The sequence below is a fragment of the Lepidothrix coronata genome, unplaced genomic scaffold, assembly GCF_001604755.1.
Source record: "Lepidothrix coronata isolate B3197 unplaced genomic scaffold, Lepidothrix_coronata-1.0 Scaffold231, whole genome shotgun sequence".
Taxonomy (NCBI): domain Eukaryota; kingdom Metazoa; phylum Chordata; class Aves; order Passeriformes; family Pipridae; genus Lepidothrix; species Lepidothrix coronata.
The window spans coordinates 912632-1158313 of NW_016690411.1; the positions used below are offsets into that span (position 1 = coordinate 912632).

A 245682-nucleotide genomic window follows, 5' to 3' on the forward strand; every position below is an offset into this window, starting at 1 on the left:
GAAGCTTGACTTGTAGATAAATAAGTTAAATCTATACTATAGCTAGTTTAATTACTTGTATGATTCTATAAGTAAATGGAGTGTTGTAATTTTATATATTAGTAAACCCATTAGGGAAAAAAAAACCAACACAAAAGACCTGTTGTGTTTTCTAGGGCCCACAATATATCATTTGATAAATTACAGTTTGGAGTCTACTTTGTACCACACATGGGTAGAAGACACAGAAGCTATTATCCCCAGAACTATTCATTTAGGTACCTCACTCTTACTGATCTAATCTAAAACTTCTGAGGATCTAGGCAGAGCTCTCATCACCTGGCGTCTCTGCACACACAGAGGTCAGATGCAATTTTAGACTTTGCCTCCCAGATAAAAAGCACTGTGATAACAGCTGTTATCTTCTTGCATTCGGGGTTTGTGCTGCATAGTGGTAGCGGTCAGCAGGGTCTGGTTGGTACAGGAAGGTTTGTTGCCCTCAGAAAGAGAGGTACAATAGATGCAACTGTGCCTTGTGCTACTTCTCAGGCAGGTACTTCCAGAACCGTGGATGCTGCAGGCGCTGTGTGTGCGGGAAAGTGCTGGGGGCCTCCCTGCCAGGCACCCACAATGGTTTTCTCACCAGCATGCATACATAGATCAAAGCATAGGGAATGAATTAAGAACAGAACAGTCTGGTCCTGAAACCCTTTTAGAATTCCTGGAACACGAGAAAATACACAGCTATATTTGATTTTTCTGTTTTCTAGAAATTAAACTATTTCCTTTAAAAATGAACATAAGAACATAATTAAAAGCTTCAAGCCTGGCAAGAAATTTAACCAGCAACTACAGTTGTTTTGGACCAGTCTTAAACTGAACATAGTGCTTTGTGATAAAAGGAATCTGTATCAAAAGGTAGAAACATTTACACACAGAACCACCACCGGAGCTTTTAAAAAATGGATGAAGCCAAAATATTAAGCAGGAGCATTCACTTGATTTTCTATGTTTACTGCTTACAGTCTTGCATCTTTTGTATTTATTGGCCATGACATTTCTGGTGACTAAATTCTGTTGCATATATACAGGAGCATTTTAAAGTAACACCTTTTAATTTCACTCACAGAAGAATTGATTCCAAAACCAGCTGCATATTTATCCAATCAGGCAAAGAAAAAGTGACTCTTTCGCCAATATCAGTTTACCAGCATAGCTCAGATTTTTGTTAGTCATGATCACCTCACAGGGGAAAGGTGAGGGAAGGTTCAATGATTAATATTACTCACTATCTCCCTTCATGGAGTCAAAGACTAAATAAAGACACTGAACCCACAGCACTACAAAGGCCTAGAGCGAGTAGAAGAGTTACCAATGGTAGCGTGCACCTGATTGTGAACCTCAGTTTTAAATCATCTTCCTTCAATGGTGCAAATTTTAAACAATTACCGAATGAGTTTTCAGCCACATGCCTTACATCAAGCTCTGAACAATTTATCTTTTTACCCTTTTTCATTGATTTTAAATAGAAGCAGGCAAAGGATTACACTCTTATCTTCAATGCTAAAACTGCACTCAGTGCTTGTATCTGTCTTCCAGACTAAACTGGTGTTAGTCTGCAGCCTGTTAGATAATTCATGTTCTGTCACAGTGTGCCTTCAACTTATTACATGATTATTTAAATATGAGCTTTTTTGGGGTGGATTTTATCATGTGTTACAAATGTTATAAGCTGAGGCATTTGATCAAAATCATCATGCAGATTGAATTGCCAAAGAAAATCAAACTTGAAATTGTAAACCCAGAACTTAAATTAACCTTTGCTTTTGGAAGATTGTGTTTACCAATCAGCAAGAAAAGAAGAAAAGATATATACCACCTATTTGTTAAAAAAACAACATTTAAAAAAAAATACATCATGCACTTCTTTCTAAACAGGTTAAATATATAAATGCAATTGTCTCCTCATTGAAGGTTAGTGATTTTTATACATGTTTGTACTCAGATGAATCTGATGAGTCCTCCGATACCTACACATTGAAGTTGTGCCTGGGAAAAAATACAAAAAAAAAAGAAATAGAAATTCAGAACCAGGATGCCCTGCTTTCCAGTTCACCATTGCAACCACCTGTGTGGGGAGCCATCGATATATTTTTATATCTTTTTACATCTTTTTTACCAGTAGCAGTTTTAATGCTTTTAGCTGGTCAGGATACGGGGGGATTTCCCCCTTGCACAGGTGCTGTGTACACTTTCAGTTCTGGTGTGTTTTGGTGCCAGGACTGGTACCAGTAAGCATACTGCTGTGCTTGGAGCTGGAGGGAAGTAAAACAGAGAAAGAATTCATTGAAAAGGATAAAGTTCTGTTGGGGCTGAACATTGCTGTCCCCAAGGAACAACCTGCCCATGGTCCTTATACATGAAATACTGATTTCACAATACCTATCTTACATGACTGTTATACAGACTAAACAAACTGTTCGTATGTACAGGGGTTTGGATGCAAGAGTAACAGACTCTCTTTCAAATGGCTCCAAATTCAAATCCAGAATAATTCTCCTTAAATCAATCCAGAATCCCACTGCTGCAACTCAAGGCAAAATATGGTTTACAGATATAAGACAAGCAAGGCAAGACTACAAACAAAATTACAGCATTATCAGTCGTGATCCTCAGATGATGCAGAGCAGTGATTCCACTTGCCTCAGGGGAAGCATGCTGATGACTTACAGGTGTAATGCCATCCTCATATCCTGGGTCTTTTAAACCTGAGAAAAGACAATGTGAATGTGTTTATTAATGCATTCTTTCTAAAATACACAACCCACAGAATAACCATACAGATACTGGGATACACAGAAAATTGTGCACCAAAGTATGATTATCATGGAATGGTATTATTTTTTAATGAGATACTGGATTTGAAGGAGAAAAAGAAGGTTGATATCTCCCTTGGGAGAGGATATTTTTTATTCAGGGTAAACATGTCAGAACACAAACACTGTATATTAACAGAAATGATTAAGTGAGGCACCTTTCCTCTATGAAGAGCACAGAGGAGAAGATGAAAACATAGGATGCTCTCTCTAGATAGTTATCATACAGATCTACATAATTACTGTAGCATGTATCAGTTGGGGATCATGTCTCAATCTGCTTTTAGCACCGCTGCCTACAACGTGTGTGAGATATTGTGGAAGTGGAAGAAACTGCAGAAGCAATAGATTAGAGGGGCATTGGTGAGAGCTCAAGGACGTTATCTCAGCGTGTCTGTGCTGGGAGGCCTCTCTGAACAGGATGGGGACTGTGAATTAGGTAATACCTGTGTGCAGAGAAGCCAAAGGAAATAACAGGTCATAAGCAGAGTGAGGCTCAGAAAAGGGGGCTAGTTAGCATAGTTACTGTGTTATTGAGAGGCACCAGGCTCTTAACAGACTGCAGCTCTTCAGGAGATTTACTCTGATAACCTGGTGATCAGACTTGCTTTCTCCAAAGTGAAAAGAAATGGTTCAGTAGCAACATTTATACACCTGACCTTTAATAGAACAATTTTTCCCCTGCAAGGTGAGGGATTGGATTGGAGCAAAGAGGGTGTTCGCCTCTTGATCTTGCCCAGGTGTCAGCTTCAAAGCTGCTATTTCATGGCTGTCTAAATTGCTCTAATTGCAAGTGCTGCAATCCCTCTTCTCCCAGTTCCCTACTATTTAGTCCCACACCCCCAGCAATCTCTCAGGCACTTGTTTGACCTTTCATTGAACGATTTCAGATCTAACTCAGCAGGACACTAACCAAAAAAAGAATAGTTTTCTGCTGTGTTTGTTCTGTGATATGAATCAGCAATGGGTTGAACAAGCAGAGGCACCCTGGGAGAGCATAACCTGCTCAGCTGGGAAGCAACGCAGCCCTGGCAATCAGGCTGGGCTGCCCTGCAGCTGTAGCACATCTGGGGGATAAGTATTCTCCTCTTTCCACCATTACTTCATTGACATTATAGCCTAGGAAGTTGCTGGTATTTTTACCTGACAAAGCCACATAATTTCAGGTGGATGAGCAGGTGGATAATTAAGGAAACTTCCTAAGAATGTTTTCCTTAAAAGTGTTCTGTACTAACCTATAGAAAAACCAACAACTCTCTAAGATTCTCTTGTACTGAAGCAGAATCATAACTTTTTACAGACAACAAAACTAGGATTCTGCACGCAGAGCCAAAACGGACAGCAGTGATGGATGTGAGCAGAGTACATTTCAAAACAACCCAATTTTAAAAGAATGAATACAATTCTAGGGTCTTTGGTATTTTTGGTGCTATATCATGGGAGAGTTCTGAACAACTAAATATTAGGAAATTCATGAAAACTTAAGCAAGTAACATTATTTGTTTTCTTTAGTCAGATGATTTAAAAATGGTTAATATTTGATAGCACAATGATAAATATTTTAATAGAGTATATTGCAGTCAGTTAGGAATAGATCAAAAAGATACAAAGTAAGCTCCACTAGATAAACTTTTATTAGGTACATGAAATAGAACATAAAGCTTGATAGCAATTACCATTTAATCTATTCACATTTGGAAACGTATTGAAGGGGAAACTTATAACTCAGTTGTTATGAATTATTAAATGTTCATTTGAACAGTGATGAGCAGGACTGCTTTTCCTCTGAAAAATCTGTCATGCTTTTCTTTTAAGCCTGCTCAGTGGCCATAACTTCTATGTAATTTGCCTGCTCACTGTGTTTTTATGAGGACAGAATAAAGAGATTCAGTAGCACCACAGACACACCTAGATGAGATGTTTTTATGAAGGGGCCTTAAAAGGACCATTAAGGAGTAAGTAGAGTACTCTCCATCCTACTTAACTGCAGATAAAAACTACTGACCTGAGGCAAATAAAGATAGCCCATGCTTCCTATCTCGGCACTGATGCAACCGATGGCATTGCTGACACCAGCACATGCTGATTATTAGGGCTTCAGTATTTATTGTTTTCAGTTCCTTTACACATATGCAAATACAACTCTCCCAAGAGATCTTGCAATTCACAATGACAGGAATATTTACCCTTTGTAAATGTATTTTCTTATAAAGTTCTTTTACTCTGCTGTTAACAATGTAATTTTTATAATAATCCTTTTTTTTTATAATAATCCTTTTAAATAGTTGTCCTTTTTTTGATACTCATTTTGCTCACCAAATCATCTGCAAGCATTCTACCCTTTAGCTCCTTTAATTTCTTTCTAATAAGTGTCTACATGATCATCTTCTCTTCCCCTAGATCCATACCCCTGAGACATGGACTAACCCTTCCAGTAACTACAAATATATCTTCAAGTTAAGCATACAAGTACAGATTTTGACAAGGAACATGGTATGACAAAATCAGGAACAAAAGCTTGATCTTAAAAATGTCAGTCCAGCTTTTTTGTCAGATCTTTGACTACTACCCTTTACGGCACAAATTTTAGTCAAGCTATTCATATGAATAACAGCTATGAAAGCAAATACTTTCATACTCTGTGATTCTATAATATTTCAGTCAGTATAAATTTAGAGGGAACTGATAGCCCATACAAAAGTACCATGATGTTCTGTAAAATATTAACAGCATTGTTCTTTCAATTTCTTTCAACCCTGCACGATTTTGAGATATAGTTTCGTTGATTAGAAACTGTTGTTCTCTCATGTTGAACTACAGTCAATGGCAAAATCATTAAAAGAGACTTTTGATGAAAGCCAAGTCAAGCCCATTATAATTAACTTCTATTATAATTATTCTTCTAAACCCATTATAATTATTCTTCTAAAGAGAATAATTAAATTGTTAATAAAACTTTTACCTATAGTCATTAGGTGAGAACGGTGTGACAATGTTTCAAGCTTAAAGATTTCTAAAGAGAAGGGGAAAGACTTTGATCGTAATTCAGTTGTTGATAATTAATTTCTATAGAAGACTACCTATAACTGAAATCAACTTGAAATAATTATAGTAAAGGGAATGTGTTCATTAATATCACTGATTTCAATACAGGCCTGGAGTCCACAATGATTAAAGCGTTATACCCAAAACTACTTTTTATTTTTAAAACTAGATCTTGGACAGATACTTCCTTATTTGCCAATTTTTTTCTTTCCAATGACTATCTATCTTTTTGCTGAGATGAACATGGAAAACTATGTAATAACAATTGTACTGATGCCTCTGGATGAATCTAGAGACAATATTTTGATTTGTACTTGTCTGTAGATAAATTTACCCCTTCATTCCCTTTCTAGAGACTGAGTGGAGTAGCTTTCCAAGTCTTTCACACTTTTCAGACTTTTATGAAACCCTGCGTATTTTCCAGATGTACAAAATATCTCTGTGGATAAAGCAAAATATTGCTCCAGCTCATGGAACCAGTGGCCAAACATCTCTGAACAGCTGAACACACATTTATCTTTCCATTACACCTGTACCCTACCCTCTGTTCTCACTCTACTTTCTGCTTAAATTTGAAGTCTTTTCCAGTGGACCCAAGAATCTATTCTTGCCCTTCAAAACTTCTACATTTCAAGAAGCTCAGACATAATTTCTTTGGAGGAGGAATTCTTCCTGGAATAGATATTTAACTAAGCCTTAAGAAATAGCACCAAGCAGCTATAGATCAGGGGTACACAGGGGCTAAAATAAAGAGCTACCAGGTTTGTTACCCATGCACAGTAACCTGTCCCCATCTATGCTGACAAGTGCAGGAGGAACAAACAACTCCAGTGTCCTCAGTATAGAAATAGCAATCCATAGGAGACAGTTCAACAGGGTGTTCTGCTAATGAGATGCTGCATCACTGAGCTCTGAATGTTACACATACTTTAAATGGGAATTGAAGTTCCTTTTTAAGCCAAAAGATCCTTGAAACAGGACTCTTACTTTGAAGAGTTTAGAATTACATTTCCAAGGAGAGTAAAGAGAGTTTCACCACATGTAGCTGTTTCTTTAAAGAGCTAAAGCTGCATTTTGATCATGAGGCAATAAGCACTTAGTAGCATCCAAGGAGAAGAAGATTCTCCTTGATTCTCACAAGATTCAAAAATCTGGCTTGCTTCCTACTGATTTCAAGAACAGGAGAATCCCACAATGAGATATAAACTGAGGTCATTAGGGCAAGGAAATTAATATTGAGGGCAAACATAGCATCCTTAAATCAGCTCTGTTATGTTGACATTATGCAGCAAAGCACAGCTCTTTGCAAGGAGGCTTCAGTTCTCAGAAAGAGCGTCCTATTCCACATATATTTATAGACAGGTTATAATAGTGTATTGCAACACAAACATCTCAAAAATTGAGCCAGATATTTTGAAATGCCTCAAATTACGTATGCACGTGTGCCATTCAGTACACGGCTGGGGAGAAACATGAGTCTGCACGTACATTGCATAACTTCTGCAAAGGTTTGAAAATTTGGGTCAAGATTTACACCACCCATCAAAGTAAAGCCATATACTGCAACAATTTTTCTGCAATGACCTGAGAGTTTTGCTAGTTCATGCAAAACTGTTACTGATTTAAAACACAACTGAAAAGATGCTTAGAGAAGTGTACTCCAGTTATATCTTCTCCTTTATTCAGTGGCAACATGACAACTTAGCAATGATGCTGCAGCCCACACTGCACTGCACCATCAGAAGACCTTGACTGTTTTGCAAATACAAAACTTGGAGCCAGCTAAGATGTGTTGAGCACCTCCTTCACCTCCTCCCACCCATCCTGGCTTTAGCCCAAATTCCTCTGTTCCAGTTCCAAGCACTTCCCTTTAGCACTCCTCCTTCTGTTTTAGCTAAACAGCTACTCATTCCATAGCTTTCTTGCAGTCCTCAGAAAACCAGCATCCCACTCAGATCTGCCATGTTACCACTCCAGAAATGCCATCTCACAAAGGCAGCATAAAATTTTTGCCTTTCACCCTCCTCTCACTCTCACCTCACTGGACGTGTGTTTCAAACCTGAGCAGGAACCATGCTGGAGTCGCTCCTGCCCAAAACAGCAAATCTATCAGAGTTTGGCCTTATGTGCTGGCTGGCATTTACAGCCAGAATTCCAGCCTTTTCTGGAACATGTCCTCCATTATCACATGCAGCCATCAGCTGGCACTACACAGGCAAACACCTCCTCCCGCCATAGGAGGCAATGGAGAGGAATACAAACAGTTCTCAAGGCGCTGGGATCCGCTAAGTCAGACTTCCATTGCCATCACTGCCAAGGCTGCTGAAAGAGAAGGACAAGCATGTGAGGCAGGGGGTTGCCCGGGGCAGAGGACAGCACTGGGCTCCATGAGATAAACTTGTCAGGAAATACAGCTTAATCCTCCCAATTCTATTTAGCAGAAATTTGTTTCCTTTTTCTCTGAGAGTTCTACAAAGAAATATAGTCAGACGTTATGTTTTAAAGGAATATACAACATTCTAAAAGTACCTTTTCATAAAAATTGAGTATTTCCTGTGTGACCCTCCCCTCTCTAAACCAGAGGTGAGCATATGAGTTTGTAATGTTGCTATATGCACAGCTGCTCAGGAACATGAGAAAATGGCCAAGGGCTTGGCTTCTCAGTCTTAAGTGCAGGTAGAAGACTTTTTGAGTAATACAATTAGTTCTATCCATCATTAAATTTAAGGATATTGATATAATATATCTTTAGATATATAGCATTATAAAGTATGATTATATATGTAAATATATATATAAATATATATATATATAAATAATAATAAATATCTAGCATGATTAGAGTAATTTATGTTAGAGTAATTTATTTGGTCTAGATTAATGGAGATATATTTGATATTTTTCAACTCTGGCATGACTCGACAAACTAAAAATTGGAAAAAATAATTTTAACTAATATAAAGAAAGTACTTTGAAGTGAAATCACATTTGTCAGTTATCTATTCATCAAGGATCCCAGGTTTTTTCAGTCTTCATTAATAATTAAATTTTAACAACTTTGTGCATTACAATTGATAAACAGAAATTTAAGTACGTTAATCAGCATGTCAAAAGTAATGCAAGAACCATATAAAGCTCAGAGGGAAACAGCTCTTACTCACCAGAGTCTTTCAACTCTGGACTTTTTAATATCCTGAATTATCTTAACACTTTGTCATAGCAAGCACTATCAACATCCGTGGTTAGAAACATTAGCTCACTGCATGTAAGAAAGAACTTTTCAGACATTAACCGTAACAAACACATGCCGTGCGCTCTTTTTCTAAGTCTAAGCCAGGTCTATTGTTATTCAGATGTTTTTCTACATTGTGGCAAAACTTTAAGGTTGATTAAATTACACTAGTGCAATTCTGTTACTATTCCAATAACTTAGTAGTAGTAGCCTGCAAATTAATATTGTGAAAAATATGTAGGTTGCCTGTATGCATTCTTCATTTGTTTTGGTCAGTGTGTAATAACGAATTATGAATTCTACCTGCGTACTTACCAAAGTGTCACTTTTGAAAAGACAAATAAATAATCAGAGCCTTTTAAATCTTGTTACGTTGCAATATAATTAGACAAAGAGTTATTTTGTGTTTTGGTGTGAGCATCTTTTGGGCATTTTTGTTGAATTGTGTGATATTATAAATCATTTTTTAAAGTGTTTTCAGGTAAAACACAGGCTAAGACTGTCACATTGGTTACACTTGGGTGGCACATTGCAGGAAAACTGGTGTGCCTGAAGAAGATTGTGTTGGAAAGTGAGCATCTATTATCTGGGTTTTCCCATCTAATGGCTGCTCTGTCATGAAGATAAATGCACAGTGATACCTGAAGCAAGTCTGCCTGTAGCAATAAATATTGTTGATGAAAACTAGCATGAAGCAGTTAATAGCTTTAATTATTTGATACATTAATTTATTAGTTCTTAATTTTGCTGAGTGCTACATGTCAGCTGTTTTCTGATGATAACAGTGGACAAGTAAAGCATTGCGCCAATTAAAATCCCACTCACAGAAAAGCATCCATTATATCTCAGACAGGAATTGTGATATAAGAATCTGCCTGTTAGTGTCATTTTTTTTTACTTTAATAAAAAAATAGATAATAACAGGTAATATTTTTAAAGGGCAGATAAAGCAGACGGGATAAAAAACATTTGCAAATCTCTATCATGTTCCTTTTGTATGAATATAAAGCTGCTGAAGTTCTGATTGGTAAGATTAGAAGGAGGTACAATACATGCATTGCTGTTTCTAATTGTCAGAATATTCCACAGAATATTCCACATCTTGTGGAATCACATATGACACTTAAGACAATATTGCATAGTCCTTTTTTAAACTTTGCAGTTTATAAACCTTTTTATAGCTAATGTCAGCAAACTCCCTTGGAAACAGTAATAACTCTGCTATTGCATTTATCTAATCAACAGTGCAAACTAGTAAATAGAGCAGGAATTCACAGGACTTGCATCATTCCCTCCTTTTGTTAGCAAAGGCAACTCTTGACTTTCCTTGGCATCAGTTTCTCTATTGTTCACTGGCAATAACAACTCTTACTTTGAAAAGCATTGAGAGACCTACAGGGCAGAGTTTTTATCCCTGTTCTAGAGCTAACTCAACAAAAGCACTCTGAATCATTTCACCCACATTCAAAATAATAAATCAGTGTAGATTCGGAAAGAAGATCTCCTGATTTGCAGCATTGTTACTTTAACAAAAAAAGCCCCATCCCTCATTTCATACATTTTGTAAGAACTATGTAAGTGTTTTACCTTTGCCTTTACATTGTAACTAACGTTCACATAAATTCTGCACGTTCATCTCCTCAGAGATTTTACACCATTAACTTTGCTCATTGGTGTTTTGGTTTTCTATAGAACATTATCCTGATATCTTAAACTTTTCTTTTGAAAAATGCATGCAGAGGGAATACATAATGACATGTCAATATAAACTTGGCTTTATGTTTCTTTGTGGTCACTGTAACATAGCTGGTTAAGTCACACTTCCATATGTGTGGCTCCCTTTTTTTAGTTACATATCTGTCCCATTTTAATATCTTTGATATTTATCACAGTGCAATTAAAGAGTGCTAACGTTTCCACTACAAATGCTGTTTTATATAGTTTAGAAGTTGACCATAACATACATTTCCAGTAGATTTTTTTTACTAATTGTTCAATATGTCCCATGCAATTGGTCTTAGGGCAAAGTAGTGAGAAGAAAGTTTGAAACATTCATATTCTTTTAGATCACAAATAACTTTAAAATAGCACTGATTATTAATAGAAGCCATCAACACATTCTGTCACTCTCTTTTTCCGCTTGCCTAAAAATTTTAGGAAAATAATTATTAGAATAATTCTAATGCCCTAAATCATTAGGAAATATTTTCAGTTGTGATTATCTTGCCTGGTTTTGCTGACAAATAAAGTAGTAAGTGTGTGGGACTAGTTCACGGATTCTGAAAGTCTTCAATGTAATGTTCATTGGAAGAATAGCATGAAGAGAAACTTTTTTCTCTGTAAACAAAGAGAAGCTATTTGCATTCTTTTGTGTCCATTACATTATTACAAGTCAAACACCCTAGCAGTCAAGGATTCTTTCAACATTTTATTTCATTCATAATCATGTATTTGAATTGCTGACCTTTGCATGATCCTGCTTTGGTTTGTTTTCCAGGCTTTCTCCCATCTTTTTGTGCTCTGTAAAAGCAATACTTGTTGCAGGTCTGTTTAATAGTTCTTGGGAAGTTTGAAGTAATCACTTGTCATACATGAAGCAGAAAGTGCTGCTGTTCAGGCCAGGCCATCCTGGTAGCTTTTTGGATAGAACTGGACTGCCTGGCCATAGGTGTCTAGTGCCACTGCTAAGGAGCAATGGCAGATGGAGGTTCCACAAAGTGTCATGAAGCCAGGAGCAAGAGAGGAGTGTGGGGGGAAGAGGAGTAGGGGACAGCAGGACAGGGAGTTTCCCCAGTACACAGTCCCTCCTGCAGCACCCAAACCAGGGGAGCGGAGCAGCTCTGGTGGCAGTCACAGGGTCACTCAGAGCCTGCAGGCCGACAAACGAGCCTCCAGTGTTGAGGCAGCTCTGGGCTCACACCAGGAGGTCTAATGTTGCAGGGCCAGGATGGGCAGACCCCACCAGGTCACAGGGGGAAGGACACAGGCAAGGGCCTGAGTCCAAATGCACTCCTAGAGTGGTGGGCAAAGGGTCCTTGGTGGAACCTCAGATGAGGCTTTTCACGGGTCGTGCTCACGGCTTAGGGGCTTCCACATGGCCATGTCCAGCAGTGCACAGCTGCTCTGGCAGGGAAGCTGTGCCTCAGCTGGAGGGTTTGCAACAGCCAGAGCCTGCCAGCACACCAGGGCCCAACAGCTGCCTGACATAGGGGCCATCCTCTGCCAGGCCTCCCACCACCTCCCCCAGAGCTTAAATCTCCCACAGGTCTGAAATGCCCTCTAGCACTGCTAATGGCAGAAGCTGGTCCGATTTAGAGAACTAAATCCCTTCCCCCAACTGTTCATAGGGCATTTTGATGACTTCATCTTCTGTATCTGAGGAGTGTTTGTGCCTAGCCTGTTTTTATTGATAGTGGTTACATTCAAACCCTGACCTTGCTGTTGGCAACAGACAAAAAAAACTCTGTAGTTGCAATTGCTTCTCTTCCTAGTTAAGGAAAGAGAAGACAGATCATGTAAGGATGTTCATTTTTCTCCAGGAAGATAGAAATAATGGCACTGCAGCTTACAGCTTTGTAAGTGGAATATGAATGATAGAGGTATGTAGTCCCTTTTGAGCAAGTAAAGCTGTGTTGTAGCTTATTGCTCTCCTGAGATTAGCTTAAAATATGATAAGGGACATACCAATTCAGTGGTGCTCCTCCAGAAGTAAAGCAATAAAAAGAATAGGAAAATTTTTCCCCCCCACTTTGGGAGTCATCTCTTTTGTAGAAGTATAAAATTGGAACCATCGAAATCAGGAAACTTGAAAGGTTAATCAGTCATTTCCTGAAACCAAGGAAGATTGAAAGGTATTAGCTCAACTATAAATTCTTAGATAACTAAATCTGGATTTGTTTTCATCCATTATAATATGCAATCTTGTGTAGTTTCTACCGAAGCTACTACGGCTTCTCCATCATGCAAGAGTATCGATTCCAAAACCCAGTTCTCCCACTTGTCCTTTTGACAGATTTGATGTATGTCTTCTCATTACTTTTATTAATTTAATCCACGGATTTTAGAGATGAAAAATGAGAAAGCACAGACACAACCTGTGAAAAACAGTGACTTTCTACCTCTGCTACCCTTATACTATAGTTTAAAAAAAAATTATTCTGTAGAGGATTTTGCACTTTCAGTAGTGAAACATAATCAATTAAGCTTACCCATGTGGATGCCAGGATAAATTGGTACCCATTTACAGGAGAGAGGAATTACCATTCATTCTCTGGCTGTGTGCTGGCCAGAACTGAATCATAGCTGCATCTTCATGTAGAAACTCTGAAGACTTCACCTGCGATGTGATTAGAACTGGCTTAGCTTTGAAGTGAGGGTTTTGCAGAAAGAACAGAAATTACACATAGGCAAACAATCTAAATAATCTACTGGAAATTTTCAGTGGACACAGTATCTCCATTACCCCCTATTGATTTACTCTCTGATAACTTAATAAAATAGGTTTGATAAAAAAATTGTCATTTCAATTGTGCCTCTACCAGGCATTTCTAAGACAAGTCAAGATGGAGATGTCTGCCTTTAGAAACTACTCTCACTTGGTCAATGTTTGTTTCCTTGTATTGCTGGCAATATAATTAATCACAACATTGTTTCAACTTTGCACTAGAGATCTTTGTATTAATGGTTGTCATTTTATGACCATAATTTTGACACACTAAGAAACGCTTTAGGCTTGTACTTGTCTACAGTGATTTATTTTTTTCTTGAGTATGTGCTTTGGTAGATAAGTGCAAACTAGTTTTCTTTTCATGCTATCAAAGCATCTACCTTGTCTTGATTTGACAGTATCTGAAGATAGTTTTACTCCTACAGCAAATGTTGAATTAGTGTCACTTCCATACAAAGAAATTATTAGGAATATCTCATTTAAAAGAGCAATAGCTGTTTTTCATATCAGGTGTGTATGCGGATTAAAACCACCGAAGAAGTCTGGTCAACACTGACGTGTGTGCATGGTAGCAAAACATTGTAAAGCCATTTGGCAATAATATAAATAGTAACAATAAATTAAATACTAATAATAATCTAACAGTACTTCTAATTGGAAGACAGGCAGGGGAAGAAATGTCAGTGACAAAACCTTCAACTCATTTATTACCCACTGGATATTCAAATGAATACAATACTTAAGTTATAAAAACTTGAGGTTTTGCCATATGCTGTGCAACACTAACTGTAACAGCCAGAGCTGTAACCTTTCAGAAGAAAGGTTAAACTACTTAAAAATTTTCCCCATCCCCTTATATCCTCTTCCCTAATATCTGCTTTATATGGGTGAAATCTCATGAGTCAGTGAAGCTCCACATAGAGATCTTCAGCACATAACAAGTATGGTATTTTTAGGATTGTTTCCAAATAATGGAGATACTTTATTGTTGCTAACTCTGGCAATTTAAAAATATTTTGATTGTAGTCATTTATGTTCAACTGGAATATGCAACTGGATACAAGTGGAAACAATTTTACACCTTTGCATTTGAATGAGACTAAGCGTTTTGCATTTCCCAATTCCATTACTGTCTATTTGACAAATTGTAGGGAAAATATTACTTATACTTTCCCAGTGGCAGAGGTTTTCTTGTGCACGTTTGCTAAATGCATGTGTAGATGTTCATAGTCTTATTAGGCATACACAAGCTTCTTCATTCAGTGCAATTTCTTTTATATTCTGTGATTGTTTTTACCATTTATTGATTAAATAATCACTTTTTTAGAGAATAATGCATGCTAGTTACAGACTCTTCATAGTATTCATAGGAACTAATTCTGTATTTGACAAGAAATCGCTTGTGCTTGGCCTGAATTTACTGAACTTATTTATGTAGTGAGATGAAACCTCCTAATCTTTTCATGACATTTCAATGTGCTGTTCACAGCTCTCTATATATAGACAACCACTGCGTGTATTGAAGCTACCTATGAACATCATTACTGAAAACATGGGTTTCACTGTGCTTGGGTTTTTACTCACTTATGCAGACAGAATATTCTGTTAGCGTGCATGCTGAAAATTTCCTCACACGGGAATTCAAGTAACATTCCTTACTCAGGAAGTACCAAGGAAACAAATGCATTAGAGAAAGAAACAGCCAAAAATAATTTCTTCAGCCACAAGACCTGCACACTCTCAAAGTTATGAATAATGGGTGGAATCCAAGGTCAAAAAATTCTTGTGACTTCAGTGGTGCCAGTCACACAAACCACTGACAAACAGTGTGGAAAATTCACTGCAGCACAAGTAGGGTCAAAGCCTGCCATCGAGTGCTTTAGAAAAGACAAAAATGCTGTATAATATATTCAGAGCTGTCAACCCACCAACTTGTCCAGGGATGATAATACTCATGATCTGGGAAACAAAAAGGAGAAAAGTAAAGGAATGATTTTAAAAAAAGAAAGGAAGAGAGAAGGCTGTAACAAATGATGCCACAAAAAGAGCACACGGAAGAAAAATAGTGATGGAAGATAACATAGAAAACATTGCTTGAAATTAAAGTCTTCAGAATTCAAGAAAGGAAGCAAGGACCTCTAATAAAAAGTTATCTTTCTGTGATTTTTTCATTAATAATCTTTATAGTGTGCCCACAAACAATAAAATATCATCATAAATGCAAATTTTGATGCAGAAAATAACCACCACCTATCCCAGCTCAAAAAAGTTGTGCTTTTGAATATGTGCTTTTTTTTTTTAAGTCAGAAGCCTGTCCCACAGATGCTACTGTAGGCAAGCTGTACAAAAATAAAGGTAGCACAAAGAAACGTACAAAATGTATTTTCTCTGTGCTTGGATGGCTTTTGGGAAAGACAGGAGTCTAAGCAAAACTGTATTTAAGTTCAGTAGCACATTGTTTTTCTGTCTGAGCAGTAGCAGACCAAAATCCTTGTGCATGTGCTCTGAAGCTGCCCAGACACAGTGCTCAGAAAGACCATTAAGCCAACAGCACAATCCTGTGCCTGAGGTGCCCCTCCGGACCAAAGAGAACAATGCTTTGCAGTTGTGCTTCCCTCTCTGTATTGCTGCTTCAGAACTAAAAATCAGCCACAGTTGTCTAAACTCCTTGCTTTCAAGAAGCTGCAAAGGTATTAAAGCTGAGTTTTGGAGAGACTCAGAAATTTTCATGTATTATTCAGATTTGAACGTTTAAGAGGAAAGTAGACATTTGTCAAAGAGTCTTACTCTCAATATTTCATTAAATACCAATATAAATTCTATGAAATACTAGCACATCATTTACTCCTTGAACCACTTGAGGAGGCTCAAAGACTGGTATTTTCCTCTTGTCTTCCCTTTTTATTCCATTTCCAAAAGTATCAACTAATTTCAGGGGTTTCTTGAGTGGGAAGGGGGAGGGGGAGGTAGTCCCAAGGACAGAAAAGCTTCAAGTAGCCATCCAAATGGCCATCCATTTCCACGTGCTTTTTTTCTGTCTCTTTTATGTAGTGTTTTAAGGATCCCATAATCAGACAATAGTTAGATTGTAAATTGATGAATTGTGAAAATAACTTAAAACCTATTTCCTTTATTTTGCTTTAAATATTTCACTTCCCACAGTAGCACACAGCTGGAGACTGTGCTCAGAAATATCCCCCAAAAAGGCCTGCAAATCTCTCCAAATAGATATCTCTGTTCTGGTTTGTAAGTGATCAGTTTGATGTTCTATCTTCTAATTAACAAAGGCCTGTCAGCAATCTCACAGCTAGTTCAGGCACACAGGTCTTAATAGTGATGTGTGATGACTTCAGAATTAGGTCTTTTATTTGCATGACTTTTCTGTGTTTCATTCTTTGATCAGAACTTGATACCTGATGCTGTTCAGATGAGTTCAAACTCATTTTCATTACTTGTGATGGTGAAGATAAGACAGAGCTCGTTCAACACTTCTCTGCAGTGGAGGCAACATTTCACTGCTTAGAGCGTAAGAAGGGGCAGGGTGATGGCAGGCAGGAGAAGTAGAAGGGGTACAACAGGCAGAAAAGCCCTGGATTGCCAGGCTGGCTGCTGCTGCTGCTGCTGCTGCTTGGGGAAACAAAAAAGCCAATGGCCAGGCACATGCTGGCACATGCCACCAGCCCTACCTGTGCCCACCAGCCCTACCTGTGCCCACCAGCCCTACCTGTGCCCACCATCACCAGCTGCAGCCACTCCCCTTGGCCTTCAGCACAGAGCAAGGGGCAGCAAGATCCTGACCCTTCCTGCCCTGCTCAGCAGCTCCTGGGTCACTGCCTTCTCTGGGTAAAGCCTAGAGCTTCTTGTGAAATTAAATGTTTTATAACATGTATTTTAGAAAAATACTGTGTTAAGATTAGAAACATTGTTAATTTTCATAACAACAACTAATATACTTGCCTTGCTTTGGACTTGGCAGGATGCCGACTACTTTTAAAGCATAAATTTTGTTTCAACTTCCAGTGAAAGTACTTCCCTTTGTGCTGCTGATGTTCTACACTCATTATCTGTAGCTAATCCAATTCCTAAACTGAATAAACATAATTAGTTAATATTAAAGTTTTAAAAGTAATCCTGACCATGCTTTCAGGAAGGTAAAAATGGTATTAGAGTTGGTTAAAATAAAATTAAAACAAAATTGGCAAAAAATAAATAATGGGATTTCATAACTTTTTCAGAATTGTTTCATTTAACTTCCAAATCACAATTGGCCATCTACTTGATACATATATGTGCATACATATGTGTGTGCAAGAGAGATACAAGCACAAAATTAAGAAAAAGAAAGCCTTGACAATACAAGATTAACAGTTCCAGAATTTTCAGCTACACAGTAGTTTGCTGAGAACAATAAAATCTACCTGTTTTACCTTAATGTGTTTCTGTGGGCAAACACTTAATACTTGGGAAAATTTGGATAAATTATTCCAGGCAAAAAATGTGAAACATCTCATTTGCTGTTTAAGTGGGATTTAATGAACTATTGAATCCCACTCAGTGAAGGCAAACAATGGTCTACATTGATGGGACAGATATTTCACCATTTTCATTGCCTGAACTGTAGGAAGCATCCCAGCAATAAGTAGTCTAGAACATGTAGATTCAGTAGCTGTACCATCAGATAAAGTACTTTGATTTTGCATATTGAGACAGCTAAATATATACAATATGAATAATAAAGTCAACATCAAAGATACAGTCTCAGTTATAAGAGTTGCAATATAAATATTGACTTTTCAAAGACATTTCATTTTTTCTGCCTGTTAGTGTTAAATTTTCTGGGTTGTTAATCTCATCACATTTATTAGGTGATGACCTACTGTTTCTTATACATAAGAGAAACACTACTTTTTGTAATGCATACATAGAACATTAAGATTAAAATTCAGATATAGGGTCATCATCAACGTGTTGTTTGTTGTACCTTAATATTCCAAGTTTTCCATTACAATTCACAAACTGGACAATAATGTAAAATCCATAGCTCTTAGTAAAAATCTTTGATTGCTAGAGGAATCACTAAAAGAAATAATGATTTAACTGTTCTCTCTCAATTGCATCTACAGGTTTCTAACACACTGCATTATTATTTGTCCCACTTGGATGCAGAACATGAGAAAGCATTTGTCAGAGAGTCCTTCTAGAGTGAGAAAATTATTTTTCTGAAAGCAAGCCAGGACAGATAAGATTACCAGTGAGGTTACTGGTGCACTAAAATGGTACAGATTTATGTAGAATTGCATCACTTAAGAACTTGGACTATTTCAATTGTAATTCTTGTGATATTTGGGTTGCTTTTGAAAATAAGTGAATTAATATTTGTAAAATTGTACTTTTTTGTAGCAATAAACAGTAACGTTTAAAGTAAAATTAACAATATTTTCCCTATTCTGAATTATTTAGGGTGTTTCCAGGCTAAGGTACACATAAACAGCATATAATGTTGAGTCTCATTCTAAACCAAATAATCTTTTCCCTAAATCTCTGAGTTAAAATTTTTACTGTTACATTCTACCTAGATAGATTCAAGGTGTTTTCTAAAACTGCCTCTCCTATGGAAGGCAGAGCTTAATCCAGCACATATTCCAGTGATAACATCTGGGAAAAAACACAGATTGATACATTTAATTAGTATGTTTCTCATACCTCTGCATTTTTACCCATGAAATACTTCAATTAAGTAATACAAAGTAAAGTTGTCAATTTGTCAAATAGTATAACATTATGCAGGCTGTATTATTTTCTCTTAACTCTTTTTTCAAATCTCATCTCTGAAGGTATCAGGCTACAATATCTAAGATAGCTTTAAGATGCCATGAACCAAAGTAGCAAATCTAATTAAGATGAAATATTTGATCTATAATGGAAATAACATTATCTTTTTTCCCAGATGTGTACTCCTTATAACCCCCATCCAATAGCATGCTGAATTTCCTGCCTGTGCTTGCCTTATCTTTTTTGCATAATTTTTTCAGATCATTAATACATGCAGTTCTTGGTTATAAAACCTTGCCTTCTCATGCAGATCGTTTTACTTTAGCAAAGCCATATTGCATTTGTAACCACTGGTCATGGTTTCCAAAAGCTCTAGATACATTTCCCCTTTCAAATAATAACACACCCACCTACAGTTTCAGTTCAGTAATAACTATAAAGATGCAGATATTGGTACAAGGAATGTATTAGTATTCATATTATTTTGTTATTAATCATTCGTATAAAATAATTAATATCATAGTCAGTGGTCTTAAGTGGCCGAGATAGTTCTCCAAGACTACAGCCTTAAAAAATAAAGGATGAAAAAATATCAAATAAAATAAAAATTGAAGTGTTTGAAAAAATGTTTATATGTCACAGGACGAGGAGGGAGGTAGAGCTTTAATTCTGGTTTTAGTGCAGTTTCACCTGTAGATGAACTTACATTTATTCTGCTTTTCTTTCCCTCCCTCCCCTGCTATCTTGCAGCAAACGTATGTGACAATGAACTACTGCATTGCCAGAACGGCGGGACGTGCATCAACAACGTGCGGTGCCAGTGTCCTCCGGCTTACACTGGCATTTTGTGCGAGAAGTTGAAGTGTGAGAGGGATCCAGGAGGCTGCGGCCAGAACTCGGGCCAGGGGGCAGTGGCACACAGGCCTCTCGTACTGCTGACTGCTCTTCTGGCAGCAGCAGGACTCTGCACGTGGTAGGCTCCATGTGCTGGATGGTATCACACTCAGACTGCTTCAAATGAACGTGCCACACGAAAACAGGACAACACTCAAGCGTTTGCTACTGAAATCTAAAAAGGAAAAAGGAGAGAAAAAATAACCACATACACACTAAGAAGGCCTAACTGAACTAAGCCATATCAATCAGTTATGGACAGGGCTCTGAGTCAAGACTGTTCACCTCTGACTCGAGACACGTTGGCAGCTGCCTGTTCTGTCAAATCAATCAGTGCTGGCTGCAAAGCTTACACAGGACTGAAACGGCTTTGACGGCCCCCAGAATGGGAAGAGAATTCAAACAACATTTGCTACTCCTATATGGTGCGCTACTGTACCTCTGCCCGGTGTGTGGACCGACCAAATAAAGGCATTCTTTGCTGTCAGTGCATTGTGGGTATAAGGAAATCTGTAAAAGCTGCCATATTGGCCTGCTTCAGTCCCCAAATCCTTCCCAACCTGTGCTTTAGTGAACGTTGCTCTGTAACCCTTGTTGGTTGAAAGATTTCTTTGTCTGATGTTAGTGATGCACATGTGTAACAACCCCCTCAATAAAACTCAAGCCAGTCATATCCTTGTATACCTTAGAAGCACTGCATCAGTAAGATGCTGTGTTCACCTACTGTACAAGAGTGGCTATAGGACAAAAAGTGTATTTATCCTTTTGTATTCAAATGAAGTTATTTTTCTTGAAATAATGTACAATGTAGATTTTTTGTATTATTGCCTATTTGTGTTACCAGACAATTTATTAATGTATTTAATTCTAATCAGATAAGAGAAAACTATTACTTTTTATTTAGTCCTTTTCTTTTTCCTTTCATTTAATTGTGCAGAGATTTCTCTGTATGGGCAACGTGCTGGCATCAAAGAATATCAGTTTACATATATAACAAGTGTAATAAGATTCCACCAAAGGACATTATAAATGTTTTCTTGTTGCTTTAACACTGGAAGATTTCAAAGAATAAAAATTCCTGCATAAACAGTTCCAGGATGACGCATTGCTATTTCTTAAGGCCTTTTTAGAAAACAAAAAACAAACAAAATATTTATGATTTTACCACCTAGTGTGGAAGAAACCCAGATTCAAAAGTGGAAATTACATCATAACAATCTAACCTGGCTTTATTGTTACTACTGTCATACTCTTGCAAGCAACCTTAAATGTAAAGGACATAATTTACTTGAGGAAGCTTTCATCAAATCCTAAGACTGAAAAAGGTATGAAAACTTGAATAGCTCTCATCTTTGTTCTCTCAATTAATCACAGACATTATTCCAACACCAAATTACAAGGTATCATAGAAGCTAGTCTTTAATTCACACTATTTTTGCGGATTATGGCAATAATGAAGTGGATATAACCACAGCTTATATTGTTTCTCCAAAAGCTTCATTAAAATGATATGTTTATATATGTAGTAGTCTGCTTAAGAAACTGCAAAAGCAGCAGCAATCACAAAAAAGCCAAGATTTAACTTTTAATAAAGTAAAATTCAATATTTAGAAGGAATGTCAAAATATACAGCAGTGAATAGGTAAAAAGTGCTGCTCCAGCAAATAAAGTTTTTTTCAAGTATTGCCCAGGGTGTAATAAATTCTCGTTTCTGCCTTTTATTAGGCCAATTACTGAGTGTGACAGAAAAGGATAGCAAGAACAGAGAGGCAAGCCAAAACCACAGCAGTGTTTCAAAGACCTGGGAAAAAAAAATAAAATCAAAAGGTAGCAAGACTGTGTGAATTCATTTCCTGCCAATTTTCATCATAATGTTTATAAATATTTTACCAACATAATAGCCTAGTGAAGAAAACAATTAATGGGCAAAAGAAAAAGTCTGGAAAGAAATACATTCTACCTGACTGCCTCTTCCAAATGGTGAACAGCCCAGAATTGAGAACACTCCCTTCTCAGATAACCTTTCTGTGAGGAAGCAAGTTTTGCAGGACAGTATCCAGCCTCCAGAAGTGGGTAGGGAAACCAGGTCTTCCTTTCTAGGAAGAAATAGAATTCTAAAAGAATCCTATGAAGAGGCTGATGACAACAAGCCGGTGCTTCTTCAGGCTGTTGACTTGATCATGTAGAATGTTTGCTGTTCACTCTGCCACTCTCTTTTATGGACTACATAAGATAAGGCACAGATAAATTAAGTGCTTGGCTGGATGCCAGTCATGGCCTACATGAGATTACAGGTATATTTTAGAAGTATGTTCTCGACAATAAACAGAAAATTATATTGAGCAGACTCAATGAGGAATATAAATGCTAATACAGGTGGCATACAGAGTCAGAGATTACCTATAATTAAGTGGATTTTTGATATTAAAATGTGGAATTTAAGTTTTTTTAAAGCTTTTTAGCACAGACCAATTCAGGTTGTGTAATTATTGGAAAAGATGTGCTTTAATTGTCATTATAAACTCAAGGCTTTGTGAAAGTGCTAAGCAAGCATGTTATGCATATTTGGTTAGAAGGGATTCTGCCAGCAGTGCTGAAGTATAATGAATGTAAGGTCACAATCAATTCAGCTGCATTCCAATTTCATATACTTATGATCTTCTAAACCAGGGCAGAGTATATGGCTTTCCACGTATTTAGCTGCCATTTCATGCATTTTATCCTCCCTCACCTATTAATAAATTACAGTTTTATACAGGAGTATATTCAGTGGCAAGTCTTCTTATCAATCACCCTTTTCTTCAGCTTCATTATTTTTTCCTCTGAACTCCACAGAACTTCACTAATTGAGAATTTTGAGTAACAGTTTCTGCTACTGTATTCCAGGTATATTTCTAAAATTATGTGTGCATCTCTGAAAGAGGAGATTTACATCACTCAGCATGGCTTTATCTGCTTTTTTAAATTTAATTCAGTATAAAATGAAGGTAGAACTTGTTCCCCATTTCAGAAGCTGTGAAGAAAAACAGATTTATTTTCCTGAATATACAGTAGGATCTCTTCATGATAACATGTAGTCTCAGTGTCTGTTTTTTCACCTGAAAATATAGACCCCTTCCAACATATTTAGGTTTCTTAGAGTGGGTATCCTCTCCTGTAAAATAACAATACATTCATGATATTGAAAAAGGGCAAAACAATCACTAACCTAGGATTTTGGTTCTGTATCAAAATGCAGCAAGATTCCTAATGTGGAATTATCATTTTCTGACTGATATTTCTTTCCTAGAAGGTTTAGCATCCAAGAACTGATCAGGCTTCACACTGCTTAGTTGTCCAGATTATAGCTCAGAGTACAGCGACCTTAAAATTAGCATTCATCATTAGATTGATCCAGTCATATCAGTTCCAGTTGCTTTGCTAAATCAGTCAGTCCTTGTCAGCTTGCAATTCCTGTGTTTCTAACTAGAGAATTGGTTCTGATCCAGGATCCACACACGTTTAACATCTGAAAATGGGGCATCTTACGCTAAGGTGCTGCTCCCTGACAAGGTAGCTAGCCATCTTTCTCACTTAATTCACGCTAGCCATCTTTCTCACAGGGAAGTTAAGAGAGAGGCATCTGTCTTAGTGCTACCTAGTTGTTTCAAAAACAAACTACCCAAATGGAAAAAAAAATCTAGTCAGATGCAAATTGACCCCAGATATTGCCATCAAACAATAATTGATCATGACTGAGCCACTGAGAAGTTATTTCCTGTAGTGAACAGAAAAAAAAAATAATGCGCAAAAGACTTCTCAAATTCAGAAAGAGTTCTTCTGCTTACATATAATTTTGTACATCTTGCTCGTAACTCCAAGATGCCAGAGGGATTTGTTATAACCTCATTGGGATTCTAGGTTTATTAAACCATTGAATTAACTAGATTCATCCATGCATGCGGTTTATTCACCTGTGAGAAATGTGAGTAATATTTTTCATGGAATATGCAAGACCAGATTTTCAGGCAACCTTCAGCCTAGCCTTCATGTTTGTCCTTGCAAATGCAAAGTTACAGATGCAAATATTAAGACATAATCAGTTCATTCCCAAGAAAAACTGTAAGTTTAATTATTTATGGATGCAAATATTTATCCAATAAAATGCAGATCAAGTATTATAAATCAGAAATTTTATATTAACCATCTTAATACTTTTCCCACCCTCATACAGTATCAGAAAGAAGAGGATGTAAGTATATGCAAAACAAGCAAGTGGAACAGCAGCATTTTGCACCATATGGTGCATTTCATTTAATGAAATCAAAGTTCATCACCAGTGCAGTATGTTCACCGAGGCACCATTTTTGCCACCATATGCAATAAATAAAATTCCAGTACAAAGCATATGTTTCCCTTTATTGTTTTTCTGGCCATCATTATCTATACAGACACAAACATATAGACAATGAAATCCTGCTTGAGACATTTTACAGTCTCAAAGAGTACAGAGAAGACTAATGTTATGCAATCTAGACCTAACCAGATTTAAAGGCTTCAGGCTTGAATTCCTGCACACATTGCTAGCTAATACTCATCTCTGAGTAGGACCGGGATAAAGATCACACCGTGGAAGTTCACTGAATCAGAGTTCCACAGCGCTCACAGAACCAGCGACAGCCTGCTTACAGAAAGCACCACAGGATGGCGTTTGCCCTGCATCTGTCAGCAGGGGCAACCACGTCTCACCCGGGGACACACCCAGGCATCGCCCCTCCGTCAAAACCTTTGCATCTGTGTTTACAGATGCGCACATTCCACTTACGGTTGGTAAGACACCTGCTATTTACACGATGCTGCCCGATGGAGTTGCTGTACACATGGTCAAGCCTACTATTGTCACTGGAAGTGCACTTTTTGTACTAGAAACAAGCCACTGTTGAGAAACTGGAGTAACAACAGTGTATTCTGGGAAAAGAAGGTCAGAGGTAGGTTTTGGGGCTATGCTTGTTTGTTTTGAGAAAATGAGACTGGTTTTGGATGAGTATTTTCTGTTTATCACATAATGTAATTTTCACTTGATTACTCTGTGCAGGTATTTGTGACATCCGAGAACAAATAACTAGTAAGTTAATTCTAACATTTACACATCTTAACATGACCTCTCACAAATTATATCAGTTCAATCCTATATACTGGCAGCCTTTACAGTTCAAGGCTCATGGCAGAGCACTCTTCAAAAAAAAAGTAGTATTGAGGGCATTGAAATGCATGAAATGGACTTGAGAATTCCTATATCTAAGTGTAAAAACTAGAATATATATATATATATATATACACACCCCAGCGCTGAAGCCAAAATCTCCCTAAACTGGAAGCCTCAGAATTCTAAATAGAAACTGCCCGATTCTTAAAAGTATTGTAAAGATCAGTAAAAATCTAAAAAAGAAGGAAAAATTCACTGAATTCTGATTCAGCTCCATTGCAAGAATGGATTTTTTTTTTAAATCATTTTTTCTGGTTGGGATATCACTTGTTTTGAGTTTAATGCATTCTCTGCATTCAGAAGTGCAACACCACTCCACATAATTAGCAAAAACACATCACAAGATGCAGATCATTCAGGCCCTTACTCTTGACATCTTGTGCAACACATATTCTAAGTTCCCTGATTTTAAGGTGGCCTTGATCTAGCTGATGCTTTCACAACTCTCAGTGGCTGTATTCAGTGTTAGCTAAACATGTAAATGAAAACATTTCAAGCCTTGTACATCTACAGGGAATGTGGTTAGCTTTGCACCTGCAAATAATTGTAGATGCAAAATTACTGACTGCTGCCTTTATTAGTTGTTTGCAATTGACAGTACCAAGAAATCTCCTTCAAAGGCTTGGGTCTCTGAGACTGAATTCTGTAAACACACTGAATGAAAAAATGTATTTGCTTACTCTAAGTAAAATACACGGCAAAGTCATTCTTACAAGATTCTTGTGACCTTCAAAGTCAAACCACTTCCATTTATCACGACTGAGATACTTCAAAAACCCTCAAAGACGAGACAATAGGGCTAGACTGTTATTCTCTACAGCCTATAAGTATTCAGATACTTCAGATATCTTTTAATAGAGATGAAGAAACTGTGACCCAGAGAGGTAAATGGAGTTGCCTGAACAACCCAAAAAACCAAAGGCAAGGAACAAGTTCAACATGCTCAAGCTCCACAGCACGTTGAATATGAATAAAGTGTTACACTACAAGAATATCAAAAAACTTTTTAGTAGTTATGGTTATAATTGCCATTATGTATAGCATTACTATACATATAATATAATATTATTACGCATAACCTATATTACTAATTAGAGAATACTACTTCACATCTCCTCATTTTATAATGAATTTGTCCTCACAAGTGACAGGCAGGACAAACAGATGTATCCTAAATAGTGTACCCCTTGCCTGAACAGGTCACTATTCTTACTTAACTTCATTCTTTCTTCACTTTATTAAGGGTTATGAGCACCAAGGTCATAAAGAAGATAGTATTTGTATACTGGCATTTTAATGAGAATTAATAGCATATAGTGGATGATAAATTAAAGATGGCAATCATGTTTTTAACTATTATGATATCTCATAAATTATTTCCTACAGCTTAATATTAGTCATTTTAATGGTTGAAGAATTTAATGTGTTTACAAAAATGGACCAATAAATTTAGACCTCAAGTACTAAAATAACTTAGTTTATTGTTTACTTTTTGCTACTTTTACTGACCTTATGCATAATAACTCTATTACATTCTTCCTGCAAAACAGGCCTGCTAAATACATGCCCACCTCAAAGCTGGCATATATGCCAAAAACCAATAAGCTAAAACAGTACCAATCACATTTGTAAGTTGAGATTTGCTCATCCAATAGAGCTTAAAATCATTCACAGAAAATTAAATTCAAATATTAAAACGAAGTCTTCAGCTGCACAGTGTAGAAACTAAAGGTTCCTAAAGACACAGACCAGCAAGATCAAGATGAAGTAGAACTAAAAATTTTGTTCTCACTATCAATCAGACACAAATTTTACCTCAGTCCTAAACAGAAGTGTATGTGACACATATTGGAATCCAAAGGGAAATAAAGCAAAACGGGAAAAAAATCCACTTTTATCAAGACTTACAATATTTGGGGAAAACCCAACATTGAGAGAGTGAAAAGAAAGAGAAAATAAGCTGTCCCCAGGCTAAAAATACACTAGGATCTCGGGGGAAAAGCCAGTCTAGATATTACATACATTCTCATAAATCTGTAGGCACAGAATTTGGCATTGTAATCTCTGATTTGGAAATTGCAGGACTTGAGCCCTGCACAGATAAGACAATCTTCACTTGAGGATTTCACCTCCTGCTCACTACCTGCTGGAAGAGCCTGGGCCTGTCAGCAGCAGCTCTGCTTTGACCTTGGCTCCAGCTGTGTACTCCACAGCACTAGCCTGGCCATCCAGGTGTGCATGAAGCAGATGCTTCTCAACACATCACAGACTTTCCTCAGGCCAAAGTAGAGCAAGTGCAGTGCAGGAAAAACTTGTTTGCCAAGACCTGCATAATGTCAGCAGTTACATCTGCTCTTCACCACACACCTCCAAAATCATTACATGTAATTCTTATGAGGACACAGAAATGTGTTCAGAAAACAATATTTTCCCTCCAGGCCTTCTATTGGCATCTGCAGTCACCATGTTCCACAAGGGACTGAACTATGCCCTGGATGGCTACACTGACTCTTCAATGCATGTCTTGTTAACAGCTCTTACCCCTAATTAGTTTTGCTTGTTAGGATGGGAGAACTGGCATGTAGAACACTCTGGTAGTTCCATTTATTATACTGCTTTCTTTTGCTATACTACAGCTTGCTTTCTTCCCTCGTGTCAGAGTTTTTTCTATGCCCTCATAAATTATATTTATTACTTGCTCTAGAGATCTCCCACAGGCAAAAAGTAGGTGGATTGGTACCTATGAATTAGTCTTGGCAGTGCTCTTTTGCCTCCCCAGATCTGGTATAGAGTCACAACTACTTTTACAATTCTGTTGTTGAGTAGGATGTAAGGAACGATGACTAAACTATGTAGATTTAGCAGTGAACAATTTTCTGACAGCCTTCTCTTTTACTGACAATACGCAGTGTCAGAGTATGTCCCAGACTGTACTGAGGTTGGCCTCACGACACTTCTGCAAAGCAGGCAAGCATGCTATTTCTATTTTATTCATGGGGACTGAAGCTTGAAGATGTTGAGAGACTTACCAAGTCAATTACAGAAAGTGCGATTAATTCTGACACCTCATCCACAGCAATAAGTACTGAGACCTACAGTTCTCTACTCCAAATTACATAAATCTGAAGTTAAATAGTCTTCCATCTGCATGTATTTGCCACTCACTTACTTCAGATTATCTCATCCAAGTCTACTGTACATTACATCTCCCAAAACATTGGAGTTTCAATGTTGTGATACTTAAATCACACATGTAATTCTGCTGGTTTGGGTTTTTCTCTCTGGCACCTCAGTTCAAGGCTAGAAGGAAACCACAACTACTGTTTTTGAAGGGATGTTATACATGAGACAAAATAACTGGAAGCATTTTAATGCTCTGACAAATTAAAAGACATGCACACAGAAAAAAAAATAGAGCATTAAAATTCTCTTCCAAAATAAAGAGATTGTTATGGAGTTTTTTCCCCCCCTCCTTGTCTGATTTTCTCTTAACTGAATAATTAAAGTTCACATAATAATAATATTATGACTTTATAAATTAATATATAACATTTTATGGCTTGAAATACCTATAGCTTAGGCATTTAATTTCTTCTATAAATGCCTAGATAGTGATACAATTAGGTTTTGATACATAGATATTTCTGCTTACTGGAAATCTGGTAGCAAAAAGACTCTACATTTTGAATGGGCTCATAAATATATATTGAATTTAATTTTTTAATATACAAAATCCATTTTGCTATTGTTTAGTTGGTTTGCTGGCTGCTTGAGAGAAACATTTCCTTTAAATATTTTTGGTTTGTACAACTAATTAGTCCATAAATCAGTACATTGTAATATGGCAGAGATTACCCTCAAGCCAACAGAGAACGACTGAATGTACTTACTTTCTTCATAATTCAGCTATCTCCAATGTCTCTGTATTTTCTTCTAATGCTTTCAAACATTGTCTTGCCACTTTTTTCTCTCTTCTGTTTTTCAAATATTTAAACCAGTTTAACCAATAAGCATACTTTTTATTAAACACCAGATTTTTCCTGTGTTTTAAACCAAGTGCAGTGGGCTGACAAAGCACATAAATAAACAATAACCAGATAAGCATAGAGTAATCAGTTTGACTCTGTAGTAGGAATTCTTACATGCTTTTCATTTTCACATTATTAGGGCCATTTACTGATATTAAAAATGTGCCAACTCTCAAGCAAAAAATGTCTCTAAGGGGGTAGACAAAAAACAGCAAATGTATAATTCCTGTAACAGATGTCAAAGACTAAATTAGAAGTCGGTTCAGAATGGCAACCATATTTTAAAAGAAGTGTAAGCAACTGCTGAACTTAGAGTATGTACTTTAATAACACCAAAGTCCCCGTTAGTGTATTTTTGTCTTCCTAATCTATATGCCAATTTTATTTTCCTTCAATGGCTTAAAATGGCTAAGAAAAGGTAGGATTGCTCTGAGGCAGCCTCACTTGGGAGCTGTATGCTCTTGGTCATCCAGCCCTCTGCAACTTTAAAAAACAAAACACAAAAAACAAAGAAACAAACAAATGAAAACAGGCATGGCTTTGTCATTATTTCTGCAGACTTAAGTTTCTGAGTGGTAACTCCTGTGTGGCAATTAGTCAGCAGTCTTAGATCAGCTGCTAATGGAGATCTGCACACTGAAAACTAAAAGCTATCAGTGTTTTTTTTCTTCCCAGCTGTCAATCTTAGAAAAGGAAGCCAAGGGGAAGTGGAATGAATATGAGCTAGCCTTGCACATCTCAAAACCAGGCCTCAGAGAAGGAGCAAATAGACTTAAAAAACAGTATGAGAAAACACAGAACTTCAATGTAAATGGTGCTTCTATCCTGTTGATAATCAGGATTCATTCTCCAAGGACTGACCAGTTTTGCATTTGTTAACAACCTGCTCCAGAATCCACTAAATGCAAAGGAAAGCCTCACCTTGATTTCCACAAAACAGACTCAGGTTTTAAATTAGATTGAAAAATAATTTCAGGAAAGAAAAAAGTAATCCCTTAGGCATTATCTCTCTGATCCTACTATAATCTGCAGCATTTGTACAGTTGCATGTACTATTTATTGTGCATTATTCTATTGCAGCACTTAAATTATTCTCATTTGAATGTTTCCACAGACCCAGCAGTTCTGGTGACAAATGTCTTAATTTTAGAAGCTGGTCTGTATGGTAGGCACCACTTCTATCCAACAGAGAAAGGAACTCCCTAGCTGAAGCTGTTTTCACCAACAATTTGTTTGCCAGCAGCATGTTTTCCAGTTTAATCTGTGTTAACATTTTGTTCAGAGTTATCCTAACTGGCACGTATTCTATCTGATAAACATCTCCTCTTTTCCCTCATGGAAGCATTATTTATTTATGACATTATTGTTACAGACAACTAAACAGCCAAGAGGGAAACACATTTGCTTTTCTACAAATACCTGCACATGCTGTTAAACCTGCATCATTTTTCTTATAGAAACATTTAAAACTTGGTAAAAGGCTTCCTAGCATGTCTTTGGTGTCCACTGAGAACAAGGAACAGAGACAGACACATGCAGCAGTACAAAATCAGCAAGGGTTCAGGAGAACACAAGGAAAATAATGATATTTCAGGTTGTCAGGTTGATATACGAAACCTTCTCCTTTCTGGCCCAATTTGCCATGACTCCATGACTAAGTGAACTAAATGGACCTGAGATAAAATTACTCAAATCAAGAGCTGCTTTTGTTCATGTTCTCTGTATCTTGCTTGCTACTGTATTATTAGGAAACCAGTACCCAGACATACACACTGTGAGCCAACACCAAATGATCTGTGTTGGAGGTCACAGTGTCCCCCAAGCTGCTTCACTACTGACACTAAATGAAGACTGAGGAAATAGTATAAATCAAAATTACGAAAGTGCTTGAGAAGCAAGAGTCTCAAATTCCCCTCTCACTTCACCAGTTGGTACCACATGTAAATCCTCAGTAACAAAAACACATATTCATTTACGAAAGAACTCAAAGACCTACATCCATTTCATAAATTACACTGAAAGTTGTAATGAGTCATCAATTTGAGTCACTACTCTGTATCAGATTGGGACTGACCCTCTCCCACATCTTTAAAATTCCTATTCCATCCAGAGTGTGTACTTTTACCAGCATAGGAAGATTTGAGTGTGTCTCCCTTTAGTTTTTTCACCGTTCTTCCTGTATGATCTGTGTCTCGAAGCTTCTTTGCCACATAGATGTCTTCAAACTATGTGACACAGTTCAAGATATAGCACATATCCTCAATTACTTTTAACTGACATATCCTTGAATCTTGTCACACTGGGCTAGGAAAGCTAGTCTCTGCGAAAATGCTCAAGTTAAAGGAGCAAAATGACAAAACCTGGAAGAAATGGCATGCATAGACTTTTGACAAGCAGGACAAAGGCAATCTTTCAAGAGGAACTTAACTGTAGGTGCATTATGTAAATATACACACTTACATGCACTGGAATTATGTAGCTGGATATACATACGTGCTCATGTGCTTATAGTATTTGCTAAACAAAGATCTTAAAGGGCTTTCCAAATATTTCTGTTCTGCTACACAGGAAAGTATTTGCACACTATGTGAACATAACACAGGTAATAACTGTGTTTAGGTAACTACCCGCCTCCTCATTTGCAAATTACTTTCCCAGTTAAATCAACCTTATCCTCAGTACTTTTTTACAGCTTAAGGATGTTTTTCTGCCCATTATCTGCTTCTTAGTATAGAAGATTTAGAGACCGTCGAGTCTCTAATCAATAAAACAGAATCTGTTTTATTGATACGGTCCTTTGCAGCAGAAAAAAGCAATGTACCTTGGAAATATTAAATATAAGAGTCATCAAATACTCTTTTCCACCAAAAATGACAGCTGCAGCACATAAAGGCATGATGGCACAAGTGCAAGATGAAATTTTGTGCAAAATCTGAGTGTATACCCACAGTCTGTGACATTTTTATGAACCAATGTCTCTGTCAGTCTGTACCTGTGCCTTGACCAGTTACCCGTATTAATTAAAACACAGAAAGAAAGGGGTGCTCATCTGTGCAACCAAATCTGCCCCTCTCAGAGGCTGAGCCTGTACAGTACAGAGAAGCCACTGCATCCATCCCCTGTCAACCAGGGACCTCAGAGATCACACCAGCAGCCCAGGGCAAGGGGAAGGGAGGTAGAGAGAGCAAACACACGGATAGAGGGCTAGTGGAAAAGTCAGTAATGTGGACAGAAGAAATTATGGTTATTAGCAAGTCAAAGGGGGAAACAGATACACTTTTTAAAAACATCACAAGTAACATTCACAAAAGTAGACAATTTTTAGTTTAGCCCCTAATTAAAATTTTTTGCTGCAAACCATTGCTCCCAAGAGCAGGTCAGGTCCTGATTAGTGAGTCCTGCCTGCTTAATGTTTCTCTGCTAAATTAAAAGAGCAATGGACCCGGTCTTACAAAAACTCAAAAACAACAACGCCAAAACAAACAATCAGCCACCTGCCCTCTGCCCCTGCACAATCTAGAAAAACAGATCTTGTCTTTAACACACCTTAGAACGTTCTAAACTTCTTAGAACAGTGCTGAGCAAGTGGGGGGTAGAACCATATGATGGTTGCATTTTCAGACTCATTATTCATATACCTCCACTCCCAGCTGATGTCACTGGGGCCATTGACTTAAAACAACAGGGCAAACTCCAAATCCTTGCATTCAGCGACAGAACTCGGCACTGTGCAGACTTTCTTCCTAATCACGTCTCAGCACAAAACAAGAAGGGCTGAGAGTTTTAAATAATTCTAAGTAAAGTGGGTACCAAGGTCTTTGGGCTTTAGAAAGAACCGATTTTCTGGCTTCTTTCTTTAGCTGCCTTTAAAAATCCAAGGTTTAATCACTACCATCATCATCATTTTTACTCCTATATATACAGACACGCAGATTCACGCACGGTACTCTAAGCCCCAGCACTGCTCCTCAGCCTGACATCTTGTGGCTACGAGGAACATAACACTCTGCTGAACCAAACACCCGAATACCACCCAGACATGCATAAGCATAGTAATGTCTGTATAATTTAGGCAAATACAAAATGGCTCTTGAGCAGTGCAACACAAATTTCATTTAATTAAATGTGATGTGGTGTCAGCATCATGTTCTCACAAGACAAACTGGCAAAGAATTGTAAAGTCAAACCACAGCTAATGCAGAGCTTTGGTTGGCTTTTGTAGTTCACTACAGCAGATGATATATTGCTCAAAACTATAAAACTATCTAATCTGAAATAAGAATTTCCAGGGTATTTCTATATTGTTAAATATTACTTTGATTTTTTGCCACAGGAACAAACCACTCCTGCTGCAAGAGCAGAACATGAGTGCAGCAGACAACATGAGGAAATAAGTGTCTAACAGAGTGGTTTTGCCTATATACACAGGCACAGCATGGGTACATGGCTGGCAGAGGGGAAAAGGGAAACACTCATTCTATGGAGAGTAACTGCTTTTTCTTTTCCTAAAAATGTTGGTCTATTGATTCATTTTCAAGAAAAATATCTTGAAACTCAAGGGAAGAAAAAGATTCTTCCTTTTAGGAGGATTTGCTGCACTGCCTGAAGAGGTTTGAAACTCACCTCCTGTTCTCCTTTACTGGCATAGAGAACAACAATCAACAACAAATAATTTGTGCATTTGATTGGTTTCCACACCAGATGTTCACACATATATTCACATCTCCCCAACTCTTTCTCCAGCCAAGAGTGTGTGCAGCTGGTACTTCTGTAGTCAACACCAAAGCTATTTAACAGAGTTATTAGCAGGGGGGTTTACATTATGGATCCCACCACTCTTCTCTAGGGGTCTGCTTCTGTTTCCATTGCAGTTAAGGTATCACTGCACTCATTATCTTCAGAGAGAGCCAGAAAACATTGCTGGAAATTTTTTTTCTACTCTGTTACAAACCTGCACTTTCACCTCTTCCAGCCTACAATTTCCACTTCATCTCCTTGCTGGTACTGTAAGGCTGTGCAGGTGCTCACTGACCAGCTCTGAGTTTTCACTCTTTGTGAAACAGATTCCAGTGACAAACAATTTTAAGAAGAACCACAACAAATAAGAACTTCTGCTTGTTTGTTAATTAAGCTTTAATGATCATAGATTTCAAGACATGGCAACTACAAAGTTGCATCTCATTAATGTACCACTGACTGAATAAACCTAAAAGGGGGACATGAGTGTTCCCAAATGAAAACAACAGTCACAGGTTCAGGAAAACTCCCCGAGGGCAAGGACTGGTTGGAAAGCCAGCCCCCCAGCTTTCAAATGGCCTCATTACAATAAATTACAGCTTCTGTTCATTAAAAAAAATAAAAGGTTCTTACTTAATACTGACAAAAAAGCTGCCACAGCCTTTGAGTTCTGGGGTTTGTTTTAACTGCTCTGGTTGCAAGTGAGAGGCTTCTTGTAAGATGCAGAAACAAAAGATTTACTACCCATTCATATCTTATTAAGAAGGAAATTATATGTACTTGCACTTCTAGGAACTCGGTATCTGTGCGAATTTTGCAGCCAGTTTGTCTTCACAACTTGTGTGTCTTGTTGCAGAAGACACATGTGGTATTCCTTCATGAAGGATATGCTTTCTTGATGCAAATTAAAGGTGATCTGAGGTGGAAACATGCTGGTGGAAACATTGCAGTAACAGCTCGGAAGAAATCATCCTGTATACACACAGTGCTGTCCATGGGGATTTTTTGCCACTAGGTTCTCAGTGTGTACATCTGAGGACCAGTCTTTTCCATATGGATGATTACTTGGAAAATAGCGTTAAAGATGAACAAAGGACTCTGGTTATTAGCTGAAAGCTGCTACCCTCCAAAAGGGACATTTTAAATATTTAGATGCCAAGTTAGTTAGATTGCCTTAGATAGCTAAAAGCATAAATAAGGAACACTGCTTTTAGAAGGCAAGTGATTGCAGGAACTGGTCAGTATCATGTGATTTGAGAAGGAGAAATGGTCTGTACATACCCTGAACTCCCTGTAAAGAGACAAGTTATGGTGCTGCACTACACCCGCACAGTAAGCCTGGGTGAGTGCTGACAACAGACTGCCAAAGGACAGCATGGCCTGGACAGGTACTACTAGGAATTAGGAAGGTACATCGGTAAGTACCCAGAGGGGTGTGGGACATGCTTCCTGCAAGCAGCACAGGGAGATGCACAAAAAACTAGCAAATCCAACCCTCTCACTCGGAAAGGCACAAGCTGATAAGCAGAGGATCTCTTCAGAACAGAGAGAGCAGTGGGCATATAAGTCCCCTGAAGCCTTAAAGGGAAGTTATGGTACAACTTGCTCAGGTAATTTTCACATTGTTCATTGCTGGCTTGGACTTAAAGTGTCACAATGTTTAACATTCTCCTGTGGTGACTGGTATTCCAATATAGAAATCTTGTGTAAGACCAGGCAGAAAACAAAAAGGACCCACAAAGTAAAATTATCCATTGTTTGCCTTCTCCTTGTTCAGAGGTAAAGGCGGCAAAAAAGCACATAATTAGAGGCAATTTACAGGGGTAACAATGCCTGTATATTAATCATTGAAAGCAGAATTACAAAACACAGGCATCTGTATTTAGCATGTTTTTTTGAACTTTCCTGAGTTCTGTCACTGACTTCAATGTAGCCACAATTTTATCCAGAAAATGTATTAGGTCAAACTCCATTAGAGAATGGAGGCCTGCCAGATGTTAAGACAGGAGGAACACTGCATACTTCAGTATTAAATAAATAAATAAATACTATTATTTGCCATAATAATTTTTCACTTCATAGGAAAATAAAATACATCTGCATCATACCATTACAGTAGCTTATTCCCCTCCCCCTGCACAGCTGACTGTAACTCCCATTCTTCTTGTTATAACAGAGAAAACACCAGAGCCTCTTTCAGCTGCATTAGTGGAACTGGATTTTCAAAGCTCCAAACACGCAGAAATGATGTGGAATTCCCAAATGCATCCAAAATCTGGCCTCCGGGTCCAGCGACAATAAAACAAAACAAAGGATGTTTTATCATGTTCTAAATCATTCTTGAGAGGTAACAAGTGAAAGCAAGCATAACATAAGCAGGAAGGACAGCAGGGTTGAAAAAAGCAAAGGATATCTTGCACAAGCTGAAATGGTGCAAGAAAACATCATTTGGTCCCTGCCTCCCAGTAATCAGAAAGCTCTGTCATCACAAACGTTTAAGGATACTATATGGCAACAAAATGTTCTCCCTTCCACCCCTCTTCAGCAAGCTTATTTCAGTCAGTTATAATAAACCAACAAAAAAGTCTTCAATAAAACCAGGAGAGAGCAGATGTTAGTTATAGCAAAATCATATCAAAGCCAAACTGAAATTTGATTTGGTTTTGCATGATTAGTTCAGCAGCATTCCCATATAGTGCAAACTACAGGACATGCAAACTCTTACCACTTGACGAAGATATATGTAGACTTGCCCATCCTATGTAACCAAATGTCACCTCTGTAGTTATTAGCAATTGCCCTTAAGCTAATGCATCATATGTCTTTTTGACAAGAGTAATGGCTGGGTTCTGACAAGGAATAATTGCCATTTCAATGGAAAATGTTAAAATATAACTGAAATCAAAGCTGAAATTATTAGTGAAAAATGTAGGAGAGATGACAGGAGTGTGTAACTTCACTGGAATTATCAGTAGTTTGACTGCCATTGCTTTAGTTCTAACAAGCATTCAGTACAGTACAAGCCACAAAAGCAAATGGTAGTTACAGTGCTTTGAGACTTGGAGTGCCGTCAGTGCCCAAGAGCTTCAGTGCTAACCAGAGAACAGCCATGCTCCTAGAGTGTTTCCATTCCCACCAAATCTAATGCTTAATGGCCTAATGCCTCTGTTTTAAACTAATTTTAAACTGTCAAACTATTGCAAACATAAGCTATATACACTGTACCAAAATGAGGAATAAGGCTATGTCCCTCAGGGTCACCTGCTGTGCTCCTCCAGCACATCCTCTTTGGGAAGTAAAGAAGAGGTTTGAACAGTAAGTACTCCAAGTCTCTCCTTCCAAACCTCAGACATTTGCAGTATGCCAGTCTCACTTCCAGTAATTGAAATTAAACTCTCTAAATATTCCAATCAATTACTTTTTGATTTACTGCCTTCTGTGGCATTTTCCTCCTTCATTTATTGGTGCACTTGACTTGTATTTCTTACAGGGACATTGTGTGCTAGAATTATATGTCATTCTTTTAAAATGTCTCTTTCTTTCCAGTATAAGTTTAGGCTGTACCCTGCAGCTTGCCCCTGAACTGATCTTTCCTTTCCTCAGCCCTAGCAGCAATCTCTGCCTCTCCAGCTAGCAATTTTTCCACCACAGCTATGATTAGAATATTGATCAAAAGGTTCTCCTGAATCCTGTCTCTATAGGACTGCACTAAGCATAACAAGTTAACAGACAAACATCTTGCAGCACACATTTATAAGAGAGTAGTGTCTAATTTCCTACACTCAAATGCACTGGTTGTAGTTTTTGTCTCCCCTTGAGGAAAAATGGATCCAAATCCTGAGTGGACTTTGCTCACCTATCTGCAGTACTGGGCAATCCAGACTTTGGGATTGTTCTTTCTACACAAGCGACTAACCATTGTTAAACAAGTCAGAAGACCCTTGTGCCAGCTGTAGGGTAAATGGGTGATGGAAATACGATTAGAGCAGCTCTTCAAAACCCACTGACTTACGCATCACCTTACACATCAACTGTTACCTGTTTTGCCATAGTTGGAAACTTAGGTGTTTTCCTAAAGGTGAATTTAAAATATCTCTTTGTATTCTACCCAATCTTTAAAATACTCTGTCATTCAGACCCATAGCTTTGTCACTGGTACTCACAGACATAATTTTTCTTGCACACACAGAGCCCTCACTCCAACCCACACAAATACTATGCTTTTCTTCAGCAATAAGTTCTCCAAATATCTAAATCAATCCATTTCCAACACTATTATGCAGAGGTAGACTTTAAAAGAGAAAAAGCCTTTGGGACAGTGATGTCTTGATTACAAGGATCTATTTTTCTCATGTATAAACATTGCAAAATATATCATTAAGTATTAGCACGATGTTACCTGTTCTTAAAGTACCAGAAACTAATAAGGAAACCATGCCTACACTGTATCAATGACTCATGAGACCAAAGGAAGTGACAGGGTGGGAATTTTCTGAAATTTTAATTAAACCTAGGAGAATCAATAAAACCATTTGTTTTGTTCTAGCACCTGTTTTTAGGCAATAATATCTTCATGCTGCTGCTTGTTTAGTTATATTAGAAATTACATGATTCGCTCAGCTGCAAAAAGACTATTGATTTGTATGTAATACCAGGGAAAAGTACTGACTATTTACAAGGAATTCATAGTTACTGTGAATACTGTAAGTAAACAGTCACGACTGCAGTATAGCATATCTGCATTCCCCAGAGGAAGCGAGTTAAACACATCAGAAGTTCATACAGCACATAGGAACCACTAAGCCATGTTCTTTGTGAGGTAAGAAAATTTGCAAATCTTACAATACAAAAAACACAAACGACAACAAGCTTTCCAACAGCTCCTAAGAGGAAGATTAGGGAAAGGGAAATAAGAGGAAAATAAAAGAAATTTGATAAACATGATCATTTACCATTCAGACAGCTTTCTGCTGTGTTATCCTTTCGTATACCTACTAGAAATTCTCAGGTACATGCAGAATTCTAAAAACATGAAAACACTTATCTAACTACTAACCAACAAGCTCTCACTGGTCCAAGACACTCCATGGAGCATCACTCACTAGTCAAAAGTTTTCTGCCATTGAAAGAATAATAGTCTGCCATTGAAAGAATAACAGTCTGCCCTTGAGCATTTCTATCCATACTTAGAGGAAGGAACCAGTCAGTGCAAGTGGATCTTCATCACAACCACTATCCTGGAGAGTTTATAACTTTTTCTATATGGGATTTAGACAGAACATCTTAGAATTCTTGTTGACTTAAAATCCTTGTCTGCAATACCCATAAATTGCAACTTCCCAGAAATATTTAGTGTCTTTAAAAGCAAACATTGCCTTGTCTGAGACTACTGTAACAGCAGTATCAGTCCTCCTGGTGCCATTCAAGTCACTAAAATTGCCCAAGCATCCATAGACTTCAACTGTCCAGTTTCTAACCTCTGTTCACCTGGTTAGTGCATTACATTTCTACAGTAGATCTACAGCTCTAAGGTACTGTTAACTGCATGTTTATGGTTTTAGTATGTCTGGACTGAGGTGTAAGCTTAGTTTAAACCTTCTGACTTTGTTACACACAGGACAGTTGTTGACCATCTTTTATTACTATGAAAGTAGGTAGGTGGAGGGTTGCATTTTTAAATTAATGATACTAACATGCTTAATAAAACTGATGTTCACTTCTCAGTTTCAAGAATTCAAGAACAGAGAAACAGAGCAGTACATTTTCAGCTAATAGGGCTTTGCTGCTCTTTGAATAAGTTGTAACTGAATTGAAGAAATGTGAAAATACTTGGGTTTCTTCTGCATTTACTGTTGGAGTCAGAAACTCCAAGCAAGTAATAGTAAACAATGAGGAGGCAGTCACAATTAATGCTTTTCAAACTTTTTTTTTTCAGCAGATTCTTCATCCCAGAGAGTTTTGTAAAAAAAAAAAAAAAATCAGGTATCCAACTTCCAAAAAGTTGTTCTCAAAGCATTTCCATTAATGGACAACAGAGCTGGGTAAAAGCAATAGATCTTGACCTTTTACTTCTGACACTAAGATTACTGTAGCTTTTAGGCTCAGGGTTAGGAATGCTTACCTCCCACTGCAGTAATTGAGGTTGAGGTCTCTGTGCAACTTTGGGGTTATGCCTTTCATGTACATCATACAGAGATGCTGACATGGTCCTCCCTATGCACTGAAGATCAGTTTGGTTGAGATAGCTGGAATATAATTTTCTGGACAGTTATTTTATGTGATTGCCAGAAAACTATGACTTAACTCTAAGACATGGCCTCAGGCACCATCACTGCTAAAACTCATTCAGCTGAATAATTCTCAAGAGCAGATATCCTGACTGAATCACATGGCTTCAGTTTGTACCAGTCAATGTCTTTTTGAGAATGAAAGATCCACAGTTACAACTGAACTTATCTGTTCTGGTCAAGCTTGACCTTCTTCTGAGGTTGTTGGCTATATTCTACATCCTCCATTGTCTGTGCTTCAGACAATTTTTTCATCTCAGAAGCTTAAAAGAAAATATGATTCCAGTGTTATGCTATGAAGTGTAATAGTGAATTCCCATCTTGAAAGTAATCAGATACATTTAAAGGATATTTCAGTTTAAAATTTTCTCCCTCTTATAACAACCTATTTTTTTGTATGATCACAATGCATCATTTAATTAGAACTATACAAAATATTCTGAAATAATATAACACCTCTGGAAAGTTCCATTAATCAACAGAATGTTGTTAAAATGAGTTTTCACTTTCCTCTTACTTCCTCCAAGCCTCGCAAGAAGCCAAACCCAGAGCGTCCTATAAACTCCTACATTAAAAAAGTCACCATTGAGTAAGTGATATGGTAATTCTACTTTGAATTCTGTTCTTATCAAAACATGCAATATAGAACATGAAAACTTTTGAGAAGAAGTAAAAGAAAAATACATTATATACTAGAAATGCTCGCTTTCAAAAAACCCAGAGAAAATGTTGATTAGACTTGACTGTGTGTTTTGCCACTGAATTTGCTACTACCTGTATTCCATAAAGTTTCTTATATTTATATATATGCACCACATTTGTTACTGGAAAGCATTCCGAGAGCTGCTTTATTATCTACACTTCAACAAGTTAAAGTTAGTGCTCTATTAAGCATTTTTCACACTGATTATGTGGAAAAAAAAAAAGTTACATGCTTCTTGCACTCATAAGCATAATAAGAAACCACTGCCCAAGGCAAGGTACACTCCATGTGAAAACTTAACATAGGCTGGCAAAAAGCCTCTTGGTACTGCTTCCTAAAACAAGTATGAGAACACTGAAGTGTTCTTTTGTTCATGTCATTAGAGGAGAGAGGGAGAAACAGAGGATACAAAAAAAAGTATAAGAAACCAGGGAAGTCCTATACAGGCAGAGAAAAAAGTCACAAATGAGATTAAAAGGGTGGGGCTTTCAAACAAAGGATTTGCCAGAAGTGTCTGTCTCTGGAAAGAAAACTGATTTTTGGTCTGGAAAATGGAAAAATCTGTATGCTCTTTGTAAGTATAGTGGCTGCACCAATGAAATAATTGTTTTTCCACCCATATTTCTTCTCCTAGAAGCAGCAAGATTCTCAATACTGGCTAACCACATAGAAGACAAAGAATATTCCGTATGCACAGATGAACACACTAGGTCACATAATCTTATCACACAGATATAGCTATAACTTCAGTGTCTAGATAGCACAGGATTTACAACTTATTACAAAATTAATCTAACAGTGGAGCAAATCCTGACATTTTGCCAACTCTTTGCAGGCAGGGTGGAGCCACACAAGGACCCATCCATATCAGCTCCAAAATAAGCAGCCACATCAAACTCAGGCTGAAGTGCAGCAGAACATGTATATGCTCCAAACACCACTCACATTAACAGGTTCTGGATTTTGAACCCACGGTTATTTTGTGAGTGGAGACTGTCCAAACTCCAATGACACCAGGAAGAACAAACAGTGTCACATTGTATGCCAGTTGTTCTCTGGGCACATCCCGCTGTATCACAGGTTAATCATTGTCACTTCATGCAGCCACATATCACATGGTCTATTAATTATTACTTAATGTCACTACACTACTAGATTGTTTGATGAATTCTATTAGTAATTAGAACTGCTCATGCAGTGACATTCAAATAAAACTCTCCTCTTCACAGTGCATTCCTAATGAAGAGCCAGAAAATCCCTATGTTTATTAGTTCTTAGTGACCAAACGCATTTTATTTGGACTACAAATAAAATTTCTGTTTTCTGTGCCTGTTGATTAATTTCACTTTTAAGTAAAAAATACTAGTCACAATCCAAAAATTGAGTCTAAATTCAGCTGCATGTAAAACAAACCACTGTATCTCTTTATGCACATTTAGAACAGAGAGAAAGAATGTCATGCCAAGAGCTAACACTGTTATTTATCTCGAAAAGGTCAAAAGAGAAAAAGATACCTTCAGAAACCAGATAGAATTAGTCTTAGCACTAGTATCCAATCATTTGACTTTATAAAAGAGTAGAGTCAAACTGATTGTTTGTTTCCCATGTTCTCTCTTTTATGGACAGATTTCAAGATTATAGTACCTTTGCAAAATCTGTCCAAGAACTAAACAAGCACAGTTTCTTCTATAAAAATGAAGTCTATGATGATTTGAGGGAAGGATGATTGAAGCAAAATCATATCTTCCTCACATCTTCCATTTTACATTGGTTCAGAGCTGAGTAGAACAACATGGTACCTGAGCTGCCTTCCTTGTTAACCTTCCCTGAAATTAATGCATATTTAAGAAAAGTTTTGATTTTGACAACCCTACTATGTTGTGCGAACAGCGTGTTCTATCAAAAATAAACTTGTAAACTTGCAAACTTGCAATAATGCTCTTTAGCTCATGCCTCTCCCTGTGAACCAAGTCTTAAAGACTAGGGGTCTACAGCATTTTTACATTATGAGCTAAATTGCTTCTCCTGAACAAACTGTTTCAATTCATAAACTTTCAAACTCTGTGCATATTTAACAGCCTGCTAGCTCTATGTTGGACATTCACCTTATTACCTTTCATATATCTTTTCCTTTACATATTGGGATAACATTTCTATGACATTTTGGTAAACACCAGCAGCTGACTGAAGCATTGCACAGCTGAAAGGCAATTACAGACAGGTACTTCTCCCAAAAGAACATGTGGTATGGATCTTGGACATCTTTAACTATATATAACTATTCCTGACAAACATTTAGCTAACCACATCTGAAAAACCTACAGTTACTTAAATACTTACAAGATTGGACAGGTTGACTTGTACCACACCTCAGCTATATTTTATAACAGACAAGGGAGAAAAGTTGAGAGATCTTTGTATATCACATGATAACTTAGTAAAGTGGGGATCTCCTGGCACATTCCACATTACTAAAAGCTACAAGCTACAGGGACATTGATTGTAAAACTACCAGAAAAATGTTTCTTCAATTACACATATGTTCATTAGCCTTATGCATGAGTAAGAATTATAATCCTAATAGTACTGCAACTCCTTGAGGAAACCTTTTAATTGCTTTGGGAAAAAAAGACAGCTAATTGAAGACAGATTTGGAGAGTTATCTGGTAAGATTGGAACCAAGTGCAAGGATCCTTAATTAGGACCACATTAGCAAATGTTTTCCCATACAGAAACATCAGAGAATTTCTACTTCCAATTCAATGCTATCAATAGACATTTAATATTTTGGGATATCATTTAGAAAATTTATCAACACCAGTTTGTTTCTACTACATATAGTGTGGTATCAGCTTTTAACTTGTTTTCTGATCTTCTCTATTTCGATTCTTCCTAAAGCCATATGTTACGCTATTAATATAAAAAAACCAGTTCTGAAAGAAGTAAACTAGCCTCGTGCCCCTTGGCAAACAGTCACTTCTGAACCTGCCATTTATTGTAACTATGAGTTTACTTAAGGTCAAACTGCAACATTTTAAAATGAACTCACATATTTTCCAAAAAGCACGTTATCAGGAAGAAAATCATAACCCAGGGAAAAAATCACCAATAATTCAAACATTTCAGTAGGGTTATTAAACGAAATCTAACTTCACAGTCATGTAAGCAGCAGAGATCCTTACAATGAATGGGCAGAATACACTACAGCAGATCAAGAATTATAAAATTAAATTAGAAACCCAAATCTCATTTGCTATAAAAACAAACGACTCTTTGTTCTTCAAAAGGAAGTTGCTATGATAATGCAATGAATCACCCTTCCACACTCAATTTCTGATGCTTAATCCTTTCTATATTTCTATTAGCTAATTATACATGCAGCATACATTTCAGTATTTTGTGAAAAAGTGGGTATCATTAACATCTCATCTCACAGCTTTATCAAGTTAAATGACTCAAAACTACCCTTCCTCCACTTAGTGGACATGGAGGAAAGAGTCAAAATTCCACAGCACATCTCAAGAAGCAGCTTGCTACACATACACGCAGCATCTCCACCTGTCGCTTTCCCTTTACGTCTCCTCTACTGGCTCTGCCCAAGATGGTGCTGAGTTTCATCATTCCAGCTCTTACAGTCTTGGGTTTCCACATCTGTGACAAAACCAGCACTGACAACTTGCTGAGGGTTTAGCTGTTGCTGAACAGCGTTGCAGAGAATCCAGGCTTTCTCTGTTTCTTACTCTGTGCCATGCCCTCCGTGAACAGAAGTTGTGAGGGGACACAAAACAGATGACCCAAACTAACCAAAGAAATACTCCATGTCATATAATGCCATGCTCGGCAACAAAATGGAGAGGGAGGGAGTGCTTCCTCTGTCACTCAAATGAAATAAGCAGTGCTCTGGACAGAACAACCTGAATTTCAGACAAAACCGTAATGTAAGGCTCTCAGCAGCCCAATTTCTAGCTAAGAGACCAGATTTAACAGAAACAAATATTTTTGCACTGAACATCTAAGGCAGTGGAGCAAAGCCTGCATCTGAGGCTGGCTGGGCATTTGGTATAAACAAGCACTACTTTAGACAGCACCTCTATCTTCACCTTTATAAACTGCTAAAACCTTGAGAATTGTCCTTCTCTTCTCCTTCACAGAGCATCTCAAATTTGCCTGTGAGGCAAAGGGGAAAGGAATCCTGTTTGGCATCATTTTTCATTGTTCGAGATGGATTTTTTTTCAAGCTGAGATTTTCAAATAAGCTTCTAAGCCTTACAACTGGAAAAATTATTCAGAACACAGCCACAAGTGGTTCTTATGCCCTAATTACAGTGCTTTTTCAACTTCTCACCCATCAGAGGACACACATCTCTTCTTGCTTATAAGGGAAAGGAGAACGTCTGTGACCGAGAGTGATATTGTTAACAAGAGAATTTAATTGAGACACATTTTTGCATCCTGCATTAGGTGTGACTCTAAGTTATGTGATATGTTCATGGGTGACAGGAAAATTATGCCTTCCATCTGCAGAGACGTGTAAATGCCTCATTAAGTTTAATAATTATCTGTTAGAAGGGCAGTTCCACAAGAAAAATCTCTGTTACTGAAAAATAGAAGGGACACAAAAAAACAACATTGCAATTGAATCATCACTGACCTTGCTGAATTAATTCACCTGTCCAGAAATTATTTTATAAACCTATTAATAATGAATGTTACATTGTAAAAAATGCATGAATGGGTTACATCATGAAAAGGTTATCAAGTAGCCCATGAAATTAGACAGACTACATTTTCAAACAAGCTCAATTCAGCCTGAATTTGTATGTTAATCTACATATGACAGAGGAAGGAAAAAGGTGAAAGAAAAAAGACATTGCTCTGAAAAATTATACATAAAACGTCTTATGAACCACTTCTTTTCAGTCAAAAAAACCTACAAGTATCTTTGACAAAAATCCATAGTATATGATTGATTCCACAGTGTACTCTATAGCTAAAAAAAAATAAATAATATAATTTTTAAAACCTACAAAACAAAACAAACAAACAAAAATAAAACAAAACACCACCTTCCTGGATGTGGCACAGCACCACAAGGCAAATTATCCTGACAATAAAAAGCTCTCAAGGAAAGCTATACCATCCTGTTTACATTGACAGCTCAGTTTTACAGCTAAATAAGGATTATATAAATCTGGGAAACAAAACCAGAACATTATCAACTTCTCACAATGAGAAGGCAGTGAGATAAACGAAGCATAACCTTCATATTAGCCAACTACACATTTTGACACCATTAAACAAAAAAAATTAATCTGTTTATTATATTTAACATATTTACAAAATAGTACAAATTAAAGTACTGTAACTCCATTAATGCATGACAACAAAACCTCCATACAGGCAAAAGCAGCACATGAAAGAGACACTCCAGAATATTTAGGAAGTCTTTGGTACTCAAAATATAGTTTAAGATGCAGCATTAACTCAATCAATACAGGACATTAAACACAGACTATGATATGTAGATTAATACCACAAAAGTAAAGTTCACCTATGGCTTTTATTCTTCTCAAAGGGTGACTACTGGACTCAGGAATTGCTTAAAAGCTTTACAGCAATTTTAGGAGGGAGAGACTATTCAAAATTATTCTAAACCCAAGCTGCTGAATATTTTTCAACTCATACTGAATCTAACTGCCTCTTCTCAAAACTATATGACAGCAAAGCACTCTACCCCTTAAGCAGGCAAAACTGCGAAAGAATCAGCTTGTCTGCTTAAGGCATATAGGATCAAGCTCACAACAGACAATCAAACTGCATGGCAAAACATGATCAAAGACTGTATACTCTAGTCTATACTGCTGTACACAAAATTTACAAAATTTTTATGCATATTCTACATATTTACAAATGCTCTCAATTGTTCCATCAAGTAATGTACTCAACATAATCACAGTTTACATAATTTTGAGGTAAATCCTTGAAAAGTTAGAGCATCGGCAGAATTTCATCTGCAAGGCTGAATCTCACAAGTAGAGGATTTCTAACTAGAAGATCCTCTGTTTCACCTTGTCACACAGCAGTGTGTGCTGGGTGTAGCAGATGGGTAAGATGGTTGAAGAGATGAAGCGGATTATTGTGAATCCTGTGTGTTGTGCTTGATTCTTCTTGATGGTTAGGAGGCCAGAAAGAAGCAAAGAATACTGGGGAAAGCCAAAAAGACACTGAAATATGTAGTAGCAGATTCTGCTCTGTGGACAAATAGTGGATATTATGTTGCTTGTAGATTAGGAAAGAACTGCAGCATTAAGTTGTGCAGTGTCTGTGCACACTAATTGCAAGATACCTATGTGAAAAGAGGACAGGGAAAAGCAAAAGAGAGGATGTGGGACAGGATAAATTAACTCTTTTGATTGGTCAACATTATCCTAGAAATCAAATGCATTTAAGAGCTTGATTTTCTTTCAGGTTTTCAATCCATACTTGACATTATTTAACATTCAAACCTGCACATCTGAAGACATGACCCAAGTTTATTTTAGCTTATAACTAAAACACTTCTGCCCCTCCATTAAAAGACTACCTCACCAAGAGGTGGACACCACTTTACAAGGACTGATCTTTCAAGCTAGCTAACCTAGACACATTTTAACTTGGCGATGTTCAGACCACTGCAACAAGACCACTCACTCACTGAACTGCCATTAACACCCCAGGGAACCTGGAAGGAAATGGCAGAAAGAAGTCTGCAAGCTCCATTTGCATTCATGAAAGGAGATAGAAACTCTCTGCCTAACTAGGAAAAGACAGTTTTAAGTTGGAAGTATACAAAGGTCATCTGAATCAATCAAGAAGATAAACAGTTTTGTTCTTGAGAAGTGACATCATCTTGCATGAGTCCATTCTCCTTTAGAATAGGCCTACAATATTTATTAAATGTTAATGCTAAAAATCTTAAAACTCATCTTGTCGTGACTACCCTCACTTGCACTTTTATGGTCAGCTGCCTAAAGTAAAAAACCTCACAAAAAGGTTTAAGATAACAAAGAAAGCATCCCACAATTCCACTTTGAGGATGTTTTTTAAAGCAATACTGCATCATTACACCTTTATAAAATGTCTTTAAACAGACTGTCAGAAGACTTAGGCAGGACCTCAAAGTAGTAGTTAGTTAATTACATATGCGTAAATGCTACTCATGTTTACTACATGCTTCCTTCAGTATGCTTTTGTGAGTGTAAAATGGTTTGTAAGCTGATAAGCAAAGCAGTTTGATGTCTCAAGACAAGTCTACTGACTGTACTTTATGCCCCCACCAGAATGACTGAAATCTGCTTTCTGCATGCAATGATAAGGAACAATAAGCCTTCATCTCCTTGTACCATCACAGATGTTAATAGAAGAGAGGCATTAAATATTCAGCCATTGCTAGTATTCATGGTATAGTATGAGGTGAAATGAAAAGGAACAAAGAAACTTGGTTTTCCAGAGATCTTTTGGGAAGGTGAGGGTTGGACTTGGTACTGATGCCCAGTGACAGCAAACTGGCAGGTTGTTTCTTGCACAGCTCTGGGTAAGGTAATAATCTGTCACCCCAAACTTCTGTATAAATCCCAACATTAAGACTGGTAGGTTCAGACAGACAAAGATGCTGCTGTTTAAATACTTATCAAGACCAATAACACATTGATGATATTAAATTTTTAAAATCCCTGAAACAGCTGGTCAGCAGAGGAAAGTTTTCAATTCATTCGTCCTCTTCAACATAAGTTGATGGAAACCAGCCCACCTAAAAAGGGGAAAAGCAGAACAAAATCCATGAGATGCACAGAGTTTTTTTTAAAACGGCTGAACTAGGCAAAACAAGGATGGATCTGTTCAGTCAATATATTAACACGGTTACAAAGATAAACTTGACTGACCTGACACAGATAGGGTAAGTACCCTTAATGAAAAAATAACTTGCAGATACAACAATTCAGAGACCAATAACCTCTACCCCACTTTTTCACAGAAAAAAACCTAAAAAACTTTTGCATTCAGAAAAATGGCAAGAGCAGAAGTACTTTTACTACAGTCAAGATGCTGCTATTTTTTCAATGCAGAGTTAAACATCTAACGGGCTTCAGTCAGGTCCAGGGAATCCTCTTACAGAGGAAAAAGTGACTGATTTGATTGCTTTACATGGAGTTAAATTCTATTGCTATCAAAACAAGTTTTACATATGACAGAACTGGACAGCAGAGTCCAGTGTGTTACACTTCATAAGTTACAATGCTACCTCCATTCTGAAATTAATGATGTGTCAAATAAGGATTATATAAGACATACAGTGAAGCAATGTCATGTATTTCTTATTATTTTATCTATTTGCTTTAGTTTTTTTCACTTAGACTTCTTTATATTTAGAGTCAATTTAACACTCATGAAAGCACAGAAAACCAAACCTAGAGCATGACTAGAAAGAATAACGGCATAAATTTTCTTCTAGACTACCTCGCCAAAATATCTCTAGAGGTGCGTTTATGATCTCAAGTCCAGGCTATGAAAGCTATCAGAAAGAACACTAGCATGTAACAGGGCATCCTTTACAACGTGGGCAGCTGCACTAGAATGAGTTGTTCACCTTCCTCCACATGTAAAATGCATATAGGATTATCACTATTTATTCTGCTTCCTTATTTCTTCTTGTCTAATTGTCTACTTCATTTTAAGATCATAGCCAAGCTCATGTACCTCAAAAAAAAAAAAAAGTTCTCCAAATTGTATAAAGTAGTAAATGTGGACATTCAGTTCAACTGGACTTGCAACTATCATTTCCAGCTTCTGAACAATCAGCTTTCTTCCACCTCGCATTCGTTGACCCTGCATCTCAGCTCTTTACACATGGAAACAGCAGCCTCAAATACTTCTGACTAATCTGCATTAAAAAGCAATAAACTAAGATTGAAACAATAAACCCTCTATAGGTCAAAACTGAAACTTCACTTCCATGCAGATCTCAGTGCAGCGTAAAATGACATCGTAAAAATCTCTGCTAAATATGCCACTTCATGTAAGCCACATCTTTAGAGATCAAAGCAGCAGACTGCTATAAAAAGGGTCGTCGAGTCCACTGCACTGTGGTCTGGTAGAAAGCTGTGGGAAATTGTTCTGTGTTAAAGTGCTGAAGAGAGTTCCACAGCACCAGGAACCCGAGCTTTTGACCCCAAATACGTGTGCAAAACAGTTCAAGAAAGGTCAACTGCAGCGGTACTATTAATCCTGGTTATTTTCCAACCCTATAATCTTGCCCAAATGTTCAGCCTGGTAGGTCACATTAAATAACCAATTAATTTAGATGCTGGGAAAGCTACCTGGCAAGAGTTCTGTCTGGCTCCTATGAAACAAAGATGAGAACACGTTGCATCTTATGAATTCAAATACATAAAGAAGGTTTATCGTGTAGGAACATGTCTTATTTGTTTTACAAAATCACTGTCGGGGAAGGCAGAAATGAGACACAGGAAAGAAAAAAAAATAGTCTTACCCTTCCATTTACTTCACCTCTCCACCAGCCATTCGCACTCATCTTTGTATAAATTTTTACAACATCCCCTTTCAATAAGGACAGTTCTCTCATGTCTCGTGCACAGAAGTCATACCTGGCTATGGCAATGCCTATCACCTTCGGGCTTAGAACTGAAAGGAAGCAGACAGTGACATTATTACAGTTTGTTACTTGAAGGCTACCATACTAATGTAAATAAAAATAACGTAAAATATAAAACAATGATTTCACAACAACATACACTGGCATTCATTTTATGCAAACATTCGCACTACAAGAACCAAGAAGATTTAAACACAGATGGATGCTGTAGAAGTTGAAGGGATTTGGGGATTTTTTTCTTGAATAGTCCTCTTTATTCTTAGAAAAAAATCAAACTAGATAAATAAACTAAATAAAATATCCCCCAGCCTGAAACTGCTAAATACATTTGCACTTATTGTATTCTTGTGCTTCATAATAAAACCTGCTGCCAGTTACATACATCAACATATTTTACAGGCCACTAGTTTCTTTCCAAAAGAATTATTAGCATTTACAGTTGATTTAACTTTAGACCTCTAATGAAGCAAAACAAACAGAATAAGGTGCTGTTCTTTCAAAAACAACTCCCAAGTTAAATATTAATGCACTTCAAATTGGAAGCTAACATTAGCATGAGTAAAAAAGTACAGACTTTCCACAGGAAATTTCCACGGATCATTTGTCACAACGTGCATGAATATTGACTGATGCAAATCTACTCTTTTCAGTAGTTTATTCTGTGAATCACCAATGAATTTGTTCTATAAAATTGGGATTCAGTGAAATGAATACTTTAAAATTTTAAGACACATCAATAGACAGAAGAATTTTGCCAATGTAAAGCCCTGACATTTTAAGCAATAAAGGGCTGTTAAATATTTTTAAAAAGCAAAGGTTCAAAAAGTCTCATTTCAAAAACCAATCCCTTCTTCCAAATAGTTTTACCAGAAATTATGTTTTCAATCCTGATGTAGAATGGCCAAACTTGCAAAAGAAATCCTCAACATTTCCAGGGTGAGGGCAATGAGAGGACAGTGGGCACACCTCCTAACAGATAAAGGCCTTTGACTTGAGCAGTTTAGAAGGAACATCTACTTCTCTGCTGCATTTTGTATTTGGATCATTTGGACAAAACATTTTTTACATTTTTTTTTTCATTAATGCCACTGTTTTCCTTTAAGTCACTGTAGACAGGAGTTCATCAGTACAAGTAAGCTTCCTACTGAAAAGATTTCAGAAGAATTCACATGATCATCGTGGATGACTTGATATAATGTACATAAAATCATCTGTTTTCTCAGCGCCCTTTCCGATTTCTTAGAAATGCCCAATCTTCATTAGGAAATACCATTAAGATTCTAGTTTTAGCAATGCCCCCAACTATGTAATTCTAAAAATTCATAGTTAGTTGTCTTTAATTTAAATCAGGAACACAAAACATGGCAAATGTTGAAACTTGATCGTTTCAGCTCTGCTTGTGTTTAAGATTTCTTGTGACCCCACAGGGTCATAAATACATAGACTTTTACATAATAGTATTAAATACCTGAAAATCATTATATGTTCAAATATTGTTAGCTTATGGAGACAATACAAGCAACTTATTTTAAAACAACAACAAATAGTATATGTAAAATATTACTAGATATATCATAAAAAACTGCCTAAAAAACTGTTTTGACAACAGATTATCCCCTTTTTTATATCATGTCACTAAAGTTTAGTCCAACATTCCTGATTGCTTATGTAGAGTATGCTTATCTGATACTTGATAAATTATGTAAAGGGTGCCATATAAAACAGAATCAGCCTCTGAATTTATTGCCTGTATTGATGTTGTAAAAATCTAGGTGATACATTAAGTACATTAAAGTTCAGACATACTTTCTTCCCCTCTAAGTAAGTCAGATGTAAACACTACTTGTTCAGATCCTGATGTAAATGTAATGTCCTATACCTTATCAGCACTGCAGTAATCAATTTTACAGGGAAAGAGCACATCATGGGCAGCAATTGTTTTGGAGAAATAAAAAAAATGGAGCAGTTATTGATCGTAAGGTAAGTAACCATTCACAGGTGTGCAGCAATACCACTGGCAGATTTAGAGAACCACTGCAGGATGAAAGAAGTAATTCTAGGGAGCAGGGTATAATTTCAAATTCTAGAAAGGAGATAAAGGGGCAAGGAAGAAGATTACAGGAAGCAAAGATGAACAAATTTGGGAAAACAGAGAAGAAAAGAATTAAGGAGGGAAGCAATGCATAGAAGAATAATAAAGATGGAAAATACCGAGGACAATTAGGATAGAGAAAGAAGGAGGGGCACATCTGGGGGAAAGGAGGACTTTTAACTCTTTTTCAAGTTGTAAAGCCAGAGAGGAAAAGGAGAAAGAAGCAAGAGAAATCAAAACCATATATCTTCAAAAGTCTTGAGGCAGAAAGTAGCAGAATTTAGATTAATTTAGAATCCAACATTCATATTTTCAAATAAAAGTGATGCTCATGATAGGAAACATATAAAAGGAAGCCAGATGAGTGATGGAATACAGGAAAATGACAGTGCTAATTTTGGAAAAAGCATTAACCATATTTCTCTGGTGACACAGTCACAAAAACAACTTGAGTAGAGACTATCAGCCCTGAATTCCCAATTAGCGCTGTCCCAGGATAAATAAAACTTGGGGAAAGACAGCACATGGAAAGGACAATTGTATAGTTGGGGGAGAGAAGAAACACTGAGTGAAGGACAGAAAAAGGATATCTACAGGGAGAATGAGGAGAGAGAGAATGGGATTAACAGCAGAAATGGATGGAAACAAAGGGCCCAACAGGAGAATGAATGTGAATGAGAAACTAAAGAAGGGGAAAAAGAGAAAGTGATAAATTAGAAAAGAAACTATTGAGAAAGCAATAATAAACAAACTTTGTGTATTGGGAGGGAGATACTCAGAGAATTAACTGGAAATAAAATGAGAAATCTGAATGAAGTTCATAAAAAGCACGTGTAAATAAGAGAAATTCACTTTTACTTAATCTAGCCTCTCCTCCTGCAAACAGAAGATGATGACAGGGAACTACAGTCAGCTTTGATTTACAAAGTAGGTTGGACATTAACAGTGAGATAGATAGGCTGCAAATGAATTTTAATACTAGTTTGAGCCGCTGATGAAGGATTTAGGGTGCAAACAAAAGAGGCTCCACGTGATCACAGCAGGCTGGTCTAGCTCACATGCTTAAATACCACAAAGGTCAAGGTTCTATTATTAAAGCTGTGAGTAGTTGTTTCTCTATCCTTGTGGTATGGCCTCCTCATAAATCTGCAGGCATGTGCCCTAAGGGTTGCTCTTGTGTATTAGTTTCCATGCTCCTTGAAGCAGGACATTTACTTGCACCAAACCTCAGTTCTATTATACAGGCACAGGCAGCACCTCCAATAGTGCTCAGCAGTCAGCTTAACACTCCCTCTCTGCTACCAACTTCCACATCAGCTGAACTGAAGCAGTCCTGAAGGTATTTTGGAAAAAAAAAAAATACTTGTAATATCATTAAATAAGTATTTGTTCTTTTTAATGTAAGCACATTCTTTGGCTATTTTTAAAAAGACTGTTTAACTAAGAACATATGAAGCAATGTAGCTTATCAATCAGAATATGAAATCCTACTCAAACAGGCAGACAAGCTTGATTAAGAATTACAGATCAATATTTTCCTTTAATATTTTGTGCTTATATAATGAAATACTTTACCTAGTATATTGCAAAAGGTAAGACATTGAATCTTTACTTATAGTTACTGCAGAATTTTCCAAAAAAGTAGTTTTTCATATGAATAAAATGAATGTAATTTTAATTTGTGGAAACCACATAGGGGAATATATGTGAATGTATGATAGGCTTAAAGTAACCCTGAGCCTTGACTGCTGTTCTATCACTGTAGGCCATTTCGTCATTTTGTTTTCATGGACCAGATACCAGTTTCAGTAAGTACTGGGCAGTTGAATGCAAGATGTCATCTTCTATCCTCACCCAAAAGGACAGAAACTCAGTATTTACCTTTAACGAAGGGCTAAAACTTAACTCCTTTGTGTTCTCTGTTTCAAATCAGATGACTGCTTCAGACAGTCCCGCTGAGTGTCATGAGTACAGGGTAAACAGCTACACCAAAATGGCTTTCTACTAACCTTTTCTACAGATGTCTCCCTTTATAAAAATAATTGTCAACTGGAAGAATGCCTTATAGCTTGGATTCTCAGTCAGTGTTGTGATTACTGAAAGGAAGTAAAAGTATCTGCCCCAGAAAAATCTATATGTAAAGAGACAGAAATGGAAGAAACTGACTCCAAAAAAGGGAACAACTAAGGGGAAAAGCATCAAAGAGCAGTATAAGACATGGAGACTGAAATCCCTGGTGTGAATCAAGAGTCAGTCACCACAGACACTCTCAGAACAAGTAAGCACACTAGCCATTCTACTACTGAGCTGCCATCTCCATCCTTTTTCCCTCAAGAAACTATGGAAAGCCCTAAGAAACCATCTCAAAACGCTAAGCAATTTGGATGACCTCTGTGGGGCAGGTTTAAAAGATACTGCCTACTCAGATCTTGATGGCTAATCTGCATTTCTGCATTCTGGACACCTCCCTTTTTCTAGCACAAAAACCAGCCCCAATCCCAACTTGTACACCCTAAGCAATGTCTCTACCCCCTGTACACAAAGGTAGGCCAGTGTAACGTGAGCAAATGCTGCATTGTCCACATTAGTAGCTCCTTCCTTATGCTCCTCGAAGGCATTCACCTTCCTACTAGTGAAATTCTTGATATTGTCCAGTCATGCAGTTCACCGCTTGAAGGCTAATCTTAGAGATCACAGCAAGTCATAGCAGCACTGATGCACTAATTGAGGCTACCACTGCTACAACTTTTAGCATTTTTATTCAGTCTCTTAGTTTAAAATGACTGCATCAATTAAAGCCAGAGATGGTTAAATGAGAATAAAGAAAACAATATTTAGGAAACAGATGGGCAAAATTAATTAACAATGTTAATGCAGAATTTAAAGAAAGCATTCTCTACAAAAAAACCTACTGTATTCTAAGATGCTACTGCAGTATGGTTTGCTGCAGGGATGGGACGAATACATTATTTACCTAGTGAAATTTTCATGTTTGTGCATTTGAACAAATACATTAAAAATACATAGCTCATAGATGTCAACTACATAGCAAATTAACGATCAAGTGGTCATTGATAGAACCTCTTGCAACTACTGAGCTTTGAAACACCTATTCAAACTGCTTATTGTAATAAGCAATAATAATTCAAAAATTTAAGAGTTTTATTTTTGTTACGCTCCAAGAATAACATGTAATAACTCAGTTTTTGGAGTTGGAGAAGAAATGAAGTATTAGATTCGTCCCTTCCCTCATTTGCTCCACACAGAAACAACAGAACCAAATTCAGAAGAAATATAAAAGCAATAAAGCAGTACCTGACCAGAAAGGAGTGGAGGAAGGGGGAACAAAGCTGTAGTCTGGAGGAGTTACAAAAGAAAACCCACAGAACAAAGAAGGGGCTTAGAGGGAAAAAAAGAGAAAAAGAGAAAAGCAAAAGAACATTGAAATATTGGCATAAGATTTAAATAATAGTTTTTTAACTATATAATTCATTGATAATAAGGAAACTAAGGTTTCCTACTAAGGATGTCTGCAAGGAAATTGACTGTAATAACCAGAAAATTTGGATCTATGATTTAATTTTTAACATTTACATTTTTCAAAGAATTAAGCAGAAAGAAGACACCCATTTAGGGTTTCAGAGAAGCAAATTGTAACTGCAGACTCTTACAAATATCTTCAGCTTTAACAAAAATTTTTTTAATTCTTTGTGCGCTCCACTTCTTAACATTAAAAAAGCAAGAACTTATGCATACATAAGAATTCCTCTTGAGCCCAGGAAAACTCGTTACATGCCCTTAATTAAATATTTAAGTACCAGTTGAACTAGAGTTCCATATTATGGCATAGGGAAAAGTACATGTTTTGTCCTGATAGTCATTAGCATCAATAGGAATTCCACAGCTAAACTACATCCTCCAAGGCCCAGTATTGCTCATATTTTCAGTTTTCCCTAACTTGAGAAAAACCCCTTGAGCAAGCAAAATAAGTTTAAGTTTGGCCTAGAAAGAACCAGCACATCATCCTAGCCCTGACAGCAGCTTCCTTGGGTGAAAGCTTACAGGTGCATTTGCTCTATTGTCAACAGAATTAAGGTCAATGTATTTTTAAATGCAAAATTAGAGGAAGTGATCCAGAATTGCTTCAAGTGAGATTACAGTTTATTGACGTGTTCTCACATTTTGTGCCTCTTTTGAAGATATATAGTATGGATGTCTAATAAAGTTGTGATCTTTGCTCCCAGCCATGATTTGGAAAGGGACATCCATCTCAACTAGACAAATGATAATGTAGCCCCTAAATTATAACTAATAATATCTATAATTACTGAACAAGAATTTTCCTTAAAAATGTAGCAGGGTTACATTCATCACATACAGTTGCTGCTTTGAATTTGTTCTTGTAACTACACGGGAAACAAAATAATTTTCCTTCAAAATGGCTATTTGCAGGAATGACGACTGGAGCTGTTTTATGCAAGAATCCATGGTGGAGGTAATGATACAGTTTTGTGCATCTTACCTGGATTGCAATAAATATGTTTGTGACAATGAAACTACAAGCATACATGAAATAAACAGGACTGATACCATATTTTAACATTCATTGACTATGGGTCATGTGTTTAAAAAAAAAAATCCTACACCACAAACCAACAGCAGCTTAGGTTAGTAACTCGTAGTACAAGAGAGACATGCTCCATGGCCTCTTGAGCTCTGGAAACTCCCTTCTGATCCTCCATAGCGATGATCCTTTCTCCACCTCTAATACTAAATGCATTATTCTGGGAATGCTTGAGGTTACCTGAGGAACTTCTTTATACTGGAGCTAGTAACTCCAGGTGACAGTTCTGTGTGGAAATACATCACACAAACCAAAAGGACCAACTGATCCAAGTAGTGCCCATTCTTAGAGGCAAAATAACTGCCTTTATTTCTGCAGAAGCACAATGATAGTGTGCACCAACAGCATACAGGAATAAAGACAGGTTAGATGGCATTTAGGGGGTGCCTGGTCCCTATCAGACCACACCTCATCCTATTTTTTCTCTATGATATAGCTGGAGGTTTGGTTTTATGTGTGAAATTCTGGACAAGTAAACCTATGTGGGCAAGGAAATCCTACTAGATTTCTACAGATAACTGATCTGTTTTTCAGCTTCGCTGATAAGGGAGTTGGTGTTGGCTTTTAAGCAGAAAGGCTGATTTATTTTGATCCCTTCAGGGTTGGGATGACATTTGTTTTATTTTATTTTATTAACAGATAGTTTTACACAGTTAATAGTTTAAGCAGTAGAATGACTTAACTAGTTAATACGCCTATTCCTAGTCAACAGACAATGAAAAACAGTCACTCAAATAGCACTTAGTTTCATGATTTAGTTTACTTTAAAATCTAAATTTCATAAAGATTCAGATTTTTCAATATGATTGTGCTCTGCATCAGCAGATGAGAATAAAGTGCCAAGAAGTACTCCATAGAATAATGTCCACCTTTCTTCCATTTTTGCCTTTATTTCATTAAATGGTCGATCATCTCTCTAATCTAATGTAAGAATTAGTATTCTTCTGTGTAGCAAAATAAAATTTGATCATACTGTGTCTAGAAAAACCTAGGACTGAAAAATTAAGAAGAAAGAATGGACCGTTTCCCAAAAATCTTCCCAATTAACTTGAAATTTTATATTGAGAAAAGTAAATGTCTGACAACTTTTACAACCACATTAGAAGTGCACAATGAATACCAGAACAGTATGGGTGATTTCTGCAAAACCATGAGACCGAAAAGTAAAGTTCTAATTCAAGTGGGAAGCCAAAAAAATGGGAAGCCAAATTAACTATCTCCCTAAAATACAAATTTTTATTCTAAAGATCTAGTAGATGCTGAAGGGAGAATCAAATTTCCCAAAAAATTAAGAAGTTACAAGATAGCTTATGATTCATATTATAAATTACTAGTAAAATGAAATGCCAATTGTTTTTCTTTCCCCCAACGGGTAAATGAAAACATGACAAATGAAAAAAAAAAAAAACCATACTCCATTCTCACATTTAACTGGGAAGTAAAGTCAATTATGTATTGCCATTCAATTTCACAGCAGCTCAAAGACTTTGGCAGCAGAAAATGATACAACTCTGTCAAAGTCTACAGCGGTTCAACTCATGTTTTTTAGAAATACTTTTCCCACTTATTCCGTCAGCTACATACCCTAAAGATCAGTTGTTTTGAATAAGAAGCTGATGTCTTTTCCACAGATGGAAAAAATCCAGATACAGTCATGTGAATAGTATAGTGCAAAATGCTAAGTTCAAACCTAAATCCCTCTTAAAATCAGCTGCAAAATGCCAAAGCCCATTACATTCACTAGCTTCAGCCTCATGCTGAGTAACTGCAGAATTGGGAAAAAAAAAAAAAAAGGACAGTGCCTTCTCTCTCTTCAGCTACTTTGTCCGGCTTCCTTTCAACAACTGTTCTTCTTGCACTCAGATTATGTGGGAAGAGGCCAAAAAAATCAGCTGTGTGGCTATCCTCACTGAGGGTTGTGAAGTCAACTCCATGTCCAGTGCTGCCCCACGACTTCTTTGCTTCCTCTACTAAACCAAACTCCAGCCTCAAGTTTCCCAATTTCTTTCCAATTCAGCATAGCAGGGTTCACACAGCCTAGATACAGGTTTTTCTAACATCAACTCAGTAAAACCAAACAGGACAACTTTAAAACTGAGCAGCGTGATGCACAGATGGACATTTTGGTTAAACAAACAAAACAAAAACAGTAAATAAACCACCACAATCACGGAACATGCTAATACTTTAAAGGAAACCTGTGAAAGCCATTGAATAGAAGTGTCATTCAGAGTCAATCTAGGTAGGTTAGTTAGCTAGAATTATGGAAATCTACTAGATTTTACATGAGGAGTTTCAGAATCCAGAGGGGGTTTATATCAGTTTGGCCTAAAACAAAAACTGCCAGTTTCCAGCAGCATAGTTTGTAGCACTAAAGGGCTGATAGTTACTGTAGCAGAGGTGCACTTCCTCCTCCCTTTGACTAAAACGAGAGCCCATGACACTCATTTCTCTCACTTTTTCCAATACTGCCTAAGAGATCTTGTAAAAGAAGATGCTTCCTGTTTTATGATTGAGGTTACTGAGGATGTACCATAAATCTTGTATCCTGGAAAGCATGAAGTGATGAAACTAATGCTCTCACACTTAAATTGGTGGACAGTACAGGTACATTCTAACTGGCCTAAGAAAGAAAAGGAAACAACCTGACTCTGCTCACAGTCATTAATAACTCAAACAAATGCAAAGTAAATTAAGCAGGACATGTCCTCTCAACAATTAAAGCCTCAATGCTTGTGGAGGAGGCAAGGGATGGGGAAAGCACAAGAGATAACAAAAGGAAGAGAGAAACACAAGGAGATCACAAGCTAAAGGGAGAAGAAAGGACAGGACAGAAAAATTCACCAAGAATGGAGATGTTCAGCATAGAAAGAAGACAACTGACACGAGTCCTGGGAAGCAGTGAATAAGAACAGAAATGGAAGTAAGATTAATTGGAAGACAGAGAGAGAGAGTAAATTAAATGCAAAGAGACACACTGGTTTCTTACAATCATCTGTCCTAAATGATCTTCAATCTTTATCTAATAGTTATTTAGGAGAGGAAGAAAGTCTCCAAAGTTATAGAATCTTTATGGAACAGAAGCAAGCAAGTAAACAAAAGCTCACAAACACAGTAAATGAAAGTACCAAAGCCATCACCATCCTCACAAAGACTAGACTGGACTTTATGGGCTTTCACAGTAGTCTTCATATTGTTAAAATCCCCATTAATTTTTACTTTCCTCTTATTATCTGTTGCAGTACAAAGATGCAGCCATTGTCTGCAGAACAGCAAATCTAATATTTGCTCTTTGACAGAAACATTATACACTTTCCAAAGGCCAGCCATGTGGTACCTTTTATCATTGACATTGAACCTGTACATGTCCTAAAAATCATGCTAACTTCCACTTAAATTGTAATAAGTTAAATAAAGGACACCACATGCATTGTAAACCTTCTCAGTTTATTTCTAAAACTGTAAACTTTTTAACTGCTATTTACATCACACAGTATTTCATTAACTTTCAGAAGCTTAGTAATAAATATTTAATGTTAAAAACCAGGCATAAAATAATTATGATATAATAAATATTATTTTATCTTTTTTAGACAATTATTTGGTATTACTAAGATGCTCTCTCATAGGGCTATGCTACAAGATGGATTTATTTAAATCCCTTTTTAAGGATTAGAAATTGTCACAGATATTAACACTTGTGGCTGCATGTATGCAAATGTCTGAAGAAATTAGGCAAGATGCAGTTTAATCTCTCACTAGCATGCCTAATAGATTTTTGAATATCAGGAAGATTTTAAGTTTGGCAGCAAGACAAACTTGCTAGACATGTTTATAAATCTCCTGGCAGATCCAAATCTGCTTCGCTTCAAAAAATCCTAGCTAAAAGAATTACCATAGTAATTGGTTATATGTCAAAAATGGAAGATGAAGATGTTCAAAGTACCTTGTCTTTCTAATGCATATACATACATACATACATATATATAGATATATATATATATAAGAAAGTAATATACAAAAATCTATAATCCTCACCATTGCCACCTGTTCTGTTACTCCTTTGTCCCACTGAGTTTTCAGACTCTTTGTATGGAAATTGAAGAGTAGTATCCAAACTTCGAAAGCCTTCTTTGAGAGAGTGGTGCTTATAGTATTCTATGAGTTCCTTTCAGAAAGGAAAAACACTATGTCATTGTAAATTGAAATCACATACTTTTCAACATTCTCGTGTACAGTCAATGACAGTTTTATTACACAAGTAACCTTATTTCATAATACAACATCCAACAGTACATGTTTGCTTTTTTTTAAATAAAGTACCCTAAAAATTGACAGCTTTTACATCACCACTTATAACAAATCCCAAAACCAAACCAAACCAAAAAAAAAAAAAAAAAAAGCCTCACCAAAATCAGTTAAGTAAAACCTTTTTGTCAGAGTCAACATTTACTGCTCCTTTAAGTCAGGCTGAGAATGTATTTGCTTTTTTGAAGTCAGGCAGAAGGCAAGGTCAGCTGCTTTCTAAGGATGTGTTAAATGCCTTTGTTTCCTCAAATTGCTTTTGTATTGATGAGACCTTTACCTAAAAACGTATTTCTAAGTACACAGACCTGAAATAAAGCATGTGGCTTGTGCATAAGTGTATAAATCAACAGCAACTTAATGTGCAGATCCACAGATCATGTAAAACTTTCAGGGTCGGGCAGAGTGGGTGGGTGTCAGACAGTGCACACTGTCTGAAAAATCCAGCATTTCACATTCTCCTTGTACCCAATCCAAAAATTTGATCTGTGTTTATATATGTGCATATATATAAACATTCATAGTTACACACAGAAATATTTTACATATATATATATGCACAAATTTCTGTATGTAAATATATAACACTAGTTCAAATAGCTTATGTAGCCAAGAAGACAAGTTACTTGAGTTTCTACTCTAAAAAAGGCAACACCCATCAAAATACTGACAGCTCATGGCTCGTGTTATTCCTTTGCAATCTTCAACCCCTGACATTATCTCTTCCATTTGAATTTGCTCTAGTAATGTCAATATCACACAGTTTGTACACAGAGCCTAGAATAAGATCAAAAGAGACCAGACAATTCAAAGCAGATGTACTTCAATTGATTAATAATACTTCAAATGTGGAATTTCACTCTTCAGAAATGCAAGCACAAGTAAACCCTTCACTCCCTTCCACTTACTTATATTTAGATTTCCAAATTCAAAGTTGACCAAGTCAGTCTTAGGTCAAAATAAGGAAATCGTACTGTGCTTAATCATTTCCTTCAACTACATGAAAAAAAAAAAAACACCAACAAACAGAACCAAACAAAAAACAGACAAGCAAATAAAAAACCACCACAAAACCCTACCACAATTCTTAGCCTACATCAGTGATACTTTAATTCCAGCCAAACAAAATGACTCAAATTATTTAGCCTCAGACCTAATGCATAACCCCTAAATTCTTGATAATGGTCTGAAGACTATTTTCTGAACTCTGGAGCACTTCACTCTTCAACACTGTGAGCTGTTGCACATTCTGAAACTACTCCCAAGGCAGAGTCCAAAGCTAAGCAAAATCTATGCCTGCTTTTAACAGTTCATAATCACACACCTGCCAGGCACTGCAAGGAAGTAGAAAGGCCAAAAAAAACAAAGCAGAAAGGTTTTGCTGTTTCATATCAGCACATCATACAAGTTACAATGTCAGCAATGAAATTTTATGTCACATATCATCACTAATTATCCTGGCATTCAAAGTACAAAGTGAGGGTGATTTGTAAGCAAGCAGGATTCAAAGTAGGACTTCGGTAAAAATGGAAAGCTAACTAGTACAAAACTTTTGTTATCTTTTTGCATAGCATAAGTCTGTAAGAATTACGTTGTTTGGTAAGACAGTAAGGATTCCAATTGGACAGATTTTATTTGTTGGCAAAATAACTGAAATGCTTCCAAAACTGAGAAAAAAAATTACTTTGGGTCACAAAGATTTAGTCACCTTTAAAAGTTTAGTTTTTAACACCATTGTTGCATGAAAACACTTGACAAACAACCGCCCTCTACAACATTCATAGCAAAACCACAGTAGCAAGCTTACAAACAGATAAAGGTAAGCAGTCCCTGTGAGCATGGATGGGGCTCCTCGGGAGTCTGCCATATTACCACAATTCACAGTAGCAGCAGAACTGACCTTTCATCGCACCTTGGCCTGCTTGACACACTCACCCCATTTTAATTACTCTTGTGAAAGTTTTTTAAACGTACTATGAAAAGTACAGACAAGAGCTCTTCTACTGTTTTACCTCCAAGGCAGTACAGAACACTGTGTCAGTGCAGATCACTACTTAAGGTTTCCATGGATGCTGGCTTTGTCTCTCTTCAGCTCCCACTTCTACTCAGACTCCTTTTGTTCCTCTCTTCTTTCAGACACTTACTTTTTCTCTTGCATCTACCCAGGACAAAGCAGTTGTTCCACAGCATGTACAAACAGTAGTTACACTACAACGCTACCACTTGTCTATTTAACTCTCAAGGGCACACTTCATAACACCCTAAAACTGTGTTATAAAATACTTTTTTTCTAATTGAATCTTAGCAAGGCTAAATTGGTAGTGATGAGGCATTTACACTAGAAATGTCTTTTGTCCTCTCAACTCTGTGCTGCACTGCATATTCTTTTTCTCATTTTTACTCCAACTTTGTTCTTTACTTCTGTCTCTGATCATTGAGCTCTACTTTGAAACCTGCACCGGTGCATTAAACTGCATCACTGCCATAAGAAAATACCTGGCAGCATGTGACTCCAGCTGACATGCTTTGTCAAGATCCTGAGAGTGATCATATGTTCTCACCAGTTTCCAATGAGTCATTTGCAGTGTTTGCAGACTAAGTAGACACATCCTTCATGCATCTGAGCAACACCATGATTTCTATTGCTATCAATGATAAGATCTCAGAGTCCCCAGCCCTAACATTAAACACTTCACTGGTTTTTAAGTATGAAATAAAGACAGAGTGCAGAAACAGCTTGGTGCGTTCTTCATCAGGAAATGTATGTTCTTCCCGTTCTAATGAGCACTTATTTCAAATAAGGTCAGGTAAAGCATAGATTATCATTCAATCTTTCACCACTTGTAGGATGATCTAGTGTTACAGAGTATCAGTGGTTAAATAATTTTTAAGGCTTCCTGGTTTTAAAGCTTCTCTCCCTACTCTTGCTTTGCACTATCCTTCATTTTTATTTAGCATTTTAGAATACTTCAGTATGCATGCAGGAAGGCTGCAGCATAAGTTTTAATCCAATTGATTGCACTAAATATAACATACTGAATGAGCTTCCTTTAACAATGCATCAGAAAATGCTTAAGCAGTAAAATTTTACCAATGTGCTAAGGTAATTTATTCAGATACCATGTTTATCAGCCTTGTCTGAGCAAAATGAGCTAACTAGAAATTCTTTCAAATTAAAGTTCAAATAAAGGAATTTCTTTCCAGTACAAGATGACTGACAAAACATTCAAAACTCACTGACCAGTAATAACACCAAACTCCTATTTATGGAAAAGAGCTATTTCCCATATATATTTCTAAGCTATTAGAAGTTTAGATAGCCCCATCCACTACCTGTTCTGCCTTGTCTGGTGCACCAGAACCAGAAATACCAGCCCTTCCTGAGTTTTTCTGGGCTCTCTGACACAGTTGCACCAGCATCATTATGTTCAGCAGTACATTTGTACATGTGCTGGGCTGCAAAGGAACCTTCAACCAGCTATTTTTAGGGATCATTACTCCATCATAATCATCATCATGGCTAGGCTTCGCGAACAAAGATTTGGGAAGGCTCTATCCACATTTGCTACAGGCACGCTGGTGGCTTATGAGGCCAATACGTGACAGACATATCCGATTGCAAAAGGTACAACAGAAAGACTCCTTAGATGGTGTATTCTGCAATACACGGTTCTTTCTGCGTTGCCTTTTTTCCTCGAGAGTGATCCTGCGTGTGTTCTCGAAGGAGACAGCTGCGTTATAGATGGTGTGTCTCCAGGCCTCCCGATTTGAGGCCAGAGTAGACCAGTTATGGTGATCAATATGGCCAAGGCTGAGATGTTGTTTCAGGGAGTCCTTGTATCTTTTCTTCGGGGCTCCTCTCATGCGGCAAGTTCACCATAGAGCAGGATCTTAGGGAGGCGGTGGTCCTTCATCCTTGAGACGTGCCCTGCCCATCGCAGCTGCGTTCTCAGTAACATGGCCTCAGTACTTGTGACAGCTGCTTGTTCTAGAACAGATGTATTGGTCACATAATCTGACCAGTGGATGTTTAAGATTGAACGGAGGCAGCGTTGATGGAAGCTTAAAGAAGACAGAGGTCCTCCATCAACCTGCACCTCAGGAAGTCCCCCATCATCCCCACATCACCATTGGCCAATCAGAGCTCAAATCAGTCCAACAGTTTAATTACCTTGGTAGCCTCATCTCCTCAGATGGTAAGATCGACAGAGAGATAGACAACAGGTTAGCAAAGGCATACAGTGCTTTTGGAAAACTCCACAAAAGAGTATGGCGTAATAAACACTTGAAGAAAAGCACCAAGATCAGTGTTTACAAAGCCATAGTGTTGTCTACTCTCTTATATGGTTCCGAAACACGGGTCATCTACTGCCACCACCTACGTCTCCTAGGGATCATTACTATATATTTTCAAAGACATTAAACTCCCCTTTCAAGATTCAATGTAACTCCATAGTGGGCTAATGTATGGGATTCAATTCCTCCTCTCTTTCACATGACTGCAGGGCATACTCCAGTTAGGACAGTCCAGTCCTAACTATAAATACACAGTTCTAAGTACATAACACTATCACTTAGAGCTAAAATCATAAATATAAAAATGTATCTTATTAGCAGGTATGGACACAATTCAAATATCTCACTCTCACAGCTTTCTGTAATTTCACAAACCAAAGCAGCTCTCATTAACAGCAACACGTTAAAAATCTCACACTGCTAAAAATCTAATCAATGCTTACCATTAAATTTTTAAATTTTCTGTTTTCTGCAATGTGGAAAAAGCCATCTCTTGTTAAAATCTTAATGTGCTTCACTTCATTATTATACCTGTGGGCAATGAATAACTTATGAATATAAATGCGTTTTTAATCAGACACAATCAATAATTACCTGAGGACAAGCCCCAGTAACACCATACAAATAAATTCTTAAGACAAAATGTATATCTGTGCCAAAACAAAGTTGACATCTAATCAACCAAATATATTTATTAAAGTACAGCTAAAGAAGTAATCTGTAATCAGAAAAAAGTCACAACTAACTGCTCGTTCTAAGGGGGAATTCCCATGTATTTCTTGCTTCTATACTCATGTTGATAAACAATATGAAAGCAAATAAGACCCTCATAATAATTTGCATCCACAGAATTTAGTAACCACTTTACTGAAACGTCTGAGATGCAAAGGGCTTTGACAAGTTCTGAGTCAATCAAACATTCTCATTCACTTCATAGTAGCATATCACATTACATTCCAAACACTGCTTACTCTTATCCAATATCTTAGACCATCACTTTTGTAGACCCACTTGCTATACCAGCATTATAAAACCATTGCTACCTTCCTATTGTCAATCCTGGATATTCTTGTCAGGAACTTCAATTTTCCTATACTGACTCTCTTAAAGGCTGTATATAATTCCATAATGGAAGTATAGGTTTATTTTTCTTATTTATTTCAAATATTATCTAGAGGTAAATGAAAACAGGAAAGCTTTCTTGAGGAGATCTTATTCCATTCCCACTTACTTGATACTAATTGCATATTCTCCTGATTCTTTGGTCCTGTGCCGCACCAGGTAAGTGCTATTTACTCTGTTAATAAGTTCACTCTCTGCTTGCAATCTTTCCATTGCTCCTGCAAACCTGTAACAGAGAACAATAAAAACTGTTTGTGATTTTTTTCAGAACTCCAGAGGTCTATCAAACATGCAATACAGAGTCCCAGCATTCTACATATGATGGGAACCTAAAAATACATCAGTTGCAACTGAATACCACTTACAGATCCTCTGAATGAAGAATAAAACATGAAACAATTCCACTGTTGGGATGGGGGGGTGGGGAATTTTTAATTAGAAAGGTAGTTCTGCACATGTTGCATACAATGTCTGCTAAGGAAAGTGTTCGAGCCTGAGCATAAGCTAAATGACTACTGGCTTGAAAAGTTCATAAAATCAAATGTTTTTTCTGAATCATTTGTGCAAGTGAAACAACACAACAGTGGTCCAGAACCTTAGAACTTCCCTGAGTTCCAGTGGGATTTATCTTAAAAGGCCAGAGAATCAGCCACCAACAGTGTATTAGTGCAAAAAAGACCTACACAAAAATTTGGAACTTCCACAAACACACTATTTTATTTGGTTTCATAATTATGCGTAACCTCTAAAGACTGAAGTACAATGGGCAGACTCAACATCCACAGGGGAAAAAAAAAATCAGCCTAATACATCAAAATCTGAAAAAGCTGATGCTCAGTGTTAAAAGCTAAGACAAACAAGTCACTGATTCTGCAGCCTGACTGCATAAGCAGATTCGTGTCCTTGCTCTGCCTTGCTGGTTTGGGTGGGATGTCATGAAAGGCTGTCAGCAGACATTTACTTGCAAAGCTAGAGGTTAAACTGTTAATTGGAGAAAGTGATCTAGCTTCCAGGGAAATTATGCCTATCCTACCATTTTACAAAGTAGTATAAAGGCAGTTGCCATCACAGTCATCATCACAGACCACTACCATGTAAAATTTCATCCTAATAAATCACTATCAATTAGAACGGAGCTTTAAGTAAAAAAACCAGTTATTTATTACAAATCCTGAGAAGATAAAGACTGATGCCAATGACATGTTTTCTTCTAACAAAATTATAAGTAAAGTAAACATTAGAAATTAATTCAAAATACCAATTTTAAATATTAAACATTCTATTTGCCTTGTTATGGAAAACCAGTATTTGTTCAGATGCAATCCTGATCTCACTTTTGGCAAGCTAGAGGAAATCAGAATTCACGTCTAAATGACAAAGGATAAAATCAGGGAAAGAACACAAGTGATGCTTATTCTGTTCTCTTAGAATCACCACGTCTTTTCAAGAAGCAAACTGAATTCCAGTAAAGAGTTCACACACTAATTAAGCCCCAGACCAGCAGTGGCTGATATACCAGGCTTTTCACAGAATCATTGAGGTTGGAAGAGACCTTCAAGATCATCTAGTCCAACCATCAACCCAGTATTGCCACAACCACCTCTAAACCATACCCCAAAGTACCACTTGTATTTCTGCAGTTTTAATGTTGGTGGGGTCTTTTAAAAGGAAATGCAGAATTACTCATGATACCAGATGTATTTAACATTATTCCTTCTTTTATTCACTTAACATCTAAGATATACTTCCATGCTTCATACTATACTCATCTCCTATTATTCTATTTCAGACTTCTTGGACTGAAGCTGTACAGCTACAGACTGGTAAACAAAATGTAAAAATCATTAAGCACTTCATTACATCACAAATGCTTTTAGACAATGCATGGGGTTGTTTTCCCCAACCATTACACAATGCCACCTTCTGAAGCCCAGAAAGGTTAAACCAATATAATTTCAATTATAGTAAACACTATAGTTGATTTCTATGACTGCTTCTTTCAGAGATTCTTTTAAGACAAGACAGAAACTCACCACAGCTGTGAAGAGTAGTCTACTGGTTTAGGAACCTAGGATATCAGAAGATACAAGAGAATGAGGATCAAGCTTTTTTTTTTCTAAAAAACACAAATTAGACAGCAATGACTTAGCTGTCAATATCCAGATGAAACAAGTTAAAAGAAACAGATGATCTAATCAGTCTGCAAGACTTTTCCTTTAAAAGAAATTACAATAAAGGACAAATACCCCGTATCATTCTGAAAGTAGTACAGAATAGTTTAGGTGACAGTTTGGTTTGTTTTTTTTTACTTTATAGAACTGTTGGAAACTTTTCTGACAGTGCCTACATTCAGATTTCATACACAAAATAGCCCAATGTTACGTATTGTTGAAAAGTATAATTAAAATGTGTAACCAATTTACAGTAGCATATAAAATTAATTTCATGTATTCAGGATTGTATGGCCTTAGAAAGACTGTCTAGTGGGAAATACAGTCTACTCTTCTGAGAAACCTGAGGATAACCCATATCTTGTGTGACGTCACTCATTCATTTGTATTTGACTTGGTTTACTCTTGTCCTGTATTTTAAGAAGCATGTAATTTGATTCTCAAATTAAATTTAAAAAATTAAGCAAACTGCAATCAGCTTGCAAAATGGATGTTATATGTATGCATAAACATGTGCATAGATAATGTTTATTCATGCACAAGATGCCCAGTATAGCAATTCCCATGAAAATCAGCATTTCATCTTGACCATCTCCCATTGGTATACGATAACTTGGTATTACCCTGCTCTTCTAAAACATCTGAAAATTGATTTTAGTGAAAGCTTGTCATACATCTCATAAACTTATTACTTAAGGCCATATATTCTTAGATAAGCAAATGATTTTTTTTTCTTCCAGTAAAACCAGAGAATGTTTTATTATTTTCTGGACTCTAACAGGAAAGAAATTACAGTAACATTCTTCTCACAATTTTTTATTCATGATATATGGAATGTTTTCAACAGAGACTTCCAAGCACAGATCGACTCAGGAAGATATTATTATAAAGGCCTAAAACTTAAATTGATTGAAATTGTAATCAATTACAAGTCCCACTAACTTGACCTTAGGTATCAACCAAGATCTCATCAAATCTCTAGAACTGAACTTGAAATAAACTGCAATAATGGGACAATCCCACTCCTCAAAACCCCACCCTAAAAAAAAACCCCAAACAAAAAACCCAAACCAGATTATATATTTAAAAAAAAAAAATACCTAAAGAGAAAAACAAACAAACAAACCTCCCTGCATATTTAATCACAATATTTCAGAGTTCAAGTTGCAAGAGTCAAGTAATGGAAAATTTTTGAGTTAAGCTCTCCAAAAAGCTGTAGTATATTCTAGAAGTACTGCTGAGGTAGTAATAGGCAGCTTTTGGATGGAAAAAAAAAGTGCAATAGGAAACTATGAAGCAGTTAGTGCATCAGGATACTGTAAACTAGATGTCAGCAGACAGTCTGAGCTGTGGAAACATAAAGAGCAATAAGATATTTACAACCACTTGTGTTGTTAGCATATCTTGCAACCTCCTCAAAAAAAGCACAGTTACTGGAACGCAAAATTATTGTAACAAGAATTGTTACAATTTCACCATTTTCAAACTGTTATCTTCATGCTAAGAAGCTCCAACAGTAGTTATACAATGCACTTAGTACAAATGCTTCACTAGAAACACTAAGTACATTCTTAGTGAACCTCAGAACACTTTTGAAATGAGAAAGTTATCAAAAAACTTACTTAGAAATTAAATTAGTAGCTCCCCCGACTTCTCTTTCTCCACAGGGATTAACAAAACTACTCAGGTTCTTGTGATAGGACAGGATTTTGGCTAACCTGAAATTTATTTCAGACCTAACTTCCATCCCTGCCCTGTTAAGACTCATTTCCATGAACCAAATTTGCAGAGTTCACTGCTTACTGCCCTTGACATATTGGTGTCTCAAATTAAATATACAATCCCTTACTTAAATTCCTCTCGATCCAATGCTTTTATAAGAAAAATTCTGAATTTTAAAGGACAGGGCCAAAACTCATTTTTTTTCCAAACAATAAAGCAGACACTAGTGTGGAACACATTAAAGTTCTCTGTGATGATGCCAAGGTCACATGTTCAGCTCGCATAACAGTGAATCTATCCAGGTATTACAACAGTCATTTAGCCTAGTTCTTGAGAGAGAAAAAAGAAATACGCATTACTCCCAAGCAGTGTGGACAAAGGGCTCTCAAACAGCAGCATTTGTAGTGCTGGTAGCATGTGAACACTTTGGAAGTGCGCAGGGGACCTCACACAGTCAGGGACTACCACCGGCAGCAGCAGTGGCTCTTTCCTATCCCTACAGCTATTGATGGTGCTACCCAGTCATCTCTGCTTCTAATGGGGAGACCTGGCAAAAAGTTAACAGGTTATGGATATGCTGACAAATAATTCCTGTGAGAAATATTTTAGTGGAGCAACCAAACGACACATTTCAAGGCCTTCTAGGCACTTACAAAGCTTTGACATGCTGTAAGATATTCCTAAATATTCTGAATTTGTCAAGTAGTCCTAATAAGTTGGAAAGCATATAAAAATTCAAAAATAGTTTAAGTCTAACTCCAGAGCAGTTAAATGATAGATGAGTAATCCTTTTCATAAATTTTGTATGGGCAAATATATATATACATAACAAGAGTTGTTCATTGTCACAAAACAGAGTAAAATCAAATATTATTCCAGAAGCTCTTGGCTCCTACTGTGCTATATATCCAATGCCTTTACAGAAATTAGAAAAATGGATGAAAGATAGGAAGAACAAGAAATTAATCATATGGTGCAGAAAATGTCTGCTGATATACACTACTTACTGTAAAAAGAAAACATTGTTTATAGGTACAGCTGTGAAAAGTCTAGAATATAGATATTCTGGAGCTCAGCAGTTTTTCATTCAATATTCATTCCTGAGGTCTTCTGATATATGGATTTTATGCTGTTTCTGGGCATTTTTATATCAGAGGGTTGTAAAGACTGTTAGACTTCATAATAACAATAAAAGTTATAGCATGTTTAAAACCCAACTGATGTTTCAGTATCTTTAACTGCATCATTTATCATAATAAGATGTTTATATTTCATCCTTCCAAGTTAACAGTGGTAAAGCATCAATTTACCTTTTTGTTCTGATCCTGACACCGGTTGGTAACATTTCATGAATAGTATTTATTCATTCCGTAAAACTGTGTTATTTTCAATACTCCTCTAAACAGTATATTTTAAATTTAGCAGAAAGTTTTCCCACTAGAAAGCAATCTTCAGAGCACCCCAGTAGTGTTTTGCCTACCTTTGGATATGCCACTGCCTCTGCTTTAAAGTATAGGGGTAATTCCTGAAACGTTGCTACAGTTGCTCATGCCAAGATGTAACAGGCACTGCCTGTGACCAGGACAGTGACACCATGAACGGGAAATTCACCACTTGAACAAGCCAGGGGTGGGAAATCCACAAATTTAACAATAAGCAAAGAGTGGAAGGATGAAAGCTAAGTTCACATAACATTTTCATCTTTATTTCAGATTTGTTCTCTCACCCAATATAACACAACTCGTACCCACAAATATTCTGTGCATCCCTCTTCAAACAAAATTCCAGAAATATGTGGTACTAAAGATATCCTATGATATACTAATGTATTTATACCCTTTAGGATCACATGGATATTTGTTCTGGAATCTAAGGCACAACATAAGCCCTAAAGGCGCATCAAAATGCAGCTACTAGCAGCTGATTCCATCTACTTATAAGCCACTTAAGTGGCATATCTTGATTGCTGTAACAAAAGCAATTCTATTAATAAGTTAAACTGTTGTGAATCAAACTAAAATAAGTGAAAACTGTTTTAAAGTAAGAAATATGATTCATTAGTGGGTTTATGGGTTTTCATCAATTAATCTCAACAAAGGAACCTACAGTACTCTCATGCATAGTGTTAGAGAGGGCAGAGAAGGAGCAAATGTTTAGTATATCAATGCATCTTCACATCTGTACACAAAACTGTTCAGTAGATATTACAAAATTATTTTTCTTATTGCTTTCCCAAACTTTTCTAGATTGACAACATTCTTGTGTGAAATAAAGGCAGGTAAGAATCTAAAGAGAGAAGAAAATTTACCAAGCAGTCAAAATTCAAAGTTTTATATTAGTTTTACAATTTTTAAACTCACTACTTAGGATGTAATCCCTCTCTCTAACCCAAAGTGACTGGGGAATAGATTAGAACCACAGCATTCTCACCTTACTGCTGGGGAAGGGAGAAAGTGCACTTTCACATAAAATGTATTTGATCTACATTCTGGAAACTCTTTAGACAGTTTAATTTATTCATATTCCCAAAAGTTAAACCTGCTTATCAAACCATGTTTTCTTGACTTGTCCTATTTACATTCAATAACCAAAAGAATGCTCTGTTTTAAGCAATATTGAACATACCATGAAAACACAAAAGAACTAGAATAAATACAATTTTCTGAAGGTAAGATTAATCTTTATTAATGGTATGAACTAGGCAGTTTTTCTGTAAGGTGACAAACAATTGTACTTACACATGGGCTAGGTTTTACTGCATCACTTGGGAAGAATCCAAGCTCTCCTGTTGTTAGATTTCTGCCCTAGAAAAAAGAAAAAGACAAATTTTTCCATTTTTGAGACATAATGGAGACTAATAGTAAATGATAATACATGCACAGGGATTTAGAACAATAAGTATATCCAAGAGTCTTTAAAATAAAGTGCTGTTCTAATAAAGTGTTGCCAAACAGTTGTATGGGTTTCGTTGTTATTTTGTTGGGATTTTTAATATAATTGAGTAATAATTATAGCTGATAGACCTGAGAGCTCTGAGAGATGAGAGGCAAGAAGGGAGCTCAGAAACTGGGATGTGATTCCCAGTTCTGTCAATGTCTGCCACTGTCTGAGATCTTCATTAAGATTAATTATGTCCTTTCAAGTTACTTTCTCCTCATTTGGCAATCTAGAGAAAGCTGCCCCATTGCAACATTACAGATCCCCAGAATGATTTGTGGCACTCACAGCACCCAACAGATCAAGACAACTGCAGTGGGAATTTAAGGGTAGTAATCCAACAGGCAACTCAGACACTAAAAGGTAAGGGTTTCCATAAGTGATGCAAATCACTGGAAATCAGGTGGGCATGAGAACACCAACAGAACTAGAGATCAACTCTGTCTATGATATTGTCACCACATGCTATAGATCCATCCACACAATGGGAGACCAGCTACAGAAATGGCCTAAATTGAGCCATTTATGCAACACGACTGCTGGCCCCCCAAAGTTTCAGGACCACCAATTTGCACCCGAAGTGACCTGATCATCACAGATCCATCCCTCAGCAATTCAAAATTCAACCTCAACTAGAGAACACCTCCTCAGCCAGACAGAACAACAAAATACAAGCACCTTTCTAGTCCTAGTAAATATTCGGCTGTGACCAACCAGATCACGTTGCATGGTAGAACAGAGCACATAGTTAAAATTTCTAAACACAGATACATAAATTGAGGGCAGCAAAACAAGTATTTTGGCAAACAGAATTTTTCATTTAGCAGATCTTTAAAGACACAAAAATGCCTAACCTCCATTGAATTTAATATACTGACTGTGAACATCATATATTCTCAGCATTTGGCAATGAAAGTAAACATGAGTACTTTACAAACATTAAAATCTTAAAAATTACATTTATTTTTTATTTTTGGTGGCATAGCTACAACACGAAAAACATTAAAAAGGGAAAAATCTTCATAAACAGACATGGAATTTCTTCAGGATTTTAGTCCATTTTGTTTCTGTAACACTAACTACGTTATTGTACCCTAATACACAAAACAGAATTCAGCAAATTCAAATAGGGTGGCGCTGAACCTAAAAAAATTAACAAAGGTTTACAAATAATGAAAACATTCTTTGATTGGTGCTACGCTAAATACAATAAATGAGTGCATCATTTTCCCAGGGAGATCACTAAGCAATTTATCACACACAGTAACTGCCATCTTTACCAAATATACACAGAAGTGCAAGGGAGGCAGAGGAGAGAGGAAAGCAGGCAGGTAGCACTTAAGCTAAATATGCTTTATAGCAATGATATTTTAAAAAGAATTATGTGCAAACAAGTGACAGTCTTACAGATCTGAATCTCTGTTTAGCCCCTTCACTTCCTTGCTGCTTTTGACCCTACTTGAATACAGGTTACCCTTTGCACCCCATACTCTATTTACTCCTGAAACACAAATCCCTCTGAAGTATAGACTTGACTTTTAAGCAGAGCTCTGTGAAACAGTCTGCCATCTAAGTGATACTTATTTTCAATACTAATCATACCTGAATAGCAAGTGGCATCACACTCAATAAGATCAGCCACTGAATAAAACATACTAACATCTATCAAAACATGTCTGACCCCACTTCAGCTATAGTTTAAGCATCGCTTAGTAATCTGTGCTGTTTATTTGATGAGCTGTAAAGAGTGAAAAAATTATACCTAAACCACACATACATATCTATTACAATCACTTCAATTTCTAAACTGAGCAACAGTCAAGTTAAAAACCCATTGTAATATTAGACTTACAGGTCAGCTGTAAATTACTCTAAAAGGCCTCTTGAATTATTTCAGATTTTAATACAAATTGCACTTCACAGGGTTTTTTTCTTAATATGCATTTTAAAATGTAGATGTCATTAAAAGACTTAGAAAAATCTGCATTAAGCAGTCTGTGACAAGACAGGGAAAAAAATATTCCCAAATGATGCTAATGGAAATGACAATTTCCATTAAGATTCAAATCTATTACTAAAGCTTCTGGGGGAAAAGCCTCACACACTCTCTGTTTTCTGCTAGTTAAACACAGGGAAATTCTAGCTAGATTCTTCAGCATGATAATCACAAATAACAATTAAGACAATTTCCAGTAGATTGATTTGACAGATATGTATGAACATGGCACTAGAATCAGTCCCACAAGGTGCCAATAATTCAGGCTTGTACTAATTGTATTAGTCAGATGATTACCTTCTAGCCAGTCCCAAGTCAAGAGCAGGCTTAAATGCTTCTCCAGATCAGAATATCAGGACTTGCAAAACCAAGTCCTGCACACAAAACTGTATAGGTCAAACTCTGTCAATCAGCATTTGAAAAAAATTATTTCTAGTGATGAGAAATATCCATGATGTGCTAAATAACAGGTTTGGGGGGGTTTGGAGCAGAGTTGATTTTTTTGTTGGGTTTGGAGGGGTTTCTGGGAGGGGGTGAGGCAGTTGGATTACACCTATTTTCATATTTTTCAATAGATAAAGCAATTCTATTGTTTATTACTTCCCCTGATTAAATGTTGTTCAGAATGATACAGTGACATAGGAGGAGCTCACTGATCCAGACCTGAAGAGTTTGAAGATTTAATCCTAACTGTAGCCCAAAAAACAAAAACCAAAACAAACACGAAAAAGTATAACCCAGTTCAGAGCAAGCAGTTTTTATATTATATTCATTAACTTATTGTAGCCTCAAAGAAAAAAGAAAATCATGAAGACAAACACAGGAACAACAATTCAAGATGACAGATGCTTCCCAACTGTTGTTCTTCTATTAATACCCTGAAAGTTCTTCTATTTAGCTCTATTTCCATTTATCCAATAATATAAACAATTAAGAAAGCAATCAAGAAAAATGAGACACACTTTAATGCATTTATAGTTAAAGTGAATGTAAGTTCAGCATTTTCAATGTTTACAGTTCTCAATTAAGCAGAAATTTCAGTAACAGGAGTAGTGATGTGAATCATGCAACAGCAAATTTTGCCATCAATAGAATATACTTTTCTCATGTACATTAAAATCCTATCCCTTAACTGACTTGAGAGGGCTTCAAGAAGTTTAGGAGTAGTTCTGTTTTGCAGAGTTGTTTCTCTCCCCTATAAACCTAATATTCCTTAACTGGGGTTTTTCAACATAGCTTTTAGTTCTGCCATGTTAGAGAAGCAGTGGCTGAAAAGTCACAGGAATTTGCTGTTTATGCCAAACATTCTCCTTAACTCTTACAATTTCACTAGAAGGATTGCCACCAACGTCATGTTCTTGCAGATTTATTCACTGGGGCTTTTACTCTAAGGTTGCAAGAATGAAGCTTTACACCACATAGGAACTACTGGCAATTTAAAAGTAAAAATAGTCGTAATTAGACATTGATTCAGATAAAAAAAGAGAGATTTTTTTGTTGTTGTTCATAAAGAAAAAATTACAATTATTAGTTCAATAAGAAATTAATATCTGGACTAAAAGAATATAGCCATTTGCTAAATTATACAGTACCTGCCAAAATAAGCTATGTGCATCTCCTTTAAGTAGTTCAATAGTGTCCCCAATCTGGATATGCAATGGTGGACCATCCTGTGCTGCTGGCTGTGGTATTCCATTGTAGTTTCGAATTACTTGCATTTTTGGTAAACCTGAACAAACAAAAACACACACAAAAAGAAAAAAAACAGACAAAACATAAGCCCAAATTTATTTTTACTTAATGACAATTGACAAAATCTGAAGACCACAAAAGCAATCGAGCAAAGAAACACTAGGTTTTTAACAGGTACATGACTAAGGCACTAGCACTTAGTACTGCACCATGCACAACCTAAAAGAAAATAATTACTTCGGAAAAACATCTTTATCCTCCTTTCCTCTTGGGGTAAAGTTGATTTCATCCCTATAGGGACTATTTTTAACTGAACATGGGATGTTCAAATCACTACCATTGAGTGAGCATATAGATTCAAAATCTTAACCAGAAAGTTTTTGGTTAAGTAAGGTTTTTGTAAGAATGTATTTTAATAAATACAGGCAAGAGTAAAAGCATGAAAAGTCAAGGTTGCTGGGCTGCCATATTTAACATGTTTCTTGTGGAGAGTCATGATTAACTTAATTCTAAAACAAAGGATCAGTGGGCCCACAGAAGACCTACTTCTGTTGCAAGATCACTACTGTAATTTAGGAGGCAATAAACACGAATAACCATGATCTCCTCTAAATTCTACAAAACATGAAAGAGATCATCTTCAATAATTACTACCCTCTGTATTAATGAATAAATACTAATCCCAAGTGCTAATGAAACATTAGGTAAAGTAATACCAGCTCTTATGTTACTCAACCGAAATTACACCCTAAGTTTTACTATTTCTGCAAGTTATCTGGCATACTTAAAATGAGCACCTAATTATTAGTAAGCCATTATTCCATTTATGCAAATACTAGGCCTTGCTTTGTTTCTCAGTTGAAGGCTGTCATGCTTTCAAATACTGATTCAGCATCAAGAAATGCTTTATGCACTGCATGGCAAATAGAAGCAATGCTGCATACAAGTGTCCTCTCAGAGCTGATGACTGTGTCCTAATGCAAGGAAACTCCCTCATCACAATACCCATGATAGTTCTGCATATGTGATGAACAAACTGTAAGCATGTATTCATCTTAGAGATATACTTGGAAGTCAGAACAAATGCACAAAAAATTATTCACATTATAAAATCTTATAATGGCTGATTCAGTCTAAGACATTTTTGGTATGCAGATATAATATATTTAAAACCCCACACTCATATTGATCTTATCAGAAGATGCTCAAGAAATACTCATGTACTTCTGAATGCAAATCCTGGTGGTCTTTTTAAGGTACCACACTGCTGAAATTATTAATCATAAACACGAATAAAAGCACTTTTTATTTCTATTTCACTGGTAATTATGACTATTGGCATCTCCAAAAACCAGGCCAAGAGAACAGGGGAACAAATTGTGCTGTGTCAACCAGCAGAATTATTCTAGAGATAACACAGAATTAATCTTGTTAAAACATATCATGCCTAGAATAGTTGTGTATAATTTGGTATGCTTAATTCTGTAAAATCTGACAGCAATTTTGACAATAAAATTACCGAGGCAGATACAACATTGGAAGCTTTGATTTAACACCTCCTGACATCACTAGAAATAATCCTATTCATTTAAATAGGCTTTTGGGTTACAGCCTTAGCCCTAACGGAGTTTATTGACTTGCTTCAGATCCCTTCTTAAAACTTGTTTATTGTAATGCCTACAGAAACTGTGACAACTATAGTGTTTATTTGCCACAGCTGGTCTCTACTATAGTGACCACCAAATCTTATTTTTCTACTGTAATTTTACTACCTAATTTTATCCAAGGCTTTCCTTTGGCCTACTCAGGAGTTCTTTGTGCTCAATGTTGTTGCTGCAAATACACATTCCCCAGCACAATGTATATGCACTATCACCAGACTTACACAAACCAACATCTGTAATAAGAGGGATACATGGCTAGGATTCTGATACATTGCAACAATACAGTAGCCAATGATATTGCAATGTTGTTCTGTATTACTTTCATGCTACTGCATGCTATTTTTAAGGCCACTGATAAAAAATACATGTAGAAAAAAGTGCAATTATTTTTTTGTTTTTATTATTTTAGCACACATTAGATTTTACTCAGATTCTGAAAAGCACTTTCTACCTCAAAGTAAAACAACTGAAGATAAATTCACTCTCTAACAACAAGAGTGCTTGAGTCAGTAATAAAAATATTCATTTCAGTATCAGCAATACCAGACATGCATAGACAGCCTGTATTGATCAAAGACACAAAAGTGGAGAGGGCGCAACTAATGCATTTTACTTGTTGTATGAAAATATCAAAAGGACCTGTCCCTGTTATATGACTTAAACTTTTTTTTAAATCAGTTTTTCTGAAACAAAAGACTAAATGAAATCTTTGAATCAATCAAAGAGCTCCAAACAGAATACCTACCTTCCTTTTCACCATTAATTACAAATTTGATTACAGTAGCTCAGAAAGAGTTTAGCAGATTAACAATGAGCTGGTGTACATTTAACTGGATGGAAACTGGTCAGCCTTCATGTCCTAACATATTCAAAGAACAGTAGGGTGAGAGGGATCGAGTCCTATCCATTGTTAACACAGGGACCGCCTCAATCAATCTGTCAGTTGTTTAGCAAGCTTATCCTTAAAGTCATTTGTTTGCTCCTGCTGTTCATTTTACAACTATATTCTCCGAGCATTTAGAATTGTGCTGGCCTTGGTTGGGATAGAGTTAATTTTCTTCACAGTAGGTAGTAGGAGGCTACCTATGGTTTGAATTTGTGCTGAAAAAAGGGTTTGCTTGCACAGTGTCAAGGCCTTTTCTTTTTGTACCACCCTGCCAGTAGGCTGGGAGTGCACAAGAGTCTGGGAGGGGACACAGCTGGGACAGCTGGCCCCAACTGACCCAAGGGATAAGCCATACCATATGACACCATGCTTAGTATATAAAATGGGCTGAAGAAGGAGGAAGGAGGGACTTTGGAGTGATGGCATTTGTCTTTCCAAGTCACTGTTACACATGATGGAGTCCTGCTTTCCTTAAGATGGTTGAACACCTGCCCGACCAGGGAAGGCAGTGAATGAATTCCATCTTTTGCTTTACTTGTGGGCGCAGCTTTTGCTTTACTTGTTAAAGTGTCTATCTCAACTCACAAGTTTTCTCACTTTGGTGCTTAGTTCCTGGCTGGGGTTAAACCACAACAAGAATCTTCTACTTTTCAGTGTAAATTAGTTCATGGCCAACTTATATCCATCCAGACAGAGGCAGCAGCTTGCATAGTTCTTTTCCTCGCCTGCATTTATTTTTGTACTATAGCTAAAGAGAGCAATCATACCCCTATTAACCTTCATTTTGCTAGGCTAAACGAGCCAAGTTCTTTCAGCTTCCTCTCATAACAGATCAATTCCTCTGAGGCAGTATACCAACTGCTTTACAGAAGTTCAGACAGACAAGATATAGAATATTTTCCTTGTCTATCTTGACATTTCATTTTTAATTGGCACACAGATTCACAACAAATATAATCATTAAGAATCCTGAGTGCTCACTGTAATATAATAATGCATACAAGAAAAAGTGATATGCTACAGAAACCTGAAGTGTTTTAGAGTATGATTATGGATCATTTGTGACAGAAACAGTATAGAACTACTATGCATTAATGACTAAAACGTGAAATACAATAAGCATTAAAGACACTGTCATTGCAAGGTACATTGTTGCAGTACTGAGTATCTGACAACTGCAGAAAACTTGTGGAAACACATCTGGCACAAAAATGTTACTCGTTCACATGTTCAAAAGCAGGTAAAATTCCAACACAAAGGACAAGGTCAGGATTTCATCCATGCATTATTATCATTAATGTTACTAATTCCATAGGCTTCCATGAAGTCAGATTCCATATGACAAAGTTTTTAATCAGGAAACTTTCTAATTTAAAGATACAGAAGAGCCTGGCAGTTTCCAGCTTTGCGATAAAAAAGCAAACGTATCCATTTATTACACCAATAAATAACTGAAATTTACTTCAGTTGAAAACCAGGAAAAATTCCCAGATTCCAGGAACAGTCTTCATAGTCTAGCTCTGGGTCACAGAACTAACAAAAATTGATGATCTAAATTGTAGCTCATGAGAAAAACAGAAAGCAAGGTAGAGTCAAGATTTACAAAGTACTAAATCGTCTATATTATAGAAAAATAAAACCTTTTATAAACCATACCATGCATTTGAGTATTTCATCTCATAATTATGAGTCACATTTTAGAATTAACATAGTACATAATAAGTTAGAATACCCAGTACATACATGAAACAAAAAAAAACATATAAAGTACTTGTATTCCTTACAGCAGCTCTGCGTTTATGAGCCACATTGAATGACACTCAGAGCTTCATGCAGAGATTCAAAAATGTTATTTTTTGCTAACAACATGCATAATGCATGCCCTATGATGACCTCTATCTGTCAAAATTGATTCCAGCATCTGTCATTTCCAAGCAATGCAGAATGTGGTTTAGGCTTCAGGCAGGGATCATTTTAACATACAAAATAATGACACAGCATACAGGAGAGCCGGGTTCAAAGGTGAATTTGTGGATATACTATATACTATTAGCACAAAGACATAAAATAGCTTTCTCTGCATTAAATATCCCTTCCTAGTTAATATGAAGGAAGACTTTCTTCTTCTCTAGGGAAAATATGGCCTAATCACAAAGTATTTATAACCCGGTCCAAAAACCCACAAATGAAATGGAATAAAGCCTCCTGACTTAATGAGGCTTTGAATCTGAAACAGAATTTTAGACTATCTGACAAGGCCACATCTTGATGTTTCCAGAATCAAGACAGTGCCACTTGCCTTTCATATAGGAAACAACAAGAAGGTTCCCTAATTCTGTCTTTTCTTTCACCCATCTTTTGGGTGTCCGTTTGGAATCTCTGAACTCGCTTTAACCCTTTTTCATTTATATCTTTGTAGCTACAAAAATAGGGAATGCAGTTCTGCTGAGAAACAAGCTGACATTTAGTGATTGTTAAGCCTTCCACAGTAAAGACCAGGAGAAATATTCCATCTCAAATCTCAAAGCAGGTACGTCCCCAGGCATCTTTACCCCCCAACCAAAAAGTAAGGGCTAAGTAATTCATGGCAGTGTCTCGTTGGACTAGATGTCTGAACAGTGACCCACTGTAGGGATAGTTGTGCTTTCAAAAGAATTTGTAACAGGAAGCTAGAACTCGTTTTTCACTTAGGAAGCTTTTTTTCCCTTTCCCTTCCAAATTTCAGAGAAAGTTGCAGGGAGACCCGAAAGTAAGCTCTCTCTCTGGTATGCAAGAGAGAGAATGCTCGCAGACATATACAGGGCCCCCTCAGGTCTGAGAGGGCAGGGGAGGACAGAGAGCAGACAAAAAGCCTTGGAAGAGCATGGGAATTTGCCTTTTCTCTGAGACCCTGTGCTGCCTGGCAGTGCCATGAGGTTTGTAAGTTTTAATGTCTTTGCCACCAAAATAAACCCCATTTGAACCCTTTCCACTGCCTTGGCATTCTTGCGGAAGATACCTGCGTATATTTTACTTTACACCCACAGTATCGCAGATAATTTTAACAGCAGAAACTAAAGAGACACAAGCGAAGGGGAACTTGGATTGAAATAAAAGCAAACAAAGAAAAGAATTAGTATTTACAACATGGTAAGTAAAGTTAGACTGAGAAGGTGTCAGATCAAGAAGCGTAACTGCAGATAATAAAGTAACAAGGAGTTATGATAAAAAGAGAAAGAGGAAAACAGACCTGTTGATAAGGACAGCAGTGTAAGAGCAGATGGACCATAATACCCACAACCTAAGCATTCATGAGACAAAAAACACAACTTTTTAACATGTTTGTTGGCAACATCTAGGTCCAACACTAATACTAAAAGCTACTTAAAGGAAAGCTCTAATCTGAGCATGGGCTATATGAAAACAAAGTCCATTGGCATTCCGTGTATATCCTTCAAATCAGCTCTGCTACCTTCAGTGTTTAAAACTCCTGTTTCTAATAATTTTATTGCAGAATTAATAGTAAACTTGATTGTCCTCTCTTGCATTTATCAATTCCTCATCAGTGTCATCTACTTCCACAGCCAGTGGAAGTCAATGGCTTTGTACAGTTACTGCCAACAGCAAAGCTTGTCTAGAAGGAGTTAGCTGGTGAGGAGACACAAGAAAAGCAACACTACATAATCACTTTTAAAAACCCACTTACATTCATTTTCTGACCATGTCTATTAATGGCTCAAAAGAAACTAGGTTGGGGTGAGGGGTTTTTAACTTTTAGGCTGAGTACTCATGACACAAATTAAAGATCTCACATACATGGAAGATGCCAGCACAGTCTTTTAAGTGCAGTTCTTCAGAGTGGCAATGATTTAAATAATTAGTATTGGACAAAATTAACACAATAAGTACATAGACATACCTCAAAGAAGATACTTTAATTGAACTTTTAATCCTCCCAGTCTTAAGTTATTATTTTTGTATGTCATCATAATTAGAAGTTCTAATTTTAGATATTGCTTATAAGCCTTACATTCATAAAATAATAGAATGGGCTGAGTTGGAAGGAACTTTAAAGATCATCTAGTTCCAACCCTCCTGCCACGGACAGAGACTCCTTCCACTTGACCAGGTTGCTCAAAGCGCCATCCAACCTGGCCTTGAACGCTTTCAGGGATGGAATCCCATTCCAGGGATGGGGCATCTACAACTTCTCTGGGCAACCTGTGCAAGTGCCTCACCTCCCTCACAGTAAAGAACTTCTTCCTAACATCCAATCTACACCTTCCCTCTCTCAGTTTAAAGGCAAGATGGCTGAAATGCTGACAGTGCCTAAGACTCAGCTTGGAGCATTTCACTTGTCCTCTCTTTTACTGCTTTGCGTTTGATTACTGTTCAATTAAGTCTTACTATTTGTCCTGTGATTAACCACAACTCTGGAGTTTGCCACTTGACTCAATTTTAAGTGAAAAAACTACAGAAGGCTGATTATTAAAACATTTAACAGCTACCATAAGCCTTAACTCAACTGTGTAGATTACTGCTTACATAGATACATAACTAAAGCAACCCTTTCAGGGGCAGGGCAGGGCTTTCTTCCATAAACAGAGAACTCACACCCACTGGGGAAAAGTGGGGGGAAGGATGTGGAGGGAAAATAATCTTCACTATCTCATAATTTAGATGACAAATCTGTAACGCACTCCAAACCACAACTGATAAACGTTCACATTTCTCTTCCACAGAAATCGAAGGTTTAAGGACTGTTATGCTACAGAACACATAGAACTACTGGGGAAAAAAAAATTCACAGTCCTAGCCCTGCTTTCTATGACTGTTCTCCCTTAACTACTCCAAAAACTGTGTCCTTCTTAAAAACCTTACTGAAGCAGCATTTGGGGTTCCTTCCAGTCCTTTGCTACCTGTCAAATCTATAGTTTTTCAAATATTCAATTTTCCACCATTTCTCTTTAATCCTGCATATATAAACTGTATTCTTGGCAGAGACCTCTGCAAAAATGGTCAATCATCAACCAAAATGAAGATGTGTGGGAGGAAAAAAATCTGTCTGCTAACAGTCTGATCAACAACTTGTTATGAGAAACAGAAAAACACAACTCAGGAAGTCCTTTTGCTTCTTCGGGTTTTGTAGACCTGATCATTAGCAAAAAGCCCACTGATAAGTAGCTGTATCTCCATTTTCCAGTAAAGATCCACACAAAACTTGGAACTACATTGCAGATCATAGCAGGAGTTCATTACGAGGAAAATAAACAAGTCTAGCAATGTTGTTCAATTTACAAGGTTGCATTTTTGAGATTGTTATTTCTGAAATATTTCTACACATTTTTCTTATATTAGTCGTTTGTTCTGCTTTAAAAACAATGCACAGACAAACGGACATCTCCCCCTGCTCTGAACATCAGTATTTGACTTCACTCCACTTAAATGTTTTTGTCAGCAAAGGTTTTTGAGGATAACTGCTTAGTGACAATATGATCAGCATTAATAAAATTAATGGCACAGGAATATGGACATTCACTGAGGCTCTCAGTAGCAGCTTTAAGTTTTCAGGTCTTCCAAGTCAAGGTCAGCTTCGTGCTCCTATAAATACAGCTAGGACTTATTTTTCTCAGAAATAAGTAATTTCACAGTTTATTGCTGAATATTCTGAGTTGGAAGGGATACATAAGGATCACTGAGTCCAACTTTTAAGTGAATAGCCCACACAGGGAAAAACCCCACAACCCTAGTGTTATTAGCACCATTTAGCCAAGAAAATTCAGAATCCAAACTGAAGTTTCAGCACCATTTTTTTTTAATTTAGAAAAGGAACTCCAACAGAAGGCATTTTCTTACTTCACTCTTAAGCAGGGACATTTGGCACATCATGTCACTCATTTTAAGGAATCTGGAAGCTTGCCCTGTGCAAGAAAAAACAGGCACTAAAAAAATGTTTTTAAACTTCAGAAAAGAAACCCATAAGGGCTGCCTTTTGGGAAAGGAATAAATCTATTATTACTTAGATAACTGATGACCATTTGTCTCTCCTGCCCTTAAACGTGGTTCTGCTCACAACTCTCAAGGATTCAGTCCTGAGGTTTAAATTTACTTTTGTGTCTCAAAACTGAAGGAAAAGAAACTGAAGATTTTGGGAAGTCAGGGGACAAAATATTACAACAACAGAAATATGAAAATTAGTCAAGTACGCTGCAGAAAGAATCTACTGACATACAAATGCCAACACATTCCTGTTTGCACAGCAAGCACATTCACAGAATCACAGCATATTCTAAGTTGGAAGGGACTCACAAGGATCCTCAAGGCCAACTCTTAGGTGAATGGCCCATACAGGGATTGAACCCACAACCTTGATACTATCAGCACCAAGCTGCAACTAACTGAGCTAATCTCACACAAACTGTCCTGGGCAGCTTTCAAACACTCCGTCTTCCCTTATAATATATATATTTGTTTTTTGGAGATCCATATGTAACTGCAGTAATAAGGGATGCCATTTTCAGAAAGATCAAGTACCAAGTACTAGAAAGATCAAGTACTACCAGCTCCAACTTCAGTGGTCAGGTTTTTTCATTATTTTTTACTTTCCAAATTTGACACAAACTTTGGCACATCAATTTAGAAAACTTGGACATGCCCTAGATTGATAACTGTGGATTGCCAGTCCAAGAAAGTATGTTTAAAATAACAGTAATTTTGTGTGCAATTCCAACATCATGTGTTAGTATTCATACTCAAGTCCAAGCACTTTCACAAAGGAGAGGACTCTCTCCAGGACTGCACTGAAAGAAAGTGGAAGAGAGCTAACAAAGTCACTGACTTCATAATGGTCATAGCTACATACTTTTTGTGATTAATTAAGAGTGAAACTATTTTTATTTCACTGACAGACCTCAGTTTCCCTTTCACAGCATGTTTTCCTCCAAAAAAGTGTTAAGGACAAGTTCTTGTGTTTTGTACTATTTTAACTTCAAATGTTTATTCAGGCAACTGGTCCTTACCTGCAGTGACATAGGCAGCTGTTCTTGTGAGTGTAAGGGGTTTTGGAATTGCCTAGATTGAAAAGAGGCTCAGCACTTTGAACAAACACTAGAAATGGCTGAGCACTAAATGCTTTATGTGAATAAACAATAAGGAATAACCAGGTTCAAAAACACAGTTTTCATTTGTTTTGACAAAGTAATGAAATCTCATCATTTCAATGTAGTCTAGTAGGTGAATTAGGGATATAAATTTTAAAAATCATCCTGTCTCAAAACTAAGAAGCTTCATTTATTTTCTTTAAAATTAAGTAAAATGGAGTTTTGGCATATGAATTAAAAAGTGCGGTACATGTGGTGCTGCTTTTTATAAAAGCACACAGCATGAAAATTAACCACTGTTAATTATCACATCTTTTAATGTAATGCCATAGACAGGCATGGCATTCTAACACATGTATTTGTTCAAACATGTACCTGCCCTGAGGAGCTAACAACTTGCACTGGGCAGATACTATAGATGAGCTAGGAAGGTGTGCCCAGACAACAGATTACGTGCAGCAAAAGGCTCTTAAAAACAGGGACAAATGTGGGAAGGTAGAAATCCATTATTCCACAAAAGTAATTATTTTGAGCTGTATTTTTAATATTAATTTCTGCCTGCCATGGGATGATTTTGCAGCAAGCAGTAAGAGAAAAAAGACTTGAGAATAGGAACCCAACTTTGGAAACTGAATTTAATACTGTCATGAATCTTGCACAGGACATAGGCATTTTTTCTGTTGTTGAGAATTCACAGACTGAATAATTTTAAAAACAAATAACCCATGAAAACACCTATACCACCTAGAATCTTTCACAGGTATCAAATTTAAAAACACGTATTGCTGCAAACGTGCTGACATTTTATTCATCGAGCATTGCAAAAATGAAAATTAAATTACCCTTCATGCAATTTCTTTTGTGCTCAGTATTGAGTAATAGCATCTGCCTCTAAGATGAAAGACCTTAGTCTCCATTTCTGTTACTTACAAGAATTAAATTCTCTAGCAAGAGCGGCATTTTAAATTATTACATAACACGAAGGGGAAGTGGGTGATGACTGGCAATGCAGGCAGGTTCCAGCACATGACAAGTAATTTTCCCTGCATGCACCCTCTTCATAATGCTACATAATCCTTCAGCTTTTCAAGTTAAACACTCTTGTGATCTTACTCTTCAAGCAATTTTTCTTTTCTGTGGCCTCTACCCTGATTATAGCAGACACCTCTTTTACTTTTTAACTGATAGTTCTTAACATACATGAAAAAAAATTTCAGGCCTTACAGACCTTCTTTGCATGCAAGCATCAGTAGACAAATGTTGCCAAGACTTATGGCATTATACTAAGCAATGAAGAGACACTGTTGCTTTGGCTAAAACAAACTTGCTTTTAAAAAATATGCCTACTTATTTCTGGTCTCTATAGGCTACAGCAAATCACTTATTCTCTTTGGGAAAAGAGAATAATAAAACTTGCCTTTATTACAAAGTATTTGTGTTATAAAATTAAACATGCATGAGTACATATTCCACTGTTACCACCACAATGTAGTTAAAATTGTTTATCTCTAAACAGTATATACCTGGTATTTTGTTATTATGCTGCATACTTTGCACATTTAAAGCACTGGCAATCTGTGAAATTCAAAATGCATTGTATTTTGTGATACCTCCAGCTTTTCCATGAATGTGTAGTATCCCTGGCCTCAATCAGCCCACGTACCTAGACAAAGGCATTCAGACTACAATTTAAATATCCACTCAGTATAAAACTGTATATATCTTACGTATTGTTTTCACTGTCTTCATTTACAAATTACTCTTTCTCTTCTAGCATGACTAGTATATAAAAAATTACATTCTATTCTGATGCACTAATGTTTCTGCGAACTTCCTTTTTATCAAAGAACAATATTTTCCGGTTTTAGTATAAATTTTAGAAAGTAAAAAAATTGAAATAGCTTAATTTTCTATGCCAACATATAAATAAGACCTGAACTTGAAGATGGCTCACAGAAAAATAAATAATAAGCAGTAAAAGAGTGTTGTTTCAAAGACAAAAATGAAAACATACAATAAAATCATCCATGATCCCTTGATCTTTGTTGCAAAATCAAGATGTTATTGGTAAATTATCATAGGCAATAAAGATGGGAGTCAAGTTTAGTTCCCCATCAAGATGTCAGTGCTGCCATAACCACGCTTTCTCTGAAATATTTTTGTTTCTTTCCCTTCCTGTCAGGGAAACACTCATATATTCATCCTTGCAATAGTGAAGGTTCTCCTCCTATGTCCTGTTCCAATCTAAATGTGGATTATATACTCCAGAAAAGTGTGAAATTTGTAAAGACATAAACCATACCTGAAAGCAATAAAGTATATGGGTCCCATCTAACCCATCACACCCCACTAACTGTGCAGTCTCAGGACTGAGCTGGTCCAGCAACCCAGTCAGAAGGAAAATCACTTGTTTCCCCATTGCCACTGCCACTGCTGCCTCCCATGACCAGTTTGCTGTTATCTCCTTGAAGTTACATAGCCTGTGACCGGATGATCATTCGGTTCAAAACAATGGCAGTGAGGGAACACCTGGGTGGGAGGAAGCACCACACCCTGTGGCAACAGCCTGTAGTTACATCAAAGAATCATCAGAGATCAAACTCACACCAGCGGAACACCCAGACTTGGTTCTTTCGCCCAAAAATACTGCCCTGGCAAAGAAAACACACTTAAATCCCAACATAAGCTCTTGGAGCTTAGTTGATCATTCCGTGTTTCTCAGATACCAGAGCCATGTGCAAAGCGACGTACAATTACAGGATTTAAACCAATACCACCAGAAATGGACAAATAACAAAACCAGCACACAATGGATAAGAGCAATCAAGCAAAAAAATGGGAGGGGAAAAACTATAGGGGCCTCACAGAAATTAAAAAAAAACATTGTAGAGGATGTGCTAGCATTAAGCGAATTCCACTGTACTAAAATGATTCCTGCCAGTTGCAGAAAGACTGCTACTGCCAGGAGTATGATGTTATTCTGGAAGGAAAGCTGTGATCCAAACATGCAGCTTTTGTTGTATCGTATTTCATGCTATTTGTTACTGTCAAACCCAATTAAGGAAAAAATCCAAGAACAGTAAACATGCTGCTTTCTTGTCTGAACTAAAAGACGGTGCCTCATGGTCTCCGCTCTCCCATGTGTCCTATTCCAAACAGGCTGGTTAAAGAATAACATCTAAGGCTAATGGACTGAGGCACGTTTGCAAGATATTAGATAATGAAGTTACTTTTTAATTCCCTGTTATACACTGAAGCTTAAGAAATGCAGGTTATGAGAAGCAAGACTGAACACATCTTCTATTTATCTGCAGGTCAGCAAGAGCAGCAATGAGGGCTGAACTCCAAATGTTTTCTCCAAATCCCTTATAAAGGTACTTTACCTTCCTTTCTTGAATAAACCACATCTAAGGGTTAAAAAGACTAGAGCTGAATGAATTGATTCTACTGAAAACTTCATCAGATTAATTTTTATACTGTCACAACTTGAAAATACTAAGTACTAAATAAATTTAAGAATACCAGTGCTGAACTGTTAATTATGATCTACAAGTTATTTCTTAAAACAGTCTCAGTACCAAGGTGTGAAGGCAATGTTTTCAACCAACTCAGTTATAATCAGTAGATATTCCCACACAAATACCTGACATTTGTACAAGGCAGACTGTTAAAGCCTACTACAGAAACAGAATTTGCAAGTATGTATATAAATAGAACGTAAAGACTGCAAATACTTTTTAAAGGAAAGTCAGGGGCATTGTTTAGAGTCTTTGAAGCAGGCAGTGAGGCTGATGAACATGATTATATATTAATGCAGAGTAACAAAATAATTTTAACCAGATTCACTATGAGGCTCTCTTCCAGTTCATATGATATAAGAGGCAAAGCTCCCCCCAGATAAATAAACAGCAAAAATAAACAGCAGAAACAATATTTTTTCAAACAGAAGGTGGTGTACAAAAGGGTCACCCAAAGGAATCTCTGCTTGGACCTTCCTTGTTGAAAAAATTAGTTAGCATTATTGAACAACAGGATTCAAAATCAGAGAATAACTGTTTGGAAGAACCTTTGGAAGTCATTTGGTCATACCTTCATGAAAGATTTAACTTAAAGTAACATATGGATTGAATATACATGATTATGGAGTGTAAAACAGCTACCATCATATAGACAAAAGATCTCAGAGTAATTGCTAAGTATCCTTCATAGTCGGTTCTTTTATATCATCATCTAATTTTGCTGTGTACCAATGCTAAGAAATTTCTTGGAGCAGACACAGAACTAAGAAGACTGACGACTCTTGGACCTAGAAGCATGCAAACAAGTAAACAGGATGGTCAGACATACAGAAAAGCTTCTGTATCAGAAGAATTAAGCAGACAATGGCTCTTCAGGCTAGAGGAGACGTGACTGGAGGGGTATGACAGAGACAACTCATGAGTGGCACAATAGTGATCAGAGAAAAAGTACTCATTATTTCTTCATTTATTTTTAATTTTTTTCAATTCAAAAAAGTACAGGTGTCAAAGCAATAGACAGCAGGTTTAGAGCAAACAAAAAGACATGTTTTATTCACACAGCTAATTATGAAAGTGACAGTTAAAGGATGGTGTGAATGCCAAGATTTTAGACTGGTTCAAAAAGTGGTAATAAAAATACGTGGAAGAAAAGTTAAGAGCTAAGAAACGAAACTACAAGGTACAGCAGGAAGCACCACACCATCTTACCCCATATGCTATCCCTTAGCATCCATTGAATTGGCTACTGTTGAAGGGATCCTGAGCAAGCTTGGCCTGCAGCCCAACTCAGCCCCATTGTTCTCTTCTCTGGGAAATCTCCAAGTAGTGAGCATATTAAAATCTCTCCTGAAAAGCAGCATCAGTTTCTTGCCTCTGGCCCCTTCTACCAAGCTTTAAAACCTTCCTCAGGCAGAAGGCAGAGGCAGTTCTGGGAGCTTCCCTTGTGTGAATTTTCAGCAGTCTTTTTTCTCCCATGGGATAGCTTCTTTCAGTTTTACAATGTTTCCCAAATTCTTTGTGTGAGAATTACTTTGAAGTAGTGATCAAATACTGATTTAGTTAAATGAGTGAGCCACAAAAAAAGAAACCATATGCTTTAGAGTACTGTTAAAATTCAGTAACTTTTGACTATTTTTAATCATTCATTGCCTTATTATCTTTGTTTTGCCTTCTGAGAATGACAGCACCCTGAGGATTAAAATCAGATAGGAAAATAGAAGGGTAAATGCAATATTCCTCTTGAAGATGAATAAGAGATTTTTAAGTCCCAATGAACTTTAGCAAAATACTATGCAATTCCCTTCTACTTGCCATGGAAAGTAAAGGCAACTTCGGGCCATATAACTTCTGCACATGCCTTTTTCTTTTTTTTTTTTAAATACTACTGTACTATTTTTGTGCATGTTTAAAATACAAAACAGTGTGGTTTTTTGTTTTATTGATTATACTTGTATGCCCATTTTTTCCACTTCTATTTAATTTTTTCTTTTTTTTTTCTGCCTGCCAACTCCCTTGCAATTATCTGTAAACAGTGATGTTTTGCTTAGAACAGTTAATCTTGACAATGTTTTTATACAGAAAAAGACAAAGATACACAAGTATTTTTAACCCACCTCAGTTTAAAAAAATATGCTAATACATGGCTGAGCATGTATTAAACACCATTATTTCTTTAAGAGCAAAATAAAATGTTAATTGCTCAAGATACAGAGACAGTCCCAAAAACACATCCACTAAAACAAAAGGCTTTAAACTACTAAACTACAAACTGATCTTGAAATCCAACCAGAAAGGATGAAAGAGTTCAACAGAATAAATACATTTCACCCTTTGGCATCTGGGTCTTCTGATGTTTAATTAAAAGAAAAGGCTAAAGGCTATGTTCTCTGAATGTTAGCTCACTGCTGAGGTGCCAAGGGGACAGGCACCTTTCAAAATACCTCTTCCCAACAGGAATGTAAAAATAATTTTAATTTAAAATAAAACAACCCAAATAAAAATCATTAAACTGCATTTGAAATGCTTCATTGGAAGACAAAACTCTGCTCTGCCTTCCAGAAATGCATTAGTGGAAAATTTCTTGGTGCAAAACATTAGACATGTTCTTTCTTGTATCACAACAAAGATGAATTCATTATTTTGTGAAGCACATGGTATCAGCACAGTAGTACAAAAAAAAAAAAAAAAGGGGGCAAAGATCTTGAATGTAATATATATTTTTAATAAGTATGTGAGAGAAATTAATTTGATCTCACAAGTTAGGTCACACAATTCAGCATCTCTCTGAATTCCCTGTTGCTGAGGTCCACCTGGGGGAAGCTGTCCCATTAACTGCTCATAAGGATGCTGTGACCACAAGGACATCCACTGACTCTGGTCTCAAACACCAACACCATCCCAGCCACATGAAGTAAAACATGTTAAAACATGTCTATCAATACTAAGAGATGGTCAGGTTAGAGCTGCAAAGTCCTTAGAAGGACTCCAGAATCTTCAGAATCACACAGCATGTCAGTAAGAGCATCGCCTCTGTCCTGCTGAGGAGTGCTCCTTTTGCAGCACATGTGCTCCCAGCTGCCCTGTTAAACTAGTTCTTACCTGCAATTCACCTGGGCCACAAAGATTCCTAGAGACATGCACTGTGTTCTTTATAGGTACCTCAAACAAAGTATTAAGATGGTGTAGAGAGAAGGAAAGAAATATCCAAAGTGGAATAAAACCCACACAAAAGTTAAACATGTGTCACATACGTACAATCAAAGCTCATTTTCAGTTCTGTAGCTTAAAATATTACTGTGTAGAGAAGTCTTCAGCTACTTAGCAAATCTAATGCTCCACAAACATTACAAAATTATTTCTAAGGAAAATATGCAAAACCATATACACTTTGTTATAGTTGTTAATTATTAGAAACACTTTAGTTCCAAGAGAAGTATATGTTCTGAGTTCCTTCAAGTCTCTAAAATAGTAATTTCTCTCTGTCTCATTTTTTAAGCCATGGGTTGCATTTTTATCTGTAATAAGAAATTGCAAAAACTAAAACAAAGGGACATAAAGCCATTGTTGAAATGGAGAAATAAATTCCTGAGTACCTGTTTTCAGCACTGGGCTTCATGTTGCAGAAGGTTATCTTTTCCCACCCATGAAACTGAGTATTCCCTATACTGGGCTGAAAGACAACAGTCTATCAGGACTACTAAAGACTTGCCTGGATAGCTCAATAAAACAAGAAAATGAGAGACATGCTTCAAATCCTCAGCTAAAGACAGTAGTTTTATCTCTAACAACTGCATGCTTGGCAAAGAATTATCTGCAGGTTGGGATATCCCAGCATTTGAGTTTGAGCCAGATTCTGCTTTTGGCTGAGTATACGGTTGGAGTGGCACTGAAAATGGAAATGAGAGTTAGACTTGCATATCACAGAGCACACTGTGTCAGAATTTGTTGAAATATCTCACAGTCTAATATACTTCATTCTTACCTGAAAAGGAAATTTAAACTGGCAATATGACACTATCCTCTATTTTTTACTGTGAAAACAAGATGCAAACATTACCACACTACAAAAACACTTGACTATTTTTTCACTGCTTAGTAATCACATGCATATAACAATGACACAACCTAGTTAAAAGTCTCAAAAATCCAATTTCAACAAAATATGAAGCACATGGTAGCTTATATCCACTATATCTAATGAAATAAACATATCTCCAATATTGTACTTCTGCATGCAGAGATTTTTGTTTGTTGTCTGTTTAGTGTATATACTTCAGATCATAAACCCAGTTATTCTCTTCAGATCCTTTTTTTTATGATCTGTGTAAAACCAGCATTAGAGGGTTGCTTCACAAAGCAAGTATGGACCAGACACCAACCAGAAATACAAATACTACTTCTTAAAATTAGTATTTGGACTTTGAATTCCTGGGCTGAAAAATACATCTGCCCAAGCAATTGCATCGCATACATTACTTGCTAGTACTATGTGTACCTCCATCCCAAAAAAGGCAGACAATATTTTACTTTCTGTGAAGAGAAAAAACATGTTGGTTCTGTCCCTCAGTTCAGAACTAAGCTTTTCTAATCTTTAATCCATGCTTATAAAGAAATCAGCTATTTAAGAAGTCAGAACATGCTCAGCAACGGTCTTTCACAGATCAGATTTGAGTTTAATCTGCAATGAATCTTGACTATAAGGCTTCTAGTGTTCTATTTTTACCAAGTTTATCCTTCTGATACGAAATGTACTTTTACACTTTTTCACACTTCTAGAGATTAAAGTTCCAATGTTTATATTAGCAGAAGTGCTTAGGGTAAAACCAGTTTTAAAAACACCAGGCTGTGAATCTACCATATTTAGACTCTTTACACCAAAAAAAAAAAAAAAAAAAAAAAAAAAGACAGCAAACATACACTGTACTATTTCGACAGCTGAGACAGACAGTAATTTTTACTCCTATTAAAATACATACAAAATTATTTCTATTAAAAACAGTGGTCAGACTGCATCATTCTTCTCAAGAATTCACATAATAAGAATTTATGCTTATGAATATACACAGGAATGGCTCATTTGTAATTTAAGTCAATAGTGCAAATCACATGCTTAGTAATCACAATGCTTAAAATTAAACACATGCAGAAAAGTCTTCATGACATTCCCTACACAAGAATAAAATGTCACATAACTATCACTCCACATGCCCATTCTACACAAAAACTGACACCAGTCTGATCACTTCTCCAATGCATTTAAGCAGAATCATGTTGTTCTATAGTCAAATGCAAGCTGTACACCAAATTTTTCCTTGCTCTACAGCTGCAGATGTATTAACCAGTTCATTCTGTCAATGGCATTTATTATCTTTATTTCTTAATCCAAAGAAAGGTTATTTAAAATCTGTCCCACTAAAACTTAATGGATGAAGCAATTCAGGAGGCTCTCTGCAACTGGACCACAGGCTGACGGGATAGCCTTTATCACAGCATAAAGACAAGGTCATATTTTCTTATGATTTCCAATTTGTTCTCCACTTGTACAGTTTCTGCACGCATCTCTTTTTGAACAGTATCTGCACATGTTTTTCTTATGACTGTTTTCATTTCCCAGGAATTTCTCTGCCTCATCATCCATTAATCATTTTTCCTTCTACCTTTCTTTCTTATTCAGCACAAGGAAAATCTCAAGGAAGAAACTGTCACTGTCGAAACTTTTAACCCAACTTCAAAGAAAAACAAATGAAAAATCCATAAGTAAACTTATTGTTTTTAAGAGTACTTCAGCTAGATAGGTTTCTTCCTCAATGAGCCTTACCAGCAGAAGACAAGAGATATTTTAATCCAGTATCGTCACATTTTGTTTAGACCATCTTCCCACTTGCACCACTTCTCATCAAATTTAAATGACTTTTGATTCTGGGCTAAGCTGTGTCAGCAAAAGTTGAATTTGACTCTTATAGGCATAAAAAGAGAAGCACAACACATCAACTTGACTACACAATGCCTCCTGCATTCATTATTCTTCACTAGAACAGCCAAAGACAGATATGACAGAATATGATGTTGACAAGTTGCAACCCAAAATAATTGTCTTTACTGGTGATATCAAACTCCTCTCAATATTTAGACACTGCAGGTGCTGGTCATTGATTCACAGCAAACATCTGCTTCCTAAATTAGTACCCATGCTTCAGCACCATAATATGCAACACTGGTAGCAGCAGCATACTAAACCTCCTAAAAACAAAGCAAATTTATGTGCCAGTGTTCTTGAAAAGCTCTTAGGATCAATGAAGTAACACATGCCTGAAACAACTGATCTCTTACAAGTGCTGCCCTCTGGATAGCATCTTCTGTCTCTCAGGGTAATGTGCAATCTGATGAGTAGTAGTACTTAGATTATGCAAAATAGATGCCAAGTGGTTAGCAAAGACATTCATGTCTTTAAAAGCTATCTCCAAGTTACAGCAAGACACAGAATGCCTATACTGGCAAAATGCAAATGAAAAAGCTCACTTCATTTTAAAACTGACAGTATAATCCATTTCTCATTACTATTTATTTTAAACATTTGTAATGTCACAAGCAATTCTGTAAGAAGTCCTCTTCAACAACGTCTCTAATAAAGGGACCTGAACATCTTGCAGATGTTCTGCAATTCTATTGGCTTTCAAAAATATTATGGGCACCAAGAACTTTATTCAGTAAGACTACTCCAACAATTCACAGAACTGTTCTGTGTAAGTGGACTGGGGAAGGAGAGAGGAGGAGAAGCAGAACCATATTTTAGGCATTGGTTACATACAGCTTTTAAACACCTATTAATTCAATTTTTTGGTAATTTCGATGGTACTTAGTTTTCAATAAGAACTGATTTTAAAGTATCCTTGTATATAAAGGTCATGCAAATACTTCTCTCAGACTTCAACAGTCAGTAAACCCTCCAGTATCCCCAAAAGCTTCTCAGAGCTGAATTCTACATGAGACAGCTGTGTTTAAAGATACGGACCTATATGGACTATTCTGCAAGCACATATTACACTTCACTGCAACATACACCACTGAATGGGAAGAACTCAGTCTTGTTAGCAAACACTTGAAAGAAGTATTCTCATCCTCTTCTGTGTGATTTAATTCCTGTGCTTGATATTTTCCCCTCTGACTGTATTAAATTTCAGAGTTACAGGGTGTCCATTTTTTTCTTTTATGTGTGTCACAACACACAGAACAATTTATAGAATCATGAAGCAGGTTTATTTTGCTAGAGGGAACAAAGTGACGATACGTGTTCGCAAACATGTCAAAGGTACGTGAGTAAGAAAGGTGTGGCCTGCTTCATAGTTACAACATTGAGATTTTCAGAGCCAAGGCAGCTGCAATGCTAGTGGCACAACCAGCATTCCTACTTTTTGAAAAAGTACAGCTCTGCCAGGCTGTAATGTGGTGTACAGAGTTGCCATCCTATGTAATGTTTAACTCTAACTATTCTCAGGCGTCCACATCTAGAAATATTTAATAATCCACAGCTTAGTTTTATTCCAAATAATCTGCATAACAAATCTCTAGTAATTAAGCTATACAAGAAACATAAAGGACAGAAATGTAGTTACTGTAAAAAATGACACTAAAAATATCACACAGTTACGCTGAAAACCATTGAGTATTTTATACAGAAACATAATGGGTCTCCAGAGGAAATGTTCACCCACTTGAGTATATAGTCTATAAGCAAGCATTTAATTTTCTTAAGGGCTGCTGCTGCCACGATTCCACAAAAGTATCTACTATAAACTAACAGGAAAAACAAAATCACCTTGAAATTCAACATAAAACTACAATTGGTTTATGCATTTCAGAAGAACAACTCATACAGTTAAGCACTGCACACCATAACAATTAAGAGCTGAGAATACCCACAAATTGGAGAAACAGAACCTAAGCTGCAAAAGCAACAGTCTGCTTTTCATCACTTAGTTATTTCTTTTAAAGCTGCAGAGCACATTAGGGTAGGTCACATTAACTGAGAGCCCAGAGGCATTTTGTTGCTCAAATAGAACCAAAGCTCTGCTCAAAAAAAAAAAAAAAAAGAAAAAGAAAAAAAAAATTAAAGTTCAACCAGCTGACCTTATCTTTGAAATCACAAACAGAGCACTCACTTTAGACCTTCATGACTTCAGCAATAAAGTTCTCAACACTGTGTGCATTACAACAGCATTCATAATGCAACTTGAACAAGTCAGTTACAGGTTTCTCACTTTTTATTTAATGTTTAAATACTAAAAAGTCATGACACAAACCTGGGTCCACGTGTCTAGAGCTTCTTCTAATTCCATTTGTTCTTTTCTGCAAAGGAAAAATACAAATCAAGGATATGAATAAACATGTTTTCATGTAGGCACATCACACTCCTTTCATTCCCACAATCTACTAGGCAAAGCTGGTTTTCTGAAGTTATTTCCCCCAACCACGAACACAATTATCTTTATCTTGTAGAAAGATCACACTTTGAAAAATATTCTTAGTAATGTACACAGTTTTTTCATATACCCCATTTTTTCTGACACTAGGCTCAAAAGATTCTCAGTTTATAGGAGGTTTGTTCATACATCAACATTTTTGATAACACGTACAAATGTATTTTTTAATAATTTACAAATAGGATAAGGGAAAACCACGCAGTCTGGCATTATCTGCCCCAGATCACGTCCACCAACACAAAAGTCAAAGCCTCTTATGTTGTTTAGTAAGGTAGAAACTTTGACTATTTCTACTTTATACTGAAGCTATCTAGAATTCCCTATGGAATACTTAATTTTCTTATTTTCTGGGAAAGTACTTAACTACATTTAGTAACTTCTCTCTCTCTTTTTAATTGGAAGAACCAGAGTTGTGTGAAATCAGAAACTCTCTGACGAGATTCAGATTATTTTAATTTTTTTTCTACATTTTATATTCTAAGATACTTAATATGGATCCCTGGAAATTTCAATGTGAAATAACACATCTTGAACTACTGATCTGCTTTTGCAGGCTTGTTTTAACTGGTAACTTGCATGATGGCTCATGCATTTATTTATTTTTTAATCAAACCAAGCAGAGAAAAGCATGTTGCATAACAAAGGGAACAATTAGGTTGCTCTGATTTACTTGCAGTTGATATAAGCTGATGCAGGACACACACCAAGGCAAGCCAGAAAGCAGTAACCTGAGGCATAACCAAATTACCAAGCCCTGTAGCAAGCAAGCAAAACAAAAAGCTTGGTTTGAAAACAGCTTTCAAACTCTCGAGTCCTTGGACATATTCTCTCTGCACCCCACATCTCTAATTAAAGAAAGGATGCAAGTTTTGTTTCATCTGTAGTGGAAAGAAGAAAAATTTAAAACTTCTGCCACAATGAAGGTAATAGTACTCAAAACAAAAAGCTCAATTATATCCTACCATGTTTTTTATAGGTGGAAGCTGTATTGGTGATACAGATTGATGCAGAGTGGTGAGTAACCACAGAAGAGAGGGAAAGGGGCAGGACTGGGTAAAGGAAGTCCAAAGGGAGATGAAGAAATGCTTAACTGAAATGCAAGCAATACAGTGACTCTGTGACAACCTAAGTCATATACATGACAGGATCAGAAGGAAAAGTTTTAAGGAAATTGTTCTTGAGCCGTACGAAAACATGCTCAATACCCTTAAACATACTGCAGTACCAGCAGATTCTTTACATTACTGGTACAAAATATAAATCCATGTTTTCTAAAATGACAGTTCTTCATGCATGCTCAAGTTTCCTTCTGCACAGAGATAATTAAAGCAGGTACTTAATAGTCTTGGTAAAAATGAAAGTAACCCTGATGTTTTAGATCAATTCAAGAGGCAACAGCAAATCAATAGCTCCAAAAAGGAAGGGGTTTTTATCTCTCACAAGAAAAAACACTATACATGTTTTTTCATCCAGTTAGATGGTGAACATACTGTTCACCACAATATGTTCCCCACAGTAGTTTTACAGAGCCTGGCAGCCTTGCCCATGAGGCCCAGTACTTGACCTGTTCACAGCTCCCCAGTCATGCCTGCTGGCTGCAGGACTGGGAAAGCATCAGGCAAATGGACCATGCTGTGACTCCCATATTTTAGAGTACCCTTACTTAGTGGATCCTTCCAGGCAGAGACTTAGAAGGCTGGGCAGCTCTTGGCTGGAGCACGGCTGAGGTTGCAGTGAGAGCAGGCAGGCAGCAGTGCCTGGGCAGAGCCAGGGCCGTGCCAGCATACCCCAGTCCCCAGCCAGAGCTCCCCTGAACTCACCATTCCCCTGCAGGCCTCCAGAAGCCAGAGCCCACCTGAGGCCCAGAGCCCAGGAGCTCACCACAGCGTGCAGAGCTGCCCTGACCTGTCCCACCACCACCACCACCTGGGGTCACAGTGACACCCAAACAGCTCAAACATCAGAGAGCACTGCTGTGCTCAGCCCTGCACATGACTACCCCCATACCAGCCATGTCAGCAATAACATCCTTACATTACCCAGCATGTCATTTAAACAGTTAAATTACTATAAACTTCTGATCTAAAATAGATGCTAGAAACTATTATGCTCTAGGTTTGAAGTGCTGCATCTCTTTGTCAGAATTGGCAGTCAAAACTCAGCTGCTGTGCTCTCCCACATGTTAGTGGAGAGGCACCAGGAGCTGGCCAGAAAATTACCTAGGGTGGGCTTGCAGCCTTGATGGGCTGATTGGCAAGGTACCTATGTGCATCACAGCAGCTCCTCTGTCCAGGTCCCATTTTAACATTCTCTCCAGATTACATAAACTCTATAATCACTGGATACCTCTGCATCTACAATCTTTTCTCATGAAAAGGTGAACACTTCCCTGCTGATCTTTCATCACCCTCTCTGCCTGGTGTGGCAGAGAAAAAAAAAAGAATACTTTTAACTTTACTGCCAGATTTTGTCTAGGAACAGTAAGGATCTAACCGTCAGTTGTGAAGCAATGTATGCTTTCTTACCTGTAGCTTAAAAAAAAAACTCCACCCCTTTCAGTGCTTGCAGCACTAACTCATATCTCTGCAAGTTTAACTCACATTTTGAACAGAAGACATTCATATTTAATCACAAATACCTTGTTGCTTAGACAACTTCTACAGCACTCTAAATAAATCTGTTGCTAAACCCAGAAGAAAAGCATATCTTTTCCCACAACACGTGCACAAAATAATAAGGAACTCTTATATCATGAACAAAACAAACATCACATGCAAAGGAAAAATATCCTTACCTCATGTTTCACGTTTCCGTGTTCTGAAACATAAGTAAAAATTGGCATTATTGGTGACTGCAAACTGTACACCTTTGCTATAGCAATCTCAGTCTGTGCTGCGTGGCATTAAAGAAAACACTGCTGCCTTCCCTTTGCTACCTGATACCTGCAGCCGCCCAGTGCCCGGGGCCGCGCCAGGTCGTTGTGCAAACCCCACCCGGCCCTGGGCAGGCTCTGGCTGCAGGGCACGCTCCGGCAGCGGCACAGCAGGATCAGACAATACACCTTGGAAACTTTCAGAGCGTTTCAAAAACACTTGGTAAACACTGACTCGTTGGGAATTCAAAGCTACAGTTCTTCGTTGCAAGTCGAGTTTACACCTTTTCTTGTCTCTGTCTTTTCAAGAATATGTCAACATGTATCGAGATACATATATATACGCCTTTAGCTTCGAAGTGTTCTATATTTCATGTCTTCAAGTGCAATTCAGCATTGCATTAGCATATCATAGACTGAAGCCATTGGTGGTTTATTTGCCTTTTTTACTATAAGTTTTATGGTACTATTTAAAAAATTATGAAACAAATAAAACCCTGTAGGGGATCAGAAAGACTGCGTAAAGACTAACAATTCAGCATACACACGCCACCACACATACAAAAGACACAAAAGGGGATATCTTTCTTACATGTCTTTGAGTGTGTGATCTGATAACAGGTATTTGGGTGTACTCTAGATTTTGGTTTGGTGTGTTAGCAAAGCGCACACAGCTGTATTTACCTGTGTGCACTCTCTAGCACTACACACACTGCTAGCAGCACGTGCCTGGTCTTCATGTAACTTCATCACATTTGAAAACTTTTACTGTAATGTCTTCTAAACAGGAAGGCACGTTCACAGTAAAAGAAATAATAAAAGTTTAACTGCAAGTACATTTTGTTCTGCTAAAAAAAGGTTACATTAAACAGTAAAGTGTGGGAAAACAAAATCTCTGCCTTTCTAGCACTTTATGCAAAGATAAGGCATGCCCAGACCAAACACCCCAGCTGCGGACGCTGGGCCGGGCCAGGCAAGCACAGCCTTTACCACTGGCAGAGCTCTTCTCACGTACACCTTCAGTCACTGCTTCCCCTCTCACAGTACACCAAAGACACCTCATCTGGTCATCCACAGAAAACGCTTTTATGATTATAACCTTTCCAAAAGTATTAATTTGCATTTTTATAGTGAGCAAAGAGAAGGAAAATAAGCCTGCCCAAAGGAGGAGATGCAGATAGTCTATTCAGATTTTCTAAGAAGCCTGAGGGAATTAGTTGCCAAAGTACTGCTGAAATTCAATACAATTTTGGTATTTCACAATTTGACATGCCTTTTAAAAATTTTTTGCCAAAATACGAATAAAACCACCTTTTTTGAATGTTTGATCTCAGTATTATGAATGACTTCAAATGAAGAGAAGTCAAAGAGGTAAGGACTTGCAAAGGAGGCCAAAACTTCAAATCCAGACTCAGGGAGGTTTTTTTCTTTTTGTTTTTTTTTCCTTTAAAAAAAAAAAAGTCTATGTTTATTTTAGCAGATCTATTATCAAAATACTAAAATGGAAATGTCATTTATCCTCCAGTGGGAGTGAATGAATCTGATTTTTAAAGGTTGCTGTTGAATATTATTTGTATCTCTAGGAAATACCCCAAACCCAGCTAGATCAATGAGTTCCATCTGATCAGAGCATCCCATCAGAACATCCCAGCAGTTTTCATAATAAATAATTAAGAAACTCTGTGGTAACTGTTAAATAACTGAATATCTGGATTCAAGAAATAACTACACAGGAAGGTAATAAATATTCCTGATAAGTCACGCAAAATAAATTTCATTAAAAGGGAGGTGGGAGACTCGGATTAAAAAGAAGACCAACACTGATGGACCAAAACACCATTTGTGGCTTCACTATCAACACTTCAGTAATTGAAAAAATATCCAGTATTTGTATTTCCACATAAAAGCCTATTCAAAAGTAAGACATTCTTGTCTTGTTATTTCAACACAGTTCAAATACTCTCATATTTCAGAATTCGTATTGAATTCTGTGAATTGTTTCCTGACAAAATACCTTTTTTCTCAAACGCTGCACAAGTACAAAAGCAAGAAAACCCTCATTTCTATTTTTAGAAAAAAAGAATGTAATGTCTGCAGATACCCATCAGCAGATATTTTACACGTGACAACTTTAATTCAAGTTCCTGCTCATTACCAATTTGCCAATGAAATTATCGAGTGGGTCCTCAGTTCTGACAGCCAGCTACTTCAATGTCATAGCACAGTTTTGGGGGTTTTTTTGTTTATTCACTGAGGCAATGTTGCCACTGGGTCACATTTTGATAATTATATTTTACTACAGAAGCAATAAGAGCAGCAGCTGGCCTCAGTAAGTGAGGGAGGGAGATCAGAAAATGGGAATAAACTGCTCCTCAGGGATGCAACAGTGCAACTGGATTTAGATGCTAACTACATGGAGAGTAAACAAAAAGGTTACGTAATAAACTACTCACCTTTCTATTTTAAAAGAAAGCTCAAAATATTTAAAGCGTGGGAACTGCAAAGTAAGTCACTTGGAAGGAGCTGTGGGACTACCTATTCCTTTCCAGTCACTTAGCCAGTCATTGCATAATCAGAACAAAATTAGAAATGTGACCTAGATGTATCTTAGTGTAGGACCCTGAAAAATATCAAGCCCCCTAAGCAGCTTTTGTTCAGGTTGAGCAAGAATCGATAGTTAAACAGTACAGCTCAACCTTTGCTGCAGTTTTTAAAAAAGTGGCATAACTCCAATGAACTTTCTGTGATTTGAGCACTTACTTGTCAATTCAGTTGACGTGGAAGGCTTGGAGGAAAGCCAGCAACTTTGCAACTATTGATCAAGTCAGCAAAAACGTAAACAGTGAAAGCTGCTGGTTTCTTTTTAGCTGTCAAGACCCCACGGTTTTCATGAATAATCTCTAATGTGCTGTAGCAAGCAATTATTACATAAACAGCATGGACTACATTATTGGGCATATACATTACCACATGAAAGCAACTCTAAACTTAACCCATTCATATGGCAACATTTTTTCTTTCAAGTTCATCATACAGTGGAAGAAACTTCTTTTCCACCTAAGGAAATACAGTACTTTTTCAAATGGAATTATCTGAACAAGATAGAAATCATGCATAAGTTAACTAAAATTTACTACAAAAGTGACCTGTTCGTGTTTTTTGAATCCATTTATGACCTGATGAGACATGTCTCTAACACTCCCTGGGAAAAGCAATATAAAGAAGAAAATGTTGTGGGTGTGGCACTATATTTAAAATATTCAAAATATTTTCAGATTCTAGAACTGTTATAGGAGGTTTCTCTAATTGAGATATTCAATAGTGTGTAGAACCAGCAAACATTTGCCTGAGAATACTTAATTCAATATAATTGGATGGACTTGGAAAAATTCCAGTCTGAAAATAAAAATGAATTGTTAATTTTGCTGGTTTAGACTAGGAAACAGACTACAGTTCTGCAGTATGTTCTGTGCAGAGTGATTCTGTTTTATCAGTCCTGAAGCCTCTGAAGGAACTGCAAGGGGCACAGAACAACCTATACAATAGAAGTGGGAATAAGGGATACAGCTTCTCCTTTTGTCTACTAAAGCTGTGTCACTCTTAACCATTCCCAATTGTTAACCCTTCCAACTAGTGGAAAAGCATCACCAGATAAGTCAAATTGTCTTGTGCCATGAAAGAAGAGAGAGGAATGCAGCTGAGAAGCCAGAAGAGGCAGCATGGGAAAGGAGACCTCCTCATCAGCCGCCAGAGAAAATAACAACACATATGTCCTGGCCTGTCAGAGAAATATGTGCATCCATTTTAAAATCCTTGTGTTTAAGGATTTCATAAAGTCTTGTGTTTAAGACTGTGCAATCAGACTCGAAGGAGTCCATCAGAACATTAGGGAAAAAAAAGAGGGGGCATAGAGGATTTCAACTCACAGAAAGACTAAGTGATAAGGAAAACAGTAAAATACATGCAAATGTAGAGGACTACTTGAGCATGCACAGGACAAAATTTAAGGGGGGGGGATGTTAAATCAATAACGACAGAAACAAACATAGAAGACTTCAACCAGCACTGCTGATTTACAGCAACAAGGGCAGGAACAGCAACCAAGAAAATCCAAGGGCTAAATGCAGACATTTTGTTCTTTTTATTAATTCAACTAATTAACTCTGCATCTTTTATCACTACAATTTCTACAGTCTGCTGAACTGGCCTTCTTTGAAGCAAAACATCTGAAGAACTGGCATACATTTGTGTATAGCATGAGAACACAGCAATTTATCTTCAGATTTTGTCAATGTTTCTCTCATAAGTGTATCATCTAAATCTGACACTTAATAATTTTGTCATTCAAAAGGTTTCATCTGTCTTTGGATGTCTCTCTTTAGAATTTTCACAAACTGCAACTCGGAATGAAATATAAAGAGATTTAATCCACTCAGGGAGGTTCTAAGTATCATTTCAGAAAGGCTAGCAAAAAGCATCTGCTCAGTGGTCTATAAAGAAAACAATCTCAAACTGTACAAAACCAGAAGATGCTGAGGAAAACTCAAATGCCTTTGACAAACCTAATGGTATATTCCCATTGCAGTGTTTTGAACTCTGATCACCTCTTTTCAAATAGACGTCTAGAAATACAAGAGGTCTACAGAATGGGAATGAAAATTATTTGAAGCATACAAGAAATTCCACTTATGAAAAGTTAACAAAAAAAGAAGCTACTGAGTTCAGAGAGTATACTATTAAGAGGTCACGAGAAGTTATAAAATAATTTATCATAGAGAAGCAGTCAGTCAAGACTTCTATTGACTCTTCTCACAAAAACCCTAGGTGAGAAGTGCTGCATAGAGAACTCACTGTTCTAACATTTGTTGAGTTAAATACTTCTAAACAGGAAAGATCTATGCCAAAGTATTAACAAGACCTAAAAACTCTTCAAACACCAAAAAAGATAGAAAGAAAATGTAACAGGATCAAGCAAGGAACATCATTCCCAGGCATTGTCTACCACACGAAGGATTTGCACTTTGCTGTGAAGCATCTGGAATGGCACTGGCAGAATGACAGAACACCAGATTAAACAGAAAACACATATATCTACACACACACACACATATTCCAAGTCTGTGGCCATAACTAATACCACAGGACTGCGGAATAATAATCTCCAGTTTCCCAAAGGGATAATTGTGTTTCATGTCCATTAAACCCTGTGAAAGAGGCTGAAATAGTCCCTTAGAAACAAATAAACAAAAAGAAAAAAAATCCAAATACAGCAATACAATAAGTGTTCCTGGCATTTTGCTACAAGCCTTCCAGCTATGCTCCACAATTTCTTATCTAATAGCACTCTCAGGCCACCTCTGTTGATTTCTCAGAGAAGCAACAAATGACACCGTTAAAAAAAATACATTTATAATAAATTAATTTCTCTAAATATTTAAAAAAAATACTCAAAATTAAAACCAGGTTAAAATTTTGTGCATGTAGAGCCTACTTTTTGCACAAAATGCAGTGAAAATACTGAATTTTACATGATGTCTTTATGTCTGCATTCCTTTAGTAATATTTCATAACTTAGCAGGCACAGCAAGTAACTTATGGGAGACCTCATTTCTCAGCACAGCTGGAAAACAATTCCTACTCAAGTTGCAGTAACCAATATTTCAGAGTCTGAATTGTCCCTTTCCTTTCTTGGCCACATAGGCAAGCAGAAAATGGTAAAGCTCCTCCTAAAACCTTTCCTTACTCTGTGCACATTATGAATGGGCAGCACTGCTGAATCAACACTTCTTTCTTTCAAAAGGTAAATAAAGAGTTAAAGTAGAAAACAGTAGGGAAAAATCTGAGGATTTTCCTTCCTACTCTCTGGTCAGAGTCCCTCTATCAGGTGGAGGGATGACACATTTTCAGGCAAGTAAGCAAAGCCCTTTGTCCTTTCCATCCTCATTAATTGATAAAGCAAGAGAGAATTATGGCAGCAGCTGTAATTTAGAGTTCATTTTAGCAGCTATGATCTCAGAGCAGGCTGTAAGGAAAGGCTGCTGTCCTTCTGCCTCATGAGCACATAGAAGACCACAACTCTCCTGTCTTAGACTAGAGCTACAGGAATCTGGGAGCCTTTGAATAGAAGAAAAAATAGACTGAGAAGAGAAAGCGAAGTTTGAAGAGAGCACCAAGAGCAGAACACCTGGATATAAGCAAAACATGTAACACAAAACAGTATCTTAACAAACCAGTTGCTTCCAATTTTCAGAGCACTATCATTTTACAAATATCAGGAAGATGATTTAAAGTAAAATCAAAAATAACATTCCGCTCCTTTAAATTTTTAAAATTATAATTTATTCCACTTACAAAGAAGGAGAAATGTGATTTTGTTGTTGTTATTTTGTTCTCTCTATGAAGTGCACAGCATTGCTTAAGTATACAGGAAAATTGCGAGAAATCAGACCTTTTATTACCTAGACCTGATACATGTTGCACCATATGTGTCCACAGATATTTACAGAGGAATAGAAAGACAAACTCCTGCTCCCCCGGGGTGCCAGCTATCCAATTAAAATAAAAACTACAGAAGTGATATTAAAAGGAAAGGAAAAACGCAGAAGTAGGGGTGGTTTATACCACAGAAGATAGTTCTCCAGTGAAGAACAATGTGTTTATTTTTCCACTCTATAATTTAAATGCAATTGCTTTAAAACATTCAATTTTTAAATAATTTTACATATTTATTGTCTTTATAATATCTGTAGAAGGTTCAGTGAAAAAACTATGTTCCAAAAAGGATCTCAATCACAAATACTGTAATTGCTGTAATGATTTTTAGATCTACAAAAGATTATTTTTAAAGAGTCCAAACTTGGAGGACAGCATGGAAGATCTCCAGTACAGAAAAGCAGCTGAGAAAAAAGAAGTTCACTGACAGCAGCAAAAGTCAATACCTGCCATCCTGTTGATTTCATGAAAGAATGATGCAGGTAAACAGCACTGCGAGCCAAAAGCCAAGTAAAAGTCAGGAAGTGATGCAAACAGGGACAAAGACAGAAACAAGCTTATATTGAAAAGAACAGCAAGCCACAGTTGAAATCTTGAAGCAGCAGCTTAGTAAAGAACAGTGGATGAAGTCATCATGTAATTCAAGCAGTGGAAGAAAGATTATCTCTGCAACAGCATTTTGCAAAGATTGTAGATACTAATGTCAAAAAGAAAATAACCCAATGGAAGGGATTGCTGTAGCTTATGTGAGGTGAGACATGAGAAACTACACAGTTATTTCATAATAGTTTGTGAAAAGGAATGTGCATGTTTTAGAGAAGTGAGAAGGACTAGAAACTCCCCCAGCATATACAAAATTGAATTCTCTTTCAAACACAATCAAAAAAAAGGCATAGAGGGAAGAGTCACAAATAGCAGTACAATTACATGACTAACTAGCTATAGTGTAACAAACTCACTGCCACCAAATGCATAGGTACAGGGAAGGGAAGGAGTGGCCAAAGATGAGGGCTAACATTTAGCATTAGCAGGGGGAGATCCAGAAGATGTCAGAAAAATTTACAGGTACAATACTGAGCAGAAAGGGAAGATGTCAAATTTTTTGAGTCATTTGAAGGAGGCCAAATGATAATTGAAGTCAAAAGAGCCCTGAAGGTCCCAAAGAGCAGAATAACAGGGGAAGTGCAAAGTGACAATGGTCAGGGAAGAAACTCACAGAGTACAGGAATCGATTATAAGAAGAAAAAAAACAGTCCTTAGATGTGGGAAGTAGAGAGCCATCAATCACATTTTTGTGAATATTGTGAGTGGACAGAAACCATAGAAACCAAAGAGATGAAAGAGGAAGCTGAGGCAACGCATACAGCTTTAGGAACTGAGAGGAAAATATGAAAATTGACAGATATAAAGGGAGAACCACAAGGATGATAGATGATGTCCTGTACAGTAGGTGTTACGTATGAGCAGACTACAATTGAAACGAGAGCAATTCCTTCTTGTATACAACATTGACAAAGAAATTGGGTTTGACCTGTAACAGTTCTCTCTTGCTTCTTAACATTTCAATTTAGTAGCAATAAAAATCCCTATGAATCGTAAATGCAATTCTAATTGTGCTTATAAATGGAAGTTTCACAAGTATGCATGTTACAATAAACACAACTTAGAAGTAAATTAAACCTTAATTATATCTAACAAGTTTCATGTCCTAATTAAAAATGGTATTCTAACAATAAAAATGACTTACCACCTAAATTAGCCCTGCCACAGTTGTCTAGTCTTCCTAAACATTCTTTGTGTGCTCCAGCTCCACACTTAGAACATAAATAGCCTTGATAAAATGTTCCCCTGTAAAATAAAATTAAGTAGTGATACATTAGAGGTGACAAATTCCACACATAAAGGACATAAGAGACATGGCAGAAGGTATTAGAAGTCATTTGCTGTTCTGCATAATGATAGTCCTTAAAGGCTTGAGAAAAAGTGACAACTGACAAACAAGCAGCTCATCTGCTTTTTGCCACTACTAACAAGTTACAACCAGATAGTTCTTTTGGACTACTAGTAGAATAACAATCTCCATTTCAATTTAATCCAAAGCAACTTTGGAACAGTACACTTGAAATTGTACCATTATCCATCTATCCTTCTATAGATCTACACTTAGTTTCATCTCAATGGGGATTTGCCTAGGCACCACGACAAATAAGATCCATTTCAAGAGAGTTGTAAGTTTGAATATATATTTAAGCATTAAGGAGTTTATAGGCTATATTGCAAACATTCCTGACTTTAAATTTGTTCATTTTTTAAAAAATAGATACCTTGGTACACTTCAGTTAATATTCAGAGCTGCCAATAACTGTAAATGTCTATATACCACAAGGTAGCACTTGGGGATACCCAAGCTATCTTCGAGCAACGTGTATGGAGAATAACACAGCACCATGTGGGTTGTGTCCTGAATGCAAGAGAGCTGTTTCTCAGCAACAGCAGGTAGTGCAGTAACAGACACAATAACTCAGCTATACTGCTTCAAATTCAGAAATTAGCCCTCCTGTCTTCAAGTTTAGAATGCCTGCACCATTCTTCATAGCCACTTAGATCTTATTGTTTTGAGGAAAAAAAAAAATCTTTGAAAATCCAGGTCAGTCTAACTGTTCAGGAAAAAGGCTGCTAAAGGAAAAAATCTATGACAGGGAGGGACATACCTGAAGTTATTTTATTCCATGTCTGTGCTTAACAATAGCACTACCCATACTCAAATGCCCTTGCTAAAATACTGTGGTTATATTTTTTGAAATATCAATAATATGCAACATAGAATCACAGAAAGGTTGGGGTTCAAAGGGACTTTAAAGATTATCTAGTTCCAACTCCTCCTGCCTTGGGCAAGGACATCTTCCACTAGACTGGGATGCTCAAAGCCCCATCCAACCTGACCGTGAACACTTCCAGGGATGGAGTATCCACAACTTGTCTGGGCAACCAGTTATGAGCACCTGAACTGGCCAAAATTTAGAAAGCTTTTGCATCTGCAACTTAACACTATGAAATTTGGGGTCAACACATTCCTTTATACCACTGGACATGTCATCTTTACAAAAAAAACCATGGTACGTCCTAAAAGCTCAAAAATGAATGAGAAACTACAAATATAAAAGCATGTGTGCTTTTATATTTGCACATAAAGGGAAGAGGCAGAATACATGGAGTTTCTTAGCTTGTTGGCCTCACAAATCCTTGTTTATGAACGCATCAGTTATCTGCTAGCATTCCTTACCCAGCCTTGCAACATCTGTCTTCAATTTGTCTACATATCTGGTTCAGAAATGCCTGTTAATGCCTCACAGTTATTTTCCATCTCTCCATAGCAAACATTTATAAGGATCATCATCATTTGATTTTCTGAAACAATGTTCTATCTGTCTTTGCAACTGCTGGTCTACAGCAAGGGACTCTGTGGAAGAGCCATCATGGTGAAAACTGTACAAAATGGTTGCCATTTACTCTTACATAAGAACCATGCTAAAGCCATCTTCTGACAAATGAGAAGCATCTGGATGTTTTCAGCTTTTAACAGCACTCCTGCTAATATTTGGAAATTTGATTACAAAAACTTGCTAATACAACAAGAAACACTAGGTATGACTTCATGAAAACCTTTACAATCTTACCTTAGAAGCATCTGGCAGACTTTGCAAGATGTCACACGACTGAAGGTGTGCATTTTGAACTCATGAAAGCTTGTATCCGCATAGTCTGGCCGTATATTTGACCTAAAAAAAGTTTGAAAATCTGCATTAAACTAATGAAATCTAGAGCACAATGCAACATTCAAAGGAGGAAATCTGAACCCACAAACAGTTAGTTTTATTTATACTTTAATGGTTTTCACTGAAAAGAACCAGAAGTATGGAGTTTACCATACCCCTTGAAATGAAACCTGAATTATAACATTATGCAGACCTAGTTCTTAAATATACCCTGTAACTACCTTAGCTGTCACAATAAATACAAAACTAAACACCAAAACAAACTTCCTGTTTGATAAACTAGGATCATTTTATGAACCTAAAGAATGCTCACCTTTTCCTTCTCAAAAATATTTTGTTATGTGAATGGACAAGGAAAAGCAGCTCACACCCTGAGAACCACCATATTTGAAACATTAGCAGCAAATTTAGGACAGTTAGGTCATAACTATGCAGCAATATACTGGATAACACGAGTGTTTTCAAAAGCAATTAGAAAATATTCACGGGGGTTTGGCTAGTCTTTTTTAATTCTGTTGCTCAATGCGTACAGCTGTTGCTACACACAGGAAATTTAACAAATAAAATAAAAGATCACTATTCACACTACTACGATACCAAGACTCTATTAGCAGGCTCATTTCCAAAGATCAGACTTATGTACAAAGCGCTGGTCCATTACTATACATGTGTTTTGTTTATCCTCCCTTTTAAAAGCAGGTGTATAATTTAAAAATGACCCATTGATCATTTTGTTGCACCAGTTTCCTGGTTTATTTAAATTTTATTAAGTATTCTATTTAATTTTTTTCTGTCATCCCTCCCATTTCCAAGACTGTGTAGGACAACAGGCGTTTTCAATGGATTTCTCTTCTTTTTTTTTTTATTCAATAACATCCCCAAACTAGCTAAACACTGTCAAAATCAGTAATGCTGAAATGCCAGGTTTATAATTTAATATTAACCTAGACTGTATCAGAGAAGACTATATATATAGCAAGGGTTAATGTATTTTTAAATATTATTTATATTGGAATGCTTAAGATGCTAGAAAAACACCAGATATTTATGGGAAGAACATAAGAATGCATGATGCATAGGAATTAAATAAAGGAAAAAAAATCCTGAGGGTAAGAATGCAAGAATCTACAGCACTCAAAGGAAAACCCAGAAACTTTTCTGACACACAAAATTACATATTCACCCGTTAAAGTTGGAGATACTTATAAGTTTCATTTTTACATATTATAAACAACTTCTAGACTAAAACACAGACCAGCCACAAACTTCAATGAAACACAGATAACCATGCAAGCTTCAATCTCTCTGGGACTGAATGAAAAGGCTTACAAAAAAAAAAACAAACAACACATTCAAAGAATCTGTTTAAGTACCCAGTGTCAGAAAGGTCAGTCTTCTAATCTGCCTGCTGAAAACAAACGTGCTGAAAATGAAACTGCACTCAAAAACCAAATGAGATTTTGCTTTTATGCCTGAGAATAACCTGACAATCAGTACTGTTTTAACTACCTCACTTGTGTCTCCCTTTCTGCTATGATATGCAAAATGTCAGTACTACAACTGCTGCTAACTGAGACTGGCATGGCATATGACCCATTCACAGCAGGAAGGGACAGGCATCGGGATAAAATTAACCTCAAAAAGGAAAAGAACTTCTTAAACCAGGAGAAAAAGTATTATTTTGAGGCTCAACTTGGCAGAGCCTGTATTTCACAATGTGTTTGCCAAGGGGCTGCCAAAACTTCTTAGGCTACACTTTAAACAATCCTCAGAACTCCCTAGAACAAGTTACAGAATTCACACTCCCAACAAAAGCTCTTTTTGAGTGACCATTTGGTTCTGAGCAGGGTATCTTGCAGAACCACATTCAAAGTATCAGCAAAATGTGCAGAGACTGAAAGCATATCAAATTAATCCTAACAACCTGATCATTTTTCAAGAACAAACCAAAGAAAAAATTCCATTCATTTCATTAGAACAGGATCAATCTTCAAAAATAATAAGCATAGTGGATCAAAAGAAAAAAATGACAGCCTCATACAGACAGTTGTTTAACACATGCATATGACTACACAACTTCCTTCCATATGTAAAAATTCTCTTTCATTCTTCTCTCAGGCTATCTTCCACAAAGATTGAAATGCATGAACTACTGAAAATGTAACTCCTATTAACAGAACAAAGATGATACACCATATTCATTCTTCTTTATATTAAAAGCAACATTTGAGTTTCTTTATATTTTACAAAGCCATTCAGTTTCATTTTACAGTTCTTAACAGAAAAAATTATTCTTCAGAGGAAAAAAGCATAGTGCTAAAATGGCAAAGAATGAAGTTATGCCCCACAGAAGAGCTGTCACAAGTCCCTTCACCTTTTTCCATTCTAAGTTGTTTTATTGCACCTATGGCCTAAATTGGACAATATAATCTCCCCAAAAAAGAGGAAAGTTTTATCCAGATCAACAGATTTTCAACTTGATCTACTGTGTGCTAAAATTGGGATATATTTGTCCTACTTGCATAAGTAGAGGAATACAAAACTGAAAACATAACACAACACAAACTTGTGAACAGAATGCAAACTTCATTTTATCTTGTCCACTATTACAGAAGAACTAGTTTGGTTCCAAGTACTAGTCAGTTCTTAAGGAGCACAAAAACGTCTCAAAGAGCAAATTCATCAGTTTCTTTAAACCCCACCAGGTTTTAATTTGGTAATTTGAAGATACTAGCAATTACTTCAAAGAATTCCCTATCTAAAAAAAACTTTTCTTTCTTCACCACCTACATATCTTTCATATTCACTATCAATTCACCAAGATCTAACTTCATGTATTTCCTTTTTGGATAAGGCCAAGCTGCCACAAAGATCCTGTAAAATGGCTTTTTTTTTTTTTCTTTAAAGACATGAGCCTGAGTATCTCTTTTAGGAGCACCCAGAAACTATTCATAAACCAAAAGGACCTTTTCAATTTTGCTAGCCCTTTCTTCTGCCACTGAAAAGATATAATTTATCCCCTTTTTTCCCCCCAAAGACACATCACCCAAAATGAAAAGCCCAAAAATCCCTAACAACAAAAGTTTAGTGAATCAAAGGAGAATGCCACTGAAGTACATCACCCACAGATTAAACGGATCTGGAAGGGACTAGAGCCTCAGCGAATAATGGAGGATCCTGTGCAGGAAGAGGGAATCAACAAGAGAAGAAACTTAATCTACTGCTGAGCCTTTCTTTTTGTGTAGACTTAGAAGATGTCTCAAAATGAACAATGTCTCTGCATCCACTCAGAACAGTTTTCTTTTGTCTCTTCCTTTCTGATTCTGATAGTTAATCCTAATTGTCTCAGATTGAGGTCAAACAGGAATGGGAAAATGTCACGTGCTTGATTTCAGTTTACATGTCAGGAAACTATATTCTCAAATTTCAGAGTCCATCACATCTCAAAAAGATCAGTATTGTATCCATTATCTCATTATTCTCTTTCTGAAGAAATAATATACTAAAAATATTAACATTTAGATGCACTGTTATCAGTTGATTCCTGTTAGACAAGGCATTTAATCACTGCTCCAAAAAAAGCACTCAGAGTTATGAGGATGCAGTTTCCAGTTATTAATACCCTGATAAAGGCACTAGAAAAGAACAGTGCAAAATAAGAAATTGTATGCTTCCTCTGAAGAAAGAGTGCTGTAAAGTGAGGCACAAGAAAGAAAGATAAATAATGATACAACAAAATCCATAAAAATAAAAAGAATGTGTACTGTCTACTATAAATGTAGAGGTGGAATAAGGAAAGCTTTGTAGAAAAGCACAGATTGCAGTGCTAACCATGGACAGGAAAACTCTTGCACATTCTAGCACCTGATCACTAACGCTGCACTGTGGCACATCCAGTTCTGCAGTCACAATACCCATCGTATCAGCCAAGTCTGAGACAAGACACTGCACAGTATATATCAAACTGCAACTCTTTCAATGTAAAGCCCGAAACTTGATGAATCTAGGGGGTTGATATTTTAGTTTTCAATATGTTTTCTTTTCAGCAAATAAAAAGTAATGGAAAAATAACAAACTTGCACACATGCAAGTTTCTAACTAGAGATCGAGCTCAACTCATCTGCAACTGCGTAAGTCCAAACACCACAAGGACCATAGGAAATTTTTTTCCACAAAAGCTTCCACACTGAGTATCACATCCTATGTTTTGAGTTTTTAAATACAGTAAATAAAACTGATTATGTCAATGAAAAAAATGTCATGACATAGCATACAACTTTCCATAGCCATGTCCAACCCTAGAGAAGCTCGTTTAGTTACAGCATGCAAGCCTTACACTGACACACAGAACACAGACCAGAGCTCTCACAACACAGTAAACAGAACATTTCATCTTTCTCAAATCTTTTCCCTTCTACTTCCCAACCTGTGGGTACACTGGAAGACATAGAAAAAAAAAAAAAAGCTGAATATTATGTTAACATTAATTTTGAGCATAATACTACGAATATTTTCCTCTTTAAAAGAAGAATTTCTTGTTGGGGAACTAAAAAATAAAAGGAACCCACATACGATTCTTATCAAATTTCAAATATATTGAAGCAATTAAGAAAATCTAATTTGGGTTTAAACCAGGTTCCTTCCCCATCACAGTGGAATAGTCAAGCCCTCTTGCAGACTCCCCAGTCACTCCAACCACAACTTCTATCATAGGATGCCCCCAGCAGCAAATGAAATGTTTCCTCTATTTCTGCTGTCAAACGATCTTGACAAGTGTCCAGAGCAGGAAGACACCCATACACCAGAAATACTTAATCTCAGGTAAATAATGACAGAGAACACATTCCTCATTTTATGGTAAAACTGTCTGTTATTTTTACAAGCAACAGCAATGTAGGGAGTCAAAAGTAGTTTCCCTTTCTCTCTTTTACTTTTTCACCAGGCTGTTTTAACACTCTAGCAGAGACAAAATGTCATCATGAATCTGTTATTAGGACAATTTTTCCAATCCTCTTCTCCATTCAGCACTAGAGTTTTTGTAAGGGACAACCACGAGTGCCCTCTCCTGCACAGTGCTGGATCCCCATAACCACATTTACTCCAGTCACTACAGTGATGTCCTTGGGCTGCCCCTGAGCCTTTTGAACAAAGCTTTCTCTTTCCAAGTTACCTGCAGAATATTAGTCCCACTGGGACCAATTCACTGCTACACCACCAACCCAGAGACCTGGAGGTGCTTATCTTGCCAGTCTCCGTCACTCGGACACACAATTCTTGTCTCTGCATCAGCCATCGGAGCGACTGTGCAAGGAGCAGAATGACCACCTCCTTCAGTCAATCCCATATCTCTGAACAAACCCTTTGTCTGTAAAGTTTGCAGAGTTCAGTAAAGAAAAAAATTATCCAGGTATCTTTTTCAGTTGCCCTTGATACCACAGACTTTGGAGCACTCCTCGTGCATGTGAAATATTCCTCTTTTAAAAATATTCCCTCCACATTTGCAGTGCCACTTTTTTCTACTGACTCTTACTTCTCAGAAGAGTAAATTGATCAAAGGCCAATCTCATCAGCCACCCACATAATGCAACACCTTTATAAATGGTGTCAGAAAGTGTCGGGGTATCAACAGTCCCCCACAAGCTTTTGCAGTCAGAATTCATTCTAGCAATCATCTTTGCCTAGATTAATGGCACAGCTGACCACGGAGTAATGATATAGGATGGCCCAAAATTGTGTTGTCAGAATTGCTTATTTCTATGCCTATAGAATAAGGAATAAATTCTCTCAACTATCCAACCTCAAAACATTAAAATAATTGTGCATTTGAGTAAAATGAAACAGTTTAAACTACAGTTTTCTAATACTTGAGGCTGGAATAGCACATCAAAGGCTTCAAGTCATTCTTAACCCTCAAGACACAAACATGTCACAATAAAAAGATTTGACTGAAGTCAAAATAAAGCAGTGAACCTTGGCAATCTTGACATATTCACCAGTGTAAATTCTATACCCCATTTTTCAAAACTGAACTTTGATTACCTTCAGTCTGACATGTTGCCAAGGTGCATGCTGCAATGAACGTCACTAATATCAAGTAGCTTAGATAAGATTTGCTACTGTCACTTCTTTACTTAATCAAAATCATATTCTGATGAGAAAACATTATGATCAGAATGTGTCTGAAGAGCAATAGCATCCAACAGGCATTTGGCTCCCTCAGAGCAACAATTTAGGTTTTTATCAGCGTTCTTACATGCTTGTTTCCTACCAGAAAAACTAAACAGAGTGCCTTTCACAACAGGTTGGACTAAATAAATTAATTGTATTGCAATATCTTCAGTGGGGTGGGCACAAACATGTTTTCTTTTACTGTCAGTTAAACTTCCTCTACACAATTAAGGCTTACAAAATAAAATGCAACAGGCAAACTACTAAACTTTCAGCCACAAAACTCAATCTTATGTACTATATATGTAATTACTACAGATGTATCCCAAAAGAATAAATAAAGGGCTAAGAGCTCCTTCCCCCTATTTTCCCAGGTGGAGAATAAACATATTAAAATTTCAGTCTTCATTTCCAGAAAGGACATATTTCTAAATATACAAACAATGAAAAAAATCTTATTTCATAAATTCTGACATACTGAGTACATCTTCCCTTGGATGTTTTGCCATTCAGATATTTCAAGAGACTAAGAACTATTGTCTCTAGTTTTTCTTGTGTGGACATATTACTGAAAGCTTACTGGTTGTCAACGAATCTAACAAAAATATAATTTACAAAATGAAGTATTACGTTGGTCAGATTAATTAAATCCTTACAGCAAGTTTAAATATTAAATAGGAAATTAATAAAACGCAAACCACACAGCCTTTACTGGGATAATAAAACACAAACCACACAGCCTTTACTGGGAAAAAAGTGTACAAAAGAGAAAAAATGGCCTTATGAAAATGCAAAGAGTAGAAGAAAATAGAATATGGACCCTTTAGCTCCTGGATACGGATGTCAATCTCATAGCACTGGACAGGCAAAAAGAAGGCATCCAGCAGCACAGAGCACTGGAAATCTACCATCTTGTGGCTTCACTTCCTTCAAGGAGTTAAACAAAAGAGACTTCAGAACACAGCACAAAGAAGAATTCTCCTCTTTCTTCTATTACAAATCTACTTACTATTGCATTTAATGCTACCAGTTATAAACTATAGTCTAAAAAACCTGCAAGGTCCAACGCTGTCTTCCACCTGTTCTTCTCTCCTTCTTGATGTATTTTGAGGACCATTTCTTTTAATTGCTTCTCTGGCAGCTTTTCAACATTAGTTTGACTTCAGCCATTAGGACCTCTAAGATTTCCCCTCCCTCCCTGGGTCTAGGCCACTGAAAATGTGTTGTTTATACCCATTAAAAACATTTCAATTACTGTAGAAGAATTGCTGCTCTGGAGTACTTAATTAAAAACTCAACTTCTCCTTTGCAAACTTCAAGTACTTTTAAACTAAATTTATTGTTTTCTTAAACTGGAAGGGGATAGGTATTACAGGAGGGGGAAAAAAACCCTGAAAAACATTTGATATTCCTTGGATATATGCACACCATTTTTCCACCACAAAAAGCACATACCCACTTAATTGCAGGAATCACAAAAGATACAGGAAAAGAAAGAATACTTCACACAAAATAAAAATGCAAAAGTAACCCTTTGCAAACAGATCAAGAAAACTCCTTTCAAAAGAAAATTGGCTGCAAAACAAGACACAGAATCAGCAAAAGCAGGTGCTGACCAAGACTGTTGAGTAGATCACTTCTGTTAGATACAAAGAAAGCAAAGGCATTGTAAGCACTGAAGAGACATAAATTCTGCTCAGAGGATTGATGACAAACCTCTCAGGTATCATTTAGACCCAGGGATGTTCCTCCAGATTGCCATAGCTCAGTGGGACTGTCAGCCTGGACAGAAGAGGAACCTTCTCTTCCCACACTAGCAATCCCACAATAGTTTTCTGAGTGACATAAAACAGCAGCAAGTGCCCAGATACAGATGCTCTTGGGTTGGGAACAGGCTGTCTAATGGTCATAGGTTCTGCATAACAGTATGGTGAGACAGCTGCCTTTTCTTTGGGGTTGACAGTTCTCCCCAAAAGGGAAAAAACACCCAAGGAAGTTCTAATGATACTTCTTTTTGGTTTTGACTCCCTTTTGCAGAAATGCTATTTAGGTCAGGTTTTGAAGATCATTTTCCCATATCAGTCTCTTCAAGAAATGCAATCCTGGCACAAGAAATTACACAGAGTTCAGTTGTAAGCACATGCTTGCAAAGTCAGTCATTTTTAAAATCTATTATATTTGAAACTGAGTAGCCATTTCCCCTGATTAAAACTTGGCCTTAGAGAATAGTTAATATATGTATGCCCACCTGTGAGCCCAGAGGCATAACAAATAAGCAGATGCACTAAATATCAGATAAAGAGTCTGCAATGAATTGCAATTGTTTTAAGTATTAAAAGAAGAAATACTACAGGGAGCTCAAATAAAACTCAATACCTTGAACTCTCCTCAACTCTCAACCTCAAGTTAGACCTTTGCATTTCAGAGCTGATATTATTCTGCACTCCATATTATGCTTCTGATAATTTAAAATGCTTCATACAGAACTGTTCAGAATTATGGACACCCTGAGCACGAACTGCTGAAGATCATTTTCAAGTGTATGTGACATGAAATCTGATGCTGTATTCATGCAGTATAGCTTATAAAGAAAATGGCACAGGTTAATACCTCAGGACACTGAAAATCTGCATTCCAGATTTTTTTATTGTACTAATAATCGACATCACTGCAGAAAATGCATCAATAAACCTAGATCTAACATAAGTATTTCTAAGTTATTAGTTGCTTACAGAAATTACTTATGAAGACATCCTAAGTTAAATTTCTCAGTTTGTGCCAAAGTGACCTCGTTTTAAAATTTTAACCACCCTAAAATTTAGCCATGACAACTGGTACTAAGTATCTCAGAAATTTTTTGAAAATTTTACTAGCAATACTACATAGCAATTGTCACATATGTTTTGAGTAATAACCCAGACAGTAGAAGAAACAGAAAACCATGTATGTTACTATCAAACAAAACTAAAAGCTCTCAGCCAAACCTCATATGAAGACTTGCACGCAAAGTTGGTCCCCAGATATGTTCAACTTCACTCCCTGCTCTGGTACGCAGCAGATCTGCCCTTAGAATCCCACTCCCCACAAGCAGCAGAACCAGCCTCACATTTGCACTATGTTCACTCTCCACTTGAAACATTTTGGCTCAGTGCAACTACGACCATTTCAACTGATCACTTGATACAACACGCTGTCATCTATCGGAAAGGCATTTGCATAATAACAAAATAAGAGGGCAGACAGAAAACCACTAATAAATATTCCTTTTTGAATCTGTACAAGGATTTTATTATTTACCAAAAAAGGTGAAGAAAAAAAATGGCATTCCTAAGGTATACTCTCACTAGAGGTGAGTAATGCCGTTTCACGAGGAATGATTTTCAGCTTCTTATTTACCTTCTCTTCTCAGAAGCAATGCTGATTACTTACAGCTAATTCATTTTCTCTGTTCCAGCAAGGCTGTTATATTTCAGAATCATCTTTGAAGATGCTATTTACTGAAATAATCAATCAATCAATTCTCCATATGCTAATACTCAAACATTCTGGTTTGTCACATCAAAGTGTCTTCATCAAGAAGACATGTTATATAATTAAATTAACCATATCACAAGTAAATTGTGCTTTTGATCAAGAAAGCACGACTTCTAAGAATTTGCTAGGAAATTTGCTTATTTGATCATATGATGAGTGGCTTTTTTGAGATCAAGGAAATTATCTTGTTAACTTTTTGGAAACGTACTGCATTGTTTCAAACAAGATAATAGCTTTCCTTTTCTTCCTTATCAGTCAACTTCCCTGAAAAGCGTGGGAGATGGACTGCTTTGAGCTAATCTATTCCTGTATAACATTTTTGAACACTACCTGATCGGAACAAAGCTCTGTCATACATCAGTATTTGTAAATCAAAAGCATCGATACTTTACATACTTTAATATTCACTGGTTGAGCCTTATTTGTGAAAGTTCTAAGTCTTACAAATCCAAATTTACCCGTTGCTCGTATTGATAAGCTTTAAATATTTTGTTACATATTTACGCTTAGCTTAAGACAAATGTATATGTTTTGGACGGAAAAAACATGAAAATACAGAATTTATAAAGCCATAAACTTTAAAATTACTGGACAAACACCTGTATCTGCTAAGAAAAAAGGCTGCATTGGTTTGCAGGGAGAAGCTATTCATATAGCCAAAGTATCAAGGCAAACATGTAATGCAGCATTCTATATTTTAACACTGAAAAAAGTCTCCTTGCACAAAACCCCTCAATATTTAGATGGTGATACTTCATTTTTATGATGTAGTGTCACTACAAATTTATTTCATGGAATTTAAAGAAACACTTATTAATTTTCATAGTAATATACCTCACATGTTGTAAGGTAAGTTGTAAAAAACATTAGGACTGGGATAGCTTTGACTTTTGTGAACCAGAAGACATAATATCACAGTATATTTATCATCTCCAAGTGTTTACCCACTGTTTTCATAAATTCTGGTTTGCTTTCACATTTTATGCTGTCCTTACACTGTGCTCTTAATCATATACAGCATCTTCACACAGTTCTTGCTGTATCTGGAATAATCTAAAGAAATTTTATAACTATAAATATGTTGTGAATGATTGCTTATAACCCTGAAAAACACTTGATCAAAACCAACTGAAGTCACAGCAAAGAACAGCAACCATTCCTCTTTGGCAGACATGAACTTGGCATTCATTTTTGCAGTATTGCAATATTTATACTGATGAAAAAGCCCAGGCAGACATGTTTGTTTATTGCTTTGGTAACCTATGTGAGGTTGGTACAAGTGAAACACCTTTGCAGGTTATTTGAAAAATGCAGCAGACATCTAAGGCTTTTAAAATTGTCTGATAAGAAAGCTTTAATTTAATATGTCAGTGTTCAGTATGTCAGAGCTCAAATATTCTCTCAGAAGAAATCTTAATGCACATGCATTATTAATGCACTGAGGGAACAGATCTATTTGAGCTGAATCTGACCAATGTCATTAGTCAGAGTGCAAAGCAAATTTGGAAATACGTATGATAATAGGTAAGAACACTTTTCAGCTACCTTGTGTCTTGTATTAGTTTTCTTTAAAATTAAGAAAACCAGTGAGTTCTATCTACAATTTACGTAGTCTCTCTAATCTAAACTGTTGTCTGCACACCTACCAGGTTTGATAATCAATGAATCTGGGGATTATTTCCTCAATATCGGATTATAGGTCCTGTGTCCCTTGAGTTATGAGGTGTGAATTTATGTTGAACTGAAGCAGGAATTTTTCAAAAACATGTTAGACTACACTTGAGCTGCTACACTAACTCTCTAGTTACCGAAAACAAAGTACAGTGTGATTAAAACTAAAACTACCGCTTTTTGAGAACCATACATGTCTGAAATAGCTTTTATTTCAGTATTAAAACAAAACAAACAAACAAAAAAACAGATTCATAAACTCCATACAATTAATGCATACCCTAATCACTATAATATTCATGAGTTTCCCACTGATTTTTCAGGCTTTATTAATTAGACATGATATTAACACTGCTATTTCAGTTACTGAAGGTGAAATTTTAACTGAGTACATTAAGAAAAAAGGCCTGTTTCTCTGCCTGCAAGATGTTTTCATACATTTCTCAGTTTGTGAAAGGGAGATATTGAGTAAAGCCTAATTAAAAAGCACGCTAGAACACTGTTGCAAGAGACTTTGCAATATTGGTTCCATGCATCTTGAAAATCAGCAGGACCAAACTCAAGATGACACAGCCCTGAGCAAGCTAAGCCCTGCAGAAGACTGAGGCCAACAATTTCCACACACCCCTCCAGCCTAAATTCTTCTTTAAATTGCGTATATGTGTAAGATGGTTCTATACAGGAGTCAAGTTTGCTGATGGTCATTTTTAGAGCAGATTAAAACCATAATTGAGAAACTAGAGAAAGGCTTAATTAAATTAGCAAACTGGGCATCATGATGACAAAACAGATCCAGCACAAACCACCATAAGATATTGTATGTCATATTACACTAATGGATTCAAATCCTGTCAGTAGGAAAACAATCTGTGGCCTTTCATGGAAAAAGATCTCTGCCACTGTGAGGAAGAGAACACACACCTGCTCCATGCTCTACTGTGACCAAGAAATAAACTACACACAAAGAAATATTTAGTGGGTGGAAGCAAACGTTAAGTGCCGGCATGAGACAGCTGTAGTAATAATCAACAGGTTTTCTTTCAGTATTTATTCCATCCTCTCAAGAGGAAATAAAAGAATTAAATTTATCACAAAAAGAGTCACTACATAATAAGAAATTAAGCCCGATAATTAGTCAGCTAAGTAGTTCCAAAGTTATATAACTGAGGTACATACATAAAATATGTATACAATAGAGGAGGACAACCTCACCTTTCAAAGAATTTTTCTTTTAATAAAGTATGGTTAGCATAAATTCATTGACACACATATCAGTCAACTATTTTTAAAAATAAGCATTTTTAAAACCAAAAAAAGCATTTGTAGAAGAGCTTTCTAGAAAAAAAAAAAAGCAGTCAACACTCCTACCTTTTACCATAAGTTGAATAACATGACAGGATCTAACATTTTATGTAATTTGAAGGTATATTGAGACATTACATATTTGTTCTGATACTTCTGGTTGTTTTTAATACAGGAGGAAAGGGATTAGACAAGCTATGCTACTAGAAAACACAAAAAAATTGAGTCACACAATCACTTTTGAAGTTTTAAATTACTTAGTTACAGCAAATAAACCATGCACTTCATCACACTGCTGACAAACTTTCACTTAATACATGATGTCTCTCATTTGGATGAGTATTTAACTACAGTAATTTGGCTGTACACTTCTATTAATATTATCTTGGATATGGAATGACTCTGCATTTAAACCACTACTATTTGACATGCTTGACCAAATTTAAGCGTTCCACTAGTACAGTCAAGTCTTTGTAACACTATCTTAAAAGATTTTTATTTACCCACAGAGCTACAGGCTCATCCACTGCTATGAACAAAGGTCCAAGAACAAAATAGAACTGCTCAAATTGGCCACTGTCACAGTTAAGCATCACATCTCATCCCAGGGAATAAGCAGGTTACACTGCCCCTGTGCATGTGAACTTCCATTCATATCAGTGAGAGAAGAGGCACACCAAGGCAGAACTCAGGCACTTGTGATATAATGGCCCCTGTTAAAACATTGTCTGCTGGTCTCTGCCTGTCAGCTTTACAAAAACTTTCACAATTCATCAGATTTCTGAGTCCAACCACAGTTTCAACTTCAACAGCCTGACAGCAATATTAATTGTGCTGCCCCAGTGTCCTGCTTCATTTTACTCTGATCTAGAAAATCTAGTTCTCCCAAACAACCAGCAATTTTGAAGGTTGCAGACAATAAACCTTTTTTCTTTGGGGGGCAGGGGGAGGAGGGTGGGGGAGAAGGTGAGTGATCAGCCTCAGCTGTGGAACTTAACAGTGTATAGGTCAACAAGAATCTCAGTGCAGCCACACCATAGCTAAATAAAGCAATAGTCTCAGTAAAACAGCAAATACATACTGTAGCAACAGAGCTTCCATATGAACAAAAACAATTTACTCAGCTTCCTATGACCAATAACCCACCATTTCCAAGCTCCCTCAAAACAAAACAACTCACCACACACTACAGAGTTGGCTAAGAGGCAGAATAGGTTCACAGCTTTGTGAAACCGGCTTTCTCAAAGAAACTTACTTGTCTGAAAAGAAACGCTCTGGAAATTGCACTGGGGTTTCATCCATCCCTCCTTTAGAGATTTTCCATATCAAGTATGCCTAATGTATTCCTGCCCTCCAAACCTAAATCCAGCCAGCAAAGCAGTGTTCTCCTCTGTTTCATACTTCTCAACAACAGCATCTCAACAGTAGGTGCTTTTTCAGTCAATATAACTATCATCACTGTTCTTCATACACTGGTATAAACATCTAAGATCGAAAAAAAAATGTACAGCCTAGCTAACAATTATGCCTGTAAGACTGTTGTAGTGGCAACAGGGTTAATTCTTAATTTAAAAATAATAAGAGAGATCCTAATTTGTTCTCTTATTACATTCTTAGATAAACACACAAAACTGACTTCATACAGACTGCTATTCCAAAGGCAACAAAACTGCATTGAAATTTCTGGCTGGACCTCAGTAAACAATATCATTTCTGGTAATCAAAACCCAATGTCATTCACCCCTTCAGCAGTGCTGGTTTTGCAGTCTTGTCAAATTTTTAAGTAATGAAACGTATTTTGCCTATAGAAGCAGCAGTTATAACTGAGTAGGATGAATAAGAGCCTAATTTCAGTCGTGGCTACTTTTCAGAGCAGAAGAGTTAATCTACACAGTAGACTATAAGACCCCTGAAAACAACAAATCAAAGCAACCAAGCAACTGTTCAAAACACTTGGCTTAGTTTATTCCCAAATACAAACTCTCATGTCTCAACATGCATTAGAACATAATTATTGCTACATGCACCAAGGTATGTTTTGGGAGAGGTGCTGAGGGAAATGTGCTATGAAATCAAGCCCATGTAATGGAGTTGGGGGTAAGTAATAAAAACTTCAGAAAGGATATAGCAATAATGCCACTATATCATGTTGCACCTCAGCCCTGATCTTGCTGCTCCAGTTCCTGTGCCTCTGCATTACAGCTTTAAGCCACACAGAAAGAGCTTAAAATAGAGGTATGGGTTTACAAAAAGGACAACCAACCAAGCAAAACAAGGCTGACACCACACCCCATTTTCAAAGGCCAAACCCATCTGCCCAAGAGGAAAGAAGTGGCACATGATCTTGTCAACCATTCAGGTCCTGTCCACTCCGCTCACACAGGGCAAGCGGCAGCAATAACCCCCTGGTCACAGAGACATGCTCCAGTGCTGGCTAGCACCTTATACTGCATAAGGGTAAGATCAGCACTCACTCATCACACATGAAGAGGGGCAGGGGGAACAGTCCTGCACAGAACTATAGAAATGTTGGGAAAGAAACAGGAAAAAAACCATAGCACTCTCCACCTCTCCTTAGCTCCTTGCCTGAGTTTTGGTTTGGTTGGTTGGGTTTTCTTGTGCACTGAGCCACGACAGCCGAAGAGTGATAAATAGTTGCAATGCAGAAATTGATAAATCTGAGATCCCCACTTTTCATATATGTTTTAAGTAAGTATAATTATGACATTACACAAAGTATAGCAGGGAGATCACAAGGACAAAAAGAGGCACACATGCAAATAAACATCTGTTTTCATTACAAAACGTGCTATTTTTATCTTCAACAAAAATCAGCAAGATGGGAATCCTCATAACCAGGCTTTATTTTATCTGTCCAGCCCAGACTCTCCTCCTTTATGTTTCCATTTAAATCATTAGCACTCATTATACTAAGGTTTGTAAAAAATGTATACAGCCTATAAACAAGTTTCACTCAAATCAGCTCAGAACAGTCTTTCTCCTGAATCCACATACCTTTACAACCACATCTCAAACCCCCATTATTAATGTTGTCTGTTTGCACTGGGATTATCTCATTCCCCCTCACATTTTTCCTTTCCATAAACCAAGCATCACCCTGTCATCCAATTCCCTTGTTCGCATGTTTTAAATTTAATCAGAATACCTGAGGTGTCAATAATCATGTTTGCCTTTCTGACAAGAAGAAATCAGCCTTTTGAAACTAAATTTAATATGCCATGCAACCTGATCCAAATACTAACTAATAAATTAGTTAAAAGCCACTAGGAAAGGTGCCAGGATCCGCTCTCAAACCATCAGCATCACCTTCAGAAACACACTTCAATTAGTCAAAAATTAAAACGGGAGAGGAAAAAATGTCACTATTATAATAGATATTTATTGTTAATGTAATTAATATTTCCCCGTGGTTGCTTAAGACAGCACTACTAAAACAGTTTTAGCAGCAAAGCTGGAAAGTACTACATAGCCTAGAGTGCCCTCTTTCTTTTCCAAGAGGAAATTCAGGGAAATACTCTATTCATGAAGATGTCAATCAGCTGTTTCTCAGAATGTCAAATAAAATAGATAATTACACTGCATTAACATATGAAAGAAGTTCAGCATAATTTAAATTATATTCTTACATGACTAATGAATGTGATTCTATCTTAATAAAAATACTTACAGAGCCATCTGAAATTGTTCAAGCCATTTTTTCTTCAAGTCTTTAGTTTTGCAATAAACTTCTAAACCATTTTCACCTTGGATATGAATGAGGTAGAAGCCATAAGACCACTGCACAAAAAGATTTGCAATACAAAGGTCATCAGTATTGAAGAAAGGAAAGTGGAAAAAAAAAAGGAAAAAATAATAAAGCATTTGTATGTCCTTTAATTCACTCATTTTGGGAACAGCAACATCACATTTTTATGTTCCTTGAGAACGACTTACTCAAATTATTTAATTACATCAAAATAAGCAAAAGCTGAAATTCCTAAATATTCACTTCAGCTTACATATAAAGCAAAGTTTCTTAAAGAAATTGTATTTACATTCTCAACTCCTGCAAAAAGCTTCAAACTGTTAGTAAAAGTATACATTTTAATTGAATTAGCAACAAATATTTACCTTTTTATTTTCTTTATCAGTAGTGGGGTTGTTTGTAATTTTGTATTTCTGAAGATCTATTATTTCCTTCATTTCATAATTATCACCTCTTCGTTTGCAAACAATTACAGCTAGATCAAACAAGAAGATGTGCCTACAAAAATACAGCATAAAGATGGTTAAAAATACTCCAGAAAGCTAACACCAAAAGTCTTATTTTACACACTTTTGCCAGTGGCACTTAAAATTTTGAAGATGAAGAACTAAACTACTGACTAATAAAACAACAAACACTGAAAGTCCTTTTGTTCAAGACTTACTACTTGCCAGGGACTTAGTGATCTTAGATAATAATGTAATAGCTAATTTTCTATTAATCACTTTGCAAATTCACTTGGCAAACAGAAGATCAGCTCTGTCAATGTACAGTGAATGGGAAGTACTCAAGAATCACTGAGGTGACCTCAACTCTACCAAAATTTACTTTACAGGGTTTTAGCAGCAGATACCACAAGTTGTGCCATCACCTGTCTTGCCTCGCACGTTTGTCTAATGTCGTTATCCTAATTTCCCCATCACCTTGAGGTCTTCCATATTGTAAGAGGGAATGATTCTGAAACAGAAGTAATATGTATGATTCAATACAGCAAAATTGTGACCACTCACTCCTTTTACCCCAAAAAAAGGACTATGCAGACCAGAAAACATCATCTTTTCCTCGCTAACATCTAAACTGCTATAAAGAATCAGTCCATTCTATTTTTGTCTTCAAATGGGAAAGGTTTTCCCATTACAAAAACATCCAAGTCACTATACAAATATATATCTTGAACTAAGCAAAAATATTTAACTACAGGCACCCAAACTAGCAGAGATTTCTGTACTTTAAATATTCATGTCATTCTAAACCAAACAAAGTACATTTACATTAAATATTAACAAGAGTACTTATAATCTCATATGAAATTAGGAAAAAATGCATCTATCAATATTTTTAATCAACAGTTATTCAAAAATGGCATATAAATTTTAAAAAAATCACATACCAGATTCTCTATTGATAGTTGAAACTGTCTAATTTCACGAAGAGTTTCATTATCTCTCTTTACTTCATTTACATATTGAGCCAAGTCCTAGAGTACCAACAGCAAAAAGGAGGGAAAAATAATTTTCTATAACAGGCTAATTTAATACATTATTTTGACAAATTTATTTCTAATTTTATCTTTGACTTATCAGCATATTTAGTAATTTCTTCTGAAATTACTGAATTAATGTTCAAGAATTACCATTATGCATGCCTAAATAAATATTTACAACTCTCTTCATTATATCTATTGAAACACACATTTAGTATCAAGAAAGAGGGAAACTAGTAATAAAGAGTAAAAAAGGTCTGATTTTTTTCTGAATTTCATTAAGGTCTTATTTACAAGATTAAAGATGGAAATGTAATTTCTGCAGCACACTGCTGAAAAAGCAGTCAGCAACACTGAATATCTGAGGTAAATAGAAGCATAAATAGAAGGTAAATAGAGCATAGAGCAGAATGTAAGACATCTCAAAACCAGAACGTAAGGTGTAAACGTATCATAAACCTGGGTGCTCATTAGAAGAGAAGCAGCTGCAGCTCCAGTAGTAGGATTTTGCTCTTACTGTTGCACAGCAGAGAGAAGTCATTACACAGCAGATTTTAAAAGGGGCTTTAGAGGGGATATACTACCTGAAGTCACAGGTTGAGATCATTATTGTGCCCTTCACCAGAACATGTACTGTACACATTTCACTAAAGCCTTTAAAATGCTCTGAACATGCTTGAGCAATAGTGACAATTTGCTGGGGTTTCTCTGTTTATGGCTAGAGATGAGGAGTGAGCAGGAGATGTAATTGGTAAGGTCAGAGATGCTGAGAACAGCAGCTGGAAAAGGCATTCAGATCTTCCTAGGTTGCTTTTAAAGTATCCCTTCAATATGGTCACAAATTTGGAGGGTGGGAGGACGACACATCTTCTTCCTAAGCTGTTTTTAATCAGAATCTATGAATAGCTACAATCATTATGCTAGCTTCCCAAATGGATCTGTGCAGGATACATTCACGTCAGTCTTTAAAGTTAGTTTAGAAATTAAATAACCTCCTTTCTTGCTGCTAGAAGAAATCCAACAGCATAATCCTTCCTAAAAATTTCTTTCCTTAGGGGCAGTACCACTTTGCAAGCAGTTTTTCCAAAGACATTTTCTTTTCAAGCGGAGACACTAGGGTTGTTAGAAGCAAAACACCAATGCTGCACTGTTACTTCAACTACAATGGCAAGGACTACAGTAAATCAGGATGGGAACAATGCTGCAACCTTAAGGAGAGATGTTCATACCTTGGAGGTTTTGGGTGTTTGGAAGGGGAGGGATTGGGGGTGGGGTTTTTTTTGGTTTTTAATTGTCTGGTTATGTCCTGCCGGCCAGCACAAATCTGCCACAGCCAGAGGCTGGCGAGAGATTTCTTTGATTTTCAGTCCAACAGACACCAACAATGAAGCAAGGCAGCAAATGGGAATGAAAAAGCAGGGATAAATAAAAACCGGAATTATTTTCCTAGCCAATTAGCAGCAGCCAGGATGTACAGCTTGCCACTAGATGGAAGCAACACAGTGCCATCTATTTTCAGGCATCTCTCCGAAGGAAATTATCATGGTGTCCCTCTCTCTGCATTCACTGCACAAAAATGGATAACAAATAGGGGAAACAAAATCTCATTTGTAAGCTGGTCAGTATTCCAGGCTTTCAAGACAGTCACAAAATATGAGACAGCTGTGTGACCCAAAACTAACTTAGTCTGATTTCAGCATCTTCTGTGGACCATACAGATTACAACAGAAGCAAACATAACTTATGTCATGTTGGCTTCTTTCCCCCTTTCCCCACAAAAGACTGAAAAAATTTCCCAATTCCAGCACATGAATGTCACCATTCATGCCATGAAGCTAACTAAAGCAGAACTGTGCTTCCTTCCTGAAGCTGTGCAGAAGAACACATAATAAACATAAGGCAGCACAGCTATTCAGTAAAGCATTTGTTTGTACCACTTGCAGGTGAAGGTACGGTGACAGATATTCTACCTCCAGGGAGACACTACTGCTTTCAAAGGTAAAGACAGAGAGATCATATTAAGATGAAAAAAACAAGTCTTGTAAACAAAGATAACTCTCCATCTCACTGGGAAACTACTGACCTTGATTTGAATTGATTTACAGTGGTAGAAATATTCCTAAATTTCAGAAGTGAGACCAACAGGATTGAAGCAGCTGTTTTTCATTTTATTATATGATAGCAAAATCATCCAAAAGTGAACTGAAATGGGGAAGTTCCACTTCGTAAACCCTCTACTTCAGAAAACTACTGAACTTGTTTCCTAGACTGGAGCAAAGCCCTTGACTATATACTTGCCATGACACACAAAGCTCACGGTGATCTGTGAAAATACATTTGATTTGTGTAAAAAACATTATCTCCTCCAAGAAATAGAGTTCTGAGCTACCATTCTAAGTGTCAATAGACATAAATACTTCATTGCCATGAATACTCACCTTCATTGCATCAAGGGCCAGCTTTAGATTTGCTTTCTCCATGAGATCAGTAGTGTGCTTTACTAGCTCCTGTGGACAGAGCAGTTAAAACTTTCCACTCACTATTTGTCAGTTTATACATTGAAATTGTCATTGCTCATCCCCACCGAAAAAAAAAAAAAAAGAAGCCAAAACCAGAAAACACAACCCAAGAACTGGCATTTTCATCTCCACAGTGAGGAGCCTATCACTGAGTGGGGACTATTGCAGACAGATAATTGGCAAGTTGTTTAAGAATGATTGCTGTACAGCCTAAACACTGACTAGCTGCTAATGAACCATCACGAGAAGCTAATTTGGTCTGCCTAGCACTTAAAACTTGCCAAATCAGATCATTACTGTATGTGCATGCTGAAAGCCCAGGTAAACACTCGAGTTCATTTGTACATTGCTGTATGGTACATCATCCCATTCCAAAGCACTCACTTGTCCGCAGAGAGGGATGGATGCGTGCTGGCAATAAAACCTCAGCTAAATTGTGCACTGCTTAAAAGAAGTCACTGTCTCATTAAACCTAAGATAAACCTGACTCAGAAGAGATACTGAAATCAAAAGGTACACATTCAAAGAATTCTTTTAGTCACTTCCCATATGGAAAATACAGGGGCTTTTGAGGCTTTATGAAGTGAAAACCTAACATCTTGGGGAAACAGGTCATTCCATCTTTGTAATTTGAGAAAAGAATCATACATTTCAGCTCACATAAGTTAGTAAAATCATGGGAAATTAAATAATAAGTATCAATACTTCACATTACAATTTGAATAATTTACTCATTTTTTTCTTTCCAAGTCCATAAAATATTTCTTTCTTGTACAATGTGTACTATAGTGTCACACACAGCACAATGACATATTGTATATAATCTTTTCATAATATACATTGATTATAAAATCATTACTCATATCGTAAGATTTTTTTAAGAAGCTGTGCCACTCATTTTGGTTTTTTCCAATTTTCCACTGATCAAAATATTGATGACTCATTTACAGAAGTATTTCAAAAATTTAATATTGCAGAATGCATGTTGTTCTGCAGAGTCAAAATTATGCTCCACATAGATATGGTAGATCTTTTTAAAATGACATTTTACAAGCATCAGCAGGGTTGACAGTCTAATATAGTAATACATTTCTTTGCAGTTGAACTAATGAGTCTCCTGGCACAGCTATCAAATTAAATTTATAAGACTCTCCACCCTTATTACAGGACTAACTGCAAAGGCTAATGCTTTGTGGGCTATAACAAGAAGCATTTCAAAATAAATATGGCTTAATTGTAATTTATGACAGCAAAGAAATATCTTAAAAGTACACTATATGTATGGTCCGGTTTCCTCTTTTAGGGGGTAATGGTTCACACTTCAAAGTACCGTGATTATAATTTGGTACCACTAATCATTTCAAACATACCAAGAATTAAAGGTTCAGATATGGGGGAAACAATTGTATTTTATTCTTTTTTTCCCCAGGTATGCTTCAGCTCTGAAGAACCATCTCTGTGAGAAACCTTGCACTTGACTGAATTTTATTTTGTAAAAATCTAGGGAAACATCAATCACCTTCCTTTGATAAAGACATTTAGCTCTCATTCTTACAATCCACTGACAATAAACAATCACAGTTTTCTCTCAGTCCCTTTAAATTTCAAAAATAAACTACCTGGAGCAGTAGGTGGTATTTTAGTACTCTCTGCATTGGAACCACCAGTAGATCTCGCAATGTAAATTTACCATTATTGGCCCTCTTGGAACATTCCTAGTTCAAAGCAGAAGAAAGAATAAGACAATAGAGCAAGAAAACAAAACTATTCACGTGATATACATGACAATTCAGTGACATATAAGGAACTATATTAAACTTGTGATAAAGAATATCAACAAAATGAAGGAAAACATTTAACATGGCAATAATTGCTAAGCAAAAAAGGACTGGGTCTAAGCACTTGTTTTTAGATATTTGAACATGCATGAGAGACTAGAACAAAGACAACAGAAATCAGTCATTCCATGCAATTTGAAAAAAAAAAAAAATATATATATACACTTATTAAAAAAAAAAAGTGAAAAGGTAATCTTGAAAACTATAGGCCAGTCAATCTCACTTCAGCCTCTGCAAAAATTCCTGCAAAACTTGTGGAGCAAGTCCTCTTCTGGGCACATGAAGGAGGTATATGGGAATATCCAGCATGGATTTACCACAGATAAATCAATGCTTGACCTACTTGACTGCTGATAAATCAATGCTTGACCTACTTGACTGCTTTCCACAATGAAATGGCTAGATCTATAAATGGGTGGGGAGTCTACAGTATGGCAATATCCAGGTTGGGATGTTATGCTCCAGGTTTATAAAAAACTGACTAGATTATGAGGCTCAAAAAGTGCAGTGACTAATATTTCCTGTATGACCTGAGGGACAGTTTCAAGTAGAGCTCTTGAGGGCTCTGCCCAGGGCCCCCCCCCCTTTCAGTGTCTTTAGCAATGATCTGCAGGAAAAGGCACACATTACACACAGCAGATCTGCAGACACCACTAGACTGGAGGTGCAGCTGACACTCTGAAGAGCATGTCCAACAGAAACCTCACACTAAGGCAAAGCCCTCCACCTGGTATGCACTCACCAGGGACATGCTCACCCTGAGGGCTCAGCAGGGGAGCAGCTCTGCTGGAAATGACCTAGAGGTCATGGCAGACAACCTTGTGAGGCCATGGGACAAGGGTTTGTTCAGCCCAGAGGTCCCTCCCAACCTGCACGATTCTGCAACTGTATTCTAGATGCGATGTCCTGATAACTAGAAGAGTATCACCAATGATCACCTCCTGGAAGGAAACCCTAACTCTGCCAATGTCAGTGGTAGAATTGCACTCACATCAGTACCAGGATGTGTACTGCAACAGTGCACACATTCATTTGACCAGAGGCTCCAAAAGAATGAGAAGAAACAGAAACACATTCACTTATCAGTCCAACTAATTTTGTCACCATAAAGTTTTTTTTACTTCAATGAAAGCAGGGCATATTCACAGAAACACACAATTTTATGTATGTATATGGGCACATCAAAAAATACTGATACCTCTAACTTCAATTTAACATCTTCTTTTGTCTTAGAGATATTGTCTAAGCACGATATTGCTATCTCCACTTGACTGCAGTACTGTCCATAAATAACCAACCTAAGTCAAAGCAAGAGATAAAGAATAAAAGGAACATTTGCTTATTTAAGAACAAACCTTGATCATTTTTTCACAAATAACTGTTAACAATCCTTCTTTCAAAAGGAGCAGTGCCTAAATAAGCAAGAACTGATTTTACCCAGTGTTCAATGGACAGCCTGAATATAAGGAAGACTATTCAGGAGAATATATTTTGCCCTACCTTCAAAATGTTCTAAAATTATTGCAATTTCCTTTAATATTCACATATATATATGTTCTGATAAATATAGGATTCATTAAAAAAGCAGAATAACTTCTGTTTAACAGTACAACAGTCTGTTAAACAGACTGTTTAACAGTATTTATAACAATGTAGATTTCTAAGGTTGTAAAGAATAAATTCTGTAGTACAGGCTTAATAGGATTAATTACAGCCATCCTTTAAAGAACCTGTATGTTTATCCACACTGATCCCATAGTTTCTATCAGGTTATATCATATGAGCTCTCAGATCAAAATAATACTGCATGAAACCTCAAGAAATTTTTAACAGTTGTCAAGTGAAGCAATGCTTTCTGAATGAGCCTGGGTTTATGACAGGAGTTTCCTGCCTCTGTATGGAGTGCTTCCTTCTCCTAGTCCAGTGCAAAGAGTGCTCTTTTCTTTCACCTTTTCATATATTACTTCATATATCCTATATTCTTCAGAAGGATACTTTTTTGGGAGTTCCCATGAGCCTTCTGTTGTAGTCTCGTAGGTTTCTTTTTCTCTCACCTAACTTTTACCCACTCTTTTAATTCTTTTTTTCACACTAAAGTGATGACATTGATTTAAAACCTACCATTTCTGATTATTTTTAATCACTGTATAGTTAAGACAATCTACCTCTGTCTATTTCCTTCTTTTATAATATGAACATGATCTTTCTTCTCAGTGCCCTTTGTTCCCCTTTTTGTACACATTTCAGAATGACTGTTGAAAGACAAGCATTTTCCAGAACAACTACTTCTTCCCTAATTCTCTCCTACAGCAGCAGAAAGTCTAACAGCCTGGGAAATAACTATGTCCTGCTCCAAACCAAAAGCTGAGACAGAGGGTCTCTGAAGACAGGACTGTTTATGAGCAGTCTGGGATACCCTCCTCCCTCAGAAAACTCTCCTGTCTTAACGTTTTCCAGATGCTGCTGTCCAATTTCTCACAAGCCTATTCTTACTGCAACAGTCCTCCTTCACCCATCACCCGCAGGTCTTTCCCACTCCGGTCCCAGAAGGAACCAATTTTTAACCAAAACCCAAGGGTTGCTTCAAGGTAGGTCAGCACTGCAGCCCACAGTACAAGTGTTTTTCAGCCCAGTACCACAGGCATGTAAGTCCATCTATATAGCCCAACAGCTGTTCAGTGCTGGCAGAAGGAACAATCTGAAAAGGTGGGTAAAACAAACTGGCAGTTGGCCTGTTACCAGCTTGGCTGCTTTCACACCTTGAAGGCAAAGGGTGTTTGCTTTACTGTCACACTTTGGACGGCAGGGAAAGGTAAGAGCACAGTCTCTTCTCTCTTCTCTTTTACACCTGCTTTCTCTTTTTTTAATTATGACCTCTTCTACTTTCTTTAGTCTAAAATATGCCAAATATATATCCTTTTTTTGGTCTGTTAAAAAATACAGGTACATGCCATAAAATATCTGGGATTATTTGTGTGAAAAATGTTGTGCAAAATAAGATATTTAAGTTTCCTTAAAAATATAGATGTTACTTGTCTGTGTAACAATATTGCCAAAACTGGGCTAAGAAGAGGGAGGTTCATATAACAGTATGTTACATTTTGACTTCCAGGCTCAAAACACCAAAACTAACTTAATAAGGACACCAACATGGAATTTAATCCTGTTTCAGAAATATTCATACAACAAAAATACAATAAAATACCAAATTGAGCACTGATTAGCACAATTAGTAGGAATGCTTAAATCTTACCTTTCCTTGTAGTTAATAAAAATTTGATATAGGTTCTGATCATTTTTGTTAACAATGGAGTCATTGATGTCCTGTGTAAGATTCCTGTGGATTTTCACCAAATCCTTAAAAACAGTAAGGGGGAGGGGGAAAGCTTTTAAAAACAGAATGGCTTAAAGCTTTGAATTTAAAAAAAAATAAATTATTTCATGTTAGACCCATTAATTTCAATAAATCAGAAAACAGATCATTTGAGAGTAGAATCTAATTTCAAGGTTTGTGACATGTTCTACATACTGCAACACGAAAACCTTAACTCCAAGAACTACCTATTAGAGACTAATTTATTCTAGCTTCGACTTGCACTGTTAATTCACCTTCATTTTATAATGATAATTTTAAAATTAAGCAAGTCAAGTAAATGCTTTAGTGACAAGATGAAGTAATGATTCATGTCCCTGAGCTGTGAAAAATTAGTTTTGTACATTACATTGGTCAATTAGTGATGTCCTAATGCTAAATTAACTGCAATCATAATGAGTTTCCCAATACAGCACGCAACTAATGCCTGAGCGAAAGAAAAGAATATTGCAGAAAGATTTGCTCTCTGGTAATAGTTGCAACTCACCTTACTTGTTCACTATTATACATAGACTACAGGAGATTGCATCAGCCTTAACGCTGTATGGATACTGTTAGAGAATTCACAAGAAACTAAGTCAAAACAGGTTAAAAAGTTTTGAAATCAGGATATCTGTAAGCAGTGTACATGCCACTGCAAGGAAAAAGAGAGGACTGTTTAAAAGAGAAAACCACTGAAGATGATTTAATGCAGTAAATTATATACTACAAAAATAATACGCAATTTTGAGTCGTGAACTAAGTCAAAACATTTCACACTGATGAAGACTAAGAGTACATACAAGGTTAATCATATCACTGATGAGGGAGCAAAATCTTGAGACAGATCAAAATCAGTTGCTAGCAACTGTATGGACGTACCCTCAGAACCTTAAGTGACAGTACACAAAGATGTTATTACAGAAATGCTTCCCAAAGGATATATTATGGGAGCACATTTTCTCAGGAGCGCACAGGGACTCATCTAAGCAATATCCCTGAAAAACAGCTTAATACTACAGGGACAACAGGTCTTTTTGAGTTTCTATCTCCAATTCAAAGTACAGCTTTAAATTAAACTGATGTTAACATCATTCACAGTTAAAGTAGGTTCCAACACTTCGGTATCTGTTACATGCACTTTCATCTCTCTCTCTGTATGTCCATGTATATAGTTCAAATGCATCCATAAGTGCACATGCATATACATAGATGTACATACAAATACACGTATACTTACATATAAATAGACATAGAAATACACAAATATAGAGCCATACACTCATTTTATAGGACAAAACTTTGAAATATGAGCCCTAGTGAAAGGCACTCTCTTTAGACTGGTGAGCATTTTGGAGTAATTGGTTTGGGTTTTTTTCTTAAAAATAAAGTATTTTTACATCAACAATTGATTTTGTCCAGCAGACATCTTTTAGAGAAGATTTAATGAATATAGCATCACCCTAAGGAAACGATTCTTCACCACAACCCTTTAACAGAGAAAAATCCATCCTGTTCTGAGAACACAGCACTTGTTCTCCACATTGCAGTTTGCTGCAGAGCTCTGTGTAACAGCTATTTTTAGTTTAAAACAAGCTTCCACTGCCCTCCAGCCTTCCTGCTGAGGAACTGCCACACAGACAAGGTCTGATCAGACAAAGCATTTGCAAGTATTTTTGGCTTAGGCAAGTACTATATTTCTTTTAAGGTTACTGGATGCCTATGAAATGCTCCTGGAGTCAGAAATAAGCACCATCTTCTAACAGCAGAATACTGAATGCTGACAACAAAAAGCAAAGTAAAACAACTTGAACTTTTACTGTATGTCTCCCTAGACTAAAATAAACAGGTTTTGTTCTTTTTACTGTTCTTCTGTGATCCCCTTACATATCTTCAAGGAGTAGTGAGTAAGCTGACCTCTCTGTGCTTACAGCATGCAAGCCTTTTTCGTACTCTTGTGTTTCGCATTACCTGGAATTAGGTCTTTCAATAAACGTAAGTCAACATGCCTGGGCACACAGAGCCTTAGAAAAGAGGTTTACAGTAATTTAGGTAGGGCACATCATGGTCGTATTGTAATGAATAAGAAACACTAATGTAAGACAGAATATAAATTTTTGTTTTCAAAAGCAAAGGGATCTCTACGGGCAGCTGATGTAATTCAAGAAGACAAGTTGGTTACCGAGATCTGTGGCAGTGTTTTGGACTAATAGTCAGGAAATAACAGCAATTGAGAGTCAGGGTGAAAACCTTACTAGTGGGACAAATGTGGCAAAAGGTCAGGTATCATCATCAGTGTAATAACTGTCATAATTCAGTTTCTATCAGGACAATGCTGGAACAGCAACTAAAACATTCTTAGACAGACCAGATTCCCACAGGATAAAATAAAACCCCCAAGATCTCCTCCTACAACTCTGAGAACCTGTTGGACACACCAGAGATGGTCAAAACAGAGGTGATATTTTACAGGCAATACAGGTTTGATGTGGCCCATCGGCCACACTCAGGGGACCCTTTCTTTACAGTAGGCCTCATAAAAGAACATTACTTTCATTTGTCTGTGTTGAGAGAGGCTTCAGACCATGTCTGATGTCTTCCTCTAAAATCAGACAGAGTAAAGACATATGCTGAATACTTATATTAACTACAAATGTATGTAAATTGTCATAAGATTATTATTAAGCCAAAAATAAATGCGACAAAGTACCAATCACAGAAACCATGATTATTTCAGTCAAATAAGAGGTCTCCTAGATAGTTCACACAGGAATTCCTTATCCTTTCCAGCACCAGATTCCAAATCCAAAACCAAGTTATGTTAACTTTCAAGTGTCTTCAATGATGTCAGAGCCAGAGCAGTTACAAGCTTTTGCAGAGCAGCTACAGATACTCAGTACACAGTGATAGGTAACTTAACACTCACAACTTTGTACCATCACTAAAATACCAGCATTTATTTAAAGATAATCCATTTCTAGAAATTATTAGCTTTTAATCACTCACTATCTGACAGGATAATACTATTTATCTTACCCTATTCCCTCAAGCAGAAAGAAAAAATTGAATAGTGCACATCCTTATCATCTAATATCCACATAAACATACTGTGCACTGTATTTCAAATAATCGTTTTGTACAGTAACATACAACACAAATATATCACAATCAGCTCTGAGCCTTATATCTGTTCATTAAATATGCAATTACTCACAGGAATATTGATGAAAACAGTATCAAATTCTGATGCTGACAGAAATCTTTTCAATGGCACCATGAAAAACTGCAAGAAAAAGAAATTACATAAACATTGGCTTTTGTACTTGTATTTTCTAGACTGCTATGAAAATGCATGTTACAACGCTGTAAGTCACATCTTACTTTCTCAATCGATTCCAGAGTTTCCGTGTATTTCTCTTCCGTTTGCTTTATTTCAGCAAGACAACAGCTTCTTATGTCATTTTCAGTATATTTCTGCAATTACAATGGAGTCAAGTTTAAGTCATTAACAGGCACCTAATGGATAACAAATGTTTTTATTTGTTTAGAATTATGCAATTAGGATAACTGCTTCCTGAAATTCTCTGAGTACTGCAGCCTCCAAAGATGACAGCAATAACCTAGAATATTTTAATGTTCAATTAGCTGATGACTTTAGTAAAATCAAAATAATATTATGAAAAGTTAATGTTTAGACATAAAATGCTGAAGTATCTGCATGTACTTTGGAAGCTGAAACACAAGGTCACATTTAATTTACATCCAGACTGAGAAATCTTATTTAAAATACTCAGCAGTTAATAATTCCATTAAACTTAATGGGGCTAAATCATGTAAGCAACTTTGCATTGCCATAAATATTGGATTCAGTCTAATCCCTGCACTTATTTACAGTTTTTTCCCTTTTAGATATCAAGGAGGGGTTTCTCTTCAGACACAATAGGAGTATGTCCTCAAATCAGGAAGTGCAGTGACCTCCAAGTTCAGCTCTTACATACGTATGTGTGTGTCTCCAAAGAGACCCTGGAAGTTTTCCATGTAAACCACCAGACTCATAGAAAATTGAAGTAATTATCAGCCCAGAACTCTAAAAAAATAGTTTACAAGCAGTCTTACCAAAGGTCAGATTTACAGCATTAGCATCAATAACTTGAAGCCTCAATAAAATCTGGTTTCAAATAAAAGAGTAAACAACTGGAAGAAGATATGGAATCATTTGTGTCAAGCAAGATCTGGAGATATACAGGTCAGCTTGGAGACCTCACATAGTAACTGGACAGGCTCTTGCAATTAAAAGCAGTAATTAATCCCAAGTGTTTTCTCCTAAACCAATAAGCAACAGTACTATCACATCCTTTCTGAAACCTATTTATGGATTTGTATTATCCTTCAGCATATCCCTGGCTGTTTCTTACCTATTTTCACCCAGTGTAGGGAATCCATATTGCTACATGTTAATACACCTGATGACTAGATGTTATTCACATACAGAGGGAATCAGGACTAGAAATTTAGTACTACAGTTCTTTCCACTTAAGGGGGGGGGGACAAAACAAACAAAAAGAAACTTTTGAACAAAACACTTCTCTTCTAAGAGCAGCAAAACTTTTAAACTTGAAATTTTAACAATTAGCTACTGCTGTGTTCAAGAGCTAGACTCCTTCCACTCCCTCTCTCTACTACCGGGCTACCTGACACACATGCTAAGCACACCACAGCAAATAGCAAGCCACACTTCAACTGCCCATGAGCCACATACAGCCCCTATGACACTGCTTGATCACCTCTGTAGAGTGGGAAATGTACTCCTACCACCTCAACTAGATGCCAAGTTGCAAATCAGGCACAGAAAGCTTGGTCACTGCTCACACTTGTTTGCTGTTTTGACCAATCTCCTTTACTCTTCTCTGTCTCCACATGACTCTACAAGCAGCTCCTGCAGGTGGAAATGGCTTCTCACTCTCATCTACCACGTGCTGCAATCTCAGAAATGCTTCTTGAAAACCAAGCTCATGCAGTTTTTTAATTTTCCCACAACAAATGTTAAGGTGCCATCTTCATCAGATGCAGACAAAAGTAACCATTTTGCAAAAATACAATCTTATCAGAAGAACTGTACTTTGCAAGCATCATCATCTGATGATCACCCTTATCTCAAGTCTTTAGTCCCAAGTTCTTTGGTAGGAGGAAGCAGACATTGTCACAGTTAACTGTAGTTAATTAATCTCAATAAAGTATTAGAATTTGATGTTATTTAGACTTTCAGTTATTTTTCACCTCTACCTTTGCGAGCCCAGTACTGTTCAGATGCCTTGCAGTATTTGCCCCAATACTGCTGTACTCAATATCTTATATCCATTCACAAAATGTGGGTGCTTTTGTTTACCAGCTCTCATATGTGCAATGCAAACAAATCCTGGGATTCCACTTAAAACCATTCACTTCAGTTTTGCGTTCACCTAACCCAAAAAGATCATTCTCACGGACAGTTTTGGCAGAAATTAACATATCAATTTTTCTATCTGTACCATAAACTTCTAGAATTTGAGTGCAATAAAAAAAAGAGAGGGAATAAGAAATAATGTGCAAATAGCAATACAGATGAGAAGAACTGCCTTCAAAGGTCAGCTACTGCTAGAGAAAACTTAGTGGTACAGTTTACTTCACAAGATAATGGCAACCTAATGATCAATAAAAACTACATGGTTGAATAAGCAGGAAATTCATTAGTATGAAACAATTCTGTTGCCCTTGTTAAGTAAGTTGTCCAAATTATGGCTCAAACAACAGCATTTCACAATATTTTAACAATTTTGGAGGCAGGAAACTTTCAAGTAAGCAGTTCCATTAATTGCTTTTTAAACAGCTGGTTTTTCTATTCATAACTAGCCAACTTAAATTACTGTATTTCATTTAAAAATTATATTTCTTTCAAAAAATTACCGTAGTTAATGTTTGACCCTTTATCAAAACAGCCTGTGAAGTTTTACACAGGAGATAAAGCACTGGACATGAGAACTCAGGATGCAGCTGAGCATGAGTGAAGTTTCAATGAAACTAGCTATAAAGAGATAATTTCAACTTTCAAAAAGATAACTGCTATTGTTCCAAAGTAGCATGGAATTGGAAAACATACAGGTTGCTGTGCTGCTTCATTTTTCATTAGGTCTTCATAAACCTCTCCACCTTCATCTTCTCCATAGACACAATCATACAAGTCTTCATCTTCATCAACACCAGTTTCACTGAAAAGACAAGAGGAGGAAAAAGCTGCAGCACAGCTGCAAGGGACTACTTCTCATAAAACAAGTTTCTACAGTAAACAAACAGATTAATTATTTGAATATCTAATGGGAAGATCTCATTAAGGGAAATTAAGTCCATTAATTTTCTTTTCTCAATGCATTTAAAAGACAATTGTACAAAATCCACACAATACTGAAGACTACACGAATTTAGAACCACACAGGACCTAAACCATACAGAAAAAGCAATACGTCAGGACAGTTTTGTCATGAGCTACTATCCAGATGTCCTCTTCTCTTTGACCCTTCTCCCAACACATCCAGTGAAGAGGAGCTGCCTCCACTTCACTGGGATGCCAGGCGCTGTTACAGGTCTTCTCTCTGCCTAAAGAAAGGATTATCTGGGGTAAAATTGCTTAGAGCACGGTGCTAATAACACCAAGGTGTAGGTTTGTGATCCCCATATGGGCCAATCACTTAAGAGTTAAACTCAGTGATCCTTGTGGGTCCCTTCCAACTCAGAAGATTGAGTTATTCTGTGATTCTGTGAATATACACTAAAGACTGCAGAGCCAGCACCTGAGACTCTGTCCCTCCACTCCATAAGGCAGTATCTTAACTATCACATGGCAACTTTCAGCTACTTGAAAATTAAAAAAGTAACCTATCAAACTGAAAATTATAGACAGTTCACCAGAAATGTTCTCTTAATACCCAGACTACAGAAATAAGGCATAAATTAAGGCTCAACTCTACCCTAAGCTAATTCAGGCTTCATTAGAGTTAGTCCTGCTAGAGTTTTTCCTACTTTGTGCTAGTATCAAGCCCATAATATCTTTTACTCCTATTTCTCCGGATATATCTACAAAAGAACTCTAAAAGATATTGAAAGCACTCCAGTCACAATAATAATACAGAAACTGGATCAGATGTGCTGACAATTTTGAGATTTTTTCCTCTTGGAAGACAACACTGAAATCCTTCAGAGTAAAAACCAACAGGTTAGTCTAACATTTCAGCTCACAGTGATGGTATGCCAGCTCTTCACATTATACACTGGCAGCTGTCAGATGCAGCAGACACACTCTATTTTACCACCTCTGCTCCAGGGAACAAAAGCTGGCAAAAAACAGAGTACTTTAACTACTGCAGCTCTTTCTGACAAGACTTCTTCAGACACCATTTAAACTCAGGCACAATTAAATTAATTTCAGCCAAATACACTCACTAATAATTAAGAGAAAGTAAAAAATGTGGACCATTTGCATCATTCAGTGACACTTTTGTTTCTTAGTCATTAATTGCTTTCTCCACAGTTGAGACAGCATGCAACTATCAAATTTCAGTTAATCATATTTGTCATTTGATGCAAAAAAGAGCTACGAATATCAATTTATTTGGTTTATTAACTTTTTTTTTAAGACTGTCTTCCAGTACTGAATTTATATACCTATTTAAGAATTGGTAGAAATATTATTTTCAAGCAGTGCTAATGCCACCACATCTAAGAGATGAGGACATCATTTCTAGCCCACTTGGATCTCTCAGAGGAGACTGCAACTCCTACCTTCTGCACCTTCAAGTACACAGAGTGAAAAGCAATTATCTATGAGACAGCTGCAGGAAACAAGGACAAGCTATGCAGGGCAAGTGGTAAATTGAGCAATGCTAATAACGGTGGTGTTTCCCTTCTTTACAGGCATTAAGAAAACAAATCCCTGGTGTGAACAGCAGCTCCTTCACCACATTGCAACAAGCAACATACAGTGTGTCCAGAGCCCAGGCAGCACTAATGAGGTGAGTGCTGGAGGAGCTTCGAGCTTTGGGGCACTGAGCTCTGAGCTCTTGTCCAACATGATTCCTAATGGACCTTTAGCGGTCCTAGCCATAGAATACAAGGGTATCCTGACAATCCTGCAAACACCCAAAAGAGGCAAATGCATACATATGCACAATTTCATTGACTTTAGGGAAACAATCCACTTGAATTATGATCCAAACATGCATTTTGTTTGCAAGTTCAAGTAAATTTCCTTGGGTCTCTTACAACTGATATTTCAACTTTCTGAAAGCATTCTCATAGTACAAAGATCATTTAGAAACACATTTGTTTATTTACTTTGCTACCAGCCCCCTCCATGAAACATAGAATCTGATTCTAAGCTTCCTTACATATACAAATGTATCACAATTATTCAAACAAGCTTTCATAATTAATTCTTCCTGCTCAGCATAATTGCTAACAAAATATTTTTAAATATCTCATTTTCATTAACACTATGTGTTCTATAACATCATATAAATAACAGCATGCAACTGAAAGCCAAAATCATTAATTAAATATTTACAACATACTCTATTAAATCAGGAAGACCTTTGTAGACATCTTCATCATCAATGCTTTCTTCTGTAGGGAAGGGCCTATAGAAAGAAATACAGCATTAATTATACACAGCACTAGCCTAGTCATACAGTGGGATTTTGTTTGGTTTCTAAGATTTTCACACAGATTACTGCATGCTAATGTGTTTGTATGTTCCTCTCTTTCTCTGATGAACAGTATATATGTATTTAGACTCCTATATGTGAACGGACACTTAATATAATAAACATCCTACTGGAGGGGGTTGTTATAAATCACTACTAATACACATCATTGTCATTTTTCAAGTGTGGGGGGGAAAATCAGCAAAACTGTCACATTAGGTCTGGTTGTGGGGTTTTTGGTTTCTTTTTGAAAATGAGAATTTCACGAACTTGGAGGAAGGAAGAAGAGAAAACCCCTTGGTCTTTACATAAATCAACACTGCATCAGCTTGACTTGTGATCCTGTGTCACTACTATCACACAAGTTCTGCAATACCAGCTGCTCATTTGTTCACCTGAAGTTTCAGCATGAGAAGTACATAGAGTTCAGGCACTTCAGTAAATGTACCAGAGGTAGCAGATGCCTTTCATAACTCCTCAGAGGTCCAGAGCCTTGGTTAGCTGCCACTGGGTATTCTGGGTTACAACTAGAGAAATTCTTAGTGGGGGACACAGTCTTTACTGCCTCTAACCTTTCCAAGGAGCACCATGCCAGAGGCATTACTCCCACCATCCATTACAGCAATAACATACCTTATTCCTGTACCTAATGCAATAGGAGTGCGAGAAAGTTTTGAAAGTGTTTCTATCACCTGGAGAGGAAAGAAACAAACTGTGATTAGTTGGAGAACAGAAGCAATAAAACATTTTGTTCTCTATTGTTTCATTATCAGCAGCACTACTTCAAATTATATAAACAGACAGAGAATCTGGCTGTGTCAAACACTGAGTGCACCAAACTTCCACGGATTTCACCCTAGCTGGTCCTAGGTGCTTTTGTACTGGGATATGTGTTGGAACCGCAAAGAGAAGAAAAGGGAACTCTCCTTTACAAGTAAAAGCTAATTTAAGTGGATTTAAAACCAGGTGATATATGTCACAAATCAGACATTCGATTCGCAATTGGACCTGGATGCACTTGTACACAAATTTTATCTCACAGACCGTGCTAAATATTTGGGATTCTTACTGTAGCTCCAGAAAGAAAACCGTATGGATTTGAGCTTCGGCACACAGTGACCCGCAGAGGGAGCCAGAGGCCAAGGCAGAAGGCGGCCATGCAGGACCGGTTGGGAGGGCACGGATTGATCTCATCGATCTCTTCATCGGCCCCACAGCCAAAGCTACGCGAAGGAGCCTAGAAGCTTTCTTTTCTTTGGAATATGGCAGCAGTATGGAAGGTGTCATTCTAAGAAAATACGTCCTATAAGTGCTAAAGGCTATGCAAAAAGCGAGGGAAGCATTAAGGAATGTTGGATACACACACACATACAGTCACAAAGGTGGAGTTGTTTTGCTGGCAACTGTAACAATAGAAGACCTATTTTGACTCTGCCCAGCATGTCCTCTATGTCACAAGTATTTTCTGGTATACTGGGAACTATCAGATTGGCAAGTCTTGTTTGCTAGAGAGAGAAAAAGACCCAAAATGACACCCTGTCTGAATTTCTATGCTTCAAATGAAGGTTTCCCCTGAAATTCCCAGAAGTTTCAGCTTGGATCTTTTCAACTTAAAATTCATATTAGGCTGAAATCGCCAAAGAAGGTTTTTATCAGCAGTATCAAAATTCAGTACAGCAATTCTACATTTCACAGGCATTTGGGAATGATGTCTACAAATTCAACTGTTTATTTTTGAAATTTTAACTACAAGACTACCCTGACCATAAAAGAGAGTTAAAAGTGCATCTCTCAAAGGAATGAAAATTACATGTTTACACAGGAGAATGACAAAGTAAAAAGCACAGAGAATAATCACATACTACAGAGTTTAAACCGAAGTAACAAAGCCTCCAAAGTGAATCATATCTCATATGCAGATGAGTAAAATTAAGAATTAACAACATTAAATTACTCCTGTGAAAGGCACATTTGGGGTTCATGTAAGCTGCTATGAAAATGAATGTCACAGAAAAACTGATTTTGCCTTACAGCAAACAGAAAGAATTATAAAAATAAATAAATATGCTATGAACATAATGGGGCACATAGTCCCATTTGAACAGAAGAATTGCAACATGGCCTAGAATAAGTTTTAGGAATTGTGAATAAAAGTTGACCAAATAAATTACAAAGTTAATTAAAAACTATTTCACAGTAATCAAAAGGTCAAAAGGGAAAAAATACTCCTTTACCAAGTGTTACTGTTGCAGGGGAGTTGCGGTTTCCACACCAGACCAGAATCTGTCTCTGCACACCTGCAAGAATTCCAGTGCAGGGTTGCAAGGACTGCTAAGCCACAGGAGACAAGACAGTATGAGAAGTTAACTGAAAATTCAGTAGCTGGAAAATGATCTAACAGATGGGTGGACATTAATTGGCAAAATCACGGTAAAAGAGGCTTAATGCTAAAAACAAAGGGGGGCAAGTCTGGTTAACTGAATATCCCTTTCTTGTTTTAACATGTTACTTCCCAGCACACAAAAAATCTTTTGCAAACTGTTCCACCCACACAGACCATTTTCCTTAGAGGGATTCTCACTTATCTAGAATAATCAAACCCAGCAGAGGTACAGCTTACTCTTCACAGCTAATTATGGTTGCTTCAAAATAACACAAAAAAACAAGCTGTACAAATGAAACTATCAATTTTAGGTAAGTAACTAGCAAATATTATTCCCAAAATGTACCGCCAAATCACATTTTACAGCTATCAATATGAACACAAACAAAAGCAAAATTTATAAATTAAGAGGAATAGAAAACCTTTTTCAGGAACTGATGTGAAAACTTGGAGGGGATGGGCATGGTGACACACGATGACACACACACTGAGGAAGCCAGAGGAGTGTTTACAAGAATATGCACCCAGAAAAGGACAGAGAAAGGAACTATATTACTAGAGACAACAAAAGACTACTAATAATTTTCACTGCTCTTAGAAGGGAGGTGGTTTGGCACTGCAGGAAGAGCAAACTAACAAGCTAGGAAGCCAACAGACAGATCTCTATCGAAAACTGAACACTGGATAATCTGGTAAGAAGAAAATGGTCATCAACACAACAGCTGTCAGCATCTCACCAGAGACACACTGCGTTCTCCAGAACTAAGTGACAAAGTGTGGCCACACTGGCATCACAAAAAGGGGAAAGGTAATGGGCAGAGATCACTATTTTATTTCAAAATAACACAATTAAGAACTTAAAACCATCAAGCACACTAGTCTTTAGTTAAGATTAAAATACAGACATAACCTCCACAGAAGAAAAGGTAATGTTCACCCACTGACTACTTTTACTAAACTGAACCTTAAGACAGCACTCAGTCAAGGAACAGAACCGTGCCTACTGAGGGGTGTGTTTCTCACAGTTATGGTTTCTTAAAGAATTCTGAGAAAATGTCCAGAATACTCACACCAGTAATCACACATGAAACTACCACTTCTGGGCAACACACTATTTCCATATCACATACATGTCAATGTCTTTGCTCCAACATAAAGTGAGGAAAAGAAAGCTTCTCCTTCCACACGAAGTTTCCGTTGTTTGGTTCCGAGCCACTGCAGGAACAACTAATCATCCCCAAATTTCAAGGTCCATGTACATGGTTGCTGTTATGTATGGGCTGAGTTGTCAGATAAATGATCAGAATTTCAATAGTCATTCATCAAAACAAAATTAAATCCAGAAAAATGTCTGATTTTCAAACTCACAAAGAAAAGACTCAGGAGTTTTTCAGAACAGTGCTAGTTTGAAGCCCTGTACAGTTGCATGAGGGAGCCTATAATATAGTGCAATTCTGAACTCCAAAATTACTATGTACCATACACATTAAAGGCCATAACATTCAATTTAATGCTTTTCATGTGCTTTTTTTGCCTTGTTCTCTTCCTTTCAGCAGAGCTTTAATCCCTTTTACCCATTTAACCCTAAATGATTGCCCAGTTTTCTTTCACAGCAAGGACTCTGACCCATGCTCCTGCACCTTTGAATGAGGCTTAACTGGATCTTATTTTAAGTGCAAAAGTAGCATTTCTTGCTTGTACAAAGTTCAAAACAACAGGGCTTCCATGCCTGGCTCTGCTCTGTGATAAACAACTGCACAAAGGGCTGCAGAGCCTTTGCACACACTATTACTTGGAACAGTCAGCAAAAAACAGATGCTGAGTAAAGAGTAGCATTGACACATGAAAAAAGAAATGTTTCTACAACGTCTACATTCCTGCACACTGAAAACTTAGTAACTGTAACTCTCCTGCAGGGAACCTAACACTGAGATGTTAGCAAGAGACTTCCAGATATAAAAGGAAGCCTCACTGCACCCGCCTCAGTACAGCTCCTCTACACTGCCTAACACCATCAGACAGAGGTTAAGCAAGTTTTTAGAAGTCACATCAAAGTCATGCTCACTTCAAGAAGATATGAACATCCAAGTTTGTTTTTCAGTACATAGCCAGTTTATGCAAAACACAACATGAAATTCAAATCTATGGCCCTGAAAGAGGAAGCACATCTCAGCCCACACCCTGGTGAGTGGCTCTGCTCCTCATTCATGTTTCAGGCACTGCTCACACTACATATTAACTCTCTACTTCATTAATTATTCTAAGTGCATTTTTTTCAGCTTATTATTTATTATTGTTTCACTTGACTTACTGTTGTAGGTCAGAGTCTCCAGTTTATGTAAGGACTTTAATACCCCCTGCCAAAACACTATTTTGTAATTTTCTGCAGCCATGCTCTTCAGAAAATCACATCAGATGTTCCTGTGCCTGCTTACAGCAGCAGTACACTAGAGGGACTATTTTACTTCTTCCCATAGCAGTGGTGCATCTGAGTTTGAAATGTGTCTTTATATTTTGGTGGTATCCCTTTTTAATCTTGTTTCTTTAAAGAAGAACTTGCAAATCATGCAGTTAAAAAAACAGATGAAATACATTTTAAAAGTACTTTTCCACTTTTAGAAGAAACAGAAGTAAATCATTTTGCAACCCACTTTCTCCCCAAACAGGCAACATTTCCTTGCTTCTGACAGCTGCTGTAAGGACTAGGCCCATATTTGTATTTCTGATGTTTACTTCAACTGAAAATATTATGTGATCAACAAATGTTGATGGCAACAGTTTGATAGATTATGCCAGTAAAACCTAGAAAGACTTACTTGTGGTTAGATTATCAAAGCAGTTGCTTCTATGTAGGCACTTAAATCAGGATGTGTTTTTAAGACATGGTAAAAGTCACCAAGAATTCACAACTGTATTATGCATCAAGTAGTTTTTCAAAGTCTGGGCATCTAGCTTAGTAGTTGAGCATTGCAATTTGTTGAAAACTTAGCTTTACTCCCTCCCTTGAAGTGAATTTTTCTAGCAGACACGTGGAAACATACTAGCATAACATAAAGCAGTTATCCGCCAACGAAAAATGTTTCCAATACCAACCTACTTTTTGACACATTCACATGGGTTTCTTCATAAACAGGTCTTATTTTACTTCATCAAATTTTGGAGGAAGAAAAATCTTCAACTATATAGGAAAATTAATCCTTTGGAGGAGCTGATAAGCTCCTTGGCCATGGTCTGTCTCCATTCCAGCCTCTGGGTTGGAAGAGCACTCTTATGTTCAAGAAAACTTTAAATCTGTAATTACATTAATATGCCCCCTTATCAACAGACTTTGAAATAGTTCTGGTTGGTTGGCTGACTTTGAGTTATAATGAAGTGTAGCAGTGTAAGAAGATTATAAAAATACCTGTTTTACATGTAGTTGTTCCTACTCTTAAGCTAAACTCTAGCCATGAAGAGAGCCTGATGGCTGCATAACACTGGTTCAGATACCTTCTCAAAGGAAACTACAGGGCTGCTATTTGCTTTTTCAGGGAAGTGAGCAGACCTGTAATTTGTTACCCAGAAAGAAGGATGCTTTACTCCCCATGCTTGACAAAATCTTAGCACCGTTCACTTGTGCATGCAGTATCAGTGTAAGTAACCAGTGTCATTTCAAGAATCAATTTCTTCAAAAGCCTGTAAAAAAGGCATTTGCTCATTTAATAAAGGATGTGTTGTCATACAAGAAAAATACTACATAAGCTTCCAATTGGTTTCCAAGTAAAATTTATCAGCAAGACAACCATGAATATAAAATGCTTACACACACTTTAGACTACTTATCAGGGCTATGTTACATTTTCTGGGTTTTTTCCTCCTTTTATAACCTGAAACCTTTGATTGAAAGAAGGGCATATTGGTTTTGGCATGAAAAATATAAGAGGGTTTAATTTCACAGGAGAAATTCACCATAGAATCTTTTAGAGACTCAAATTAGGATTATTGAAAGGTAGGAAGTCTTGAGATGTGTACATGCACATATTAATTATCTGGATATGTGCATACACTTGGCAGATTATGAAAATCAAGGCTAATGCAAATAGAACTCCCATGTTTCTACAGAACACAAAGTAATATGTGCTCTGCATCACAAGGGTAGGGATCTTATGAGGTCAATTTTCAGTGCCACATATCCAGGACATTTTAAAGCCAGAACTGCTAGTCGTGCCCACATGCTGAGTGAGTTTCCATTAAGCTGTTTTCACTCACACATCAGATTGGTGAGGAGGAGGAGAAAGAGAAATCATCATTTTATGTCTCTGTCACTCAGAGAGAAGATAAAATTGCTATACATATTCTGAAACTACTTATATTAAGGAAGAAGGTTTACCATTTGCTACTGTGGAGTTTACCAGGCTCTGGACAGCCCTGGATCAATACTTCATTTGGAGGGGAGGAAAGGGGGAGGCGGGGAAGACATATTAATATTTTACACTAATTCATCACTAACTTTCGAACCAAAAGACCTCTAAGAACTGCTAAATTTACATTTGACTTGGTTAACAGATGTTAAAAAAAAAAGGAGATGTAGCTAGACAACTCCAGGGTGATTACACAGCTGCTGATCTAATGAGCATATTATTCCAAGTAAAGTATGTTCGTAAGTTAAATTGAACGTTTTCTCTCCATCTGCCTCGTTCGGGTAGTGTGTTAGTAGTCTGTTTTGGTTCAGGTTAGTTTTAATCAAACCACAAGCCTCTAGGGAAGGAGAAAGGATGAGGGCTTTTCCAAAAGGCAAAACAAATGAAAACTCATGAAAAAGAAAAGAAAGGGGGGAAGAAAAAAAAAAAAAAAAAGGGGGGGGGGAGAGGAGAAGAGACAAAGAAAAAGAAAAACCATGACCTAAAAGCAAGCCTTCATCTTCCATACTGGCACCTCTAACAGGCCCTTAAAAACAAAAAGCAAATTTGAAATACCAGTTGTGCAAATATGCCTTTACTAAATACTGTGATAGCATGCATTGAAGAATTGAAGTCATACAGACACAACGATGTGAAAGACAATTTACACCAACTGGCACCTGCACCAACATCTTCTTAGGAACTCAGCAGACTGCAGACCTCCAGCAGGTAGACATGTAATGGTCTGGGTCTCATTAAACAAATACCGATTTTCATCTCATTCAAATAATCAAATACAAGCTTTAGGTGTAGAGCACTGATAGGTGCAACCCAAAGGAAAGCCAGATTTACTGTCAGATTTACAACAGATTTACTTTCCACCAGGATAATCGCCAGCTGTGGGATGCTGCCTGTTTTCCCAAAAACACTACCTTCAGCTACCCTGATTCTGGCCTCTCTCATTCCATGTCCATTCTTCCATTTTCACTGGGCTACATCCTCAGGAAACACATCTGAGGACTACTTCATCCCTCTTTCCCATCAAGGCTTAGCGCTGGCATAGTAGCAGTAAGGAAAACAGACCAACTGTCCCATGGCAAAGAAATGCACAACCCAGAGCCAAGTCTGTGTGACTGACAGCAGCCTGCCAGCAACTCTGGAAAAAAAGGTTTGCAACCAGGTGCCAAATGCTTTCATGCAGAAGCAGCAAGGGTAAGGCTGCTGTAAAAGCTGGTTTTGGCAGTCATGCACATTTCCTCTGAGCACTGAGCCCCAGCTCCCAGCTTCGAGAGGAGAGCTCAGAGGTTCTGCTGGCTGCAGGCATGCCGACCTTCATACCATACACACATTGCCCTAGGGAAGCCTCCTCCAGTACCCATTTTCTCCAGTGCCTCCACAGTGTCTTCACAACAAAGTGGCAGGAAAGCTTTTCCAGAGGAAAAAAAAAAAGTAGACAAGACAAAAAAACCTCCTGGGTGTTGCCTCTTTCTGTTTGTAGATAAGCTAACTACAGAGATGCAAACTGCTGGGACTTCAAAAGCCCTGGGGAATCAACAATTATAGAAGATGCAATGTTTTCTCCAAAGCCTTGTAAGAACCAGAGGTGAGGAAGGCAACTGAGCACCAGGAAGGCAGGCAGAGACAGAGAGACAGGAGAATGCAATTTTTAAAAACCACCCTGGAAGATACGAGAACAGATGACCTGATATCCAAAAGGACAAGTTAAGGGCAAGCATATTTACCTCTTTTAGTAAAAATGGAACATCTGACATTAAGTTAGAAATATCCAAAACAAAGTTCTGTTGTTTTCTTTTCACATCTCTAAATTAGACCAAGCAACACTTGATGTCATATGTTTACATTACAGATGTAAAGTATCTATAGCGTTTTTCTCTAGGTCACTAGTTAAAAACATAAATGTTGTTTCCAACAACAGCAAAGGGCTGCTTGGACCCCTCACTAACCAAAGCCTTCCTTCCCCTTTTGCACACTGAACATTTTTAACATTTTATCCCTTTTATCAGGGGTGATAAGGCTGATCATGCAAACTCCTGAACTAGAAAAGTGGGACTGGCTGACATAACTAACTGCACACGTGAATCCTAAACATTAAAGGAGGAGAAACAAAACCAAATGCTCTCCAGGAATCCGTAAAACTCAATGCCATGTTATTAGGACCATAATGAGCAAGTCTTTAATAATCAATATCTAATTATGGACACAAATGTATGCACATTAAACACAAATCATGCTTAAAATCCCATTCTTTTCCAAGTTTGAGGTCAGCGACGGGGCTACAGTTGCTAATCCAAAAGTATGAAAGATTCCCTTGACAGCTTTGCTCTTACAAGGATCTGAAAAAGTCCAAATTGCACAAGCAGCACAGTCCTGCTCATCTCTTGGTTCATTTTGTCCAAAAGGCCCAGAGACTCCCCAAAGCAGGCACAGGGGGAGGGAGTTCTAGCAGTTGCTTCCTGTCTGCAGCTCGTGGTTTTGATTCTATGAATACCTTCCACCCCTCACCATGCCTTCAGGGGAGTTAAATTTGGGGTTGGTTTTTCCGTTGTTTTGTTGGGTTTTTTTTCCCTTTTTAAGGTCTTGCTTAAAGAATGACAACCTTACTTTAAGTACTGCTGTGTTACATATGAACAGAGCACTTGAACACTGTAACTAACAGCATGAGTGCAAGCTGCCTTGGAGCATACTACCCCTGTAAAGATAGAGACTGAATAGGATAGCGTAGGATAACCTATACTTACAAACAGCATCTTCAAACTGTATTCAGCTTTGATCAAGTGTTTGTTTTCAGTGTTTTCTGAGCACTCTTACTGATGATACCCTGATCTTTTTACCATATTTTATATGGGTCAAAACAGTAGTCAATCATGGAAAAAACAGCTTTTTCCTGAATTTTGAACATGATATTTTAATACAATCTATTTTTTTCCTAAACGTAAGCATTCTTTTTAAAATCCCTAATGACTGAACAGTGAATTATCAACGATTATTGGATGTTGAACAGTTTTCTTTAAATAGGAATGGACGTTTATCAGTGCTGTATGTTCTCCAAAATTACATTTCTTTTGCCACTGCCCTTTAACAGACTTCAGAAGACTATTTTTACACATTTTGAAAAGCACAAGCAAATTGTCTAAACTGCAATCACCAGTTTATACACTATCTATACACACTGTGGGTGTTCTTGACCTTGGATGTTTAAAATTGGCATACAAATGTTTTAGAAGGAAATTAGTGCTTTCATATTCATTATTGATTGCACCTTCAATACTGTTTTGGATATGCATCCTGCAGTTTAAGTGACATGCGGTTTCCTCACTCCCACTGTGTTATTTCACTTCAATATTTAAACTGATTCCGTATCAATTTTGATCCTAGTAAGAAGGATATTCAGAGGTGGCTGTGCAATGGAGCTTTTCTTCCTCTCTTCTGCTAAAAGCAGAGGAAGATCTTTCTCTTCCTGTCTTGAGTGAACCAGTCACTGCCACGCTTCTCCCTTTTCTGAATTTAATTTAACCATTGACTATATAAATCCAATTAGCATTGGTTTTGCTGAACAGTACCGAGTCCACTTGAATCATGAACTGAATTTACTCCAGTACACAATCTCTGAAGACAGGAATATTTATGAGGCGTAAGCACACATTGTCTGTCCCCTTATTCTCTGCAAGAAAAAGATTGCCCTGCTGTAGTGGGCAGTGCAAAAGGAAGTGAGCTGTTCTCTTTGATGCAATTACCTTCCAACTCACTCAGAGGCTTACAAAAGCCCACAACTATCTTTCAGGCCTCACACTCTTAGAGATCTCTCTACTCCATCAGAAGAGACAAGGGATTGGATCAGACTGACTAAAAAGCATTGCACTTGCCTTCAACACTACAAAAGGATATGCGGTAAACTGGATGGCATAACTCTGACATTCCACTGTCTTCCACTCATTTTAAAAATGAACACCTTTGATACAAAATTTAAAAAAAAAAATCAAACTTGAGGAGACATTCTACAATGGAAATGGCCATATTATCAGCTTCTATTACAGAAACCTGATAAGCACAGTGGTTTGGTTTTCTCCGTAATCATCTGTTCATTTAGACAAAAAAATATAACTATGCTTACAGTAGTGAAAGAAAATATGAAGAAATAGTTACATTCCCATCATGTTTGTACCCAATTCTCCTTGAGCTGGATCCTTATACCGAAAATTACAAAATGAATGAGAGAAACTAACTTGCTATTTTTATTTGAGATTGCTTAATTATTTTCCTGCTTTATTGCCTTGAACATGCAGCAGTTTTCAGGTTGTACTATCTGTGTACTTATCTTTCCCCTCAGAAAGATTACTACACTTCCAAAATGCCACTGCAGAACTGCACAAGCAAGAGAGAGTGGGATTTCTCTGTATTTTTAAAAATGTTGTTCTTTAGCTTTCATTTGCCTGGAGGTTGAAAGAAAATTTTGAGTTCTTAAAATATGTGAATGGGGATCATACTATGTATTTTAGATATAGATACTGTGATAAATAAGAGCAAACCACAGATACCTATCACTAGCCGTACAGTTATGTTTACTGTTAAGATGTCACTTGGGATTTCACCAGCATTATTGACTTCAGGAAGTTCTGTCCTCTGCCTTGTGCTCTTTACCCACTTGTTTCTGCCCTGCACTTCAGTTTGCTACTGTCTGAGCTATTCTAACCCAACCATAAGCATGGTCATGTCATAATGATATGCAGAGAGAGGGAGGAACCAATTTCTTAAAATGTTATTCTGAAGGGGAGGTAAGCTCCTCTGTTATTTCCCAGCTCTGCCACATCAAGAGGTATGACAGAGGCAGCAAAGGAGAGGCAGTAACTTCTGATATTAAGATTGCCTCTTAGGGCACATAGGACTGTACCTCCCTTTTACTCTACAGGGTTTACAGGCATTTCCAAATCTTTGTTCTGGAATTGTGCTTGAAAATATTTGTGAAATACACAGAACTGAAGACATCCCAGACTGGTAACAGGTCATAAAACTTCATCTAAGGCCAATTTCAGTCCTAACTGTTCGTGATTAAAAACATCAGTAGCACATAAGAGTCCAATGAAACCCTTGACACAAATTTAGTTGGGCATTTCAGTCCAATACAGTGAGATCAAATCACACACGATATCCTAAGTGTTATTTAGTTCCACTACAGTCAATCACAGCAGTGGCCCACACTGAACAAATACAACAGCAACTGCAGGCCAGCAGGTGCATCTGGATAACACATCATGCTGTGCTTTATGAACAACAGGCCCCCACATCTTTTGCAGTTAAAGCACAAAGTCATTTTGGGGAGATGACACTGGGGAAAAAATACATTGCAACCAACCAACTTTGTGTAAGTGCTCTGGTTTTAGCTGGCATACAACAACAAAGATAAACCTCAAAGGATACCAATATTCTCCTGGCAGTTTGTCACAGGCATTATGGTCTCAGTGAAAGGCAATATTTCTGTTAAAGAACATTAAATTTTCGCGGGTCAAATGTCTATGTGGGGGAATTTCAAACTGAAAGTTGTAGTTCATATCTAACCTGAGTTACATCTCTACCTTCTTTTTTTATATATATCAAACGTCAGATCTAAAACCGAGATTGGTTAAAATGTATACAGGATGAAGAATATTAAACAAAGTGAGAAAAACAGCCTTAATGGTGAAATTTCAAAAAAAGCTATTCTGCATTACAGCTTGTTATTTTATCCCACATTACCTGTAATGTTCCTTAAAATTGTGTTCCTCAATATATCTCCCTTTCTACTTGGCAAGCACTAATTTTACTGCTTACAGGTATTTCCAACAGCATAGAAATTCCCTTACTGCACTCATACCGAAAATAGTAAGGATGAGACAGCATCGAAACCAGTGAAATAAAGCAATGCTTAACTGAGACAGATGCATAAAATGTCATCTTCAGACAACAGCAAAGTCAGAGGATTTGGAGAGATTGAAGTTTTGGGAAATATGAGAGATGTAAGGAGTAAAATGTGAGAAAGTTGAAGGAAGGAGAGTGAGGCAATGGAGGAAGAGGAAAACTCTCATTCAAAGGCATTGATGTTGTCAGCTTCTGAAAGGGTTTGAGATTACAAAATCATTACCTCAAAATAGAAAACAAGATAAGAAAACGGAAAGCAAATCTGAAAAGCAAATGAAATATAAAATGAGAACAAAGAAAGTGGTAATTTGTTTCTACAAAGATGATCCATGTTTTCCACAAAAAGGAACAAAACCATTAACATATAAACCTCCTCTTTTAACTGCATTAATGCTGTTAGCTTGTTGCTGTAGCTGAGGTACCTACAGCAAGCAGAGCACACACAAGGTGGACTTTGTGAGCTATGTGGATCAGCTCAGTAAAAGGCACAGCATTTGTTCTAAAATTAGATTTAACTTTTGCAAATTTTTAATTACTATTGTTCAAGAATAATATAGCCATTAAAAACACTCCTATACAACATTTTTTATTATCACTCGCACTGTAGAGTATGGAGAAAAGCCCTTAAGGCCTACATACAACAAATGATAACTACTGATTTTATACTAAGATGAAGGTCTAGTTCTCAGTCAAAATTAAGTGTCACATATGTAACAAACAGGCCAGGCTACTGTAGTACAAGTTTTATTTTTCAGTGGATCTTTGATTACTGTTGTAGTTAGGTTTCCCATGCCTGTAACACTCACAACATGCACCACATGGTCTCCAGCTTCAGAACAACTCATTAAAATCCAACAGAACATCAAGGAAAAAGGGCTTCTGACAGGATTCACTGCCTTGCTAGTTCAGTGCTCCTCTGTCTGAGAGGAGCTTCACAGAAAGGGCATTTTTTTTCCCTTAAGACTTCAGTCTGCCAAGTGAACTAACATGGATCAATTTAAAGGCATCATAAGGTCTGAGGCACTGTCAGATGGATTCTTTCCTACTGAACAGCTTTCATACAGTGGCACCAAGTCACAACACGTGTTTGAGAATGCTGACTGCTTTTAACATTTTACCTCACATTACCAAATTCATAGCTGAATTCCCCTGCATACCCAGAGCTCTGCACTTGCGAACAAGCAAGGACACAGTAGTTACTCTGATACCACACCTACTGAATGACCAATTTCACTGCCTGAGCAACCTGTTTTCAATGTGCACACAAATAGCAGAACAAGATCTAATATTGATAAGTTTAGATTCCTAGCTTCATATTGGAGGGCTGAAAAAATTTTCAAGTAATCTTCTAACTTAGAACCTGCATAGAAAGCAGGTCAATTTCTACATCAGCTTACATTATTTTTACTTGGCAAAAGCAATACTTTCTCTCACAAGTTTGTGAAAACAACTGCCTCTAAACCAGCACCTGTATTCATCTTCACTTTCCATTTCTGGGAAATGACTCAGAAAATAACAGCTTTTTGGCTTTTCATTCTCAACAGAATGATGCAATAAAGCATCTTTCATGACTCCCAGAAAAATATCTAAGGAGAAAAAAAGTTTATACTCACTAACTCTTATTCACTCTCCTGAGACACATCTTTTCTTTTAGTCATAACCAGAAACATCCTGACTACATTCCCTGGTGGTTTACTTGCACATACTCCATCTACGTCAACAGCAGGAGATGACCCTGCCTTTTAGCATCAAATTGTCTATTATTAGGCACAGGTGTGCAAATTAAACAAACCAATGCCTCAGCATCCAAATTAGCTTCTACAGCAAATATCACTATTTGTCCCCCCTGAACCAGGCAGAGATTTGAAACCATACTAGCCCTGAACCATAACACCCATACACTTGACGAGACCTTTCTCTGTGCCCCCCTTGGCACTGCCCAGACACTTGCTAGCGGACAGAACAGCAGCAAGAGCAGCAGAGCACGGCAGCCCTTGTTGGCAGGACCTGCTACAGCAGAACATACACCAGCAGCCCCAGTGAAAAAAGCCAGGGTGGTCATAACTTAAGGGTCTGAACAGCCAAGCTGTGGCCTCCTCCATGCAAAGGGGAATCTAAGTAACTCAAGTCACCACAATGGCCTTGCAGTCTGACTTCACACCAAAGTGTTTCACTCCCAAAAGTTGGTACATCTGTAACACTCTCGGGGGGAGGGAGGGTGCATGGCTTTTTTCCTTTTTATGCCTCAGACAACTCAGGCTGCCAGCACTGCTTGGAGTCTCTGCTGCTGCAAACACACACAAGCAGAAATGCACCATAAAAGCACAAACACACCACAGACCACACTACACTTCCCTGCCTTGCACAGCACTTTTGGGTCACCCCAGAGCTGTGCATTGGCACAAGACTCTTGCTACTTTCTATCTAGCATCGTCTCTATAAAGATCTTGATCAGCTCTTGGAGTTCATAATCCAGGCTTCTAAAAAGTGCGAACGCTCAAGTACTTTTTATTGGCTTGTTTTCTATGACACAAGTATTGTTTTCTGTATTCAAACACCACTAGCAGTTTTCAGTCACATTTGGGAGTACTGATCTGATTAGAAATCAAAAGCTAAACCCTCCTCTCAGATTCTATAGTAGAGTGTCAAATGAGGAATCAGTTAAATTAACTTTGAGAAATTCAGGAAAAGTGAATGTGGTACAGGTCTGACTTCCCAAGACATCACAGCAGTTCATATATGCATACATTGACTACTGTTTAATATAATTTTATTGAACAATTTGTGTCAAAATTCTAAGTTGCTTCTTTGCAACTTCATTTCTAGAGTACTGGGTCAGGGTATTTTTTTTTAGTATAGACAAAGGAAATAAAACTTTATCAGAATATCAGTGCTAAGAACTCTTTTTCCTTTTCAGAGTTTCGCTGGTGCAAGACATCAAAGACTGGTCTCGCTGTACTGTTAAATGTATAAAACCATGCTCTGAATCAGATACAGGAGGAAGCAAACAAAACCAAACTTGAATATTTCCTTCTTTAGAGGTCGAAAATGAAGGAAGATACCCTCATATTCAAGTTCAAGAGAAAGAGAAGCTGAATTGCAGGAATTCCAAGAGAGCTATAGTTCCCTTCTTATGCATAGCAAGTACTTACCTGCTACACAGAAAAATCTGAAGACATATTTAAATAAGCACAGGAATAACAGGACCACTCTCCTAGTAAAAACCAAGACACAAAACAACACTGCAGAAACAAATCTGAAATGCATAAATGGAAAAGGTCCAAGAAGCACTGTAGGGAGGGGGACATACACCAGACTGCAAGACAGAGTGGTGAGAAAGGCAAGGAATGAAGGCCACAAAGGAGATAAGGCAGTGATGAAGAGTAAAGAGTAACTAACCAAAGAAAACAAGTTTAAACACTAGGTGATGGAAGCATAATTAAGTAGAAATGATCATACAGATTACATTCTTTAGGTGTAAAGCTAGAGCAAGGGTGAACACAGGCCAGCACCAAAAGCCAAGCACAGAGGAAGGAAACTGGGAGTTCTGCTGTCCAGAGCCCACGGCCCGTGGACAGAGTATTCTGCTACTTGGTATGATTATTGCTTTGTTAATGTCAAGTCTGAAAGTAGCACCTTTCCCTGATGTTTAGCAGACTATTCAAGGCACAGGTGGACTAGTCACTTCCACAACAGACAGAAGGAACCACCTAAAAGCCCCACAATTTGAATAGAAATGTTCTCATGCGCTCCCATGTAACTCCACATTCAGCATGAGCATGGTTAATCTAATTAATAATACACACAAAGGCAAGATTCAAAATCGGTCTAGTTGTGAATCCTACAGATTCCAAATTCATGCCACCCATCTGTGGGTGGCAAATCTCCATTAAAAAAAACCAACACCAAAATGTAAATGTGAATTACTCTGTAAGAGTTCGAAATCAAAGTGCATGTTATGTTTAAGTATCTAGTATTCAAGCTCTTTCCCTAAGTTCTGGTTGATATTATCTTAATATCATATTGCTAGATATAGGAACTCTTTCCTATGGTCTGAAAAAGAGATGAATTCATATTCCAATTTGTTTAATTTTATAAGGAAAATGTCTGTAAAGTGAGACAGTAATAAATTATTTATTTAAAATCATATGCCTGGTTTAGAATCCTCTTTTTCAATGACAAACCACATGCTAAAATGTGTTATTAATATTAATATAAATAAAAATATTCATCCTAATTTAAAGCAACCTTGTACTACTTTGGCCAGGACAAACCTGTTCATTTTCTAATAAGGTGCAATCATGCTTTCAACAAACACTTTTCACCACAAAATATGGAACTGAGAAAAACCATCTTATATCCAGCCTCCAAGCGAGCACATACAAAATGTATGTACATACAAAATGTATTCGCCACTTTGAAAATGGTATGATGGCATTAAGACTCAGAATGAAACTTGTTTCCCAAAGATCACAGACTGTATCCATCCCCTACGTAGAGTACTCAGTTTGTCTCAAATTTCTTTTTAGCTAGTTGAAAAGTTCTAAGGGAGGTTCTCCCCAAATCAAAACATGCTAAAACTTGGTCTCAAAACAAACCCAGAGCTACTTCACTCACCAATATTTAGTAGAGCAAATAAGTTCTAAGAGAGATTGCCATATACACAAGTGCTTAAATCTCAACAGAAGTGTAAATATATATACATAAGTGTACATAGTACTTTTCAAACAAACTGGTGGTGACTAAGAGATAAGACAAAAGCATAAGACGTTGCAACAGCCAAGTAAATAATCTTAAAAATCTGCACAGCTATTTCTGGCTGGTCATTTGTTTCAAACAGCTATTTATTTCTTATTTATTGCCTGTCCAAGTGAGGAAAGCATTTGAAAGAGAACTTGTAGGTTTAAAAAAAAAAAATTAAGAGATTAAGTCTCACTCCTTGTTCCCCTGCTTTTGAAGGCAAGAATACATTGTATGGGATCCTTACACTGCATGCAAACTACATCCTCTTACCAGGACTTTGATAGTGATAATATTTAGACAAGTAGAGCCAACTTTTTGGGACAGAGTTGCCACAAGCTTGGCACTGTTTCCTTTCCTCGTGCCCTGTTTTATTCTCCAAGTCTTCTGTGAGGTGTTTCCTGATACCACCTTCCAGTTATCTCCCCAAGCCCAGAAGCAACTCCCCAGGTCTATTCAGGTACATCAGCCCAAGGGTATGCAGTTAAAAACACATAGTGTTGTACCTCAGAGCACTCAGGAAGATTAATCTATTTTTGTCTAGCACTGGAGGCAGGAAAAGCTACATTATGCCCTACTGAGTCACTATGAAATACGCGGCATCTCTTTAAACTGCACTGTGAGTTTTGGACTGCAGCTTACCTCAGTGAAGGCTGAATGGGAATTTGTGTGACATTCCCCAACCCATCAGTGACCTACATTCAATATTTTGCTCTACTCTCCTTCAAGGGCACAAGCAGTAAATCCTCCCTCAAGTAATTCACATATTTCTGTAAAAAATGGATTACCTAGTACACTGAATTACTCAGCAAGTATCAATTAGCCACTGCATGAAGCACACATCATGTGGTTGCACCATGTCTCTGGTGCATTTTTGCACAAATGAGTTCTACTTTAGAAACATTTCAAACCTTTCAGCATCTTAAAGCTGACTTGGGAAATGAAATATACTTATGTGAACTAGCCCTCAATTGGTTTTTTGAAGTCATTCTGTAAAGTGTTCCTTACACATTCACAGTTTCATTTGAAGATCTATATGCAACTTATTCAAACCTATATGCAACCCTAATTTGGGAACTTTATCATATTAAAATTTGCATGCAAAAATATGATCAGAATAGTACCTTTCAAAAAAATTCAAATAATATACTTTTGTCAGCTCCTTCAGTATCATACTACATCACTGCATGGTACAGTGTACCATAAAGACTCTTTATGAGCTGCTCTTCAGATCTATGCTGGCATATTACAGCTTTAAACTGTAGCTGGTTGAAATCTAAGAACTTATTTACTTGTAGAGGTTAGCAGTAGCTAAAATGTGCCATTTAATTTCACTTTTTCTAATAATTTTATTTGACAATACTTTTATTTCTTCTGTAATACTACTTTCTACTTAGCAACTGTTTTTAAATACATTGCCAAGTTTATCAGCTAATACATTTGTCATAAAATTTTGCACTGAATTATTTAGTTATGGAATGGTTATTTTGGAAATTAAATCCTCAGTATTCAATAACCAATGATGCACCTTCAAAATCTCATAAAGAAAGCCATGAAAATGCAAACAATCTGTTTAATAGAGCTTTTCCAAAAAAAAAAAAAAATCTCATTTCATACAAAGTTAACAACATTCAAGATCCAAAACCTAAGATCCCACATTTATGCTATAACATGTTTTGACAAGAAAAAGCCACATCCCTAAATATGTTCAGTGTTTGCACAGAAAGATGCATTAGTTTTCCTAGCAAGATAGTCTTGATGATCTCAATCACCTACAAACAATATAAGCTTTTCAGATTTATAGATAAATACCCTGGAATACACTCTTCTGACTTATTTTTCCATTACTGAACTATTCAAGCATCCATCCTTTCCAAAAGCATGTGCAGCTGTGCAGCTGACATTTATTCATAACACAACTACTGTGTCAGAATTAAGAACTGCAGAACACAATCCTTAATTAGCAAACACCTCTCTAGCCTTGTCACCAACATGTTAAGTGTAAGCCCTCTAACACATTTTGTGAACATTTCTCATTAACTCATACCTTTTTATGAAATACTCAAATGGTATTTTCTGCTGCAAACCATTCACTTCAGGTTTCACTTTCTACTGAAACTGGACAGAACAAGTCGAGTGAATGAAATTGCAACCAATCTAACTACCAGAGCATTTTTCAGGTTAAATAGACCCTGATTTTTGGATACTTACAAAGAAACAAACAGCAACTACGGTTTCACTGCCTTTGAAAACAGGTTATTTGTGACTTTTCACTCGAGTACACTTTTGCTTTACACACAACTACCAACCACAAACAGCTGAAGGCAGCCTCCCCCTTGCCTGCATGAAGTGGGGGAACTCTAAGGACGGAGCAGAAAAATCATGGTCTGGCTTTCCCCCAGAACACGAACATCTCCCAGGTGTGGCCCCATGATGTCACTGGCAGACTGTCTTAGAGAAAACTTACACATGCCTGATTCTCCAGAGGAAACCCCAACACTGCCTAAGTGATGGTTTAAGACATCTCTCTACCTTGCAATTCGTGCCTCTCAGAGTTCAAGAGCAGCCCAAATCTCTCTGGTGGAGGTTTAGCACAGACACCATTCCATTACATTTTAAATTGATGATATCAAGAGAGATGGGGGAAGAGATGCAGAGAGGAGAGGGTAGGGCTAAGAGACATCTTGCAATACTAGAGAACTTTAGCAATTACACTTAGTAATTATTTAACTTTTTCATATTAGAATAGAGCAATAAAAGTCATCAAATTTACTATTTTAAAACTATGCATAATAATATATCAAGCCAATTGAACTGCTGTCATCATTAATGCACACAACAAAGAGACATTTGGCAAGCAACATGGGGACTGATAAGTATTTCAGATTGTTCAGTTCGTAGCATCATTTTCATTTGTTTGTGCTTCTTTGCCTCCTAATCTTTGATTTTTATCAAGATGCAGTCAGGTAAGATTAGAAGTGAAGTGCAGGGAACAGTAAGAAAATCAGGTACTGCATCATACTGCTTGGGTCAGGCTCTTGCTCAGACAAAAGGTCACGCACAGAGGAACTACAAGGAACATCAGGGAAGAACAGTTTAACAGTACCATAGTAATTAAGGTAAGTTTGTTGTAATCAAAACTCTTCAAGAATAAGCCAATAAGGAACTTAATATTTTTTTATCTATGTCATGCACAAAATCATTTCCTATTTTAAAGGGGGTGCCCAGTTTAGTACTACTTTTGAATAAGCACCCTACTGTATCTCGAACTCAGCCTTATACGGGTTATTTCAAGACAGACTTCTGGGGGTTTTTTGATCAAACATCTTCTCAGAATCTCTACTGTAGTTTTTAATCAAGTCTCAAGTCAACAACTAGAATGGAAGTATATCAAATGGGTCGATTTAGATAGGTCCAAAACCAGAAAATACATAATAGAAGAAAAATGGGTTGAGGCAGATAAAACCAGATAAGAGCATAAAGGCCCAACAAACATAAGAGATAAGACATATATTAAAGTCACCAATGAATACTTTTACAGTAAACATAGCCACCAACTACAAACCATGAAGATACAGTCATTAAATCCAAAGCAATGTTGTGGTGTATGCATTTTTCAACAATAATACTAGACCCCATTTTGCATGATAATTAACCTGAGATGACTGAGGGACAGGGGGGTGAAGGGGTTGGGAGAGCCCTGCCAAGAAGGACTTGAGGGTGCTGGTGGATGAGGGGCTGGACATGAGCCAGCAATGCGTGCTCACAGCCCAAAAAGCCAGTCGTGTCCTGGGCTGCATCAAAAGAAGCATGGCCAGAGAGTCAAGGAAGGTGATTCTATCCCTCCACTCCACCTTCCTGAGATCCTGAGCACTGCATCCAGGTCTGGAGTTCTCAACACAGCAAAGACATGGAACTGCTGGGAGACCTCACTGCAGCCTTTCAGTACTTAAAGGGGATCTAAATGAAAGATCAGGACAAACCTTCTAGCAGGGCCTGTTGTGATAGGACAAGGAGCAACTTTAGACTAAATAAAAGTTAAGAAACTTTTTACAGTGAGGGTGCTGAAGCACTGGCACAGGTTGTCCCAGGGAGGTGGTAGATGCCCTATCCCTGAACATATTCAAGGTCAGGATGGACAAGACACCACACAACATGGTCTAGCAGATGATGTCCCTGCTCACTGCAGGGGAGGGTTAGACTAGATGACCTTTAAAGGTTCCTTCCAACACAAACTATTCTATGATTCTTAAGTGCATCAACACTAAAGCACCCTGTACAGCCTGCTGTCCTGTTACCTGAAAATCTGAACATACTGTACTAGTTCAACACATCAGACAAGAACACAAGCTGTCCTTGACCTGCTTACATTTAAATATAACCAAAACTGCTCTGTCACTTTGTCTCTTGCCATCATTTAATAGCAATAGTGGCTTATTTCTTAAGATACAAGAGTAGCCAAGTGTTCAAAACAACCCTGTAAAAAGACTATACTTGAAACCACATGGCTTAATGAAATATCAGATTTGAATACATATGACTATGTTACAAGCAGACAGAAAGTGTAGTCCAGACCATTCATTCTGTCCCTAGAATTATTAATATAAATTGTAAGCATAGAGGAGACAAAGCAAAGCCTGAACACGACTTGCAAGTGTTTTCTCATGGTTTTAACAATAATGTGCAGTCAACCATGTCAGAAGGCACTGTTCCAGAAAATTAGTATATAAATGAAGAACACAGATTTAGATCTGAAATGGAGAGCACCTTAAAAACATACACTCTCATAAAACAAGTTCTGAACTCAATGCAAAGTCCAGTCTGAGACTAACATGAGGTAAAATTAATTAAAATGGGAAAACATCCAGGTACTTTGGGTAGCAACGAATGGTAATGGTACATGTTAACATAAGTTTACTATAAGCCTTTGCTATAAGCTCACGACTCCATGGATCAGACCAAGTCTTCTCTACCTAGGTTGTGGGGAAATTAGTTATGAAACTACAACCAATGGTCACACTGGGTTTACCCAATTCCTGGCTAGGAAAATAAAAGGCTGATGTGTAATGAATGGTATTCCCCAGAGCTGAGACCATGCAGTGACACCAAGTTCTCTTTTTTTCCTTCATCATTCACAAAATACAAAACATAATTAAAACACGAACAAAACCAAACAAAAAGACAGAAAAATAAACCACCAGGACATCTACTTCATTTTTTACTTCACATTTAATACTTACAAGCAGACGTGAGGATTATCAACTGAAAGCAAATGGCCCCCAACTCAAAAGAGGCAGTGCAGGATCATTAAGTGAGTAAAAATCCTGTAGCTCTACAACTGCACTTGGCTTCTATCTCTGACTTGAATATTTAATTTGCACTGTTGATGACAAAAATAGCAGCACATTGGTCCAAAAATCCAAGACCAAGCCGTTTAAAGTTAAGTGTAAAAAACAATGTTGCCAACAGCCTTTTAAGGCTTTTCACATGGTAACTAAAATATCAGTGACCAATAGGCCCAAGTAACTGTAATAGCCATATACTATTTGGCTCTAGAGACAGTATGATTTTATACCTGTGCCATTTTAAATCTCAAAATCCTAGCACAGGCAGAGGGAAGATAAGCAGAGAACCCAGGCAGCAAGCAGGAAAATCTAGGTCAAAGTGGGAGAGGGATTCCCTTAAAATTAGATATAGTGCAAGCATGAGAGAGCACGGAACAACTTACATAGACTGTGCTTCAACTTCTCCTCTTCCCTCAAGTCCTGCCATCTGTCTGCTGTACTAACAGAAAATTGTTGTGCTTTTCCTCTTTGGAAGCCTCTGGGTTTTGCACAAGATGGAGGCCAAACAAACAAAAAAACCATGTTGCCTACCCTTTTTTGGTCATGAACAATTTCACTGTCACATGTTCTGCAGTTTTAATATGACTTTATTAGTGAAAAGTGATTATATTTTGCTCTATTATCTCACTGAATAAATTCAGTGAATAAAACATGAAAGATTTGTGGATAATCTCAACTGTTTCAGTTTTATTGAAGATTTTTCCTCCTCTCTCCTCCTGGAAGGGTATATAACTTTTTATAGCAACAGTTGCTTTTTGTTGTGTTGATTTTGGAGTATCTCTTGCACATCTGTCCAATCTTCCTAGAATCTGTTAAACCTGAGGGAATACTAACACACCAGTATTCTCTACTTCAGCATGACTTTCTCCTGCATCATAGCCCGGATTTCCTTCGCAGTAAGAGAGTGACTAAAATGATCACAAACTACATAACCTGAGTATATGCACTCAGTATTTTCACAGCAGTTGCTTGCTTTTACATAAACTAGCCTTTTAAGTGTCACCAGAGAGTTAGCTACATTACACATTATGTTATGTGCTTTTAAACAATTAAATACTTATTTCATTGGTGGCAGTTGATATTTGATCTCCTTGTTTGTCTTTTTAAAATCACAATTGAATACTGTACATTATTTCAAGACATCTATTACAGGATCCCTACTAGGGGGGTCTACTGCTATGTTCATATTAGATCAGTTATATCATAAAAACACTCCATGCTCAGTTACACATTCTTTAGAATATTTAAAAGCAGAGCACACAAAGGTTTTTTTCTTACAATATCTGAACACCACCTGAACGCCCCACAGGACCCCAAATCCAGCTCTCTGAGACCAGGGAGCATCTATTGCCATAACAGACATGAGAACTAACCCTCAGATTCCAATTTCTGCAACACATCAGTTGCAAGCTTCCTTCAGAGAATAGTGCACAATTTGTTGTGGTGCACTAAGCAGCAAAGACTGCTGTTCCAGGAGCGTGCAGGGCTCACAGAGCCCAAAGAACAAGTACCAACATTATTTGCTTATTCTGGCACACAAGTAAGAAAGGAAGAACCTGACAACCCTGAGGTAGTGAAAAATGACTCTCCAGCGTGGAATTCATAACGAAAACACTGTCTGGCACCCTGAGTGCGTGGGAGGGCATTTCATGCTCTGTCAGGAACTCAATGCAGCAACAATGAAATTTACTGACAGAAAGGTGAGGGGGAATGGGTGAATACTGCAGATCTCCAGGAAAATCAACTTATATATAGTTTTAAAGACCATGATTTAAGAACGTTCCTGTTTCTATGTAATGAAGCCCCTCTTTTTTCAAGCACAGTCTGAAAATAAGAAAATCTGTGCTATTGTACTTGAAACAGAAGAAAGTCCTCATCTTCTAACAGCTGATATCAATATTCATACAGAATGTACACATTAAACATACTCATGAGGTTACCTGCTTTCATTTCTTAACCTATTCTGTAGCTATTTACATGTTGCTATTTACAGAGCTTCCCCTCTGATTCCCATCCATTCCATGTACACCTTGCTTTTTCTCTAATCATGGATAGATCAAAGTTTCTGCAAAGTGAAGCACAAAGTTCAAGTCAAATTTTCATATGTTATGTCAAAGCATCTGGAAACAGCTCTTTTACCTCTAACTATTAAATGCAAGTTTCACCATTACAAACATTTTGTAACCTGTGTTTCACAAGGCTGTTAAGTTTTATGACTATATTGGCAGTATACAGCTGCTACTTCCACCACACTCTGGGTTTTTCTGCCATTTTCTTTAAAGAGTTGAAAAAATCAGAATATTTACCAAAAAATACAGTTGCCTTCACCAGGTGTCTCATTTTTCCCTTCAATCTTATTTCCTTGAAGGCACATTCATTTACAGTTGACACATTTCTCTTGTTCCCTCCACTAGCATGCTTAAATAGTCATTGAAATCTGTCATATGAAACAGAACATTCCATCTTAAGATGACAAATTCAAAAACAATTTCTTCATAAATTCAATTGAAGCACTGAAAAGTAAGAGATAGGGTTTACGGAGTCACCCCAGCTACAGTTCATTTACCTCTCACCACTAATAAGTACTTGCCAGCTTCTGACATCTCAAGACAGCTTCCACTATGCTTAAATGTGTCAGAGGCTGTAGAAATTGCACACACTCATTCCATCATCTATTTGAGCATCAGTTTGGAAAATAGTGATTCGAAATCATATTTTCCCCTTTTTGTTTTCACCTGTCATCATTTTAAGATCATTTGTATTTTGTACACCTTTAGGGAGAGTAGTTCAAGTAATTCTTTTGGAAATAGCAGAATGACATGGTTGCAGTAGCAGGAAAAATCTGCAGCACTGTTTTTTTGGCCTTTTGTATATATACAACTTTTGTTCGAGGAAGCTAGAGACGTACAACTATCCTGGAGTTGTTATTCACAGGAAAATATAATGAAGGGGAAAGCTGAAAAGCAAAGAACAACTTGAAAAAGATACACTTTCTTATTCTCACTACTGTTACTAAGAATCAGAATTTCCTAAGTAATAAGTACATTATCAGACATGCAATTGAAATCCCATGATACTTACAGATATTCTCCACTAACTGTATAAACAGCACACTTAAAGGCACACAAATAACTTAGCACATTTTATTAACGCAATTTTATTAATTTAAACACAGCTGTCATTTCCCCTTCCACTTTCCCAAGTGGCCTCAAGCTCACCAAGTGCTTTCAGAAGCTGTCTACACATGCTCGTTTGCACAGGCTGGTAAAACACACACCTCAGCCCATCTAAAAACAGCGTATTCCGACCTCAAGTCGCATGTGGCGAGTTTCCACACAAGCGCCCACTGGAAAGGGCTGAAGAGCACAGCCAGGAGGCACCTAAAGCATGGCTCCTATTGCAGGATTGCACAGGCTTGTTCAACTCAGCATCTCCACCTCTGCACGGGCAGCTGCTCCCACACACACAGAGTTTGTCTTGCTAAAGAATCCCACACGGCAGTGTCTTTCAAATTTGTCACTGCATTTTTACCTGGTAGCTTTCCAAGAAAGGTGACCTAGACTAGAGAAAACATTGCTTGTAGACACTAAATCATTAAAACTGGAAAACCAGTGCCAGGAACAATTATTTCTGCTGTACTGAGGCAACAAACAGTAAAAAACAAAACCAGACCATGTCTCTACATCCAAATTGACTTTGTGAAGAGACATTAAATACTAAGTAAGTGGATAGAATACAGTATTTTTTTAAACCCAATTATTCTACTTATATTCCAAAATAAAGTCTGTTAAAGTTACAATTAAAGAGTACCAGAAACACTTTTTTCAGTTAAATTCAGCCTTAATTCAGAACTTGTTTACGGGGTATTCACTAATGCAACAATAACAAATTTTTATTATTTCTTCAAAACTAGACTACATTAAAAGCAAGATATCTTTATGTGGCACAAAATGTGAAACTCTCAGCAGTCAATTAGAACATACAATATTTTAAAAATTCTGTGCATTAGGCATAGGTAGCAAAGATTTGAAGCAAGCATTAAGATACCTGACTTAAACACCCTAAATAAGACATTGCCAGTGCAAAAAAAAAAAAAAACTAATTTTTAATCTTCTGTACTTGCACAATCAAACAAAATCTCATTTTTAATAAGCTAAATTTTTATAAAAGGACCATATTTAACCAAAAGCTTTATCTTAAATATGATTTGTGAGAACAAAATCTGTTCAGCAAAATTAAAGAACAAGTGGAATTACCAGATCTCTTAATTTTATGCTCAAAGGACTTAAAACTAGACAAAATATTCAGAAAAATAATTCAATATTTTAGTTAATGGTAATCACTGAGCCATTTAAAACAATCATATTGCAGCCCTGATTCACGCTTGCATTCTTACATCATCTTTACCTCTATGCCTACTTACAAAAAAAGCAGTACATAAAAATTAGGCGGTAAATTTAAGATCTCTTAAAAAAAGCAATAATGCTTCAAATATACTAAATTTGAATAAATAACTATCTTTAGTGCTACTTCAGGTAATTTTTAGACTTCTTCCTGTGAAATTGGGGTAATGATACCCTATGAGTCAAAAGAAGAAACTGAAGTTGAACTAAACACATGTTGGCAATGACAGATCAAATAGATACGTAGGAGGCTATGAGCAACAGACTGGAAAAAGTTTTTACATATAGAGTAACTAATCACAAACTTACAGATTATACTGTAAATATACTGTGTAAATTAGAACAGCCACATTAACCTACCACAGATGTGTCTGAGCTTTACAGTAGGTTAGCAAAAAAAAACCAACTAACTGTCAAAGAAAAAGTTTACAGGGGCAAATACCTGGGTGAATGTCAAGCACCTGAGACTGAAGAAGCACATTCTGTGCCATGTGGTCTTCCAATGTACAGGCTCAGGGTTTCCAAATCCACACTGTTTATGCCAAAGTGATTTCACCAGATAGCACTCGCCTACGGTTTGCCTTTGCCATCTTCTTGCATTTCCTTTACCTTTAACTCAGCATCTTTCAAACCATTTCTTTTCCATTAATTTATCTTTGCTTTTCACAGACTCAGAACTTTCCCACACGGGATTTTTCTCTGCTCTTTATTAGCCCTTGCAATATAAATCTAATTTTTCTGCTTTCTTAATTCTTCCCCACCGTTTTTTCAGTAATGATTGCTCATTCATTAGTCACAGCTCCTACACTACAGCTGCCATACAAGTCTTCTATACTCAAGCAGCACACAGGTGATACTCAGGATATAATTCAAAGGATCCTTACCTTTCCAAAATCTCTCACGTCAAACAGATCAAATGCTTCAAAAAGTTCACTTTTCTTCATTCCAAATATTTCACAACATGCAGAAAGAAAAGTCCTTATATTCTTCAAGCAAAGAAACTAGGAGAAAGAAAATAAAAATATTAAGTGTCAAGTGTGTCTATTGGCAACTTATGTGCTCACATTGGTCACAAACACATTATATAATTCAGTGATACAATGACTTGTAAGTCAGTACTTACACTATGCTGTGATTTTCCACTGGTTCTAATTCAGCCATAGAAGTTCCCTTCAGACTCAAAAGTGTTAACCAAATTCTGAGTAGACACTTTGAGAACATAAACTATTTTCTCTCATTTTACAAAAACAAAGAAACATGGCAATATGCTACCAGATACATATTAATCTAAAAACAGACGTACTTTTCAGTTCCCTACAGACAGCATAGAACAAAACAATTTACCTGAATAAAATTACATCAATATATGAAAGTTATTCTTCATGTATAAACCAAGTGTTTTCAGCTGTTAAAAGTCTAGTTTGAATGTTTAATGAACACATGTGCCCTGTTTTAACACACTAAAGACATTATGGATACTAATTCTCCACCTGGAGCACAGGAGCAGATGAAATCTGCAGTTGAGAAGTCATTTACAATTTATCTAGTAGAGATTTAAGATACTCAGATCACTTTGATTTCTGTACTGAATCCACATGCATCAATGATCACCTGAGTCTGGAAAAGAATAAAGATTCTGCCACAGTGCTTTCCTTAACAGGCTTTTACTGCATTTTCCTGTAGACTATTTCATTTTAAAGACCTTACCAGAACAAAAGGTAGTAGCTGTCGACAGCATTGCCATAACTTAAGAGGAAGAGCTAAAAAGGGCAATATCTATTCTTGGTAATGATTAGCACTCTAAGGTACTAGCAACTTATGAGGACATCAGTACCATGAAGATGTTGTTGTAGAGTTTTATGATCCACAGTTCAAAAGCAAATACAATATTTATAAGCAATGGTATTTCAAATGACCCAGTACTGTGCTTTCAATATGCATTTTAAAAGAAGTGATACAGCAACCCAATATTAAAACTGAGTTCCTAGAGTTCTCCATGTTGAAGGGGATTCATGAGGATCACTTAAATTACAATGGATTATAGAACTGCTCTCTGTTCCAACTCAATGTTTTGATCAAAGCAGTATTTCTGATATTAATATTGAGTGTCACAGCCATACCCTTCCTGAGTGCCATGTAATAAATACCCAAACTGCTGACTTAGACAAAATATGTCACTGCTTTACCTTTAGCATGAGACAACAAAGCATCAACACGGAGCCCTACTTCATGTCTTACACAGAACTATCTAGACAGACATTAAAAACAGAGCACGTGAGAGACCAGACTTACAGCAAGGTTACACAAATGAAAACACTGATTCACCAACAGAAGCTACAAGAGCCAACAGCTCTCGTAGATGGTTGTGGACATCAGGACAACAGCCAACAAACTCATTGCAAAGCATCACAAAAGCAGTCCCTGTGCAAATCAAAGCTCCCAGGAAGGCACCTGTGACTGGTAACTGGCACATCAAGTGTAAAGGGTCCCAGATGTACCAGGTGGAGCTGTAGCCTCCATCCTTTCTCCCACTCCTAACAGCCTCCTCAGTCTGTGCCTCCCAGCTCACTGGGACAGCCACTGCTGGGCTACATACTGGGCTGCTGAAGGACAATGCAGCATTTATGCCACTTTTATGCTTTTATGCCTAGTGAAACTTTAAAAATGAGTCTAGCTTGCTCAGTCAATATGGAAGCTTATTTGGTTTTGCAAAGATTATAATTTTGACACCAAAATTGCAAGGTTAGAAGGCCAAGACATGTACAACATATATGCTTCTTCCACCATGAGTGGCAGAAGGAACCAGAAGAGGAACTGGTTTGGGACTCTGCAGCTTTAAAAACAAGGTGGCACATACAAAGTGATTACTGCTTCCTGTTTGCTTTCCCCAGGCTTTTTATTATTTGTCTTAAAAGCTATCAGTGGCCACTATGTTTGTCCAATGCACAATACTGATTAAACTTGAACACCCAACTATTTTCTTACATCAAAATTCTCAAAACCACTGACAGATGTGATCCTCACTTGGAAAACTCAGCTACCTTTTTAAAGCCTAAGTTTTGAGTTTAGATTAGTTAGTGCTGACGTCTGCCAGTGCAAAGAAAGCTTACAGCTGCATTAAGTTGTTTACCTCTAAAGAGAGCAAGAAGTTAAGGGAGAGACAGGAGCTGTCATGGGTCTAAAATCTGACCTAGATTCGCTACAGAGAGCATTTTAGTGAGTTGCACTTAGCTTCTCCATAGAGCTAGAAGAACTGTTTAATGGATCAGCAGTTATGCACAAAGTGCCCTTTCCCTTCTGCAAAATGTCTCCAACTATTCTTAACAGAGGACTCCTACAATGAAAGATAAAGATGGCAGCATTTTTTCAACAACATTTATTGGTTTCTTCAAATTCAGGGGCAGTTTTGTGAAACTGGCCTTTTGTTTAAATTATCGTTACTATGAATTATATGTGAGTCGATTGGAAAGCATATTACAAGAAACTACAAGCCCACATGTTTTAAAGGAAATGCTAAAGCACCTACACTGTAAGTAACAAATTAAATTATTTTGAATATTCTAACAGAGAGACCAAAGAAGACTGTTGTCCCCTGTTGTCCCCTGTTGTCCCCCACTTTTTTTTAAATATTAATTCATTACGTTAACCTGTACCATTACATTAAACAGGTTTGATATAATTATAATCTAATATTCAATAACCATATGAATGACAGCACAGCAGTTATATTACATGTCTTGTGGACTCTAGAAACCATTTGTCAAATCTGCCTGCACTTGAGAAGGGACCACATCATCAATGAGTGTGTGCCAACCAGTGCCTTTAGCAGAATAGGCATCTTGACATAATAGTCTAACTCATAAGAGTTCAAAGACTGCTTAGCGAGTTTTAGTTGGTCATCTAACGATTCAGTATCCATCAGTTTTCTCTTGTAAAATGAAAGTCTTATTACTAACTATCAAGCTAACCACAGCAGCTACAAGGATAAAACTGTGAGACTACTAAAACCAAAAACACGTTAAATTAATTCATTTTTCAATAAAATGTATGAGAAAAAAAAACTCTTTAAAAAAACCCTTCATTATATGCTACTCATGTTTTGGAAAAGTTATTTGATTATATTATCCAGAAAACTTTCAAAATATTTCCAAAACTTTATAATGCAATCATCTAAAGAAACAATTTTCCTCACTGAAAACAAAGATTTTTATCGCTGTGGTTACTGTATGAAGAAGTACAAATTAGTAAGAGAAACTTCCAAATTGAAAAAGAGCATACTGCTAAAATCTAAGAAGTTCTATAAAAGACAACTCTCCTCGCTGGCAATAAGAAAAAGGCACCATCGGTCTTCAGTCTCTCATTAGTAAGTACAGTCCTCGGGATACTTGGAAACCTACTGCATTATTGTGTTTCTTTTTCAAAGGAAAATATTATCCTTCAGCAGACCACAAGGGATCATTAGAGCAGTTGGGTACCCAGTTCTCAGAGATGCAAGAAGTGCTAAGTATCTCTCACTTGGTCTGATCTCTCAAAGTTTTCTCCACAGGAAACATTGTCTTTCAGTACAAGAACTGGTCTCTCTTTGTTCAAAAAAAAAAAAAAATAATAACATAACTTAAAAACATTCCCTTGGAAAAGTTCATAATGCCTTTTTTTCATTCTGCCTCCCTTGTTTTAATTACAGGGCTATATCAGGAGACAGCAGTCCAGAATTCTTAATATACAGATCAGTAAAAATATTGCAGTAGGGCAGTATAAGCCATCAGTCCAAAAATGTTAACACCAGTGGAAAACACAACTTCTCCCTCACTCACCTGCAGGCAAAACCATGAGAGGAAAGCACATCCAGCACACAGAGGGACAGAAATCACAACTCATACCTATCCTGTGATCCTGTGATTGGGGTTCAGGATCCTGAAACAATTTTCAATATTAACATTTAGAAATATCTTGATAATTTATAGATCATCCTGATGTTTCACAGCATAAGGCATACTACTACAAACCTGTAACGTTGTCATTGTCAGGGCTGTTGAAATGGTATAAGTCTTGTGATAAACCACTGTGTTTTTATGGAACAGATTAGAGTTTTAGTGGCCTCTGGTCCATTCTGCACTGAATTTAATTTTTTTAAGAGGCACTAACTGAACACATTGAAATGAAAAGCAAGTTTGAAAAAAATTAAATGTCTACCACCTAAAAAAAGAAGGTATGGTTTATATAATTGGGGCTATATTTGTCTGAACTTTAAGCACAAGAGAGTGAGCAAATCAAATTGTATCAAGTTCCACAGAAAATGCATGCTGTTTTCTACCACAATATTTGCCACTTCACACAAAAGAAACATTTTTTTTTGAGGTTTTTTCCACACAGGACATGGTTATGTGTGCTGACAGAAATGCATAGAAATATTTTACAAAGGGTACAGAATAGAAATGACTAATTAGACACTAAAAGCACAGGCAGGGCTCTAGCTGCCCACAGGGAAGACAGAATTCTCTAACCAGACCTCTAATGAAGTGAAAGATAAAATGCAAAAATAAAAAGAAAGAAAATAAAAGTCATATAGCCTCTATTCATATAATCTAAGTGGTATTTCTCAGAAAATGTATTTTAGCAACGAAGTACTTCAATGGAATACAGGTCTGTTTGGTACAGACCATAGTATTCACTATCTAGATGTATCCTTTGTACTAAAAGCCCTTCTACAGGCGTTCAGAGACCAGCACAAAGAGCTCTGATGATTAAATTGTGCCACAAGACATTTATACGAAATTCCAACATAGCAACACCAGTCAGGCAAGTGAAAACTGAAAGGCCGAGAAATGACAAGTGTTCAGGAAAGACAGAGTTCTAACTCACTTTTTTTTTTAATTACCAAGAGTGGTAAAAAAAAAAAAGCTATTTGCATTCATTTCAACTTCCACCTCCTTTTTATTGTGGCAATTGAGTCACAAGCGTGGTTATTTAGTCACAAGTTTGGGAAGCTGGCAGTTCCCTTACATTTGTATCTGGATCAGACATTCATACAGCATTTAGGACAAACTAGAGAACATACTAAAGCCTGAGTGATCTAAGACAGTCTAAACAGGTGCTCGGGTACAAGGGGTATTAAAACCAAAATGGATCACCATCACTCAGTGTCAGGGAAGGTGGTATTTTCCCAGTGTGATTCACTTTTGCTGACACTGAATACCCATGCCTTCATCACTGCACTGTTTTTTGGCATGTTGTGTTCCCAACCCCATACACACTTCAGGAACCTCCCATTAACTGCATGAAAACTGAGGCCAGTTGCTCCAAGTCAGCATCAAAATGTGATGAAAGAGTGAAAACACAGGAAAAAGGACTCTACTTAGCCCATTGTCCACTAAATCCATTTCAGCTCCTGTGGAAGAGACAAGGCATATCAGTGACAGAAAGTCAAGAAATCTTCCCCTCCTCTTCCTCCTCTAAATGGTACCACTTTATAAACTACACTGCTGCAGCTATTTGCCTGTGCCTAGTCTTTAAAGAGCCTTAGAGGAAAAACCAAAAAGTGATATCATTTTACATAACAGCAGCATTTTATGGCAAAAATAGTTGAGGAAAGGCCAGACATTTGAAACCAGTATATAAATAGGAAATAATGAGATGAGCAAATTTGGCTTCAATTCGCACTTCTCAGAAGGTACAATTGCTTTCTTTTTTTAATTTGTAAAATACTGATGTTGCACACAAGGAGCCACATACAGGTTTGTGAATATGGGAGGTTTTTCTATTGGTAATTTGTGGTCTTAGAAAAGCAGAATTATACAAGGATAAAAGGTAGAAGAATAGAACAGATCACTGCCATAACACTTAAATGGTCTTTTCTACACCCTCAGTGCTTACTGCAAAACATGAGCTCCTGACCTTTCCTGTCTGTTTCTGGGATGCTGATGAGAACAGATTAGCTGGGAATCTCTCAGTTTGACTTCCATCCTGTTCCTCAGAATGTATACAAAAAGGAAAATAATGCACTTATACCTGTTGAGCATGAGGAGAAATGTGAAAATTGCCATAATGGATTTAACTGGAAGAATTGGTTTTCTACATTCTGTCACCAAGATTCATATGTGAAGTTGTTTCAGTGAAAGAAAGCACCGAAACAGAACTTACCTCTTCAAAATTTCTTTCAAAGAACTTAGTTAATGGGGTTGTAGATTTTCTTTTCTCACTTGTTTTAGTATTTCTTGCAATAACTGTGCCGATAGGAGCAATATAAATTCCACAATAATGCTGTTTGAATCCTGCTAAGTCCAAATTTGAGAAAGATCCTAGAACTTGCTACTGTGACCAAGCAGTGCCATCACCTCTAGTCAGCAACTGAAGATACTGTGACCACAGCAAAGCTATACAGCAGCAAGACCAAAATTGTACCTTGAACCTACACAAAGGAGAAAGCAACAGTAACTAGAGATACAGACCCAAGGGTTTCATCAGCTCCTACAGGAAATGTTTAGCTTCCTTAAAATTCTTTCAATCACATCCAATAACAGGGGAAAATTAGGTACTTAGAGATACAGCTGCTCATATATCAAGGGCTCCTTTCTGTGAGCCAGGCTGGACGGTTCCCCAGTACATGCCATCCTTGACAGAACAATCCCAAAAGCTGGGTTACCAAAACAGGAGCACCTTATACCTCTATTAGATGACACTTTTTTTTAAGAGCGGTGTGTTCATTAACATCAGATTATAAGGTAATCAGACAAAGGCCCACTGTGGTACTGACAAAATTGCACATTCAGGGTTAACACAGAAATCATTCCTGGCTTCTTCACAGATTTCAGCAGCCAAAGTACATTAGATTAGTTCTGCTCTGCCAAAAGGAGTAATTATCACTATATGCAGTAAAAAAAAGCTGTAAGGATTTCTAAGTGAATGAAGTATGGACCCACTGATGAAGTCTTAATTCAACATCTATTAATGTCTTTTCATAAGTCAGCAAGAGGGAAAAGAGCAATATCAGAGTCAGGAATAGCATTTGTAACATTTTTCTTTTTCATATGTGTGCAGCTTTTCTTAGAGCCTTTTTTTTAAATCCAGAGTCTTACTGAGTGTAGGCAAAAGGGCCACAAGGAATTTAAAGACCAAGTCAACATGAGAGGTTGAGTGCTCCTATTTTCAGTAAGCAAATGAAAGCTACCAGGCTGTCTCCAGAGATTTTTTTTTAATTTAAGTGCCACAATACCCCAAGTCAGCATTATTCTTTTTTTTTCACTCTTAGGTAAAACCTATTAAGTTGTAAATTATATTTAAAAAATAAACCAATGCACATAGGAAAAACACATCACCCACAGCAAAGGAATTCAGTTTTAGGTTCTGCATTTGGTCTCTCGTTCTGCGAACACCATCTCGGTCATTCAGATGATCAATATTTTTAAAGCTCTAAGCAAAAGCAAAGAAGTCAAATGCTAAATACCTCCTAAACTCTGCTCTCCAAAAAGTTACAAAGCAGGTACACTAATAAATATGGAGGAGACAGCACACTGAGTCCTGGAAGAGGCAGGCTCATTATCAGTATCTCTCCAGTTTACAGCCTATACCTTAGCTCTTTGTATAATTGCTTAAGAACCACTTTTGGGTAACAAAGCATTCAAGATTGATACCATTACAATACTGTGAAGAATTTTACTAAGAAATGTGCTATGCACAGAACAACAGACACTTCTTAATTCATAGGTCTAAGGAATAGCTAAGGAGATCTGAAGTATTATTACCTTTCTAGATGTGTGCATTCTTTGGAGGCCTACACAATACATAAAATGCTGTATGAACTATAAAACATATTAAATTCCTTTGAACCACTGCTAACACTGTATGAATATTAATAGTATGTTCTTTATTTGCTCAGTTAATGTAGTAATTAAATATTCATAGCAAAGCTCTTCTTAAAATTCCTGACTACTATTCAATTGTGTCTATTACATTTTGGCTTGAGTACGAAGTTTTGTTTATGTACATTTGCTCTTCTCTGTGCTTCAAAGAAAGAAAATGGAAATTGAAACTTGAAAAAAGCTGAAGAAGCACAAAGGATGCTCAGCTTTTATTAGTACTGATATGGAGTGAATAGAGGGCAGGAAAAAAAGAAGTTTAGGACTTGTTTTGCATTCCCAGCTCTCTCCTTGGCTATGCTGGCACTATAACAGTGGCTGAGCAAGCAAGGGTGAAGAAGCATTTAAATTCTCTGTGTCCCTTAAATACTCCAATGAGCCATGAAGGTGGCAACTTCTACTCAGTGGTCACAGAAACACATTGACCAAACACCTTCTATGGCCTATCACCTGCATCAGAACAGGAATCACTGGGCTGCCTGAAAACACAAGAAACCTTTTCTCCTTTACTATTGCAAGATGAAAACTAAGAGAGATTCAGGAAAGCACACAGTCACTAAACAGATGGGAATATTTGGGCCATAAAACCTCAACTACTGGAATTACCTAAATGTAACTGGCAAGAGGCATGGGTGGGAGAGTTCAGGATAGCATCTGTTTGCAAAGGGCAATTTTTAGAGGAGTCCTTCGTTCCCCACTAGCAAGATTTACCTAAATCTATTCTGCAGTATTCGTCAAAAAGAATAGCAATCGTAACACAGTATTAAACATATAAAGCACACAGAGATTACCTAGGGGGTTCTTGTATTTAGTTACTTTTTCAAATAATTAGCCTTACCTGCCTTATATCCCGAAGTTACACCCCTAAAATGTCTTTCACTGAAGATCTCAGTGTCTTACAAACAAATGCAAAAAGAAGGAAGACAAAGGGAACATGGAAAATAGTCCTAACGAGAACATGAATAGGAGGAAGACAGCAACAAGGAAATAAAAAGATGACCACAGGAAAAGGAACAGGAAAGGGACAGACACACACTGAAACAAAAGTTTAAAAAGAAAATAAAAATAGACAACGGAGAGAAAGATCAGGGGAAAAGAACGCTAATATAAAAGGAGACTTGAGTCACTATTGATTAAATTATGGGAAACACGAAATAAAAGCCAAACCGCGGGAAAATAAATGTTTTAAAATTTTGGTGTTAAAATGCTCCAGACAAAACTATTTATGAAACTAGCATTTAAAGTAAGACAGTGGTCCCTGTGCTGTAAGGTGTATTTACAATTGTAACATGGAAAGCTGCTTCTGTAAGAGGTAGAAGTCTAAAGGACACTGATTTTCTACTTGGATGTATTGAACATTGGTCCCAACTTAGGCTTCCTAATCACTCACATTTCAACTTAATTGATGAAAAATTAGCAGTTGTCAGAAACCTCAAAACTCATACCTACCTTAAGTATTTAAACTTATTCAGGGCAGGAGGGGACCCTAAGGCCTACAGCCTTGCTGATACATTTGAAAGAAAAAGGGATAGAAAGCCTCAAACAAATTAGCACTCAGTGTTTTTATAATCAGAGAAAAAAATTATATCCACACTGAAAGCATGAAAAACCTTACAGCTACAGTATGAAACAAATCTTCACATCTGTGCTAAAGAGAACATCCAAAGCATCTGTTCCATATCAGTAGCTTGGCACACTAAAAAGCTGCTTCCATTGTATCTTAGTATCTTTTATTCATGTCCATGCTTGGTTTTTAGAAAGTCTCTAATATGACAAGACCTCTTATTTTCCCTATATCTGTGCAAAGAAAATTAATTTTGGGGTGTAAGGAGCCCTATGAAGGTGTGACAAGAGGCTGTCATACAGACTAAAGGCACACAATTCACCTGAAGGATCCACACTTGACTCCAGCTCCATTACAGAAACACAATCCCTTTCCCTATTTCTATCCCACACCTAAAAGTAAGCAGCACTGAAATCACCATTTGAACTAGATCTCCTCTGTGAATAAACTGTGGCTCTAGTACCCTGGACACAGGCTCTGCAAGTCAGACCCGGACTTCAGCTATATAATTCCTTTACAAATACCTGCAGTGTGGCTTTAAAATAATTTTTTAAGTTAGCATGTACTAACTTGTTCTTTTCTAAGCACTTAAAAAGTCTCAAAAGCTGTCAACACTGACTCTTTTGGAAATTCAACACAAGTGGGGGGGCTGATGACCTTCACAGGGTTAGTCACTATCTATTAAAGCTGAACCCAAATAACTCCTGTGCTCTTCCATTTCTTACCAGCAGATCACAGATCAGGTACTAGGTCTACAATTTCCAACAGAAAGGAACTGTATTCTTATTAACATTCACTAGTGTCAACATACATGACTCATTAAACACTTCAAATGTTTTCTGGAATTGTATATGTGTATTCTTTTCCAAACTCTTATCAGGGAATAAATTCCTAGCAAGACTTGAAGGAACTACAGCTCTCTACAAATTGCCAATGTGAATACAACTGTCCTCTAGTTACCTATTTGAAAAATCCACTGTTCTATTTTTGCTGGTGTGTCATTTAAGGTTTGCAGTTTATTAGACCATGCTCTCCGTGGCAAGGACAGGGGTTTCCAATATATTCAGGGAATACTTCAAGGATTGCAAATCAAGTAAGTAGAACAGATAAGTCCAGAAACCCAAATCACAAACCAGTGGGAATAGCCACGAATGGAAAACAAACTCATCAGTAAATTTGCAGGATTGGAAGTAAAGATATCCTGGCATGCTACATCCTCCACAGTTATCTACAGGGTTTCTCTTCTGAAGAATCTGGTCCAGATGATGATGATGAGATACTCAAGTACATGAAACAGTGGTTTGATCAACAACTGCAATTCCTGTGATAAACAGGATACAGGAAAAGAGTTCTCAACTTCCAAAAATTCTAAGACAGTTAAAATACAACTCTAAACCTGTAGAGACTAACATCTTTTTACACACAACTGTTTTCTACCATGTCATCCTGAAATTCAGCCAGTGTGAGGCAAACTGCCCTTCCTATCTTCAGTGATATATAACCTTCCTAATTAAGGAACTGAAAGTGAAGTATTGGTATAATGCAAGAATTGATAAGTTTGAAAACAAATCTACCATCAGCAACCTTAATTTACAACACCAACTTAAAATCAGATGACTCTTTGTGAAGCTGCAGTAGGTTTCCTCCCTTAAGAAGGCTGGCAAACAGTGAAAGGTTAACCTGACACAAAGCATTTCAGTTGTACACCATCATAGGCACTTGCTGTCTAAAAGGCTGCATTCACTGCCCTCAAGCTGTCTGCCAAAATGAAAGGCATCATTGAAGGCAGCCCAAATTTGTGTGGGAGATGTGTCAAAATTGCATAAATATCTACTTGCACTAGTATGAATTAACAGCTGTGATCATCTCAGCAGAGGCAAGTGAGTGAATGCTCATGGAAATTCAACTGTCACCTCTATATGTGGCCCATTTCATGCCACAGCTAAATCATACTGATACCCTGCCTAACAGTAACAGGTGAAGTAGACCAAGGAACAGTCCAAAACTATTTCAAAGGATATCCCTTTGCCATCTCACAAAGTAAAACAATCATGAGCATGGTCTCATGAGAATGAAGGGTATTTATGAAAAGAAGAAAAAAAAATTAGAATCCTAGAGCAACTGTCAGTATTTATTAGATAGCCTAAAACAATCAAATTCTGAATAAACCAAATACTTTGAAAGCTGAGCAGCAGAGTATAATTTAGCATTATCTGGACTCTTAGTCTGCTGAGTAATTTGATGCAGTACAATAAGGGTTTTAAATTGAGTATGTGGGCACCAGTGAGAAGTCTGCATTACTGAACCATACCACATGCTGAGTCTTAAGATACTAATATCATATTTTTCTACAATTCAATTAAGAAAATTATTCTTCAGTTACCATAACATAGATGGCTGTTTCAAACAGCTCATTATAATCAGCATGAAGGCAGGTTTAGTAAAGAACTCAACATAATTGTTAAAAGACCTGGTCTTTTAACGTGGGACACCCTACAAAAGCACACACAAAAGCTGCCTTTTCAACAAGAGAGCAGCATGAAGCCCAAGATGCAGAGCAAGTTTAACACCTCCACAAAGCCTCCAGTGCACTGTCTCAGTTCCCATAATAATTAAATCCTTCAGCAGTGTAAAAGGCAACCAGCAGACCAGCAGATGCTTTCTTTTTACTGTATATTGGCAGTTCCTGCAATATAGACTACAGAATTCAAGGGTGCTGATGAAGCCCAGCAGCAGCTGTTCAGATCAGGGGGCAGAATGAGATGTCACACACACAAGAGCCCCCTTTCAATAACCACCTGGGGAACTCTGCCTTCTATACCTTGTCAAGCACAATTATCTTGCCACCAGATATTTTCACTCTCTTGCTACACGACCACCTTGGGAAAAGAACTACAGAACATTCTACCAAAATAATAATTCCAATGATGAGAGTACAATGTGCTTTGAGTTTGGGCACGTTATTCCAAGTGTCCATAGGTGATGAACTGTGTTAAGGATCAATTCGAAGTAAAGAATTCATCCCAGTCTTTATGCTACTGACTTACAGCTGAATGACTTTAGAACAACACTATATATATATATATTGGTGACCTCATGAAAAGCAAAATTTCTTGAACCACTCTTAAACACACCTGTAAAAGGTATTCCTCAACCCTGGAAGAAGGGCTGTGTAACTGATTACTGTTAGTTTCATGCCTATATTTTCATGTCTTTTAAATTTACAAATAATATACACAGTGCCAGAAATATTCTACCAAGAGGACCTGAGAACTGCTATCTTAGGAAGTCCTCTGCTAATCTTCTGAACTTAATCAAGAGAGCTGGATCCTACCTGTTTTATTCATAAAATTAATCCTATTAAAATCTAAGGTGGTCATACATGCAGAACAAATCAAATACTTAGCTATTTCGCAGCACTGTATGATAGCATGACACAGAATTTAACTTGGTTTTACAAATACATCCCTATTGTCTTAAATGTAGAATCATCAACAACATTTAAAATGGCATTCCAAAATCATAGCAAGACACTGGCTATTTGCACAAATCTACATAAAAATCAACACTCACTCTTGTCATGGCTAAAAATTTCTACCTGAGCAGTAACCCATTACTGGTTGTAGCACTGATGCATACATAAAGGAAAACACAGAAACCTAACATAGGGACAGTGAAAGCATCTACCTGCAAGCTGTAGGCAAATATTTTTTTAAACCTATTATAGAAAAGAACACCTTCAAAAGCAATACAAGCAGCTGCTATAACATATTTCCAGACCTCTGAACAGGCATCAGCTTACTAATTGCCTAACAGACCATCACTTTAACACAAATGACTCCTTAGGTGTTTTTTAAATAACATATTGAATGAAAACATGGGAGCTAAGCTGTAAGAATATCTAAGAAGCCCAAATTCTGTCTAGGAAGCCTAGTTTTATATCTGCTTTTGTTCAGTATTGTTTTGTTCCACAGACTATTCAAGTCAAATAAAACAAAATCTAAATGAAACGCAATATGATCCTGGATTAGTTACTATCTTCTAAAAGACATAATAGCTTATTGAGACAGCAAAGCAGGTGGAGATTAGAAAGAATAACAAAATCAATATATATGCAATTTGTAATTGGGAATTTATAACAATGACAGATCTTCCTCTGCTCTTCTGTGGAGATGGTTCTCAGCACAGAAGTAACAATAGTGATTTTCAGACAAATGGACACAGCAATACTGCAAGGTTGATTCTTGGCTTTCAGTCAGATAAGCAGAGGAGCAGCATGGAGTGTCTGTAGCAAAAGACAGACTTGTTTGATTTGTTGAAAGATGATAAGAGAGTGTGAAAACTAGACAGAAAAATTATTGAGCAATGGTCTTTTAATGGATCAGAATAAGTGAGGTTACGTGAAACAAGGACAGGAGAGTAATTGGGCAAAACAATTAGAACAGACCCTTGCAACTACTTTTCTGGCTCTATTATTCAGGAAATATTTGTATTCAGATCCTGTTTGCTTTTTTCAGGAACTAGCATTTTTCTATTTGTGACAATAATACGCTACTTCTCAATATGTGTTCCTAAAAAGAAAGAAGTCATTATATAATAAGTACTTGACCCAGTCAGCCTAATTATTTATCTCTTGCACTGCTCTTTTATTTCTAAATGAAAACACAAGAGCAGCTACGGGGGGTATTTTCTTTACCAAGGACTGGAAACTCACGAGTTTGTGACTCATTGTTCCGCGGCTGCAAACAGCTGTGCCACCCACGGCTGACCAAAAAGTGACTGAGCCTCTGAACGTGACTCACAGGTCCACCAAAACCTGTGTGCAGATCCGCTACCAGCAAGAGGCCACCCCATCAGGAGTGGAGCATCTCCATACAAATTCTTGGCAAACTCTCCCACAGTCACTCTGCTCAAGTTTTCCCACCAGTTTCAAAAGTCTCCTCAGGGCAGAAAGAGGCAGTAGTTCTGACTTGAGACACAAGTTATCCAGACATCTGCTAAAGCCTGTTAAGTGCACACCCTGCCATCAATAAGCAACACAAACTACAGTTTGTAGAAGTTTGATCTCTGTAACTCACAGAGAAAATGACTCCCTAAGGATGGCAGGGGGCCAATAAACTGTCCACATTCTATCCACCTATGACGGCAACACCAGAGTTAAGAGATGCAACTTCTCTACACAGAATTTATTTTTTAAGTAAAACACAAGCAAAAACATCAATTGGATATTAGGGGTAATACTTATCAGCCTACGTAAGGAATAAGTGATAAATATAACAATAGTTTTTACTTCATTTTTGTAAATCAGTAGATCTAACCAGCAGGAAACAGTTTCAACCTCAACAGGTTTTAAACTTTTAAAACCTCCGAGATACATTCAAAGCCTATTTTAAAGGAAGGTCCATTAGCACGACTGCTACTAAAAAGTAGACTGAAAATAATATATTTGAGGTCAATCCTGCAATGTCATCAGAGAGCTGGAGTAGAAAATAAGTCTTAGATCCTCTGGCTCAAATGACACTGCCTTTTTAATACCACTATGCCTTGCCACTCAAGGGCATTCCAGATTAATTTTTTTGACAACTGCAGAGAGGTAGCAAAAATTAAACTGTCCCATCTCCATGTCTGTCAAAACAAGTCAAGTTACTGTCTGCTAAATGTGGTAATTTCTTGAACAGAATAGAGGACACTGAAGAACATGCATAGGAAATTCAAGAACCTCCTAACACAACAGTATGGAAATCACTTCTTTTCATCAATGACTCCTGTTTTGAAAACTTCAAGTTTAAAAAAAAATTAAAATCATGGCTATTTCAAAGCCAAATGAGGGGAGGGAAAAAAAAGAGGAAACATCTGTCATCCATTTATTTGTTCCTTCTAATTGTTGAAGACTTCTACTCCAAAGAAGGTTTTAGTCACCCTAAAGCAACCATCAGTGTGTTATCATTAATACCAAGGGAGTAGACATAACCAAAATATTTTTTTTAACACTGACCAAAAAAACAAATGAAAAAGAAACCCACAAACTATTTGGTCATCCTGTGTCCTTCCAGTGAATCTGTAGCCATTCAAAATCTCCAGCTTACTTTCGCCTTGGGACATTAACAGTCAATAAGTGAATAGAGAGACATGATAATGGTTGGAAAAGAATATGACTAAGAGTAGAAAAAAAATTTTAAAGGACTTTCCCTAGTTAAAAATCACTCTCATAACTATAAACAGTGAATAAAGTGAAGGAAGCATAAAAGAGCAGACTAGACTTCACAATTAAAACCTTCATGATAGAAAACTAATAGAAAGTCACTTCCTTCACAGCAGCTATTTCAATTCTGAAGGGGTACATGGGGAAAATTATTCTCAAGTTAGGAAAGATCCAACACTGCAGTAAAAAAAATAACTGACCTCGATTAAGTTCTCATCAGTATTTCATCATTAAACAAATAGTCTAAAGCTGCTCTACGTACTTCAAATCATATGAAACCATAAAATCAGCCAGCATAGTAGGATGAGTATCACAATAATTATTCTTCAAATATATGTTCTCCATTAAACTGGGGAATGTATGACAAAATTTTCATTTAGTCCCATGAGAACCTTTAAAAAATAACTCTTAAATGGTAATATTGAACTGCTTCATCCTCACAAGCAGAGAAATAACATGAACAAATGGGGACAAGAGGTGCACATTTACAGAACAGTTACTCACTGTTTATGCCTTGACCCTACTGAGCTTTCATTTACAGCACATCCACAAACTTCAGTGGAATAAACCAGCTGGGCATCACCTCCTTCTCTGCCTGCCAGTGCTATGAATTATATCAGGCCTATAAAGACTGTGTCCATCCACAGAAAGCAAGCAAGCAAAACTCGGGAAACCTGAAGAAAAATTGTAGTTTGAATAAAATGAAAAAAAGTTTAAGGAATCTCTGATAGAGTTACTCTTATATTTACATCTAACCAGTTTACAGCTGCCATTAGCCATCAAGGTAATCCCTCAGGGACACCACTGTGCTGCAGATGCTTGCATCTCACAATACCAGTGTACACAGTACAGTGTAGTGGTTGTTTCACTTTGAGCGTAAATAGTCTTGTCACCTCCGGCTTGAGAAGAAGAAACAAAATTATCATGTCTATCAGACTCTGAAGAGTGAGTGGAGCTAACTGGAGGAAGAAACAGAAAACATGGAGTTTGATGCCCAACATGAGGGAGCTGCAGGATGAGCGTGCTGGCTGGTAGGACTGGCCTATTTCTGCCTTGCAAGCAACACTGATAATCAATCTGAAAAGTGGTTAAAAATAACTACCATTCCCACCTCCACCTGCTCCCTGAGGACACAGCCCCTGAATAATATTGCTTAAGCATTGCCATGGTGGAACAAATCTCCAGAGGTTCGTGGGAAGGGCAGGATTGAAGTGATGCTGCTTTTGAAAAGAACAAGTTTCCAGTCTGATTCACCCTGCAAATTTCCAGCACTAGCTTTTATCCTCATCACTCCCCACCAGAGTTCTCTGCCCAGTCCATCTGGAGCAAAGAAGCAAAACCATTCTGGGGACGCCCTCACATATGCTGCAAACCTCCGACTGCAATGGGAAGGAGGCAGAAGTTTTTAAAGTAATGGGTAAAAGCAAAAACAATAAGCATTTACAAAACGTAGTCACTGAAAAGCAGCTTAAAACAGCCCAACGTGTGACTGATCGGTCAAGAGCTGTCTGATCCCTTGAAACCTCTGTGTTTTCTGGTCCTAAAAATGTAACCTCCACTGGAGCCTTCCTGCCCAACACTCTCCCTTACGCAGGAAAGAGCTTCCGGAGGAGATGAGCTCTTATCCATGTAGGAAGCATATTTCAGAGAATCTGTGGAGGGATGAAGTCAACAGGGCAGGGCAAACAGTTGGAAGGAAGAAAGAGGATCAGGAAAGAAGTGAAAGAGGAAACAGATGCACTGGCAAGAGAAGGAAATACAAGTGGGAGGGGGAAAGCAAATGTAGAAGGTGAAAGTAATACAGTCCAGTTTGAGAGGACAGAGCACAAGTTGCAGAACAGAGATGAGTCAAAATGGGTGAGAATTATAGACAAGAAGAGAGAAAAAATAATTAAAAAAATAGCCCAGACCTGTCAGAGCAGTATCTCTTATTAATCACAGAGCAGTCTGAGTTTCTGATAGAGAAGATCGAGCCACCTGAGTCAAGGTAGAGAAATGTGAGAAACACATTTTCAAGGGAAAATTGAAAAAAGGTTGTCACTAGCAGACCTGTCAGGAAAATGAAATAACCAACAGAAATCCTCACATTTCAAATTCTGCTGCTCTTTCAAATCAAGATGAAAGGCATTTTAAGTTCATTAAACTTTAACGTGACTTTATTGAAACACTGGATTTTGAGGTCAAACTCTAAAGCTATTCAGTACTAAACAGGAAAAGCTAAATACTACCACATTTCTTTTCCACATAGTTTTAAGAACATCTCCCAAGAATGGCATTGCTGCAAAACATTTTGAGGACTAATTTTCCTGTTGAACTGCTTAACCACAAATTTTAGATTAGACACATTAGATGAAATCACTGTTCCTCACTGGAATTAAAAGATACATCATTTAGGAGTTATTCCTGAATCTGAAGAATTTAGTAAAATATAATTGTGGTCCTGCATGTTGAGCCGCAAATTTGGAAAAACATTTTTAAGACTTAGAAAGCCATTCCCCATGCTTGCCCTCCCATTGCATGGAAAGAGACATGAGTTCTGAGCTAGAAAGACCAAGTCTTTAATTAATATGACAACTACAGTCAGAAAAACTACACAGAGAAATTCCACCAAAACACCAATTCTGCCCCAAAAAAGAACATCTCAACCTTTCTTCACTGCTAATCAGAGATCACATGAACTCACAACCACTGTAATACTACAGATGTAAGAATTTACTCCTCAGGCCTATTCCTAGTGAGGTGTGCTAAGAGAATGTTACAAAACACATTCCCCCTCTTGTTTCAGGGGGTTTTTAATTAGCTTTCTTATGTTTCTTCCATTGGTCATGGCAAATAACTTACAATCTCTTTTAAAAAATCATTTCTTTTTTTTTACTTCATAGCAGGTATTTTTAACAGAGAATAATCCACATTACATTAATATTGCTAGAGCTTGTGCTCTTGAAATAACGTGATGCGCTATGGGGCTTACAAGCTACAAAAACCTACATTTTCAGAAAAGAGAATGCATACAGTTTAAATTAATCATATTCCCCAGGGGTCTATGAATCTGAGCAATTATAGCTAGGAAGACACACAAATTTGAAATATGCTCCAGTCTGCTGCTCAGGAGCTTCTCACGAGGAGCAGCCCACCTGTACCCAGCATGGCTCTGCCATTCCCACATCTGCATCCTCTCCCGTCACCATGTCCACATACACATGCAAATCATACCCATCCCAGTCAGCAAAGCCTTTCACCTCAGCTAATCAGTTTACCAGGGTCTTCAGCAGAAAGGGAAAACTTATAGGCCTCTGATACAACTATAGAGACATTCCAATAGGATTACAGGTGTCACTTCCTTAAAGCTTCATGAAACCTGCAACAGTACAGTGACAGTAGCTACCAGCGCTTTTTGAGGCACAATCCTTCTAACCAACAACACTGCTTGAAGGCATCACTCAGAACAACAAATGTGAAGTCAAACCTCAGCTTTTACAAAGATTGCCATCTGTTCAGCACACTTACAGTGAAACCAGTGGCCTCAGCATAACCCACAGAGAAGATGCATCACCATATTCAGTGTTGCCAGCCACAAATGCAAAACGAATGAACAGCAGACCCTGAATAACTTTCTCATGACTCCTTGTAGTGATTAACATCAAGGTAAAGCACTTCTTTGAGATGGATAAAAAGAAGATCAGGACAGGCAGAACTCAAAACAAAATAGCTCAAGTTAATCTTGTTTAAGATATAAAACCTCAGGAAAATAAACACCTGCTAAAGACCACTGAAGATTTTAATATAAAAATGCTCTCAAAATCCCCTAGAACTGAACAGCCCTAAGAGAACACACACACATCCCAAACAAGCTCTCTAGGTATCGCCCAAAACCTATTATTTCATATCAAGCATTCAAAACCCTAGGCGAGATCCACAAAAAAAAAAAGTAAAAGGAGGGTGGGAAATCAAAGCTCAGCAGGAATTTTCAACAACAGTTAAAAATAAGCAGAAAGGTATGCAATATGACCTGAAATCCTGCAGCACTTTGTGCACATGGAGGGGCAATCACTAAGAGAAAGTGAAACAATTATTTCCTCACACAACTTCATGAAATAGCAAAACTGGTACTGCTGTGAAATGCAAAACTTGAGTTGCAAAGTAGCATTAAGAAGTTTTCAAAATACCCACCTCAATGTAAGTTAGGTTTTAAAACCTTGGCAGAAATCCCTTTTCAACCAACCAGAAGTCAACTGACCATAAGCCCAAAGGCAGCAGCCTGCAAGGGCACTTCAGGGAGTCTCACTCTTTTTTGAGAGTAAAAGATGCTGCAGGCAACAGCAATAGTTTGAACATTCTCTCTGGTGTTTCCTACACTCTACTTATTTTCCAGGAAAAAGAAATTCAAAGCCTGATCTAAATTCTATAGAGATAAGTAAGATTAATGAGTGTTCACCTCGAGTTACAATTCACATGGTGGGACTATGTCATCACCATACCTCCATCCACAGACACCCAAAATCTGTGGGGGCATTAGTGCAGGGAAGGTGTGGTCCTCCATCTACCTTTAACTGTCTCTATGCTGGAATCAGACATACTCACTTATAGATCCTGAAGAATTCAGAGGGAAAAATACCATGGCCCTCATGGCCTTTAATCAGCTGATATAAGGCAACACAGCTACATGAGGCAGTTGTTGATGAGAATCTGAAGTCAATCACTGGAGCATGCAAGCATAATTTAAATCTTGACTGCCAACATGCAAGGAAGACATAAGGAATTACACAAGCTGTGATGATGCTGTAGTTATTACACTATTAGCTTAGTGTGGGCAGGCAAAATTACACATTCATTTTTTAATGTATCAAATTTCCCACCCAACAGTGAAGTAAGGCTGCTTCGATGATTAGAATTTTTAAGGGCCAAGCTCTAATCATTGTTTGAGATGATTCTAAGACTGCTTTCCATGCAGAAATAGTACGAATGAAGGAACAAGCAAGGATAAAAAGTACCCTAACTACAGACTGTACAGCACATACCCTTATATAACTCAGAAAGAAATAGGTAAAATTGATGGTATCAAGGATTAAAGGGCATATCTAAGGATTTTGGAAATACAAATCATTTTGTCCTGCTAAGCATTAGCAGTTAAAAATGTGCTTTAAAAATCCTTTGCTTTGATGGCTGAGGTTTTGTTGCTGTTTTTTTTTTTCAAAAAATATTTTATTACAGCAACAATGTCATATATATATTTTTTTGTTTGCTTCTGCAAGGCAATCATGCTGTATTTGCTGCATAATTTAAAATAAGTTTCAAGTGATTTTTAGAGGGATAGAATAGTGAAAAAACAGATACTGAGAGATAAACTGAATACCTACTAACCAATTATAAAATAAAATTCTGATTGAAAGTAAAGGCAATTTAGAGGCCCAAAATATTTTGGATTGTAATATAAAACAGCTGAACAATACCCATAGGTCTGCAAGAACATTTTAAATAGTACATGAGTGGCTTTTATACAAATTGCTACAATAGCATTATATTATGAAATCTGAGACTAATGTTTCATGTTCTGAATATACAAAGAAACAAATATCCTACTAAGAGTCCTTCAGTGTTTCACATTACCAAGACATTCATTATTGTTGTGTAATACAGGATAAAAGAAAGGGTCATTGATTGATATTTTTCCAAAAGATATGTTCTCACTTGACAATGTAGTGAACTGAAGCCAATAGCATTCAATGAGCTTTGAGGGAACATCTTTCTCCTACATATAAAAATTCAAAACCTTACTATAAAGATGTCAGTTCAGACTTCATTTTACACATCATAAGTCTTAGCAAACAGCTGGTAATTCACAATGCCTCAAGTCTTAAACATGGCTTGTCAAAGCAAAATAAGAGGAAAGAAAAGGTAGCTCCAGATAATGCCAACTACACTGGAAAGTGCAGGGGAAAAAATTAATAGCCAATTTGACAAAGTACACATCAATTTGTACTCCTCTGTGAAAAAGAGTTTTTGAAATATTGAAATAATACAATGTAAGGTAGTACAGAACATTGCTATGAAGTATTATGGAATGACATGGAAGTACTGCAACGCTGTTTCAGAGCAGCAGAAAGGAGAACAAAAAAAAAAAAAATCAAAGGTTTGTGATGGGAGTTTTTGTTCAATCTGATTTTTAAAGAACTATAGATACAGTTTTAGTATTGAGGGAATGAGTTAAAAAACTGACACCTCTTTATCAAGTAAAACTTAAAGAAGATAAAACTGTCAGTGATCTAATAAAACAATACATATTCCTCTGTACTCAGAGATACCCACACAATGCAGGGCACGAGCCAGTACTTCCCTGCCTGCAACAGGCAGTGACTCATGGAAGGCATATGGAGGGGAGCACACTCCAGGGGGTTTCCTTTGCATCCACAGGCACTTGTCCTATTCCTGCATGGGTCAGCTGCTGGTCAGGGAACAAATGTTACTTCAGCAGAAGGGTCTCCTTCCCTGCCTGCCTGTATTTTACCAATATCAAACCGTGTTCTGAAAGTCCTTCCTGCCCATGCCTCCCACCAACCTGCCAGCTGCTGCTCCCAGTTACCCTCCTCCCCAACACCCACACCAGTGAAGCCCAGGCTCAGCTATGCCAGGGCCAGGAGGTGCCAGGCCCCTGTTGCCACAGCCAGGATGGATACACCATCACACTCCCTGCAGGATCATCCCCCTCACCCTGGCAGCTGCCTCGCCCCTCTCTCACCTTGCAGCCCTTTCTTTCCTTACCCTCTGTATTTCCTCCTTTACAACTATGATTTCATCAACTCTTTTGACCTTCAAAGGAGAGCAGAAAGGGAGGCATATGAGAAATCCAAGATCCTTTATCTCACCAGTGCACAAACTGTACCACTATATTATGCTCACCCACTGGTGCTGCAGCCTGGAAAATCACCTCCTGCACTCACAGGCCTAAGGAAGGATGTTATAACATAGTGCCATTATCAAGAATAACACAGCATATCCAAGATTGCTTCTTAGGATAAAACTCAAAAGCCTTAAGTGTCTTGCTTGCTAATACCCTCTTCAGTACAGCTTCCAACTTCTTCTGACCATTCTCTCTAGTTAATATTTGTTTCTTTTGATTATTTCCTCCTATTTCTTACATATGCATCTCTCCTTCCTTGAACCCTTTTTATTTATTTGTTTCTTTTCATAAGCAGTCCTTCAACTTGCCACTATCATGGGTCTCCCGCCTTTGCTGGACAAGGCTCAGAAAATAATTTGGCTTCTCCCACATGACACAGCAGCAGCATGCCATACACAGACACTAACTTAAATTATCCACTACTGGCATACACTATAGCCTCTGTGAGAAACCAGTATGAATATTTTTCTAATAATGCTTTAGACAGCTGCCAGCACACTAATATTTTGTGCAGGAGAAGACATTTGAGACAATTCTTGGCAAGATGTGTGTGCTGCATTTAATAACTGTATGATAAACGTAATATGTTAAATAAGCTTTACCATACAGTACAACCATGGTTTTCCCTTTCAACCAGAAAGAATCAATGTGGATCAATTAAAATCACTACATCAGTTTTCAAGCACTATTTTCTCCATCTTCATAAGGTAAGAAGAATTACCTAGGAAAACTAGGTCAGTATTTTTCATCAGTTGCTTTTCTTAGAACAAAACAGAGGTCATATTAAGGTTTTGCTTTGAACAATATCTGTTCAATATATTTTACCAAGTCTAACATACAGGATATGTATATGTACACATATCATATATATGGATAAACATACCTTTTATGGATAATATAAATCAAAACTGTATTGGCCATAAGACAAAGAATCACAGAAATAAAATTAAATGTGAAGAAGATGTTTAGCGGACCAAAGCACCAGCAAGTAAGCCAAGAGACTGACAAAATTTGAAAATTTAGAAAATATTTTTAAAATAACTGAATTCTTTTAAGTCTATGAGAACATACAGTTAGTTTCAAATAATTCAAGAAAATGGCAGGGGGGGATTAAACACATCTTGTTTCTACACACTGACAAAAATTGAACCAGTTTCTAAACTCTTGTTCAAGCCCAAGAAGTTTTACAGTTTCAGAAAAACTGTATTATCTAAATGTATCTTTGGGGTACATCCTAGCACCTCACACAACAAAAAAACCACAAGTTATTTTGCACACCAGTGCTCTCAAAGATCTCTCTGCCAAAGGAAAACAGACTACTGATATCCTGTGGCTCTTGGGGAAGGTCACAAGAACCACTCTAAATCCCTTTTATTTTCTTATTTAGCTCATCTGGTCCCTCCTAAGATCCTAAACTACCTCCTCAGGCACAGAGGTCAGCACATCAATTCACTCCCAATCTTTCTCCTTTAGGTAACATGCAGGGTCAAGATACTATTCCTGTTTCCTCCTTTGCAGAGCCACATGGCACACAAGGTTTGACATGCTGGGAAGTGGAAGGCAATCAAGCACAGATGAATGCATGGGGGAAAGCACAGGGGAACATCCCCACCTGTGGGAAGTTTACAGAGGTGGGATGCACATGCACGGAGCGAGGGACAGGAGATCGGGGTTATCATTTGTCAGGGACAGGGAAGCTCCAAGCCAAAGGCAGGATCAGAGGAAATGGAGAGGTATGTCTTGCTTGGCACACCCACATCCTGAGACTACCTGGTACCACTGTAACCAAGAAAAATAAACTCCTGCACAAAAGCTCTGTTGTCACACCAAAATATTACATGGATGACAAAGATAATCAACTTCCTTTGAACTACATGCTCACACCAAAAAAAGTAACTCCCTAAAATTAGAAAACATTTGAACTTTTAATACTAAATTAGGGATACTTTGTTTATTTTTATTAGAATAATAGGAAATAGTTATTTTTAATATTTAATCCATGTCAACATCCCTTTTAGTAAACTCCTATGCCAGTATTGCATTAAGCACTGCTTTCCTGTTTAGCAATCTCTCACAAGTTAACTAAATGCCTTGCAAAAACCATTTCAAAACTAGTTTGCAAAGTACTAAAGATAAAAGATAAGCATTAAACAGATGAGATCTTCTGCAAATCCATCATAATCTGTTCATTTAGGTTTCATATTTCTGGTGATAAATTACTTAAGTTCTTGTATGATTATGATTAAATATTAGGATTAGTACTCTCTGTTATGGATCACTTCTATTTTTATTATTCTCACCAGCCTACATTAGCCAAGAGGTAGCATCTGAGGAGAGTGAATGGCTACAGCTCTGGAAGACACAGATGCTGAGCTACAGTGCTCCATCCTCCCTCTCACTGTCACCAGGGACTGATGCTCCAATTCGGGGGAAACCCTGCAACACACTGGCACACCAGTCACATCTCTGCTATGCATTTAGCACACTCCCTCTTCTAGCTCCATTCCCAGTGGCTACAAAGTGTAGTCTTGGTGCCTGCACTAAAACCACTCTCACAACACCAACTCACAAGTCTGAATCAGGCAGACTGCCCTACACTTAAAGGCCAAAAGGCATTATTTGATCCATTTCTTAAATTTCCTTTTCTGATGGCACATGCATAGGTTGAAATATCTGAAGTGCTAGCTCACAGGAGTTCAAAGAGCAAAGTGGTTTTGGGCCTTGACACAAGAGTTCTTAATAGAGCCAACACTTTCCTGTTCTCTTGGGGGGGGGGAACACAACAAACAAACCCCAGACATGTGTGTCCCTGAACCTGAATTTCCAATCTCATACAAAGCCCAATTTTCACAGGCAATCTTGCACCACAAACACCAGCCTCTCAGACAGGAGCTAGGCAGCAGTGAACTGGCAACCCGGAGGACAAAGGTTCACTGGCAAAGCAACAATCCTACTCATCCTTTATATATGCAAGGTTTATACTTTCACATCTGAGGCTCACTTTCTGGAAAGCGTAACTAACTGAATCAGCTTCTGTTCTTCAAAGGACAACTTCCACTAACCAAATATACATATTTTCATAAACTTACAGTAATGCAAATGGAAACAGCCAGCATTCAAACAGCTTCTAAACCCAATGTTGTGCAGTCTAAAACCACCGAGACATTCCTCTTGCACAGGCATTGTTATCTCCAAAAAGGTAGGGGGGCAGAATCTACAGCTCTCAAATGCATAAAAAAGCCCAGCCAGGAGAATAGTTATGACACAAGGTTCGTGGCTGGTGGTGGGACAAAGGCATGCAGGTCCCTGTGCTAGCCAGTCCATAAAAGAGAACATACCTACTGCCATTTGGTCAAGCACATGTTTGTGTTGCAATGCTGAGCATCAGTCTCAGTTTCTATTCCTGCCCCAAGAGCCATCAGCAGCCCACTGCTTACAAAGCAAAGCAATAGTGTTCCTCTTTGAATGAATGATGTTCCACCAAAAAGCAGCACCTGAAGCCAAAGCATCAGTCACAATCACTACACTTTTCATGTAGCTTGTAAGGGGTTACCAAGGTCCACTGAGCAAAGCTGATGAGCATCACTGCGTGACCTGCCATATTCATTCTGAAAAAATAAATACGTAACGAAACAAAAGAGACTTAATCATACGTCAGAGAACTGACACCTACTCCCAGGTCTGCCTGAGGCAGCACCTCTCACTTTCCCATTCTTCGGAGCTGCTGCATTTACAACAACCCCTAAGACATGAAAACTCGGTTCATAGAGAAAGGCCCAACAAACATCAACAGCAGTAAGAGACAAGGCCAAAATGAGTCTGTCCTCAACAAGGCCCATTCATCAAACCTACCCTTCTCAGTCTTTGTTTTTATTGAGCATGAGCTGTGCAGTAAGAATTCCATGACCCATTCTAAGACCTAGTGGCAGAAAACAACATCAGATCAGGGAGTACGGGAGCTGCATCTCAATTCTAGAAGATGATGGATAAGGGCCATTTGAGTTCAAACAGCTCAGCTGAGCAGTACAGACACAGCACCGTGGTCAGATGGACTGCAAAATCAGCGGCCAAGACAATTTCTATTCTAATGCCAACTCTGCTCTGGCACTCCATGCCTCCAGTGTCTATAAATCATTACCCCAGAAGGAACAGGTGAGTTAGCTTGTTTTTCTACAAGACCCCAAGATCCTATGATGCAGCAAATTTATGATGCAAATTTACTATGATGTCAGTATTAGTTTACTGACAAGTAGTATTCTGAGAAAACTCACAATTCAGGGCTCAACTACAAGCAGATCTCACCAACTGAATAATCTCCAAGCCACTGAGATTTCTGCATAAATTCTGCATAAGAGCTCTTTACGGTCTTTCCCACAAACTGCAAGCAACTTGCAAAGTTTCAACCTACATTTTTAATAACAATTACTGACATTTTTCACTGAGCGATCAGAAAGAGTGTCCTCCAAGAAGCTTTACATAAACCCCACAGACCCTTACTAAAATCACAAAATCCTGAACTCACAGAACACAAAGATAACATTTCCAGTAAATTTAATTCTGCATAGAGTTATCCATTATAGGTTTTGATCCAGCAAAAGTTCCCCCTGTTTAAACGGTGAAATCAGTGTAGGGTAGAGAAATGCATCACTGGAGAGAGCAGTCTACAGCACCATGGAGTGCAGGTTCCTCAGGCACAGAGCAGACACACAGACAAGGAGGCAACTGTCATAGCTGTGAAACAATTCCAGAAGCTACAATGCACATATATAAGGCTCAGAATACAAAGTTCAAAAGATGCATTATAAACCAAGATCTACAATTATAATCTGTAGTTCAAACACACTTAGAGAAATAAATAGTAATCTTGATTTCCAAATCTACTCTAAGACAGAAGACAGCATAGCATTTTGGTACTTATTTTTAGTAGACAGGAGACCACCATGGTTTTAATTCATCAAAAATAAAATTAAGTAATAGTTGTCAGACATGCAACATTAGTCTCTAATTGAAGTTGATTCAATGAGTCAGCCACCTCAAAAATACTGTGTCATGTCATGAGGACACCCTTACAGTTCATTTAAAAAAAAAAAAAAAAAGGAAGAAAGAATCTGTTTCCATGCTTTTTATCTACTCTAAGCAGGGCAGGAGACCATTTTCAACAGTTCATCGATGAAGTATTTATAGCTCTGCAAGCTAAAGTGAAAAAGGGTCAGTTTGGAAGCAGTCAGGCTAACTACAATGAAAATATAAACCAAGGCTCCTGTTTAGCAAGTCCTGGAACTCTCACAGGTTTTAACCATGCAGAGAGAAAACTTATCTGGATTTCTTCCATTCGGACAAGCCCACCCTCTGTGCTGCTCCATCACTCAGATAAAGTATTGCCTCTGCATATGCCATTTAAGCAGGCACTTGGGCTCTCAAGTACACGGGGTCAACCTTTGTACCATTCACATCTAGTGCAAGGGTCTGGGAGTTTTTACTCTGAGTATCTGAAATACATTTTCCCTTTTTGCACTGTGGGCTTACAGAAAACATCGCCTTGGTAGCAAGACACAGCTGCTAAAAGAAAGAATTAAAAAGATACAAAATAACTGGGTTTGTAAGTAAACATGGACAAAGACAGACAAAGCAGTGTAATTCACTACTGCTTTCTGCCAGTATCCTAAACCTGAACGGCAAGTTGTATTTGTATAAACCTAAAACGGAACCATAACACTGAAATGTTACAGTGTATCCGTTTCTCAATGTTTTAAAACACATGAAAGGTTCATAAGTTAGCTTCCTTGCAGACAACATCTCCTTGGCTGCCACCGTCTCCGCCGAGACATAGGTGTGAGTGAAGCAGTGACAGGAAGTCATGTATATATAGTTTCTTCCTGAATTATTAATATAATCTTATCTCGATATCTGAAACCAACTTTGAGGTGCAGTACCAAAACATCAGTCCGAACTAAAAACCGCATTTAAACGGGGCTGAATTTGGAATTATACTTCGTTATTAAATAATAACTCCAAAATATCAACTTAAAAAGCCAGAAATAAAAGGCCAGCTATCGAGAACACGATTTCTCATTATTAATCACTCTTCGCCATTCAACTCCATAGGTCACAAGAAGCTAGGAGGAGCAGCTGACAGGCGCTACCAGGGCTTCTCCCGCCGCTCCTCCCAGCCCCTGCCCTGCCTTCGCCGCTCCGGCCGGGCTCCGCTCCCGGCCACGCCGCCCGGTGTGCTCCGCCGCCCTCGCCTCCCAGGCTCCGGTCCCTTCGCCCTCCCTACCCATCACACACCTAGGTACAGCCAGAAAAACTAGAAGCAAGGGGTCAATTGGATTTGTAACCTGCTCACATGAAATAGCAACGCACACAGAGATGTTGAAGTGCTGACTCTGGGAGTACTGCCGGAACTTCTCCTTAGCACGGCCACCTCAACGAGAGAGGCGCGGGGGGCCCCCGCCCGACCCGCCTCCCGCCGCAGGCTGTGACCCCTCGCGGGGGCTTCGGGAGCCGCCAGCCCGGAGCTGCAGCTGAGCCCTGCCCCACCGCCCGGGACGCGCCGAGCCCGGGCCGGGCGGCCACGCCGTGCAGGGAGAAGGCGCCCGGCGGGGACTGCCCCGGGTCCGACCCACGCTCACCTCCCTTCGGGCGCGCAAGCTCCGCGCTGGAGACGGGCAGCGGCCGCATCCCGCTCCCGTATCCCGCGGGTCCCGCTCCGCGCCGCCACGAGCCGGAGGCAAAGCACACGGGGACCCCGCGAGGGGCGCGGCCGTACCTGGGACATCTGGGGGCGCAGGTTGATCTCCTTGAGGTTGATGGAGTGGCTGCGCAGGTTGTTGAGCAGCTGGCAGAGCAGGACGCCGTCGCGCAGCGTCTGCGCCAGGTCGAAGACCTGGGCCGTGTCCCAGGTCACCCGGTGGTTGGGCGGCAGCACCTTGCAGCTGATCAGCCACTGCCCGCACTGCTTCCAGGGCTCCATCCCCGCCACCGCGCCGCGATGCTGCGGCCACAGCGGCTCCTGCTGCGCCCTCCCGCCGCCGCCGTGCGGCCCGCCCCGTGTCCGCACCGCCCCGGGAGGCGGGTCCGGCGGGTCCCACCGCCCCTCGCCCGCCCCTGCCCCGCCCGCGGACCCTCGGGCACCGCGGCCGCGGCCAGCGCTCGGCCGGCAGCTCCGGGGGCCCGTCCGCGAAGGTCCCTGTCCCGTCCGCCCGCCCGCTGATGGCATAAACAGCGCACCTGCGGCACAAGGCGCAGCGGTGACAGGCAGGTGTGTGAACAGCGTAATGGCACGTTCTGCCTTGTTGTTAGGCTTTTGTCCTTTCACCGAGCAAAAAGCAGCATACTCTTAGCTACTCCTAAAAATTATAGAGACCACATCATGGCATAGCATTGTTTTCACCTCTGTTCTCCCTAAAGTATTTTCCACTGACTTAAATTTTATTTGCATTTTAAAGAATGCTAAAAAAAAAACGTAATAGCTTCCAACAAGCATTCAGGCACCTTCAAATAAAAGAACCACAAGTGATTTTAAGTTACTAAAGGTGACAAACTCCAAAACCAGACAATATGAACACCCACAGTTGACAATATCCTTCACAACTCAAAAGCTATTATTTCCTTTGGATTTTTGAAGCAGTCCTGCAAACCTAATTTCACAAAAGAAAATCACTTTAAAGGATACAAAAATTGGTTTTATCCTCTATTAAAATATTATTCTCTTTTTTTTTTTTTTAAGCAGAGAACCCTTTTAAAGTACTATTAATGTGTAATTTATGTGAGGGGGAAAAAAAAAAAAAAACAAAAACAAACAACATACAGTCCAGGCTGAGAAAGCCTCCAAGTGCAGAACACTAACATGGTTATTCAAGATAGTCCACAACTATCCCTGGTTTTCACATCTCCTCTGCTAAAAGCCTCACACTGCTGTCTGAGCTCAGATTTTAATAATTTCTGAAAGAATTAATAGAGAAGTTCTGGGAATTTTTTTCTGAAACTGAGGCCTAGCAAGTGATTTGCACATTTCATTAAGCTTAAAATGCTGATTAACTTTTTTATTTCTTTAAACAGGCAGCATGTTTGCTATTCCAGGCATTTTCCTGGGCGGACAGTGGTATTAACCACTGGCCTGTAGGACTTGCCACAGTACAGCTCACCATTTTATGTTGCATTCACTCAAAAAGACAAAGGAAATTATGGCCCAAAATGTAGGATCCAGCTCCATGATCTGTAACACCTGTCTCATCCCAGCAGGTGATGGGATGAGAGAGGTGTGATTTACTACCTCATTAGAAGGCACAGGTCATCTGGGAACAGCATTTGGTTCCACTTGAAAATGCACAAAGTTGCAAGCACCTGGTTTGGTTTTCAGATCTCTGCTTATGTTAGCTGGGCTGGCAAAACAAAGAGGCTCCCAGGTCTGACCAGCACAGAGGGAGCTCCCAAAGCTGCTCTGTACAGGCCTGGCCTGTCAGACCACAAAGACACTTTAACAAAATACAAACTCCAGTTAGTAGTAAGCAGGTTTGCATCAATCAGAAGAAGAATCCTTATTCCAAAGGATTGGTGCTAGTGCAGCTAAGCTTTAACTCTTTAAAATAACTCCTACATGGGAGAGTGTGACTTCAGGTTGAGTTGCCTCAGCAGTGCCTCCTTCCCTGTAGGTCCCTCCTGCTCTACAGCTACCTGGGCAGCCAGAGCCATGCACCTCCCATTTCCAGGAGATGTGAATTCTCTGTTTAACCACCTCAGCCCAAAGCTCACTCACCAGTAACAGGTACATCTGCCTACCCAGAGCAATATTTGATTGTTTCATGCCTGAGCAGCTGGAGGAGAGGGCAGTTTGGAATGCAAACATACTATCAGACTGCCTACAACCAGGCAGAATTAGAGAGAATTTAATTCCTAATTTAAATCAAAAGGGACTGAAAATAACAGTCTTCACTGTGATCATTTGGATATCAGTTTGATCAAGAATACAGTAAAACACTGTCTCACAGAAACATATTTTTATCTGTGACAAGTTAAATATGAAGTGATAAGTGAGTAAGAATTCAGTTGTGCCCACAAGCTATCCACTCTCAGACTGACAACAACCATAACGCTGAAGCAAATGCGGAAGGCAGAAAAACAAAACAGATAAAAGAAACAGAAAACCATCTGCACCACGTTATCCACATCCCCACTTCAGCTGCCCCCAGCCAGGATTGGTGGTACAGCACCCCGAAAGCAACATAAACAGTTGGGATGCCTTTGCAGAGATACAGAAAAAGGAGCCCTTTTCGCATTCATAAACACCAAGAAAAACACTTCAGGGTAATTGCTCAAATGGATCTAATCTGTTTTACATGGTTAATAGGAGCAATCCAACACTCCTTAATCCAAACATCTGAAGAACACATATGCTTTAAAGGTGGTGGTTGGAATTCTAAATATCTGGAAAACCTACACAGTTTTAAATTGTTTCTAAGTCATAGACTGTTACAGTGCAATATAAGAAACAAATTTCATTCAAAATACATTGGTTTCTCTGTACCTCATTTAATCAAGTGACATTCTTCCACATGGAGAATGTCCATATATTCATCCATATATCCATGCAAATTCCAGAAAAATAGCTCTCTACAAAGAGTCACATAGCTGAGAGAAGGGAAGGGGCAAATGGATTTATGGCCATAAGTCATGGTCAGCACAATCTTGCTAGAGCAGAAGGCTAACTGCTACTGAGGTCCAAGAATATTTGCACATTCACTTTCCTTCTCTCAGAGTACTCTTAATAACCTTCCTATATTGTCCACAGTCATTTACTGAAAGGGGTTCAACTTTTCCTTCAATCCTGAAATTTGTTTCTCTTCAAAAGCTACTTTTACATTGGCTTATTTTCTGCTATTACTAGATTAAAAAAAACCAAACAAACAAACAAAAAACCACAAACTCTATAGCTCAAACATGAAGTACTTTAAATGAATCATGCTGAAGACATACTGGAAGTTTGTTCTGTTCTTCTCCTCATACTCCACAGATCTATCTGGATTGAAAGGGGGGCCAATTTTAAGTAATCTCAGTCCATCTCCTCCAATTGCACTATCACAGGTTGTCCTGGCAGATAGATCTCAGCTTAGATTGCTCAAAAGGTTCAATGTACATGACATACTTCCATTTTTATTAACACATCAATAAGCCATTTGTTGAAGCAGTTTTTTCTTCTGATTTTCTATAAAGAAAACATTTCAGACACACAATCCCGCTTTCAAAGCAGTGACAAATACAAAAAAAGAAATCTCTACAACAAGAACAGCAGGTCTGAAGGAGAATTGTTCACCAAAAGGCACACAAAAAAACCCAAGCTTTTGCATGTTTTATTTCTCCTTCCAGGAGACGATTGTCTCCTTACTGGAGATACTATCATAATTTTTTTTCTTTACTTGTATCCTATGCTGCATCCTATGAAGATGGCAACTTTCCAACTCTTTTCTTGTTGCTTTATTTAAAACAAACGAACAAAAAAATCCACCTCAATTTGTTTTATAAGGGCATATTTGCAAGCTTTCGGAAATAATTACTTCCTGGTGTCACCACACTTGCTACATTTAAATTACTTATACTGCTCAGTTTTGGAAAAATTAATAGATAAAATACAAAAAGAAACCAACAAATGTACATAAATTCCCTCTTTAAATTACTCTTGCAGATACAGCAGTGGCCATGAACCCCAGGCACAGACCTCTGCTTGTGTGAGATGCCAAACAACAACAAAATGGTAGATCTCTTCCCAAAGAGCATCACTCCTCACTTTTTTTCCTACTTGCTCCCTCGATCAGCAATGGGTTCATCAGTTCTGGTGCTGAAAGTTTTCCTGCTTTCTGACGATCGCTCTAGAGCACATTTTTGAATGCTACAGGCAGAAGGAAGTGCAAGGCCGAGCAAAGAACTGCCCTCATTCATGGGTACCAAAGGCCCACTGAAGTCTTGGCTGAGCCAGCCCTGGGCTCATGCTCAGCACGTCCCAATTAGATCCACTCAGTTATACCGGTCAGAAAATTGAGTTCCACATGGTCTGCAAGTGAGAACATGCAGTCTTGTGCCTTGGCCATTTGTATCTTACTCCTGTTCAGAAATACATAAGGCTCCCACAGCTCCTGGCCAGAAGCCTCCCTTGAGCCGCTCTCTTTTTGGCTGGATGGGAATAATAGGGAGGTGGCCAGAGTGCAGCATTTCCTAAGTGGCCTGCTTAACTTGCAGTAAACGTAAATGAGAGTAGGAAGGCCGACCAGAATTCTTCAGTAATTCCTGTCTGCTGCCGATGAACATGAGCATCAATATAGGTTGAGATCTCCCAGATGCATCTGGCTGTATCCTATAGCTACAGGGTCCAGTTTCAGAATTAGTTTGGGAACTTTGTGGCAGAAAGTCAAAAAGCAGTGCTACTTTTCAGTGATTCTTATTAATTATTTGTTTAGGTTATTACAAATCAGATAGACTTAAAAAATCAATTCTAAAATAACAATCCCATCTGAATTATATTTTACTTCAAATAACTGTGTCAAGTTAGCATGGAGGAAGTCACAGACAAGTGACTTGAAATCTAAATTAATCTAAACAAAAGCCAAAATGATAAAATGTAAATAATAAGTTAAGAGAACATACGGAACTGAGTGGAGCTGAGTATTTGCTTTTCATTAAAATCCTGAAAAATGCAGACAGACAACATGATATATAAATGTATAGCTAGCTATAAACTGAAAGGAATTCTAAATGCTAATAGGCAGAACAAACACCAAGATACTCTTTTTAGTATAAAATTGCCTGAATACGTAAAATGCATTTGAACACTTGAGAAATCAATGATGCTGCAAGGGAAGATCCACCCAGACCAGTCAATGTCAAAATAACACATTAAAGCAGTCAAACAGACTGCCTAGCTCTAACAAATAACTACCAAATAATCATCTTAAGAGTAGAAGGCATTGGCTCACCCACTGGACAGAAATGTCCTTTTCAGAAGCCAACAGAAAGTTGTCCCATTTTACTGAGTCCAGAATCCTATACTGAATTCCTAAAAGAGGAGATTCGCATTCCAGAAGGCCAAGTTTCAGCTTCCTAAAAACCATTCATGCAAAAGGAGAAAGCTGCTGATGTGCCACCTGTTTGTGCTGAACAAAAAGGGAAGGCAGGCTCAGGCAGCCTCTCTCCTCCTGCCTGCAGACAGCCATGGCATTTTTGATACGGAAAACATTTAAGGTCAGACAAAAGAAAGGAAATTGTCATGTACTACTCTATGTATTTTAACTGAAGTATCAAAAAAGAATTCTTAAGAAGCCAAACAACTTGAAACAATAAATAAAATCATAACCTTCCTCGCACCTTAGTAGGTCCTGTTCAATTTTCATCAATATTTTTAATACTTCTAAGCAATGCACCCTTTCCCCTGTTCATCTCCATTTCTCATTTTCCACAGGTTGTTCTCAACAGTCTGATGATGCTTTTAATGCAAAACTAGATCAGATAACAGGGTTACAGGATAGAAAAATTCCCCCTTCACTCAAGACAGAAGGAAAAGAGATGCTGATAAAAATAATTTGTGTGGTTTCAGCTGACAAAAAGTGATATTTTTATGAGAAGTCAAGGTGTTCAAGTGCATAGAACCAAGACATGAAAAGCTAGAAATTGGCTAGAAAGTAAGCCCTAAAGCAAGGAAAACATCTTTTCTGTGTTCTCATAGTCTATTCAGGACACAAAACCAAAAAACCAGAAAGATCTTCCCACATTGTTGAAAGAAGGGATCAATCACTGAAAGCGTGACATTTGCAGGAAACACTGTGCACTGGATGAGGTGTGAATATACAGAAAACCAGGGAAAAAAACTTCACATAAAGTCTTCACTCTACCTAAAGTTTGGAAAAATTGAAAAGTGTCATTCATTCAATATCTACTTGAACTGAAAAGTGCTATTCATTAAATACCTACATGAACAGTGAAGAATATCGGGAGTAATGTTTCTAACTCTATTACTAATAGAATATTTATTTCAAAATTGCTACTATTAGGCAATTGAATTTTTCATATCCTAAAGGCACAATTTACTAACAGCCTCTAGACTCATGCTGTGTTAACTGTTACAATAAATAGGGCAGTCAAATAGAACCTCTGAGATGCTGTTCCAGTTTTACATTTACAGTGTTAGATCTGTATATACATACTAATCTAAGTTTAGTAAATAAAACTTTCCTTTTATGCTTACAAGTCAAAAATATTACTAATTTTTAACAAGCAGAACATTCAAATTTATTTTTAGAGAACTCAGCAGGCAAAGTATTTCTAAAGACTCAGCAGGCAGTGAAGGTTCATCTCTAAAGTTATCCATACTTGTCTCACCTCAAGAATAAAGAACATAAATATTTCAGCACATTCTGCTACCTACTTTTTTTTAACCTTTCATAAGTGAGTGTCCCAGGGTATTGCTTGTCTAATGAGGCTGGGCCAACACTAGACTGCGGATCAGCAGAGGTTTAAGAGATAAGGGGCTTTTTATTCAGGCCATTGGGATTGAATTTGCAGCACCAGTGACAACAGCTAGATTAGGGCCTGAAAGTACAGGGGCTATGAGCCTTCACCTTCAGTTCAGAAAAATAAACCATCACAAGCAATTCTCAAATATCTGTGTTATATTGCCTCCTTCACTTGATTTACAAATAGGATGTACAAATGAATGCAAGTGGAATTACAGCGTTTGATTTTTTAGCTCTTACTTGTCTTGTTGCCAGGTGCCAAAGAGTAGATGAAGCGTGGGCAAAAGGCCAGGCAAAGGTCTGGCAGCAGAGAAAGCTGTTCTGGCATGCAGTCCCTGGAGCAGGAACCAGCTCTGAGCAGGCAGGAATACCGAGCGCCAGGCTCGCCACCAAGAAGTCCCGGAAGTAGGCAGCACACATCCCGGAATGACGCCAACCAAACCATCAGGCAGCCCCCAAAGCCAGTCTTTAGTCTCCTGGGAAACTAATGGTGCCCAGGTGGCCCAGCCAGAGCTTAACTGCTCTGGGAGCCTTAACTTCCTCAAACAGGATTCACGTGGGTTTACGGAGGTCCCTGTTGGGTGTCTGAGCGAACACAAGATAGGTTAAATTTGTCTGAAGGCTGTTCTTGGAGTGATTTGTGATGGGCAAGTCTTCCACAAATCTGTATGCCCTGCTAGTTTGTCAGCATCATCCTCGTATGGAAATAAAGGGGGTTTGGGTTTTTTTCTTCACTCTATGTGCTATAAATGCAATTATACAACGATTTGTACTGATGCAGAATTATTGAGAATTATGGGTACTACAGTGATTATCGATGCCTTTAACTCTACCAGCTGTGACATTCATTCTCTGCCGCTGGAGACAGCGGAATTATGGACAGCAGTCACTCAGGAGCTGTAGTCTGGAGGTGGTGCATATGCAAAGAGTCTGCAATGAATCTGAAAAGGTATCTGAAAAGAAGCAAGTTTCAGCCACCCGGGTGGTGAAATGTGCGGTGTTTGATCTCAGCTGATAAGGTGCTATTCAGCTGCTGTTTGGCTGGCTAAGTAAGCACTGCCTTGCATTGTCAATGTCTGATAATGAGGTCCCAACCCGTAGGTTAGAATTCCAGCCCAGTGTGCAAGAAAGAGAGAACTTACAAATTCACTAACATGAGAGGAAAGAATGCAAAATGGATTAAAAAAAGGATAGAAAATTGATACAAAAGTATATGCACAATTATATGCTTACAGTGCTATTTTCCCCTATGATTACAAATTAAATGAAGATTTTCAATGGTATGACCAGTTTACCACCATCTTGTCTTGGCTGCACTGCACGCTGTGGGATGGTGTTCGGAGCGATGAAGGATTAGCTGACTGCAGAGTCACTGGCCCTTTGGATGTCACATTTCTCAACTGCAAACACGCTAAAAATGCAGGACTGAAGAGGCTAGTAGTCCTCTGCTGCAATACTCACCATACAAGAGCCCCAAATTTCTGTTTAATTTAAATTAACTAGACTTTTTAAATATTTCTTGGCATATAAGAGGTGTTCGTTGGAATTTAGGTGCTTATGAAAGCGAATATCTGAATTGCCTTCCCATTTTCAAGATGCACTGCTCATGGATTTTGGAATAGATCTGAGTTTTCCCTCAATGACTGCAGGCAGAACATGTGCTTTTTCGAGGGGTTTGGTTTGGGATTTTTTCCTATGAGGAGGGGTGGGAAGCCTTGTGGGGAACACAGAAAATCTCTTTTAAGTGACCCCTTCAAAGCCAGCAGTTTGGTGGCTGGTTGCTCAGCTGTGGAATTGCATTCAGGGCCCACTGCTAACGACCCCTCCTTATGTGTTCAGGGCACTTGTAGATACCTGTAGATAAATTCATCCCTGGTGAAAAGTGCTAATTTCAATAGAGTTGTACTAGGCATGAATTTGAGTCACTATGTCCTTTTAAAACGAGCCTATTGGGATTACAGGACTGCAGTTAAACTCAGATACAACAGTTAGCAAGATCAAGGCCACTGCTGCATCACAATTACAACTGAGAAAAACAAATGTACCAATCAGCTGAGAGTCAAACATAGGAAAATGAATAGCAATTATAAGTATCAACTATTTGTAACAGCAGACTCATACTTGGACGTCAGATACCTTAAAACAATCTGGAAGCTCAGCATAATGATTACTCTAAAAGGGGAGAAAAAAACCCATGTTGATAATAGTTGTTATGAAACAGATTTTAAGCAGATGGTAAAAAGTGTCAGTCTGAGGCAAAATATAGATCTCCCTTCTGCTGAATAATTAATGAAAAACTCCTTCCCCATTATAGTCATTGTAACTGTGTTACTGAATAGTCTCCATTTAATAAGGTCTTGTGTATATGAGCTCAAGTCATCTCTTAAAATCAGATTTTTTTTCCAGGGCTGATTTCTGCTGTGCTCTCTCCCTCTCCTGATCCTTTTCCACAGGACAAATTCTGTTGTGCCTAATCAAGAAGAACTTCTAGTGAAAGCAATCAAGGCAGTTTGATTTAGCAGTGCACCTTTCCTTTATTTAAGAAATCCTGACTCCACTGAAGGCGGTTGGAGTTTTGACATTGACTTCAGCCATGCAGACATCCCACATCCTGAGTTCTCCCTTTTAATTGGATTGTATCCTTCTGTTGGTTTACATCAAGACAAATGGTAATTTTCTCAGAAAGAATTCTATTTTCAGGTATTTGAACACATTCACTGGAAATGCTCAAATACACCTGAACTAAAAAAATAAATCATGCAATCTCTAATTTCAGGAATATCATCCCAACATTTAGAGTTTTTTATCATACCAACTGCCATGGACTATTGCCATTATGTTCTCACATGTGTTTCATAGCAGAAGGAGGGTCTGGGAGCCTAAGTAGCCAGGAAAAAAATAAAGAAGAAAGTGAAATAAAAGAGGGCTTTGGAAAAATGAGAAGAAAAGGAGGTGGTCGGAGACAGGCACAAGAGATTATGCAATAACCTAAGCTGAAAGACACTGATGTGGACAAAGTGGTGGGGCAGGTCATGAAAGGACATGTGAAACCAGCAGGTCAATGCCTGGCTGCTGTGCCAGCAGTGAGCAGAGCACAAGCCAAGTACCAGGGAACAATTGGAAGGAACACTGCATTACCTCTGAGGGGAAAGCAGCCACTTCATACTTTCTCTTAATGAATGCACTTGGCCATGGCATTTGTCACAAAATACTGGGTTTTGTCCAAGCAGAGCACTAACAGAAACTCAGAGCAGTTGTCAAATTCTCTGTGTACTCAGAGATTTAAGACCCCAAAATTACCTCTGTCTCGACAAGCAGGGAAGGCAAACCTTCAGAGCCACACATGGCAGGCAGAACAGGAAGCTGCCAGCTCAGCAGAGCCTCTTTAATACCTTTAACCTGGGCCTCTGGCTCTCCACCGCTGCCAGGGCTTGCATCCCTGTCAGCTACAGCCCACAGGATCTCAGGGAATCTAGCTGTTTCCTTGGAAAAGATAATATTGATGATGGGTGAGGACTGAGTAGTGAGTACTGCTCGCATTTCTCTACCACAGCTGAGATCACAACTAAGGGGTATTTTAGTGCAAAGTTATTGTTCTTTAAAAACAGACCATTATTGCTTTTCATCACCAGCAAGGGATGACTGTGGTAGCACAAAAATGGAGAAGAAGCCACTGTCATTCACTTTTTGTGGCTAGACTACGTGAACTCAGCAGTGAAGCCCAGGGTACTGCATTAATCTCATGCTCTTGCTACAGTAAAGGTTCGTAACCAAAGAAAGAGAATTTCATTCACTTATGTTCGTGCAGGGTGGGCAGATGGAAACCAGACCTCTCTCTTCACTCTCTGCTGCCTGTCAGCTCTGGGGTGAGACCCCAGAGTCCTGGGGCATCGCTGCCACAGGAGAACAGCCAGTTCACCAGAGCTCACCAGCAGAATTCCACTGGTTTATGGCAATAAACATTGGTGGGTGAGATGAAGCTTTCATGTTCCCTCTTACATTCACCTTAGCTTCTGCAACTCATGACAAAACATGATTTCATGTGGCATTTCATTTCCATGGGCATTTCATTCAGCCAGTCCATGCATGCAAATGCCTTTCACCACAGCAGAAATGGAACATGGAAATATAAGCATTAAACACACTAAAATTTTAGTATGGCTGCCAGAGTAGTGTAAACAGCTCTTCCTATTAGCTGCTGTGATCCAGATCCTGCCTGAAATTAAATCTTAAATCTCCTTTTGCAGATTGCATGCTAGCAGATTTCTTTGCATAATACTCACAGCTTGCCTTCAAACATGTGCTGCATAAATAGCTCAGGGAAAGGAAACAAACTCAAAGTCACACTTGTAAATTATTTGATCGTGTTATTCAGTATTTGCCAAATTCCCTCATCTTTCTACAGAAAAAAAAAAAAAGAGGTTTCACGATGCCCTTCAATCACAGCAAATTCTTTCAAGAGAAATCCCAAAGCTGACAATCTGCAGTCCCTTGCAAGGCACAGCCAGGCAAACAAAAGACATCTGATACAGGTGACTGAAGAATACTGCTGCAAAACATGGAGCTGTATCATTCTTGGGGAAATACTGGGCTATCTCTCATAGGTTGTCCACCTTCAACTTTCTGACAAGGAATAGCATCTGACGTAATGCTACTGCAAGTTTACAGAACTAATACACATTATTTAAAGACAGTGTTTCTAAGTGTAAGGTTTTCCTTGGCAGAATGTCTGCTGCGCCTTACCCTGAGGCTCCTACACCATTTACAGGCTCCTACACCATTTACAGATGTAGGCCAGCCAGGCCTACATCTCAGGGATGAACAAAATCAAGACAAGTGTTGCTCAGGATCAAGCTGTAGAGTCAGGAATGACACTGGGACCTAACCTGGTCCCTCTGCACTTTGGGTGTGAGTCTGTAATAATCCTGGCTTTCATCATGCGAGCTCACAGCAAGCCATCTTTGGCTTTACAGGACAGACACAGGAAAGAGCTTTGCTTATTAAAGCCAAAAAAAAAGTTCATGTCAAAAAATAAAGATTATTTGAATCCTTGCAGTGACCACAGTCCATGTCTAAGAACACTGTTAGTATGAGATGCCACCTAACACACGTTAGTGATATGTGCGCTGCCTTGAAGGGAATCCATGTTCACTGATCAGTGATCTCGCCTTGGCTGCATTGACCTCCAGTCCTAAACACAATGGATGACAATAACCAGGTACTTATTTAAAAATCAAAGAACAAGGACCAACCCAGGACTTCTCAAAAATCAAAAGGCACAGAAACCTTTGGAAGTGGCAATGGAGGAGGAAGCCTTTTGAAGTGCCACACAAGTGTATGCCATTCAAGTAAAATGCCACCTGGACAGTAAAAACTAAAATAATTACTCTAGCAAAAAGTAAATAAATGAAAACTGAAAATATTTAAATGCAAGGACAAGCAATGAGCTCAGAGATCAGGATTTGTCCATCATCTGTTGGGGCACAGACAGCTTTTACTGGTGAATTTTCAGGGAGACAGAGATGCTTTTGCTGAATTTGCAGGGGAGCCAGGGATGCTTTTGTCCTTTTGCACATGAGCCGACTGCATCTTTGACACATGATCTGCCTGAAGAGTGAGTGACAACCTATTTCCAACCTTTGTTCACCGTGTGTATTTGGTACATTTCTGGCATTGTTCGGGCGTGCCAAGTACAATGTGGGGTGTGAAACAGGGATCACTTTCCCTTTTGTTGATGCTGTCTCTAGCTCTAAAAGCCCATTGACTAAGAACAACAACCAACTCAGATAATAACTTGCAACCAAATGTTGCAGACAACAACAACAAACTTCGCATGAAATCTTCAGCTGCAGTGCTAGGGATTGTTCAAGGAGACTGCAGCTAAAAGCTGTCCTTTCTCCGTGTTGACCACACATAGTTTTAAAGAGCTGTTCAAACAGACAGGTGGGGGCTTTTTTGTCCATTCTTACTACCAGAGTTAGTTAATGATTCAAAGCAAGAGCTAAAAATTCTCAAGATAATTTAATTCCTGACCTTTCTGACCCTAAAATCTCATCCCTCTGAATGCTGCTGCACACCTCACACACAGGCTGCCAAAGCAGAAGAGATGTAAGCAGCCTCCACACAAGCACAGACAGCTACACAAGACACACATTGGCAGAGAGTCAGATGATTTGATAAAGGACTGCTTGAAACGATAGGAATTTAGGGAGATAACTATTTTTACTGTCATTGTGATCATTTAAATTTAAATAGATATTTAAATTAAGCTGTTGATGAAGATAAAGGAAGTGCTTCTTGGGAGATACCAGCTCTTACTTCATGTTAGTTGCCATCAAAAAGTGTAATAATAAGGGGCTGCAGGTTTGACTGTGAAGGAAACATACATTTGTATGTTTTCCACAAAGAAATAACCTAGGAGCCTGCAGTGTACAGAGGAGGCATAAGGCTCCTTTGTTAGATATTGGGATGATTTTTCTAGCTAAAGTTCTTCCCAGACCATACTCTGTTATGGTAGATGAGCATATAAATGGGCAGTTTATAATTCCATACTGCACTGCTTTCCTTTTACTGACTTGCACCTGATCATGTTTACAAACAGATGTTATACTTTGATCCTCTTGTGGTCCATGTAGAGGATGAAGAAGTGACAGCCTGGGAACATGTTTACTAAGCAACATGAAACATCTGTTTCTGTCTTTCAGCACATGCTATACGCTTTACCTACTCACAGGAGACACAAATTTGTATTTACTTCACAGTTACACCCACCAAGCTATTACAGCTATCAATGCAATTATGATTTAAACCTTAGTGCAGGTATGGAGCAGTTTCCTTAAACAGCAAGGTACTGGGTGTCCATAACACCCCCTATGTTTGATGTCTCCAGAGCATGTTTGCATGCCTTGCCATCACAGCCAGCAGATCCCTGGATAGCAGAGGGTTTTTTCTGTCTTACAGAAATTCTACTGCTATTAAAAAATCGTTAGTCCTTTTATGTCTGGAAATTCTGAATATTTATGAAATGCTATAAAAGATGTGGTGTTTTTCACAAGTTGGTGCTCTCCCTGTACTAATATGCTGGCAAGCACAGAGCAGATGTGAGCGCTTGAGTGTTTAACTTCAAGGGCAGCAGCAATCCTGCTCTATACAGTGACTTTAATGTCTCTTAGACATTATTATTAGACTTTCTGCTTTGAGGGCTCCTCTTACTCATCTGCTTAGTTACTGCACATAAACATTTACCCTTTTTATGGCTGAATTGGCTTACAGAGATATGCTTTTATCATTGCTAAGACTAGAATCTTAATATTATTAATATTAACTCAATACAAGACAGTACATGGAAGGAAGGAGAATTAGCTACCTGAATTATTTTCATTGACTGTCACATTACTTTCCACAGCAATGATATAAAGTCATGACGCTATAACATAGCAATAATTCTGCTGGCAATGCCTTCTTTGATTCCCAAAGCTCACTTCCACTATGGGTGCTAGTACAGAAATTTCTACAGTCCTGGTAATAAATATGATAGAAAAGTCCACCATAGAAATGCCACCTGCATCTGTCACCCACAGACCAAGCCTTGTGCCTGACATTCGGCTGATGCAGCTCCTGCGCTCGCCCGGGGCTTGAGGCTGGCACACAGCACTGGTCCATGCAGCACACTGTGGGACAAGGTGACAACACAGCTCTGCTGCTGGTTTGCATGGCTACACCCGTGTCCTGGCAGGGTTCAGGACCAGCCAGGGCAGCCCCACACCTGAGTTTAAGCTCCTTTTATCTTCAGCCATTCAAATTGCTGTCCTGCTCCTGTGCAATTCAAACGAGTGGTTACACAGCAGTATCTGCCTGTGGTCTTGCTGTACTCTTCACTTTACAAAACAAAAAAAAAGAAAAACCAAACCCTATTTTTTCCCACATTAAGTCTGACAAGTAGAAAGCTAGGGTTAAATGGTCTCTAGAGTCTGATAGCAGGCAAACAAAAGTAACCAAACAAGAGGTAGTATGATGGTGCAGCTAACAACAACAAGAAAAAAAACATGCTAAAAGCACATATACTAATGATTTCTGACAGTAAAGAATTCCTTTCTTTTAATTCATAAAGTAACACAAATTTAAATTACTTGGGGAAGTGACCATCTTCTAATAGACAGATTGCATATTTAGGACTTAAAACAGATTTAAAGTGAAAATTATGCTAAAATTGTTGGGGAATGTAAGTCTTTCTCTAATTGACGCTGCGTGAGCTGCCAGGAATAATTAATAAGGCTAAATTTAACTGCTCTGGCAGTATTTCCCTTTCAGATGCAGATAGTTTTGGCCAAAGCCCAGACGATCTAAAGCAGGTCCATCATTCCAATGGTGCCATGGAAGACCAGAGCTGGAGGAGAGGTGAGCTGGGTTTCTTTATTCAGAAGAGCTGCAACCATTTTGTGTTCCATGGCACTGAAAAGTGACTCCTCTGCTATAACGTGCTGTTTCAGGCTGAAAACCCTTTTCACCTCGGCTGCAAACCGGTGAAACCAGATGCAACCAAACAGGCAGGTTTACCATTCTCTTTTAGGCTTTGGTGTGTGAGCTCTCGTTAACTCACAAGTTCAGCTCAGGAAGGAAAGCAAACCCAGACACCACACAGGCGAGCAATGGGTAAGTGCTGCTACCCTGCCTCAGGTGTGAGGGAACTTGGTTTTGTGACATGCAAAGAGGCGAATGACCTTTTCAGCCCATCCCAAAGGTCGATCTCACTTAATTTCCTGCCTGTTATAGCCATGCATGGGAAAGAGAAGAAGAAACAAGTATAAACTTGTTATCCCCCTAATTTCATTTTAGCACACTCCTCCCAGTGCTTTTCCTGTGAGAAATTCAGGTATCCAGAATAATACTGTTGCATTAAGTAATGAGAAACAAATTGCTGAAAAGGCATCAGGATCCAGACAATCTAACCCACTGCCTTCTGCTGGTAAAAACAGCTGCCCTTATGAAAATCTGCCCAAGATGCTGCCTTCAGTTCTTGAGATGCAAATCCTAAATTTGAAGGCAAATCAGGCTTCCAGCAGGACATGAGCAGAGCAAGTCAAATGAGCTTCTACAGGGCAGCAGCTCAGAAAAAAATTCAGCTCTAGCAGCAACTTGGAGGAGGAAACCAACCTGCCAGTCATGGCAGAAGGACCTAACCTGGGTGTTAGCAATGTTAGAAACATTGTCTTGTTTCATCTTCTACAGCAGGAAAACATGAGTCCAAAACTCATCCCTGTTAGCTGGCAACCACAAGCCCTGTCCCATGCACAACCTCAGCTTCTTCTTTCTCTACCATGTTATTAAAGAGAAATAAAAGAGCACAAGAATGACCCATAAAAACCAACTGAGTGGCAGTTGACGAATAACTGTATTCACATTAATTATCATGGTGTTCGTTTGCGGGAAAGAGCACATTTTTTGTTTTGATTAATGTTTTTGTTTTTATTGATGTTGTTTCAACACCAGAAATAGTGCAAAGCTCATATTTGGATGATGCACGCAACTGTTCTTCAAGGTACAGTGAAGAAAAGAAGGACTCGTAGCAAAGACTGTCTTGAATGAGGTAAGAAATTTATATTTTGATCTATAGTGGGAGAAGAAAATGCTGCAGACATAAAGCTAATTGTCTAGGCATCAAGGGAACAACCACAGCACAGCAAGAGCTTTAAATTATTTTAGCACTCCATATAAGAAATGTTTTAAAATCCAGAATAAACCATCCTTACTCAAAGAGAAAATTTGTTTCTGTGGTTAAGATGAAACTGGAAATTCAAAATACATGGTAATTCCTAGTCTGCATGACATGGGAGTAATTTGATTCCCTGTGTCCCAGTTCCTCACCTATAAAATAAAGCTGAAAATATTACCTTTTCTTTTTAAAGGCCCTGCCTTTTAGATTATCAGCTCACAGAGCAGGTATTACATCTTATTTTGTATTAGGTACAGCATTCAGAATAAGGATGGTATAATCTCAGATGGGCAAGCCTATACTAAAAACTTAAATTTATATGGTAAGATTTTAATTTTAACCTAATTCCATGTCTTGTCATGTCTTACTTGGGATGAACTGACTTAAAGGAAAGACACCTACGTTTCATGCACTGTAATAACCCTTGGAAGAAAAACATACCACAGAAAGTGAAAGAGAACAACAGCTGAAATATAACTGTAAACCTTGCACTGACATAGCGACAGTTTCAGCTGTGATTTGCAGAGCTGAGTCTTTTACTTTCAGCTGTTCCATCAGTGGCTGCCACTGCCATTGTGTCCCCTCAGGCAGTGTCCTGCTGCCATCTCCTCGCCCACTGCTCACCCCTCACATCTGCACCACGTTCAAACCCGACCTGAGGGAGCCAAAAGCCGGAGTGGGGATGAGGGGGCTGGGGGCATGAAGCAGGGGCTGGGGAGGGCAGGGAAGGTGAGCAGCCCTGCACATCCCTCAGCAGAAGCACTGCTTGCTGCCTCCCTGCCCCCTGGAGTGCGGGCTCTTATGGGGGTTAGTCTGCTCCATTCCTTGCATCCTTCCAGTGTGGACACACCTCCCAAGTGGAGGATGTCTCCCCCCTTTGAGCTGTGGCTGTAAACCCTGTAGCCACCAAACCCACAGTCCTCCATGCCTGGAAATCAGCCCCTGGAAATCTGGGGCTTACACACACACACACACACACACACACACACATTACTTTGCATGTTTCCAGCCAAGATCCTGCCAAACCAGCATGATCTCTCCAAGTGCTACTGCCTGGCCTGAGGCAGCTGTCCTCAGCTCCATGGGCAGCTCCCTTTTACTTGTCCAAGCCCCAAGTGTCCCCCTGTCCCACAGCAGCCCCACTGCTGAGCCAGCACCACTGCCTGCAGACTGCTCCTGCCCTGCACCAAACAGCTGGTCCAGGTCCCTTCTGGCCTGCTTCCCTTCCAGCCCAGAACCCCCCAGCCACGCTCAGCCACCCTCCACACCCTCTTCAGATATACTTTTATTCTTCAGGCAAATGCAGGCAAAACCTCTGCCAGCCACAACCTCTTCCTATTGCTCTAGGCGGGCTCTTGGTTGCTCTGTCCTTGGAGGAATACCTGGCTCCACTCCAGCGGGTGTTGCTGGCTAACCTTGGCTTTACCAGGATTGCCAGTGGCAGGCTATGACATATCATTGCCAGGGTCTTTGCTTCCCTCCAAAACAGTCACTCCTTATGGGCTGAGCTTGAGCAGGCTGCTTGGAGCACATGTGGTGGTTCCCATTCCCACACAGGTTAATAGAAAGACTGCAGGTGTTTCCACATCACTTGCAATAAATAGCTGACTCCTGAACTAGCCCAGCATCTTTAGCTGTTAAATTCCCCATCAGTCCTGCTTCTACCTTCAAATTAATTTGTCCGTTCAGAGCCCCAAGCTGGATCTCAAACCCAGATTTCATATGTATGCAAAGTAGGCTAATCAGTGAATTTATAAGAGGAACTGTGGAGGCCTGGATGGCTGGCAGTACACACCGAATAATAACTCAGACAAACACTGCCTGCCTGTGATGATAAAGGGCGATTGCACAGCACAGGCAAACACATCCCAAATAGACTGCAGTGCAATCTGTCTCCATATAGCCCCATGAGTCATGCTGATTTGGAAAATACTTTATAAATGCTAGTAATGGCAGGCAATAATTTTAATTAGATACAGCCTAATTAAAAAAGAATAGAGGCTTTTAGAGTTCATGCTTCCCCAGTGTGCACTAGGGATCCCCACTGTTTGGCAAACAGGAAAAATGTTTGTATTATTTAATAAGCACAATGTTATCGGCAGAGCTTTAATGCGGGATTTAATGCGTATGCTCTGGCTCACCAGACCAAATGCTGACTGGTCAGTGTGCAGCCTGGAGGGAGGGAGGTCACAGGCATTTTGCATCTCTAAATGAGACCGCAAAATGTGTCAAAACAATAAAGTACACACAAAGAACTGGATCAACCTCCTGGGTGTTTATTAAGCTGTCTATGGGTGTTGGACCATTTAACTGAGGGTAAAAATTGGCCCAAAGCTGCAAAGCGGCACCTCAGGTTGATCAGCTTCTCTGCAAGCATTGAGTAACGAGAAGAGAGAAGTGATCCCAGGGCCCTCCTGCCAGCCCTGTGCCTGCCCACAGCCCACCCTCCTGCTCCCCTGCCACCCTCCCCAAAGAGGACCAGCATTCCTGGCTGTTGAGAGCTGGTGACTGCTGCCACACCAGCCCTCAGCCCTCACCCCTCCACTGCAGAGATGGGAACAGCCACAGAAAGCAAAAATCCAGTGCTCCCATAACGCAACCCACTGGCGGTGCAGGTCCCTCTCTCATTTTCACATGCCATTGTGTAATGCTTCCACTCTTCTGGAGAGGAAGCAAAAATACCACAAGAAAAAGCACTTCCTACAGTATTTCTGAGCTAGTTAAATCCAGGAAATAATGGAAACTATGGTGATGCACAGGCTATCTAGTTCTTGTGGGTTTTCTACATTTCTGTTATTTCCTGTGCTTTTCACAGGAATATTTGAAGTCATAAACAAGTTAAGCCTGCATATATGTATAAGTAATAAAAGCTTCTCTTCTCCCTGCTCATGTTTAAAATAACAGAGGCCTTCAGTGAGTGATGGCTGTGCATCGTTCTCGATGCATTGCCAGAGCCAGACTGATCCTACAGACTAATTGAAGATCATTACTCCTGCTCAGGGGATCCCAGTGAGCCTATCCCACAAAACAGCCCAACACTGAAGATGGGCAGTGTCTCCCTGAGAGCCTGCTGCTTTGGTGCAACCAAAGGACTCCATGTGTTCAAACCACCCTCCATGTTACCTCCTTGCATGTGAGGGGGCCGGTGGCTCCCCAGGGCCAGGACAAGGGGCCGGGGTCAGGTGTGTGCAGGGCTGCCATGGGGTGAGGGGTGGCTGGGGCTGCCCAGTTCTGGCGTCAGTGTTTCTGCTGAGAGCAAGTGCTGCTTTCAGCAGTCCTGTATTGATTTGCCTCACCCAAGGTCACCTTAGAAGATGATTTACATTAAGAAAATCAATTTTTTAAAAAGTCACTGCTGGGAGCAATGCTTGATTTCTAAATTCAGAGCACAACTGAGCATGCATCTGAGTTACCCAATACTTATTAAAGGCAATTGGAAATCTTCTGCCTGTTCCATAGTTTTGCACTGGAAACATGCACAATAAAATTTCTATCATTATCTCACTATCGTAACTCCAAAAGCCGTAAAAGCAAAAGAGTGCTTCCTTATAATTTTGCCTTTTCTCAACCCCACCAAAGTTGTTAGCAGTGTCTACTTTGCCCTGGAAAGGAAAAAGGGGTTTTCAAATGGAGTTCTTTCCAAGCATCTTGCCCCAGTTTCATCATTTCCTTCCTTAGTGAAACATGCAGATTCACCTACTTCTTATTAAGAGAGAATCAGATGATACTTAGTCATCTGTTGCTCAAGGCTCTGCATGGATGTCATGCAATGTGCACAGTAACTCATCACTGTAATGTCAGGAATACTGCCTTGCCATCAAAGTCCATTCATGGTTTTTTCTAATGGATAACTAGACGTCGTACACACATACATGTTCCACATCACTACCTACAGAGGTCTCAAAAATCTTTTATCAAACTCTTTTCAGCTCTGAGGGTCATTCTCTGGAATCTCTGTGAGGACCCCCTTGAGTGCCAGAGTCCTGGAGGTAAATCCTCATAGCACCCATGGCAGTGAGCTGGCTGCTGCCCCGGCTCGCTCCCACCTGCAGGCAGAGTGCAACCAAACCAAAACACAGATATCACAGGAAGAGGTAAAACTGGAAGAGACCTTAGTGGGACAGAGGCCCTGGCTCACTCCAGCCTGCCTCTGGCTGCATTAGACAACCTGGGTTTGTCTTTTCCAAGGAGGGTGTAGACAGTGGGATGATGGTTAAGGCACTCTCCACAACTGCCTGACAGGAGGTTGTAGCCAGGTGGGGGTTGGTCTCTTCTCCTGGGCAACCAGCAGTTGGACAAGAGGGCTTGGTCTTAAGCTGTGCCAGGGGAGGTTTAGGTTGGATATTAGAAAGAAATTTTTTACAGAGAGGGTAATCAGGCATTGGAATGGGTTGCCCAGAGAGGTGATGGATTCACCATCCCTGGAGGTTTCTAAGATGAGAGTGGATATGGCACTTAGTGCCATGGTCTAGTAACCCCATAACTCCTGGCCCTGCTCAGGGGTCTCTTGCTGCTCCAGTTTGCCAAACTGCCCCTCCATTTGTGGGCAGAGGATACCACGCTCATCTCTTGTCACAAAGGGGATAGAAGTTGCAAGAACAATAACTCACGAGTCAACTTGCACAGCTCCTCTGCCTCACCACAGGTACCTTCAAAGTCTGAACTATCATCCTAAAAAAGCCCCGTATTCTTAAAATAGTTTAACATTTATTTACACCTCAAAAAGTTGCTTAAATAATACATTAGTCTGTGATAGCTGCTAATTTTTTGAAGTCTTCACTAATGTACGTGTTTACGCACATAAAAATGCAATTATATGCTTTTTATAGTCATTTATCCTCTTTTCAGTCCACTATGAGGACCTGCCAGGTTGCTGTCAGCACTCCTAAGCGCTGACGGCACACGGTGCCTGCGAGCTGCATCCAAGCACTTACAGAATGCACGTGTCAAGTGCTGCACATTTCCTGGTGTCAGCACCATTTGCTCAACACAGGACAGACAAAAGGATGGATTTGGGCTTTCCTGCTGATCTTTTTTCCCAGAGAATGGAGGTGTCTGTTCCTGAATCCATTAAGTGAAATACAGATGAAGTGTTAAGATTACCACTATAAACCAAGATGTTGCTGCAACCCACAGCACAATGCCTTTGTAATTTATTACATAACTATAATAAACAGTTCTCTGAGTCTACGATAATTGGGAAGTGTCACTGAGATGCTGCTACCAACACAGCTGGGCCTGGAGCAAACATTTATTAAAGCTCCTTAATCTGGGCTGCTTAGCCATCCTTATGGAGTATTACTGTACTTTGCATTAAAGCCAGCGGGATGAGCTACATACACCAAAAAGGAGAGATGGCAGATTATGAATCTTCACACTTGTGAGAATAATGAGACAAATATTCCCACTCTCATTGGGCATCTCAGGAAGTCTGGCAACTAATTGCCAAGGTTATTCAGTGTATTAGGAGCTTCCTCATCACAGAAGTCTCCTTTGGCTCAGAAGGGCCTTCAGCTTTGAATTTTGTATTAAGTAGTCCTGACTGATCAAAGATTTGCTACAGTACCTTTTCAGAGCATCCAAATATTTGCACCTTATATTTTCAGCCATCTGTGAGCAGACTAATACAGCAGTACTGACAGGCTCTTCTGTCTCCATGGCTGGATTACATAAATTCAATTACACGCTCCAGACAACTTTTTCTTAAGCATTTGCTTTACATCCCCATTCTGTGTATCTTATGTCCTTATCTGTAGGGCAATGCTCTGTACTAACTTCATGTTTTGCTTTTTCCTTAACACATTTAAATAATTCATTTAAAAAATGTATGCAGACATCAGAACCAATTTGCCTCTAATTGAAAAAGGGAATGTTGAAGCTTACAAATTATCCCATTTTAAAATGAGAGAAGAATGATATAATTACATGAGGGGATGGTGGGGAGAAATAAGATCCATCCATGTATTAAAATAAAAATGCAGGATAACATTTCCTACCCCATTTTACGTTTGATGAAGTTAACCTTTTCTCATCATACATCAATATTCTACTTATATCTACTGTATTTTAGGTTTGACTGGATGTTTTCATTCACCCTAAGAGAAGGTAAGTGGATCCTGATACCAAATTCAAAACTGAATTTATGAGTGCTGCCATTCAAAAGCAAGGACCAAGCAGGGGTGGAAGGATATAACCTTATGGAAACATCAGAACAACTCAGATAAAACTGTGTGCAACTCTAAGAAAGAAAAACAGCAGCTCTACACAAGCACTGAATTAAGGTCTTCAGCCCCTTCTGCCTCTTGTAACAGTGTTATAAATCCTTTTCATCAGAAGGATTTTCCCCTTCCATAATTTGAAATGTTGGAGATGTGTGACATACAGAAAAGAAGAATTTTTAGTAGAATCAGGTGGGACAAAGAGTGAGTTTTCTCAGTCCTGTAGGTTTCACAGAGATATTAATGTTGCTAAGACTTTTGCTTTGTAAATAATCCAAAACTAAAATTCTGCCAGGAAGTTCATGCTATCACTGGGAAAACACATTGCTGTGTGGATGGGGTACAGTCTTGCCAAATCCTTCCCCAAGAGCCAGCTCCAGCTCGTGGATGCTGAACCATCTGCACATTGTGGCATGTGGCTGCCAGATGTGGCCCAATAACCCAGTGATTACAGTTATGTCAAAACTATCATAATTCTGCTAAACATTAGGGGGGGAAGCAATAGAGTTAATGAATATTTAAGGTCCTCAGAAGACACACTACTGAAACAGGTCTGGGGCTTTCATAGCACGGCCTGAGACTACCCCCAAGAAAGAATCAGCCAGTTCCTCCATGATAAAAATCTGCTTGCCTGAAGGAAACAGATGAGGAATCATACTGATATAGAGGGAAAATAGGTCAATTTTATCTCAGCTATTTTATGCAGTTACTTTCTGTGATAAATAAAGATTTCTGGTGAGGCAATCTCAATTTCTGTATGGTACATTATATATTCCACTCATTCATTTACTGTCTAAGATGAAAGACCTGAGTGACTGCACTGGGTTTGATTGAATATTAATTAATGAATAATGCTCCAATGTTTAATTTAGCAATGGTATAACCACATGATAGTCATAAATGCTAAATGATTATGCCTAAGCACAAAAGTTCTTCCTAGAGAAGGCCAAGAAAGCATGTCATCAAAGATTTAAATGTATGAACATTTTAGGAATTAAAACAAATTAAGAGTAAGAACAAATTAAGACTAAGAGAGAAAATAATTCAAAATATATTTTTTTAAAGAACTGAGAAACCTCAAAACTGTATTGCTGTCTACAGCTTAGTACAGCAAATGCTTTATCCAGAGCGAACACGGTTTCCCTTCCTTCTTAGCAGCTGGCTGAAAGGAACTAAACTTAGCAGGCCCGAGGTGTAGGAAACCAGATATCACGGTGTATGGCTGGATAGGAAATACAGGGCTCAATGTGTTTGAGGTTAAGATTAAGCCCTGACTTCCTTTGCGTCTATTTTAAACGGTGGCAAATGATGGCATGCTTTCTTACAATAAAATGACAGATGATCAAAGGTCGAATATGATCTGTATGTCAAGCATTTGCACAAGGACCTTTCTTTGGGGGACTGTGCAGGAAGTGTTTTAACATGGTGTCTCATACTTCCCCTCATCTGTGTTTGTTCAAAACGTACCAGTAACTGGGGAAAACTGGATGACTGGCTGTGGATAATTGGCCAAGCAGCATGTGCCTGAGCAAGGAGAGCAGTTGGTTTTGGACAGGGTGAAAGAAAGATTACCATGGTCCCACCATTGCTTGTGTGAGGAAAACAATAAGGCAGCATTCACTGTCTCACACTTTCAGGTGCCACACCTGGGAAACAAAGACACAACATGTTGAGAGCATCTACACATCCCTTCCAGAGGTAATCAGGGATCACAGCAGAAAAAGAGAAGAAAACAATTTGGAAACTGCATTTTCCAACTGCCATTTTAAATACAGTTTTGCATCACCTATGGCAAATAGGATGCAAGGCTCACTGTGTCAGCTGACTACAGATGGCACACCTGCTAAATTTGCTACCATAATGTATTACCCATGACTGGTCCTGAGGCAGCCAGAGGAGGACTTCACCTTCATGTGAATTTGAAAAACACACAAGAAACACACAAGTGTTCACCCCAGAAAGTGAGGGGGTACCTGAACACCTCCCTCCTTCCTTCTCGTACTTTGAAATCTGGAGAACAAAAGCATGTGTTTGAAAATTCCTTTTAATCAAATTTTTCATTTTGCCTCAGGCACTGCTGCAACAGTCCACAGCTCCAGCTCTGTAGCTGCCCCTGCCAAATACTTGTCCTACTTTGCTAAGGTAAAGGAACAACTTGCTAAGAAAGATCACTGAGATCATTTTGCTCCCCTGAAAATCCACAAAAACCAATTTATTAGTTATAGCAAGAGTTGAAAATAAAGCAACTGTTCAGCCCACAATTTCTGAAGATCCTGCTGACAGCACCTACTCTCATGAAAAAATTATGTCATTTGTAAATGCAGCCATGTGGACTCTTAAGAAGCAGCATAAAGCTGCTTCCATTGAGATTTGAGACTGGCTCAATAGAGCATAGAGAATTTTTAAGTGAGAATATTAAATATGTATTTGAATCAGAAAAGCATTTTCTGATGTTAGATGGGTGGGAAATCAAGAGAGCATTTTGTAAAAAGCCACTGTGTTTTCTCTACACCCTGTCCCTCTAGCCAATAGCAGGATGCTTAGCGGGAGTTGTGGGAACTGAAGTGCAGTTTTAAAAAGCCCAGTGTGGTCTGAACAGTGAGAGGTGAATATCCTCTTAAGCTCCTCTGGGTTGTATAGAGGAACACAGCCACCATATAGAAACAATCTAGTACAAGCAACAGATATACTGCTCCGAGCAAAAGCAGCTCATCAGCAAAGCAACCTTTAGGGGAAAAAGATGGGAATAATCCCACATAGATGCATATGATAAATGAACTTAGAACTTGACTAACAGTTAGGATGTGCCAACCATAATTTTTGGTCTAGTGGCTGAAATACCAAAAGTTGGTATCAACACAAAGATCCACAACATTCTCATTCAATGCAAAGTATTCTTATAATCAGAAAAACATGAAAAAAATATCCAAACTGCCATTTTTGTGTTAGAGTAAATATCTTGTTCAAGTGCCCCAATTAACAAGTATGAAACAGGGATAATATCTCAACAAAACATTGAGCTCAGTTCTGACCCATTTTCTCACAGATATCAAAACGGCAAGCAGGAGCAATTTGGTTAAAGACAGGCTGTGATGACCAGGATAAACTGACACTGGAGGACATGAGAATCTGCTACCTGGCACCTCCCTGTCCCACAGCTTGGCAGCTATTAACATTTCAGCATGTACATCACAAACAAGTACGAAGAGCAAAGCCACAGGGAATGGAGGACACAAATATCTCTGCCATCAGGTTTAAAAGCTCAGTAAAATTAAGGTACTAATTCTCTCAGCTGTGAAAGAGCCCCCAAGATGTGCCTCAGAGTAGACAGAAAGAGATCAAATGCTGTCACAGTGAAAGGTATGATGGTTGGCAGGGCCACATTTCCTCATTCAGTGCACCCGTGATAGCTGACTTCGAGCAAAGGGAATCCATCCCAGCTTTACCCTCAGCAGGGTGTCTCTGTGTGGCAGGGAGCTGTCAGCAGGAGCCTTCCCCACCTCCAAAGTGTAGCATAGAGAATGCACAGAAGGATATCTCAGGGTAGGGAGGGCTAGGACTGAGCTATGTGAGCATTTTGCAGCTGCTGGAGCGGATCCCAGAGCACATCCTCATGCAACACCTTCAGAGCCAAAGCAATTGCCAAGGCATTTCCCCTTACTGTGCCCCACCTGCTAAAGGTATGGAAGTGATTCTTAGCAGAGAGGCTGATAAGGTGGAAGCTGAGCTTTGAACTACATATCCATTAAAAATTACATACTTTATGTTCACTTACATAAACATTTTTCTAGTATTTAGACCACATTTCTATTTGTAGGCTTTGTCAATGTAAAAACTTACCCAGAGCCTTCTGGAGTCACTTAAGATGTGATCTTCTCTCAGAACACAGAAGCTCTGAGGACAGTATAGGGCCTTGGTGAACACTAAATTTACACTGCTTAAAATAATTTACAGCATTTTAAACCATTCAGTATATTTAAGCATATCAGTCAGAATTCCCACAGTTTCACAAATGTTTCTTGAAGACTGTGTGATTGACAATACTGTCTCCACAGAAAGATCATTTTTTGCTGCTAGGCTTTGATTTAGTATCAAGTGAAATAGCATTAATAATATCTTTCCATAAAAGCAGTGGTCAGGTATTACATATATTTAAATCAGGTCTAGTGAGAACGCTCAGTATTTTTCTTCTGAACAGTCCCATTCTAAATATAGGCCTGGCATGGATTTATTAGGGGAGGCACAAGGGAGGGTGCCTGGTATTGCCCACAGTTTCTGTTATGGGACATGGGAAGGTCTGCACCACTGGGCAGCAGCCATCCTTCAGTAGGACAGTTATGACCAGAGATGTGACATAAACTTTAGATCTGAAAAGGTACTAAAGTATTCAGAAAGGCTACATAGGATAATGTTGAAGGTTTTAATTCACACTGAGCCAGTGCTGCTGGAAGGATAAGCACAAGCATTTAAGTACAGGAGTTCTCTTGCCAGCTCTGCCACTAAGTCCATGCAAATCACTTAATCTTCCTATTTGGTTCCCCCTTTGCTAAAAGGGGAATGTTAATATTTATTTACCTTCCAACTCACAGGCATGTTGTGAGGATTAATTAGTTAATAACTGTTAAGTGCTTTGAAGATACGAGTGACTGTGCAAAATACTGAGTATTGTCAACTAACATTAGGCTAATGATGCAGATAGGAGTGGCAATTTTTTCATTAGCTATATCAAAGCAGAGCCCAGGATTCAGCACCAAGATGCATGCTAGCTAGTGAAAAATTAACAAGATTATGAGAAAGATTAAAAGAATAAAGTGAATTTATTTCTACTGGTTCGCTGGAGCACAAGAAAAAAATTAAACAGCTGTGCCATTCCTGACCTAGCAAAACCATGGTTCTATTAATAACTCAAGACCACATTCTGAAAGCTGTTGCTTTGCACCTTGATTAGTAATTTCCACCAATGTGCAAAACCTTATGGTTTTGAGTTGGTGGCAATTCCCCCTCCTATATCTTGCTCTGCACCTGTGAGAATGGTGGCATGCAGCTCAAGGCAAGCAAGAATCAACCACAACGTGCAGGCATTATGTACTAAAATTTTGCAACACATTTGCTCGGCATTAATTCCTACCAAATTTCTGTGAGAAATCCGGACAGCCATATGAGAAGTCTGGTTTTGCATTCAGGCAGCTCTTCTGATACAGAGGAAGGTACAGCCTGGGGTTTGTGAGGACTGGCTGCTGGGGAACAGTGCACACCTCTGCCTTATGCTGCTGTTATAATTCTAGCAAAGAAAGATGGTAAAGACACAGCCTGGAAAATTGAGACAGTAACTAAAATAACTTGGGAAGATGCCTCCTCGGAGCAGCTGTCCACATAGCTCCGCTGAGGAAACCAGGTGCAGCCCCTAAGAGCCATCAGCACTTACACCTGTGGACCTAAATCACTTGCTGCTTATACGAAAAGACAAGGAATTCCCCAATTCCAATTACAATCAAGCATTTTGTTGATGCTTGCAAGCAATTTACAATTCATGTACATAACAATATGTATTTTTACCTTAGTCTCTGTCTGATTCTCAGTACTGTAGCTCCAGGTGCACAGGACAATATCTTATCAACTTTCTTTTTTCACTTCTCCACCTGAACTGGCAAAGTTTTGGTTTTCTTTCTCTTTCTTTTTTATTACTTCAGTGGTAGCAGAGGTGGGTAAACACACAATGATTTTAGGAGGAAATATAACAGTCTATAAACTCTTTTTTAGGTTACTCTTCATACAACTGTTCTGGTCGTGGCCAAAATTTTTAACTTCTGTTATCTCACAACATCATTATGCAAAATGGAGATTATGAGACAGAGCAACACTGAAGTTGAAAAAACTGCGGAGGAAAGATTCCAGTTACTTCCAAAAATTTTTTCTTTTGAGTGTTACATAAACACGTTAAGCCCTGATGCTGTGAATGTCTGTTGGCAGACACAAGACTCAGTGTGAGGCAAAGATGACCTAAGATACCCCACAGGCTCCCTTAAACTGAAAATGTCCTCTCAGGCAGATGGATGATTAAGGAAACAATGCAGGCAGCCTTTGCTGCACTTGTTTGACCCAGTTGTGAGGCAGGAGGCAATTCCTCTATTTTCACTTCCAGATTACAAAACTCAAAGGCACAATACAGTTCTCAGAGGTACAGGTTTGACCATCACAAGAAGTCTCATCTCCTTCTGCATTACAATGTACTAAGTCCTTTGGGAATCTCTCCCCTGTGCTCAGTTTCCCAGGTACTCGCCTCCTGGGGAGAGTGGGAGAAGCGCCTTTGTGAAGCCATCTCCTCAAAAACACTTTTGTCAGAAGAGAAGCAGCTGCTGCAACTAAAATAGGTTGGGAGAAGAGTTTCTGCTGAACCCAGCAAAAGCTACTGAAGCCTGACATTCAGTTACAAGGCTTTGTACAGCAGGGTGACAATATGTAATTAACAATTAGGTACATTAAGTTACAGTAAAATTTACATACAGTAAATATCTTCAACAACTGCATCTCAAAACAGGAAACACGAGAGGTTGAATTTCACATTTCAATGTAAGGCTCAGAGTAGTGGCGACTGTTAAGGATGCTTGACATTTTGGCAGTCTTCTAATGATCAAGCTCTGTTTTCAGATACTTACAACATGACTAAACAGTATTGACTTGAAGTTAAGTTTTATGTAACTCAACACTGACCTTGATGTATTTGTCTTAGCAATATGTGTGTGAGGGGGGTTGTCTTCTAGAATACAATGAACAAAATCTATTTTGCATGTTAAAAATATATCCATTTTGATATATCTCTTCCTGCATCTTATTTAATAAGTTCTAACATTAGCTCAGGATTTCTGTTTGACCACAAATACCAATGCACATTGTAAGTATACCTACAATCCACTTACAACACTGTAAGGGTTAAAAACATTTAAGCAAGGACAAAGGCCAACTACTCACTCAAAATATCTTGCCTCCCAGACATATTGTTACTTAATCAATTTTCACATGGATTTTACTTTTGCTGCTGAAATTGCTGGCTATTATTCGACACATAGTGCTGGACTAGAAATACTATAAATCTGAAATGCTAATGTGCTTTCCACTGTGTGTGATTCTTACCAATCCAATACATCATCCACAGTTACTTTTATCTCAAGCCAAGACTAGCAAGGGCAAAACAGTCTTTTATTGACTTCAGAGCTTCTTCCATTAAATTCCTTGCTTTTTCAACCTTCAGAGCAATCACAGGCTGATGGCACCCTTGTGGATTTTATTTTGCAATCTTATGAGCCCAACTTCCTTACACAAAGGGTGTCTCAGGGGCTGGGAACCTTCTCGAGGCAAGGAGGCACATTACTCGCCGGCTGCCTGTCAACAGGGGTAATTGCTTTTTCTTTTTGAAACTTGCAGTGAAGGGGCAGGCTTAGCCAATGCAGAAGCTTCTGTAGAGCCTCCGGGAAGAAGAGGAAAAACACTTCATGCTCCTTGCCAAGACGTTTTAGATGCTAAGTGGGGCAGCAGCAAACCTGAACCAAGCTACTAAAGCCCTCACAAGCCAGCCATGCAAACAAGGAAAACAACCCTTCAGGAACAGACTTTTTTAAACAACCCATAGAAAAGCAAGCAAATGCATATTGGTACAAATAGCGTTACTTTTTATCATACATGAACTAGAGATGTTCCTGTTTAAAGGATGAAAATACATCAGCTCTTGTGAGTGCAATATCTAGTGCTTCAAAACCTCCTAAATCACCACCAGATCTACATTTTTCAACTAAGGCACACATTCAGCTTCATCACACACAGCACGAGTGAGCAGATCCAACACACTTCAAATTATTTTCAGCAGATCTGGCACAACTATTTTGCAGTTCAAAAGAAGCTGCTGCAGCATCTATAGAAAGTCTGTAATCACTCACTCCAGTGTCCTGGGCACAGAGACACTGTGGACACAGTACAAAGTCAGTGCAAGCATCTCATAACTCTTGCTGACATTGTGACAGCTCCCAAGGCCCAGAGCCAAACACTGTGATTCCTACTTGTGTTGCTCATAGGCTAAAGAAACAGAGTCACCCTGAGGGCAAAAGCATTTTTCCATTTTTTTCGTAGCTGGTGGTACATATAAAAGTTAACATTAAACACCTGACTGGAACCGGTCAGAAAACACCATATTTTCACAGGAGAAAAACAGAGCCGTAGCATCCACCATGGCTAAAATCCAAAGTAACATCAAAGCACTGTCGTATCCAGGCAGTGGGAAAAGATCCATCAGAATTCAAGACAGCAGACTGCCAAACCTCTTGCCTACAAATTCCTATACAGAAAATTTGTTGTATGGTGCATAAGACCCACACAAGTCCTCATCTCTAACTCTGAAGAATAGAGAAGGCAACAGTGAATGATAGTGCTGATACACTCAATGAACTAAATGCTAATAATTGTAATGCTGCTGTTGTTATCCCGTAAACAGCAGCCTACATTGAACCTCATTTATGTGCTGCAGTAAATACATGTGGTATTGTGAAGAACAGCGGATTAAAAACTGCTACAGAGAGAGTATTGGGGTAGGATTTCCTGACTAAAGATAGAAGTTCATTTTCCCTCAGATTCCTTGAGACAGTGCACTTAGACTACACACAACCTTCATAAGATTTTCTGAGTTTTGCTAACTCTCTAATGGCACAGAATACAGTCTTGGGTTCATTAGAAATCAGTTTGATCATGCAGCAGCTAAGCACTTTGGAAAAAGAGATAAGTGGATCTGTAATGCTATCAGTGATAGGGGCTTACAGCAGGGTCACTAGATAAATACAAACACTGTTACAACAGCTGTATTCGATTTTGTACGTACAGAAGTCATTAATAAGTAAGACTGAATCATGATAATAATCCTTGAAAACAAATTAACTGGTTGATTTCCTTATTACTGAGTCCATATATTTCTCATTTGTTCTGGCTGGTAGCACAGCAACATATTAGTTAAGAGTGGCTTGTTTGCTTTCTTAGAGCTGTTGTCCAGATGTCCAAACATGGATATCATTACATAAATTACAAAGTTTAAAATCAAAGTGTTTCTTAACAGCAGAGTGTAAATTCATAGAATACAGGGAATTTTTTTTTTTGCTAGATTTGAAATAAAATGTTATGTAAAGGAGACATTCAAACGTTGAAAATCCACATCAACATGCTGAGTCTATTACAGAACAGCTCGCTGAAAATTATTGGGTACTAATCTTTTAATACTGCAGCTGATCCTTGGTCAACCTGTTCCAAGAGCAAATTGCCATTCCAAGCTGTGCCATACTATAAGAGGATAAGCATCAGAGCAGCCCTTAGGAACAACCTATCTCAAGAATGTCTCTTCAATCTTTATAGCTAATCAGAGCCACATTAACAGAAGAAAAGCTGCCAGAAGGGAACATACGTAAATATCAATCCAATTTGATGCAGTAAGGCACAGATTACTTTTTTTTTAATGTAGTAAGATATTGAAAACTCACTATTAAAAGACTGCAGAACTGAGAAATTAAGACTCAGGGATCTAACATGCAAAAAATCTGGGCCTAAGTACTTGGCAGAGTCTCTTTTCTCTCACTGCAATAAAATCACAGTGGAGCTTGAGGGGGAGTTATGTACCTTAGTGCTCAGCCTGTTTCAGAGAAAACTTGGTGGACTCCCACATCAGAAGTTGCAGTGCCAACCAGAGTATGATGTACATTTGGGAATTGAAATGCCTCGGGATCTTACCAGCTGCTATATAAGCTAAGTTTCCATTTAAACAAGTTGTGCTCAGCACTTTTTTGTGCTTATTGGCTTTTTATTCCATAAATGCATTTTCTCCACCAGTTTCAACTTTCATTTGCACTTACTCTAGTTTGTGCTTCCTTCACAATTTCAAGATGACTAGTGCAAGTCATATCTGAGCAGGAAACCTCTCTGTACTCACAGAAGACTTGTCTAAAAAAACTCTTGGCGTTTGTAAGCTTTTAAAGGCAGAAATGTTTACTTACTGTTTGCACAACACCTAAAGCTATTGGACCTCCAACCTAGCCAAGGTTTTTGGCCACTATTGTAACATTAATGTTACATAATTATTTTAAATTTATTATCTTTTTGCCTTCTGTTTCATGTGCCAGAAAAGTGTATTTTGTCAGATGACTAAACGCCACTTCTTTTAATCATCCCCACCTTATTCCAAGATGACAGTACAGAATTACTGCAGAATCACACTGTTTATTTAATATACCACAAGAGGGCAAATAACTTCCTTCATCTACCAAAACGTTTATGTGGATAAACAAAGTTCTAGAGAAAGCTATTTTACTATTGTCTTTCCAGTAATTACAGAAATACGGACTAGCCAATTTTTAATATCAATACAGCCTAGAATATGGCCATGACCAGGCTCTGCAAAAGCCATCCTGACACTTCTAAAATCTAACCCACAGTTCTGGTGAAATTATCAGAGGAAGGAAAAGGTATTTCTCCACAATCACCACCCCCCAGGGCAGCACCCATTCCCTGGTGTGGGGCAGGAAGGGCTGTGTTCCTTGCCTTCTCCCTCCCCATCACAAACAGTTCAGCTGCATCCACCCAGCAAGACCCGGGCTAGTGAGCAGCTGACTCTCTCTAAGTACTGCTCTGGAGTGTTAACTGCTATTTCTCCAGTCTGGTTTACATAGTGTTAGTACTTACACTGTTGGTTCTTGCTGGAATTACTATCAGTGCAGCCTGAGAGTGGAGGGAGATAAGATGGCTTGACAAATAACTACTGAAAATTGGTAAGTGGTGTTAATTATGAAAAAAATGAGAGTATATGAGAATTGCTAATAAAATAAATAGCTGAACATCATTTATATAACTTATCCATGACTTATGCCAGAGCTAGATTTAAAAGCTGGCATTAAAGAACATTTCTTCTTGCCAGTCTTACAAGCTCTTCCTTTGCACATGTGCTTGGTACAGCAACAGACCCAAGGGCTTCACACCTCAGGATGGACAGGCATTATGTGGATTTCCCGCCCCCCCCCCCATTAGTCCCCTCAACAATTACTCTCTCCAAAACCGACACATTAATCTTTGGCCTTCTTCCTGCACAGGGAATATTTAGCCAGCCCTCATGAAATGAGTCCAGTTTGAAAGCAGCCAGAGTTACAAAATAATTTGAGCCATGCAGTCAAACCTTCACATAAAAATCTTGTGTCCTTCTGCTGATAGTGTCAGAATCACCGGAAAGGCCTCTCTAAAACCACAGAAAGTACTTCCCTTTCATGCCAATGCTTCCCTGTGTGCAGGAGGAAGGATGGTCTTGTGGCTCACAGAGACTTGGCTGTCAGCATGCATAGCTTCTATTCCTGGTGGTCAGCAACTTCCCTTGTGACTTCGGGAGAGTTATCAAACTTCCCCACCCACCAAAATCCCTGTCTGCTATACAATGTAACAACCTAAGCCAGTTTTGCCCTTTAATGAAAATACCTTCGGAAAACTTGATGGCTTGGCACAGGTGGGAAGCAGTGTAAGAGTTCAAAATGTTATTATTTTCATAGTGTTATTATTTAGTGGCATTTTAGTTCTCCTCACTGAGCAAAATTTTCACCAGATGTGTAGTGTTTATCTATCTCTGAACATCATCTATACTGTCAAGACACAGAGATATAACTACTTAAATATACCTATTTTTCATCACCTGAGGGAAGGATGTGGCAAATACAACCAAAGAAAGCACATCTTGAACTCACTCTCAACTTCACCTTCATAGTTATGGTCATTTTGAAGAAGTTAGATAGCAATGTTGTTTATATCTGTTTCTTGTAAAACCCTCTCCAGGCAACTGCTATCAGATCAATAGTGCACATCAAACAAACACTGCAAGTGTTTAATTTCTGCCTCATTTAATTCTAATCAGATGTACCTCAAGATCCCACCAGCACTGTGCAATAGGTGTCCAGGTAAGTGACACAATCACATGGCTCAAATGAAGGAGCAGCTATGTTGGTTCCCATGTTTTTACTCCTAATTCCCAGTGATAATATTTACCTTGACAGAAAGCCAACCAACGTGCAGGACCTTTGTGATGATACTTGCCTGGAAAGCTGGCTGGAAAGACAACACTCAAGAAAGTGGCACACCGGCTACATTTTAAAATATTTTCTGCGGGTTAGAAGCAATTATTTTTAGAAAAGTTTGAATTCCACAGATTGACAGAAGCATCAGGGAGGCTTCCACTGACAGTCTTCAAACACCATATATTTGATAAAAAGCTGAAGGCAGCTGCTACGTGAACCAGGAGTAAGTTAATTTCTTCAACCTTGACTTTAAAGAAAAAAATGTTACTTGAAGTAAGTAATCAGACAACCTTGAATTGTAACTTGCAGTTACATTCAAAACTCATGTTCACATGTGATTTAACAAACTTCAAGTGGCTCGTCTGAACACTGAGACTGAAATAACCTCAGTTTGAAACACAGAGGTTTAAAAAAGAAATTAGAGATATAATTTCTTTTCCTTACATCATGCCTTTTTCTCTTCAGCTATGGGGCTGCCTAGCTTAAGGGCTGCTACAACAATGCAAGAACTAATGTCGTCCCAGGGAAATTTGTTTTTTTTCATCAAAAGTACTATACTGATCACTGTTATCTATGACTTGTCACCCAGTTTCAAAAATAGTTCACGTTAAATTAGCCTGTTAAGCACTGGATTACATGTTTCTTTTCACATTTTAATTTCTCGGATAGAAGCAAGATAGAATTGCTATCTGAAACATTCTGTTGCCTTGCATTATTCAGAACTTTCTACTGAAATGATTCCGGATCTGTTGCAGAAAAATTAATTCTGTTTTTGTTTATGGTGCTACCGTGCAGAACTTTTGCTCCTGCAGGGCCACTATGCACAGAATTATCTGGAAATGCCATGTGAACTGCTAGCATGAGTATGCTGTGTGTGCAGAAGGTTAATAGGTTTTGTGATCCATACCACCATCACTAAATATTGATGCAACTAGGGTAAATCTCCAAATATGAACAAGCTATTCACGTGTGCTTCTCTGAAACTGTAGCACAGTTACAACATTGTTTTGCTCTTTAGTATTTCCTAAGCAATAGCCAGTGTGCACACAGTTTTGTATTTTGCTTTCATATTGTGATAGGAAAGGCAAGTCGAATGCTCATGTTGTTTCACTGAAAATAGGAACAATGTAACAATGAAGTTCTTTCCCATCCAAACTGGTATTAACAGCACTACTTTCAAGCTAGTCACTCCCTGCAGTGAAAACTGGTTTGTTCAGAACCCATTTGACCATTTTGCTGCAGCATCTATGTCAAAAGAGCCAGCTCTGTGCAGAAAAAACCATAGAGACTGTTAATGGGATCAGTATATTCATTTCCATTTTCTGAGCTCCCAGAAGCTCCAAGAGCAAACACAGAGAATACAAGAGAAACTTAGCTTTGAGAAATTATTTCAATGCAGCAGTATGACTATTGTCACTAATGAAGGAGAAGAGCTGTTTTCATTACATGATTTGAGATGTTACAGGGACCTTCCTTTTGTGGAGGTCAAGTTGAAAATCAGAACCAGAAGCAATTAATCCTTTTCCTTCATATGCAATAAATTTCTAGTCGATGACCCTTGTTTTTCTCAGATCCTCATTCCAGAGCATCACATATACTATGTAGAGCATGAAAACACAAAGCTGGTGCATGTCTTTATCTTACCCAATCTGTAGGCTCATTAGTACTGTCCTGAGAGACACAGTTCTAACTATTTTTATCATTTATCTAACTATTTTTATCATTTGAGAAACTTCCCAAGAAATGTCAGTCTCCTGCTGTTTACTGATTAAATTAATTACCAAATACAGTATTTAAAGCATGATAGAATGGGGGTTGCTCAAGCTCCTCCTCTTTACCTCGCCACTACAGCTAAAAAACCCCAACAAATTAAAAACCACAAACTCAATTATTGTGAATAGAAATGGACAATAAATTCTCCTACTTTACAATCAGTTAAGGAAAACTAAAAGCAAAAAGTTCCCCCTATTACAAAGGTACAGTGTAGTTACGGGAGTGTAGCAAGGAAGGAAAAAAAATTGTTGGCCAGACATTTATAAGGAGTGTGACCAAATAACTAGATGTAACAGGTACAGTTGAATACTGTCTGAGAACGCTCTTATTTTTTACTTGAAGTTCTCAATAACTAAGAACTGCATTAATTAATACCTGAGGGAATATTCATGTATTTTTCACACACAAAAACAGTCTGCATGCCATCCAGACTCTCCCAAAGTGACTCAATCTGAGTAGGGCCACTGTGTAAAGAAAGGACTTTTCAGCCCTTGGACTCATCCCCAGAGAGAGCACACTGTAGGCACCGGGAAAAAGGAATTTTATTTGGCTTAGGTTACATTGCTTCACAAGGCCAGTGCCTACTGAAGGACAAACAAGGTGCTGAACACATTTTGCTTTAGTGCTTGACATCTTTTCCCAAGGTGCCTAGTAAGTTTTAAAACACAGTGAATGAAATATGCCTGTTTCACGAGAAAGGGAAAACATCTGACACCTTAGGAAAAGCTGTGAGAAATTAACAAGAGATAAGCAGCTTAAATAAAAACACTGGAATGTCTTTATGTACACAGATACAAGAGAAAGGCTGCTTCATCCTCTCAGCTTTGATATCTGCTGGCAGATGTTAATTTTCTGTCTCTTAAAATGAGCACTTTTGAAAGCAGATTGCCTATAGAACCATACAGAAATTAAACATGTTAGTCAAAATGCCCCCAATTTTTACATCTCTTCTTTATGCCTCTATTGCAGGTTTCAAGTTTTTCTACTAGGACTTTAAGACCTTACACTTTATATTTAGCTACTGATATACAACTGCAAACTGAGGTTCAACAACATGAGCTATCAGTTTAATCTTGAACACTGTGTATTTCCTCACTTTGACAGTTTAAGACAACTGAATTAAATATTTATTACTGATTTAAACTCTTGAAGCTGAACTATGCTTATGTCTTAATTCTATTATCAGACAGTGACGCATCAAAATATGCAATCCCTAAAAATGGAAAAAACCTCAAAACACTCTCTGGCAGATCAATAGTTTTAAAAGTATAACTGATAAAAAGTAAAATCCCCTTACAAACTGTTTCTCTTATTTTGTACCAAACTGATCACTGTCTATGTACATTCAGCACTGACCCCTTCTGTTAAGTCTCAAACATGTGCAGAACATTTCAACCCCTTATAAGCAAATTCACAAATGCCTCAAAAAACTGAGAGAGCAGGCAGTTGCCTAATGTAGCAGCCTGCAATGGGGGACAAAGTGCAGGGTAATAACCTGTATTCCCATGCTGGCTATTCATGCTCTAAGTCTTCCTGAAGCCTCTAAGAAGGTTCTTGAACTTCAACTGATGGAAAGCAGTGCTAACTGTGAGGAAGCAGCTCATGCTCTAGGACCTGTTCCCACCATCATGTCCTGCTGAGGCTCTGGGACAGCACTCCTGTGGATAGTTCAGTACATGGAGGAATGCTTTTTCCATGACATCCTCTCCCTAAGGAGGCACTTGAATGATTTCATACAAGCAAGTTGAAAGCCATCAAGTTACTTTGAATTTCAAACTTGAAGCTTGCTTAGGGAGGATATGAGAGGTAACTTCCCCCTTCTGCAAAGCAACTTCCAGACAGAACCACTGAAAGGCTTTTGTTGAATTTGAGTAATTTTTGAAGTAAGGCCCATTCTCAACAGGTGCATTATAAATCCCTTGTATATATTCTAAGTATTAACAAGATATACTTGAAAGTTAAATAAAGAGCTTGTAATTAAAAGTTTCAAATACTTCTACAGAGCAACAACTTCTGGGGATAGAGATGCCTTGAGCATTGGCTTTTTACCACACAGCTTTCATGGAGAAGTTCAGCCCTAGTATCTTTACATGGAGTAAGCCACATGAAAGTCAGCTTCTAGCATCTGGGAAACTTTCAGAACTTCTGGGATCTTAAAGGCCATTTAACCTATTTCTTATAGGACAATGGGAAATTAAAGGAGAGGAACATATAGAATTTACTAAAATAAATGCAACTAGGAAGAATAAATTATTCAATTATTCACTGAGACATTCTCATGAGAAGTTATTGTGGTCAGTCAGAACACCAGATTTCAGCCTGGAATGCTTATTTGAACCTCTGCATTTGCCTACATACTTCATTTAGCTCTAGTCTGTTTAACTCAGGCTCCTAGGTGCTCAAGCTCCAGCAGAAAATCCCAACAGAATCAAGATTCTGGGCATGAAATACACCGTCCTGCCGACTCCTAAAGGGCAATCGAAACCCTTTTGTCTTTATGCTTATTGCAGTCCTAAGTGACCTACAGCAGTAAAGGACTGTCTCTGATAAATGTGCCATAGATTTTATTTATTCTATTTTTAATTAGCGTCTCAAGCAATAGGAATCCCTGGGGGAGATTTCTGCACTGTCAGGAAAAAAATTTCTGACCTTCAGCCTCGGATTTCATTGCTCACTTCGATCCCATCCCTTGCTCCCCTCCCCTCCTGCCCACTTCCCACCTTGGCGGTACAGCCCCCTGCACGCACAGAGCCTGACGACGGCAGACGGCCGCAAAGGCAGATATATTGCGGCTCAAATCTTTCCGGCGGGTCACTTCAAAGCAGCTTCCCAACCTTCATCCTCCTCATCCTTCCCGGCCCTTCCCGAGCTGTTGGATCAGGCGGGGCGGGGGGCGCCCCCTGCTGGGCCGCGCGGGCCCTGCCGCCCGCTCCGCCCTGACCCGGGGAGGGCAAACAAACAGCAAAAAACAGGGAACAAAACAAGGAAAAAGAGCGGAGAAGTGGCTCCTGCTGGCGCTGCCCCCCTCTCCTTCAACACTGCCAGGCTCCAGCATGGAAAGACCTGCGTAAAAACCGAATATTATTATTTGTGACTCAGAGAGCACAAGATGACCCATCAATCCACATGTGTTCTCCAAGGGCCGAGAGTACTTCCAGAGAAAGAAGGCAGAAGTTCAAGTAATCAAAATATTTTAAATCATTAGGCTCTGTAGTTACGTGCTTCTCTTTTTCTTTAAAACCAGAATTCACTACTGGAGTTCGGTGGGTTCTCAGTGTTCTCTGAGAAGACAGCAAGATGTACTAAACTTGCAGTGTTAGAGATGGCAATATTAGGGTGAGAAACATTGCTGCCAATTAAAAATAAACTAGAAGAAAAGGCTGAAAATAATAATCAAGCAGGAAGCCAAATTTCCTTTTAGAGATGAAAGACTATCTTTAATATGAATTTATCCCAGCAGGTGGCCTTGGCAATCAACTTTTTTTAGAATGTGATTACCTTCCTGCTTTCATGAGGTTTCTTTTCACATTGTGTATTACCTTAATTACAAAACCAATAGAAAAATCTCCACCAATAAAGTGTGTAGTACTTTAATCAGCACTGCTGTAGGCCAAGGTCTTAATTTTTAATCAGAATATTATTTGTATCATAGCACAACCCTAGGCTACACACTGAACCATCACAGCATGATGGCAGTCTCGGAGAGGTTAACACATACAAGACAAGAAAATACCAGGACCAGAGATGCTGAGAAAGGATATACATAAGATCAGTAGCAGAACTGAGATGAACATCTCCATCTTCAAGACTCTCCTATCTGCAGGATCACACTGTTTCCCATCAAAATGTCATACTGTGGAAATGATGAGTGCCATTAAATTACAGCCCAGCAAATATCTCGCGGCAAGGAATGGGCATTGAGTACAAGTCTGCAGGAACAAGTGAGAATACCAAATAAATCTTTTCCTTATCCCTTTTTTCTCTAGTATAGAGAAAGCACAGAAGACTGGAGAAGCAAACTAAAACCAGATACTCCTTAAGGAACCAGTGAGCAATATTTGATGTCTAAGCCAAAATAACTTCAAGGCGATGGCAGTGTCATGACTGATTCAGAAAAGCTCCTACTCCAGCTCCAATTCCCTGTGGAGAAATATAACACCACACTTGCATCTTTTTCTCTGCTGCACAGAAACCAATCTTCTGCCAAACTCTGTCTGACTGATAAAAGCAAAATTAAACATTTATGCAGCAGATAGATCAGATGTGTGCATTGTCACTAATTCATTAGTACAGACATTTAACGAGGATAGGTTATATATTGCTGCCATCCCAGAAGGTTTTGTATGAGCAATTCATGGAGTTTTGGGGAGTCCAGGAGTTTTCCACCCACGCAGCACAACCTTTTCCTAACTCATAGAGAGTAATTTCAGCTACTTCTGCTATGAACAACATAACTGTGGTGATGGATGAATCAGAATTTTATATCCTTCCTCATCACTACCAAAATTTGCAGTTATATCTCATTCTTTCTTCTATAGTGAAACCTTTGCAAATCTATCCAGCTAGTGAGAAATAAGAAGCTACAAACTTGGGAAAGAAATTCTGAAATGTAGCTCTTCCCTATATACTGCAGAAAACCTTTCAGCTGACGGTAAAAACTTTTACATTTGAGATCCATCAAAATGTGAACTGCTAGCTTTAGTATTTATGCGGCAAAGGTGACACTTTTTATATG

The 245682-nt window shown here is 38.0% G+C and overlaps 3 protein-coding genes across 17 annotated transcripts in view; 1 reads left to right on the plus strand and 2 right to left on the minus strand.

Annotated features, from left to right (window-relative positions):
• The window catches only part of LOC108506860, a 50506-nt gene extending 50142 nt beyond the window's left edge, over window positions 1-364 (minus strand). For all 6 annotated transcript variants that reach the window (XM_017834276.1, XM_017834277.1, XM_017834270.1 and 3 more), the window contains exon 1: window positions 319-364. The gene's annotated coding sequence lies outside the window, so the exon portion shown is untranslated. The remainder of the gene's footprint in view (window positions 1-318) is intronic.
• NTNG1 (netrin G1) overlaps window positions 1-23006 on the plus strand; it is a 151533-nt gene extending 128527 nt beyond the window's left edge. For all 10 annotated transcript variants that reach the window (XM_017834261.1, XM_017834269.1, XM_017834260.1 and 7 more), the window contains one exon: window positions 20102-23006. In XM_017834261.1, the coding sequence (XP_017689750.1) occupies window positions 20102-20328 (227 nt within the window). In that variant the 3' untranslated portion in view covers window positions 20329-23006. The remainder of the gene's footprint in view (window positions 1-20101) is intronic.
• A 23973-nt stretch (window positions 23007-46979) lies between these two features.
• On the minus strand, window positions 46980-204677 carry VAV3 (vav guanine nucleotide exchange factor 3). Its single transcript, XM_017834280.1, has 27 exons — window positions 204438-204677; window positions 175034-175150; window positions 147620-147678; window positions 146855-146920; window positions 144391-144499; window positions 141636-141728; window positions 141469-141537; window positions 138156-138259; window positions 136101-136200; window positions 134684-134779; window positions 132984-133052; window positions 130453-130539; window positions 129934-130019; window positions 129428-129560; window positions 128985-129094; window positions 112523-112624; window positions 110593-110693; window positions 102276-102298; window positions 99302-99347; window positions 77755-77891; window positions 73968-74033; window positions 69370-69404; window positions 67446-67562; window positions 66658-66745; window positions 61652-61781; window positions 50775-50926; window positions 46980-49034 (listed from the first exon to the last, which is right to left on the minus strand). The coding sequence occupies exons 1-27, from the start codon at window positions 204639-204641 to the stop codon at window positions 48993-48995; spliced, it is 2541 nt and encodes an 846-aa protein (XP_017689769.1). The 5' UTR covers window positions 204642-204677; the 3' UTR covers window positions 46980-48992.
• Window positions 204678-245682: the final 41005 nt, after the last annotated feature.

Bases quoted from the DNA above. Each gene is read 5' to 3' on its own strand.
- VAV3 (XM_017834280.1), bottom strand. From the start codon at position 204,641: ATGGAGCCCTGGAAGCAGTGCGGGCAGTGGCTGATCAGCTGCAAGGTG. The intron at 146,921-147,619 runs GTATGTTATTGC...TTCTTTCTATAG, and splicing joins GCATTAGGTACAGGAATAAG to GCCCTTCCCTACAGAAGAAA. The intron at 49,035-50,774 runs GTAAGACTATTT...TCCCCTTTTTAG, and splicing joins GAGGTGAAGTAAATGGAAGG to GTGGGCTGGTTTCCATCAAC.